At 44.5% G+C, this 288,358-nt stretch overlaps 7 protein-coding genes across 11 annotated transcripts; 4 read left to right on the top strand and 3 right to left on the bottom strand.

The window, feature by feature from the left end:
* Positions 1-13,472: 13,472 nt before the first annotated feature.
* Positions 13,473-105,032, bottom strand: PRKAR1B (protein kinase cAMP-dependent type I regulatory subunit beta). Its single transcript, XM_082292540.1, has 11 exons — positions 104,892-105,032; positions 103,870-104,074; positions 94,148-94,318; positions 90,241-90,332; positions 53,881-53,942; positions 53,090-53,136; positions 45,298-45,456; positions 36,466-36,526; positions 32,903-33,024; positions 16,329-16,410; positions 13,473-15,911 (listed from the first exon to the last, which is right to left on the bottom strand). The coding sequence occupies exons 2-11, from the start codon at positions 104,044-104,046 to the stop codon at positions 15,739-15,741; spliced, it is 1,146 nt and encodes a 381-aa protein (XP_082148666.1). The 5' UTR covers positions 104,047-104,074; positions 104,892-105,032; the 3' UTR covers positions 13,473-15,738.
* Positions 105,033-107,423: 2,391 nt separating this feature from the next.
* Positions 107,424-135,128, top strand: DNAAF5 (dynein axonemal assembly factor 5). The gene is made up of 13 exons (XM_082291867.1): positions 107,424-108,100; positions 108,687-108,871; positions 109,917-110,041; positions 110,475-110,590; positions 114,616-114,848; positions 117,250-117,462; positions 119,578-119,721; positions 123,602-123,770; positions 126,483-126,630; positions 130,719-130,869; positions 132,182-132,338; positions 133,519-133,710; positions 134,215-135,128. Exons 1-13 carry the CDS (start codon positions 107,569-107,571, stop codon positions 134,352-134,354), a joined length of 2,505 nt encoding a protein of 834 aa, XP_082147993.1. The 5' UTR covers positions 107,424-107,568; the 3' UTR covers positions 134,355-135,128.
* Positions 135,129-137,340: 2,212 nt separating this feature from the next.
* Positions 137,341-170,727, top strand: SUN1 (Sad1 and UNC84 domain containing 1). Of its 5 annotated transcripts, none has more exons than XM_082292201.1 (23): positions 137,341-137,361; positions 147,812-147,908; positions 153,531-153,722; positions 154,062-154,252; positions 155,352-155,378; positions 155,474-155,665; positions 157,346-157,468; positions 158,498-158,581; positions 158,897-159,007; positions 160,429-160,527; positions 161,176-161,269; positions 161,383-161,441; positions 162,619-162,764; positions 162,920-163,144; positions 163,608-163,694; positions 164,056-164,099; positions 165,019-165,154; positions 165,645-165,899; positions 166,403-166,487; positions 166,866-166,981; positions 167,479-167,646; positions 168,468-168,560; positions 168,992-170,727. In XM_082292201.1, exons 2-23 carry the CDS (start codon positions 147,832-147,834, stop codon positions 169,103-169,105), a joined length of 2,718 nt encoding a protein of 905 aa, XP_082148327.1. In that variant the 5' UTR covers positions 137,341-137,361; positions 147,812-147,831; the 3' UTR covers positions 169,106-170,727. The 5 variants fall into 5 exon arrangements, 4 of the variants coding, with proteins under 4 accessions (XP_082148327.1, XP_082148325.1, XP_082148328.1 ...); XM_082292199.1 differs by lacking the exon at positions 137,341-137,361 and adding an exon at positions 141,043-141,173; XM_082292200.1 differs by lacking the exon at positions 137,341-137,361 and adding an exon at positions 142,935-143,178.
* Positions 170,728-171,345: 618 nt separating this feature from the next.
* GET4 (guided entry of tail-anchored proteins factor 4) lies at positions 171,346-183,328 on the top strand. Its single transcript, XM_082291934.1, has 9 exons — positions 171,346-171,526; positions 175,788-175,866; positions 176,281-176,362; positions 176,671-176,820; positions 178,446-178,584; positions 180,384-180,524; positions 180,609-180,684; positions 180,864-180,936; positions 182,000-183,328. Exons 1-9 carry the CDS (start codon positions 171,369-171,371, stop codon positions 182,086-182,088), a joined length of 987 nt encoding a protein of 328 aa, XP_082148060.1. The 5' UTR covers positions 171,346-171,368; the 3' UTR covers positions 182,089-183,328.
* Positions 183,329-186,049: 2,721 nt separating this feature from the next.
* Positions 186,050-235,234, bottom strand: ADAP1 (ArfGAP with dual PH domains 1; the record flags this gene model as incomplete). Its single annotated transcript, XM_082291911.1, has 11 exons — positions 186,050-186,078; positions 186,462-186,690; positions 187,124-187,195; positions 187,555-187,617; positions 188,533-188,616; positions 191,558-191,704; positions 193,510-193,622; positions 215,020-215,102; positions 223,402-223,493; positions 224,986-225,116; positions 235,150-235,234. The coding sequence occupies 11 exons, from the start codon at positions 235,232-235,234 to the stop codon at positions 186,050-186,052; spliced, it is 1,128 nt and encodes a 375-aa protein (XP_082148037.1).
* An 11,688-nt stretch (positions 235,235-246,922) lies between these two features.
* On the bottom strand, positions 246,923-249,299 carry COX19 (cytochrome c oxidase assembly factor COX19). Its single transcript, XM_082292281.1, has 3 exons — positions 249,127-249,299; positions 248,905-249,016; positions 246,923-247,783 (listed from the first exon to the last, which is right to left on the bottom strand). The coding sequence occupies exons 1-3, from the start codon at positions 249,206-249,208 to the stop codon at positions 247,696-247,698; spliced, it is 282 nt and encodes a 93-aa protein (XP_082148407.1). The 5' UTR covers positions 249,209-249,299; the 3' UTR covers positions 246,923-247,695.
* A 7,817-nt stretch (positions 249,300-257,116) lies between these two features.
* CYP2W1 (cytochrome P450 family 2 subfamily W member 1) lies at positions 257,117-275,615 on the top strand (the record flags this gene model as incomplete). The annotated part of the gene is made up of 19 exons (XM_082292092.1): positions 257,117-257,314; positions 259,484-259,646; positions 259,822-259,971; positions 260,255-260,415; positions 260,888-261,061; positions 261,596-261,737; positions 262,288-262,475; positions 262,964-263,105; positions 263,497-263,676; positions 265,688-265,829; positions 267,672-267,870; positions 269,469-269,646; positions 271,505-271,654; positions 271,746-271,903; positions 272,307-272,480; positions 273,471-273,612; positions 274,001-274,185; positions 274,675-274,816; positions 275,425-275,615. The coding sequence occupies 19 exons, from the start codon at positions 257,117-257,119 to the stop codon at positions 275,613-275,615; spliced, it is 3,159 nt and encodes a 1,052-aa protein (XP_082148218.1).
* Positions 275,616-288,358: the final 12,743 nt, after the last annotated feature.

Consider the following 288,358-nt stretch of genomic DNA (forward strand, 5'->3'; position numbering starts at 1 on the left):
GGCTAAGTCTCATGAAAACTGTAGTTCTGCAGTCCCAGAGGTCTGACTGATCCCATGTGTACCTGGTGAGGGACTCCTCAGAGGTGAGAGAACTTTGTCAAAATGTCAATAAAAGAATAAGAAGCAAGTAAGAATTTGTGTCTGGAGCATCCCTAAGATCAAAACAGTGTGAGACCAAAATCTGGCCATGCACACAGGAGCCAAAAGCCTTACTAAACTAAGCTACAATTTCTTGCAGCACAGCCTTCCTTCCTGCTGATGGTTATTTTCTAACCTCGCTGTGCAGGAATTGGAAAGAAGCAGGTGCCAGAGAAGAGGTGACTCTGAAATGGCACTAAGGTCATTGCAGAGCAGGACTAGAGCAATCCAGCCTCCCAGGTTTCATTTACTAAAGCCATAATAGACTGGTAGGGCATCAGACCCCTTAGCGGTAGTCTTCAACTGTATGTGAAGGCAACAGAGCAAACAACTGTTTTTCCTTGCAAGGCTTCGTGGTGTGGATGTTGTCTGTCCTCAGCCCATGTTCACTCAGCTGCTCTCTCACAGATTCCCCTTGCCCCTGCTGGAAAGCTGCCCAGGAACTCCGTCCATAGCTTAAGGGCCAAGACCAAATCAGCTCAGTCAGGCTTGTTAGAATCATAGAGTCATTTCGGTTGGAAAATACCTCTAAGATCATCAAGTCTAACTATTAAATCAGCACTGCCGAGGTCACAGCTGGATGGTGTCCCCAGGGGCCACACCTACATGTCTTTTAAATCCCTCCAGGGACAGTGACTCCACCACTGCCCTGGGCAGTCTGTTCTAATGCTTAACAACCCTTTTGGTGAAGAAATGTATCCTAATATCCAATCTAAACCTCCCCTGGCAGAGCTTGAGGCCATTTCCTCTTGTGCTATGGCTTGCTGGAGAAAAGATTGACCCTCTCTTGGCTATAACCTCCTTTCAAGTAGTTGTATAGAGCGAAAAGGTCCTTTTCTCCAGGCTGAACCCTCCAGCTGCCTCAGAAGCTCCTCCTCAGGCTTGTGCTCCAAAGGCACTCCTTGTTGCATGGGTTCCTGTCCTGCCTTGCCACCCTGTGCAGCTCGTTCTCATCCTGTGGTCCTTGTTTTGCCTACCCAGGTATCCCCCAGTGCTCCTGGCTGTGGGATGCCCACAGCCAGCCAGTGCTGCTCTCTGCACCCCTGAGAGCTGGTCCCATCCCATGTGTCCACAGCCCCGTGTCGGCCCTGGGGAGCTGCTTCGTACTATCCACAACTGTTTGGTTTATATTTGCGTATCGGGCCATGACCCTGAACTGGCTTCTCCCTTTAAATTCCTTCCACATGGCTCTGCCCACACTGTCCACAAAGCCTCTCAAAGAAATGCAACTTGGAAAAAAAAAAAATCTGAGAAGAAGAAAAACCCCTTCACAACAAAATGTCCTTCTCTCTCCGGCAGTTCTGCTTGGGTGCGGTTTTCCCAACACTCCCCCGCAACCAAGGCGCAGAGTCTGTTCAGCTCTGTTCCTGCCAGCGCTGCAGGGACAGGGACACCCCAGGCTGGGCACAGAGCAGCAGCACTGCAGGGACAGGGACACCCCTCATCTGGGCACAGAGCAGCAGCACTGCAGGGACAGGGACACCCCAGGCTGGGCACAGAGCACCAGCACTGCAGGGACAGGGACACCCCAGGCTGGGCACGGAGCAACAGCGCTGCAGGGACAGGGACACCACTCAACCAGGCACAGAGCAGCAGCACTACAGGGACAGGGACACCCCAGGCTGGGCACAGAGTGCCCACACACAGTCCCTGTCCACAGGGGCTGGGCACCTTGCTGGAGTCACTGCACTGCTGTAAAACAGGGCCTTTACCCAGTTTTCATCCCAAGAGCCTTGGTGCCCTTTAGCCTCTGCCATTGCACAGCACTGGGATTGTGCAGCGGGGCCAGGAGCCTTCTCCCCTGGGGTGAGGAGCCCATGACAGCCCCTCTCCATTCTCTCCCTTGCATATAAGCATATATATAGGACTGTCCCCATATAGTGGCAGCTTCACACATGTGCTGGTGGGCGGGTAGCTCTGCATTTGCCCTCATGATTTCATGCCAGAAACATTTGCAAGTTCAGCTTGCTGCTCGGTTTCCCCTCTCTCTCTCCTCCCTTTCAGGGTTACTCCCTGAGTCTACGAAGGCGTCCCACATTCCCCCCACAAGGCCATGGGCTCCAGCCTGCCTGCATCCCTCTAGCTTCATCATTCCTTCATCCTGCCCTCTTAAAGATTTTCTTAAAGACTTTCAGTAAGATCAAAATAAATTTTGCCATATGCATTGCTGTTATCGAGCCTTCCCTTTTTCTTTTCTCAGCAGCTATTTTGGGGTGATTAATAATTCACAGTGAGGCTTGGCACTGCAATGGTTAAAGGGATGAAGCTGAGCTGACGCAGGAGCCTTCTGGACAGAAGCAGTTTTTAAAAGTCTTATAAGTGCTATTTTTTTCTTTAGGAAAGGAGTGGATTTTTTTTTAAGTGTTGTGAGAACAGGAATGTTTCTCTTTTAGCCAATTCCACATACTTTTTGTTATAGGAGAAGATGTGGTCTGAGGGTTTTAGCAGAGGCTAAAACAGGGGAGAACTGGATCTATTTTGGTGGTGTATCAAGTGGATAGAAAATAATCAAAAATGCTGTGTTAAAAAATTAGTTTAGCAGCAGCTCCAGGCGAACCCTGTTCTGCAGTGAGCCCTCCCTCCCCTCACCTGCCCAGCACCCAGCAGACCTGGCAAATGCACAGATTTGATCCATTCCCACCCTTTGGCCAAAAGACATTCCTTTAATCATGCACTCCTGGGAACTGAGGTTGTGAGTGTTTTTCTGTTGGTAAAATGAAGCATGTTGGCTGCCAGAGGCTGTTGCAAGGCTGTGTTCAGGGGGTGTGTTGCATGGTGCACGGACAGGTCTCTCCTGGGGCTTCCCTGGGATGCTCCCACACATCCTGGGTGATGGGCAGCCTGTGGCTTTGCTCAGGCTGCAGCACATCCCTTGCTGGGCACGGTGGTGCAGCAGCCTCCTGCCTTGTATCAACTGTCTTTCCTTCCCCACCTGCTGCCTGGGCTGAAATCAGCTCAGATCCATCCTCTCTCATGCCAGCACTCTGTCTCCATCACACCCTGCTCGGTGGAAAGGTGAGGAGTTTTTCCAGGATCCCACATGACACACATCCTCTTCTGAGGACATTGACTGGTCCCATTGCTTCAGACACACCTCCAGGTCTACCAGCAGCCTCGCCTGTAATGATGGGTGGGATGTAAAATGGATTAAAAAGCAGAGGCCAGAACTTTTTTAGGTTAATCTCTTAATGCAAAAGGATCATATTTGGCAGCAACATAAGGCAAGCTCTCATCAGTTTATAGTTCTGCTTTTCTTCCCTTTAACAATCTAATTTTGTACATCACTGTGTGGAATCCAGATACAGATAATCCTCCCCCAGTTAACACCACTCTGGTTGTGCCCTGTGGAAATCTGTGTGCTGCCTGCAGGAGCTGGAGACATGAGGGTGCTTCGCTGGTCTAGAGACTGTCTGGAGGGGTTTCAGCAGATAATAGATAGCTCAGGGTCAAAAGAAGAGCTCTGGAGACACTTTTCATGAGCACTTCTGGAGAAAGTGGTCTTTTGTGTTTGCATGCCAGCTTACACTTTGGTGCAGGGGACAGTTGGTAGCTATTGAAAACTGAAATATTCTGATTGTCGCAGAGGAGAAACTCACAATTTTCCCTGAAAAACTTTCACACCAAATGGAAATTTTCTGACAAACCATTCAGCCAGAATGACCTTTTGCGCTGCAGAACAAACTGTGATGAACATTTTTTCTACCAGGTTTTTCTCCTGACATTATGAATCCTGATGGGGGATTAACTAACAGGGCTCGTTATCAGCACATGCAGCATCAGAGAGGAGGACTTGGAGCTATGTGAGATCTCAAAAACAATCATCTGATGCCAACATGCAATTTGAGATGCTGCCTGACCCAAAAAGGAGGATTCATGGGCTAAAGTTGGTGCTAATGTTAATCCCAGCTATGGGTGAAGTTGCCCCAAGGCTGAATTTGCCTCAAGAGAGTCAAGCCTGGGAGTGGATTAACTTCTAAGAAACTCAGAGTGAATGAATTAGGGGAATTACTCGGTAGGGTCAGCAATGAAATCATGAGTCCACTGCAGAGGAAACAGGATGCATTTCTAAAGGGCTAAGAATGGCCCCTTTGCTAGATTTATGGGGCCGAGGTGATGAGCGTGGGGTCAGATAATAACCTTTCAAACCACCAAGGCAGACCAAATATGCTTTACCATGGGCCGCTTGCTTTTCAATGCATGTGTGTCATGTTTGGAAAACAAGGCCCCATCTGTCCGGGCTGAAACAGCAGCAACAAAATAACGCTGCTTGTTAGGGAAATGCCACCGCAGAAAAAGATAATTGAAACATTCAGGCTGGCAATACATGGGGATAAAGGCAATAAATGCTGAAAGCACACTGCCTTATCTCGGGCAGGAGCTGCCGGCGCTACTCCTTGGCCTGCGTTCCGCCGGGCCGGGGAGGCCTCGGCCGTGCCCGGTTATCCCGAGGGCCGGCCTTCAGCCAAGGCCACCGACAGAACAGGGCTGCTGGATCGGGACTGATGCCTGTCCCTCCTCCTGCTGCAGCTGTTCTCCCTCCCAGGCAGAGCGGGAAGCATCTGCAGTGCATTGGGGTGTGTGAACCAACCCCAAAGGCACACGGCCAGCAAAATGCTGCAGAGCGGCACAAAGCTGCGTCGGAGAGGTTTAGGGTGGGTGTGAGGAAAAGGTTCTTCTTCACACAGAGGGTGGCTGGACACTGGGACAGGCCCCCCAAGGGAGTGGTCACAGCACCAAGCCTGACGCAGTTCAAGTGTTTGGAGAACGCTCCCAGGCACAGGGTGGAATTTTTGGGTTGTTTTGTGTGGGGTTAGAAGCTGGACTCGGTGATCCTTGTGTGCCCATGAGTCTATGAAAACAGGAGGCAGAGGTGGGGCTGGGAGGGGCACACAGCCCCTTATGGAGCCACTGCAGGCTGCCCAGCACAGCCCTGGTGAGTGTCCAGCATGAGCCAAAGGGCTCAGTGGGCTGGAGCTGCTACTCCAGTGCTCACAGCTTCCTACCCCTTGCTGGGGCTTTCATGATGGCTCCACAAGCCACTGCTCCAGGGAATCGGAATTTATTGTAACATTACAGAAAGTGGCCAAGGAACCCCCATAATTCACCTAAAATCTGATATAAAAATGATGCAAACGTTTCTTGTGGATTTAGGTACAGCTGAAATATGAGCAATAGAGGGGGAAAACCTGCAAACAAAACTAGTATCCTCAAGTCTTCTGCTTATTACATGGCAACAAAGGTATGTGATGCTGCAAAGCTCTTGGCTTGTGGCCTCGCCCTGCTCTCACACAAGTCCTGGAGAAGTTACGCAAGTGCAATGGGAATCCATGAATTTTGATGAGGAGTATCCCTGCTTCCCACCATTCATGCCTTTGTGACAGGAGGCAGCACAGAGATGTGCTGCAAAGCAGCTGGATGGCAGTGACCACTGCACTGAACCCCCTGGCTTTGTCCACCCAATTTCCATGCTCAGTGCCCGCTCTCCTGTTGTGGCACTGAGATTCTTCTGGGAGTGGTTTTTCAGCTGGCAGCTTGGGCAGCATCAAGGCCAAGCCCCAGCCAGGCAAAAAGGATCTGTGATGGGAGATGGGCTGCAGGGAGCACATTTGGGCTGCGGGGCAGCTCCCCTTTGAGGTTTTGGAGAGCCCACCCTCTGCCACTTTAGTTACTTTGATGTTCTTCAGATGGAGACAAGATTTACAAATGCTTGACTGTAGAACAAAAATCGTAGAGGAGAATGCTATTTCTCCCCCTGCTTCTTTCCCCCATCTGCTCAAGGGCTGGATCCTGCAAGTACTGCTGAGACAAACCCACAGCCACGGGGGAAATGATGTTTTCCAAGACCACTCCAAGGTGGGCAGTAGCACAGAGCAATCAGCTCCAGTCTGTGTTGTTTTGTGCTTGACAAGCAGCAGCCAGAGACTCTCCAGGGAGACCTGCTTTTCCTAAGGTGCCAGTACAACTCCTTACACGGAGCACAGCAGTTTGAGGTCCTGAGGCATCGCTGTCAGACCCCAGCTCGCTATGGAAATGTTGCTCTGGGAAGGATTACTTCTCTCTGCAAAACACAAACCTTTCTTCTTCTCTGCTGCAGTAATTTTTCTGCAATTATAACTTACACTGAACAGCTCAAACTGCAGGCATTAACACAGCACAGGCTGCAGCCTCCCTTTACCTTCGGGTGGACAGCGTGGATCAGACGGCACCCGGATGGTTTCAGCATGAATCACTCACTGCCTCTGTAACCAACATTCCCATAACCTAAATCTATCAAAAAGAACATAAACCACATCAGAAGCCAGTTCTCAGATAGTCATTTGCTAAAACTTTGGAAATCTCTTATATTAAACAGATACCTCTTTACAGGAGTATGAAGCTTCCCTAATTATACACAGGGTGGAAAGGGACAATCTTCCATCTGGGAAGGCTGTTTAACTTCTTCTGGCTTCCTAAAAAGCTATTGTCTTGTAAACTGAGCATTCCTTCACTGGCCTGGTAGACACAACATTCCCCATGTCCCAACCAAGTGCTGTGCAAGGAGCAGCAGTACCCGAGCCAGCCAGCCTGAACAGCCCTGGGCACAGCCCCACAGGGGCTGGTGCTGGCTGCCCCTGCAACACCCCATTCAGAGCACGGTGTGCTGCCAGACACGGTTCTGCCTTGGCTTTTGCCTGTGGTTCTTCAGCAGTGGCCTCTGGCCTGGGATTTTTTTGGAAGGAAAAGGCGCTCTATGCAGCCCTCTCCTTCACACCAGGAATCACTGTGGTTGTAGGGACCTCACTGGGTGAGCAGCAGCCTCTGCAGCATTGATCTGGTGGCTCTGAGGTTTCTCCACATGGCTGGAGGTACAGTGAAGGAGATATGATGAGAACCCCAGGTTTTCAGGAAGAGGAACAGCTTCATCACAAAGGCTGCCTTGTTTCTCGTGAGCCACCGGGGCAGGTCCACCCCCACTGACCACCTGAGGAGCGTGATGTCTCAGGATGCTAAACAGCATCCCTCAAACCCCCTTTGCTTGCAACCTTGCACAGCTCTTTTCTGCAGCTGGAAAACCAACATGAGTAGCAGTGAGGTGTCAGCTACTAACACCAAGTCACATCTTCTAGGGAAGACCTTCCTTCCATGTTATGAAAATCCCAGACATTTTTATTTGGCACCAGTAGCTTTTATTATCCCCTTCCTTCTTCTGTTATCAATACTGTGTTCAGTTTCTGCTTGTGTACATGCTCTGGTAGATGCTATTGTACAGCTGACGGGCCTTAAATTCACACTTTGTGGGAGGCATATTTCTTTCCAAAGGTTTTACATTACTCAAGGTAGCAAGTCACAAAATAAAACCTTTGTTGCAAATATCATTTGAAGTTAATCTTCATATAATCCACAGTAAATATTTATGTGCAGTGCAATAGTGGCTGGATTTGTTTACAGTTTGAAATTGTTAGAGAGGATTCCATATAGATTAGTCAGCTAATCTGCTGTAATCTACTTAAAAAGTAACTGAAATGGGTTTTCTTTCACCGAATCATGTTAGCCCTGTGTATGCAGTGACTTCAGATAGGGAAAGGATTCAGGCACAAAAGGGCATTTACCTTGTGGGTGCTCACAGCATTGCTTGCATTGCAGGAGAGCCATAAATTTCCTCTTCTGCCTTAGAGAACAGGACAGCTGCAGTGACTGAATTTAAACTGAGATGAGTGTCAGGCTCTTCTATCCCATTTCCTTGCTGCAGCTTTTGAACTGTATTGCCTGGGGATAAACTGATCTTTGATGAGGCACCTGCACGGTGTCTGCACAGAAGTCATCCTTTCTGAATTTATTCTGTTTTATTTCACTCCCTCCTAAGGAGCTCTACAGGAGGTGCCTCTACCTAGCATGCTCCTGAGTTAATAAGGAAAGCGTCCCATATCCTTTCCTCACAACTCACCTTTGTTCACAGAAGAGTTGCAGCTCAAGATGCAAAAAGATTTTAGATACTCACCGTACTACACAGAAGGTCTCTGGGTGATGTGGGCATCCATGGGACAGATGTGTCTCCTCTGGGCCGTAAGGTCCAGGCTTGGACCTCTAATAGCCCAAGGACTGAAGGGCAAAGCCTGGGCAGAAAACTTTGAGATCTTCCTCCAACCAACCGAGCAACAAGCTTGTCTGGGAGGCTCAGCTAACACATGCCAGAGATGGTGTGAATGGTGATAAAATCCCATTCTGTGGCTTTCACCAATATTCAAAGGTTGGTGAGGGATCCCTCCAAGCCCTTGCTCCTGGTGTGGGGATGCTCACACAGAGGTGGCCTCACTAATGCAAAGTGCGGCTGCAGCATGGGTGAGTCCTGAGCCCTCTGTCCCCTGTCTCTCTGGGACATAGGCAGGAACCAGGTGGGTAACTGCTGGGAGAAAAGGGGGCTGAAACAAGCCATCCTGTGGCCACTTTATTTCCCATTTACCTACCACACCTGGGACCAGCCAGGTGGCAGATGGGGCTGCCTGCGGCTCCCTGCTCATCACTTGTTTTAAATCCCATCTCCTGCCCCCTTGCACTGGGAAGGCTGGGTACCCCCTGCCTGCAACCTGCTCCTCCATCCAGGTCAGACCAGTGGCTGCAGCCCAGCTCTGCTTCTGGAGGTCAGGACCCGGAACCTCCCCAGAGAAACCTGGGGAAGGCAGAACACACCTTGTGTCCTTCCATAAACAGCAACACTGGCAGGACCGTGGCTCCCAGTCTGGGAGGGGACCTGGCCCATCACCTCTGCTACCCTCTGGCAAACACATCAGCCTCTGGTGTCGGGGCAGTCAATTTTCTCCCCGTTCACACATCCCCAGTGCCGGTAGATCATTGCAGTGTGGGTCCCTCTGAATAATACATTCATCCACAGTCCTTCCCCCACCCTGTCCTCAGCAAGGCCTTCACGAGTTGAATACAGTGGCTCAGCTCCAGCACACACAGCTGCCGTCACTGCTGCAATTCTTTTGCCTTGAGAAAAAGCATATACAATTTAATATGCTCCTGGCACAACAGCTTTTCTGTAGTGGAGGAGGCGGGTTTGTTTATGGCTATTTTGATAGGGCAGCTTTCATCCGGACACAGGTTCTGCTGCATCTCCCCGCCTGCACAAGGACGCCTTTGTTGGGCTGGTTCTTGTGTTCCTCTGCCCATTTTGGTACTTTCTCCTGCTCCCTGCAAACCCAAGGTTTAAAAAGCCCTCCTTGCTAATCATGTTATTCTTTAAATGCTAGATCCTGGGCTAAGAGCCAGACATGCAAGGCAATGGGAGAGGGTGTGATGCTTTACTGGATATGTGTCAAGGATATGAACCATCCTGCCATCTCATGGGAATTTGTCTCATGGAGCAGAGCTCGTGGTGCTTGTGGTGCTTGTGGTGGCCATTAGCAGTGACTTACAGGCTTTCCAGGCTGGGGAGCAGCTCTGTTGCTTTCTCAGACACTTTCAGTCTCGCCAAGAGCTGTAGGAACCATGCACAGGGGCACAACTCCTTCCTCCAGGCACAGCCAAGACAGGGCTTTTCCATCCCCGCAGGAGCTGGTGCTGAGAGATGCAGATTCCCTTCCGGCAGCAATTTCCAGAGTCGCCTTTATGCAAGTTAAACTGTGAACAGTGACACATCTCCCTGCTCCGCACTCCCACAGCACCTCAGCTCCCCAGGCAGGGTGGGGTGAGGAGGAGATGCACCTCCAGGCTGGGAAGTCTCAATCAAACAACCCAGAGTCTGCAAGCGCAGCCAACTCCTATCTGGCAAGCGGCTTGAGCTGCCCCTGGTTGATGAGGAGAAACAATCTCTTGTGTTTTTCAGCTGCTGAGTCTGTTCCCTCTCACTGCTGCAGTGGAAATAAATGGTGGGAGGGTTTAGCCAGCACTAATTCATTGCCACGTTCAATCTGAAGTTGCTGTGACTTTGTGCTTGGCCCACAAACACACAGAGAAAATGAAACCGGATAGAAAATACAACGGATCATCCGATCATTGTAAGCACATGGGAACAAAACAGAGTCACTCTGTAGTGCACATGAATTCCACACATGTGGAGGAATGCAAAGCAGCTATTGTACCCCCACTTTGCAGATCCATTTCAATGTTTTCCCAGTTTATCTGGAAAATACATACTGCATGGTACTGTACGTCGTATTTCACTGCTATGCACCATGATGTCTTCTAATGGAACAATCGCCATGCTTGTAGTCTAAGGGCAATACAAAAGTGCTTTCAAATAATAACAATACATTTTCTGTATAAAGAGGATAGGGAGTAGCCACTTCCCAGAAAGGCTTGATTTCCCTGGAGCCAGCAGTATGAACATCCAGAGCGCCAGTAACAGCAGGCAGTGGTGAGAAATTCCCTACCTCATCATCAGTCTATACATCCTGTTTCCAACTGGCAGCTCTGGGAAGAGCGGAGGCTGTCAGCACCCACCAAGGGTAAGGTGAATGCACCCAGTGAGTCTTGGCAGCACGAGGCTCCATTTATCCCGTCGGGGCTTGGGTGGGGGGCACTTCTTTGGCAAAACAACTCTTTCGGCTTTGAACTGAGGCTGTGAGTAGAGGAGCAGCATTCTCACAGCCCAGCTCCCAGAGATCACACAGCAGCACAGCATCTGCCAATTCATTCAGCACTGCTGGCCTGTGCAGCAACATGGCACGCCACTGTTCCACGTTTGGAGGCAGTTTATACTGGAATAGGAGCAGTCTTCTTGGGTAAAATGATTATTTTTTTCCTCCATGAGATCTCACAACTTTTTAAAGAGAACTCTGCACACTTCAAATTGCTGAAGCACAAGAGCATGGGACATGTGCTGCAGCTGGTCTGGGCTGTGGAGGCTCTCTGTGGTACTTGTGCAGAGAATGACTTGAAAACAAGGATTAAAGCGCAGCTGGGGAGGGGCTGACACACACAGAAGGGAAAAGTTACCCTTGCACATCTGAGATAGGAGTCAGAGCAGCCCAAGGAGACGCTCATGCTTTGCTTTCCTTGCCCAAAGTGCAGCCTCTTTCCTAAAAACTCAATCCAGATTTTTAGACATCAGAAGAATCACTCTGGTATTGGAGCCCGATCAAGCACAAAAAACATCCTCAGCCTTCAGAAAAATACCAGATGGATGCAGATGCCAACTCCTTCGGCCAGGCAGTGTTTTGAGAGAAAAGGCCAGCTTGTTGTGAGAGTGCTGCATCCCAGATACAACTCTGCAGAGCAGCAAAGAGCCACAGAGAAATCCCTGGAGGAGGAGGAGCATCCAAGCCAACATATTCCCGTAACATCAGATTTTCAAGGCTACACATATGCTCATATCCAAATATGCTCTCCTTCTCCAGAGGGAAGAGGGACCTACAGAAGTGACTCTGGCTGGAAATGCTCTTACGAGTTTCTGAGCAGTCATGTGCACTCGAAGCTCCAGTCAGAGCTGCCAAATCATTGGAAACAAGTGAAAAAAACATGCCTGGCAATGTAAGAGGGGATAATTTGGTCTCTACATAGTGAACTGGTGTTTGGAATATCAGCTGTGAGACTTTAAGCTGGTTGGAGCTCAGTTGCCTACTCTTCAAGGAGGTCATCATGGTATTGCCGATGCACAAGATAATATTCTCTCTGCTCTACAGAAATGGGCACAAAGAACAAACACTTCTTCCATAAACAGGTCAGTGAAAGGATTTATGCACCATTTAAGACTTAAAACTGAATGGGATGCACACACCTTGTGCAACTTTCACAACAGGAGAAATGTTACCCTTTGTGTGGTGGCTCTACTTCTGAAGACCACTGACCACAAGACAAAAAACCCAGCAGCCAATAAGCTGGGGTTACTTGGTTCTCCAACAGTTCTTGTTTCCCACCAACACCTGAACAGGTAACATGGTGTTAGACTGTGCTTGCTTGATGATCAAGGAAGGATTTACAGCATTCATGTGGCTCATTGACTTTAGCACCACTCTAGTGCCACGAAGCAGTGGGAATGCCTGAGCGAGCCGAAGTAATGTGATACACACACCAAAGCCTGGTCAGCCACATGGCCTTGTAAAAACCTGAGGTGCAATTAGTTTCTATTAAAACAAAAAAAAAGTCTTTTCTTTTGTCTCAGGAGTCCGGAAATGGCTGTGACACAATTAAAACCAACCCAAAAAAAGAATGACAATGAGGAGTGGTGAGATGTCCTTTTCTGGAGAGTGTGGGCTGGTAATGTCCTTCTGGAAGGACCTCAGAGAGAGTGGTCACTTTTGATTACTACATAATGTGAGTAATTCTCTGGAAAGACCAGTCCTTCCCTCCTGAATCATAGCAAAGGGGGGAAAAATAACACACTGCAAAAAGGGAAAGCTGGACAGCCCTTGGATGTCGGGAGCCGCCCAAGGTTTCTGTGCAGGGGCTACCACAGAGAAGCAGCAAGGAGTGAGCCACTGGCCCTGCCCTTTGCTCTGGGGCAACAGCTCCAGCTCTGGAGCCAAGCTTGGACCATAACACACCTACTGTTGTGGCCACCCAGAGCTCTGGTAGATAGGATGGCACTAACAGCACACTGAACACCTCCTCGCCCAGAAGCCACGCTCTCCAGTTCTTCAACCCATGCCTGCACCCTGATGCATGAGGTACAGGTGGTTCCTTTGGAGGCTCTGCCTTCTCTGAAGTTTGTCCTCTGTGTAGTTCCTGGCCAGCCCACGGCACGAACACAAGCCATGGAAGCAGCACAGTACATCCCTGGTGCCAAAAATGGGGCTGTGCTTCAGTCCCAGGGCAGCCACGCTTCTAAAAATCCATGTGTGGCCAAAAGTTGAGAAGAATGACTGGGACAGATCCCCTGGTGTGGTTGGGACCAGGGGCGTTGCCTGTGATGCTGGGGGAAAAGGAGCAGCACTGGTATTTGAGAAGGAAAGAGCCTGCTTTTCCCCAGGTGTACCCCCTGGATGTATGAGAGGCTCAGCATCAGTCCTGAGGGTGTCACAGCTGGCACCTGGACAGCAACAGGAAGGTCCCAGAGACACCTTGGGCCTCTATTTCTTTATATAGACATATATGGTTACATTTAAACAGATAAATTTTTTTCCTTCATGCTAATCCTCCACAAAACCAGTTTGGTTTCCATTACTATATATAGCACTGGGAATCTTGGTCTATTTTTTGTCCCTTTGCATCTGATTATTTTCAGTAGTGCTCAAAGTCTTGATGATATGCAGATTTCAACTGGAACATGACATCTACTCACACAGACTTCCATTAGCAATAAACCCACAATGGCCACTTATAACGTAGAAGAATTTTATTCATACCATAATCCTGTCCCATCATCCACTGCAAATATTACAATTATCTTCAAAATGTCACTGAATATCATTTTGTTCCACTTAAAGCACAGGAATCCTGGTGTTAGACAGTTACATTTCTCTTGAGACTGCTTATAACAGAACCATAATTCAAACGTATTTTCCATGAGCTGTAAAGGTTTAAAGCAAAGAATCTGCAGTGTGTCTGTGTGCTCGAGTAACTTCTAAACAGTGAGGCTAATACTTGGTGTTTGACAAGAGATGTGTCCTGCATCATATGCGAAACACTCACAATTTTTTTACCAACACAACAGAAATGCAACAGCTAAAAGAACATACTTGAGTGACTGGTAACCTTTAAAAAATATTTCTTTTAAAAATTGCACAAGAGAATACAAAAACAGTGCAGCAAATAACCAAGTGCATATACATTGACCTATCTATATAGAATGGGGGTCTGCCTATATAAATGTACGTGATAAAAATTGCAAGGTTGGAAACTGTGAATGGTCATATTTAATAACACATGCAAGAAGCATAACATAATCATCATAAATAGCAGCAACGAATATACACTAACGGGACCACTGAAATTATGTTGAAATAAATTAAGCACCTTTAAGTGATGAGAAGAGCATGAAGCTGAGAAGCTTTTTAGCTCTGTGAGAACCACTGCGGGCAGCTACTGGAATATTGGGCCCTTGGTGGGAGTCAACAGGAAAGTGTCCAATTAGTATCTGTTAATTCCAAAGAAGAAAGCATATTGTGTGTCAGTAGGACTCATTTTAGCCATTTAGCCAAGTTCACCTACACCTCTAGTTTCAAAAAGGAGATTGCTGCCATATTTCACTGCATAACCTTTGGCATGTAAAAGGTACAGAAAGTTTGTATTTACTCAGAAGAATGTCACTGTAAAGAAGAAATGGAGTTTTGGCCCAACTGAAGAGCAGGCAGTGCTGTTGAAGGTGGCTGAGATGCAGAGCTTTGCTGGTGCTGGCTAACCTATGACACAAGTTTACCTGCAAAGGTAAAGCTTTGTAAAGCATAATCCAAATGATCCCATCCTTGAGGACTGTGAAGATCCTCAGCCTTGAGGGATCTGCAAAAAGCTCCATTCAGGAGGAGCCCCATGTATAGGCAGGGCAGCAACGACTGCCAGCAAGGCTGTGAAGCTCCTGGAGGGACCTGGGCTTCAGGATCCTGGTGCTCTGTTGCACAATACCTGTCTTTTGGAGGAGAAGCAGCATTTTGAAGCACTTATTTGGCTTTCAGAAAATTTTTAAAAATTCTAAAATTTAGTCATATAGTAGAAGAAAGACATTTGAATTTAATTAAGTGGACCTTATTAAAAACAAGCTGCTGTATTTGTCCCTGAAGTGCACCTGGCACCATCTCTTCAGCATTTCATATAATGTTCAGAGAAGTGGCTGAGGACACTCTGCTGAGTTTTGAAGCCAACTTAATTCAGCAGAGAAGCTCCCACTGGACTTCTAAGGACTCTAATGTAAACCCTCATTTGAAAAAAGCTGAGGACAAATAACTTAGGTCCTTAAAGGCTCCATTTGAATTCTTACAAAACACTGTCCCTTGACCTCTTCACCCAGAAGACTGGAGCAGGCTGTTTGCCTGAGCATATCCTACAAAGCAGACTGAAAAGGGTGATACGGAAGAATATGGCCCCTATATCTAAGCCACAAACAAAATCACTCAAAAGCTTTGCTTTTCCCTGGCTTGCTGGAATGATCAAAACCTTCCTCTAACCTTCCCTCTTAAACTGCATCTCATGAATGAGACTGCCACTCATCCCATGGGATTTCAGAACCCTCTCCAGTCTATAACCAGTGAAAAGTCTTTCAGAAGTGACAGGCAGAGAGAGATCACAGAATCACAGACTGGTTTGGGTTGGGAGGGACCTGAAAGGACATTGAGTCCCAACCCCCTGCCATGGGCAGGGACACCTTTCACATCACTTGATCAAAGAACAAAAGGTGAATAAGACCAGCTTTAAAGATAATAAAGGAAACAGAAATTCATATGCATTTTAAATAGTTGAACCCACAGTTTTAAGCAATATCAACCAACAATAGGTAAAAACTTTGTCTGCAAGCCAAGAGCCCAAAAGAGCCCCAATCTGCCCCAAAGCTAGTCTTATCCAAACAGTTATCCTTCCACTTCCATCATACATGAGATTTGTGCTGACGTCCACTACGAGACATAAACAGAAAAAAATACACATAAAATGCACACTTCTTATTTTTTTTTCTTCATAAAGCTATGGAGCTGCACAGAGCAAATTTTAAGTGCACAAGGTCACACAAAGGCAGCTTTCCAGAGGAATCATTTAGACAGTGAGCGAAATGAAGCTGTTGTATCTCTGAATGTTTCTCTTGAGGATTTCGGAGCAGGGCCCGAGCACTCGTTCGAAGCGGGGCCGGTCCAGCTTCACACACTTGAGGGGTCCACGTGCCACCACCGTGGCCGCCCGGGGCCGGTTGAGCAGCAAGGCTATCTCACCTGGAAACAGGGACAACACGCTGTCACACGCCCTGCTCTCTTTCAGAGGGTGCATATTCCACCATCCAGTCGCTCTGCTTGTAGAACATCTCCCTTTATATATCTCTTGATAGACACTTTACATAATTCTGTTGACAGTACAAATGCATTGCACATGCATAATGCATGCGTGTAAAATGCCTGTGAAAACAAATGCTTTCAGACTGTTTTGCTGATTCTGGATCTGTCTCCCATCAGCTACACGGGTGCAAACCAAGGAATGGATTCAGCTTCCCTGAAATCTGTGAGCATCGCTGAGAGCAGCGGCTGACCTACACATAACCCCTTGCATGTAAGAGTGGAACACTAATTAAGACAATAAGTACTTGACCCAGACGTGCCTGTCTTTCTGAACCACGCTTAGCTGAATTTTCTTACCAAAATAATCTGATGGACCAAGTCTTCCAACTTCAACGTACTCCTCGTTGTCGGACCTGCGCTGCAGGACGGAGGCTGTGCCCTGGGAAGAGAAGGGCAGGCAGTCAGCTGGCTTTGCTCAAACCTGTTCTGATTTAAAAGGTACCCAGTCCTCAGTATTTCCTTTTGCACATCACACTCCTTTCTGGTATATGAATGAAAGGAATTAAAGAATTAAAAAAAAAAGTCCATCAAAAATTTTCTCTGTTATGAATTGCAGACATATTCAGCTCATAAAGAGGAGAGGAACAGGACAGAACGCAGGAACTCCTCTTTAACTAATGCACATCATGCTTTAATGTAAATGTATGCTTTAATATAATTTTAAAATATGTTCTGGGTGGATGCAGAACCTTACAAGATACACAGAAAAGATATACATTAAAAGGAATTAAAAGGCAATTTTCCCAGTCACAATACTAGAACGTGATTTTTTAAGCTGTAACTAGAGCTTATTCCTTGGTAAAAGGAGTTTTTAGTGCTTGTTGTAACAAAGGGTGATTTTTTTTTTTAGTGGCTTTGCCCGCTCGTGGCCTGTAGTGATCTGGACACCTGCGAGTCAGTCTCTGGAGAGATGGAATGTGCCTTGCCTCCACTACCCTTAATAACTGCTGTACCTGACACGTGCTAATACATGTCAAAACTCAGTTACAATCTATTTAAACCTTCAAAGAGGTTTTACATGCAGAAATATTCTGACCTGGAGGAAATTTTAAATTATTGTGGCATAAAGCTTCTGCAGAGGAACAGAGTAGATATCTGCTTTTCTGGAAAAAAATTACAGTAACATATGAGAATATCTTCTGAGTCTAAACCAAAAGCATAGGGAAAGGCCAAATGTTAACCTATTTTGATTTTAACTGAAAAAATAAACCTCCCTCCAGTGCAGAGTATTCAGTGAACATTCACTGGCTGCAAATATCCTGCAGCCTCCTTCCACCAAAACAAACTTGTTCACCTCCAGGAGGTAAATCTTATTTCTTCTGTCAAGTTGCCAAAAAAAAAATCCTTATCCTTGATATAACTAAATTGTTCCACCAAAGCTGTGGTTTTCCAAGATCTTCAGTAAATCTGCAAGGGCATGAAAGTGCAGAGATAGTGTGATGAGCGTTGTTATTCACACTTGCTGCAGCTTTCAGAACAGACCCACATTCACAAGCAGCATTCTCAGAAATACCCCACACAGGGAATAATGCCTGCATTGAGCTCTCTCTTGCCAAACTTTGGATCAGGTGCAGCTCACTAAATTGGTGCTGTACTCATTACCTGTGCAGTGTAGATGGATTTAGCTTCAGAGTCACTTCCAGCCCCTGTCCTCCTCTCTATCTCCATCTGGAGCCTGGCAAAAACCTCACCCCTTGACCCAAATAGCTGTCTGCAATCCATGTCTCTCCAGTTCCTTTCCTAAAGCCAATTTTTTAAAAAAATCTTTTATTACAGATGTTTTATTACATAAAACAAAAAAAAGTCCCTGAAGTAATCATAGTGACCACCCAGGTCAAATGAAGAAAGGACTCAATTCCCCACTGCTCACCTTCAGCACGTTGCTATAAAGGTAATCACAATGTCAAGCAATATTGCTTTCATCTCCCCAAGTGTCAGCTTTTATTGTGGTTAATATTTTTCTGACAGGGTCCATGTGATATAGGACTCCAATAAGTCAGCCTTCTGAAGCAATTTCTTCCACTACAGTCAGCCTTTTTAATCCAAGAAACACCATATCTGCTGGAGAAGGACAGATGTGTCTGGCCTCCACAATAAACACTTGGCTTGGCAGGATAAAGCAATGCATATTCCAGATCCATATTTTTTCCACTCTTGTTTTAACAGTCACATAGGCTTTTCCCGTTGCCCAGTGAGAGCAGGTCTATCACAGAGCAAAACAAGTTTCCTGAAGCCCTGACAGCGAGCACCCAGATGTCAGCTCTGATTACAGTGCTTGGCCCCTCGTTGCACCAGCCACCAGCTCCACAATACATCCTGGAACATTGTCAGAGTGACCTTCACGGGAAGGCTGTCCACCCCGTGAAACAAAGATGTTTTTATAATTGCCTGTCTGTATCACCTTCACTTTGTGTGTCTTATCTCTGGAATCAGCACTATTCTGACTGTGGTAGAGAAGGAGTCCAACTGTAAGCAAACAGTGTAAATGGGGCAAAAAAAATAGAGAAATAAAATAATAAAGAATAAAATAAAATATTACAGAACAAAATAATACAGTATAAAATACTACAGAAGCAGGCCTTCATTAGCCATATATCTGATAAAGTTGTCATGAATTCAATTTTGACCTCTACCCTTGCCCTCATCCCAAGTTTTGTGGCTGCTTTAAATTTTATTTTACTTGTCACATCCTTCTGATAGAGTTTTTGAGCTTTCTGTCCTTCTTGTGCTTTAGGAAACCCCACCTCCCACAAATGATAGGACTGAATAAATCCTCTGGGCCCTGTCCCAGGAGGTAAGGGCATTATCTAGCAAGGATTCAGGGACACATCACTCTCACTCCCAAATGCATTTTGTCTCTGTGGGAAAGACTTCTCCTTAAATGACACACAAAACTTGGCAAGATGAATCTCTGAAACAAGCTGCATGATCCTAGATTTGCAGGATCAGGCTGCTTAGTGCTGCTCAACTTAAAATACTGCCGTGTACACTGATACCCATTTCAGCCTCCTACACCACCAAGCAAACCCTACAGAGCACGAGCTCGAAGACTGTTGAGAAGGTTGACACCATTTAATAAATCAGCCCTTTGTGATGATATTAAACTGAAGGCAGACAGGCATGTCTTTCTGCTAGCAGACACTTGGGAGTGAAATTATGGTCTTTGGGGGATCCAGGAATATTCTCTTTCAGTCACTGGGGAGTGCCTGTATTCCCAGAAACTGATAGCATTAACCTTCTCTGCTTTCCTCCAAGTAAATACGAGCATCCTATTGCAAAAACAACAAGAGTAGGAGTTCTCAAAGCACTGTGCCATCAGCACCTCTCTGCCATCCTCACCCCACGCACCTGCCTGCTCCCTTTGGCACTGCTCTGGAGCAGTGCTGGGAGTGTTTATTCAACTCCTTCAAAATGCTTCAGCAGTTTGTTTTGCAAAAATTTATGCCTTAGATATGGCATGATGATTTAAGATATAAAAAATAAATTAGGGTTTATAATCCATGAGCTCCCATCCTCTCCAAAGTAATGAGATTTTGATAGATGTTTCACTTGTAAACTCTCAGACCCTACAGAAAGATGAGGGAGACATTCTACAGTGTGAAGACAATGGCCCATCTGGATCAACACTGGGATTCCCAGGCCTTATCCCACAGAGTCTTAAGGGCACTCATTGCTTCAGGAGCCCTGTTTTTATATTTAGGTATGAATCCTATAGCCAGCAGTTGGCCTAAGGAGCCTGGCTACAAAAGGCAAGTATGATTCATGGTGCTAAAAACTGGAATCCTGTATTTTTTTCCTCTATTCCAGCTCAGTGGATCAGATGGGATCATCCCAGGCAGCACAAGGCAAAATGTGGTAGCCTCTGTTACCCCTTGATGGGACAGGCAGTGCAGGGTGGGCTTCACCAGGGGCAGGGGGTGCGATGGGAAACCCTACACTGTTTTAGAAACTTTTTGGTTTAAAAGTCAGTCGTGCTGATTGTTTGGTCTTGCTGGTCTAACCACTCATTTTAAAGATATAGCCATCAATAAAACATATAGTGAGGCTCCATTTGGGGTATAGGATAATTATTAAAAAGGAGAAGTTATTAAAATTATAAGAAAATAATTCCAGTTTTCATAATCAGGAAGTTGCTACTTTATATTTCCAGTTTAATTTCATACTTTTTTTACTTACTGCTTTTTCTAAAAAAGCACAGGTGACTTTTTTTCCCCATGGCCTTGAAATGTGACATTTTTATCCTAGTTTTGAGCTTAGAAAGTTTTTGTAGCCTATTTTATTTTCCTCTTCACCACCCAGCACAAAGGGCAGTGCAGTGTATGGAATGAGAGATGGAAAGGTCAGGCTGATCCATCTGCAGTTGCCATTAACTCCATCAATGGCAGCTCTGAACATACCTTTGCTCTTTCTCACTTTGTTAATCCGCACACTCCATAATTCACACGTTCAAAAGATAAGTTTCCCCTCACTCCACAGCCACACAAACGCTCATTAATGTGTTGCTATTAAATCTTTGCACAGTTACTACAAAAGGCGAAGGAAGAGGCTGTGCAGTGGCACAAAACGCTGCTGCTCCCACGGCGAAGCAGAGGGACTGGATGGAGCTGCAGCAGATCTGAAATGAATTCAAAGATCTGTCACACAGTGTGATTCTGGGAGGATTTCATTTAATTGCAGGCAAGACGAGGTTTGTGGAAGTAATATATTTTATTAGATCAACAAGCAGAGCTAGAAAAAGAGAGGAGAGCTCTTGGGCACATGTCTGTCTTCCAGGTATATCTAATAAAATCCACCATTCACCTATCTACAAACACTATCTGGGCCATGTTCTTACACTGTAACAGCTACAACCATATTAAGTTGCACCTTATTTAATCATATCTGCTTCCTAGAGCACCTCCAAATCATTAACTTAATTTAAAGAGAGCCAAAAGCTCAAAATGCTACAAAATTCCTGGAAATTCCTGGGAGCTGGAATTAGCTGATATTTAAGGTCCCTTCCAAGCCATACCATTCTGTGATTCTATGAAATACTGATTTCCTCGTGAATCTGGGAGATCTTTCAGCCAATGCTTCACCCTCCACTTTAAAAAAGGGTCATACAAATCAGCTCAGTTGTCTGATGTGAAACCTCAAACAACTTTGGTCCCGTTTGGAAAACTCTCCTCTCACGGCTATCCCTCTTGATGTGCCAGTTGTGATGGTGGGACCTGGCTGCCAGAGCAGCTCCAGGTTTGCACTGCCTGGAAGAGTGGTGGCTGTTTGCTTTGCTTATCTCCAGCAAGTCAGTTCTTTTCTGCATCCATTAGGATCCACTACAAATATAGCACAAGGCAGTGCCCAAAGTAATGAGCTGCTGAGAGCTTTTGAGAACAAATATGCAACATTTTACACATCCAGCTTTTTTAATTTGGCTGTGACTCAGTACATTTGGAGTTGCACTGATTTCAGGGGACCTTCAGGAAGCCAGCACCTTGGGAATGGGGTTAGGATTAATAATGCAAGGTCAGAGAAGCTCTAAAGGCAATGGTAGAGTAACGAGCTGTGCACCCTGATACCCATCCAGCCTCCTTAAGAGAGCTGTGCTGCCAAAAGCACCTTTACACTGGCAGTGATCATCACTACGTTGTCAATATAACATTAATCTTATTGGCCATCATTCTCAACAGCACATCACATTTTAGCAAAGATGGAAAGCACCTGTCACTGCCCAGCTGGCAGAGGTCCTGGACATCGTCTCTACAGCCGTGACTGATATCAAACAACCTGCAGTTTGCTGTGTGTTTTATATCACACCTGCATCACACTGCCCTACATATGCCTGAACTCCCAGCTCTTTGCTATTCAGACATGTTTATATTAGTTTAGGACTACTGGTTTAGGAATAACACCCAGACCTGGGAGAGAGGAACAAAGCTGTCTAGAGCAGTCACCAAAATAGCCACAAACATTAGGGTACTTTTAAAAATGACAATCAATCATAAGCCAAGTGTAGCTTAAAACAGCAGAAAGAACTAAGCCACAGGGCATTTCCTAGGGATATACAGGAGGCCAGGGTTAAGGCCCAGACATGACTACACCCAGCCCATCATTAATCACCAGGAAATGCCTTTGTCTTGATCGTTCAGTATTTAAAATCATAGATGTCTGACATGGGAAGACCTTTTCAGTCATTTTGTTCATCCTCCTATTACAGTACCTTGGACAATCTTTCCATTCAATGTTTCTTTGATACAGCCTGCATTAAACCTGTGCTGTACCTATGTATTCTTCTTGAAGTGAAATAAATGTTGTTATTAAGTGGAAGAAGTCAAGATTCAGACAGACAGAGACCAGTAAATACAGTGAAAAGCCAAAAGAAATTGCACCAAGTGCAATTTGCTTTGTGCATGGAGACCCCTGCAATACTCAGGTGAAATAAAGCGGGTTTTGCACAAAGAAGAAAAAATTGGGTTTTTTTTTTTGTTGTTGTTGTTAAGCCTTTCCTGTTGAAAGACTTTACAGGAGCAAAACTTTAAGTTTTATAATATATTGACTTCAACTTGTTGCCCTTGAGCCACAGCAGCAGAGCTAACATCTGGCTAGACCACGCAGGTGTCCAGTAGGGGCATATCCACACGTTGGGGGACTCACAACTTCATCACCACCATCATCATCCCCCATCATCAGACAGAGGGACACCACAGCCCCAGCGCCATGGTAGTCCCACACTTCTTCAAACCACCAGTTGCCAACTGGGAGTGGGAATCCTGGGAGCAAGGGGATGGTGACAGAGGAATAAGGATGCCAGCTCTGAGCCATGGGAGGAACCCCTTGCTTAGGGTGTGATCCTCCTTGGCTGGTTGTCCTGGCTCCATGCCCAGAAAGCTGGGAAGCAGTTGCACCACAGCCTTTGGGGTTCCTCTGCATTTTTATCTTTACCCCATTCTGGGATTTTGGTTGCCCCTTCCATTACACATTCAGTCACCTGTTGCAGGGGTGACAAGAAGCAGAGCTACTCAGTAAAGGTGGGCTCAGATGTTGGTTTTAATGAATCATCTCAGGGATACTTGGCCTTGACTAATCAGTAGCTTCTGTGGGAAAACAACTGAATTAATATTCATCCTGGTGCCAGATTTTAAAGACCGTCTGTGCCAAGCGCTGTGGATTATTGGCAACAAGGCCCTGTTTTTCTCCCTCAGACATGTCAGTGTACAAAGCAATAAAAGTCACAAAGGAAAAAAAATGTTGCATTTTAGAGATTCTTTCTTTCTACAAAGCTAGCCATTATCTTGACTCTCTCTGAAGCCAGGAAACGTCCACTGAGTCAACATAAAAGTGACTTTATAATGGGTTATTCATCAACTGTTCATATTTGTGTCTGACCTGACAGGGCTCATCTCCTGGAAGCAGAGAGCTACCACCTACAGCCAGGGCAGGGGTGAATGTATGGCAGAGAAAACACGAAAACAGTGCTGAACCTCCCTCACCCTGCCCGCAAAATCCTTTCTGGTGAAAATCGTTTTTAGCTGTTAATGCTGTTTTATGGCCCAATTACTCCTACCACCATCTGCTTCTTTGTGAAAACATTCTGTAGATGCTGAAGTAACCAGACCAAGCAAAAGGCTGAGACAGACATTGTCATTAAAGTCTCATAACTAATGCTGTGACCAGGGCTGGGAGAGCAGCTGTGGCCAGCAAGGGCAGCAGCTTCTGAGCAAGAAATAAAACTTGGGAGTAAACTGGAGGAAGGAGAGCAGAGAGTTTATCACAGAGATCAGGAAAATCCCCCATGGAAAGCTCTCTTTGAGTCCTTTCAGTTGGTGGATCTTATGTGCTCAAAGGACCAAATTCTGAAATTCAGAAGGGAAAAACCTCACAAACTCAAAGTTGCCTCAGTCTGGAGCACACTGAGAAGGGTCTTGCATGCTCCAGAAAATTCACACTGCACAGCTAATGAAGGAGCCCTAAGGGCAGCAAATCTGCAGTCAACTCAATGATATCTTTGCAGAGGAGGGACAAAAGCTATTCCACTAAGGGACAGCTTTAACATGATCCAGAGAAAGGGATGAACTCCAGCAGGGATTGGGAAATTCTCAATTTCCCTTCTTCTAGGTTGAGCACCACCACATTTCAGGTCTTGTTTACACTGCAGTGTTTTTGCTTGAAGACAGAGAAGCTCTCCTCAAGACAGAGCTCCCAGCTCCTGACAGAGCAGATGCCTTTAATTTCAGTTCAGATTTAATGTGCCTGGGGCCATAAAGCTCTTGTTCACATTGACTCAGTGCTTTGAATAAGGGCTTGTGAGCTCAGGCTCCAGTGCCAGAGGAGCTTATGGAGATCCTGAAAACCTTGAGGGGTAAACAGCCTGTGCTGCTCTCCTTACTCCCATGGAGAGGCTTTTCACTACCTGTGAACCTCCAATGCTTTTGCAGACTGCCCTGGTAGGAAGACACTACTGGGCAGGACTAAAGAGCACCAACCATACCCTAAAGCTGGTATTAGCTCAGGAAAAAGCCACAGGATGCTTTCAACATGGAGAAAATCTTGCACACTGATTTTTATGCAAATTCAAATGGGGCATGCATATATTAAGAAGGAAACTGCCAGTTACTAACTTTGGGGTTTACTTCTCCACACACCAAATGAGTTCCCTGATTTCCACATATCCCATAGCGGTACAGGGCCAGGGTGTGTCTGTCATTCCAGCACAAACTCAAATTTTATGGGTTTACAAATCAGATGTTTTAATTTACAGCTGAATGAGACTGGAGACTCCTACACAAGTTGTCATGTCAAAAGTGAACCGGGGAAACATTCATACATTGCTTTTATGCTGGGTATAGCATGTGTGAAAGAGGCTGGGAAATACTACTTCCAAGCCTTTGGGAGCAGTGTGGCTACACTGCATCCTCCTGGGAGCTGTGCTTCAAGACCTAAGTTTATCAATATCCCAAAGACACAGAGTATCCCAGGAGGTCCTGTGTGTACCTCATGGTGCTGACATAAGCAATGTCCTCATTCCCAGTGTCCTGGAAGACCACCAGCACATCACTCCTCAGCTGCCATTTCAGCCCTCAGGGACTGCTGATAGCATCATTCCTGGGACAGCTTTCATGTTAGAGCTAAGGATCAGCAGTTCTAGGGCTGCTTTCCAAAAGAAGACAAACCCTTTGAACTATGTAGCCAAAGACACTGCAAATATTCCTTTCACCAGTAAATAATCTTGGATTTTTATTATTTGCCAACCTGTGATTTATGAAAGAGACCTTTCTACAAAAACAAGGGAAAAAATCAACAAATTTCTGCCAGCAATACAAAGTGCAAGTGACTTCCATGTAACCTGCAGTAGAAAATAATACCCATCATTTCTGGGTGGTGACATTTAACCTAAAGGAATAAAGGTGGTCCATTAATGGTGGGATGCTGGCCATAGGCTCCCACTGTTTCTCTGCCTTAGACCTTCCATAAGCAAAATCACCAAGGTTCAGACCTTCAAAGTGTCTAATTCCCATTGACTGTTTTCAGCAGGAATGAAGAACTATCCCAATTCTTGTGCCCTGTGCTTCAAATCACACCATGCAACACGGAGGTTGCTTCCCACACCTCATCACAAGGTGTGGTGAGGATAAAAATCCTGTGACCTTCATGAGATGTTCATGGTATGAAGGAATGAGCTGGTTAAAAGGTTACAAGTACTATAGACCACAATAATTACAACTCTTAAAATTATTTATTTCTAAAGTTACTTATCTCAAACTATTTGGAGAGCCAATCCAGGTGAAAACTCTTTTCCATCACAAACGATTGGCTGTGTACATTGCTTTTACGCTATTTTCCTTTCCATCAGACCTCTTTTTCAAAAAGATTCATTTTCCTAATATAAAAGCTATCTGACATTAATGGTTTTGCAGAAGGATGAAGCAAGAGGACTTAATTCTGGTTGTGGACTCAAGACTGAGTCATGACTGGGTTTGACAGTATTTTATTAACTGTACATTTTCAAACGATTATATCTTATTCTCCACTCTCTGGGTTCATAGCAACTCACGGAATTTACATACAGTTGTCCTGGTTTCTGCCACAAATGAGGAACAAAATCTGCAAAGCTCTAAAATAGACTAGAAATAGTGGCTAATCTAAAGTTTCACAAAACTGGTAGGAAAATGCTCCATCGTACATCATTTCTGAGGTTTCGGGTTTTTCAGAATTCACCAGAGGTGACTGCACTGCAGTGGTTGTTAGTGGGGCTGGAGACAGAGCTGGAAGGAAAGGCCAAAAGCTGCAGTCCCTGACAGGTCCTCCATGGCTGGTGGGAAGAGGAAAGGGAGCAGCCATTTGCTTCCTATGAAACATTATCCCATGGATATGCAGCCTGACCCACTGCCCATGGAAGTCTAAGTTAAACTGAGTTTAACAAGAGCTGGACTTAGCTGACATTTTAGCCCCTTTGACTCAGCAAAATGCTTCACCTCCATCCCCAGTCATGATGGGACCCAATCACACACCCAACTTTCCATCTTTGACGTCAGCTGGCCATTAAAAATGGATCCTGAACGCAGAGGAACTCTGTGGCAGGGCCAGTGGAAATGCTGCTGCTCCAGCACAACTGGGTGATATCAAGAAAATCGAATGTCCCCTTCCTGTAAGAGCTCTGTGGGAAACAATGTCTGTGCAGTTAAAAATAAGCAGAGTACAGAGCCCTGGTGCCTGCTGGCTCTGTTTATTCAGGATATTTTGTTTATTGGGTACATTAGGAGTCGCTGCAGACTGCCTTTGACAAACATTTTCAGTATCAACAAAATCCTGGTAACACTAAGCAGTTCAGATTTGTAGCCTTTGAAACTCCTTTTCTAGACAACATTCATCTTCCTAATTAATAATTAATCGCACAGTGTTTTAAAGAGATTATCAGGTGTGATAGCAGAGTGTGCCTAAGGCAGTGACTTCATTATCCCTACGGAAGGAGTTTACTTTGTAGTTCTCCTGCCTGTCGCAGGGGTAGGTGCCAAAGGGGTCTCTCTTAGGTTAGAATGTCAAAGAGCAACGATTTAGGGCAGGAAACAATTGGGCTATTATTTTTCTTCTTTTTTTTCTTTTCCTTCTTAAGGAGCTTTTAAATCATAAATCTTCAGATGCTTGTTGTGTAATTTAAGACTCAAGTCGAGTTTTCCTACAGAAAGGCCCAATTCTGTGCAGGGCTGGGTGCCCTTCTGAGGCAGGGGCAGGTTACCATGGCAGGAAGAGTTTACAAACACTGTTCCACCTACAGGCTTTGAACTGCATCTGTGCAGAGACGCTCCAGAGCGTGCCAAGAGTGTCAGCGGGGCTGGAAACACTGATTTCACCTACAGGACACTATCTCAAGTACACTCTCGTCAAGAACTCACAGCGGATCCTGCCCAGACCAGAGCCAGTCTGTGGCCCTGACTTGAAATGTCAACAGCAGCATGGAAGGAACAGCCCCCCCCAAGGATTAATGGGCTGTTTCCAACATGATCAGCCAAGGATAGTGCTGGAAAATTAATCATTACCAATTAATTTCACTCATTTCTGTCAATGAGGCAGCTCTATGCATTAATTCTGAAAGGCCTTCTGCACTATCAATGGGGTTTTTTTCTCTTGTCAGTTTTGCTATTCCTGTTGCCTGGTTTCAGTAGCGACAGATATTCCTGCCTTTTCCCATTAAGCTTTTGTTCACCTTTAAGAAGTGTTGTTAGGATTGCTCCCACTGATGGGGAAATGGGGAGGGCAATGCTCTGCCCACAGACCAAACAGGTGAGACTGAAAATCAGATGCCCTGACCATGCCTCCTCTCTGAACAGCAGGATAATAAGGAAGAAAACAAATCCCCAGATATTCTGAAGTGCTTTTCACAAAGGAGTTGCAGAGGAGGGTGCAACAACCCCCTGTAACTTACCACTAATCTGCAATTAAATATGCTGGGTTTTAAAACTAAAACCAAAAATCTAATGCCAAACTCCTTGACACCATGGGTCCATTTCTCCTTGAATTGTCTCCTGTGAATTATCTTCTATTTTTAGGTCTTTTATTTTTAGGCTGCTGCATGCGATTGCTGGGCAGCTCGACCAGCTATTAATTGGAAATGTTTTACTTCTCATGCAGATTTATTTCTATGCATTCTGCACCACTTCAACCAACCTGTCCTGGGAGCAGATGACAGGCTGCACATTTAAAGGGCAGCTACAAGCTGTGCTCTTCGGGCCCTGTTAGAAACCTTTTGCTGTTCTCTCCTCCTCCACCTGCGCACGTTTGTGTCTGTGCACACATTTTTCTTAAACCATGTCAAACTTTATGACTATTAGGGCCATATGGCAGCAGCTCAGCAAGCTCTGAGTGTGCAGCTGAGATTCAAAGAGTCCCTGAGCACAGTGGGTGAGTCCCGTGACAGGGTCGGTGCGCCGGACACGGCGCTCGCTCGTGACAAAGTGATGCCAACGATCTGACAGGGGAGGGGGGGCAGCTGGAAATCCCAGCAGGCTGCAGCTCCCTGCATTCTTGGCAGCTGCCTTGCAGACTTCGAGGTACTGTGCCACCCAGCCAAGCTGGGAGCTGAACTTAAGAGAGTGGTACATGATCATAACCGCTATTTTTAATACTATTGTCGCTACCTTTCTCAGTAACCTAGACAACAGCAAAAACCTCTTTTCTTTCCAGTTTCAGAGCACTACTACACTGGTTTTGAACTACTGTTTGAGCTGGAGTCAGTGGGAAAGCACGAGTTGGGAATAAAACCAGCCCCTGTTCAACTGGCATTTCATTTAAAGGGACTTTTAACTCCACAAAGCTCACATGCCTTTGCATCCACCACTTTAAAATGCTGGCTAAAAATATTTGCGTTATCTGAAGTCAGATGAATAAATCCTCCCCACTGCTGGGTACACAGTGTGGCAGTGCACAACACAACTGCAAATTTATTTGTTAGAAACCGTACATCTGTTATGATTTACGCTTGCCAAAATATAATTCTTTATGGCAACAATTGTTTCATGGTGCTTAAAGTTTTTCACCTCTGTGCCAGGAATCTCATATGGGATAATTCCATGACCTTGGAATCCAGCAGATACATTCCACATCTGTCTGGTCTGGGAAAGCCCGAGTTTGTTGTGTGAAAACTGTAGTGGGAAAGTAAGACCTGGAAATATCTGAAAATACAGAAACTGCAGGGCTGCTTCTTTTTTTTTAATTTTTTTTTTTTAATTACTAGTTTCAAATGCAGTAAATCAATCTCACAGGAGTCGTTACTTTGCTTTTGTAAGCAGACATTCACTTCTGACCCTATCTTCACATTAAGGAATATGGTATAAACATTACAATAATTCTATCTCTGGGGAAAAAATGCACAGCCTTTAAATATTAAAACTAAATCTTGTTGAAGACTGCTTGATATTTAAACAGAAAAGAACCCAAACTACTGCAAGTAAACATCTTACTGGTGCCTGTGAAGATTTAGAATGGCAGAAGAACTGTAGCTGTCCTGGAATCTCAGGGTAGACACTTTTCTCATTAGACTTTTTAGCAAAAAATGAACTGCAAACAGCTTTGTGAGCAGTGAACTTAAAAAGCTCTGGTTTCCTGTGGTTCTTCCCTCTGCAAATTTTCTGTTATTCTAATAATTTGGCTGAGCTCCTGCTGCAGCCTCACTCTCCAAGAGGCACTGTAGCATTTCCATGCACACAGCCTGCACCTCAAATAACCTGCACCCCAAATAAACTGTGCAACACTGGAGATGGAAGGTGGACAGAAGGCCATGAGAAAAATGTTCTAGTAAGAAATACAGGGAAAAGGTGAATGTGCTTTCTTGATAGAAGGGGGAGACTAAATAGTCTTGTCCATACTAACTAGGGTGATATCCCAGGTTTTGGGAAGCAGGAATTGCTGTTCTGATCATCACTGGGGTTATCTGTCTCCCTTCCAAAGGTTTCAGTGGTTTCTCTTTAGTCTGCAAATCCTGAAGGTGCCAATTCACTCCCAGGCTGTCTTTGGGCAGAACCAATGTCCTTACACTGTTCCAAAGGGATGACACAGAGCAAGGCAGCAGGGCAGGCTAACCAGAAATGAATGACTAATTCATGAAGTTCAACAGTTTTAAATCCACATGTGAGTCCTGGGTGTCTTAGAGAAGTTTTTATGCTCAGAGCCACAAGATTCCACTTGGAACCAATATCTGGGATGCACCAAAGCTTTATAAAGTGACAACTGATTTGTCCAAGGCATGATATGAATGATTGTGGTTTATGATAAATCATAGAATGGTTTGGATTGGAAGTGACCTTAAGGATCATCTCGTTCCACCCTCTGCCATGGGCAGGGGCCCCTTCCAGTAGTTCAGGTTGTTCCAAGCCCTGTCCAACCTGGCCTTGAACACTTCCCAGGGTGGGGCAGCCACAGCTTCCCTGGGCAACCTGTGCCAGGGCCTCACCATCTTCACAGGGGAGAATTTCTTCCCGATATCTAATCTAAGCCTAATCTCTTTCATTTTGAAGCCAATCCCCCTTGCCCTGTTACTCCAGGCTCTCCATCTTTCTTGCAGGCTCCCTTCAGGTATTGAAAGGCCACAGTTAGGTTACCCTGAAGCCTTCTCTTGTGCAGGCTGAGCAATCCCAGTTCTCTCAGACTTTCCTCCCAGGAGAGCTGCTCCATCCCTCTGATCATCTCAGTGGCCTCCCCTGGGGAGGGGACCCCAGAGCTGGACACAGAGAGCAGAGCAGAGGAGCAGCATCCCCTCCCTTGACTGCTGCCACGCTGCTTTTGACACAGCCCAGGACACAACTGGGGCTTTCTGGGCTGTATCGAAATGTAAAATGAGTAAAAAAAAAGGTAAATGAGTACCTTGTGCAAAAATCATGTGGCCAAGTTAGCTTTGTAGTACTGGACACGCTGTGCTGCAAAGGAGGCTGCATTTTAGTGATATATGAAATGGTTTGCTGCATATACAGCAGCCAAACAACTTGGCTGCATTTCTAGTGGTTTGGATTAGAAGACCACAAAGATCAAAAAGCATATGAAAGAAGCTAATGGCTTTTCAACATATTGTGACAACAAACCAGCCAAAACTACTTTTAACCGGGTTGTAGAATAATGTGTTCCTGGTGACTTGCAGCAATTTTCCTACAGAAAAGTTTAACATCAAAGATGTAAACTCCTGTAAAAATCAGGTTTAAAATATGAAGCTTAAACTGTGTGGGAGCAGGCAGAAATACTACTGCAGCACAAGAAATAGTTGATATTGGATGTTCATTCTCTAAAATAAAAAAATATAGGCAACTTCCAAAGTGAGAAACTATGTCAGATTTGCAGTGGAAGGGTGAGGTGAGCAGATACTTTCTACAGAATGCAGTGTTAATGCTTTTCTACCCACTCAAGTCTTAACAGCTGTTTCAGCAAGAGGGGGAAAATAAAGGCCCTTGGTAACTTAAGCAAGGTGCCAATTTTCCGCATGGGATTCAATGGCTAAGAAAATTAGATTTCCCTAGTCTCCTGCTGGTGTAAGGAATAACAGCACACTCAGTAACACTAGGAGAAATAAAAATTCCGTATTTCTGAAAAAACTTCTACTTCCTAATTTTTCCTTATATACTAAATATCTTCTTAATTAAAAAGATTCCCTATCTAATATCTAGCCTTTTTTATTCTGACACTATTGTTTTGAAGGGACACTGCTTGTCACATATTTAAAGTTCTGAATTGTTTCCCTGTATGATAGACAGGTGCAGTTACTTGCACTGACAATTTTGTGAGCATTGAAGAGAAGCTATGTTCATAAATAAAATACATATTTCCAACACTCAAGAGGAAAGAAGGATGGAATTTTAAGTGTCAGATTTTGATTACGAAATAAATTCTGGCTGCTTTGCATAGAGGCACCTGTCCAAATATCCACAGACAAGGAGCAAGCACAGCAAAGCCTGGGATACATTCTGTGTACATACAACTGAATCCCAAGGCCACACAGATCAGCTTCTTACACCCCTCTGACCCACCTTCTCCCACAGTGAGGGGCTCCAATTCCCTCCCAGTTCACCACTGGAACTCATTGCTGGCCATGTACCACCTGGCCTGGCAGTGCACTGGAACTGCCACCACAGCCATATGTTGGCTATTTCTGGTCTCTGTATTTGTACAGGAGCACCCACAATCCATAGACAATCACATCCTAATGCTCTCTTGTTATTCAGTCCGAGTCTCTCCAATACCTCTGTATAACTTGTATATCACAGTGCCTTGGTACTTGTGTGAGATACCAAGGATCCAAATATTTATGTCGGGGGTGGGGGAGAAGCCCTGTCAGCATCTGCTTGCAGAAGTGAGGTGGTGGAACTGAAGTGTCAGATAATCTCCCAAAAAGATGTCAGCATTTTCAGCTGCCTGACAGACCTGTCTGCCTGTGTCAGCATAAACAAGAAGATGGCTCAACCATTTGGACTGAGTTTAAGGCAAAACAAAGAACAAATTATCCGTTTTCTGATCAGGTCTCCTGCTCCAGTTTACAGATGTCCATTTGTGATATCCCCTGTAAGTCCCTTTGGGAACAACAATCAATGCACTCTGTGGCTGACCAGCCCTGCTGAAGTATTGGAAATTTGGAACTAGAAAAATCTCCTGTAGAAAACAAACCTGCAAACAGTAAAGACACCAGACACACCTCAAAATTCGTTAGCATTTTCAATTTACTGGAAAGAAGATTGTCCGGCTTAAGACAATTCCATGGAACTGGTCTCTGAATTCATTTGAATTTTGAGTAGGTCTTCTGGTTTAAGTGGAGTTAGATTTATGCTGAAGTAAGAGATTGAACTGAACCCAAATGTCTTTAATACACAGCCTTGATCTTTACCAGGAAATGACAGAGCTTATCAGGGTGCCAATCTTACCTCTGTAATAATGAAGAAGTCATCACCGGGCTCTCCCTGCACAACAATTTTTTCTCCATCTTCAAACTGGACAGGTTCCAGTGCATCAGCCACTGTCAGCCGCTCCCATTTGTCCAGGGACTCTAAAATATTGAAGATCATAAAGCTATATTATAAAAACACTCCAACTTTGGCTGAAGATTCTTATCTAAACTGACAGCTCTGCCATGCCTGGTTCTGTTATAAAAGAAACATTTCTTTCATCCAGGCACTTTGCACGAACCTCCAGTTGGGAAACATGAATGTATTTATTCATTGTGTCTTAGCCTTCAGTAATCACCCAGATAGCAATCTTAAAAGTTGGACAGGAAAGGTTGGCTCCGGTTCCCTGCGCCTGCGATCTCATCTGCACTGCCCTGGCCTGCCACGGCCTGGAGCAGCTGAGGAGCTGCCTGGAGATATGGGAACACTGAGATTCCCTTTCCACATCCCACACCAGGTGTCAGGACAAGCCCTACAGTCTTTTCATCAGAGCTGCTCCCAGCTCCTGGTGGGCTGCGGGGTGGGTGATGCAGAGAGTCCATCTCAAGGATGGGTGAGACCACCAGAGGCAATGGCCAGACCCTGGTGGCACGAGCAGCAGGAGACCAGAGGTATCCAGGTTTATGGATGTTTGAAATGGCACCTCTGCTTCGTTTGCCAGCAGGATGGCTTGCAAAGTGTTTTTCTTCATGACCCCACTTAAGGGAGAAAAGTCATAAAACTTCCAAAAAATGTCTGTAATTAAAAATGGCCGGTCTGTTTTAGGATTATTGGAGTGAATGCAGCCTGTGATAGGGGGTCCTCACCACCCACCTGCACCTACCCCAAACCCCCTGGAGCACAGACATGCCCTGCACAGGGCACATCCAGAGCTGCTCAGTGCCCCACTGCCCTCCCCTGCCTTTGCTGAGGGACGGATTCCACCTGTCCTGCCCTCGGAGAGGAGGGTGCCACCTGTGTCTCTCTCCAACACCCATTTGAATGAGAATTCAAGACAGTGAATTGTACTTGAACTTTTGTACTTTGATCAGATTTGACTGAAAAATTACAGGTTTAAAAGTTATTAAAAGCAACAGATAATACTCTTCACTGCCTCAAACAGCTGGGCTGAAATTCATGTCCCAGAGCTCTGCTGATTCTTACGTACTATGAATTATTGAACTAATGTAAGTCAAGATACAGCTTCTGACACCAGGATTAGATCTGTGCCATTCCATCAGTCTCTGGTTTCCCCATTTTGTCAAAAATATTGCTTAGAAGTATTGTGTGAGGGTGAAAGAGCTGGTTTTTAGAAGCTAAAATGCCTTTTGGCTGAGCTCAGAAGGGCACACTGAGTCTGGTGACAAAACCTGACTGACGGGCTCGAAGCACCAAAGGTAAGGTCTGAGTTGACTGACACATCTGCATGTTTTTATGCCACTTTCTGTTGCTGTTTGGGAAATGAATTGTTTGTAACATTTTCCCCACCTAAAGCACTTCCCTGGTGTGTTTGTGACCTTTGCTGCAGAAGAACTAATGTCAAAGACCAAGCCCATATTGTCAATGCAACATTCAAAAACTGCTCTGTTTGACTAAAAATAAGCATAAAACTCTTTCATACAGACTAGAGAAGACTTTTTTTTTTTTTTTTAAGAACTCAGTAATTAACAATGAAAAGAAAGAGTCTCTTGAAACTTCTTCAGTTGGCTTTATGAAAAATTCAAAGCTAATTCTAGCTCTAGTCACGAAGTGTCTCTCTTTTGTATAAGGGAACTGTACCACTACAAATACATTGGTTTATAATCCTTGCAAACAGATCATTACATAGAATATTCTACAAGTTTTAGTTGCAGAGTTGAAGTACCAGATAGATTAGACCACATGCAATTTTTTTTGCAATGTCTACATTGTACATATCATGTCACAGCTTTATATTTAATTAAACCCAAGAAGAAAAACTTAAAACAATCACTTCTTTCATATCTTGTTTGAGACACTTTAAACAACTACTGATAATCTAAAAGAATCCTTGCATTAAAAACCAAAACGTGACTCTTGCAATTATATGGCTCATTACAGCCACTAGACAGGCCTTGCAAAAAAGAAATATAAGGAGCAGGTAGAGATTTTTCCACCAGGAAATCACTGAGTTCTGACCACATTAAGGGGTGAAGAGAAGTTGACTTTTTAGTGCCATGTTGAGATTTCTAAAATATCTTTCTGCTTCGCAGGTGTCATCTACTTTTTAGACATGTCAAAGAGATCCTTGCACATCTCACCTAAATTTCCATGTTCCTGCAATGACGTGTTATTTTGTTCACTGCTTTTCTGTACTTAAAAAAGGTCCAAATCCTTAAGTCCTTCCTCTTTTTTTTACTGAGATTCAAAAGCCACACTACAAATTAGGCTCTAATTACATGGCAAACCGCATGTTTAAGGAAGCACATCTCTGAATAACCTTTCTACTCTGAAATTGTTTTGAGATGTCTCATTGTTGTAATTGCTCCTCATTAGTGCAGGTGCACAGATCCTTTTTTTCTTTAAATACTCATTGTAATTTGGTATAATTTGTGCTCTTAATTTAGGAAGATTTAAATTAAGCATAAAAGAAGGTTTTTAAAAGATGAAAACTTCATTAATGAAGTGAACAACATGCTTAGCCTTACTTTAAGCACACAAATATAATTGAAAATCTCATGGATTGGACCTGTCAGAAGTTCAAGTATACTCTCACTGAGACACTCTCATATTTCAGGTACCTCAGCTTGAATGGTAGGTGAATATCTTATACAAAAAAACCCAGAAAAATTTTAAGTAGTAATATAAATACTCTAATTACATAGCAAATAAATCCTGAACTGTTTTCTTCCAAACAGCCCCAGCAGAAACATGATGTTTCTCCTACAGGATCAAGAACTCATTGTACTGTCTAACACTGTCCTCCTTATTAGAGGCTTTTGTTCTCCTAATGGTGATTGATTGGTCAGGCATTATGGGTTTGTTGTTTTTCCTACTGAAGGCCATCAAGAACATGTCCAAATTTCGTGGCTATCACATTAATCAAAGGGAAACAAAATCCAAGGACAAGAAGCTAAACAGATGTTTTAAGAATGTGAGACAGGGGCTGTAAAATGCACAGAAGAAAAAAGATCAGTCTGGTTTGGTTTGTAAGGTTGGTTTGTTTAGTGCACACAAACGCTGTATTCTTGCAGGAAAAAGCTTCTCACCTGTTCCCTGGGAGGATGTAACTGGACTTTATGACAAATTCGTATCTCTGCACTGCTTTCTGCTCTATCCACATGATCTTTACTCAGTGGCAGCTACTGAAAGTACCAGTGCATGCCTGCTCCACCTTTAATGTGTGCTCCAAACACATGGGCAGTGCACAGGAAAGAATGGGAAAAACAAGAAGGGCCCTTTACACTTCCATTCCTTCAGAAACAACACAAGTGAGACCTTCTGTGTGAGCACCACTGCTTTCACCGTGCCATCAAAGATCAAAATTCATCCTGCAAGCACAAATAACAGAGGAACCAACAGCCAAGTTCCAAAGGGCAACTGACCCAAAATGGAGACCTTGCTCAGGAATTCTTCGTACATCTTCCGCTTCCTCAGAGTGCTGCCCTGTTATTACAGGAGAGAGAAAAAGGAGGCACAACATTACACAAAGTATTTTTGTGATTTCTTCCTACAGCTGCTCTTTTTTTTTTCCCCCTCTCCTTCCAAATCTTAGGCACAGCCAGTGTAAACAGCCTCAGGCAAACGTTTCCCCATAAAATGTCTGGGCAAGTTGTATTGCTGATAAGCAAAGACAGAAGGACTCAAATTCAATCCTGCTGTAATTTCACTGACTTCACTGGTGTTACTGGACACTGCAGATGAATTGTATCCATTTACAGGCATTCATTTTAAAGCCTGAACTTCATCAATTAACTGTTTAGCTAATTCAATATATATCTCGTTGCCAATGAGGCTCTTTGCAATTACAAAGTAGGATAAAATTTAAAATGTCCCCCTCATGAGTCCCATCCTTGTAGGTTAAAAACTCTTCAATGCCAAATGTGTTTATCTGTAGACCTGGCTGATATTCTGTACAGTGTTGTACCTATTGTTATGCTGAGCAATCCATTCATATCATTATTTTAACAAGATTTAAGCATTTGGGGGCAGACAATCCATCAATGTATGTGCAGCCACCGGCACAGTCATTCCCACTCTACTAAGATTTTGTTGTGTGATAAATTTCCAAGACACCTTCTCCTTACACAGCGTTTGATCAGCAAGACAGAAACCACAAGCTGCTGTTGCAGCACGCGTTTTTGAAGGTGATTCATGTAGGAATAATTATGTTGAAGTTTTCCCAGCACAAAAATAATGAATGCATCCTTAATTCCTTCTGCAGTGGCACAAAAGACTCATAAGGAAGTTATTCCCAGGTACCAAAGAGGAACTCCAGGGCCTGCCTTGGTTCCATGCAGTTTGTTCCACACTGGTGACACCCCAAATCCCTGCTGCCTGGGCAGGTTTCCTGGGGATGTCAAAGGCTGCCTGGTGCCTCCTACTCAGATCTACAAGGCACAACACAAGGATGATACACTGATCTTCTCAAGAAAAGGAAAACAAAGATGCCATTTATTCATAGACTGGGCAGAGAGGATGGAAGCAAATGTCAGTGTCTGCCATAGAAAAAGCCACTTCTCTATTCCTCCTCCTCCAAGTGGCCACCTGTAAGTGCTGGAAAAATGGGGATAGAGAAGGGAAAAGGAGAAGAAACACTTTGCCCTCCAGTGTGAAAGCATTCAGAAGTGTTTTGGGTATGAAAATGGGAATGGCTGGTGTATTCAAGGGCAGTGGTATAACTAAGAATTAAATACCATCCCTCTTCCCACACGTGCTGCGCAGGTGGAGCTGCAACAACCCCCAAAGCACCACGAATCCTTCCAGCAGCATCAACAGGCTTGACTCCAGCTGGGGACCACAGCACCAGCTGGAGCTGCCAGGCGCTGTCCTGGGGTCACCCCTGCTCCCAAACAGCCACAGCCCCAGCAGGAGCTGCCACTCTTCCCAGGTAGCTGTGGGTCAGCAGCAGCAGCTCCCGAGGTCTCTCCCTGTGCACCCCGGCCATAACTCCGAGCTGGTGATGACAGTTCTCCTCAGCGATAGCATCGCTAACCCTTGTCTGACCTCTGTGTCTGACAAACTTGGTTCTCAACCTCGGGGGGCCCCAGCAGCATTTGAAGTGCCAGAAAGAAAAAAAGTAAAGAACTTCAAACGCAGGAGGCTCTGCAAGCCACGCCAGCTTCTGACAGCTCGCTGGGAGACAGAGAATGGAAAACTGGACACTGCACAGTTGTTGCTTTCCTCCCTGCAATCGAGTGGAAACAAGAGCAGCAAAATTGACAGCTGTGGAAAAGGAGATTGGTGGTTTAGTTTGATGGGCTGGGACACCCAGGGACAGATGTGGAAAATGCTTTTTTAAATGACTTGCGGACACAGATGAATTTTAAGAAGCAGTAATCAGTAGCCATAAGAGATGCCTGACCACAGCTTTGAGTATTTAGAGATGCAGACAAGGCCCAGGAAGGTGGGAATTGCAGCCATCCCACCTGGCCCAGAGAGAAGGAGCCCACCACTTCCTACAGGAACACAGGTGTGTTATGCTTTGGCCAAATGGAATCCATGGTGAAGCCAAGTGCAAAAGCAACGCTGAAGTGGAAATAATTAATTAAATGTGCTGTTACAATTTTTTGTATTGTCATAGTATCTAGAGCTCCTCTTAATGCATAGCTACACTGACTTAAACATCCCCTGTCTCAGGATGATTCCGCAGAGGTAAGGGAGAACGTGGGCCCAGGGAAGAACTAGTGACTGGGGCTTGGGGCTGCTGTTCCCCAGCACATGCACTGAAGCCCAAGGTGACCCAGCTGATGGCTCCTGACTCATCCTGCAGGATGGCTCCATCCATCCCTCCCTCTCTCTCTCCTGGAGGAGACAAACAGCAGCCTCTGGGGTGGCAGGAGCCATCTGACAGCAGAGCTTCACCTCAGGGTGCCACAGGCAGGCACAGGAGCTTCCTCTGCTCTTTCAGAGCATCCGAGGCTGGATCCTGGTTGGCACAACCAGATCCCAATTGCAGTTCCAGGTAGGAGAAGCCTGGCTCACCCTTATGCACATTATTTTTACTTGAGTGCATTTTCCTGCTCAAGCTTTCACGAGCAGAGTGAGGGGAAGGATTTTGAGAGAACAGTACTGTAGTGCAAGCTAAAGACAACCCAGCAGTGGAATTACAACCAACCATGTGCTTATTTCCATTGGTATTAACCATCTTTTCTCCCATGAAACAAAGAGGGAACATAGAATCATAGAATCACAGAGTGGCTTGGGTTGGAAGAGACCTTAAAGATCACTTAGTTCCCTCCCTCCTTCTATGACCAGCCTGATATTCCTCACTCATCCCCTTCCCCAGGTGTAATGCCACCTCTGACTTCTGATGTCCTGTTTTATATTTGTTTTATTTAGTTGCTTTTCCCAAATTGCTGAGGTCAGGAGTATGTACACCATCCCAATCTCTTCTTCTACCCTTCAGTACCTTCTGCAGAAGTGCCAACCTGTACATTCCCTGGCACAGGAGTCAACTCTGTCCTCATGCAGTATTTTGGATCTTCTAGAAGCAGCAGCAAATAAGACAGTACCAACATTTACACTCTATGAGATGCTGTGAAAGCTCACCAGAGCAGAAAAATAACAAGAAAGGATCTGGAGATGTTAGAAATGGGACTAGAAAAATAATAGAATGAGCATCCATTTGGAAAATACAACTAATAAAAAAAATCCAAAGCAGAGATGTTTGACAAACAGAAGACCTGCAAGTTGTAAAGGTGCAAGAGATTCACAGACAGGAGGTGAGACCTGCATCAGACTGCAACAAGAACGCAGCCAAGGCTATTTTGGTCTGCACAGGCAAAGATATCATCCAGGAATGAAGTTTAGAGGCTCCATCTCCGTGGCTCAGATGTGACGGCGCCTGGTGTGCTACATTCTGTCTCGGTACCTCTTCTCCAGAAATGTGCTCCCAAATCCAACAGAGCTTGAAGAAATGCTAAAACACTCAGGAGAGCTGATAAGGAAGGAGCGAAACAAATCCAGCCTGTATTTGTTGGCTCAGCACTGGGATCACAGGTATGTCACCCTCAAGGCTAGCAGCACTGTAGCAGGGGTTTTAAGTAGGCAGTGATAATTATCTACAGATATATGACAGAAAGAGAGGGCAATTCAGTACAGCATAACTTGACATAACTGAAAGTAACGGGAGAAAATTAAGAAAATCTAATTTAAGATCAATATCAAAAAAGTTTTCCAATGAAGGAATTATTCTCCTGCAGAAAAGTTTCCCAGGGGAAGCAGTAGAAATCTTACAGCTTAAGCCAGATAAAAACAATAGTAAATGTACATGAATAATTCGGTACTGGCAGGGTTCTTGATGGCATGTTTTAAACAGTCTTTATTAATTCTGCTTTTTTCTAACCTATTAATATCTTATTTCAATAGTCACTGCTTCTCCCTCTCCCCCCTCTCCTTTGTTCACTTTCTCCCTGGTTCTGAGCTGTCAGGCACAAGCTCATCTCCTTAAAGGCAGTGGCTCCCATTAACTACAAAGCCTCGTTAATATTCTAAGCTGCAGTGCTCCTCCCTGAGACAGTCCCAAGGAGAAACAAGATCACTCTCGTTCATCAAATCCTCACAGAGAAGGCCTCAAAGCCATTTTTGGACCACTTAATGTAGCAAGTCCTAGGCTTAGCTTAAGCAATACACAGGCTAGGGAAAACAAATGCCCCGGAGACTGGAACAGGTCCTGCTGAGTTCCTACTCAGTATCTCTTTCATCTCATTTCCAACTGCCTTTTCCCTGTTTTCATCCATTTTTTTCTTCTCACTCCTCCCATCCAATCTTTCCTTGTCTCTCCAGAACTCTGTGTCTTGCTTCTGATTCATTTTTTCAGGTGGAGTTGATTGAGTCTTTCCTAGGAATCCCCATCTTCAGTAAGGAGTCAAACAAATGAATACTGAGAGGCAAAGCATGACTCAAGTTTCAAAGAAAGAGTTATCCTGGCAGGAGGTGCCGGAATGGACTTCAGGACTGCACAGCCCCATTTAATCCCTGATTTAGCTGATCCTGAGTGATGCTTTGGGTGTTCATTCCTGCTGGAGCATGAAAGAACGAGCCCCTGTGCATTCTGGCCATGAACACCAAGCAGCCCACATGGTCCTGGTGCTCTGTTCCACAGATGTCAGGTGGATTGCAGCCTTTGGAGTTGCTTTATGCTGTGGGCACTAGACAACCTCCAATTTATGGCAACCCAAAATCCTTCTGACTCTATTTTATCCGAGCAGAAATAAAAGCACTCATTAAAGAATTTGTTCTCAGGTTCAAAGCTGTGAAAAGATGGTAGAAGAAACCCAAAATAGCATAAATAAAATGAAGTACAGCATTAGGAACTGGCTAACCTTGATTTGTCACAAGTTACAAACCAATGCTATAACTCACTTTCAGTGAGCAGTTTGCCAAATAGGCCAAATGTATTGAATCCCACACAACTCCACTCCCAGAGCCAGGTATCTTGGACCATGGAAATTAGAGGGTAGTTGAATTATCCTAGATCAAGTCTTCCTAAAGAAGAAATTGCAAGAAATTAATACTTCAAATTTTCTCAGTCTGGGAACTGAATTGTCTAGGGGATCAATCTGATGTTGGGATACAGACATTTGCTTCTCTGGTATTTGTGGCATTTGCTATATTTAGAATGCAAATATTGTACTACCCTGGGATGTTCCCCATTCCGTGATGCTCTCGAATCCAAATTGCAAAGAAGAGAGCAGCAACTGCATTCCATGAGAAGCCTATGGCAAAAAAAAAATCCTTTGCTCTCTCCCAGAAGAATATAAGTAAATAAATGTTGAATATATGCACGAGTGTGTGTGTCTGTGCCCGTGTGCACACACACAGAGAACATACACATAAAAGAATTTGCAACAGAGTGAAAAGTATGTAACTTAGAGAGATGATTCTATGAAATAAATGGAACACACAGATGGAAAGATAATTTGTGAGTGTACCACAGAGGGAACACATTGAAGCGGTTTTTTGTACCCCACCTAGCACAATGAATTTCATGGCGTTATACTTTGTCAAGGACTGCAGTGAAAGCCAAGCAATTTCAGTGCACATAATGAAAAAAAAGACTTATCCCAACATTTACAATCATCACAGCTGCTAAAACAAACTTGAATGTAACCTTCAAGCCATCAGGGTACCTAAGCTGAGACTATGAAATATAAAGAAATAGATCTGTTTCAACAAACTTCCTTTGGGACAGGCTAAATAATAAATGGATGACAACTGTAACTAAAAGCCAGCAGGAACTCTCTGCATCGGGCTTTGTCCATCCATAGAAAGGAAACCCCAAACTCCAAACCTCCTGAGATACATTTTATTCATGCCATAAACCAGTCAGGATCAATGAGACACATCAGTGGGGGAAATGGCACTAAACAGAAATAAAACATGAAATTATTAAATGCAAAGCAAAGGACCAAAATAGCACCTGCAAGGAGAAATGAGCTGGAGAGTCAAGTGTCTCATGACAGGATAAAATCTTCTTGGCAAGTGTGGATCTGAAGGCATGATTTGCAAATAAATATTTACAACTTAAATAAAATTTCAACACTTGACTGAGAAAACATGAGGCTGGGCATGGGAGGGAAGGAATGCAGACGAGAAAAAACTATCTGGGGTTATGGAGGGGCTTTATCTGACTACAGCAAAAATCTTTGGGAGATAAAGGTCATTTATTCCTTGGACAAAAGGATTTGCAAGCAGAAAATAAGAAAGGGAAACCTGCTTGCTCCCAGGTTTTAAAACCATCTTAAATTATACATTTCAAAAGGTACCCTAAGAATTACCACTCCTTATTTAAAAGCAGGAGCATTTCTACTTTCAAAATACCCACTTAGAGGCCAAATGGCAGGACACCATGTTTCTGGGAGTTGAAAGGCAGCTACTACTGCACTTAAAGTGAGCACAGCAAAAGCAGCCCCATAATGGTGGAGTCAGCTTCAAGTATGAAATGCAGCCACTGAAACATGATGTAATTAATTCTTAGGCTTGAGGAAATGTGCAGAGAGCCACTGTAACCTGCCCTCACATGACTGCACAAAGACAGGTGTTTTATTTCACCTACAGCAATGAAATTATCCACCCTGCACCTACAAATAAATGGAAAGATGACAGGATTCACTTAGTGAGGATGGGTAAATTGCATTCACCATGGGCTGCATTTAAAATTGGACATTTTCTATACCTGCAGCAATTAATTCACCATGAAATATTTCCTATCTGAATACTGGGAATACTACAATAATGCAGTCTGGGTATCTAACACAATGCAACAAAACACCAATTTTTAGTGGCCCCATCTGCGAAAAAAAACCACAAGAAGCGAGAGAGGGAGAGAAAATATATCCATGCTAATCAAAAGGTCTCATTGATTGCAGAAACTGAGCTTGCTAGGTAAGGTAGAGCAGTCACTGGTCCAGAGAACATGTAAATTAATTTGAAAAGCACTTAGCACTACACTAGAATCAAACAGAAGTACAACCATAATATTCAGCTTGTATGTATGACCAAAGCTAGCAATAAAAACACAGTCTTTTCCACTTGGGCCTTCAAATCCTTTTAGCAAAGTCCTGTCTCTGCATCAAATATTCATCTTCTGAAATGTGCTATCAGATGATAATGGACACATGGCCAACCCTGACAGCTCACAGGGCTGGCTGATTTTAGGTACCTCTAGTTCCACCAGCACCAACACTAAAATCACCTCAAGGCTGCAAAGCCTGTGACCCTGTCCCTTCAGTTCCTCACCACAAGGTTACAGGCAGCTGCAGAAAGCTCTGCCTAAAGAGCCAAGGAATATGTGCCTTGTCCTGATATTTATTTCCCTCCTACATTCCTTCTCTTTTGTATTTTGGATTCTTCCTTGTAGCTTGCAGGTTCATCACACCAGTTACCCCAGACACCCCTCCACTGCATCCTTGTAGGGAATGGGATGAATAAGTTGGATGTGCCTCTTACATCTCTTTAGAAATTCTCCTGCTCTGTGTTTTAGAAATAGCTCTGCCTGCTCGCCTGCACTGGGAACCTTTCAAAACTCTTCATCCTGCTTCCCCACAACAGAGAAGACAAAGCACTTCTCATAATTATTCCTCTATTTTGTCTTGGAGCAATCAGGCTGAATATTTTGGGGTAGAGTAAATTTCCATCAGCTGTACTCTCCTAAATGTCAGTGTGATGTTTGTTTATGGGACACTGAACTCAGCCCATGAAATAGGGAGTGAACACCAGCAGTGCTCATACAGACACCCAACAGCCATCACACAGGGTAAACAAAGATTACTTTTATACTCTGCTGCTTAAGAATTAATCATTTAAGGGTAAAATCTACTCAGTTGCTTTGCTAGTTTTTCTGCTTTCTATGACACCCACTGGAAATACAGATGATCTCAAAATTGTTAGTCTGAGAGCACAGTGTCATTTCCTTCAGATCAGGATGGAACAGTGCTGCAGCTTTTAGAGACAAGCCCTATTGAGAAACAAGCTTTACATAGAGTAATGCCTGTTAATTATCAAAAAGAAAGGAATATTTTATGGAGAAGGAAGATATGCACATGGACATTGGAAACAAACTCATAAAAATGTTATGTCTTTGCTGAAGTTAATTATCTGTCAAAGTTTCCATTATAAACTCACCACTGAAGAACCAACAGCAAATCCATAAGCTAGCACACGCCCCAGGTGCCACAAAAGCCTGCAGAGCTTTGCTGCAGGGACGAGGGAGTTTGAAAGGAGCAGAATGAATGAATCATTAGCAGCTACCACCCCATGATATGTGTGGCAGGGCGCTGGCTAACAAAGGTGGAAGGCACAGTCCAAGCAAGACTTTTTATTATTTTACTGGAGCTGGATTTACTTTCTATCACCTGCCTCGAGGAATGTAATACAAGATCAGACAAAGCCTTCACAGGCAAGGGGTGCTGCTGAGAGTATTTCCAGGCTCACGACAAGGAGAGGATTTGCATAGCTTTGGTGGGTAACGGAGGCCTCCCGAGGTTTTCATTCACAGAACACTTATGCATAATGTTTCTCAATTGCATTTCTGACTCAGCGCCTTTCTGCTCAATCCTGTCCCCTTTTCTCTCAGCTCGCTTCATTCAGTCACTCAGTGATTTTGTCATGTCCGCTCTCTTTCATGTGGAAGCACCAGAGTACTCTGAACACAGAGCTGCAAAAGAAAGTAGAAAATACCAGCTCCACAGAGAAGCCCTTGCCCATAAACTCACCATTAAGATGCGCCTGTAGCTGTCTCTGTCGATGCCCCAGAGCTTCAGGTCTGTCTTGGCCTTGACGGTGGCAGCCCGGGGGGTTCCATAGATCAGCGCCAGCTCCCCGAAGCTGCCTCCTTCTCCAATGCTGGTCACCCACTCTCCGTTGACATAAACCTACCACGGCACAAGATAAAAGAAGCAAAAGCAGTTTGGGGACTTAGCTGGAGCTCTCCTCCTGCTGCCAGTTACCCAAAAGGCTGTTAGCAAGTTCCTTTCTAATTGTCAGTGTTGGGGACACAGAAGGAAAACACGAGTGTGACACTTCCGACAGTTGGTCCCCAAAGAGGGGAACAACCTGCTCTGTGGACAGAATTTCAAGTTGTCTTGCTTCAGTACAATGACTTTATTTATTCTCCAGGTTTTCAGCTCCCATGGTTAGCTGGCATCATGTTTTCCCCCTTGTGTTCAAGGCTCAGGCAGTCAACAAGCAGAACTGTCACAACTTTGGCTTTTTATTAACACTGTCAGACTGGAAAGGAAGGAGGTTTGTTGATATGTGTAATGAGCACTGCTGAAATGTGCCATGGCCATGAAATGAAAAACAGCCAAAACAAGGAAATCTCTTTTGAAAAGGAACTTTTTTTTTTCTTTCCCTAAGCCTAGTGCCTCCAAAACCCATTTAAATTTTACACATTGTCTCCCTCAGTGAAGATGACTAAGGGCTTTTGACTTGAGAAGCTCTGTGCAGAATTACCCTTTGCTTCTAACACCAGCTCTAGAGAACTCAGGAGGCAGTGTTTGACCCACAACCTATTAAGGAACTATATTTTCTTGGAATATGGTATGGACTGATACCACTATTGCCATATTTTTCCTGGACGATTTTTAATTTGAGAAGAACTCCTACACTTGATGCTATGTGAACCCTTCCCTGGAGGAAGGGGACTCGAGCAGGTGTTTTCTTCTGGGCAGCATTTTCCTCACTATTTATTCATGGACAGTGCAGCTCATGAGCCATAACAGTGCATGCAAAGGCTGCTGTGGACTGGGCATTCTGCAGCTTGCTGTAAACTACACAATAAACCCTTTTAATTCTGTTACTGTGCCTGTGAGTTTGGAGGGCAGGAAAGGCTGGGTGCATTTACCCAGGGCAGAATATATCCCAACCTGTTACAGACCAGTAACAGCAGAAATCAATCAGTGTTAATTTCATTTGCTTGGAAGTTCTGTGAAGAAAAATAATATGAAAAAAAGGGCAGGTATTCTCATCTTAATCAGAAAAGTATTGCAAAGGCAAAGACCATAACCTGACACCAATTACTGAGAAATAAACTAGCAGTTTTTTAAAAAATGCTTGAATTAGAGCTGTGCTCAAGCTGTGCATGAGAGAAGATGGTGACCAAAATAAATGAACTGGGGTCAAAACTCAACAACCTGTCAGTATTGATTTTAATTCTATCTTCGTTTTATGGTGAAAAGGCTTATTACAAAATACAGCTGGAATCAATCCCAATTTGTCTTCACAATATTCAATTAAGATTTTCTCCAGCTCCTACTGAGGTCAGTGAAATGCTGGTTCAGTAGGAGATGGATGAGGCCACGGAGCAGTTCAGCTGATCAAGAGACCTCTTGGGTATCAGCTGAAAAGGAGCAGCTGAACTCCAGGCGATGTGGAGGCTCCTGGTGCTCCTGGAACATCTGAGGATCAAGGGGCTTAAAAATAAAGGGTAAAAATAACCCCAAACAGGCAGGTGGTTGCAGACTGCCAAGAAAAAGCTCGAGCCACAAAAGCTATAGCTTCATTTCATCACCATGACAGAATGAATATCACCCAGGAGAATATCACACAAGAGAACAGCAACAGCCTTCCCTTTCAAACTTTCACACTCACCACAGAAAGAAAATCTCATAGAACATTAAATCTACTTCTGATTCTCCTCATGGTGAAAAAAATGAAAGCAAAAAAAGAAGTTTAAAAAAGCCAGACAAACCCAAGCAGTTTCCTGGTGAAACAAGTGGGCAGTTCCATGGCTTCTTTTTTTTTTTTTTTTTTTTTTGTGAGACAAGCAGGAAAAATGGATGAATAAAATGAGGATTCTGAAAGGCTTGTAACATAGTGAGGATGCATGAACATTTCTAAACTCTATTAGCTCATTGCAAAATTGTCCAGATGCATATTTGACCATAGGGCTACCATCCTTCTGTGGGAATTTCACTGCATGGACTCACAGGGTTTGCTACACTACAGTAATTCGTGTGTCCTCAGTAAAAAGTCTCAAGGACGGTGGGGAAAATCTAATAATTCCAATGAGTTTGGGGTCACACCCTGAATGTCAATTGACATGGTATCCTTGACTCTTTTTCAGCACCCCAAAAATGCATGTGTATGTGTAGAGTACATGCTCTTCTTTTGAACAGCACAGATTTTGTTACTGCAGAAGGGTCTGCATTATAAGCAGGAAATAAACTTATTCCAACACACATTTTTCAAGCAACATGGTGACATTTCTTGTTAAAGCAGTGTGCAGAGGGGAAGCAGCCCAGAGAGGGGAATTATGCTGGTAAAACTCAAGACTGAGCAAGTGAAGGATGGACATTTAATGCTGCAGTTGTTATTTAGAGAGGCTGCTACTGAACTGCTCTAAGACTCCTTTAATTTTGCTGTCTTGCTTGACAAGACTGTACAGAACATGTTTGACACCTCCCCTTAAACAGTTTATGCAAATGGTCATTCCTCCACCCCAAGGGTGTCAGGTTTAAAGTGCTCTGAGGTGAAACCAAATCACTGATCTGACAGTCTTTGGGTCCAGCATTCACTCCTCCAATAAAAATGTCATTTCAAATATCAGTCTCTGAAAGAGAAAATAGTTTGAGAATAAGTTTTTTCTAGAAGCAAAACCATTGGACTTCATTCTCTGCAAAGGCCTAAGTCAACACTCAACTTGTGGGTTCGTGATGAAGTTAAAGTGCACTGATGGTACACTACAAAGCCATCCTGCCCTTTAACAGAGTTCAGCTCCACTAAATCCCTTTAAAATAGATTTTTTAAAAAGAAGTGGAAAGGAAAGAAGTTCTGTTTGTAAGGTGTGGGAAGCAAAGCTATTTTAGGCTCAGAACAGCTTATGAAAGTCAATTTTATATGGCAGCAGCTCAGATGATCTCCCTATTTATCCTAAAAAATGCTGGGCTGAGGTTTTGGCTCAGCCAGTTTTAGGCATTTGTGAACTCTCACCAAAGTGGTGAGTACATGAATGAATTATTCCTAACTGTCACTTGACCTGCCAGTCACAGATGCATAACAGCTGGAATGTTCTTTCATGCAGCTGAAGAGGAGAAGCAGAAGTGCTGATGCCCAAATATGACCAACACATCAGGACCATCTACTTTCCACAGAGCAAAAGTACTTTCAATTTCTATAGTTTTCCATCATCTAATATGAGCACTGCAATTTCTGGGGGCTTGAGAATCACACAGTTTGGTTCATTTCATTATCTTTTTAGGAGGCAAACGGGCTGTGATATCCATGGGCACTAGCTGTGGGGGAAGATGCAGAGTCACACAACGTTCAGTGCCACAGGAATGAATCTGGGCCTCCCTCATCTCCAGGTTCTTTCTCTGGAGATGCAGAAAGGAACCTTGCCATGAGCATTTCACCTTGAAGGCAGGATATGAACATCTATCTCTGAGCTTCATTGGAGTGAATTTATCTTTCCTTTAATTTTGTATTACTGATTTCAAGTTAACTTCTCGTTTGGTTGGGGGTTTTTTGCTGCCACTTTGTGATCTCTGTGGACAATCTAATTTGTTCCAGGCATGACAATTCTTATGTCTTGAATCCCCTCCCTTGGGTCTGTTTGTAATAATTTGTGCTTCGTTCTTGTCAAGGCTTTGTTATCCAAAAATGAAGATGAGTTTTATTTATTCTTGGAAAAACAAAGAAGCCTTAGACATGGAGGGTATTTATATGTGGGTAGTTTCCTCGAATGAAGACAGTGTTTTAAAACCAGTTTGAATTTGAACATATGAGCTTGGAGACTGACTTAAGAATCCTTAAAAGTTCAAGCTGAAAAACTCCAAACTTTAAAATGTTCTGCTTCAAATTTCAAAAGGCAACCTTCCAAATTTAGAAAAATCATTGAAGATGGAAGAATTCAAACCAGAAGCAATCTATGGAATCTAACCATGAAATATAACTAGTTTTAAAATCCAACAGTATTCTCACATAAAACGCTGTGTCATTTTCATCTTTGTATACACAAATTAGACAGTTTGTGTATACACATGAGGGCTTCAGGAAGATTTGACCTACAATCAATAGATAATTTTATTCATTGTCCACAATATTCACGTATATCTTCACCTAGAGATTTATACAGTAAATACAGAAATTTAAGAAAAAAACACTGAAAAGCTTTTATTCTGATTTCCACCGTAGTACAGCTTGGCTGCTGTTGTCTTACAAGAAGAAAACCTGAGAATGCCTGTAGAGAAAGTTGCTGTGACATTAAATAGAATAGGAAGTTTCTGGGTCTAAAAAAAAAATACATCTGTTAGAAAAGGGCAGTGGATGGTGCTTTTTAAAGTAAAAAATGTGAGGCTATGAGATTAAAATAACAAACAGGAAGTCACTTTATACTTAGAAATATGGATTAGAGATTTTTGCAAGTCACATTTTAGCAGGTACTTTCAACATCTTTACTGGAAACTATAATTTAAGCTCTGCCAGCTGCTTTTTGGCACACACTCCCATTTGTCTGAGCAGGAAAGCTTCCAGTAGACAATTGACCTCTAAGATTTCAAAGTTTGTGCCATCATCTACCTCGTGCACACTGCACCCATCTGCAGGGATGGGCCATGAGGAAACAATTCTCCTCAACCCCGATGTGCTAAGGAGGAAGACTGTGACTGATAATACAATAATGCCAGCTTTGGCCAAAGTGTACCTGGTGTGTAGGATACAGTACAAGAGAGGGAAACCCCAGGTTTTCAAAGGCCTACCTCTTCCTCATTCTAAAATCCTTCTTTTACATATGAAAGTTGTGCCCTTCCCTTGTGCCACAGAAGGAAAATGTACAGATAACTTTATTCTGTGGTAACGGGGCTGGTTCATTCCCCAGGAAAATGTAAGAGTTGAGAATGAAGTGTTATTATATTAAAAAAATGTTTTATGGCGCTTCTAATTTGACTCAGATTATTTTGTAAGGGAAAATATTAGAAAGTTCTTACTTAGTCTTTGGGGTGCCTGTGCCAAAACTCCTTTTAAATGCTGCAGTTTTTTAAATTCAAAACACCACACACTGATTTTGTTATTCTCACTTTGTTGGTGGTTTCTGTTTGGTTTTGGTTGCTTGGTTGATAGATCTTATTGGGGTTTTTTTTCAGTTTTGTCATGACTTTCTTCCATGGGTAGGGATTTTATGATGACCCTTGCGACCTCCTTTACGCCTGTCTTTGCCTGTGTATGGAAATTCTGGGTGCTTATCAGAGTAAACTGCTCCTTGAATCCACCATTCCTGGTATTCCTGACACTTCCAAGCAGATCAGAGAATGGCAGCAGAGACCCTGGCCAGGGGTTAAAGCCTCCATGCACCAGCTGAACCAGGCAGAAAATGGCTCGAGGCTCTAAGTCTCGGGGTCAATTGTCTCCACTCCAAGTCGCTTTTTTTCTTGGAGAAGCATGGAAGCATGCCAAAAAAGTATCTGGCAAGGCTTAAATGAAAGCAGCTCGCTTACTAGTGGCCTGGAGTCTCCTCAGACAACAAGGATTTTAGCAGCTCTGCCCAGAAAGTGGCAGAACTCCTCCGGGGAGCACCACGTACGGGGTGATGGTGCATGCCCAGGAGCTCTGGGAGCTGCTGCCTTACACAGGAGCAGCTCACTCTGCCCTGGTGCCCTGGTACAGACTTTCCTCTGAGAGGAAAACTGGGATCACCTCCCTGCAGCTTCCCAGCAGGGCAGTTAATGCGGGGAAGTTCCAGGGTGTAGCTCCTGCATGAGCAAACGCCTTCCACGGCACCTTGCACTGGAATTCAGGGGGTGTTTTGGCTGAAGTTTTAGGAAAAGCTTAGGAAGGAGAAAGAACCAAGCTGAGCAGATGGAGAGAGCAGTGGAAAGGTGCCTCAGGAGGCACCTTAGGGGGTGCTGAAGTGGGGCAGCATGAGAGCTGGTCACAGAAGAGTTTGGCCGGGCACAGATGGTCAGAAGCTGCACTGGTCTCTGGACAGGCACAGTCCAGATTACATTTTCAAGTCTTGTTAGGAAGTATTTGTCCCACAGGTGATGTCTGTACGTGTCTCTAGGAAGTGTCAGGGTGACACTGTGGTGGATCTGTCCATTTTGATCTGTCCTAGCAGCTATAGGCTGATTTTAGGAGACTAGAGAGTGATAATGCTCATGAAATCAAAGTTGCAATCTACTCTATTTTGTCACTGTTTTTTAAGATGTGCATATAGAATATTAACTCGTGCAATTAACTGCAAGGGTTTTGCAGACTGCTTTCTGGTGTCATTCACTCCCTCACTATCCCTGAGCCAAACACTGCAGAAAGCTTTCTTAAAGGTGTTGAGAGAGGACACATTAAAGAGGATTAATCTATAACTTCAACATGTGCATTTGCATGTTTGTGGGTCTGATTCAAAGCCAGTGAACTCATTTAGCTCCCTATCGGTCCCAAGTCAATTATTTTAAAACTAAATTTTAACACTGTTCTATAAATATTACCCTTTTATTTTCTGGCCCCGTGGATGTGGCAGTGTTTGCTATTGAGAGGGTTGTCTGATAGGAACAGTGAGTCAGACGGATTTCCTGAGGAGCAACTTCCAGAGGCAGAGGCAGCATGTGAGGTTTCTCAATTCCCAACAATACCAATTAGATGGTCTCCTGACATAAACAGACCGCTAAAAAAAAAATAACTTTCACTAAAATAACTCTGTGCCTCCTGCCTGGATTTAAAATAAATCACCTTCTTCTTTAAATATGCCAAACCGAATTCATGTGGGCATCTGAAGAGCAAAGCTGCTAATGAGCAAGTCTGTCCTACCCAACAACTGTGGGTACATAAGATGTGTGTAGGAACTTGCAGCAAAACTGCAAAAGGGTGAGTTTCATAGAGGAGAGAAATGATAAGAGGTGAACAGTTTATGATTTGGAAGGCAGGTTCAGAAAGAAGCTTCTTTTCAAAGACTTGCTGATTAAACCACTGCATGCTCCTGTAAACATTTTGTGGTCTAACAGATCACTTTACTCTTATAATAACCCCTGCTTTTTTAATATGCTGCATTGTTCTTATATTTGGACCTAATTTTAAAAGCAAATTAAGGTTCCTAAGATGAAACTCACCGCCTGAGGCTGTATCTCAATTTGTGAAAAAAAACCAAAACAAAACAAAAAACCAAAAACAAACAAAACAAAACCAAACAACACATGAGCTAAGCTAACTGATTAAAGAAAATATTTTCTTTATGGTTGATCTGAACCCTCGGGTGCATTCCAGCATGGTGGCCTGCTCTGCCAAAGACTGCACACCTCCAGGCATGGTTAGGGCTCTGAAGATAATGTCATTTGCTTGGTTTTGATACCATTTTCCTGCTTGGAATGGACAAATAAGCTAGGATGTAACACATGCCAAATTTAAAATTAAGGACAAATAACACAACAAAAGCAAAGTAATGAAACCAATCCTGTGAAATCTAGTTCAAGAAGAAAGGAGACAGACCCACAGCACATGGCTGGCTCAAGCTCTCTGCCAAAGCACACAATTTTATTCTGTAGCTTCAAAATAAATATTACACTGCAAGAGCATACTTACATCCACCTCGCCTTGGTCAATCACATAGAAGTTGTCTCCCTCATCACCTGGACACAAAACACAAAAGGTGATTGTTTCCTGAAGGTCTGCCAAGCTATTCCATAACTTCCTGTCCCTGTATTCAATCCTGTACATATTTGCACAGGTTTGTACACCAGATTACTTACAGAGAGATTAATTTTTTGAAACATCCTTGCCTATTTGCCTTCACGAATCAGTGTCACTATGGCTTCTTGCTATTAATACCTTTCAATTGCATTAATTTATCTCTTTTGATTGATTCAATACTTCATTCAGGGTAAACACTCAAGAGGTTTTAATATAGCCTGTGGGTAATGAAGTCCTCCACATTGTGCTGCAGGCATGCAGGTAAATTGCCAAGTGTGATAACTCTGATACAGCACAATGAGGTGTTGAATATTCCCAACAACCATAAAAAATATTTTCCATCTCTAGTTACTCTCAGCTCGCCTGTGCCACCCTTATGCATCCTGAGCTGGGGTTTACTGCCTGGCTATCTTCAGTTAGGGAATGAACATTTTAATTTGAAGTGCTGTTTATCTACATTTAACTGCAGCACTTTGAAACCCTGGAGGTCCACCAGAGTGGGGTCCTCTGCACATGTATCAAGGGACCTGCATTGATGAATTTATCATATAGCTGCACACTCAGAGGCCTTTGGAATATGGTTATTCTTCCCATTAAGCAAAGAGGGTGAAATCTCAGAGGGAGAGATGCAAATTATAAGACCTTAGCAAACATACAGGAGAAAAAATGGCAGGAAGAATTACCCTGTTGTATGACTGTTTCTCCTGCGATGTGCGTGACGGGGAACATGGCATCGAATATGTCACTGGATAAAAAAAAGAAACATTTATTAATAAATCAGACCTATTTCTTATCTAGCCAGTAGACCTACCTTCATTGTTTATTTAGCCTTTGTTAACAGATTTTGCAGAAAAAGGAAAGGAAAACATTAGCTGTAACTGGAAAGTGAACCCCTGCTCGGCAAGAAATCAAAATAACTTGTTAGGCACAAGCTGTGGTTTAAAACTAAGTGAGACCATGACTTGGTGTGTGCTATTTTGAAAGAACTCCTGAATTATATGGAGAAAGACACCTCTTACAGCAGTGCACAAACTGGCCAGCCTGATACTGTGTTGTCTAAGCAGAGAGATTTCAGATTTTCAGCTGTGACGGGTTTGTGGCCCAGCAGTGACTGCCAGATGCCCAAACGGGAGCTCTCCTCTTCTGAACATCTGGCCTTGCATTTACAAGCAAAACCTGTTCCACAGTACAGAGCACATTTGGAAAGGTAGTTGGCTCTAAATTAATGTAGCATAAGAGCTGGCAGGAGATTGCATTCACAGTGCAGAAGAGGCCAAAGTCTGAAAATCTCAGCGAGTTACTCGTGAGAAGGGAATCTGAGCGATGCTACAGAAGGAGGGAAGCTGCAGAGGAGCCTTGTGCTCATTAATCACAGCTGAATTACACACCTTTCCACGTCTCCAGCTCACTGTCACATCGCCTTAAAAGGCCAGGCAGAGCAGTAGGGATGGGAACACACCCTGCACCAACACTTCGGGCAACGTGCCCAAACCCAGTCCTTTGTTTATTGAGGGAGACAGCAGGCTCCGTGGAGCCAGGGCTTCCTTTCCCCACATCAGATTTTGGGGAACTTATTTTCAGAAGCATGAACCACATCAAGACGGGCGCTCCCCACCTCTCTTCCCCTTCCTATGCATCAGTCTCAAGGGCTAAAGGAAATAGCTCCCCAACAAAAACAAAAGGCAGCAAGAGGGGATTGTTAACGGCTCTCTTCGCTGGTCTGGCCTAGGAATGGTCCATCCAGGGACCACTGACGACAGTGGTGAGATGAAACACTTCAGTCTGGAGTGGAGAAAGGACCTCACACACACAACAACACAAACAGGGAAGAAACCAAAAATTTTCATCAAAATAGGCAGAAGATCAGCCACCAAACCCATGAAACCTATGCTACATTTCAATGCCTTATATGGGAAATGCATATTGTAAAATCCCATTATTAGCTTATTTCCTGTTCAACTGTTCCAGACTTTATTCAGGCTCAGTTCTAGGAAATGTTTCACTCCTAAGTTCAAATTGCTCATGTCTTTCCTCTTCATCAGTCTGAATGTTTTTGCTCAGGATCACAGCTCTGCGTCAGCACCACTGGTAGGAGAACTCGGAGATTTCAAACCAGGCACCTCCCGCAGCACTTGCAAGGGATGCTCAGCCCATGGCCTATATATAACAAAATGATATATTTTACTCCTGTTGTTTCATCAGGTCCACTCCATGCTATTCCTACTCACACTCAGGAAACACCTCCACCATGGATACAAAGCCTGCTCCAAGGCATCCAGGAGAAGCTTCTTCCTCACCTCATTTTGAGCACCAATGCAAAGATCTACAATAAATTCTTTTGAAAAGCCTATGGACCTTATTCTTAAATCCCCTAAGCTCGTTTTTGTGATCTTACATAGCTTCAGCATTTCTCCAGTTCAAGGGACTTCTCTGCTGGCAGAAACCATCTGCCTGGTACAGACAAATCTCTGGAGCTGGTCCCTGTGCCAATGCTCCAGCTGGAACTGGGAGCTGAGGTTCCAGTGGGATGGGGAAACTGCCACACTGGTGGGTGTTGAACTGGAACAGCCACCGAGGGACTCTGTGTCCATGAGGGAAGTGCAGTTGTCCTTCAGCAGCTCTGGGACTGGGAATTCAGTGTGACAGGGGCTCATTTGCCTCCCTCTGGTTTCCCCTTGGCTGTGCTGGGGCACCTCACTGAGCTCTGAGAACAGCTCTGCAGCCTGCAGAACATTTACTGAGGAAAAGGCACCCTGTGAGGCAGCCTTCAATGTGATACATCCAAAAATAGGTACAACACAGTGCATATCAATAACCAAACCAAAATGTGCTGTTTGAGCAAACTGGGAAACTTTTCCCTTTTTTAAATAGAAATACAGAGGACATAACTACCCGCAGATTCACCCTTTCATCCTTGTTTTAATCCTCTATTTTATTTATAACTTAACAATTGACTGTACAAACAGTGCCCAATAAATTATGTATAGCACTGCACCCTTCTCCAAAATGTTCCTCATTTTATTTCTACATCACCTTTTAGTTTTATCAAAAAAAAAAAAAAAAAAAAAAAAAACCTCTTTAAAACTCACAGACTAAAACTTTCAGCTGACAGTGTAATAAACCCAAAGTCTATCAGCAGCAACAGCAGATTTACCCTGATACTCTGCTCTGCAGGGAAATATCAGTGTAAATATTCTAGCACCCCATATATGATGGGGTGAAGTCTTAATCTTATTTCAGTGAAGTCTTAATCTTATTAGACCAAGACTTGGGTTTTAAAGGAGACCTTTGAAGGACATGTCATCAAAAATTATTCTGAAGTACCTAAGAACACAGAGACATGCAAGGCACCCAAAGTTACAGTGATGTTGATTTAACAACTCCAAGGTGAAACCAGGGCATGTCTCTGATATAAATGTAAGCAACCAGTAATATCACAGCTGTCACTGAAAACACATCACCATGTTCCTTTTCTACTGGAGAATTACTGCTCTTAATTGATAGGCCAAGATGTCTCAAAGTGATTGAGTTGAAGTGTTTCTGCTTTTGGATGCTCAATTTGAGATTCATTAATCAGCAGACCTCCAATGATATGGATCAACAAGAAGCCTCAAAGTTTCTCAGCCCACAGGCTTGGCAGCCAAGAACTGGGCCTTTCAGAATGGCACCAAAGAAAACCACCCTTCTGGAAATTATCACCTCCTAAAGCACCAAATGCTTAAGGTCCATGCAGGAAATCTGCCTTTTGACTCAGTTCAGACTAAGTGCAGAATGGGTTTGGAAATTTTTCTTATTGCCTTTACCTTCAGTGTCTGAAATAAACACAAAAATGTCACAAGGATCAATATACCAAAATACTTCCGAAAGTTGAAGTATTTGTCCCTGAATCAAGCCAAAATCTGAAACTGAAAAAAAACCCAGACCTATTTTCCATCTCCCCAGCAAAGATCTGATGCTGCATATTCAGTTCAAGCCATGTGTCCTGGGCCTGCACTGTGCAGAGAAAACAAAAGCTTTAAATACTGAATAAGTAAGTGGTGCTTGCTAAAGGCATAAACAATACAGCCAAGGCCAAAAATATGGTCTGCTGTTTCTTCCTGTACCACACACTTGTTTGTAAGGCATCCAAAATCATTGTCTGGCCACTACAGCAAAAAACAGCCCTTACAAATACAGTGCTGCAACCATCCCACCACCAAGCAGAGACCGTAACTACAGCTCTGCAAAAGTAGGTGTATTTCTAGGGTTTGAAGGTTTTATTTAATAATTAGGGCCAAACACATGCAAACGCGTTCCAAACAACCAAATTTTTTTTTTCAAGCACATGCAGGTTTTATTTCAGCACAAACAGAAAGCCAGAAAATCAGTAGTTAAGTCTTCAAATGTTGAACTCCCATGATTTCATCTTCTGTCTGAGCTGCAGCACCAAGAACACAGCGGCCTCTGTCTCCTGCCCCTGCACTGTTGACACCGACCGTGCTCGCAATGCTGTGTGCTCAACTGATATGGAAATGGTTTGATTTTTAGCCAGGATTTTTATGATTGTGCTGTAAATGAGAACTGCTCAGAGGCATTTCTTTATTTTGTTGACAATGTATCGTTTGCCCTCTTTCCAGATGACTTATTCAGGTGACGGATGATGAAAATAGGGCACCGGTTCTGGTATTTAAGCTGTTGTTTCACGAGACTGCAACCAAGAGAGCTGCACTGCACCCAGCGTGTCCCAGGCTCAGCATCAGCACTTGGAGGGCTCTTTCTCATCTTCTCCAAAGCCAAAGACTTTGACAGGCTTTGCAATTTTTTTAAACCTTCCCTACCTCCTCCCAGAGGATCTATATCTCCTGTTCTATCTATTGCTCGTGGCACTTGGGAGTCAAGCATTTGTTCCAGTCAGAAGGTATCGGGGCAATATTTTGGCTTGGAAGTGTAGCTGCAGGTGGGACTGTATGTACCTGAATATCCATGTTTAGATCCAAAGGGGGACACTAGCAGGACATCACTAATGTTTTCCAGGGGTATTTCTGCACCTTTAATTCTTTTCAACTTTTCGATAGTATCATTCAAAAATCACAAGAAAAGATTGTGAGCAGCAGAGAACATACAGGGAGCAGTGAGCTAATGCAGCAAAGTGAAACCAAGAAATGTGTTTAGACATGAAATCTCTATCTATTCAATCAAAAAATACCAGCTGTCTGCTTAGGGAATATCAAAATTTAGAAGACTTTTTTTTAAAAGGTCAAAGATATCAAAGGCTTGCAGCAAGTTTTAACACATGAAGTGTCTTCCATGAGTGTACATGGAATCGCAAACAACTGCAATCAGACCTGGAACTACAGGGGCTGGTCCTCTGCTGTCTGGCATCTATGATGACTCCTGGCCACCTGGCCAGGTTGAGCCAATTCCCTTCTCATGCAAAGAAGGCAAACTGCACTCAAATCAATGAGACTGCAGCTATTTAGACCAGAAAAGGATCTATCACAGTGATTGCAGAATAAATATAATGAAACACTTTGCTGATTTAATTCCAGTAGCATTTTATGGACCCCATTTGCCAAGAAGAAAATGCCTGTGCTAAGAGGGAGCCAGTGGAGAAGGCAGGGCCAAGGGGTTCTCTTTCTCACGAGAAAAAGTGAGTGATAAAAATAAATCATCTCATCTGCTTTTACACCAAGGCCTCTTGGAGTCGACGTAGAATAGGAGATAGAAAAAAAAAATGATGTGCACTGTGGGTAATATAGCACTGGCAATAGGCAACTGAGAAGAAGCTTGTTAAAACAAAACGAGAGAAAGAGAATTCCAAGCACTTTCAGAACCAGACCATGGCAATGGCCAAAATAGGGAAACTATGTAAGACAATTTATCAGTTTCACAATCAGATTTCTTTCCAGCCCTTGCTGTGCTGAATGCATTGCAGGGAAGGAAAAATGGAAGAGACAAAATGTATATGTGTTAGGTAAAAATGGAAAATCCTCACTGTACCTGCAGGTTATAATTTGTCAAGAGTTCAATCAGAACAATTTCATTGTGCAGGCAGCCTCAGAAAGCCTTCAATGTTTGCACTATGCAGTTTTTCCTTCTTTTGCTATCTCTCCAGCAAAACAAAGCCAGCCCTGTGTTGTTGAGGACAGCTTTAAAAGATATGGAGCTGTTCTGGCATAATTCAACAAAAGACACGCAACATTTTCTTGGAATGAGGCTGCCCTAGCAGCAGGATTCAAGTATTCTAAACCTTTCCTACTTACATACCTTTAAAGTTTAGTAAACAGGGCTGGTAGTAACCCCACCTTCCTTTAGCTGTAGCTTTGGGTGCTGTCTGGGTACTATTTTCAGATTTCTAAAGTGGGGGGGGTGGGAGGTGGGGGTGTACGGGGTCTTCTTATGTACTTCTGAGATTTTCTTATGATTCATTTCCTGAAAAGACAACATCTTTCTAGCAATTGTTCTAACAACAGCTCCTCCTGCTCTGTAAGGATGAAGAGCACAAAATTTAAACCAGACTGGCTTCAATAAACATCTGTGTAGTGAGGGAATAAACACAGTACTTTACCACTGAATAAATCGCAAGGGTCTCTGCTATGTGTAAGTACAAGGCTCCAACCCATACTGCTTGTTCCTAGGAATGCTGCAAGTCCTTGCTAATGTACAATACTGGAACCACCAGGAGCCACTACCATGATTTACTGACTACTGAGAATAAAAGAGTTGCAACCAGGTAAAAAGAAAAGATTCCTTTTTAGAGGTATTTAGCATTAACAGCCCTGAGTTTACAATTGCTATAATCAAATATGTGGTGTGGCAGGCATGTACCTAAGAAAGAGTCAGTACTGAAGCCTTTACAAAAACATTACCCATCTGCTTTTATTAATTTCTCTTCCTGTTAGGACAGCAACAAATTAATTATAGCAGCATCCAAAGCTATTAACAATAGCTTTGTTAATAGAGTATTTAATTACTTCATTGTAATGGCTGATGATTAGTTATTATTACAATTAAGACATGCATTGATTTTACTATAATGATGATATAAATTGGACACGAGAGGACATTGTGAATGGCAGGTTAACACTAAAGCCCATGTCTGATTCCATAACATGTATTAAGTCACAGCTCCACATAACTAACAGACACACGAAACATGAAAGAAAGAAATAAAAATTTATCAACTTCTATTTCTCTGAAGTATTTCCATTTCTACTGTTTTATGAAGTCCCTTTATAGGTTCATTAATTGTTACACCCAATGAACAGAACACAGCTTTATGGGCAGAGCATCAGTCCATTTTACAGGCTCTGTACGTGCCAATGGGTCACATCATCTTCCACGTGTTAACAGCAGCTTCCAGAGAGGGTTTCTGCAGGGATCTTCATCTGGAAAGCTGTCTGCCATGGACTACTGCACTAAGAGGTAAAAAAGGGGCCAAACAATGTGGCTCAAGAAGGACAGGGCCCAATCCCACACCTCGCTTTGGCCTCTTTTCCTCTCACCACCCCTCAGAAACATCACTTCATTGACATCATGCTGCCAAGCCTTGCTTGTACCACACGTGTCCAAAGAGGCAGGACTTGGTGGAAATATAACTCAGGTCCACTTCTTACTGTCAACTCCATCTAACCTTTCCCAAAGCTGAGGGAAGACCCACAGTTCCCTCAGCCAGCCCCAGCTGCAGAGCCATCACCACTCGCACAAGAAGCCCTGTGGCAGAGCAGGCACAGAGGAGGAACCTTGCACAATGTGGATGTTCAGCCCCATCCCACCTGGTGCCCAAAGCCAGGCTCAGGCACAGGACACCCCATCGAGCAGCCCCAGCTCCCCAGAGTCTTCCACAGCAGACCAGTTCCATAGGTTTCAACAATCTGCAGTTCAAGAACAACTGCAGGCTGGGCTGTATCACCAGGAGTGTAGCCAGCAGGCTGAAGGAGTTGATTATTTCCCTCTGTTCAGCCCCTCTTGGACAGCCTGGAGTACCAGGGCTAGTTTTGGGCTCCCTAAAACAATGAAGACACTGAAAAACTGGATCAAGTCCACAGTGGCCATCAAAATGGTCCAGGGCCTGGAGCACAGAGCAGATGAAGAGAAGGGGGAGAACTCTGTTTGGTCTCTTCTGAAAATAGGATCAGGGAGATCTCCTTGCTTTTAAGACAACAGACACAAATGGGAACAGAGGAAATTACCACCTGATCAAGAAGGGAAAAAAAAATCCCAATGAGGGTGGTCAGACCCTGAAGAGGGGCCCAGGGAAGGGGATTGTTTCCAAACTGGGCAAGGCTCTTGGTGAGAGCAGCCAGCTCTGCGCAGCCTGGCTTTGAGCAGGAGCTGGGAGCAGGGATGTCTGGAAGCCCCGTCCACCTGCCGGGAGCCCAGGGCTTGGCACAGAGCGGCTCCCAGTGGGAGTGATGAGGTGGTCCCAGGCCCGGCCGCAGACACGGGGGAGGCAGGGGAGCGTGAGTCAGAGGCCAGCTGGAGCAAATCCCACGCATAATGCACGGAAAATATGCTCTCTGTGTGCTGGTGGAGGAATATCTGCCCCTCTGCGTGAATAATTGCAAAGAGGCTGGGTCCCAACTTCCCATCACTAATACCACTGCTCACCAGCAAAGTCTGTGCATACCAGGAGGCCTGGAGTAGAAATTGGGCAACATGACTTTTCTCGGGAAAAATACATTCTGCTGAAACTGAGTATGTCTGTGAAAAATAGCTGATGTCATTTCCCATTTAAAATGTTTTAAAAGTTTTGAAACTAATTGTCCTACTGTGATAACTTCAGAGGATCTACTTTTGACAACGAAATTACTTCAAAATAACACTTCTTAGTGAAAAGCTAAAATCAAAAGAAGGCATTGTTGAAAGTGCTATTTCAGTTGAACATAATCATGTTTGTTCTCTTGTTTACTGTGTGTGAGCATTCTCAAGATTTTCATCCTGGAACTAAGATTCAAGATGGGGGATGAATTTAAATGCAAAAAGAAAAACAAACAAGCAAAAACAAAAACCCAGAGGAGCTTGGATCAATAAAATACACTTTCTACTAGCTTAAAATGTACAGATATATATACACAGATCTAGAGAAGCACACATACTAAACAGCACTAAACTGCTTCTTCCTGGCTTAACAGTGCTTAGGAACTCTTTCCTTAGCCTGCAGGTACTGGATCTAATGCAAACACAGACATTTATGGAGATTATACACTGTAAAAACACAGCATTGCTGCAAGCACACTCTGCTGAGGCTTTTACCTCAGGGAAACCCCAAATGCATCATTGTTTGAAGCAGAAAAGGGCACTGTAACAAAGTCAAAGGTGTTATTTGTATGCATTGGCATCACAGAGGTGACCCAGGGGAAGGCTCAGCACAACAACAAACCATGAACTGCAGTGTGGGCCAAATTCCTGCCTGCTCTCACTGAAATGAGATTGGTGTATTTGAGCTGACTAAAGGCCCTTTAAGTCCCACACGAGTTTATGATTTTTCGTTTTCCCCACAATTAATTACTTCCTCAGAATTCTGGAAAAGCAATGGAGGATACCGTGCTGAAAAAAATAAGTATTTTAACTTAATACTTGAACAAATAAGTGTTTTAACTTAGTAACTGAAAGAAAATTGCTTGTGGCTGGACTGGAACACACTACCACAAGAATAACCATCTCCCCTAAAACAAGGCTCTGTTGTTACTAACATGAAGCAAATTCCACCGCTGATAAAGGGTGACCACAACAAAGTTGCCCCATATTTGAGCAATTTCTTCCTTCTGGTACTTCTAAATCCCTTCACTCTTTAATTTCAAGCTCCCTCTTCTGGACTATCCCAATGAAGCTGGAGAGTCGCTGTGCACTCCTCATCCTTACTTCAGGAACCAGGTAACACAGCTGAAGAAGCCCTTGGCAAGTGGCCCTGATAGAGGTGACCACTGTGCCCCAATCTCGTGGTTACTACAGCTGAAGTGCTCTATAACAGATTTAAAGAGCTGCCAGAGGACTGCAATTGGAAATGCACTATTATGTGACCTCTTGGAGTAGATGATGGTGGAGATGTCCCTCAACATGAATGAAATTACATAGATTTATGTTTTCTTGCACTCCTATGATTAAAAATTTTTTACTACAGAAAGTTTTATTCTAATAACTGACCCAATTTTTCTATTCAGAGCATGTCTACACAAAACCTGTTGCGATTGTGGAACTTGGACATGAACATGATAATAATCTGTTTACTTTTCCCCCCCACTCTGTGAAGGAATCACTTTTAATGATTTTCTATATACATATGTAGGAAAATTAAATTGTATTTGATAATTACAATTGTTTCTTCAAATCATGTACCTACTGCTCCTACACACTATTTTTATGACTATCCTTGAGTACCTTGAGTGCCACAAGACAGCGCCTCTGCCTGGCAACTGTATCAGCACAAAAACAGATAAGAACTATTAGGTGTTAGGCTAAAATCTTCACCCTTCCATGCCTGGTGGTCCTTGCTATTAACATAACAATCAGAATACTTCAAGGATGCTGAAGATGCTAAAGAATAGCACAATGTTAAAGAAGGACAAGATGCTCAATATAAGTGCAGTGGGGGGTTGTTCATGTAAAACAATTTAGCAATCAGGAAATTCCTTGGGTAATTCTGATAGTACCAATATATGGGGCCACTGGAAAAGCTCGGGAGCAGTGAGAGAGCAAAGCCAAGGCTCTGCAGAGTTGTACCTCCGAGTCCCTGAGCAGTGCCTGCTGCGAGTCAGAAACGTGTGCTGCAACTAATCACAGAGTGTTTGACACGCGTCTCCCCTGGCTGACAAGCTCAGAGCCAACGGCTGCAGCCATCTCCCACATCTTGCTTAATTAATTCCCATCCCTGTTGTGTGCTCCCACACCTGCAGATATCAAACAGCTGCCTGTAACAAAAACACTCTAACCTGTGTTAGCTGACGGGATTCAATTTAGTTTATAATTGGATGGGTAAATGAAATCATTATAAAAGAGCTGATAAAGGTTCTCCAGAATGAGTCAGAATGGTTTTTTAAAAGTGTGTAAATCTAGTGTTAAAGAGCTGATGAATAAAACTCACATCTAACGCAAAACCACATGTCCACAAGCACTTGCTTTTCTATTTGCATATCTATTATAGCTTACAGACATGTGCAAACTCATACACCCACACATTTTCCTTATGTTTTCCTTAAGTTCATCATTACTCCCCTTCATCTCTGATTCACAGCACTTCCCAGATAGAATCTTCTACAATAAAATGAACTAGAGATAAAATTTCCCCAGACAATAAATACTTCTTTTGTAGGAGTTCTTAGTGAACTATCACAATTAAGCAGTTTCATTTTTTACAGCTCCACTATAATTCAAAGAAGGAGAAAATAGAGATTGATTAGATCAGGCAAAACATGCATGTTTTCTTAAGTGGTCTGCGTTTGCAGGGCTCTGAAGGAAAAGGAGCTTTTTAAGCATGAAAAGCTTAAATCTGTAGATGCACAATCACAGACCTAAGGGCACGCTTTCTTCATACCCATGGAAATAAATTCAGACACCACTACACTGCCTCATTCCATCTTTCTTATTAATTCTCTTCCCAAGCCATCACTAACCACTGCAATGTACATCAAAGACATCTTGAAGAGACCCAGCAATATCCCTGGCAGCAGCACCTGCTCCTTCCAACCTGCCAGCACCCAGCAGTTCAGTGTGATTTTCAAACCAGCCCAGCAGACTCTGCACTCACCTTTTTCTTCCGCATTCTGCTGCAAACATTACAAAAATCACGAGTGCCCAGCGTTCAATTCTGCAATGTAACGAGCACGGGCCTACTTTTATCTCTTCACAGTGATAGCAGATCTGGAAATCTCAGCTATGCTGGGCTTTCATTAGCATAGCTGGGATGGGAGAGGGGGGAAACAGTGTTGTATATGCCTTCCTGCATATCTGCAGTACATTTTTTAAATGCCTGGTTGAAAGGGGACATGAAGAATTCACTGGGCAGGCTGGTGGGTCAGTATTAACCCAGACCTGTGTGCTTAGTCTTAGTCCAAACCTTCAAACATCTTTGCTTGGCTCTGCTAACTCTGTGTTTGCTTTCATGCTGGTATAATTTTGAAGCAATTTCTCAGCAGAAAGAATTCTATTTTATGGCATTAAATTAACCAGGACAAACGGAGCCCCAAAACAAATTGCAAAAGAAAACCTGCAGGAGTACATTATCACACAACTCATGTTGCTTCCTCCCAACTAAATAACCCTCCCAGTTTATAGATTTCAGTTTAATTTGGCCTCTGGCATGACAGAAAGGAATTTTTTGCCCATTTACACAACTCTATGAATCAAAGGTTGACAACAGTAAGCTGCTCCTCAGCCTGACTTGGAGGCATGCACCGAAAAGCAGCCAAGTGCCGTACTTGCTCTATCAGGTCTCACACACAAACCAGCTACGCTGTGGCCTGTAGCACACACATCCCTCTGGAAAAAAAATGCTTCACGGCTCCTTCCCTCAAAGACCTGATGTATCAGCAGCTATAATTGCTCTGAATCTTGAATCCTGCCTGTGTTTGCTGCTGTGAACTGCTCCAACACCAGCAGCTTAAAATACTCTGTCTGTAAGCTGAGAACTGATTTAGGTTAGGTTTAAAAAATAGTTGAAAAAAAATAGAGTTTGCTCTTTAAGGAACATACCTCCACTGGCTTAAATATATTTTTTAATGTAGGGCAAGCAGGCTTTATCTGTGTTGATATGAAATTCCAAAATACAATAAAGAAATGTAGCAGAAATTTCTATACTAAAGCCCACTTAAAAATAAATCCAATTAAAGGGAATAAATAGGACAAGAGAACAACTAATTCCTTGTCTTTGCTTCTCTTCAAGGAATATTCATATAAATCCCTGGTCTGACATTTATGCTGTTTCATGTGACAGGGATCAGAATTCTCCATAGCACGATGTTGTTAAACCATTTACTGCAGCAGCACCTTTAAAACGAAAAATAGAAACCTCTCCACATGCACAGAACATTTTCTGTAGGCTCACAAAGGGTTTAACCCTGCAAGCTTTTATCCATGTGAACAGTCAGCACTCTAAGTTGGAATAAAAGGAGTAATTTAATGAAAATAGGGTGGTAGAATCAGGGATTTGGAGTGAGAATGTTCTGGGATGAAGAACATCTCTCTTATCTGTGCTGGTGAAGTGGTTTGTAATCATGAGTATTATATGTGTGCTTTGTGGTGCAGTAATAATAATAATAACAAGGAAAATTTTGAGCTTGGTGCCTGAATTAAGTAACTGCCCTGGAGCCTGCAGGCTGCTTTATGTTAAAGAGAGGGTTTCACAACTCATGGACCAAATCAGAGCCTTCTTTACCTGTTCCTGTGCCCAGTGGAGGTGGGAAAAGGTCATGAGCATTTAGACTCCAGATCTCACTTTTACGGGGAGGACATCAGGAGGGACCCCAGCCATGCCTGAATGGCTCGAGGTGACGTGTAGATGCAATGTTCCTGCCTAAATATCCAGGCAGGAAAGGGCAATGCCCGCACGTGTTGAGGGGCAACAGCCCAGAGAGGTCCACAGAGCAACACTCCTTTGGGACACCTCAGTGTGAAGCTAGACTGGGATGTTATCACACCAAATCAAATGCAATTAAAAAGGAAAACTTTAATAAGGACACTGCAGAGAAATTTCACTCAGTGAGGGTCAAAAGAGAGGGGAGGTGGAAGGCGGCGAAAAGTGCTTCTTAAATGGAGGAGATAAAGATGGCAGGAGATAAAAAGTCAGTCTAGGTGGTCTAAAGGTCCCTGTTAACCCTAAACTCAGTGACAGATACAGAAAAGCAAACACCTGATCTCAGAAAGATTTGCTCTTACAAAGAACGTCTTGAAAAACGGCCAGAAAAGAGGCAGCAATCAAAGCAATGCTTGGACCCTGGTAGTGGGTAAATACGTGATGAACCACACAGATACACACGGGTGCTAAGGGCCACCTCCCTTCCCACTGGAAACAGAGACTTGCACTCACATTCCTGAGATTCTCCTCAAAAAACACTCTCTGCAACACCTCCACAGGAATATCAGAGGTTATTTTAAAAATCTTGGAGGAATAAACAACTGAAAAATAAACTACTGATGTGCTATAGGATTGGTAACACTAAGTTGACTTTAAAAAATAGACTAATACATGCAAAGGTCACTAAAATATTTATATTAATGATGGAGCTGAACACTAAGCAGATATTGACTTCTGTTAAGGTGAACCTCAAGATTTATTGGCCTAAGAGGTAAACATTGACTGAGATAAATCCAAGGTCAATATTTACTACAAAGGACAATAAATCCTTGTGGCCCATGAAACATGAAAAAAATAAATATATATGTATATAAACATTCATAGACACCAGCATATTTACAGATATTTACACAAATGATCATCAGCTTCATCTTTTACAGTTTGTTCTCTAAACCATGCCAGAAAGAACCCATGAACAATTATGAAACAGTGCTAAGAGGCATCTATTTGTGTATGCTGGCACTGATGATATCTCTGGGTGACATTTCTGCTTCTCCAAGGGACCCCTTTGCCCACTGAGCCAGGTGAAATCTTTCTCAGACACAAAGGGAACTCAAACTAGCTGCCCTATTTCCATCCTAGCTTGAGAACCCTTGCTTGTAACTCAAGATGCAGTAAAGCAGACTGAATAATTATCAACCTCTGGACTTGTCAGCCAGAAGGATTTCTGATGGAGCACCTCTGAAATCAATGTTCCTCCATCTCGGGTCAAGTTTCTTCCCACGCGGGACAAGCACAGGAGGGGAACACGTGGATATTCTGGAAGTGTTTTAACAAGAGGCACTTTTACTGGAGTTGTGGTCAATTTTGTGTAAGCTCAGAACAAAGATGTATCAATCAAACTGAGCAAAATAAATAAATAAGAGCATTGGATGACTTTCAGAGTTACAGGATTTTTTCCTTGAACTAGAAAAGCAAATAAATTTAACAGGGGTGCTGACAAAAGTAGACCTTCTTCCTCCAAACATTATACAAGATCTAAGTCAAAAGGAAACAGATGACTTTGTGTGTTTGTAGGAAGTGATTAGAGAAGATAGAACTTAATTTATTAAGATGGGAGATGGTGATTCTTTTGTTGACTTTTCAGGTCAAGTGTTAAAACCTCCTGCAAATAAGGCAGTAGACACACTACAACTGAGCCTTAGCGGGTCAGGGGATCGGGCTTTCTGATACTCGAGGTTTTTCTTGTTCTTGAACAATTGTTTTGGAAAGTTGAGTGAGAGAAATTTGCAGACCTTGCCTAGGCTTCCTGGTGGCCTCTTCTCTGCCCACTGCACCAGTTTGGGCAGCTGGAGGCTGGTTTGGACCAACCTACACTTAAAGTCCCTATGCTGGACACTGCCTAAAGCCAACAGCAACAGCTTCCTCATGACTTCTGAATTTTTTCTGATGTACACAAGGGATGAGAGAGCAGGCTAAAAAGAATAAAGAAAAAAGGAAATAGAGGGGGAAAGAACAAAATTTTTTTAAAAAGGAAGAAAAGACAGAAGAAAGTATTTGAAAAAAAAGCATTTCATTTATCTACCAGCCTGACAAGTCTCAGGGAGGAATGTGGTGCTGTGCAGGCAGTGCTGGCCACTGGATTTGCAGGAAGGAAGAGCAATTAGAAGCTCTGGGCAGGAAAAGGCCTGTTAGCACTCTTACCTTTAACTTAATCTTTAATCTCCTCCTATGCCTCCAACTTGTCACCACAGGCATTAATCACCTTGCAGGTCTTATAGCCAGCTCAGGCTCATTTATATTATTTGTTTTAATGGCTTCTCTCATGCCATCAGTGTTCAGCAGTGAGTGGATAGCTCTGCCCTTATTTCCTGCTGGCTGCTTTGGTCCATCAAAGCCATGTGGTTTATTTTCACACAGGTTTCCTAAGGCTGCAGCACAGCCACAGGTTTCAGTGATCCTATCACAGTTGACCTCTGCAGAGAGTACTCCAGCATAATCCATGAAATATTATTGCTCCAAATATTTTAGAAGCCTCTAAACTCTCGTTAATATAAACACTTTGTATTTCACTGAATTCTATTAATTCTTAGTAATCCAAGGAATGGCAGAACGGCTGCACTCTTAAGAAGGATTTATTTCTTAGCTTGCAAAGAAAGGAAAAGCCATTTTCAACTCTAGCAAAATTGGAACATGAAAAACAATAAACTGACAAGCAAAAGACAAAATGTCTTTGTACTCTGTCTGCTAAATGAGATCTCAGGCTAAGTGTTCTCTCGACAGACAGAACCACTATATAAAACTTATAGCCAAGATTTTCAAAATTAGAAGCCAAAAATCCACATTTATGGGTTTTCAGGAGAACTGATAATTTCAGAACAGTCCTGTTCAGAAAAATACGATGCCAAAATAGACTCAATTAGTAAGCACAACCTTGAAATGTTCAGCAAAAGGACTGCTGTCTCCTTTGAGCCAAATCTGTGTCCAGAACAGGCAGGTTTTGCTTCTTGCAAATTATTTACCCCTGTGAGGATGCTCTAAAAGGGATTTTCAGTGAATGGTGATAACAATTGCAATACTAAGAATATTTACATTTAATGTCACTTTGAAGTGGTGCAAAAAAAATTCCCTTAAAAATTGAGTTCTTTTAGCTACTGTGAAGATCCAGCTAAGAATTCTCAATGTAATGCCATATATATTTTATATGGTGAACTCATTTATATGCCAAAACATTTTATATGGCAATTATTTCACAGCATGCAAGATTATGAGGAAATAACGAGGAAACTTTTGGAAGAGTTTTTAAGAGAAGTAGTGACTCAGTGACCTGCTGGGGGAAAAAATGGAAGAGCATAAACCCCTTTCAGTTTCATTTGTTGTAATTAGAAATAGAGATTTCTAAAAAATACTGCCTGTTCCACTAGGATTTTGAGGGGGAGACTGCCTAGCTGTTAATTTTCATGCAGCTGAAAACTAAATTTGTCAGACATCCCACAATCTGAAATTCTCATCGTGAAAGGCCCAGGAAGGCATCTTTTTCCTGATGTGAAATCAGGGCTGCAGCATGAATGTCTGACCTTTTATTAATCAACTCAGAAAAGACTGCATTAAAAGGCACTTTGCTCATCATCTTTGATGTCTGCACATTGATGTCATCTCAAGGTAACCTGGGCAGTTGTAGATTCACCATTAGTCCAACCTCGGCCATGCAAGGCTTGAAAACAAATTTTTAAGTCAGGAATAATGAAAGTCAGAGAGGTAATTGGAAAATGAGGCACACTGCAATATCTGCTTTCTCCCTTTATTTGATCACTGATACTCTACACAAAATAAACCAATCAATTCCTTAAGCAAGCAGGTTCAGTGCTAAGAGGCAAACTGCTGGTTAAAACAGGAAAGTTGATTAGGAAGAAGAACCATAATGTGTTCAAGGCAATAATTTAAGGTAGATTAACAACAGTTGATATTGGAAGTGAAAGAACAAACCCAGAGGTCATTTTATCAAGAATATTTCAAGGCCCACTCCTGAGAGGTGGAGATGCTGAATTTGGATGAATTGCACAGAGGATGCTTTTGATGACTGAAGTAATAAAGTTGGAATGAAATTCAGTAATCTAACATGAAAGGCCATGCATGTTGAAGTTACAGCAGCAATTTCTACTTTAACCTGAATTCATTAAACCACTGGGTAACTGCAAGGCACCCTTTTTACCCTTGGGAAGAAGGCAAACTCACCCTACATCAGCATAAGCTGGGACACTTTCAAGTGAGCAAGGAAGTGTTAATGCCATTGTAAAAAGCACTTCTGTAAACGATCTCACTTCAATACTGGGCACAATTCTCATCAACCACGTTCAAAAGAAACAGAGAAACAAGATGCATTTGATTCAAAAAAGATGCAGAAGAAGGTATTCTGGGGTGATAAGGGTAATGGAGAGTCTATCTTTCATAAAAGAAGAGAATGAATCACTTACAGCAGTAAAGCAAAGAATAGGTATCATTTTAATTTATAAATGCATAGGGATGAGAGGCAAGAGTTAGGCTGAACAAGAGAGTTGAAAAGGAGTTCCTTTAACTAATGGGCAATGAGGGTATGAAAAATCAACACATATAAACATTTAGTCTGGAAGTGAGATGCCCTCTTGCCATGGAAACAGAAGTGTTGTGCAGCAGCTTTCCAACAACTGTAGCCCAATAAATAGGAGAAAACAAAAACATCTTCATTTAGGTTATATGAGGGATCATATGGCTTGGTTTTTCTACAGTTATCAGATGGCTGAACTCAGTGATTCAAGAGAACCCTTTCAGACTGTATTTCCAAGGACAAGCAAGAAGATGTTTCCTAGCAGGGCAACGAAGAGTGAAACAAGTGCAGGATCACTGTTGGGAAGACACACTGATTCCTGACAGCCTCTTCTTGTAACCGAGACAAAATAGCTGGAAACCTCATCAGAGTTGTTCCTCTCGACTTTTTAAAAGATGAGAGGCAGCGCCAAATGCTCAAAACAATAACGTCTTGCCTTTATAAACAACCTTTAGTATCACTGGATATAAACCAGAGCCTTGGACATCTGCTGAGCATGCCTATTGGATTGGCACCAGTGCTCTCCCCCTGGCTCGCACGGAAGGTGACGGGGTCAGGAATGAGACATCTCGTTCTCCAAAAACAATCTCCCAATTCTGCCACTGGTGGCTTTCAGAATCCACCTCCTCTATAGCCTGTCTAAATTTGCCTGCTTTGGGAGTTTTTCAGGCATCCTCTAGGTTCCAGTTAGAGCTGGAACTCAGAATTAGGGACTCTCAGGAGCTCTGTGGAGTCCAGGCTCTTGGCACAGCCATGGGCAATGCTCTGTGTCCTGGTACATACTGGGAACAGATTGTCTGAGTCTACTGCAAGAATTTCATTGTTAAAGATGTAGCTTGGGACTGCCTTTCTCGCTGTTCCCCCAAACATCCTTCTTCAGCCTTTAATCTCTCTGCTAATAAATGTTATTTTTACACTGCTCTAGCCCTCTCCACATTTTTCACGTTCTCACCAGAGATACAGACAGCCTTTATCCAGACAAACTTGCTGGATAGACAGGGGATGATTGGAGAAGGTCAGTACCAAGAAAAGAACGTGTCATCCCCAAGTAAAGCTATCATTCCCAGAGCTTCTGAATTTCCCCCCTCTCTTCCACCCTCGCCAGGAGACAACCCAACATGTCACAGCCCAGCATCACGTGGATGAAATGCAGAACAAACTGGTGCCACTTGCCACAAAGTGTTTCTTCAGCTCCAACTAATGGGATGATTAAACCAAAACAGTTGCAGACGGACACAGCAACTGGTAAAGGCACTGGGTGATTCAGCCGAGCCCAGAGGGAAGGCAGATGTTTGGGTACTGGAATAAGCAGTGTGAGATCATTAACACCCAGCTGATGGATCACAAGAAAGGCAAAGGAAATCTCTGAGGTCTCCTGTTTCTTCCTTTCACCGGCCTGAAGGCCGGACAGAAATACGGGCATGTGTAAGTGAGTGCGAGCTATTTTAACAAAAACATTTCATCCATCCCTAAATATGGTCACAAGATTTTAGATACTTGGCTTACTCTTAAACAGTAAGATTCTGAATTATCTCCAACTGTGTAGGCTGTAAAAGAAAATGCATAAACCAGCAATCCTGCAAACTCCCTAGAAACGTATTCCCTGCCAGCTTTTTCTCTGTAGCTGTTATATTAATCAGTGTCTTAAGGAATTAGAATGCCCTGTGATTATATCTCTTTCAAACCTAATAAGCAGTGCTTTGCAATTAACTTCAACTCACTCTCCTTAATGTCATTATCTATCATCTAGAGCTTTGAAACACAGCAGAGAAAAATGCCAGAATTATGGCTCCATGTATATGGGCTGTACTTTCCTTCCAGTGAGCAGCAAACATCAGTACTTCAGTGGCATCTTGGTTACTCTCTTAAGATTTCTAACCCAAATGGAAAAAATGTGAAAAGATCAGCTGTTCTCAAAAATATTGCCAGAAAAACATATTCAGGGGATTTTGCCTGAATCGGAACTCAAATCATTTTCCAGAATCTGGCCCTGAACCAAGACTCAAGAGATCAGCCCAGATTTCAGGCTTCAGTTTTACATCTTATCAGATAAGCACATACAAGTTCATCTTTGAAAGCAACTTAGATGCACAAGTGTGTGAGTGTGAAGGTACACACAGCAAGTGTGACACTGGGGGGTAGTCCATGGATTTTATTTCTGTACTTGCAAATTTATATAGTCTCACAGAAACACCTCTCCTCATCTGCCATATGAAAGTGTTATATATATGGCATGAATGGTGCAAGGTATTATCAACATAAATTTGGAACAGTCAAGTTATTTATAAACAGGCTTTGCAGCATCGGATTTTAATTGACGAACGTTGATAAAAATGGAATTTATATTTCCTTGCAAGACTCATGGGATAGAATTATTTTTTCTTCTGAAATTGAACAGATGCCAGAAATAAATCAGAAATTGCAAAGTGGAAGAGAGCTGTGAGGCAGGGCGCCGAGGGCCAGGAGGAGAAGAAAAGTGGAAAATTACCAGAATGTAAACCCAATGGATTTAAGAGAAAAAGGCAAAGTGGCAGATAGGAAGAGAATCCAAGTTGACCAGAAATTATAATCAGTACTGCAACTCAGGAGCTAAGAGCGTTGTCTGAGTTAAACCCTGAGTTTTCAATAAAAATAACTACCAATAAATATCCTACCAGCACCACATCTCCAAGTGCAGTAAATGGATTTTTTTCAAGCAACACACAGAGCAAACATGGGTGAGTCTTCTCTTATCTCTCATTTGCATTTCAGAAAAGAAAATTGTTATAAAGTTGCTTTAATATATGGGTTTTAATTATGCTGATTTTTCATGCCTATGTAACTGGAAAGCTGGGTCACTACCAAGAGGCTGAATCTGGGAGCAATGAACTAAAAAACACCAAGAAAAGTAAAAGGAAAGATAGAAATTTTCAAAAATAACAGTAAGGAAAATCTACTGAGTTTAAAGTCATACAATTGCAATCTATGCAATGTTGTATTGAAGCAATATTATACTCCTGCATTTTAAATCAACAAAAATAAGGAAAGCAAAAAGCAGACTCCAGTAACGAGAAATCAGTAATTCAAGCACATTAGAAATCTACTTGCCTTTATGTGAAACTTCTAGTAACTATGAAAGGCAGCCAAGTTTAAACAACTCCCAGAATTTGTAAAAACTAATTAGCGATTTTCTGATTTAGTTTCACAAAAGAGCTACCTAACAGCACAATTTACTTCTCTCCTACCAATATTTTCTGTTGCTTTGCTCCCCGTCGACAGCTCCTTTACTTTGGCCACCAATTTAATATTGATTAATCCTCCTTCCTGTAGCAGTTCCCACTGATGTCCAAGGAGCTCCTCCAGTGTATAAAAGCTTGTTTGCAGAGATCAACTTTCGGGATCAGATACTCACTTTGTAATTTTATTCATCAGCCACAATAGCAAAGCATATTCAAAAAGTGTTCAACACAGATAATGGTTGCTTATCCTTCTTAATAAAAAGCTCAGAGCACAACAGGCAAAGAGCACCTTTTAACAGCCAACTAACATTAAAATAAATACACTTCACAAAGCTTTCCATCGTTTGCTTTTTTGCTGCCATTCATCCTTTCTACTGCTCTGGTGCATAGAGTTTCTATCAAGCTGCAGATCGCATCCTACAGCTGGATTCTCCTCTGCCCTGAGAGCTGACACAGTTAGATGTCATTGATAAGTATTGATTTACATCTGCAAGGATCTTCTACTGCCTAAATCTTCTATCTGACCCATTAGCAGCATTAACTGTGGAATAACCATGTGCATCTGAGGGACTGCTCGAGTTCTACAGTGCTTAAAACTGCTTGGGCCTTAGAAAAGGAAGAAGTGCAGTGGCATCTCCACGGGGAATCAATTTATCTGGAACCCAGCGAGCCAGGGACAGAGCCCACCCTGCTGGGAGCCCCATGGGGATGCTGTGTCAGGAGGAGCAGCCCGTCCATCCCTGCAGCCACAGTGGTACCCCCAAGCCCTCCTTTTGCCCTGCTCCCTGATGAGGCACAGGCTGGTGCCTCAGCACTGAACCTCATGTTTTCTCACCCAAAGGGCTGCAATTCTCTCCCTTACTTCACATTCCACACATTTTCACATGTGTAAAGGGAAAGCAGCTGTGCCGTATTTTTAGCTTAACTAGTTGAAAGGAAAAGCAAAGGAAGCTAAAATCAGAAGTATTATTTTGCACTATTGAGCATATTAATGACGCCTTTCCAACCTCATCAACATTCCCATCGAAACGAACATGTTAATTTATATTCTTCATATAGTACTAATTACGTGTACAGCAGCATGGTAGCCTGTACGAGGAGCTATCTCACTACAAGAGAGGAAAACATAATGTTCTGATTCTGACCTCGTGATGGGATACATAATTAATTACTCCAAAGAACACTGATTATAATAGGAGTAAAATGTGTTTCTGAGAGATGCTTTGAATATCATGTAACTACAAAAGATGCAAAAAATAGTTTTATTTAGAGGTGGTGCCAGTGACGCAAAGTTCATTTGAAAAGGCACAGGAGTAAGGCAGCTCTGACTGTACAGCCCTCCAGCACTGCAAAGAATGGATGTTCTCCACTTGCAAAGAGCTATGAAGGAACACTACTATGAACACTACCACTGTTTTTTCCACCCTGTTCTCCTTCAACTATACCTGTAACTGAAGCACTTCTTATCTAATCAAATGCACAGATATGTCAACAAAAGCATTAAGAAAATTACACACATTACAAGGAAATTATACAGGAATACAGGAATTGGAGCCTTCAGCTCCAATGGTGGCCACCCACTGCAGGTACAGCAGTAGAAGTCTGTTCTCTGGGTGCCTACAGGCCTTTAGAAAAGGATTTGTGAACAGAAGACAGTGTAAAAAGGGTTTCCAGGTCTTACTGCTTTAGCTTAGACTTTCAGAGCACGAGGCAGCAATTTTGCAGCTGTGCTAGAGGCAGCTCAGAGAGCACCAGGGATGTCCAGCTCTGAGCAGCTCACACCCTGCAGTTTCTCTGACAAGAAATGGGCTTGGAAATTGCATTTGCATCATCTGGATTTTCCTCTTTTGCCAGTGCACAAACAGCCCTTCCTTCCTCTCTCACAAGGCAGTACCTCCACAGAAAGATTTACATCCACACAGCATTTGGGGGAGTTTTAACATAAATACATATTTTGACAACTTTAAGCCCAGCCAGCTTGAAAATTCGGCTAAAGTGCTTTTAAGAAGTACTGCTGGTACATAATATATCATGTGGGGTTAGCTGAGACAAAGGTTTCATTAATAGCACACTTAAGAAATTCTGTAAGATGGGTGCAGATTCAAAACATCTATTAGATTCCCCTATAATCTCACATGGGTAAATACAGGAACAGCCACCGAGATTTTGAAGCAATTCCAGTTTCAAACAAGATAAGCACCAAGACCACAGAAGATTTCTCAGCCACAAAGCTACACCTGCTACAAGGACCTTCAAAGTCAGGTGTAACACACTGTAGGAGCCAACAGGTAGAGGAGCTGAGGCAAAATGCAGTTAGAAAAGTGTAAAAGAGGCAACACTTTTCTTGTGATAGTCCATGTCTTGCTTTATACACATCCCTGACCCGCTAACGTGGACTTGTTTACACACTGAAGTATAGGGCTTCGTTTTTTCACACACAATAAAAATTTCGACTAATTTGTATACTTGTGGTGATCTCCATTTTAGCCTCCAGGGGCTAGGGCTGGGAAGAACGCTTTTTACCGCTTCTATTTTCTTTGTTACTTCGTACCTCTCCTTTTTAATAACCTTGATCACAGTGACCCCAGGTGGCAGAGACAACCACGGCTGCTCTCAGAAGCTGAGCCAGGCCTTCATCGTGATGCTGAAAAGTCCCCGTGTCCCAACCCAGAGTCCCCAGAATGAGTCCAGGACAGCTCAGATGCTGCCATGGCACTGGAGAGGGCTCAGTCAATAAAAGCCGCTATGGGACAGAGCAATCAAAGGTTTTAATCTCAGAACCTTCACTCCTCATTGACCCATGGAGGTCTCCCTAACAAGTCTTCAACTTTGCTTGAGCCCAGCAGCACAAAGATCTGTGTCTGGGCTAATTGAGGCTGCTGAGAGGCCCGGTGAAGGATCTGGCACAGCCAGGCAGCTGCTTTGCCCCAACTCATAGTTCTGTATTACCAGCTTGCTCTGCAGACATGCACAAGGTTGATTATCAAAATGAGACACAGACCTAGATGTGACAAAAACCCTTAAGTATTTTCCAACACCTTGATTTTAATAGAACTTAGGCACCTTAATACCTTTCTCCAAACCTCATCTGCCCCACTTTGCTGCTCCAGCTGCCTCAACAGCTCACTGATTTTTCTTTATACTGCCCAGAAAAATGTCAGCTGTGAGAAGTTTGCATTTTGTGACCCATGAGGTAGGACAGCACAAATAAAAGCATCAGCAATGCAATATACAAAATTAACAGTGGGCAGACAACTCCCAGTAGCTTTTCCATCTTTAAGAACCTGTGTTATGTCACAGTAGAAGGGATCAGTGAGGCATCTCTGTTCTGGTGAGAGCCACACCACAGCCAGGGCATGGGTAAGGCTTTGCTCAGAGCCTGCACTCCAGAAGAGAAGAGTGTGCTTTAGAGTTGATGTAAACAAATTAATTTAAGTACAAAGGGAAACTTTTCAAGCTGCTCACCAGAAGAAAAGTCGAACTCAGCAGAACAAAATCTCCAACAATAATTATTACATAGTTCTTAAATTTGTATCAATTAGCCATCACGTACAACACTAACTTTAACTTTACATGTGTGAATTTTAATCTTGAGCCAAACCAGCTCTGAGGGAAGGAAGGACAGGGCAATGTCCGTCCCGTGAGGTTGCTCACCGATTGCTGCTGAAGAGCTCCCTAGTGGCAATGAAACTATCCTGCCACTGCCAGAGGGTGTCACTACGGCACTGGGACAAAGCAACAAAACAAACAAAACAGATAAACAAGAAATGTGGAGAAATCTATCAGAAACAAGCTCTATGTAACCTTCACATGAATTGTTCATCATCTCACCCCTGGGCTTTCAGAACGTGCTTCTGGAGTCAGGGTACAACATCACACTTTTTTTTCCCCCTGTATCTCTGGTGCTCTGATCTGATTTCTAACACTAAGTCTTCAAAGGAAGAAAGGAACTACCTATTAGAGTTGTTTGCAGAATGTCTGTTGTTCCCACACAAATTCATCTTGTTTTCCATTAAAGCATCCTTTGAAAATGAAACTATTCTAAAAGCACATCGTTCGTATTCACAATAAACATATTTGTAAGGCAACTCTTTTCACAGAAAATTGCTGCAAAAGGAATCTAAATTTTCACATATTGACATAGAGCTCAGGTAATTAAAAAGAGCCGACACTGAGCATGTTAAAGTGATCTTGAGTGCTGAATTTGGTAAAAATCCTAAACCAGAAGAGGAAGTCAAAAAGCCAAAGAGCACAGTAAATGAAAGCACTCGGAAGCCTGTGATAAAGATACCCCTGCAGTATAAGGAAGATGCCAAGGAGCACCAAATCAGTAAGGTTTATTGTCTTTGTAGTCTAAATGCAATTGACTTACTACCAGCAAATGGCAGGAGACAGATGACCATGAGCCTATATTAATATTATAGATGATGGCCAAGAAACATGATAGATGTTGGAATGTATGAAGAGCTCAATCAGGACATGCATGTAAGGGATCAGGCATTGCAGAGTGTTGGTAGCTGCTGCTCTGAATGTGACTGGTGCCAGAGGGTGGGGTGACTGTGAAAAAAGAGAGCATCAAGTCCCAGATTCCACAACACGCTGCTGGAGCAACTGAGCAGCTTCATTTCAACTGGTATTTTGGTACCAGGGTAAACTGACTGATGCTGCTGAGGACAGTTTTGATTAGGAAGGGCTGCTCCTGCAAAGTGTTCCAGAGCTCTTGTCAACCTGTCAAGGAATCAAACCTTGTGCTCTAATAATAGAACAATAATTTAATATTCTTGGAAATAAGTTCTAGTCAAAGCACAGGATTTAATAAATAAGAGAAGAAATGTGACACATTTCATACCATTAAAGAACAGTAGGTAAACTTGGACGAAACACAACTTTTCACTGTTTTAAACCAGGTTTCTAAAAGCAAAGGAAAATCTGCATGGATGTTGTAACCTCATTGCAGAAAGCAGCTGTATGAGGAACATGGGTCAGCTGCAGTGATTAAACTGTCAGGACTTGAAATTAGGGCACTGCTACAATATTTTAATATAGCAAATCCAGTCTATCATGGTGAAGGTTCAGTTGGCTGTTCTGGGAATTATTAGGATGTCAAAAGGCCAAAGTCTATTTCTGGATACTGAAAAGTAATTCCCATTCACCTCATACGATAATGATGTGCCTCTGCTAGGGGAAAGAAGAGCAAGCAATTCAAAGGTAGCAGCAAAATCTCCTTTAAAGTCTTTTCAACAAAGAGTAATATAAGAAGAAATTAAATACAGAATATATGAAAGTCTGTTGGTTTGTATCTCTTGTTTCTACCTGACTTTCACGACAAATAGATCTCTCGGACTATCAGACAGACAAAAAATACAAAGATGTGGAAAACAGAGCTGGAATTTGGCTTAATGACAGCAGACTTGGTCTTTCATTACAAATGCAGAGAGGGATATCAGGAGCTCTAGCCTTTATATGTACCTCGTAGTAACTGTAAATATATAACAGACTACCAGGACAGAAAAGTGTTTTCCTATTAATGAGAATTAAAGCTCTAGACTGAGCAGTTTATTCTGCTTACCTCAATTATCACATCTGGAAAATTATTTAATTCATGTCTCAGCCTTTACTTTAGGACATTCACTCACATGAGCAAAGAACTTTCAAACCCTCTGGGGTCATGGTACAAATCTATTTTTTTCACATGGTCATATCCACAAACAGAAGAATCAACTAAACTTGATCCTGCAAACAGTGATGATGATTGCCAATGTTTTCATTACTCAGATGGCACAGGATCAGGACCTAGGAGTGCACGGCACAAGAACACAGGTTAGATGTGGTCAGGAAAAGAGTTTTTGTAAGAAACCATCACCGTGCACTGCTGGGAAATACTGAAGAAAATGGCTTCAGAACAAGCTTGGCTGTTTGGGCAAGAAAAGAGTGCTCAGTGCTGAGACACTTGTGTTCAGTGTTGAACACTGGGCTCCTGGTCTGGGCAGCAGAGCTCCTCACTCAGTGGAGCTCTGGGTACCACTCACTGGGTGCTTCACCCTCTCCATCGGCAGCAAGACGAGCCGTGCTGTGCACAGCTTTCCTGACACCATCTAACACTGGCTACAAAATCTCAGAGGCTCCTAAATAAACCCCCAACTTTTGCAACTGAACTAAAACAATAGCCTAACAAGAGCCCCAGTATGTGCCTGTTTCAGACATCCAAAAATCAGTCGGGCTCCAAGCTGTAAGAGCTTGGCTTTCAGGAGGACCGATGTCATACAAGTGTTTTGTTCACAAGAGATGGCTGCTGACTCTTCATGAAGTGGAATAAATTTTCATGTCATCACATTTTGCCATCTTTGAAAAAAGTCCCTCACAATATTCTGGAGCACTTGAGAAAGTACTGCGAGAACCAGCAAGAGCAGAGAGCCAAGTTTGATCTGAAGGTTTCAAGCAATGGAAAAATCTGCCACATCCCAAGCTAATTTAAATTATGGATCAGTTCCCTGATTACTCTAAAATGAAAAACTAAACTTTTCCAGTCTGAATGTGCCCAACTTCAGCCACCAGCTTTTGGATCTCGCATGGATCTAACATGCGTCTGTTAAAGAGACCATTGCTAGCACTTACCTTGCCCTCACAGATATGAAAAATTCACCTTCATTCTGCTTCATTAAACTAAACAAAGTCTCCATGCACAAAACTGGGAAGATGTTGAGTGCCTTAAAATAGCATCTGATGTTGTTTTTTGGATATGCACTATTATATTTTCATTTTAATGCACCACACAGAGAAGCACATTGTACTTTTCTAATGCAAATTTCAGCTGTCAACAAGCACGTCTTTGGATGATGATTTCTAAATCAGAACTTGAATAAATACAAAAAACCCCAAATCCCTACAAAGTCGGGGGGGGGGGGGGAGGGAGGGGAGGGGTGTTGTTTGGTCTTTTTAATTTCTGAAAGCAAAAAGCAAGCTGAAAACCCAATTCCTTTTTCTGTCTTCTTTAAAAGAGAAAAACAGAGAGAAAAGGAATCTGGTGGTGCCAAAGGGTTAAAGTATCTCATTTCGGGCAGTCTGAATATCTGAATTTAGCAGCTGACAGTGCATGGTGTGTCAGTCTCTTACAGCTGTTCCAATTGATTCAAAGACCATCTTTGTTTCTCGAAATCTTAGCAACTGTTACTTTTTTCCAAAGACAATGATAGACCAGTTGTTACCTCACAAGATGCGATGTACTTCAGGTCAAAGTCTTTAGTAAGGAACTTGTAAAACAAGAACTAAGTCATTGTTTGGGTTTGTCAGGGTTTTTTTTCATTAAAAGAGAGTTAGCAGCCTAACAGTCAAATAACTTACACTTGGTATTCCCATTAAGTGCACCGGAATGACAGAGAAATTTCATCTGGTTATTGAGCTGAATTCTCTCTTTCTATATAGTAAAAAAATCCCCCCACTGAATCCTGCAGTATTATAGGATATATTTTCGTTTGAAGGTCAGTTGCTGCCTCTCCAAACACGGTGTTACCAAGCAGATGTCACCTCATCATGGAAACGCACAGGTCGAACCGTTCAGAATGCAAGGTGGGGATTTTCAAGAGAACCTTGTAGGAGTTAAACATTCACTTCCCACTATATATCAATCAGTGGGAATATCCAGTTCCTTTAAGCTCTTTGAACACCCTCGTCTAAATGCATAACGAAGCAACTTAATCACAGAGTTGATCCTCCAGTGCCGGTACCGGTCATACCCCACTTGAAGACACCAGGCTTTCAAAGCCGTGCAAGGCTGCAGAATCAGTCACCTAATGAAGACTCATGAGAGCAAGAGTAACTGTTGACAGGTTATCTGCAACCCTTCTGGGGGGGGTGGGAGAAAGGAAGCAGCATTTTAGAGAGCTTTAGTTGAAATAAACCTTGTTCGTCCCTGCGCAAAGACAAATTATTGCTTCCAGCTGCTCTGATGCAGAAGACAAAGACTTGCTGAGAAGAGTGGACGTTCTTTTTTTCAACCTTTATGTTTAATTCTGGAAAGCCTTAGCATTGAGTAACGTATTTGCAGAGCCACTGCCAGCTAATTGTTGTGTAAAGAAGCACACAAAGGCACGGTCATATATACTGCAGCAGTAGAAAAATTTTACAAGGCCTGTTAAATTCAGCAGTAGTCATAATTTTTCTGTTTTATATAGAGAGAGGTAAGTTTAGACTCAAGATTGTTTCACGAGTGTGCATGAATACTATTTGCCTTGGGCTATTTTTTCTAGATCTAAAAAGGATTTATGTAAATAACTTCTCTGCTTTAACTCTGTTTTTCAGAATGGGTGACATACTGCCCATATGTAAACCAGTGCTTTATGCAGAATTAAAAATAACCACCATTAGGCATGGAGCCACCAGTATTTGTGATGAAGAATATAAACTGTCTAACAAAACATTGAGGGTGAATCACAGCCCCTAAAAAGCTACGATCTGACAGTATTTGTTTCTCGAGATAAAAATATCCATAAATACCAAATGTGTGTGCTCTTAGTTTTGTTTAAGAGAGTAACCTACCTACCAAGCCAAATACTGACATCACAAAAAGTACAGTCTGCTGGTGCTGTCAGGCTGTTGTAAGGGGATTGATACCAAAGCAGATATAATCTCCTTATGACTGCTGAGAGCACAACTTTGCATAACTAATTTAAAGACTGCTGCCTGCAGGCACCACAATGGTAATTAAAGACAATAATTCTTGGACAAATGAGACGGATGTACTGGAAAATAAAGTCAGTGCTAAATTCACAGCTAACCCTTCAACGGAGAATTGGATCATTTATTTTCCAAACAGCTGGGCAACTCTACCTGGTTTCATTTCCATCTCTGCTGCCAGATGATTCTTGTCTCCAAAATCCCTAATTTTTTCTAGTTTAAGTAGTATTCCTCATTGGCAAGCTCCAATTCAGCAAGACTGAATGTGCTTCCACTTAAATACATGAATAGCTCCTTTGACATCCACAGCAACTCAATGGAACCACTCATAGTTAAACAACACACTTTTAAACACCATGAGGAATGAAGGCCATAAACAAGGCACAAAAGGCACAAAGAAAAGCTGGACTATCAGGCAGTTTACCTGGAAAACACCTTGGTGTTTCCCAAAGAGGAAAAGCTTTGTTTAGCGTGCCTTGGTAAATTTGAGTTTCCACTTTTTAGTTGTTTACAAGTAGAATTCACAGGACAGGCCAATCATCCAACACCACTGACAATCAGAAAAAAGCCCCACACAGTGTGGTTTTGACCAGCCTCTTGGTACCAAACCTGCTACATGTGCATAATATAACTTGTACATTCACACCTCCTCTGCCCCCAAGCTGCCACTGTCTGCTGACAATCTCTTAAATTCCAGCACAGGTGGGACATTCACGCCTTTACAAACCTTCAAGGGGTGCCTCTGCACAACACTGGGATCATGCTGCATCTCCTCTCTCTTTTGCTATTCCCAAAAAGCAAGGTGAAGAATCCTGTCCAACTCTGGTCACAAAATCCTAATGTAACTCAAGGAAGCCACGTTATGGATCAACAAAGCCCTCAGCTCCCACTCTGCTGTGCATCGCTGTGCAATTTCTCTCTCATCTCTTATTCTGTCTTTTCATCTCTCATCTTCCAAATGGTTTAGCTCAACATCTCAGGCATTCTTGGCAAGGCTCATTAAAGAGGTATCCACACATCTATTTCCATCCTCTGGCCTTGTCCAGTGACTAGTAAAGGAAATTAAGGTGCAGTTTTGCCATCATTTATTTTGATTTGGGCCCCTGCTGTTGCCCAAAGAGGAGGTCCTGCCCAGCCCACTCCTTCCTTCCCCTTGCCAAAGCATTCTGGCAGCCAGGCACAGGGCAGGAGGAAGGACCTGCTCTGACTGGAAATAACCCTGCAGGGGAGGATCACCTTTCAGAGAGCTGCTCTGGCTCACCTGGCCATGAGAGCAACAGGAACATGCAGCCAAGGTTTGGCACTCACTGTCACTTCATCCTTTGGCTCCAGCTCAGACTTCAGCTTAAATCACTGGTGAAACCATACCTTGAGTTTTCTAAGGTGTTTTGAGCACCAAACTTAGACACCTACGGCAGTCAGAGTAAATACCCCACCTTAACATCCACGTGTGTTCAGCACAACATGTAGAGGTACAGAAATACTAATGCAGTATCATGGGAAGGGAACTTTTCTTGCACTGTTCTGCACGCTGTACAAAGCACAGGCAGAAGTTAATCTGTGTTTGTTTCTTAACAAAAGAGTTAAGTTACAAATGCAAGGAAAACACAGGATGTGTAATGAATATGTCATAGCTGTGGCATCCTGTTTCTAAAATATCTTGCTCCCAAGTGGTGCCATCTTAAGTTTCTTCCACATATATGAGACTTTCCAGCTGGCCTGCAGCCAGAGCTTTAATAAAACATGGTATTATGCAGAAGTGAATAAAGCTTATAGCAATAATAATGTCCTTGAAATTCGCTAATCACCAGAAGTTTCAAGAAGATTTCAGTATGAGATAACAGGACAACCACCAAAATTCACATGCTAGCTATGGAAAGCAACTTTTCTCGTGATAAATTATGCCTGTACTGAAAGAAACCCCAAGTCACTACTGACCCAGATGAAAAATGTGTTTTCTGAATTTGAAGACAATACCTTGCTGCAATGGAGCTGCAAGCACTTCAAAAAACTTTAGGATGTAAAATGATTACAAATTGAAGAGATGGTCTAAGAAAATAAATATACTTACAGTAAAGACACAACTGCTAAGAATATTAGGGTAGGGGTGACCAACTGCATAAATACATGGTGAGGATTCATGGCCAAAGTAGCACTTTTGCAGCAAAGGATCCACTGATTCCAGTGGTCACATTCTAAGTAGGACTCAAAAATATCCCATTGCTGTGAAAAATGTAAAGAAACAAGCAAGACATGGAGCAACTGGGGAGAGCTGAGGACAACAAAAATGGTAAGTAGGCTGAGGAACTTGGTCTGCAAAGTGCCAATGCTCATCTTTACATCTTGGTCCCAACAAGCACAAATATTAAAAAATGCGCTTTTTCCTCCCACCTTTGCCATGCAGGAAACACGCAAGAGTAAATGCAGCACTGTGTACTGCTGAAATAAATACTGGAGTTTTGTCTTCAAGTTCATTTGCTGGTGCTTTTTTTGTTCCTTTAGAAGAGCTCAACATTTTAGTAAAAGAATTAGATACCATTTTGCGCCTCTTGCTTTCAAAGCCGTTTCACACCATTATACTGTTCAAAGAAACCAATTTATTAATAATGCAAGTAATAAAATACACAAAAGTATTCTGAAAGCTGTTGCAAGCCTTACAGCTGCCTGTACATTAGTAATAAGTGCTTCCAAAAATTACATTAGCTAAACATTTATCTACTCTCTTTATGCCTTGATGAACAAGTTTGACACAGCATTTACGCACGGATATGGAGAACATTTAACCTTTCCACTTCTTTATGTGGTCAGGGGGCCACTGAGCTTCTTACAGGGACTGACAGATGGGGCTCATGACTCAGCAGAGCAGACTGGCACTGGTGACATCCTGGAAGCAGTCATCCTGGATGCTGCTGTCAGCCCTGCTCTCTCTCCTACTGGTTATTTCAGTTATATTTCCTTCTCCTCCTTGGCAATCATCAGCCTTGGGTCCAGCCTCCATTCCCACAGCAGCTCACCTCTGAACTTCCTCACTGCCCCCCTCTCAGTGGCTGGCCCTGTCCAGTAGAGACACAACATCCTGTCAATGAAATGATGAAAAGTTACTTTTTATTTTTATCCACAGAAGAAAAATGAATAATTTTTTCCTCTTGATTCCCCTTTACTATTCAACATCACAGCAGAGCCAAGTGGGTGTACTTGTATCCCAGCATTACATGATGAACAACAAAAAATCTTCATAGCTACACTGTGGGGTTAGAAGAGATTCATCAGAAGAGGTTAGAAAAAGGTCACTCAGACCGGCCCCTTGTCCCCAGTTTTGACTTTATACACCATTTCACAACTAGGAGGCCTTAGAGGACGTTAATCTGCTGGATATCCAAGAGTGGGAGAGGAAATAGAAGGCTGCCAAGTTATGGGTGTAATTCTATCTGTGCATAGACAGAAATCCTTCAGTGGCTGCAGAGGCAGAGCAGCAGCAGGGAGGCGGCGGCACCGCACCGGCCTCGCCAGCCTCACCCACGTGCACAACTCCCCAGCAGCACTGACCAAAAGAAGGGGGGAAGCTGATGCAAGCTCTAAATCATCTTCAGAATGGGCCTGAATCATGAGATCTCATTAGAACCAGGAGAGATAAGATCAGCAAGGAAATTCCCCTCATCCAGCCATCAGGATCTACAGCACAGGCCCCTGAAGACAAACCGTGCGTTCCTGGTTATTCAGATGAGAACAGCAGCTCCTTACAGCTAAAACCACATTCCCACTTCAGGTAATGGGCCACTGGCTTGGAGAGAACCAGGACCTTACTCCAGAGTTTAAGCAAGTCCCATGAGAAAACACTGGACTGCCACGTCACTTTGCAGAGCTGCACTGTTCTTTGCACTATTAGCAACTCTTGAACATTTTGGCAAAAGTTGCTGATAATTAGCTCTGCTGCTTTTGGTACTGTTGCAGTTGCGTTTCCCTTTTATTGCATTTTTCCTTATAATTTTACACCAGAGACTCTGTGTGTGTGTGTAGGACATAGACGGCAGCTCCATTTAAAGTATGGCACAGGAAAAGATGTGATCTAAAATAGGACTTCAAGAAAAGTATTTCCAACAGCAGTGCAAAAAGATACCTGTTTACCTTAACTTCAGCATGGCTTCTCATGCAATCAACCCTTCATGTGGAATATCTGGCACAGAGATAATATGCTACACTCTGCCTTTATAAATAAGGGTTTAAGTTTCAGAGGTGCCAAGCAGCAAGTGCAACACAGGTCAGAGCAGGCTAACATAAACAGCTTTTTGAAGAAAGAGAAAATGTAGGAGTCATCCATGGTAAAGGAGAAATTGCTAGTCCATCCTTCCCCCACCTGAACACCTCCTACATTTTGGTCAAACATGAAATTAGATGCAACAATGACAATATCTTCAGTGTAGAAAGCACTGAGGAAAACAAACACAAACCAATAAACACCACCACTGCAGCACAGAAAATAAAATAACCTTACCTATCTTTCCACCATTCCAAGAGCCCAAATGAAGTAATTTACCACTTACTTTACTGAACTACAGATGTACATTAAGAAGATGCAGACTGGAACTGATGGCAATGGTATGCTCTGACTTGTTGACTTCTCCACACTTGACAAATGCAACCAGACAAGGGTAAGAGCATGATTTCAATTCATTCCTTCATTGCAATCTTGTCTTCAGAGCAGAATATGCATCCTTCTGGTGAGCTCCTTTTCTTTTTCCCCATGTCAGCAATAGCCTGCTGTGCACATCATGAGGCTCAAGTGAGGCCCCTGGCCACATCCCTGAGCAGGGAAATGGTCTATACCTGAACATGATCCAGTGCATAACCCAGGAATTCCTAAATCTTTTGACAGCAGAGGCAGAATACACCTGGTCAAGCCATAGTTTGCAAAAGCAAAGAGTCTACAACACACCTGCAGCACACACCTGGGAGCCTGCACATGTGTCTTCACTCCTAACACATATCCATGACAGGACAGAGGAAAATGGGACACAGGGAATGGATAGGAGAGACCATGATCATGATGTACAATCAGCACAGTGCAAGAAAAAGCACTTGCCCTTCAGTGTTTGTCTCTCACCCTACTTTGATAACATATTACAGAAATGTCCTTTTTCCAGCCCTAAAACCTCTCCTTTCAGTGCCTGTCACATCAGCATGCTGACAGTATAATCAGGATTTACAGCAGTTCTGTACAAGAATTCTCCTCTGAAAAAGCTGGAAGAAATGTGCAAAGTTCATCCTCTTCTAATTACTCCAGAAGTCTGCATGTTACCATATCATTAAGATTGCAAAGTAATTAAACTGTGTAAACATCTGCAAGGGGGAGCAAAATCTGCACACTTGGAATGTGCTTTGGCTGCAAGTGTTTGAGTAGGACTGAAGGACTGTGCTGCTCATGTTCTGCCAGGACTAAAACCATCAGTGTAGAGAAAGTTTTTGTCCTTTCTAACCATGGAAGCACAGAAAAGTGGGGTTGGTGATGAGTTCCTGAGCCTTATCTGCTGCAAGGCAGGACTGATGCTTGTCATTCCTGGCAGACCACAGTCTAATCTGTCCTTAATGGCCTCAAGTGGTGGAGACTCCACAACCTACCCAAGCAGTCAGAGACCTCTTCTTGGATCTGACTTGACTCTCTCCTGCTGCACTTTAAATTTGTTGTTCTTTACCCTCTGGCCCACTGAGCAGTTTAACCCTCATACAGCATTATTCACATGCAATTATAAGCTATTATTGCATCCCTCTGCCCCAGCTTTCACTCTGCAGGCCAAGCAACCCCATTCTTTCTTCAGAAGTGATGTTGTCTAGGTCTGTGATCATTCCCACTGCTCTTCCATGAACTTCCTCCATCTGTTTATCCTTGAAGTGCAGTGCCCAAACTGGACACTGTGTTCCAGCTGAAATCTTTCCAACACTGGGACATCTTGCATGTTCTGTTCAGTTACCCCAGTAAAACATTAGTATTTTCAAAAAAAGCTTGACATTAGTTACTGTTATTCAGACCATGAGTCACAATAAGCTCCACGTAGTTTTTCAAGGAACTACCAAAACTGCAAAACTGTCTTATAGTTACAAAGGTGTTCTTCCTGCCTAAGGAATACTTCTCTGCGCTCGGTTCAGTGTCAATCCATCCTGCTTTTCCTAGAACATTCCTTCAACCTGTCAGCATAATTCCGAATTCTGCCCTTGTCTCCCAGTGTTTTAGCAGCCCTTCCCACCTTCATGTCAGCTAAAAATTCAATACTCATAGTCTGTTCCACCAAGGCTACAAATGACAATAATGAGGAAAGCAGAACAACCCCTTCAAGTTACCTTTCCATTGGAATGATGGACCACTGATAACTGCTGTTTGGTACAATTCTGTTTTGCACGGGCTCTACACTGGTTTCACCGAAGATACACTTCCCTGGATTTTTTTATTAAACCATCATAAACATTAATGTCAAAAACATTACTGGAAGTTGAGCTGTCTGGCCTTCTTTGTGCCTCCCCCATCTGTACAACTTGCTATCAGTTCTGGAAAGACACTTTCAAGGCTTTAAAAGTCACCTAGGCTGTTACTGAACTCCTTGGTCTCCTTCGGGTGCTTATACATAATTTGTTTGTTCCAGCTTTTCCAAGAACAAAATAATTTACCTGTCATTCTCTTTCACCTCTTTACAGACATTATGCTTTTTCTTTCCCACTTATTCAGCACTTGGCCTGTCTTCCCTGAGTTTCAGAAGTAATGACAAAAGCTTCTGAGATTGCTTTAGCTAATTCCTTAATGACAAATGCTTCTGAGATTGCTTTAGCTAATTAAAGAATAGAATAAATTTTATCAGGCCCAACTGTTCTGCAAATATTAAATATGTCTGAATACATTCTAACCTGCTCTTGCCCTTTTTTACCTTGTGGTTTTACCCTCTGTCATAATACCATGAGCACGTTGGAGGGTGCATCTAGTGTGACTCAAATGCATTGGTGAGAGCAGTTCTGAACCCTGAGTTGAAATGGAATCTTATTTTTGTCCTCACACCAAGCTGTGGATTCCCTTAAATCATAAAGCACCTCATACCTTCGTTCATTGTCATCAAGATGAGCAAAGAGCACGTTCTTGGAGATGGCCTTTGCCAGAGCAGTCATAGTTTTATAGTCCTTTGGAATAACCTGTAGAGAAAAGAATGAAGGCTAATTACATGCCTGGTTGTATTTCTCCACAAATCGTGACATCTACAGAAAACTCCACTAATCTAGAAAATGGATGCAATTTGATTTCAGGCACTGAGACAGGATTAGGCTATAATATAAAGCCACTAAGAAAGTAATAAATTACAGGTTTGATAATGTGAGGATAAGAATTTTTGTTTTCAAAATGACACTCAGAAAGGAAATATAAGATCAGGGATGACTGGGGAGAAGGATATCCATCAAATACTATAATTAGCAGGTACTGGCAACTGTGTAGCCTCCTTTCACATCTCTTGGACTGAGGAAAATGTATTTTGTATTACTCTTCCCTCCAAACAACATCAAAAGCAACCTACTTTTAAAACTGTGGAAATAGCAACATTTCTTTAGGAAAAAGGTAAAAATGTGTTGATTACACCATATTTTTCAGTACTGGCTGTGGTATAAGGAACCAAGCTCCTGATAAGCCCACTTGAGTCAAAATCCTGTGCCTTGGTTTCATGGCAAACAAGAAGAATTTGCATTTGAGAATGAAGAGGTCTTTAATTGTTAACTGGAGAGATGTCAAAAGTCCTGTTGTGCAAGAATTTGCTCAAAATAAAAGTTGAGATTCAGGAGTATTTCCACTTTGGAAAGTTAGGCTTTCCATTTTGGTAAGCATTTAGGTAAGATATCAATAGATAATGTATCTCTGTATTTGCCAAGTATCTTCTTCTATCAGAGACTCCAAGATTAGGAGAGACACAAGAAATTTGTAACAAAATTATGACCTGTCAAAGATATTCATTGTCTTTAGTAATGTGATTTTCCTTAATAGTTTCATTGTAACAGGACAGAATCAAGCACAGCAGTTTTAAGGGTTAAATAATCCTTACTCAATCTGAAAATCAACATCTGTTTGTCTTTCAATTACTCCACAACAAAGGTCTGGTAAGGGGCGTTTATCTTTCACATTTTCTTATGATTGAAATAGTGTATCTGTCTGTCTAAAGTTACTACGTATGTTGATGTGTAGGTGCTTTCCTTCCCTCATCCTGGAAAGGCAAGGTACTACCCATCCAACCAAAAGAAGGATGTCTCAAAGGGGAAAGCTGATGTAGAGCCAGTTCTCACAAAAAATTATCAACATTTATGTCACAGGGAAAACACTGCACTGTGAAGATCTAAAGTTAAACTCTGGCCTCAGACCTCACTTGTACTGACTGCTGCAGTCATTAGATTACTCAAATTGAGTCTAGAGAAGTACACATGTACAAACTGCATGTTTGTATCAGAGTGAAACCTAACCAAATTTATCTAAAAGTTTAAATTTCTCAGTATTAAATTCAGCCAGTATCTTAGTCTTGGTTTTTACCCTATCAGAGGAACATGGGATTGAACTGCAGGCCTGAACCCATGCTCTATTAAGAATACCCCAGCTGCTCATCTTACTGCAGATGAGCCAAAAGGGTAAATAATCAGATCACCAAGATATTCAACTCCAGCCTTCCTGTCTGATTATGAAATAGCACAGACTAGCCTTTCTCAGTGTAAATTTGCAGCAGAGAAAGCCACAAGGCTTTGTGGGTTTGTTGGGGCAGGGACACAGAAAACACAGGAGAGATTCTTTAGGTGTAACCAGGCATCTGACCAAAATCAAATGCTGGGAAGAATCACTTGACAATTTCTTACATCACTCTTCCAAATAATCACTGAGTGTTCTCTTCAAGCTGATAACTCTCTTTAGAGCAAGATTCCTGTTCTGTTAGTTGTTAACTGTCTTATGTCAGATGTGTTGACAAATACTGCTTTCTCTCGATCAAGGATGAACTAACCCTCCACAGAGATCTTCCCCAGAATGGAGCTGTGCCATGTGCTTGCTCAAATCACAAAGCTAAATCTCTTTTGATTTTCTCTCCAAGGACATAACTCATTTCACTGCCTCCAGCACTACTCATGCTATAGCTCACCCCTTCAAGGGGTCCTTCAAACTGGCTTATGACCCAGATGTGTTTCTATCCAACACCTGAATTCAAGCCAGAGGTTCTGACTACCATCTAAAATTCCATCTGTTTGCAATAGTCTAACAAAACCTTTGCCTTGTTTTTTGCCCTTTTAAATCTGTTCCATAATTTGTCCTTTCAGTGTCTCCTTTTATTTCTGTATTCTAGAAATCTGTCACAAACACACATCCATGGGATTCACCATGGGATTCATTTGCTTATGGCAGAAAACAAAGCACTGACACAAATCCTCCCAGTGCTAGTTCTGTATTCCTTCCAGCATCTGTAGCTTTACAAGAAACTATCCCCTAAATTATTATTATTTAAGTTCAGTCAGTTCCTAGGAAATTAAAATCGTAACAGGGCTAGTCACAGAACACACAGAGCATGATCTGTATTGCTGCTTCTGGTTCTTGCCTACTCATGCTACTGTCAGGACTCACTGACATCACTGCTGAGAAATGAAAAAAACAAAGTTTACTTCAGGTTCCATTATAAACATTAAAGAATTACTCCGAGGGTGGGAAGGGATGTTTCCTTTGATTTTCAGAAGAGTCAGATGGAACCCATAATAAGCAGAAACAAAAGTGATCTCTTCATGGAAGTTTTTTAGGGGGATATTGCAAAATGCACAGAAAGAAAAGGGTTTTAAAGTAGCTTTTGAAGTTTCACACAAGTTTTTAACAGTGCAGGGCATTCATTAACAGCTTGACCATAGTGCTGTTAAAATTTACCACACACTTGCAAACATTATCTAACTGGCACAAGAATACTCTTACACACTTGTTCTTAGGATGAATGGCTCTCCTAACTCTTTTTTTCTTGGGACAGAAATCCCCAGAGCAGCCAGTGAACTTGTATCATAAGCAGATGACAAAAGCACATCTGACTGCAAAGGCAAGAAGCATTCTGCCAAAAAGCAGTGACTGACAAAATGCATTGCCATAAAGAAAAAGCTCTTTGAGTTAAAGCTACTCCAGGCGTGCACAAAAGCACATTAGTAGCATCTGTCAACCTTATGAAATATATTTTGAGCCTGGCTCCCTAAACAAACATGACATATGCTATTGTAATGTCTCTCTTTTAATAATCTTTGAAAGCTTTAGCCAGTTTCAAAAAAAATTGCAGAGTTATTAAGAGATATCAAAGATATAACATAGCTAGATATTTTTGTGAAAAAGGCAGTTAAAAAGAGAGAAGCCCAAATTAGAGCTCCTAGTGAAGAAATTACCTAACTTGGGATAGTATTTCTTCAAAGACAATGGTCACACAAAATCACCCAAGTATGGTCAACAGACTTCCAAAATTCAGTGGGTTAAGTGGTACCCAATCAACAAGGGAAACATGTGCCTGAGTGGTCTACGAAACCTAAATGACTTAGATTAAAGAAAACTTGAGGCAGAACTGACTTTCGGAAACAAGAAAAACAAAAACAAAAAAACCCCCAAACAAACAGGAAATGGAGCAATAGAAAAGCTGTCTTCCAATAATGTGAGGTTCTGGCCCAACTCAGAAGATGCGGAAGTCAGTGGCTATCAAGAAAATGAGAATTACTGACTCTGTTAGACAGGGAAAGAGATGAGCAGCACATCTCAAAAAGGAAGGAACAGCGACTGCTGAAATCCCATAGATGGGGAAAGCCCTCAGTCAAGGAGACTGAAAGAACTTGAGTGTGAAGATGCTCAGGCCCTGCTCATGCCAGCATGAAGACACCATCCTCCAGGCTGGCCCAGGAGTCCAAATTAGGGACAAAATCTGAGTCACTGGATCATATTGTACATCTCAGAAGCAGAGAGATCGGTCCCACGTTACCTTCCTGACGTAGGAAACAGCATCTTCCTCAGTGTACACCTCAGCACTGACCCCCCCTCTCCTGCGCCGCGCCTTCACCACCGGGTTGGGAGGCGGAGGGGAGATCTCGTCGTCGTGAGAATCCGACTGGGAGCTGGATTTCTGCCGAGCCAGTATTTGCTTGCATTCTTCCTGCAAGGCAAAAAGAGACAGTAAAGCATCTCTTACCCACGGATACAGTCAATTTGCCCTTCTTTTATGACTATCGGCAACCCCTTCACTTCTACCTTTGGGTGACTGTCAATTTGCACTGCTGAAAGCAAATTACAAATTTAATGAGAGTAGCATCAACCACAATGTGTGTACAGGCACCATCACTCCAGGGCTCGGCCTGTTCAACTCTTTCTTACACATCATGGCAACCACTGTATACAAAGTGCAGGCCTATCTTTGCAGCTACTCCTGGCTGATATAGAAGAACAAACATCTTTTGCTTACTCTCCAACATCACAGCTGTTATTTTCTCAGTTGGCTTGTACATGTCGTTGTCTCCTGTACAGACAACTTGACAGAAGTCACACGCTGATGTATTAGATAAGTTTCTTCATCTTGCTCTGCTTTGCACACTTACTATCACCACAAACAACAAAGATGCTCCCTACTCCAGAATTTCTGCCATACAACTGATTTATAATCAATGGGACTCCTTCCAAGCAAGTAAGATCCAAGGTAGGATCCAGAGGACTATGAAAGATGATTGCTGGCACAGCACCAGCTGGCCAATACGGAGGTTATTCTCCAAATTTCATGCTTGTGGAACAGAGAAGAAATTAGGAAGGGGAATCCCTGAAGAGAGAGTAGCAAGAGTAGGAAACAGTACAGAAAACCTTCAAGAAAGGAGGTCAGAGTTGCAAAACTGTCAATTCATACACTGATTTTGACTTCCAAAGGATAGAGACAAACCAGATTACCCATAATTATAGTATATTCCCAGAGCCCCACGTTCTATCCCTCAGCTTCCTGGGATGTGAGGGAAAGCACAAAGGAGCAAAATTTCCTTTGCATCATCCATGTCTGTCAGCCAGAGGAACGGGGGCGGGTCTGCTCAGAGCCAGACCTCCTTCTCACCCCCTGGCACCCCTCAGCCACACCACAACACACTGCCTCTGCTGCTTCACCAGAGCCTTCTGGGCTGGCTCACTCCAATCTTCACTCACTCAGGGGAGAGCCAGAGATGGGGTGGGCCATATGTTCTGTTCCCTGGCACAGGAAACCAGAGGGCACGAGCAGGAGGACACAGGCACTGCAAGAAGGCAAGCTGGCTGGTGCAGCAGCAGCCCGGTGTTTCACCTGCTGTCATCTCCTCTGTGTAGGCAAACCCCACAGCCTGGTAACCCCAGTGTTGTGTTGAGGGATGTACACATGGCCATCACCCCACGACTCCCTGAACAACCCCAGTATTTTTCAGACAACTCAGCTCAGCAGCACTGCAGGCTACCCAAAAGAAAACACAGCAATGCTGAGATCCTTGCAAACCCCATAACCCAACGTTCCTTTGACAGGGATGCCAGAACCTGGCCTCTGTCCTACAGGAAATTTCCAGTGAGACTTTCCATTTAGAGCTAGGACAGGAGTCAGTGGAGGAGGGAGCATCTGGGAGCACCAGCACGAGTGGCAGATCACCAACATCACCAGCTGGTCTCACTGACAGAGGAAGTGAGTTATCCACAGCTCATGAGGTATGGCACCAGAAAAGGGCACTACAGAAAACTGGCACAAGCTCACAACTTCTAAGCTTACAAGAAAAATGAATGATTAATATATGTTTTGTCATTGATGTTTACAGCAAATCTAGTCATACCACTTGCCTTTTCTGGTCTTATTCCAGTTTCTTCCTGCACCATCACTGACACTGCCCTTCTCGTTAACCTCTGACACAAGTCTTCGGTGCACTATTGCTACTTGAAATAAATAACTGAACAGTATTTCCTGTGCTGCATGACTCAAAGTAACAAGTCACACATTCTTGTTTTGAAGAAGGCACCACTGAAATATTTAGGAGACAAGCTCAGAGATAAAATGCAGAGGGCTGGCTAAAGATCTGACTTCTCAAGATCCTGACCTGCCTCAAAAAGTGCCAAGTTCTTTCTGAGATCAGTTGGGTTTTAAAATTGGTTTACAGCTCCAAAATTCCCAGGCCACAATACAGCTGAGCTCGGTGCTGTAACCAAAAAACAGAATTTCAGATGTATTGAATCCTTACTGAAACTTTTTCATTTCCCATTCAAATTTCAAATAGCAGCACTAGATATGTAAAAAATTACTCAGCTAGATTTTCCTATTGTGTAAGAACTGCAAATCAGCATTCTCATCAACTTCTTCCCTACTTCTCTCTGTCTCAAGATTCCTTAATTACAATCAAGCAAAATATTTCAAATAAAAACATGTGCTATATATTACCATTATATTTAATATCTAGTGTTTAAAAATGAAAGCTATGACTGAAGAATTTCAAATAACATTACTGACTATTGCAGTTTATGCATCTCTGACAGTGTTCATGGTCTCTGATTATATTAAATGAACACAACCAAATGCACCTTCTTCATGGGCTTAACTGAAAGGTAGTGAAGACCTTTCTGAAGAATGACAGCTGAAATTTAACTAAAAGGCAAGTGCAACAAGAGGGCAGTCCGGTAACTAATGGTGTGCAGCATTTACACAGGTCTTTTTATACACAGCATATTTACTCAGAGAGAAGAGTAGTAGTTTGCCCATTTGAATATAAAACACACTCTTCTTTTTCAGTACACATTGCATAAAAGCCACTTCCAAGGAATTAATAAATAATATCTCCCCTGCCCCAGCACAGATTTATATACAAAAGAAAGCTCAGTGAGATAAAATTAATACTACAAAGCATGCTCTTAAATACTTTTAGAAGCCAAAAAGATATTAAAGGATTATAAAAGTGAGTTACGGTGTGATTCATTTTAAAAGGAAGTCTCTTCACTACAAACTCCTTTTATATAAACAGCAGGCAGTTGACTGGCTGGCTTTTCCACACGCCGCTATTTGTAGTCTGGGAAGGATCCCCATTCCTGAGCTAGAGCATGCCTTTTGGAAATAAAAGCATTTGCTCTGTCCTGGGCTGAGCTTTCAGAGAGACGTCTTCCACATATCCTGGGGTAAAACTGCACAAACACAGCAAATGTTTGAAAGGAGGAATGAACTGTCTCAAGAAGAGTTCTTCAAACACTGATCTTCAGACGCGGCTTGATGTGAATCCCTGTGCAGAATTCAGATTCAAGTAAACACCTCATCATCTTTTGTTGTCATGACAACAAGTGATATCTCTTTCTCTCTCTCTTTGGATGGCACTGATAAACCATAATCATATTGCCCAATTATGTCCACCTTCAAATGAGAAAACACATGGAAGACACAACTGCAAGACAGTGTAACTGCCTTTGATGATTGCCTCAAACTGAAAGGAAGAAGAACCAATAAATACAATTGCAGTGACCAATTTATCTTTCGAATGTCTGCTTTCAGCTACAAGAGGCTGAGGTATAAACCACAGGAATTTAGCATACTGTCTTCAGCATCTCTCTCAGACAATGTTTCCATGAGTTCTTTATGAGTTTAAGCACTGCAAGTGAGGCAGCCACAATGCTGAGACAGTTTTTAGGTTTACCCTTCCTTTCAGACCACTGCTGAAGAGCGCACACACTTCCTGAGCCAGAAGCTTTTTTCCCTATCAGCTGGAGCATTTCTAAACAGAAGTTCCCTTCCTCTCTCAGTCTCTCCTTTCAGGCTTTGTCACTACCTGAAAACTCAGATGAGCTGAAGGAAGGAAAGCACCTAAGGAGGCTCCAAATCACTGTGCAGCCTTACAACAACATCCCAAGAAGACCTTTAAAAGCAAGTCAGACATTTGATATCAAAGCTCAGTATCTCTGCTCTGCCTTCTACAATGTATTCATTGAATTCAAAAACAACACCACCAACTACACTCTAAATGACTTTTTTTCCCCTCAGGCACATTCATAAACTTTTCTGACTGACAGACCTGGATTATTCACAGAAAATGTGCAGGAAAGTTCATGCACAGGTAACTAATCTCCCTTTGCACTGGAATTGACCCAGAGGAGATGCTCTCAATCCAGCAGAGTTTCTAACACCCCTCACTGCTCCTGGAGGCTGATGATTTACAGCAACCAATAAAGGCCAAAGGCAAAGTACTTTGCTTTGCTGGAAGCACAGGAGTGACTGATGCCATCACTAAAAGCAGGGAAAATCTGGGAGATGTTAATGTTCTTTCCAGTCTTATCTTTGCCACAACTGACAATCTTTATGATCATTCAGCCTTGTTATTCACACAATCCCAACTCTTGTTCCACTGCCTTCCCCCCGGTACATGCTACCATGCACCATGAACAATGCTTTCTTCCACAGCACTTCTAAGAAATATCTCTTAACATCCACTCCCTACAATCCTGCCAAGGTATTTACCCACTCCATAGTTATCCTCCACTTTGATTACTATTTCTGCATCCTCCCAGATCCACCCATCTCAGTTCATTCCCAATTTCCAACCTAGGCAAAATTGGCCTGCCAAAGCTCTGCCTACTCTGATGACACTCAGCTGCATCGCTGACCTTCCTCATACCCTTTACTGCCATTGTTTTACCTCCTGCAATTTGTTCACACTTCCTGTCTTCCCCATCACCAGCATCTTCAGCATCTCAACCCATCACCACCTCTTCCCTACATACGCCTCACAGCAGTGAGAGGTTATGTTACAAAACACAGACCCTATTTTAGATACTTAAAAGCTTATATAATCCAAGAGAATCATAGCCAACACTTCTGATTAAAATCCAGCCAAGTAACAATGTATGCACACATAGCTTGTGTAAGAGACAAGCCCACAGAAGAGTGGATTAAGTAACCTGATGATTGTAAGACAGGGGAGCTTGAGATGTGAAACAAAGACAGCTTCCAAGCAGAATTCCCTCTGTGTTCCATCATTGCACTCTGTTTTTGTTAGGTTTTGACTTTGGGACTGGGAAAGCTACTCACACTTGTGGACAAAAAGTAAGCAGGGATCTCAGCTCTAACATGCTCCACACAGACTCATAAGAGCATGGGCTTGCTTATAACTAATTTTATTTCTTAGGAAAAAGCTTTTTCTCTTTCTGCTCTTATTCCCTTCATCCTCAACCCTTCCCTCAGCCTCCTGCATGTAGGAAAGTTTGCCTGAGGGGGCTTTAAAAATTCACCTCGTTTTCCTTTGCCTCTTCCAAGAAAACTGTCACCTCTCACAACACTGCCTGGGGCTGACTCTGGCAATCACAGAGGTCCCACCTGAGCTGATTTTCATCCAGCTCTTCCCAGTACTGCTATCACAGGAGAGGCAGGAGCAGAGGCTGGACAAGCCTGCTCAGAAGTGCAGTCACACAGCAAGGGCACCTGGTGCTCCCACTGCTGTTTCCATCAGCATCTCAGGTATGTTCCTGCATGCTTCACCAACAATTCTGACCACCAAGGAGATACCACCCACCTGCTCTGCAAGCTTGAAACAATACAGAAATATTTGTCTTTTTAGGCTCTATAAAACTGCTTAGTTAATGCATTTTTTCTGTAGTTGTTTCTCCATGTGATTTTGCTTCTAATCCCTAGCCTCTCCCCAGCTTATCTGAAAGGAACGAGCTATACTTTGCATAATAATAACCCATACTTTTAAGAATAAATTTCATTGGTTTAGACAGGTTCTGGTGGAAATTACTGATTGAAGAGCTCCGTTCTGTGATAAATTACAAACACTAGGAGAGAATACTGTTGCAGAAGAAAAGCCTGGTGCTCCGATTTTGATGCTCGAACACCTTTAGTTCTGAAACTCCCTATGGAAAGGAAATAAAGTGTATTTTACTAACCGAGGACGCATTTGTGGTTTATTACACACTTTCTCTTCAAGGCCAGCTCCCGGCAGAGCTGTCACGCCTTGCGCTGTCCTGCCCGGGGCCGCCAGGGGCAGCGCCTTCTGCGTTAATTCATTGCGGATTCTTGAGTTCACGTTTCCCCAAAATTCTCCTTCCCATGGTACCGTAAGACAATGCGGCGTCAGCCCGGATCCATAAGAACACTGCCGATCTACAGACTGTAATTTTTTTAGAGCAAGGCAGTGTTTCCTGGACGTGCTGAGGGCAGCAGAAGGGGCCGGGAGGGAGCTCAGGTCGAGAAGGTACCAGCAAAGCCCAGCTCAGCCAGCACAGCCCTGCTCTGAAATACCTCACATGCAAATGGCTTCAGCAAAGCCCTCGGCAATGCCTAAACACATCCTGCAGGTTCCTGCTGCTTCCTCTTCTTTTGTGCCATTTTCTTCATTAGTTCTGCTCTTTGTCCTAATTCTCTGCTGTGGAACAGTTGAGCTTAGCCTGGCAAGACAACTCCACCTTTGATCATATAATCATGGTTCTAAACAGCCTGACACTATGAAATTTTTGCAGTCTCGGTATGGCTGAAAACACAAAAGCATTGCCAGTAATCTCTCAGTAATTAACTTTTTCGCATAAAACAACAACCAGAGATAAAATATGGGTTCCGTGTTTTTTCTGCTATGCCTTCTTTAGTCCTCAAGTAAACAGGACTTAATTACAGCTGTTAAAATAATGCCACAGTCTCTTAGCCAACATCTATTCCCTCACTCCCAAAAAACCCAGTTACAATCCCTAAGGGAAAGGTTTTCCTCACTCCATCCACCAAAGGTCTACACAGTCACAGGGAAGCGTAAAACAGATCGTTCAAAGGAAACATCACAGGTTTTAAAATCTAAAGTATCTAAACTGTTTTCAACTATTTTCTGTGCTCAAGGGCATGTTACAGATTTTCACAAAGTAACTGTTAATGTGATCAGAGTAGATGTCATCTTGAAGTCCATCGGTCACAACATATAAAAGTGACTTGCAAACTTCAGAATATAGAAACATAGGCTGCTTCCCAGCAATTACTGGCAACTTAAGCAGGTCCTGCCAGTATTAAGTGAACAGAAAATGTGTATTAAAGTTCTCCCACAATTATTTTCAGAGTTACGATTTTTTATATTGTACTTGATACAAATAAGCTGCAAAGTTAGAAAGGCATTGGGGGGTGTCTAACATTGGCACTCCTTCAGAATCAAACATTAAGCATCAAACCTCAGTATCCAGCACTTTATTCACGAGTATTTATTCATGTTCTCCCTTTACAGCCCCCTCAGGCCATGTCCACGCTGTGAATCAAGAGTGGCCCAGCCATGGAGCTGAACATTAGCCCAAGACAGTCCCCATCCCTCAAGCATTACCTCATTCCCTGGCTCTGCTCTCAGCTGCTCGTACCAATTCCTGCCAAAACAAACCTGCTCCCAGACGTGTTAGACCTAAGAATGATACCTGGGGCCAGTTACTGTGTGGGGGTCAGGGGTTAGTCCCCAGCCCATTTTCATTTAGCAGCAGGCTGAAGGGGGCAGTGGACCCAACCCTGATGTCATCAGAAGGTGAAAAGCATTTATGATCTGCTCTGATCTTGCATATCATAATAAATCTTGCTTTTATGAGTTGATTTTATGAGATGAAGTTAAGAATTAGCAAAATTAAACACACTTTTTATTAACCTCTGAGGTAGCTCCAGTACACTGATGTGGATCAAGCTCGACTTGTTTTCTACAAGCCCATTTTTTAACCACTTGAAAAATATCCTACACTTCATCTCTAAACTTCCCACATGATTTTTTGACAGATAAACTGCTCTTCTACTGCTCTCTTCAGTGGAACGTGTTGTTTAGCTTAATGAGTTTGGAAAATAATCCCAAAATATGACACTTAGGTGGAAAAATGCATGACTTTGTTTAGAAAATCATGCTTAAACCCAAAGATTTTCACTCCTCTGCCTACAAAGGACCAAAATTCAAGGAGCTAATAGCAAATGTGATGTGTCAGTATTGCACATTTACAAAAATCTAATGAACAATTGCTAAATTCACAATTCCATTAGGATTCCGCAAACTACCTGTATATGACAAGTGCATAAAAACAGGATAAAACTTATTGAAAGAATTCTCTATCTTTAGAAGTCTTCCTTCAACTGTTCTCGTGCAACCAACTAAGTCAAAATATTATCCTACAGCAGAAAATCCTTCACTGTGCAATTCATCCCAAGGAAGTCCTCGGAGATGGTTGGGCAGCAAGAGAGTCAGACTTCAGTAGGAGCAAGAATTACAGTGCTGGAAACCTCCAGAAGCAGCCTAAAGCCTCCAGGCTCAGCAGGCTTGGCCCCCAGGCTGCTCTAGAGAGGCAGTGCCAAGATTGTGTCCTCCCACAGCAAGCACAATATTCCCTGCAGCTGATGCCTTGATGCTTCTAAATCATCTTCCATTTTGAGACAAGTGATATCCATCAGCTCCCGTGCTGGCATCCTGATTGATGTCCTACAGCATTCTGGTATCTGCTGTTCTTTGGGAAATAATAGGAGATCACATGAAAGAAGGTGTAATTTCTCAAGGGTAGGAATTGCCCCCCTGTCTCAGGTCTGTGTACTGTGTTAACATCAACAAAGCCAAACTCTCCCAGTACAACTCCTGAAGAAATCCCTCTAGGAATGGAGCACATTCCGTAATACCACAGCATATTTTAACTTTTTTTTTTTTTTTTCAAGAATGGTGTTTATCCTTCTTTTCAAGAAGTCCAAAATTCCAGGTTATGATGGATAATAATTCACAACTCAGTAATAGAAATTCAACAATTTCAGCTCTCTGGAAATGGGTCTTAGCTGTCAGAAGTTTAGAATATAGAGAATTAAGAGACTGTTTCTTTTCCATAATAAGCATTACAATTAAAAACCATCTTGTACTTTGTGCCCCTCTCCGATATCCCAGGCTGCCACCAAAATGCAATGTTTGCATTTTTTTAAAACTACCTGAATTTGGCATATACTTACCTATAGAAAAATGCATCTGAAAAGCAGAGTGGGATGTATTAAATGTTTTACATCACTGGTAATATACCAGCCTTACGTATTATTCACTCCTGAAGGAAGAAACTACTAAACCTGATCTCTAAGTCTTACAACAACACTTGCTCACACAACGTGCTCTTCCTGCAAAGACACCTGCAGGCTTTAGAAAGAATTTGTCTGGGAACGTTCTAAAATGTTTCCCTCTCTCTACACTGCTTTTGAAAACAGTCACAGTAAGTGAGGTCTCTCTTAATGCATCCCTCTTCAGAGAATCACAGGATAGGCACTGCAGACAGGAAGAGCAGTGAAATTAAATAGATTTTGACAACTTGCTGGTTCCCTGATTTTGTTCAGTTTTAGGGGAAGGGAAAACCCCACCACCTGACACCGGAATAGACAGGGAACAGCATCTTTTGCACGCACAGGCAGCTTCTTCCAAGAGATGAAAGTTCAGGATACCATGTCTCACAACACAAAGTATGCTCACAGTTTGGGTCATTTTTAACAAGTGCAGTTTGATGAGATATTATAATCTTGGTGTTATGCACAAAAATTTCTAAACAATAGCCAATGTTATGTTAGACATCCACAAATGAAGGGTTGGGGGTTTTTCTTTTAACACTTTGCATTTTCACAGTTGCGCGATCATTTAAATTTTGAAAGAAAGAAATGTACCAAAACATTTGAAATCTTTACACAATCTTTTTCATTTTATAAATGAAACGTAAAGTCACCTGAAAACCACTGACCTTTTCTAATTTTTCAAAGTGTTCTCTGAGGAACTTCATGGGTCGGTCTGGCTTTGCTATACAGAGGTTTACAATGCATTCTTTTAAAATCTGCTGGATGTTGTGTTTCTGAACATAGAGTTCACATCCCTTCAGGCTCTCATCTTCTTCCACATTGCAGGAAGCAGCAGCAGCCATCTTCAGGCTTGTAAACAGAAAACACGACCTAGGTAAGAAAATGGTGCAAGAAAGAGATAAGAGACAGTTCCCAAATCCTTTGTCAGAGAGAGCTGAAGGAGGAAAAACATTTTAATATTGCCTGTTGCCTATTGCAGGACCTATTGAATTTGAATGTTTTAATGTTCTGGGGCTGTACGTGGAAATGCTGAACTGTGTCATCTTTGTATGATCAACATCCCACTAAGTACAAAAAGAGGATTTTAACTCCTAGACAGTGATCAATCTTTAGAAAAAAACAACAAACCGGTGAAATTAACCATACGAGGTAAGGAGTTCCAAAGACACTATTAAATGACGGCGAAAGCCTTGCTTTTCTCTCCCCGTGAGGACCCCCTCCTGTCACCAGAAACCCAGCTTTCTGCTACAGAGATTTTTGGACAATTTTAGCATCTCTCCCTTTCCCAGCCAGCGACCCTTCGCGGCCCCGGGGAAACTGGGGAGGAGCGGGCAGAGCCCCCCGAAGGGAAGTGAGCCCTCCAAAGGGAAGTTCGGTGACACGGGGAGAGAACAGCCCCAAACCCTCCTTCTTTCCCCCAGCGAGGTTGTGACCGCTCCGTTACGAGCCCAGAACGCCAGGGCAGCTTTACCCCGGTCCCGGCCGCTCTGCCGGGCTCTGTGCATGCCGGGGGGCGGCCGGGGCTGTGCAGGGCTGTGCGGGGCAGGCCCCGGGCGGTTCCGAGCTCCGGGGAAGCGCTCCGAGCCCGGCCGGGCCATTCTGCCGCCCCTGTCCCTGTCCCTGCCTCGGTCCCGCCGCACCGCTCCGCGCCCGGCCGGGCCCGGGGAACGGAGGGGCCGGTAAATACCTGGTGACCGAAGCCGGCTGAGCGGCGGCGCCTCCTCTGTCCTTGCCGGCGCTGGAGGCGGGGGAAGCCGCTCCCCCGCCGGTATCCGCACTGCAGCCGCCGCCGCCTCCGCTCCTGCCCGCCCGCCCGGGGCCGCGGGGCGCCGCGGGGACCCTCCTCCCGCTCCTGCACAAAGGCTCCGGCTCCGCCGCCGCTCGCCCGCAGGAAGTGCCGCCACCGTCACTCACCGGCGGGCGCGGCCTCCACCGCCGCCTCCGCCGAGAGGCGGCACGGACCCCTCCGCCCCGAACCGGACCGACCCCTCCGCTCCGAACCGCACCGCACGGACCCGCTCCGAACCGCACGCACCCACAGGGGATGGAAGGACCTGGCCTGGCTGCTCCGCACCGCCAGGCTGGCCGGGGAAGACGGGCCTGGCCACAATGGACAGTGGCCTGGCCATTAAGTACAAGCCTGGCCACGAAGGACAGGCTGGATATGTAAAGTGGCCAGACCATGAAGGATGGGCATGGCCATGAAGGATGGGCATGGTCATGAAGGACAATAGCCTGGCTATGACATATGGCCTGGCCAGGAAGGATGGCTTGGGCACAGAGGACAACCTGGCCATGAAACATGTCCTGACCATCATGGATGATGAGCTGGCCGCCAGGGACAGGCTGCTGAGCCAAGGCAGGCGCACCGCAGCGCTGTCTGTGGCACGGGAGCCGCCAGCCCTGCTGTGCACCCACAGCTCGGGAAGGGCTGGGAAGGGCAGCGCACCAGCTCTGTCCGTGGGTATTTAGAGCAAAGCCATCACACCCAGAAGCACCTCTATGCAAGGCCATGAGGAGTGTGGTCACAGCTGGGACTCAGCCATAGACCAGCACGTGCTGTCAAGAATACTCCGATGCACGCTTGTATTCCTTCTGTTCCCAGGAAATTCACATCCGTGGTTCCCATAGAATAAAGGGTGAAACGGGACTCCGAAAGATCACAGTCAAGCTAGGAGAAGCATAAGAAGAGAATAAACTCTGCTGGTAAACACAAGGCTATTTTAAAAGAATAATTTGAATTAGTTCTGTAGTTTATTGCACTTCAGATTCGGTGTGATCACTCAAGAAAAGGACCCTGAGAATCCTTTTGGTTTGATGTGTGTTCCTTGCAGTCACCAGAATAGAGAACAAAAACATGAGGTTGTGTAAAGTACATGTAAGCACAATATGAACACAATGTACATACACATTAGCTAACATAAATAAACTCTAAAAAGTATATAACGCTGTTACAGAAACTGGCGACTTCCTGCCCGTGCTGTTTGATCCCTCCAGAGAAAAAGCAGCAGGGGAAGTGATACATGTGAAAGTGGCCGTGCACGGAGCCTCCGGCGCTGCTGCCTTCCCGTTCCCCTCAGCCCTCCCACCACCCGCGGGCTTTTCCCAGCTTTGCACCGCTCGTTCCCCGTGATACAACAGCGGGTCCCCGCTGCCGGTACCGGCTCAGCCCTCTGAGCCCTCCGCCCGCCTCCCCGCGCTCGGCCGAGGGGCCCGGGGCGCGGCGGAGGCGGCTGTCACCCCGCTCCGCCCTTGTCCCCTGTCCTAGCCCTGTCCCCTCACTCCGGTTCGCTCCCCCCGTTCTATCTCTGTCCTTGTCCCCTCTGTGTCCCTGTCCCCCGCTCTATCCCTGTCGCCCTCTCTGTCTCTGTCCCCGTCTCTTTCCCACGCTCTGTCCATGTCCCTCCGCTCTATCCCATTCCTCGGCTCTGTCCCTCGGCTCTGTCCCTGTCCCGCTGTCTGTCCCTGTCCCGCTGTCTGTCCCTGTCCCCCTCCCTTTCTCTCTCTCTGTCCCTGTCCCTGTCTCTTAACCACGTTCTGTCCATGTCCCTCGGCTCTGTCCCTGTCCCGGTGTCTGTCCGTGTCCCGGTGTCTGTCCCCGTCCCGGTCTCCGTCCCTCGGCTCTGTTCCTGTCCCGATGTCTGTCCCTGTCCCGGTCTCTCTCCGTGTCCCGGTGTCTGTCCGTGTCCCTGTCCCCCTCTCTGTCCCTGTCCCGGTGTCTGTCCGTGTCCCAGTGTCTGTCCGTGTCCCGGTGTCTGTCCCTGTTCCCCTCTCTGTCCCTGTCCCGGTGTCTGTCCGTGTCCCGGTGTCTGTGCCTGTTCCCCTCTCTGTCCCTGTCCCGGTGTCTGTCCGTGTCCCTGTCCCGGTGTCTGTCCCGGTGTCTGTCCGTGTCCCGGTGTCTGTCCGTATCCCGGTGTCTGTCCCGGTGTCTGTCCCGGTGTCTGTCCCTGTCCCGGTGTCTGTCCCGGTGTCTGTCCGTGTCCCGGTGTCTGTCCGTATCCCGGTGTCTGTCCCAGTGTCTGTCCGTGTCCCAGTGTCTGTCCGTATCCCGGTGTCTGTCCCGGTGTCTGTCCCGGTGTCTGTCCCTGTCCCGGTGTCTGTCCCGGTGTCTGTCCGTGTCCCGGTGTCTGTCCCAGTGTCTGTCCGTGTCCCGGTGTCTGTCCCTGTTCCCTTCTCTGTCCCTGTCCCGGTGTCTGTCCGTGTCCCAGTGTCTGTCCGTGTCCCGGTGTCTGTCCGTGTCCCGGTGTCTGTCCCCGTTCCCCTCTCTGTCCCCGTCCCCGGTATGGCCGTAAAGCGCGCGCTCTCCGTCGCAAACGCCCCGCGCGTCCCTGGCGACGCAGCCGCGGCCGCGCGGTGCCGGGAACATGGCGGGGGCCGAAGCGGCCGCGGTGTCGCAGGCGCTGGCGCGGCCCCTGAGCCTCCTCCAGCAGCCCGACTGCGGCCGGGCGGCGCGGCTGCGGGCGCTGGAGGACATCCGCGCCGAGCTGCAGGGCCGGCCGCTGCCGGGCGCGGTGCTGCAGGAGGTGTTCGCGGCGCGGCTGCTGCGGCCGCTGTCGCGCTGCCTGGCGGGGGACGCGGCGGAGCGGTGCCGGGAGCTCGCCCTGGAGCTGCTCCGCCACGGGCTCAGCCACGGCGAGCGGCCCTGCGAGGCGCTGCCCGTGCTGCTGCCGGCCCTGACCCAGCGGCTCTGCCCGCCGCAGGGCGCGGAGCCCAGCGAGGAGCTGCGGCTCGGCCTCGTGCAGCTGCTGAGCCTCCTGCTGCAGCGCTGCGGCGCCTCCGTGGCCCCCTACCTCGGCGACATCGCCCGCATCCTCCAGGCCACCCTCCTCGACCACTATGCCGAGGTCCGGCGGGAAAGTTGCGGGTGTGCCGTGGCCTGCGCCCGGGCCGTGCCAGGTGGGGCTGAGGGTTGGGCAGCGGGAGGATGATGTGATGGGGACTGAGGAGCGGACGCAAGGAGGGAACAGGGATGCAGGCAGGAGAGAGATGAGAGGTCGCGCACACCGTCACAGGTGTGCTTTACAGGGTTTGGAGGATCTCTTGGAGAGGATCCATGCCGGGAGTGTAGGCTGAGCTCTTACGTGTGGGTTAGTAGCAGGAGGAGGGGCTAGGGGAGGGTATGTGGGCCGTGTTCAGCTCTGATACTGGATAAAGTTAAAGCTGCCTGCTACATAAACACAGCAACATTAGTCAGGCTGCTGTTCATAGTGTTACAGAAATCATGTTGCTCCAGATCTGTCACTCACATAGAGAAGGAAATAGAATTACAGAACAGCGTTAACCTCCCACCCAAATGCATTAGTCCACCCAAAATCATCTTGTAGTGCCGGCCCCAGCAACTGTTGGGTGTCATGGATCAGAGAGTGGTTTGGGTTTGAAGGGACCTTAAAGATCATCTAGTTCCAACCCTTTACCATGGACAGGGATGCTGCCCACTATGGGAACTCACATGGTTGATGTTTCTGCCTTTCTGCCCTAACAGAGCACTTCCATATGCAGTCAGAGTCTCTGATAAAACCCTTAATGCAGACAATTTCCCACCAACACTACAGAGTTCGTGTTGATGTGATTCAGGCCACTGGAGCAGTGATACAGTTTGGGAATGGAAAGTCTGTGGATGATGTCCTGTCTCATCTGGCCCAGAGATTATTTGATGAGATTCCCAAGGTGTGCTTTTCTTCCTTCTTTCCTCAGTATTTATTTTAAATCTGTTTAAAACCCATCCCATGGGTGGCTTTCTTGGTGCTTCTCTCCCTGCTTCCCTAATTTTCAGCTGTCATGCATTCAGCTGAGGTCTGTATATATGTTTGTCATGGTTTAATCCCAGACAGAAATTAAGGACCACACAGCCCCTTGCTCACTCCCAGCTCATGTCACCTGTCCTGGCATTGCTCCCTCAGCTGTTTGTGCAGCTCCTCACTAGCAGAGCTTGAGACACCCAAAAGTCCTTGAGTTAGGGTAAATTCTACTTAGCAACAGGTAAACATCAGTGTGTTACCAGTATTGTTCTCATACTAAATCCAAAAAGTAGCACCATACCAGCTGCTAACATGAGCTCTGTCCCAGCTGAAACCAGGACAATGTCCCACCCAGCCTTTATCAGTTGTAAGCTATCCCAAACCAAGGCTGGTGGCTGCTGTCTACTTCAGCAGGGTGTTGATTGTAGGTACCTTTTTGTTCTATGGGTGCCTTCAATTCTGTCTTAAATTCTCTGTCACATCTCTCTGGGCCTTAATTCTATGGCCTTTTCAGATCCTTAACAAACATGGTATGGGTCCCTTTATAAGATGCAACTGAAGCAGTAATTTTAAAAGTAAGCATTCCTTTGTAGTAAACAGAGAAAATTTCCTTCCAAAGATGTGCTTGGCTAGATGCAAATTCCAGGGAAATGTACATTTCTTACATTCTCAGGAAGGAATTAAGCACGAGATTTTAGTTTTCTGAGTTAGGTTTGTATCTTGTCTTCCTCTCAGAGCTGTGCTTTTGTGCAGCAGTCTAAGACTGACTAAGCCAGAGTGAAAAATGAGAATGTGGTTCCTTGTGTGTTCCTTAAGATGCTTCCTGCAAGTGAGGAAATGCTGAGTTCTTGTAATTTATTCTGAGACTATTGATGTGCTTCTTGTGGTCTTATATACAGAGAGCAAATATTATTTTTAGTATTCTTCTGTTATTTTCCTGACACATTTAAAATGGGTTTTTTGTGTCCCTGTAGGTACGGCATGCTGTAACAACTGTCATTGGAGAATGGTTGTTGCACCTACGAGACAGATACTCGTATTTTCACAAGTTGATCCCTCTGTTACTTGGCAGCTTTAGTGATGAAATTCCTGAAAATATGTAAGTAGAACTTTTTTTTTTTTTTTTTTCCCCCTTAAGTAGATGTCAAAGAAGTGTTCCTAAGTTCATAGATGTCTTGCTTGGAGGACAAAACTCCCACTTTTGTTTGTTTCTTTGCTTTTTCTTAGGCTGAAAATGTTAGCGTTATCTTCAGTAACTTTTGTTATACTGTCCTTTTATGCTACATTCAATTAAGTGTGAGAGAAAAAAAGACAGCGGTGGACAGAGGCAGAATTATGCCTTGGAAGAAGAGGCCTCTGTCCACTGAGTACAAAAGAAGCATAAACTCTCAACTTAATGTGCCTAGGCTAAAGGGCAGGAATGCTTCCCATCCTTCCAGCTGAATTTAAGTAGGCAACTTTTCCAGAAGTCTCATTTTAAACTGCTTTTCTTTTGGGGGCTTGGTGGTATAAAACTCTTATTTTGTATCTAGGAAACTGGCTTGGACCTATTGGGAAAAGATAGGCTTGCAGTGGGAGAAAGAGAATGAAGAAGATTTGAAGGATAAGATGGATTTTAGTGTTTCACCATCTCATTATCCCAAAGGAGGTGAGTGTTGTGCTGAAAGTGGTTTTTGCTTGCTGAATAATCTCTAAGAGCTGCAGTGCAGTACTGACAGCAGAGCAGGATGTGTAATATTCATTACAACATGTAATATTAATGTAGAGAGGTACCACATATAAAAAATATAATAGATATAATTTATTTATATAAGATTATTTAAATTATTCCTGTTAAGTTTTAAAAACTGATTGTTCAATAACCTCATTAATTTTATTTTTTCATTAACGCAAAAATTCATTTTGGAGAATGTAAATGAGGCTGCCTATGCTGGAAAAAAGGTAAAGCAGTGGTGCAGAAACAGCAGTAAGTTCTACATCAACCAGCAGCCAGGTGCACAGTGGGCACAGAAATGACTGGAAAGGAAGGCAGGAGGAAAGAACCCATGAGCTGAGTCCTTGAATAATGAGTGCTGGTCACAGTGTTAATGATCCACATAATTGCTGTGGAAGAAAAATTTGCAATGAAATTATTTCAGACTTCTCTGTGAGACACTGGGATGCTACCTAAAATCTGCCAGTGTACATGAAGAATGTGGGAACAGAGTAATTTCCTTTATTATACACAAAAGCCCCAAGATATGCAGAATGGATAGTTTACTTTTTAGTAGCATATGATTTATAGGTGGCTTTCAAACGTTGTGTTTGCAGTAGCTTGAAGCTTGTTTCCTGTCTTGGGTTCACAAAGTTAATGTTTAAAAATATGCATATGGAAGCTGGGGGGAGAGAGAGTTTAACTGGCTCATTTATTGATTTCTATGCTCGTATTTAACTGAACAAAAACTCTTTTGGTGTGAAAGAACAGGTTCATGCTTGACTTGTGCCTACATGACAATCACATCACAGAATACCCAGCAGCAAAATCCTTTCCATGACAGTGGGTTCCGGAGTTCTTTCTTCTTTGAAATTACACTTCTTTTTTTTCTTTAAAGTTGTTTTACTCAGTGATGGTTGAATGAAAGGGGAAGTGCTTCATAATGGTGACTGGTTTGACAGAACTGTTTAGCTTTGAAGGCAGGCAAGTTGATCTGTCATCCTTCCCAATCTTTTTTCTTTCCTCCTTATTTTATACATAAGTTTACCTCGGGGGTTTGGAAATGCTGAAGAACACTTTTACTTCCACTAGTCATGGCAGAAACATATTTCTTCTCTGGCAGTCAGGGAATCTTTTAGCAGACATAAACTGATGAAGTTGAGTGTCTAAGCTCCAGTCACTTATTTTGCAATGGCCATGATATAGTGAAGGCCATAAAAGGTTTGATATCACTGTCCTTGGAACAGTGATTACCATTTGTACAGCTGATGGGGTTACCTTGGTCAGTTTTCTCTTGGTGTGTGTTGCGGTTTGTGTGTGTAAGCTTTTTTGGTGGGGCTTTTTAGAAAGTGACATCTACCAATTACTTCATAATAAATGATATGTGATCTCCCAGATAATCTTCTTAGCACAATAAATATGCTTCATGAATTTGGGCAGCACTCCAGCCCTACATTAAACTGAATTTTCATGCATTTTTCTTGGTAGAATGATGCAGTTAAGGCTTGAATGTGACGTGTGTGTGTGTATTTATATATATGTGCACATGTAACTAAAGAATATTTTAAAGAAATGACCTGATAATTTTGGACTTGACTCCCAATTTAATGGTGACTTTTAGATATCATTTCTTGCTACTTGTCTTTACTTCAAAATTGTAAGTCTTATTAATAGTCAGGCTTGATGTGACAAATAGAAGAAAAATCAGGGGAAAGGATGATTGGCTGCTTAATCCTACAGGTACAAAACTTTATCAGAGACACTAATACACCTTAGTTCTGAGTTCTAATTTGTGGTGTCCTACCACAGACTGTGTATGGTTGTTACTGTATGTGTCCTTTCTGTTTGCTCTCCACGAACATTTGGTTGGTTTGGTTTTTTTGGGAGGGAGGTTTGTGTTGGTTTGGTTTTTTTTTTTTTTTTAATATGATAATGATGTATTTTAGCAATTTTTTTATTTTTAGCCATTTCTTCTGACTTAGGTGTACTGGAATATTTTTTTCCAACTATGAGTCTGTAGTAGATTTTACTTAAGTGGTTTTGTCTAGCTGTCAGACTAATGGAGCTGCTGTAGGAGCCCCCGCTTTGATCTCCCAGTGACAGATCCTGCAGGTCAGGGGGGACCAGAGGGAGATTCATACCTGGTGTCATCCAGCCAACTGCACAGCTTGCACTGAGCCCCAGCACTCATTGCCTCAGGATACAGGTGCAGACAGTTTATAGCAGGGAAGTCTTTGACAGGAGTAGCTACAGGGATAAATGCCTGCATTTGAACATCTGAAATGAAGGAATTGCTGATAAAGAATGGTCCAAATTCTTCAAACAAAATTCTGCCTCGGGTCAAATAGGATGCCAGTCTGTATTTGCTGTCTCAAGTTGATTTTTTATTTGACCTTTTGCTACTCATTGTCAGTTTTCATAATCCAAAATGTTTCCTCCATTGAGAAAAGAAGCAGCAATTCATGTCCTGATGCTTATTTTTTCCCCTAGTTAGGTATTTCGTAGGTATTTCTAAGCCTTTGGTATCCTCAGACCATTTACTTTAGTCAGTTTTCCTGTTAGCATTTGTAGTTACACAGGCCAGTGCAGGAAAATATCCTGAGACAGCTCAGTCATTTTCTTCCTGAGCCTTTACAGGAGAACTCTGTATCAGAAATAAAAAATGTACTCACACATTCAGTGTATTTTGACACTTCATAATGAATGATGTCTCCTTCTTAAAACAGCATGTGAACATTGTGAGTGGCAATTATGAAATCGTGGTTCTCAAAGAACAGCTTCTCAGACTTTGTTTGTATAAGCATATACAGTGTTAAGCAAAGAAAATAGACTGTAGGGAAAAAACAATCATGAGAAAAGTTTATTGCTGTTGTTTGGAAAGGACTGTCACAGCTTTATCTGTAAAGTACAGAGGAGGATGTTTGTTAGATGCTTGTGATATTGGTCAAGTTGCTTTTCTTAATCTCAGTGATTTATAAATTAACTAACATGTAAATTTGATGATTACCAAGACAGTACAGTGGGCATTTGTTGGGAAAGGTAAGTTGATTAGTTCTCCAGAAGTCTGCATCCTTTGTTGAGGCAGGGAATATGTATTTGTAACACTTCAGGGTTCTGTTTAAAATCAAAAGATAACCACAAAAACTCACTTTCCACAAAGTCGTTACAAATTAAATTCAGTCTTAAGAAAAAAACCCATATCCCTCCCAACTCCTGTATCATCTTCCATACCATTTTAAATGTACTAGTGAATTTTGAATTGAGTCATTGAAGAGGCACTTCAGTGAGCTGCTTTTCCTGGAAAAGCCTTAGAAAGGAGATTATATAATAGCTGTGATTTTTAAAACACTATCAGTTTGTTGGCCTGATCTATTGCACAGCATCTGTACAAGCCATAGTTCTGTGCCCTTTCTGCCTTCAATTTGCCAGATACACTTTTAACCTTTTCCTTTAGAGGGCACAATTGACATTGTCTGTTTTACTGCTGCTCATGTCCTCTGGACTATTTGTGACTTCTACCTTTCTTTCCTCCTCCAAATTATATTTAACTCAGCATTTGCATGCAAAAGTCTTTCTTCTGTTTATCTCTGTGTGTTTCAGTTTATTTTTCATGGGATTTGTGTTGCTATCAAAATTAAAAGGAAATTATTGAGCTGTGTTTTCCACAGTGGGTAAACACACATTCAGTTTCAATTCTCTTTCTCTTCTCCTTCTGTAAACATTTTAAAACATGATATCTAAATCACCATCCAGTAGTAAATACATAAATATTCAAAGAGCTGTGTGGAGTTTTAATTCTGCAATATATATTAAAGTAATGCAACATGCACCAGTAAATTCCTCAGCAGCATTTGGAATATTTTTTTCTATGCTGAAGCAGACACCCAGAGCTCTTACCTTGCAGCTTTTAAACTTTTATGAGGATTATTAAAAGGCTTTTCCTTTGATATTTCTTTTTGGGTTGTTTTTGTTTCTTCTAGAGACTCGACCAGGACTGGGTTGTCGGGAACTTGTGTCGAGAAACCTCTCCAAAATTCTCCCAGGTCTCTGTCATGATATAACAGACTGGGTTGAAAGCACAAGAATCAAAGCATCCCAGCTCCTGTACACATTACTGCTGCATGCAGAGGATCACATCACCCAGCACATGGAGCTACTGCTTAGAACTCTGTACCAAGCGTGCTTGGATGAAGAAAGTGAAGTGGTTAAAAATGTAAGTTTGAGCTGTTAAAGTCGCTGTTGTACACAGAATAAAGACTTTATAGATTTCAGTCTGTCTTCTGAAGGTTGACTTTTCCTTAGGTCACTGGTAATTGTCCATGACTGAAGGAGGCTCAGGTTTTTTATGGATGTTAAAAACATGTGAACAGTATACTTTGCTATTGTGTTAAAATAAACGTATGCTTCTATTATTGGTATGGAGGCCAATAGTAAAGTTATTTAAATACTGTTCAGTTTGTATGCCAGCCCCATGAAGCATCGATAATAATCTCTCTGAAAATTATATGCAGTGGATTAGAGTGTAAAAGCCTTGGGGCAACAAATTCAAGGTAAAAAAATGTGCAGGTCATGCCCTTTCAAGTTAATTTCACTTATCTCCCCGTGCTCCATAATCCAACCATATATTGAGGTATGTTTATTCCATGTGATACCCATATTCAGTGTTTGAATCCTTGACTTAATGCTTGGAAAATGCAGAGAGGTTTTGTAAGGAATAGTTAGTTTCATCTTTTGTAACAGTTGAGTCTTTCAACACTTTGATCAACAACGCAGTAAAACAGATGCAGCTGAAGACATGAGATACATTTAGCAAAAGAAAGACAGGTGGTACAAATGCTTTTACAATTTTAAGATAAAATTTTCTGTTCCTATTTCTACACAAGGAGGAGGACATATGTATAACAAAAATATATCCATGTAACTTACTTCAAAGTTACAAATTTTATTGCTTTGGGAAATTGGAAGAATGTGTTCTGCTTACTGGATGCAGACAGTCCATCCAAATGGGGAACCCTAAATTAGGTTTTTCTTTAGGTTCCTGCTCTCAGTTGGGCTATAAGAAAACATAAAAAATTGGGACAGTAAGACCATGTAGCCCTGCTGTCCGTGTCAAATTTCCTATCAAGTGCTTATTGCTATAAATGTAAATTCAGAAGTCTGTGTTCAAGCAATACATAGCTGTCCCTGCCTTTTTGTCTCTTCTTGGGATTCCACCACGAATTTTCTCACAGGTGCTTGCTTCTAAGAGATTTATTCCCTGTTAGGTGATGATTTCAGTATTTAATTTTACTTTTCCTTGTGCCAAACATAAGATTCAGCAACTTTGGTTTTGAATGCCTTTTATCTCTTAAGTGATGCTGCTTCCCAGGGTACTGTGATAACCTCCTCTACAGTTTGTCCCTGTAGAAACCCATTTCAGAGCAGCCACCAACCTGGAAAATGTTCATATCTTTCTCCAGCCTAGTAATACCAAATGATATCCTTTCAATTTTTTACCCTGTTAAAATGAGTAAATGGATCCATACAAATGTATCAAATCATATTTTTGAACTCTGTAATTGTATTGTCCAGTTTTCAGAGCACTAAGAGTCTTTTTCTTTCTCTGTGGCAAATACGGAGGAGGATGGTGCTCACATCTACACAGAGTATGTTACAACTCCTTTGAGTCTTATCTTTGTGGAAAAAAACAGCTCCATACAGTGCAGATTTAAACTATAGAACTCATGACTATGTGCTTCCATTGAGACTAAAAAAACTAGCATGATTCAAGTGTTAATTAGGTACAAAAAAAAGTCATAGCTAAATCACTAGACTAAAAATGATAGAGAAAGGGAGATAAGCTTTCATGTTTGGGGAAATGAGCCAACCATTAAATCCATGGGATAGGAAGAAGTGTTCCTGTTGCAGCAGTAGTTGATTGTTTTTTTATTCATGCACATGATTGTAAGCATTGGGCATCAGTCAGGCAGTAAGCACTGGTGTGGTGGTTTTTTATGTGGAATACAACATCCTGATCCATCTGCAAGGCAGGGATCAATGGGTGTCACTGTCATGGGGAACACACAGTAATTTAAGCCTTTTCAGTTAAAGAAGTAAGATGGAAAGCAGTGGGCAGTTCCCCCATGGCATTGCTTCCACACTTAACTGGATCTGTAATGTCAGCTTCAAGGTATAGTACAATAACAAAAGATTCCTCCCTCAGGTTTTTATAGTTACAGCTTTTAATAAACGGGGGGTGGTGCATTAAGGGCAAGCCTCAGAACAGCATTTGAGGGACAAAATGCTAAGCCACTAAATGTGCAACATCTGGTTGTTCTAAATTGGAAACTTTATTACAGTGAAGTTGTACACTTTGTTTCTGTGCACTGCTTTCTCATGGAAGTTTGTCTGATGTGGGGAAGGCTGCTTGCATGCCTTATTATGTGCTTACTGAGCACGTCAAGAAAATTTCTTCATGCATATAATCATTACTGAGTGAGTGGAAAAGGCCTACAAGGCAACTGCTGAAGCATTTAAAATAACAGCTGGAATCATAAAAAGAAAAAGGCTATGATATGTTGAATGGTCTTTGTGTTTTCAGGAAAATCCTCAAATTATTCCTGTTCTTTTTTCAGAGTGTGAAAGCAGCAGAATTGATTGGAACGTTTGTCAGCCCTAAGGTGTCTTTGAAATTAATCACCTCAGCCTTTGGGCAGACACCCAAAGCATCCTGTGTAATGGTTCTGGCTGCAGTGATTCGAGGTAGCCCAAAAGAAATCTTACAGCCTCATGTGGCCCAGCTTGGCAACACACTGTCACAGGCTGGAGTCTGTCAGCGCTCTGAAGAGGTAAGGAAAGCTGGAAAACACGCAGCAGGATACAGGCTTTGACCAAACTATTTTTTCGCTTATTCTCCCTAAATGCTCCCATTCCTATCCCTCCCTTGCACACCTATCTCAGGATGTAGTTGTGGTTGTGTGTCTGAGACAAAACAGGAGCTTCCCCATTCTTCCTGGCCCATGTTGTGGTATCCTGGGCAAATCTGGTGCTTCCAAAAACTTACCGACAGTCCATCCTCTCAGCAGATGTGGGTTCAGGTTTGAGAACTGCTGGAAAAGACTTCACATAGTGGTGAGACAATGAAGAGGCAAGGCAGGGAGAGAAGCAGATGTACTGTACTAGCAAAGGACTACCTTAGCTGGTCCTGAGGCAGAGTTTAACTCATGTTTTGAAATTCCTTGTGTTCACAATCCAAACAAGATCATGCATTTCAGTGCTCATCAATAAAAATGACTGAAAATTTTTTATAGTCTATTGTAATCAGCATGTCAGGTTTCCTAAGATTCCCTGTTAATGTTACCTGATTTTTGTTTTCTATTCTTATTTTCCATTTTAAAAGGAAGGAACCTGTACTTTATGTGTACATTTAGGAGCATGTTTTGTAAACTTTTGACCTTGGTTGCTGCTCTTGAGTGAAAGACTAGAAGGAAGACCTTTATCAATTAGAAATTCACTTCCAAGTCTATTCCTAGTTAATAGCTGAGCCCGAAGACCATTTTTATTTTACCATTTGAAGAATATTCATCAATTGCTATATAAGGAGATGAGAGATTCTCTTAAACACAGAATGGATATTTTTTAACCTGCAGGATTTTTTTTCCCTTCCTGTGTTCAAATGTAGAAATAGATCTGTTAGATGTGCACAAGAGGAATCCCTGTAATATTCCCCACAAATGAAATCCTGGCTTTCATTCCACCAGAAGTTTGTTAAACCTCTGCTGTTAAGATGACCAAAAAAGGGCCAGTGCTGTGCCTTGAGGAACTCTGACTTCATGTCAGATGTAGGCTTCCCTTAAAACAGTTACTCATGTGTGCAGACTGAATCTGGCCTAATTGTCTTTTTGAGCCAATGTAAGATATACATATCAAGTTCTTCCCTCATTAGGTTTCTTCCCTAATGGAATATGTACCAGTGATGCAGGAATTATCTTAATCTCCATGAAGCCCGTGATGATTAGGAGCTCATATAAGTGGAAGCACTAAAACCTGATTGTTCAAATAACAGTTCCCTGAGGTATATCTGCGAAATTGCTGTGAGGTTTAAGCTTACCACTTCCATTGGCATTAGCTCCAGGAGTCAGATCCATCTGCAGCTGAAGGTTTGGCAGAATTGTTCCAGCCTTTAGTCCTGGAAAACAATCTCTCTCTATTTTAGCCAGCAAATGCTGCAGAGACACTGTTTAGCTAAGGATTGACCATGTCTGTGAGATTAATAACACTTATGGCTAACCTATTCCTAGACTTGATTTATTTCTTGGGAGTAAATTTGTAACAATGGCTCCTTCTGTTCCCTGACAGTTTCATGAATATCTGATGCACTTTATCATAGAAGTCATGGCAAGCTAACTGACAACACTATTGACTTCAACTGGTATCAGCTGGATCAAGATAACATGAATTATATGGTATCAAATGAGATAAATTGGCTGAGATAAAAGCAAACGCTCAGGTTTCCTTGGTTTATGTATTTAGCTGTCATTGTTCATCCAAAACAGCCAAACATGGAATAATATTTCAAAGAGTTGTAACAAATATGTTATTAATTAACAAATTGCACTTTCAGAAAGGGAAAGTACTATCAGCAAACACTCCAAATTGCTTTGATGTTTTTATTCACCATTCCTCACTGGAACCATTGTGTCATTAAGAGCAGGATCATTCATTTTGTTAACAGGACAAGGTAAATACAAACAAACAGTGTGGGAGGAAGATTATATTGTATTCTATAAAAAGTAGAATATAGGTAATTAGAAGAACTAACATGAAATTACCAATATGTTACCAATGTAAGGGATTATGCAGTACTCAGATTTTATTACTGTCATTTCCCATATCTCTCCTTTAAAGAGAATGTTACATTTGCTAAGAAAACATAGTAAATATGTGCTTTTATTAATAAATAGGTCTTTTATATGGAGCAGCTGCTTTATTGTGTGCAAGCACTAATTGAGGTGTGCCAGGAAGACTGCAAAGAAATTAGCTTGCAGCTAATGAAAGTTTTGGTGAGCATCATGGCAATACCATCTTCTCAGGACCTTAAAGAAAAGGTAAACCAATTGCAGGCTTAATATTTTGTTGTGGTTTTGTCTTTTCCTGTTGATAAGACGCTTTATGTAAACAGAGCCATAATTATTTGTGGGGAATATCTGTGGCTAGTCTGAGGTTTTGCATCTCTCGCTGTACAGATTGCACATGATTAATACCAGAATTAAGTCTGGAGTTGGGTTTGCAATTTGGGACAGCAGCACCTGGAGAATTATTTTTCTTCATAACTTTGATTAAAAGCTTATCAAGTTAAAATACATTCTGGTTCCAAGGAAGGCCCTGGAATTCAGTTCTGTTTCGTGGTGAAAAGCATCTAGTATGGGTCTGTAGCTACAGTTACAACTAGAATTTTATTTTTCCGTAAGTGTGTTTAGGTTAGTTTTCAGAATAGATGGCTTGAGGTGCATTACTGGAGCATGGGAATCTTGGAGCTAGATGGGGGCAGCCATGGGGCTGGAAGAGCACTTCATTTGGGTGGGTATTAATCACCTGTCCACAGTTTAGGTAAAGTTTTGGAACAAGAAGTGTCCCAGATTTTGTGTTTGTCACTGGATTCTTCAAAGCCTTTGGCATGCTGGTGGTGCTGGTTGAACTGTTGATAAATACTCTTTAGTGGATATAAGTCACTGTGAATGTTTGGTTATATGCAGGAAAAAAGTGAAATTTATTTTCTGACTATTAAAGAACCATTCACTTAGAGGTCAAGAGTACTAATAGCCTTAAAAGTGTGATGATTTCATGGTGATTTTTTAATCTTTAGCCAAAGATCAGACTGATTTTACAGTAGTTGACCTTTTTACCTCCCCACAAGAAACAAAATTTAAAAGTCACAGGAATGCTTTAAAATCGAGGACAGCTGTACATGCCCTGATAATAGATGAGCTTTTTTGGCTCAGCATTATCTCACCCCCTTATTACCCCCTTATTTTTCTCTTCCTCTTTCTTCCCCGAGCTAAATATCATATAAATCAGCGAGCCATCCTCATGCAGTACAATTATGACCTATCCCAGTTGTCTTTTTTCAAGCACACACCTAAAGTGCAGTGGCTATTCTGCTTCCTTTCCTCTTGCTCCCAGGCATGGTATTCCCGTGTAGGATCAGTATTTATGGTCCCAGAGCTGACAGGCTGCCTCCGAGGAGGCGTTCGCTCAGAAAGCTCTGCGGAAAGAAATAAAGTGGAACAAAGCTTGAAACAAGTATTGAAAAGACTTTGCAGGTCAAAGAGGGGTGGGATGATGATCTGTCTTATGGAGAGTGGGATTTGGGGGGTGTTTGGAGTTTTTTTTTGTTTGCTTGGAGGGGTTTTTTAGACAAAAATTCGGTCCGGGTAAGCCTTGGATAGATGGATCTGGAATGTTTTGTGGTATCTTGCCTGTTTATCCCTGCAGTGGTCTATCAAGTCAGCAATGTTCATTTAAAACCTTACAACTTCATACTCCTATGAAGAAAGCAGTTTCATGGAGATAAATCCTGATTTTCATAAACAGAAAACTTAATCTCCTGAGATTATTAAAGGTTTAAGATGTTCCTGCCGTTCCAGATGATTTTTTAAGTTGACAGTACTTTGGATGAGAATCCTTTTTCTCATTAGCCTTTCTTTCAGCTAGACACATACAAAATCTAGCAGTGAGATTACATAATTGCAATATTTCAAAATTGTCACAAAGACAAATATGGCTTGAATTTTATTTTTTTTCCAGTTATTGATTATTCTGAGACTTCAAAGTGAGCTGTACAGCTTGGAGAAGGCAAGAAGTCCCTGTTAAAATAGCTTAAGAACATGTAGAACAAAAGTATCACAGCTGCTGCACAAGTATGAATGTTTTGTTCAGAAAAGAAATCTGTATTCAGACTCAAAAGATTTGGAGTATAAACACAAATTATTCAAAATTTTGCATTATAGAACTTCAGGCTTTATTGTAAGGACACAGAAGACCACTGAGATAGTGGAGGCTGTGACCTGATGGTGAACACTCAGGCCTGGCCTGATTTTTGGCGTTGTGTCCATCGTGTTTGTGGTTGCCTGGGGCTGAGGAATGGCCCAAGACCACCAGCTGAGCACAAGGAGGAGGGGGGCTCACAGCCCCAAAGAGACAGAAGCTGTATCAGTTGTTGGAGTCTGTTAGGCATGAGTCGAGCTTGTCAGGGATTTAACTGGTGACCTAAGGATAAGGTTTTATTTCATTACCACTGCCCTGTGCTATCTTGGCTCTTCTTTCAGCACACTGATTATTAGCAGGAAAATATTGTGTCGTTAAAGTTGTTAGCTTTCAAACAGAGGAAAGAAAATCACCTTTGCTGTTTATTTGTATTGAACTGTGAGACGCTGCTTAATGAGAAAATATGCATCAGTCTGCAGGCATGTTTAATTTATTCTCTATTTTTTTTGTTTTTAATTGCACTCTTGAAACCATGGAATTTACTTTAAATCATATGTGATCAATGTATTATTTTGTATCTCTTGTTCAATGGGAAAAAAATCTTGTGTGTTATGGTGGGATTATTAATGAGGAACAGTTTCTGTCCTGACACATTCTGTAAAATGCTCCAATTAATTTACAAGTAACTTATATATAAGATATTTATTTATCTGAGTTGTTTTGGCTGTCTGGCAGAATGCTTCCAGAAAGGAGAAACGTATTGTGCTTGAGGCAGGCAAACCTGCTTTAAGAGTAACCTTTGTCCTTAGCAAATCCTGATTTATTTTTTTTTCTTAGAATTCTCATTTATTTTCTCCACATCTGGTACTTTCATAAAAACATCTTTGTCTGGCAAGTGATTAGTCTGGAAGATTCTAAAGGTCCTAGACATGTTTGAGCTAACTTGTGTGGTTGAGTTCAGCTTAAAAATATTAAAAATATGAGTACAATTTGTAGTTCTACTGAAGCACTTGGAATCAAATGATGTCACTCCCAGCACTGCTCTCCCTCTTTCCCTGCTGGAACTGGCCCTGCTGGCAGCCCATGTTATTCCTTAGTGAGGTTCCTAACGGTGCCTTGCTCCCCATTCTTGATTCACAGTCTACTGAAATCACCAAGACTGCAGATCCTGCTTCCAGCATGCTTTTAATCTCTTCCTTGGAGAAGTTTTTTACTTCTGGTAGGAGCCTTCAGGAATTGTAAAAGCAAATTTCCTTTTGCTTTGAAATACATCTGCTGCAAATGATTAGGAAAATCTATAGGCATCCTTGCCAAGCATGCTCATGTCTGGAATTCATTTAGTAGTTCCTTTTACATGTTTTATTTGTACATGTTTTATTTGCATATCTGATGGAGTAGTCTTAACTCTAAATATGAAGAAGATATTTCTGATGTAACAGTGAATTTTGGTACTTCAAAGCAACAGAAGTTGAGAGTTTCGAAATGAACTTGCCCAGCCACTGTAAAGAGAGAGCATCCCTCATAATTAAAACTGGGGAGAGAAAGGGGAGAGGAGAAATGCCATGTGTTCTCTTACCTGCAAAAGCAATAGTTTTTGGAAGCTGCCATAGCCTGGGATTGTGAGAAATTCCCCCTATGTTAATGTTTTAAAGCGTTCTTAAATTAAGGAGAAAAATCACTACATCTTTAAAACCACTAAGAACCTTTATTGTGATGTGGTCAGTTTTTGGATAGGTCTGCACATGAATTAGAGACTCTCTCATTTTGCTGTTAGGTTGCTGTGTTCCTCATGATTTCATTTTGAAATCAGGACAAATGTTTCACTTCAAATAAAACTTAATGAATGTAGTATAGACAGACATTAAGTATCAGTCTTGATTGTTTAATAGAAACTGAAAATCTTCCCATGTCCCTTCTGTTCTTACAGAATGAGTTTTAAAGGTTTTGGTTTGGTTTTTTTTTTAATCGTTTCAGTTAAGTATCCTGTCTCCGTTTTAACAGGTGGAGAAAACAATGTCTTCATTAGCTGAAGTGCAGCAATTAGAAACTTTTCATTGTCTCTACAAGCAGCACATAATTCAGCTGATGGAGTGGGTTTCAGTGTCATGTGAAGGGTGGACCTGCTATTCCCCAGAAGTGTTGCAGTTCGAGGTCATCACAACCCATTCAGGTACGACTTATTTAGTTCCAGAAAATATCCAGTCAGAATCTCCACAGCCTGCAGCCAGCTTGTGTTTAGTAATGAACAATGTAATATTCAGAACCTTCACAAGAACACGATGGAAAGCAAAAGAAATCTTGAAGCAGCTCATATTCCCGAAGATTCCATGGCTGCAGGGAGAATTCTAAAAGCACTTAAGGAAAAGTGCACTTTCAGGTGAATGATATAGGTGAGGATTAAGAGGAGACAAACTGTTGTACCTTGTGTCCAAAAATCCATCTCTTTTTTTTCCATCTATTCACTAGTCTTTCAAAGGACACCACCTGTCTCTAACAAACACTTCCTCACTGTTGCTCTCCGGCGCGTGGCTGTGCAGAGGTTAGGGACACACTCTGGTGTACATCTCACGTAGCTTCAGTGCTGCACACTGAGCACTCCTCTGCCACAGCTCCCCACGTGGCATCTCCAGCAAGGGACATGGTGACAGGCAGTGCTTCTCACCTACACACCCATTTTAAGGTTATTAAAATGGCAAGTCCTGTTTATTTGTTTTTTCTTTTCTGTTGGTTGAAAGGGGGATGGAGACAGCCACTTCAGTGAAGTATCACTGTGGCTACTGCACGTAGATGTGGACAGGTATGTTTTAAAGGAATGTATCTTCTATGTTTAACCCTTGAATCTCAAAAAACCTCACATCAAACCTATGTGAAGCACCCACTTGCTGGTTTGTGCAGCAACCAGCTTAAGTACTTCTTTGGTTTTCAGCTGTGGAAAGAACAAAAAGTTACTTCAGCACAAGATTTGAGAGGCCAACTTTTCTGTATATTTGTGCTCCCATGTCCATGACTGAGGGACTGCTAGACAGTTGTCTCTGTTTTCCTTAATGCTAAATAAATCATCAAATGTCTGGGCAAACATTTTGGCTTGCACCCAACACTGGTAATATGCTATTGTCTGTGTTTTCTGTCTGACACAGCAGCTCCTGGAGCTATTATTTTTTTCTTTCTTTTCATTCCCACACATAATGTTGTTTTTAATCAATTTAATCAGCTTTACTCAATTCATATTTCTCAGTTTTTGCTGTTTTCCAGGAGCGTATGCTTAAGTTGAAATTAGCAATGTCATTTATTTTGTTTATTTTCCATCTGTTGAATTTGCTGTTATCAGTTTGATGTAGTAGTTGTATCTTGTGAATGTCTCAGAACTCACATGAAGCAATGTATCTTGAGTAAATGCTGTGAAAATAAAGACCTATTTGTTGGCAGAGACATTTAGCAAACTGCAGTTCAACACCCTGTATTGCTTCAGTCTAGACAGTGAAGATTTGGGGTTTTTTCATTATTATTTTAAACACTAAATTTTCAGATATTATTAAATGCTATTGAACTTGTTTTGGAATCTTGAATACTTCAATCTGTCCATCCCACGTGTGAGGAATATTCTTGTCATCATAAATACCAGTGTTGTGTCTCCTCTGAAAGGATTTTCTGATTTTTTCTCCTCTGGAAGGATTTTTCTGGAGTTGAATGGAATGTGCATCTTAAGGATGCAACGCTGAAGAAGTTCCTGAAGGAAAGTAGTTTATTGCAAAAATAGAGCAGAAAGAGCATTCTACAGCAAGAAGCTTGCAGCATAAAGCATGTGTACAGTCTTTATGTACTCTTCCTCTTTAGATGCAGGCAGATGTTAGTCATTATCAAGGAGAAAGGCACAAATTTCCTTCAGTTGCAGGAAAATAACTTCTTAAAGTGTAGGGATAACAGCTTAGTTTTGTTTGACTGTTTATTGTTTAAATTTATCATAGGATGTGAAAATATTAACAAACTAATTAATTAATTTAGAAGATCTTTTTATTTCAAATAGCTTCTAAAATTCATCATATTTTAGATGGTCTTATAGGATGAAAATAAGCATTATTGAAACATGGAGAAGGAATGCTGCTGCAGTAATTGTATTATCCAAGTTTTGAAGCTGATCCTTTCAAACAGGCCCTTTCCTGTGCCTCTGGGAGTCATGAACATCTCAAATGCTGCATGTGGAAAAACTTGAAAGAAGAAAAAAGAGTAGTTAATGCTGCTGTGTGGAGAGGTGTCAGGGTCATGCCAGATTCAGTGTATTTTTTCATTAAGTTGAATAAAACCAAAGCTTTGTGCACAGCCTCAGACTTTCAGAGTTACATGGGAACAGCATTAATCCTGCAGCCAAGATGCCCTCTTGTACTGATGGTCCCAGCAACTTGGGGTGTCATGGAGAGATCCATTCCAGAGTCATGAAATGATAGAGTGGTTTGGGTTGGAAGGAACCTTAAAGCTCATCCACTTCCAGCCCCCTGTTGTGGGCAGGGACACCTTCCACTATCCCAGGTTGTTCCAAGTCCCGTCCAACCTGGCCTTGGACACTTCCAGGGATGGGGCAGCCACAGCTGCTCTGGGCCAGTGTGGTACAGCAATACCAGACTGACTAAATGAGATGTGGGGAACTGATCTTCAGGCTGCCCTGGCCTAAACTGGGGGTACCTGAGCCCGTGGGGAGTCAGCCTGGGAATTTGTGCTCCACCTAATACGGTGTCATGTGGATATTTCAACAGCTGCTGTGCAAAAGTGGGAAGATAAGAACCAATTTAACACCACTTCTGTTACAAATTTTAATGCACCTACATATGAAACATCTAAATAGAGCTTACTAGTATTCTGAAATAAGCCTTATGTGTTTGTTTTCTAGGTCCTGTCATAGGGGAAGCTCTGGATGACTTTATTCTCGTTCTGAAGACGTGTCTTCAGCCAAGCAAAGATCCCCAGATGAGGTTAAAACTTTTTACTGTTTTATCCCAGTTGTTGCAGAAAGCAAGTGAAACCATCAATTCTCAAGGGTAAGTGGAGGTCTGATTTCACACAGCTATTTGAAAACTATGGTGGCATTAAGAACTAATGACCATGGGAGTTATTTAACCCCTGTAACGGTGTCCATGTGAGTGTGGCCAGAAGAAGAAAGATTTTCCAACCATCTTCTACGCCTATTTCTCTTGCTGTAATTTTTACCAATGATTAGAAGGGTGGAGTGCAACAATTTTAAAAAGATGTATATAAATAGATGGAAGTCTGGACTTCCTCCACTGTAGTCTTCCTACCTGTGCTATTATAGGAATTAAAATTAATGTCGTGCAGATCTGGATAGTTTTCAAAACAAAAATAAAGAGCTCTGGTTGAAAAGAGTACTTCTTTGAAAGCTAAAATGGAGTTTCTTAGGAAAATAATTGGGAGGGCGGAGTTGTTTGGGGTTTTTTTCATTTTCTCCCAGCCAGCTCCTAAATTCTTAAACTTTGCCTGTAGTCATTGTAAGGAAATAGTTAAACACCCCAGAAAATGAGCATTTAAAAATGCCCAAGATATTTCATGATGTTTGAAAAGCATTAAACTAAATGTTTGATAAGGCATTATTATTACTCTCAGGGACTGAAGATGAAAGTCTCCTGTTGCTTGGCAATATTTATGCATTGCAAGTACAATCTAAGTATAACTGAGGTGCTTATAAAACTCCTCATCTATAAAAATGCCAAAGTGGGCCTCTTTTACCATTATCAATTTAGCCTGGCTAATAGTGCAAACACTTGTGCAAAGTTGTCCTGAATACATAAACCACACCTGCTCTGCTTTTTACCTGCTGCATTTAGGATGTAAATATATTCTGATGCTTTTCTTTTTCATTTTTAACTCTTAAAAAACCCCAAACCAACCAACCAACCAACCAACCAACCAACCAAAGAAAAAAAAATCACAGGAAACATTCTTCCTAAAAGTACTTAGATAGCAATGGTCATTTATTTATAGGTGAAAGTGTTTTCACAATTCCAATGGGCAAATTGGCAATTGCTGGGCATTTGATATGTTGAACATTTATTGTGGCTCCATGAGGCCAGGTTAGTATGAATGTAGATGTATTTTTACCATTTTTAGATATATTTTATAAATTTATGGCCTACATCCTATAATGAGGGGAGGAGGAGAAACTCTGGTGTTCCCAGTCAGTGGGGGATTCCAGGTAAGCTGAAGAACCTCTGCTTGTGCTACCCCTAATAGATTTTGAGCTAATGTGCTTAAGACTGAATATAATGAAACTCTTCTTTTCCAACTGAAGCTTTGGTGCTGCAGGGTGTGCTGTTACCTCTTTCCATATTTTCAGGATCCAGTGTTAAATTCCTGATGCATGTAAGAAATGTCATTGTAGTCAGTGCATTACTTGTTTAAATAATCATGTAACTGAGTGATAGTTACAAGATTAATCTAGATAGTCAACAATCTAGAAAAAAAGAAAAGCACCTTGAAAACTGTTTTAAGTGTTCCAGGATCTGACTATTTGTTTTAAACTAATTTGTCTCATCTGACTGGGGATGCAAAGCCCTTGGAGCCAAGAAACCCAACCCAGTGAGCTGCCAGCTTCATTAATATTCTCAGGAAAGGGAAATTATCAGTGTGGAAAAAACAGAAGAATGTTTTGAAGTAATTCTCTCAGTGAGTATGGCCACACACCACCCCAGCTCTGCACACAGCAGTGATGGAAGTTGTTTTGCTCAGGGCAGTGGGAGTGAATGGCCTTTGTCAGGATGAGATACATCCAGGGAGGGTCACAGACCTGTTTGTGTGAAGGAAGGTTCAGCCCAGCTCATAATGAGGCTCTGTCCTCTGACAACAAAAGCAAAGCCATGAATTTTACCAGTAGGTTTATCTTCAAGACCTAAAAGTAGTGGAAGCAGCTAAATGCCTCTTTGAAGTCTTGATCCTGCTTACCATGGACACAGCAAATGTTTTCATGTAGGAGGTAACGTGTAGAGTTTTTGTGTTTGAAGCATTGCTCGCAAAACATTTTTTGAGGAGTTGCTCTGTAAAAGCCAATCCAATTTCGGTTAAAATTACCTGGGTTTGGGATGTTAAATTTAAAAAAAAAGAAACAACACAAACATACTCATAAAACACCAGAACACAGCAGTCCATGAACATCAAAAGCAAAGTGCAGCTGTGTCAGAAAAGCAGAAAAGGAACCAATGCAGAACAAAAATGTATAAAAAATAATTAACATGGAATGAAAGTTTAAGTATACAAGTTCATAAACCAATTTGAATGCAAACCCAAGCTCTGCTTTGTACATCTGCAGAAGAGCAGGGTATTAATGTCTCTGCAGATCACATTGTAGTTCTCTCATATCCAGTTGAGAATAAAGTATCAACTCTGTAAATACAAACAGCAGAGACAGAGTATGTTCTTTCATGGAGATGATTCGCTTTTAGAATTAAGTTACACAGATTTACAACAATAAATTCTGAAAATGGGAAGAGGGAGAATTTAATTGCATCAGCAACAGCAAAAATAAAATCTTAATGATAATGAGAGATAGTGTTGGGAAGTAGTAGTAAGTTCAGTTGCACTCTCACATGCACTGCTGGCAGTAATTTGTTTAGCTCCTTAAAATGGTTCTCAGAGTTTAGATAGGAAGGTTCTTGGTTATTATGCTAAACACAGTTGTGTGGTCACCTAATTGTGTTTGAGTCTGACATGACTGAGTCAGATAATTGCCAGATATTGCTTTACTGATTCTGTTTCAAGGCACTAGAACAAACATTCTCACAAATAGCACAGCACCATGGTTAACATAATGCTGATGGAATTTACCTTTGTGTTTTGACAGATCATTTTCTCACTGCAGTTTAACAGAGGGTTTTATTAAAAACAGAAGCAGCTACTGATCAGATAGCACAGACAGCACAAAGCTGCTTTTAGCTTTGGATCTGAAAGGAAATTTGGAATGCTGGTGATCATTAGTTATATTTTTTTTCCAACCACTTTTTTAATAGAAAATTATTAATGCTCAAAAATATGTTTAAAATACCACATCTAAAGGATTTTACAGATTTAGACACATCTAATGGGACGTCAGATTTCTTGTTATTACTTAAGTGCCATCTGCTGACAAGAAGCAGCAGTGGAGGGATCTCTGACTTCTTCAGAGTGCAAGGGCTCCCTTGCCAAGGGGAAGCAGCAGCCAGGTTTATCTATTTCCATCATGTTGCAGGTGTGTGTCAGCACATAACTGAGGCCTGGCAGTGCAGGTGGTTGTGCTTTAGTCAGGTAATACCTGGATAACAGGAACACCTGCAGTGTGCATTCTTTTTTAAGTACTCACTGGTAACTGGCAGTTGTTAACATAGACCTGTTATGTTCCTCCTGTGCCTTGGCACATCACTAAAGGGGCCACTCATTCACCCTGGCAACGTAGGGCTCTTACAAAAGTCACAGCAACTTTTAACATTATAACAACCCATTCAATGAAGGAGGAGGAAAAAGCATCAGCAAAAACATCACAGATTTATGTGTTTGTAGTAAAAAACCCTAGTATTGGGACTGGCACCATCAGGAAATCCTACAGACCTCTCATCTTTGGGGGAGACAAGTTCCTGAGCCAAGAGGGAGCTGAAATATTCTGTGCAGGCTCCCTGCAGTGTCAGGGGTTCAGGTGTCATCAGCAGCATTCAGATATTTCACATTATAAATACTTTTCACTGGATGGTCTCAAAGGGTCTCACAGATATGAATTAATCCTCTCAGCATTGCACGGGGTGTTATCTCCACTGCACAGACAGAGAGGGTGAGACACAGAGAAGGTAAGTAATTTACCAAGGTAGGACTGAGTCATGGTCATTGTCTGAAGTGGGACAAAGTCCAGCCTCTCCTTTCCATGAATGTTAGGTATTTGTTTAAATATTATCTAGAAAAATTAAGTTGTGAAAAGCTTATCATATACATTAAAATCACACTGGCTTGTAAGATGTTATTTATTTTTCTACGGAGTCTTTTTTTTTCCCCTTTTCTGCCTGTTTCTATGATAGAAAATTCTCTTTTACATCCTGTCAGTCTCTTTATCACTTTCTCATGAACCTTTATTTTGCTTTCTTATTTTTGGCTTCAGGCTGTTCCCTAGCTACCTTGAGACTGTGATAAAAGACATCCTGGCTCCTAATCTGCAGTGGCATGCTGGAAGAACAGCAGCTGCCATCCGTGCTACAGCTGTATTGTGCCTTTGGGCTCTCATCCACTGTGAAATGCTTTCACCAAAAGAGGTAAATTCTCTCTTTCTCATCCTTTGAAATCTTAGGCAGGAAAACAAAATAAATGCAAGGGGGGGGAAAAAAAAGAATAAATCATTAGGGTAAGTAATATTTTCAGAAGGCCATCCAGTTTTCATAATAAAATTCATTAATTGTAATTGAATGTTAACAGCTGAAGCAATCAGTAGTGGAGGGATGGTGACGTCCTGATAAGAGACCTGAGGCCAGCAAAATGCTGAGCTGTAAAACTGACGAGCATCAAATTTTGTGGGTTTTTTTTTCTAACAGAACATCAGTTCTGTAGCACAAGATTCTGACCCCTATGAACACAACAATTTGGGTACTTGACATGATTGGACCTGCAGGCAGAGCCTGTGCAGCAGCACTGGAGCCAGCCAGGACGTGCTGTGGTGTCACGTGGCAAAGACAAGTTGTCTGGTTGCCTTGGAGCCCACAGGTCCATTTAGGGAAAAAAAATAACATCTAAAGATTCCAAGAAACGGCAGGAGGACTGGAGAGGGAACATGAAGAATACCTGTAGAAACTGGAGAGCTAACAAGGAGTACACTTAGGGAAGTCACTCTCTCACCAGTGATTAAGGATTAATTGAGTCTGAGGGGGGGTTTGAAGCTTCTTTGCTAAAAAAAGTAAATTATTCACTGGAAATGTGTTAATATAAGGGCATTTTTTAAAAATAAATTTAATTAAAATGTTATTAAATGTTCACAATGTTGTCTTATGACAGACCTTAATTGAACAAAGTGCTTAAACACACAAAACTGGTTGAGTTCACACATACAAAAGCGTTGATATCAGAGACTATTGTTCTAGCTGAACTTTTTTTTCTGAATCGGTGCCTTAGTGCCCGTTTCGCATTAATGGACGATGTGAAATGCACGGGATTAAGGCAAATTCCGAACCTCCCACCGCATCCCAGCCCGGCGCTTCCTGTTGGAGTCAGAGCGCCATCTGCTGCTGCCTGTGCGGGGCCCTGGGCTCTGCCTTGCTTCGAGGTTGGACAGTTTTGGGGGTTTTTTTAAAGGCGAGTAAGTTTTAAAGCTTTTACAAGCTTGAACATACATATGAGTTACATCAAACTCATCTGCTTGTATACTGAGTGTTCCTGAGCTGGGTGATCGACTGGTGGATTTTCATTTTTCCAAGCTAACGTAGAGGCAAAATTAGAGCTCCGGAACTTCTGAGATTTTCAGGGTAACATTTATAGTTAATTTTTTTAACTAAGCAAACCACTATCTGGCAAAGCTCATGGTAAGTTCTGTAAGACTAAGCATATCTTTTTCTATTCTTTTCCTATTAACTATAGATCTTAAAAGTAAAAGATGAGCTGATGCCCCAAATTATTGCTTCCATGGACGAAGACTCTAAAATTACTCGACTGATGGCTTGTCGTATTGTTGATGTTTTTCTAAAAGTCTGTGGGAGGCAGTTTGATGCAGATGAATTTAAGAACACTTACACAGGTATGTGCAAAGGTTTAGTAGACTTGGGGTGAGGGCATTGTTGGGTTTGTTTATTTGTTTGTTGTAATAAAGATCTCAGTGTTGAAGAATTACATTTTGCTTTTTTTACCTGAAGTACCACGGTTTGCTCAACTTTTGAGGGTTTGGCAGAACCGAGCAGTATTCCCAACGTCATTATCCCTCGGACCACTAGGTGGAACTTCACTCAATACTTTGGTTTGTGCAGAGCTTGCCAGTAGCTCATCTGCATTGGCTTCGGAGTTTGGACTATGTGAAATAATGTGCTAAGTATAGTGAGAGCAGAACAGTACTGCAGTGTATAAATGGAAGTCACATTGTTCTCCGTGCTGTGTTTGAGAGCCAAGAGCAAACCATTTCAGTGTACCATAAATAGACCTGAATAGGTAGTGGGTTGGGGTTTTATCTAAAAAAAAGGCCAAAGAAGAAAACCATAATCTAGAGTGCTGTATTGTCAATTAGAGCTAGAAGCTGTAATGCTTCCTAGGATGAAGTTTAAGTACTAAACCATGAATCAGGAGAAGTACAGACTATTCTTTGTGCCAGGATTTTTGTTCTTACATATACAAATAAATTGGGCTTTTCCTAACTCAGCATCTTAACAAGTGATGCTTTTTCTTATATGGCGCACTGGAAATCTAACAACAAACGTTTTTATTTTGGAGAAATACATGATCAGATAATTGTCAAAGTATATATATCTTTGCATCTTGCATATTCAGGTAGTCTGCAATGCAGTCATTCCCTGAAACAGTAATATTTAATTAATTTAATCATTTAAATCGTTCAAATTATTTAATATTTTAAGTAATATCTAATTAATAGAAATGCTGTGCTTTGTAAAGCATAGAAATACTTAAACTCTGTAGTTCTGTAAAGCATGAATAGACATCCAAATAGACTTTGTTAGAAGGAGTGCTAGATAATGTTCAATTAATCTAAATACTTCTGTATATGTCTTTTATTAAAAACGTAATCCAGTAATAATAAATGAGGAGCTTTTAGGAACAGTGCTACATGTATTTGTTACGTTCAAAAGACAGAAATACATCATAAATGCAACAATAATTTGAATGTTGACAGCATACATTTGTTTTTCCAAATGCAAAAGCCAGCTCCTCTGTTCACAGGGCTTTTTGGTTATTTATATGCTCCTTTTCAGAGGTTCTGAAGCGTCTGGATGATGCCTCGTGTGATGTCCGACTGGCAGCTGCTCACACCTTGGCTAATTGGTTTAAGTGCTTCAAGGACAGTGATGTGAAATCCTCAATGGAAGGTCATGTTGAGTTTCTGTACCAAGAACTCTTGATACATCTTGATGACCCAGATGAAAATCTCCAAAAAGCAGTCCTAGGTAAGAATTTCAGTCATGTGTATTTTTAACAATGTTCTTTAAATCATCATTTTGAGTGTTCATGAAGCAGCACATACAGGGAGAGGATAATCCTGCCAGGCTGGAGGTTTCCTTTGGGTTTCAGTGGACATGAGCTCTTTTACCTGTGTGCAGAATGGAATGCTTTGCCCAGTGTTCCCCAGGGGAAGTAGCAGGGCAGCTGAACTACCAGAGACTTTACAGATGGTAAAGAGGATATGGAGCACAGAGCCCAACCACTGCAGGGTGTGACCATATCCCAGCCTGCTGGAGGGGCTCTCTAGAATTTATTAGTGTATCAGCCTGTGTTCAAGAACATAAATGTCAAAATACAGACCTCAGCAAATGAGGGAGGGAGGAATTGTGTTGTCATCACTGCATCACTTGTAGAACAATTTCCAGGTTTGCTTTCAGCTACTTTGTGGGAACTTGGGTAGAAAAACACAGAGCAGCTACTGATTTATAAAACATATTTTTGTCTTGCAGAAGTTTTAAAGGAAGGAAGCGTTTTATATCCAGATCTGCTGGTGAGAGAAATTGAAGGGGTTGTACATAAGCATCAAACACCGATCTATTGCAATCAGCTGCTACATCACATTCAGTCAGCCAAGGAGTCAGCTTTATGAATCACTGCTGAGACTTTGTTTAGGAAACTGATGTGAAATCTGTATGACCTGGATTGTTTTTGTATTTTCATTTGCTTAAGAAAGGCTGAGCTGAAAATAGATTCTTTTTTCTTTGTTTCTTTCACCGTTGGCTCATTTAAAAGTGAAATTGGCTCAATCTTGTGTTCTTTGCAGTTTGAACAGTCCTTTGTATTTCCTAGCAATAAAACAATGTTTTAATTCACTTTGCATTGGTTTGTCAGATACAAGGTTTAAAGGAGGAATGCTTTTTCAGGAATTTAATTTTTAGATTATTGAACAATGTAATAATTTAATGTCAGAGTTACTAGTGTAATACAGCAAGGATCCAGTCTTTCAAAAAGCACTTCAAACTGGATAAAAGCAGACTTCACAGAGTCAAGTCTGTGATGATCAGTTTATTAGGAGGGAAAAAAAGCAGCCAAACTTCTCTTGCATAATGCAGCTAAGTGTATAATGTTCTGAATATTCATATTTATGCTGGTATAATAGGGACATAGTAGGTGGCACTAAAAGAATAGTTTTTACTGTTATTGTATTACATTTCGTGACTGAGAGTAAAGCTGAATGTTTTTAATTAAGGTTTATACATGGGAAGAAATGTGCTGTTTTGTCATTTAGATTAACAGTATTTATATTTTTGTACTAAATTATCACATTTGCAGTTTTTATGTTTATACCGTTGTGCCTTGGAAAGCAAGCAATGTTTGCATATTACTCTGAAATTAAATTCTGTGACTTTAGGTTACAGCCTGATTTGTTTGGGGTTTTCTTCAATAGCTTTGTAGTATATAAGTTTTGGTGTCAACTTCTATTCTCAGCTGTGTAATGAAATAAGGGAGCTCCTGGATGCTTGTCTTGCCATTGTGGGGTAGCGTGCTGTTTATTTTTTGCACACACAAATCATGGAAAATCAGGATTCCGATGTGGGTTTTTTGAACTATCTGCATTACAGACAGAAAGACTCTTTGGCTTCTAATTCCCAAGTGCCTTGGCTCTGTATCAAGTCTAAAAACAGACTCCGTGGGGGTTGTTCATACTCCTTATGCTGTAGGAAGTGCTCATGTTTGTTTGTCCATCTGACCTCACTTTACCTTTTCAGGCCTGTGACATAATTGTTAACCAACCCATGATCCATGTACAGCAATGTCTACTTCCTTCCCAAAGGAACATTTGAGACAGGTCACACACACAAGACAAGTTTTATTCCTAGCTTAAAGGCAAAGTCAAACTTCTGGCCACTTCACAAAATACTGGGTTGCTTTGAAAATTCTCCAAAAAGGGACAATAACACTAATGATACAGAATAGTTGATGAGTTTCTTACAGATCCAAAAGCTATTGTGCGTTCCTGTAGAATAGGATACTCATTTTAGATCCTTTGTACTGTCTTTGAAGTTGAGTTTTCTTCTCATGAAAAGCCGAAGTACAGCTGTTCCTGTGCTGAGCAGCATTTTAATTCACTAAAAACTATTAACTATTTAACTCACTGTATGTGGAGAGGCAGCTAAAATTCTTATAAGGCACAACGTGAGTGAAGTAAAAATCCCTAGAAAACATTAAATAGAGTGAAGAGGTTGTGGAGTCTCCAGCCTTGGAGATACTCAAAATCTGACTTAATGCAGCCCTGGGAAACCTGTTCTGCCTGAGCCTGTTGGGCAGGAGTGGGACTACATACAGCATCTCCAGGGGCCTCTTCCAGCCTAAACTATTCTGTGGTTCCATGAAATTGTTTCCTTAGTCTAATCAATTATTAAAAAGCCAATTAAATTGGACTGGAAATAGACTCTGTAACTATCCTAGCAGAGACCTTGTTCTCAAAATAGTCTCTCAAAGCACTGCAGAGCAGCAGGTTCCTCCAATACAACCTGAAGTTTCACTTCAGCAGCAAGAACACAGTTCTTATGGTAAAGTTCCCTTGAAAGTCCCCCAAATAAATCCTACTTAATGACAGTACTACAGGCATGATATTTTTAGCTTCTTATGTTGACAAAATTTAGATTCTTTACCACTGACTAGCAGCCTCATGATAGTTGCAGTACAAATGTTGGTCAAGTGCTTTTAATTACTCTTGTGATCTAAAGAAGAGATGTTTGCAAACCCAACTTCAAATGTGGGATGAGAGAAGAGAACATTCTTGGTTGACATGGAATCTAGTCAAAGTTTTTCAAGATGTTCTAAAGCTGGCACACAAATAGTAAGAGCTGAAGTATTCATCAAGCTTGATATCTTCAGCAGGCTGGGAACTTTTTTTCTCCATATGTTGAGCATTTTGTTATCTTTCAGAGCAGTCTGTTGTGGGATGCCTCACAAAGAAAAATCTCCACATCATCCAACAAACCATCTTTTCTCCAGAGCCAGGAGAGCTTGTTGAAATGAATATTCTAATAGTCCTACTGGAGACATGCTAAACACCAGCTTGATCTTATTTGCGTGACGAACTGGGGATCTGCCACTATGTCCTTTTATTAGAAGGTCTTCTGGATGCAGAACTTGACAATGTGCTAACCTTGCTTGTAGTTTACCATACTTCAACTTATATAACCCAAATTTCTTAAATCCCTTTACAAAAATGTACTGTTATTGAGTCTCCTGTGGATGGTGTATGAGTCTGGATTTTAAAGTAATTTTCTTTGAGACTCAACTTTCCAGCTTCAAACTTTTACTGGATCAGTATGAACGCAATTAAAATGTTTTGGGTTTTTTTTCCTGTTTGGCCAGATCAGCTCTTATGTTTTCTAGATTTAGTTAGTGCTCATTACGGGATGTCACTGGCACCATATGTATTACGTAACGTTTAAGCAAGGACAATTTTGGGGGGCAGAGCTGTTATCTCGGACTTTCAGGCTTTCAGGCACTTTAGATAAGCAGCCTTTAGCCCTGCCCTTCCTGTGACAAGCAGTTGTGCCTCTGTCTTCGTCCTTGTAAGCCGGAAGACCTGTTGTGGAAGATCCTGGGACTCGGATTCTCAGCAGAACAAATGTTTTTAGGTAAGTACATGTGTTTGTCTAACTGAATATCAACTCTTTTACATATTTGTTAACTACCTTAAAGAGATTCAATTAATTAGACATTGACAGGGCACTGACAAATGAGATACCTAAACTCTGAGATGAGGTCTACATCAGAGAGCATTTTTAGGAGAGGCTGGTGGTTAAGTATGTTCCAGATCCATCCACTTCTCATCCGTGTGGGTCCATACAGGCAATGTGCAGATTTCCACAGGAATGCTCTGGCAGATTGCAGACACTCTGCAGGTGTCTGGCCCTGCAGGGTCATGTGAGCCCACGGGGAAGGTGCACTAATGCACCTCTCTGCTTGTGTCAGCAGCCTGTGCTCAGGGACTGACCTCCAGCTATAACTGCAAAGTTATTATAGGCTCTAATAACATATCACAGCTCTGCTCTAATCTAATCTAATCTCTACATAGAGAAATTTAGCTATTTAAGGTATAATAAATTAAAACCAGGAGTCACCAGAAAGAACAAGTATAGTCCATAGTACAGTTTTACTACATAGTACTATGATAAAATTATGCAGTTATTGTACAGTAAAACCATGATAGGTATTTATGTCATTATGGTAGAAGTTATTTATTTATTATAAATAAATTATACTGTAATAGTTCTATATGTAGAGGTTGGAGTTCTGATGGGCTGTTGCACAGGCTTTATCTTGCTTGGGAGAAGCCCCTTGTCTGCACCACACAAACACACCAGAGCACTGCCCCAAATATAAAGTAACACCTCAGCTTGGGAAAGCCAACTGCTGGCTTGAGAGCAGCCAAGTTTCTGTTTCATTTGCAGAATCTGTGTTAGGATGCCTGCATGGGAAAGTGAGCAGGAAGGTGTTGGCAGGAAGAGTGGATCAGAGCTGATCCTGCTGGATACATCATGGACTGCTCTGTGTCTCAGCCCTTCATGTGGAGCTCTAACCTTATGTTTTAAAAAGAGAGAAAGAAAAATAAAAGACAAAATCTTCATTATTAGGCAGCTGAAGGATCAACAAAAAATGCACTTAACAAGCTTGTGTCCATTTACCAGGATCAATCCCCCAGAGAAGCAGGAGCTGAGCTGAAGCAGCAGATGAGAGCTGTGAGGAGAACGGCTGCTCTGCCGGCCTGCCTTGGCTGTAATCAGCTTTTCTTGTTAATGTCTGAAATCCCCTGTAAGTCAGGACCACAGAGATCTAGTGGCAAAACTGATCTGAAGTGCTCTGCATCCCCCTTTACCTGATAACCCAGTTGCTCTGGATGGAGCACCCACTGCCTTTGGCTGACAGGTGTAGGAAAAGGGCCCAGGTGAGCTTAATCACAAAGGATTGCAGATGGCGAGAAACCTTTTCTTTAATGAGCAAGAAATCAGATTTCCAGATATTTTAGGTGATTTTGATATTACTACATATATATGAGGATCTCCCCAGCCATGGACACAAAAGGTCACCACTCCCACCCTGTGCAGCAGCATGCCATGCCCAGTAGTGCCAGTCAGAAACACCTCGCTGCACTGGTTTCTGCCACACTGAGTCTGTACCTTCAATCACTGTGGGGATTTGCCCCTTTTGATAGCAAGGACCAGAATGTGGAGCAGAACAGGTTTGCTAGGTGTGACTGCTGGAGTGCACTGGGAATGGGAATCACAGAGGAAAGGGAGCAATAATGTGGGAATCACAGAGGGAAGGGAAGGGGAAGGGGAAAGGGAAGGGGAAGGGAGAATTAGGGAAATGTGGTCCTTGGATTGGTTTGACCTTGTATTGCAGTTTCCCATACCTGGTGTCAGTACAGAAAGCTTGTTTCCTTTAAATTCTTAACTGCCCTTCACAATGTTAAAACTGGAACATTTTTAATATAATCAATTTTTATTCTTACTGACCCTTTTTCTATACACTTCAGCTTAGCCAATAAAATTGTCAGCCCACTTTACATTCAGAACTTGTTAGATGCTGAGAAATCTTGAAAGAATTTTTGTTTGCCTCAGAGCAGTTTCTTCTGAAATGTGAAAAAATTAACTCTCTGTATGTACCAGCTTCTTTTAACAAAACCGGGACATCTGACCAAGTTTCCCTTAAACCCTGGAAACTTACAAAAAGCTCTATTGCTTCTCATAGCTGAGGAGTGGAGGGAAAACTGAGCTTTAGCCATCATCCTCCATCCAGCCTCTTGGCCTGGTTGTGATGGAAAAACAACTGCCTAGGACAAGTCAAAGCAGCGCAGGAAGCTGGAGCAGCACCCTAGGAGAATGGAACAACACACCTTGTCCTGCCAGAGCTGAGTGCTGCCTGCCCTGGGCTCCAGGGGAATAGGGTGGGAAACATCTCTGAGAGGGCCTGGCCTCACACCACCAAGGAATTTCGAATTTCAGGGGGATTTAAACTAAGAGGTGATTTTGCCCTGAGTATCTTAAGCCTTTAAATATTATCTATTCTTAAGACAGGAAAACAGGTGTGGAGTAAGTACAGAAAGAGGAAGAGTGGCCAGAAAACTGATTCTGCAAAATAGCCATATGCAGGGAGGAGGCGACTGGTGTGGGGCTGCACATCTGACCAAACCAGGCACTGGCTTCCAAGTGTCACTGGGGTCAGCTCAACTTTGGCTGCAGCATCTTAAAACTGTCGCACAGATGGAGCAAAGCACTTCTAAAGAAACAGTAACTACCCAAAATCAGTGCTACATCAATATCAGCTAATACCTTAAGTGAATGTGTTTATCTTTCATTTTCTGTTTCCTAAGGATTAGCTGCCTTCTCTCATTTTGTATCCAAACATTTGGATTATTTGATAATCACACATTTATTAGCAAGCTGAGTCATTTCTCTTGCACACACAAGTAAATAACAATTTATGCCCCGGTTAGCCTTTCCCAAGTGACACATTCCCTATTCTATTCTGACATTGCACAGTCCCTGCCTACAGCTGGGCCCGCAAGAGAACTGTGGACTCGGGGAGACTGAGGGTTTAACCAAACGTCACTCGGGCACAGGCTTCACACTGAATGTATTTGCATACGTTTCCCAAATGTTTGAACAATGGGGCTTGTTTCCTCTCTGCCAAGAGCCAGTCCCATTCCTGGAAGTGTTCAAGGCCAGGCTGGACAGGGCTTGGAGGAACCTGGTGTAGCGGGAAGCGTCCTGCTCATTGCAGGGGAGTTGGAACTAGATAGGCTTAAAGGTCAGCTCCAACCCAAGCCATTCTTTGATTTCTTTTCCGTGTGGCTGTCCGGAGGTTTCTGTAGCCCGATGTTGGCATTGGCGAGACTCGGCTGGGCACCGCACGGAGCCGAAGCGCTTCAGCCCCACCGAGGGGCCGGGTGCGCTGTGCCAGAGCCAAAGTCTTAGCGGAGGACGGCGAATCAAAGGGAAAGAAAATCCCCAAAAGGCCGGGTAGGAAGGAAACAGAGGAAACACTGGGAGGGAAAGTCAGTGAGTCAAGCAATAGAGGCCGGAGTGAAAATCTGAGTTAAGTCTCCTCGCCTCTCTCCTGATCGTTCCAGAGGCTCCCCCCACAGCTCCATTTTGCGGAGCGGGAAGGCGAGGCAGGAGGCGGCCGGGCTGCTGCCGCTGGCGGGGGCAAACCCCGAGCGGGGCCCGAGGAGGAGGAGGCGGAGGAGGCGGAGCAGGAGCCCCGTGCCCGTGTGTGAGGGGCCGCGCGGGGCGGGCGCTGAGGGGGCGCTGCCGGCACGCGCCGCGCGGGCGGGGCGGGGGCTCCCGGCGGCCTCGGCAAAGCGGGCGGGGCCCGGACAATCTCAGCCGCCGCCGCCGCCGCCGCTGCTGCTGGCTCTGCCTTTCTCTCGCTGCACCGGCACCAGGTAACCCCAGCCACGGCTCTCCCCGTCGCGCAGGGCCAGGCCGCGCTCCCCCGCCCGCCCCCGGAGCGCGGGGCTCAGCCCGCCCCGGCCGTTGCCAACCGCCCCCGGCCCGCGCTCCCCCGTCCCCGGCCCGCCCGCCCGCCGCCGCTTCCCGCCGGGCCGGGGCCGCGTGTGGCGGCCGCCCGCCCGCGTGGGAGCCCCCGGGACGCGGTGTCTCGGGTCTGCGGCCTCCCCCGAGCTGGGGATCGGCGTTCCCGGCTCGGGCAGCGGCGCCGGGGAGGCAGCGGAGCGTGAGGCGCTGCGGGCTGGAGTCGAGGGGCAGGCGCTGACCCCTGGTTAGCCCGGAGTTCTGTAGGTCGGCGCTGTTTGCTGGGAGGAGAGAGAAACCTCAGCTGCCCGGGTCCCTCTGGGCCTGGCACCTGGAGGGTTTCCTTGTCAGAAGAAATTATAACCTGCAGCTTTCCACCCTGATTGTGAAAGAGCTGATAAGTGCGCGGGGGTGCCGGCGCTCGCCGCAGCTGCCGTGCCTTGGTGCAAAGGTAACGTGCTGTGATGGGGGTTGTGCTCTGATCTGGGTAGCACAGGTGGACAAACCTGCCCTCGCTGTCCCCCGGCTGTCACCTCAGGGCAGCTGCTTCTGTGGGGAAAGTGGTGTTCAACAGACGGGTTTACTGTAGCAGAGTTTGGCATCGCTCGCCGACTGAGTGACTGCTCGTGTTTCTACAGCAAAATGTGGTTTTTTCGTGCTGTGCTCGTTTTGAGGTGCTAGTGCTGAGTTCCTCATGCCGTGTTCACGTTTGGTTTCCCTTCAGTGACCACAGGGGTAGAAGTGTCAGAAACACTGGAGACAGCACCTGTTTTCTGACAGTTCCAGTAAGTTTTTTATCTGCTGGGAAGAAAAAGTATTTGATTTGCCTTATTTTATATTCCTTATTTTACGTTGCCTTATTTAGTGTCATATTAAGTTAAAATACATTTTAAAAATATAGTGTTTATAGTATGTTATGGGGAAGGAAAATATTAGCCAGCAAATTCTGGGTTTCTGCAGCGTTTGCAGGCCCCCCATCCCACCACCTGGTTTTCAGTTTAACATTACGGAAAAAGGAAGTTAAATATTTGCTAATTTTTTTTTTATGTTTCTGTTTCAGTTCTTTGCAACTGACTGTTCCAGGCTAATGCTTCTGTTGTATTTCCCAGTGAATTTTAATGTCTAATTCTTGCTTTTACATATGGGTTTGAATTACTGCTTGCTGATTTTCATACCAGTGTTGTGGAAGTGAGTTGCAGGGTGTTGTTGTCGTGAGTGAGCTGGACGGAGGGTTTTATTGACAAGGTTAGCAGGCTTTTTACATTGATCTATTAGTAAGCGTGGTGGTGTATAGATATCCTTACATCTGCGGTGCTTGACTGCCTTGTGATTTGGTGATGATAAGTTGTGGGCGTTTAGGCATTCAGGTGTTGGTTGTAAACAGTAAGATGTCGGGGTTTAATTTGATAGCCAACACTGGGAGTGCTTTATCGGGCAGGTGAGGCGTTTCAGGAGCGTGACGGGCGAGGTGAAACACGCCTTCTGTTGTGTGCCGGCGGGCTGGGGAGCGGAGGGACGCGGAGCCGCAGGGGTTAAGGCGGTGGGATCGGCCGGGCCTCCGCCTCCAGTGAATTCAAACTCGGCGAGTGACGGGGAGCGCGGGGGCCGGGCCGGCTGCCGCGGGCTTTGTTGGGGCCGGGAGCCATTTTGGGCTGGATGGCACGGCCCGTGCCGCCCGCCGGGGAGCGCGCCCTGAGCCCGGGCCGCGGCGGATGGCGGAGAACCGGAGCGCGGCGCTCGGGCTGCGGGCCCGGCCAGGCCCCGGCGCGGCGTGTGCGAGAGGGCCCGAGCGGCCCGGGCTCTGAAATGGTGTGCTGGCCCCGTGTGTAAACAGTGAACAGGCACGCCGATTGTTTCACCGCGGCTGAATGTGTGGCTGGTTTTTGTCAGCCTCCCCGTTAAAAAGCGTTTCGAGAGGTACAGAATGTGAATGTGGCAGTGTTGCTGCTTTGTGAGGAAGCTGGGTTTTGTTGTTAGTGTTGTAGTTTGACACCTGTGTTCGGGGATCTGTGCCATGATGTTCGATAGTAATATCTAGTGTAAAATATCCGGTTTATTACTTGGGGGGTTTTTTGTTTGTTTGCTTTTGAGTTGCTCTTTTAAAGGAATGGTAACGTTTTATGAATGTGTGTTTTAATAAAATGTTGATTTAGCTTGGAGCTCTTTGCTCTTCAGCCTGTTTAAACTAGTACTTAACTTGCTATGGTGAAACATCCTTTGTGGAGCATATTTACTTAGGAATTTGCCTTCTTTAACCAAAAATGGTGACTTTATTGGTTTTTCTGAATAATAGAAGAAAATAAAAATTGAAATTACAAGTAAAAAATGGCTTGCTCTCAGAAACTGATGGAGTTGCATGCTCCAGTTTCATTGTTATTGATAGTTTGCCTAAATCTGTTTAGCATTTGTGGCATTAAATATGTTAAGTCATAGTGACTTAAACTTACTTGGCTTTAAAATGTGAGGATAGTAGGGGTTCTATTTGGAGTAGTACTTCCAATATCTAAGATGTTAATTGTATCATTTTTTGTCCCTTGTAACATATAAAAAATAAGACATGCTGTCTTGGGAATTTTCTCATTCTCTAACAGACTTTGGTGAATATTTCTACTCTGCCAGGGTCCCTTTTGTGAAGTGGCAATTTACCACTTCCTTTGTTGCAAAGGGTTTTCATGAGGAACTGCCTGGACAGTAAGTTTGTAAAAGTCTGCATACCCCAAAAGCCATAAGTGAGGGTTTGTGTCTGTCCCTAAGGTAGTTGTAGTGTACGGTCAGTGTTTGGTGCTGCTCCCCCAGCCTTATGATGCTTCTGTGTGTAAAGACCACTCGTGGAGCATCTCATCACTTTCCCTGGAAGCCAGGAAGTTTGCTGCCATAGTACTAGGATTTTGTTGAGACTGACTGGTTGTGAAAGTGACTGTCAGACAGGCTTTTGAGGTAGTGGTGCAGCCTCATATCACTCAGACGCTTCGGAGTCCTTTGGAGACAGCCAGGGGCCTTGCGTGAAGGTAAATTCTGCTGCACTGATTACAGGAGTCCCTGAGCTTCCTTGTGTTCTGACAGAGTCACAATCTGTCTTCTCCTGCCCTTCTGGTGTGCTGATTTATTGTAACACAGATTCCATTGAATTGCAAGGGAGAGATAATACTTGGGATGACTGTTGTGTCTGTTTCCCAAAAAAAGGCAAATAATCCAGCTGTCTCCTCTGCAGGAACATGGAAGTTGGCTTGTAAGCTGAGGCACACCTAGTGTCCGCTTGCACTCCAGCGGAACTGTGTGCTTCCCTTTAATTGACAGTGAGCTGTCTTATAAAGGTATTCTTATTACTTGGGGGTTTTACATAAATACATGCTTGGTTCTTGCATTGTGCATCCCTTGGTATTAGAAATAGATGTTTATTGGCTTCTAGAAAAGGGTAAAAGGCTGTTTTGGAGTTTGAGCCTGGTAATCCTTGCAACAAAGCTGATACTAAAAGTCTACATGAAACTGAGTCCAGACAGATCTATGGTACATAAAGCAGAAAGGCGTCAGGCATGCAGAAGTGTTCAAACTGGGACTAAGTACTGTGTCTACCTCTCAGATTGTCTGCCGAGTTTTGTGACTTAAAATTTTCAAAATACAGTATTAGCATGGCTCTTTCTGTCCCAGTTGTGTATGAAAGCTTCATAAGTAAGAACAATGATAATACATGAAGGGTGGAGTGCTGTTAAACATGAAGGGAACAAATTAGAGTGAGTCACCCTGTGTCTGTTTTGTAATAAGGATCTAGAATATTTCTAAATAAATTGGGTTGATAATTTGTTTTGAAGAGGTGGATAACTAAAATTAAGCTCTTGAACTAAAAGCCAGGCTTAAAAAACAAATCCAGTTTCATAGTAAGTTCTAGACACCCGTCTTTGCAAACTGTGGTGGTCATCTCTGAAGATGAATTTTAAATTCCATTTAAGTCAGTTAAGCCAGTTTTGTTGCTTTGAAAAATTGAGTAGAGGTTTCTCCCCTTGAGTCAGAATTCATTTTAGAGTATCAAACAAGCAGTGAATCAAACCAAGCTCCTAAATCTTCTAAGAGTGATTTCTAAGTGTGGTGTTTAGATGGCAAACCTGATATCTTCACTGGAGAGCTCGGTGCTATGAAACCCAGCTATTAATAGATCTACACATAAGTACCTTCGAGGCTTTGCAGTTAGCACTGCCTTTGTCAAGCACATATTTTATCTGTAATAACTTAATGATACTATTAAAACCTTATCAAATAAGAAATATTATTTACATTCTAGCATTTCATTTATTCCGAAATCAAGTAAAGAGAGTACTGGTGGTGAAGGGGGGGAAAAAAGAACAGGGAAGAAATGGAGCCAATATGTTGTTTTTCAAACTCAGCCGTTGCCCTGCCCATATGGGCAGTGGAGACAGGGAGGAGCTGGGGAACTACTCAAAGCTCACTGGCATAGCTGAACCTTCCATGTGGGAAAATGCTGCTGGGTGTCAGAAGGATTAGCTACTGAGTTGCCAGTTAAAAAACAGGTTTTATGATGAAACTATACGTGCTAAGCACGCACATCAACTCCAGCAGAAACTAAACAAGGTTTTTATATCTTAGGGGCTAAAAATCTTTATTGGGATGAACCAATTCAAAAAGATCAACTTTAATCATAGTTTTCAATTTCAGTAGGCATATGTCTGAGAAACATGTTTTGCTGTTCTTTAAAACAAGTGCTCTCTGGTGTTACCAGCATCCCTCATCTTGAAATTCCCTGTATTTCCACCTTTGTTCTTGGGGAGCCGTTGCTCTCTGGTCCCCATTTCCTATGTGCTGAATTGAGCTCCTGTTTGTTGATAAAGTAAGGCAGCAGTTGTTACATATTCCAACAGAACTTGCTGCTCATTCTAGCAAAAGAATGAGACTGCTTTGCCAATACTTCTGCACTACTGATTTAAGCTTCCTGTAAACAAACAACAAATTTATATACAAGTTAGTGAAAGCATTATGCCTCTGGGACAAATGAAGTGAGTGTAGAGAAGGATCACCTAATGGAAATGTGTTCTCTATAATAAAAAAATAGTAAATAGCAGGAGACCTTATTTTTCATTAACCCTACTTTGCATGGGAGGTGCTTGCATTCAGGAAGCTATGATGCTTAGGCCTGGAAGTTTTAATTTTTTTAAGTCTTCAGTAGTAATGGAAATATCCTCTTGCCTTACTAACCTCAGGATTTGTAGGCTACAGGTGGACTGATTAAGAGCATTTTAATGTTACATGTACAGATTTCTTTTGAGTTGCTTTTGCCTGTACCTGCATTTTGGCCCTATTTCTTAAGCATATGTAGCTATACAAACGAAAACTCTTATTTCAGCATAGGAAAGTGCATCTCCAAAATGAGATACCTGTTGATGTTTTGACTACCAAAATTGGCTGGGGATATTTTTACCCTGGTTTAGGTACATCATCACAGTTGTGTGGAATATCTTTTACTGCTGTTGAAACAGGAGCCATAGATAATCTGAAAGCAGGATTCTGCTTTGCTAACTGTGCAAATCCAGGGTAGCCAAATCCCTATTTGTTAACCACAAATAAGCTATAATCAAAGAATCTTTTATGAAATTAAAAAATTTTCTTTGGCTAATAAAACTGAGAAAAGCTGAAGGTTTTTTGCAAATACTTTGAAATTGAAAGTCAAATTGTTCATAGTTCCACCCATGTAGTCACCTGTGCAGCTCTGCAAGTTTGTTGATATGACAACATCAGTTTTTATTTTCTTCCAAAGGCTATAATACCTTTCAAAGACCCCATGGAAAGTTTTACAAATGTTGCTTGGGTGGTTTTGATTTGGTAGTTTTGGTTTTGTTGTTTTTTGGAGTGTTTTTTTTTTGGAAGTAGATGGCACTCTGGAAAATGTGCCTAATTCTACCCTATGAGTCACTTTGCAGTTGGCTCTTTTGCCAGGGTGTGTATTCAGTGGTTTTAATGACAGGAATAAGTTCTGTGAAATGAAGGATACTCCCTCACTGCTTAGTGGATGGTATTCAAAAGTGCTAGAGTTAAATGATTTGACTATATGTAAAAACTTTCTCAAGTTTCATCTGCATTATCCTTTCCTGGTGCACAGAGCCACCTGTGCTGTGCTCAGTGGGCACTCAAAGCAAAACTCATTGTGAAGAGACCTCTGAAACATGGCTGCATAGTTCTTTAGATTTTTATGCTTAGCCTCTTCTGGGGATACCAGCATAATTTAGTTCCTGTGGAAGTGGTGTAATCTGGTTGTGATAAGAGTTTGGCTCATATTACTGTCATGTTCTAGAGAACCTGGAAATAGCTGAAAATAAAGTATCATAAAGAAAGTCACAGTCAGAAATACCCTGAGCTTCCTGTAGTAATGATAAGGGATATCTGGCAGTAGCAGCAATACTACTCCACTGCTGAGAGCTCCACGTTTCTGGTAACAGCTCTTTTATTTCAATACTTAATAACACAGGCTGAACAGTGCAAGGGCTCCTAGACTGACTTTATGTAATTTTAAGTCATTGCATTACTTTATTTTCACCTTTTACAGTATGATTTGAAACAGTCAACATGGACTTTTCACGTCTACACACGTACACTCCTCCCCAATGTCTGCCAGAGAACACTGGCTATACATATGCACTCAGGTGAGAACCCTTTTCTTCTTGTAGAGAAACTGTCTGTTCTCTGAATGTTGCTAATCCTGGAGAGTTGAGCTTTCATGGTAAGTAGCTGACTTCTTTGAAGAAGGGCTTTTTCTAGTCTGGTTTGAAAACAACTGCTGTGTCCTACTGGAGGAAAGAAAGCATTGAACTAACAGGACAATGACTAAGATAATGACTCAGTGTTTATTAGTTGCTATGAGTAACTTGTGTCCGCCTAGTTACAACTGCTGTTGGATTTCTATAAATATGTCCTCAAAATTCTTCGATGTTTTGTCTTATAACTTCGGTGTGTGCTTTCTTTTGTGACTTGGGACCGCTTTCACTTTAAAGCGCTGATTGCTGCGCACTCATTGCCGCTAGTGCGGGACTTGGCTGGAAGTTACATATTGATTGCTTCTTTTAGCAGAGCTGTTTGTTGGGTGAATGTAAAATCTGTGTTCTAATGAACTTGCTTTTTCTTGTATCCTTTTCTTGTATCTTCTAAAGATCATGGTTTTTTCTTATATCTTTGTATCTGATTGTTTTTCTTAAATCACTTCAGTTTTCTAAAAACTAACTCCATAGTGTTTGGTAGTTTTTGTATTATGTATTCAGAGCAAGTGTTGTGATGCCTATTTTGAGTTTTTTAGTATTAATATAGCAGATTGTTGCTGTTTTAATCTATTGAGCTTTTCCTGGTATTGAGTTATGAGATATATATTTGCTTCAAAATGCATCAGTGAGCCTGAGTTACTGGTTTAGCTAATTTTAAATTTAAAAAAATTATTGTTCATTAGGATGCAGTATGAGATTTGCCTTTCTATTCTCTCTGTATGGCGTTATTATGTATTGTGTATTAAAATACAGTATAGCATTTGGACAATACTTGGCTACTTGCCAATAAAACAGAAGTTGCCAAAACTGTAACATTAAGAGATTACTGACTTAATACTCTTCCTTTTGTGTGCTCTAAAACTGTATGTTTCCATTTTCTGTTTGGGATCATGGCTTTTTTTTTTTTAAGCTGTAGCCTAATGTCAGTAGTGTTGCAAAATGTGACATGTTATATGTTGTTGAATTGCAATTTTTCCTGAATTTTATGAAAAACCATTGATAAAGTGTTGGTTAAATACAAGTGGGTTTTCTCTTTTCAAGAAAAGCATGCTGGACAATGAAAGGTGATTTGTGTGCTTTGTATCCAGCAGCAGTTTCACCTCTATGTTACTGAGTGGGTTTAGTTACCTCTGTGTTGCAAATGTACCTTAGAGGTTGGCTGACATATTGTAACTCCTGTGTTATTCTTGTCCAAGATTCTTACCCAGTGAAAAAACAGTGGACAAGTAGAAAGAAGATGTAGAATGATAAATCCTGTTGGACATCTGGAGGATAGTTCATGATGACTTTGGTGGGGTTTATTTAGGGGACAGCTGAGTGTTTGTCTTGCTACATAAATTAAGACTGTTTTGAAAAACTGAGAAGTCGCGAAGGGGTTACATGTCCTGAAACTTTCCAGCTTGCCATTTTGCTGTGTTAGACTATTAGGCATAGGTATTTATAAATGGATAGAGCTGGGTATGATGAAGTTTAGTAACTCAGTTAATGAAGGCAAGTATGGTTAAACTAGGTTGAAATAAATTCATTATAATTCTTCCTTATGTAGAAAAGGATTGGCACGCTCTTTCTTTAAAATTGTCTGAGGCCCCAAATGTTAAAATAATGGGGAAAAACTACTTGTTACACTGACGTGACACTGCTTTCAGGATGTCAAGAGAGTAAACTACTGTCTTCTGTGCAGACTCTTGCTGTGCCTCTGCTTGCTGTATATGTGCAGAATGACATCTGTTATTATAGCTCTTCCTACCCTGGGTCAAACAATATTTGAAGACTCTGAGGAAAGGGAGAATTGCTAATCAGAAATATTTCCATGTTGAAATTTGTTCCTTCTTACCCTCACCTGTGTTTGTTTTGCTTATATTCTAATCTGGTTTATTCTGCCTGTGACAATTCAATCTTTACAGAATCTTTTCTTTAAAGAAAGTGGCTTGGGATGTAGCCCTGCAGAAAGCAGTGCAGTGAAGCTTGATACCACAAAGCTATTAATAGAGTTGGCTATAAGTTATTAATAGAACTTACATTAATACTTACTGGGATCACTGTGTGTTCATAGCTGTAGTGCTTCTACTTTGTGCTTCTACTCCTCCAGCCCAAATCAGAAAAACATTTAACTGATATACCTAAATAATCTTTATCCTCCTCCAAATGCAAGTCAAACTTGTGAATCTCACCTACTTGTCAACATATAATTTACACCCCACTCTTACAACTGATCTTTCCTTTTAGTCACCATCATCTTTTGAGTTGTGTTGTCAGTTTGGATGCCTTTAACACTTTTTCAAAAATATGGGTTAAATCAATAAGAATTTGGTTTGATTTTCTTTTTCTGTGTCAGAGCCTTCAATTTGGATATAATTTTCTGCACAGTAATTGAATAAAATCTTTTGAGGTTTTTAAGTATGTTCTGGGACTGACTGAAGAAATAACTAAATAATTCAAGGTAGTGTCCTTGGTCACTTAATGTAAATAATGCCCCCTGGTTAGAAAGGCTGTGAATATTTTTGTATTGACTATATGTCTGTGTCCATGTTAGATGTCTGTTCAGCTGTAGTTCTTTAGGTGTATTGCATGTGTCTGTTATCCTGAATAGTCAAGAACATCACTGCCCGTTTCATTCCAAGGAGTATTTATAAAAAAATGACACTTAAGGTCCTTCAGAGGAGCTATAGGAATGCTAAAATTGGCAGACCTCATTCTCATTCCACTTATAAATATATAACTTGAAAAATAGCCCACTGAAGTCTAGGACATTTTTATTCTGTAGAAGCTCATGTGAAGGAGGTATCAAGAAGCTGGAAGTGTAAGACTAGATTCAGTCTCCAGCTCTGCCAGCAGCCATGGGAGCTGTTTGCTGGGGAAGGAACCAGAGTCTGCACTGTTTGCAGATGTTATCCAGGAGTGTAGGCTAATTGCATCCCACCTTTAGGTGTTTCTTGGTTAGCTGTACATATTGCATAGGTTACATCAATGTACAGGTTCATTTCTGATCCTTGAAAGCAAAGGCAATGGTTTTTTTATTTACTGTAGTCTTTTCTGTAGAAGAAAAAAGGCCGCGTTCCAGAGCGTGGAAAGTGAGATGGCAAGTTAGGAGACTTCTAGGTACTGTCCTGCTGACAGAGGACACATAATGTGAAGAGAATTATTATCCTGCATAAGTGAGAGATAAGCCCCTTTTTGTTAAAGAGGAAAAGATTCCGTGATGATTTGTTGGTTTTTTGGTTTTTTTTCTTTTTTTTTTTGGTAGTGGAGCCCAACTTCAAGCTATTTATTCAACCCACATTAATATAAATGCTCATTGAGATACTTGGTAACAACAAGTGTTTTATGAACAGAAACAAATTGAGGCTGGTCACAGCTGTCAGCTTGTTCTGTGTACTTTGTGTTCTTGTGAATTGAGTATCTGTAAGAAACGTGGGGTGAAGATGAGGAAAAGCAAATGCATAGTGGCAAGTGTAAATAGCAAAACTGAGTTCTGAAACAACTGTTTAGGGAGGGACTCAGTAGAAAACTTGTGGCTCTGACCCTTTATATAACAGTAGAATAACAGCAGGAGGAGCCACATTTAACCCATATTCTCACTTTTACATCTGTCAGAGTATGAATCATCTGTACTTAGCATTTTTGAAAACTGTAAAAGTTAAATTCTTTAGTCTACAATTGGTTAGGTACCTGAGAAAACATGTTATTTCTTCTCCCTCTTCCAGCCAAATGAAAGCAAGGATTAATAAGACTAATGCATTTAGTAATGTATGCTGAGTTTAAGTTGTGCTGGGGCTTCTGCCTTGCACAGGGTTGCACTGCACGTGCCATCATTATCGGGGCAGACCAGTAAAATCCAGCACACAGAACCAGGGCCCTGCCATCAAATCTGTGCTCCTCTGGGCAATAGAAGCAGCTACTTCGGACAGACTCTGCCCTGGTCTTACGGGCTGAATGCCCAGCTGGTGCTGCAGCCATGAGATGTTTTCCTGCAGTGTGTTAACAGTCTGGGTTATTTTTTAAGCCAAAAGAAATGCAGTTGACATGCTCTGACAGCCCCATCTTACATGTTTTATGTTGCATTGTGGTGCAATGAAGAAACTCACTTCAGAAGCACCACCTTGTCAGAATTACGTCATTACTGTAAGTGTAGCTTCAAGGCCTTCTGATGTTAATTGTATGCCAAAATAATACAATACTTAGCATATTATTACTTTGTGATGTTCTGAGATCTTTAATGATTGTGTAAGACAGCTATTTCCATTAAATTGTTTTTACACAAATACATTTTTATAGTAGCTGTTGATACGTATTTTTTGAAAGGGAAAGCTTCTATTTCAAATACAGGCTGCACAGTAGAATCTACTCATTCAGATCTAATTTACTTGTGTGTTTGTGTTTGGGGAGAAGGAGCTGCTGTCACAAACAATTCTTTGCTTATCTCTTCTTTTAAAAAAAACAAATGAAACCCCCAGGAGTACTGAAGTGCTGTTACATCTCTGTATATCCCTGTGGCCCAAGAAGGGACAGAGTCCTTATGAAAGCTGGCCTAGAGCACTTAGCATTTGGATGCTGTGGGTCACAGGGCTGAGCAGTTCCAGAACCTGACGTGCTGTGCAATGCCTGGTGCCAGCAGCCTCTGCTCACTTACATAACTGAATGTTTCCTTTGGTTGTGTATGAGTATTCTGCTTTAGGCTAAACTTCTGCTTTGGTAAATGTATTTCTTACAGACTCCTCAGTTTTTAATCTGTTTGTTTGCCTTGTGTTGCTGCTTGTCTTCACTGTAAATTTTCATGGAGGCTCTGAGAGAATCACGCGTTGAAATGTGGAGTACCTGGGTAATGATGTGAAGGTTATCTACGTGTAAACTTGCCTCTGTGGAGAAAAACAGATTGAAGTCTCTAAATATTTTTTGTTAGCTTGGAGTTAAATGTTTCTAATGGTCTGCATTAAATTAAGAAATATTTTTAAACCACTTTAAAAAAAGTAGTGGTAGTTAAACTGAAGTAGGGAAGTCTTTATCTTAAGCAGAGGAAGTTCCTACTTGTTGAGATGGAAATTCAGAGTAATGTGGCGTATGGATCTTTGGTTCTCAAAACAAGGACTTGGCAAACAGAAAATAGACAAAAATAGACTGAAAATTAATCTTTGCCTTGCAGCTTGGGAGTGTGCCATTTTTAATTTGCTGCTGGGCATGGTGGAGAAACTGTGTCATGAATGGCTTCCTCTCTCAAATTGGTCCCAAAAGCATGAGTGCTTACTGTGGCTAAACTTCAGATGTTGTTTCCATGGTGGTTGTTTCTTTCTTTGATTTGCTTTCAGTTGTAGAACTCATAATATGAATTGCTTAGGAGAACCTTGAATATCTACATATATCTAAATTATTGGGGTTATTTGGTATATCTCGTGAGCATTGTGTCATAACCCTGAATAAACTGCATTTAATGGAAACTTGAGCTAGCTTGAAGAGCATATTTGTTACCAGGTTGAAAATTCCCCTGGTAATTTTGCCGTTCTTATTTTACTGCAGTTCAAGTTATTCTTCATCTGCTTTGGATTTTGAGACTGAAAACAAAATAGATCCAGTGTTTGATTCACCCAGAATGTCACGGCGTAGTTTACGGTTGGCTGCTGGAGGATACACTAAATCAGATGATGGACAGAGTGATTCCCTTCATGACAGCTCTTATGCTGGAAACATGTCCTTCAGGGATCAATCTAAGTAAGCATTTTTAAGTCTTCTCAAGTAAATCCTGAGTCTTACTGTTAGAAAAAAAGAATGCAAAAAAAGTTACTTAAAAGTCTTATTTTTTGTTCTCCATGTTTACTGCCATACTTTGAAATTTGTGTTCAGTATGTGGTTTGCAATGACAATTTTTTTGTAAAATCTTTGTAAAATTCTAGGTGCTTAAAGGCGAGGACTTCCTTTTAAACCTTGTTTGCTCTGTTTAATCACATCAGTGTTGAAATGACTGTTAATTCATTCATTAATAAAGTGAGAAGTTAACAGAAATGTGTGTCTTTAGTGCTCTGTCTTACTTGCCTTTGCTTTGTTTCCTAGGGTGGTAAAGCAACGCAGAAGTATGAACAAACAGTCTGGCAGTGGAAGACATGTGCCAAGGAAAAATCTGTCCAGCTCATCTATTTTTAGCCAGAGCAGTTTCAATAGCCATGCCAGTGATACATCAATGATATCCACTATATTGGATGAGTCTCTGATTCGAGAACAGACAGAAGTTGATCATTTCTGGGGTAGGCAATGATTGCTACTGCTTGTATCAAACTGTGCAAACTGGTTGGTTTGGTGCGTATAAATTTATGATCGTTGTCCCACCTGCTGTCCATCCTGTCCCCAAACCTGTGTGCGCTTGCACTTCTGCTGTAGGGGCGTTCTTGCTAAGATGCCCACTGGAAATTCATGGTCCAGTGTGTAAACTTGATTTACTGGCATATCAAGATGTTGCAAAGTCAAGTTAATAGGCAGCAAATATAAACAGTTTTGTGATGCAACACCATAATTATCTCCTATCATTGTTCTCTTCAAAATGTACATTGAGTACAAAATGTACATTATATTTAAAGAATGGTAAACGTGTAACTTGTCTGTGAAAAGCCAAAGGAAAAGCATTCTTCTTTGTTTATAAGCAGAAGTTTGTTTCTTCTTAACATACCTTAATGTGAAAGTTTCAAATTAGTGGCATTTCAGGATTTCCCAAAAGGGTTTTTGTGTGTGGCTAGCTGGTTTGGCTTTGCAAGTACATAAAAGTATATTTTCCTGGAATCTGCTTTCTTCAATGAAGAGAAAATAGGAGAGTTGTCTACATAAAGTATTGTCATGTGAAGTATTGTGTAGAACCAGATCAACAATTTGTTATATCTCCCAATTCAGACTCTTTGTTTCTAGTCAGAATACTTGGACCTTCCCAGAGTCCTAATGGGAAGAATTGTTTCAATCTTGGTAGAACCAGTTCTAAATATTAGATAACCTGGCTCTTAAAACAGAATTTTAAATACAGTAGTATCAAAGTAGTCACCAAGCAGCAGAAGCATTGTAAGCTTGTAATTAGCTGCTTTAAGGTCTCATGGGAGCTAAGTCAAGATGCAGTTGGTATTCATGTTACTTTGTCTGCCCCTTCTGTGATGGGACGCTTTTCACAACTATTCCTTCTATAATAAGGTCTGGATACATGTTTCTCTGATGGGCTGAAAAATATGTTAAATGCTAACCATAACGAGACTTTTTTTGAAGTCTTAGAATTAGTGGGACTTCTAACTTGAGTTTGTCAGATATTGTAATTCAGTTCAGGTTGTCTTATATTTGGGACCAATTTCTGCTTTTTTTCGTTTGCAGGCCTCGATGAAGAAGGTGACCCCAAAGGTAACTTACACTTTGCTTTTCCTTCCACATCCCATGTAACAGGCACAGTGCTGGCAGTACTGACATGGGTGTGTTGGTGGTTGTGCTGTTTCCAGGCAGTGACACCATGCTGCTGCAGGGGAACGGGGGCATAGCAGCAGCAGAGCTGCAGCCCACGCTGAACGGCTACACGTGCAGTGACTGCAGCATGCTGTCAGAGAGGAAGGAGGTCCTCACTGCCTACTCAGCTTCCCACGTGCCATCCTCCAGGATCTACACTAGGGACAGGAGCCAGAAACATGCATCTAGTAAGTTACTTTCTCTTGTGTTTTCTCTGCAATACAGTTCAGTTGGTTCATTTCAATGTAGTGTTTTTTTAAGCTTGTCCTACCCTGATAAACTTGCTAATAACTGAGTTCTAGAGATCAGCTTATATGAAATACCTTTTTCTGTCTAAGTTGAAATTTTGTGTACTTGTTGGTTTCTTGTGTATAGTTATCTACTGATTTTCAGTGCTGCTGTAGGAATTAAACAATTACAAAATGAAAGTGCTCTGGTATCTTAAGTTATAAAATTATTTGGCCAGCCAGCACTGATTGTAAGTCTCCTAATCTGGCATCGATCTATGTGGCTCTGTCGATGAAGTTTTTGGTCATGTCTTTCAGAGAGAAACTTCTTCTGTGCATTTGCTTTTATAATTTTTTATCCCTTACATGATTTGAACTTTCAAGATTGACCAGAATTGTTGTTTTGCAGTGCTTCTGCTATCTAGGGAATCTCTGAGAGGGCTTTCTACTTCCCGTTTAATTTTTTTCTCCTCTTTTAACCTTGCAGCTTTTTGTAGTGTTTCTAAAAGCTAAATCTCAGCTACATGAAAAATTGAAGTCCAAAGGGAAAAACTGATTCCAAATAGTCATTCTAGTGACCACATTCCAAAAGCTTGAAAAGTTTCTGCCTTTCCAAGGCAATCTCCATTCAGTGGATTGTTTTCCTCTTTCTCTTGCCTGTGTCTGCCTGCCTCTTGCACAGCATCTGGAGTTCCTTGATTACTGGTAGTCCTCAGTTACCACAAAGGATTTGTCTCTTTAATGACCTTGAGCTAGAAAAGAACCAATTTTGGAATTCTGTAGATTTGTTAGTCTTGAATGGAGTTTGTTTTCAGTACAAGAAATCAGTTTGTTTGAGCTATATGATATGACTTCAGATACGTGAGTTAAGTATTTGTTTTTAGTTAGTGTCTAGCACAGAGTGGAATTCTTTTGACTTGTACAGTCAACTACTTAAAGTGGCACTGCATGAAAACTCTTTCTGTGCTTCTGAGTTTGTATTCACATGAGAGAATTTTACTCATCTTTGTACATTCCTTTGTACTTTAACTAGAGGATTGGGTCAGATTTCGGGGGTGTGTGGGTGGGGAAAGGCACACACAGTCATGGCAGGTTTTGGGCATGTGGCTGAGTCTAGGACAGCAACAGTGGTGGATTGTGGCTTTGTTCCTGTGGTTCTGGAGAAGGGTGTGTCTCTAGCACTTCAGGCAGACCACTGTAGATGCTTCCTCTGATGTAACAGCAGGGAAGGTGTTGAGCAGTCTTCACTTTCAAATCCAGAATAACACTGCTAGTGTCTCTTTGGAACTGGGACCCCAAAATCAGGATCAGCAGCTCACATCAGTGAGGAATCCCAAGTTCCATAAGCAAGGAATTCAGTGCTCTTTAGAGTTCTGCATTCTCACTAAGCAAAGCTATTCTTGCTGAAGTTACAGATTTTGCCTTGAAGTCATTATCCAGGGTGTGTAGTTCTTACAAAAGCTTTGATGTGAAATCTAATATACCCAGACTTTTCAAACCACACTTGCTCAAGTTTAATACTCTTGGCTAAAGGCTTTCCCTGCTTCGTCCTCACTCTTACACAAGCTAATGGTGACCAGAGAACAGAATTACATATTTCTATGGATGAATAATTTGTATTCACACTGTTTTTTTCAATAGGAGGAACATACTTCTACATGAGTAAGATTCTACGATTGGTCAAAAATACTGCAGCATCTTTTGCATCACTATTAGTGCAACTATTTCAAATGGTTTTGCTGAAGCTGGGTTATGAATATAAAGGTACTTTTTCAGTTGTTGTCCTTGGTCTCCAAACAAAGACAGCGTGTGTATTGGCTTTTCTTTCTTATGGACTTCATCTTTGGCACTATGGTGATCTTCTTCTATAGTCTTTTGGCTGTCTCCTCTCTCAGTTTTTATTATTACCTCACTTGTGCTACACTTTTCATACCTTTCCTCTGTTTTCTCAAGATTCCTTTATACAAGATCCACATGCTGATTTTTACTAGAAAGTGGTAGAGAGTAACTTTTTAATTGAGAAATTTGATTTTTAAAAACTATGGTGATAGTGTCAAATTCTAATTTTTCAATGTCTTTAGGTCTCTCTTATCACCCTTAAATCTGCTGTGCACTTAAAGCTTGTTTAGATCTGTCTTGCAAAACTCAAACTGCTCTCATCACTCTGCACTACTTTAGAGCACATCTTGTTTTCCCTGAAAACATTCATTTCTTCTTTGGTGCTTTCTTTTCTATTACACCTGCTCTACAAGTGAAGTTAAATTGCCATAGACAGAAGGTAACTGATTTTTGCATGTGAGTAGAACTTTGCTCTCTTTCTTCTCTCTGCTCAGAGCCTTATAATTGCTAATGCTTTCTTCTCCTTCATGTAACAAGTTTGTTAAAATCAGCACAAATATGTAATGAATGGTTGACCCATTTGGTGGAATGTTGGGAACAGGGTCTTACTGAATGAGGGTTGGTTGGGGTTTGAGGTTTTTTTGGGTTTGTTTTCTTTGTTTTGTTTTGGGGGTTTTTTGTTTGGTTGGGTTTTTTTGTTTTGTTTTTTTTTTTAACAAGCTTTGCTCTCTGTAAAGAAGCAGAAAGATTTCTTTGAACCAATAGGCCCCCTGATATTTAAAGACAAAAGAATAAGATTGCACAGAGTAGGCTTCTTCTTCAGTCATTTTTCAGGTTTTCTGTGAGTAACCTGACTTTAATAGTGAACCAAGCCAGTTTAGCTAAAATCTGTGTATATGAAAGGCTTTGAACTTGAGAATTAGATTCCATGTGTGCTTTTTGAATGTGTTGCAGCTCACTCAGACTACTGTGGGAGCATGAATGTAAAGGAGTTCTACAGAGAAGATCGTCATCTTGGTGTGAATGAGGAATCAATATGTAAGTACAGTGATTAATGTTGTCTCAGCCTTGGGCTCTACAGCAGGTTGTTGCTGTAATAGTGGTATCAGACAGCCCCTGGCACTATGGAAGCTACAAAGTAAATACTTGGTTTCGACTTAGGTGTAGGGGGGGATGGTGATCCCCTGGTGTACTGTAGTCTTTCCCCCAGGAAGTTTCCTTCCCCTGAAGTTTTCTTAGCAGTTTTTGGGTTGATAGCTGATGATGTGAGTTAGACTTGTTCCAGTTATCTTGTAACAATCTTGACTTGATCCTGGCTTTATCCCATTAATCAACTGTTACCACAACCAACAGGTGATGACTGTAAGGGGAAGAAACATCTTGAAATATACACCACAGACCACATGCAATCCTCATGGGCTAAAAGGGTAGCAAGGACCATTTGGCACACCTTTTCTTCTGCAGGTTGACTTGGACATTTTTGTTTGCTTTTATTTTGCATCGCAATCTCAAAATGTTAATCATACGTGCTTTGTGTTTGGGGGTTTTTTCCTTCCTTCATCTATCAAAGTAGGGTAAAAATGTGCCTAGTCAACTAACTTCCTTAACACCTCTTCTGTCTGACTTCTTGCTCTGATTGACTGCTCTTCTTTTGCACAAGCGTGGCAGGCTGCTTACCTATTAGTGAAAACAAGGTGTAGGGTAACGTGCACCTCATCTGTTAAAAGGAACGAGTCAGATTGTTAATTTATTGCACTTCAGGGAGATTTGTATGCATGATAGGTTGAAAAGCTGACTTTAAATGAAAGCAAGGTATGAGATACTCGTATGAAGGTTATTTGAATAAAGGGGTTTTAACATTTTATTTTTGTTCTAGTGATAGTCAATTTTTACAGGAATCTTATGTAGGGATAGAATCTACCCTGTGAGATGAGCGCTCCCTAGCTTGAATGACAGAGGCATCAAGAATCTGTTGAGTGTTCTTTATACAGCAAAGGAAAATGATTTGAGACACTTCAGTCACCTAAATGATTTGCAAAACATTGGGTTGGTATATCTATAATCCCTCAGATTAACCCAGACATATCTGCTAATCTAAAAATGTAGGATTAATTTCTAGACATATACTGTGTAGTTTGTTCTGTAGAAAGATTGGTCCTAGTCTTGGACATAGTAATTGTTGGCCTCAGCAGGCTTTAAGTTACAGCATTTTCTTACAGTGCATTTCTTACAGTGCATATTACAGGGTGGGGGTGTTCGGTGGTGGCAGTTTTGTTCTCTTCAAGAGATACAAAACTGTCGTACTGAACATCCTTGGGAACACACAGCCTAATGAAAATTGACTGCTTGTAACTTTCAGTAGGGAATATTTTCTATCAGTATTTCCTAGACGTCACTGGAATTTTAAATTTTCAATTGTTCTTGCTTCTCAACAGTAACCCAGATAATGAACTTGATACGTAATTTTGAACAAATAAGATGCTTTTAATGTTATGATGTTCTTAAAGCTTGCTTTTATGGTAGTACTCTTGCTATTCTCTGCTACACTTTGCATGGCATTGTTAGATAAACATGTTACAAAATGTAAACTTTGATTTTGGAAAAAATGATATTCTAATGGCACAGATGGTGTTCATTCTGTTTATCTCTGTCCCTGAGAATTCAGTTTCTAAACTGTCTTGGTTTTACTTTACTTCATATTTATTAGCGGCTTGCTTTGCTTTAAAGTAGTGGAGAACCAAGTTTGAGATTACTGAAAGGTATGGTTTAAAATTCTGCAGAACATGGGATGGGCAGGGGGCTGAGTGTGTTCACTGCATGTACTGAAGAGAACCTTCATCTCCTTTGTGTCTGTTACCACATGGAGTTAATTTGTTACAATCCAGGTTACTTTATGCTTCACGTGTTGCGATCAGTGGGAGCAACGGGATGGCTTGTGTCACAGAAGGTGTTGTCTCTACTTTGGCTGGCCCTTCTTTCTCCAGGTTACTATTCTAATCCGTGTGTGTGTGCATTGCCTGTTCCTTTTGGCAAACTAGGGGACTGCAGGGACTTACACTAATTCAGCCTGCTTGTGCTGTAGCTTTTGTATCTTGAAATGCATGTGCTACTTTATTGACCAAAATACGCTTAATGAGAGGGTGTGTTTCTGTTCACAGGCATAACAGGAGACTAACCAGACTGTTTCATGAGGGAATGAGTATGTGAATAGCACTGAATATGGGGTGTCAGGCATAATGGGGCGTGTTTGGTTTGGCAGTCACTTCCTATATTGGTATTCCTCTTGCAAGAACTGCTGCTGCTAACCTGTGCATTTCCTGGAGCATACTGAGGTCTCCAGTGTGTGATAACTTGTGTTCAGACATTAATACTGAATTTCCAGCGAGGTAGCATTGCCATAACAAATGAGCACTTCATTTCCTTGCATGGCTGTTGATCTTGTTGAGTAGTTGATGTTACAATGCTGTCATACTTGTGATATCTAGCTGTTAATAAGCTGCATGCATTGCCTTATCCATGCATTTCTTCACTCTGCAAAGCGTTGTTGGTCACAGCTGCGTGTCCCTCTGCTTGGTTTCTTTGAACATGTGCTGCAGTAATTACATTTCACACTCCCACCTTTTGTCTTCTAGGGAGGGCAGCTTCTGGCATGTTCAGGTTGCTTAGAACTGGGTGGTATCAACTTGTTACTCTGATGTCTTTGCTCAAGGTGTTTCTTGTAAGAAGGTGTGTATCATTTGAAATTATTGTTTTGTGAGCAAGTTATTTACCCAGTTATAATATAAAAATTAATTATGGTAAATGTATTCTTTCTTGTAAACTTCCCTCTCTTTCTCTAGATGCCTTCCGAAGAACTACAGGTGGTTACTGTTTCTTATCCCACTCCTGTTTCTACTAGGTATGTCAATTGTTCACTTATAATACAAATCAGAGTGTGTACTACAGCTGTTCCAAAATAACATTTTTAGTTGATTTATGAAGAAGATGCAGAAGTGGAAAAAAGCAAGTTTGTTTGTGAACAGGGCAGTAATTCAAGCCTACAGGGTAGTGACAAGTCAGTGAGCTTTCTCCTTGTCCTGAAAGTAATATCATTAATTTAATTGCATAGAGCTCTTTAGAAAGAGTGGTTGAGTAAGTAAATGCACTGAAGTCCTTTCTTCTTTTCCTCCCATCGTAGGAGTAGCAATGAAAGAGTAGGCTGTGTACTGATTGCTTTGTCAGTCTCCATAAAAGTGTGGTTAAGTTTTTACAAACTCATCCTGTCTTTCCTTTGCTCTAGACCATGTTTTAGTTGCTTAAGATACTGCTGACTTTAGACTGGTTAGTAGACAGTGTTCCAGGCCAGCTGTCAACTTTGAAATTAAGCAAATTAAGTTTGAAGTATTTACCAGAAGTGCTAAGCCATTTCTGAAAAGCAGTTTCATGTTTTTGTGAGACTTACAAATTTGCAGCTATTTTGTGGAGAAGATGAAGCTGCTTGGAAACCTACATTGGGGATTCAAAGTCCTCTGTACAAGGGTCAACAAGGAAAGAATTTACCCTGTGTAGAAAAAGTTGCTACTTCCCACTAAGATATTGCAAAAATAAGTGTAATCTTGTGAAATGCTGTTTTATTTCCATGGAAGCCTAAGTTTCCTCCAACTTTGATTAGCTATTGCGCAATGTCATCTGTAGTAAGTGTATAATGCAACGTATTTTCTGTGGAGATAAAAAGCAGCACTTGCATCTGCCTTCAGAAAATGTGGCCTGTCCTAATCAGCAAATGTGATCAAGGTGCCAGGGAAGCAGTAGAACCAAGTTTAAGCTTGTACCATGATTTATCTAAGTGCAAGTTCCCTGCCTCACAACTGTGTGAGTGGGACTGATGGATGTTCCCCAATATTTTTGAGTGTTTGATTTAAAAATGTTAAAGCTGACTCATGGTGATTTTTGTTTAGACTTGGAGTAGTGTCCGTTGTGTGGCACCTGCCTTGCAAACTGAAGGTAGCTGTGTCCTTAAAAAGACCATTTGTAGATGTAAGCAGTTGGAAGGGAGAATTCTTTTGAACACGTGTTGCTTTTTGTTTCTGTTCTAGGAATGTGGTTCTGGGGGCTTAATGGCTTCATTTCATTATTACCTCCATTGAACTGGACAAGAATTGACAGAATACAGAAAACAGATGATTCTGTTCATGTTCCTGAACCGCAACATGATTCTTTTCATTCTGTGCAACCTCCAAAGGTGAGGGAGAACAGTCTAAGGAAGAACTTGCATATATTTAAGACCTCTTAACTCCCATGTCTTCAATATTTTTCAATAACTACTTATTGAACAAGAGTAATGTAAATAAGTGTCTTGATTTTTTTATATATTAAAGCATTATCTTTATACTTCAGGATACCATAAATATCTTTGACTTTGGTCGCATAAGTGAGCTGGAAAAGCAAATGGCCTTCATGTCCGACAGATGCCATGACCATAACAAAGAATATAACAAAGTGATGAGCCTACTCCAGAATCTTCAAGATCAGGTTGCCACAATGAGTGACAGAAGTGAAACATTGAACTTAATAAAAAATGTCATGAGTCAGCATCTTGAAGATATGAAATTGGAGGAAAAGGTAAGACAGTCAGTTATTGATGTTTCCTGATACTGACTGAAGTTTTACTAATGCAATTTGACTGGAGGATTCTTTTTCTGCTCTAGAAATAACCAATAGGTAGTAAAGGCCAGGGAGTAGTTGAGGGCATTTGTTCCTCCTTTGTTACTGCTGACAAAGGATTGATTGCAGACAGGTGGCCTAAAGTACATTCCTACATTGCTGAAAAGCTGCTGGATTTATCCTGTTTCCATACAGATAAAGAATACTATAGGAAAGGCTAGTGACCTGTGTATGGCCCCTACTACAGCTGAATCAGACTTCTGGATTTATTACAGATTCTGTAATTTCTCACACTACCTTCAGGATAAATCACTTAAACATTCACAGAAAGGAATGAAAATTACACTTTGCAGAAGATATCAGTTATGGTATTTGTACTCCAAAAGAAAATACACCCCCTTTTTCTTCCCTCTTTTTTAAGACTGACTTCCTGGCTTTGCATAAAGAGCATGAGTTGCGCATCCAGACGCTGGAAGACCTTCTTAGAAAACTCTCTGCTGAATCCAAGGTATTGAAAGTGAGCTTTGATGACTTGTTCTAATTGTAACCTGTTGATAAAACAGAGTAAGTTTTTTTTATTTGCTGTCCCAAACAGCAGTCTGGCTGTTACAGTTCCCTAAGTCTCAAAACTTGTTTGTGTTTCTGCTCCCCCTTCTTGGAGAGGGTTTCATTCCAAGTTTAAAAATTATTCCCTTGACCAGTGAGGCAGGTTCTATTTGGAATGAAACATATTATACAGAGGCACAAACATTGTGAGCACAGTCCTGTACAGATGGTGCTAAAATTTATTTTCATATAACATTCTTTACCCTCTTTCTGTCACTTGAGTTTCTTTGTCTCTGATAAAACTTAACTTTTGTATTTTTTAGGACATCCAGAAGGAGCTTGACATAGCCAAATCAAAAACAGTGAGGTATAAGCACTTTTCAAATATATTTTGCTTTTTCACTCCTGATGCCAACTGACAGTGATTTGTGTGTTGTTCTTCCCAATATAACAATCCTTATCTTGTATCAGTTAACTGACCCTGAGAGTTTGTATTGTCAGCAAGAGCACTTCTGTCTTGTACTGCATTTCAGCTGTGATGCTGAACATCAGCACAGGGCCCCCCTCTGGTGTGGGGGGCAACCCTACAACAACACTTTCACATAGCGGAGGAGAATGAGGGACTTCTCATCCTGTTATAAATGCATTAGAATCTTCCTTCAGATCACTTAGTGAAATATACAGTAACTGCTTTTGATGGGCTTTATATTTAAATTCTTAAATTGGATCAATTCTAATGTTTGTCTCTGTTTTTTGGCTTATTTGCTGAATTGCCATTTAAATTAGAATGAAATGTAAAATGGCCTTAGAATGATGGAGGAGACCTTTTTTCCATAGCACTCACTGGAGACTGATCTGTATTGAGCATATATGAGCTGCTGTTTGTAACTCAGCACTGCCTCTGGAGTTACTCTGGTTTGGGTGAGGTAGCCTGAAACTTGCTCTAACCACTGGCAACATCACACAAATAAAGTTTGACTGGTTTGTCAGAAGCCCTTAAATTCCCCAAAGTCTGTATATGAGTTACCAGCTTGTCAGCCTGGTAATAATCTGAATTCATCACTGCTGGATTTTTCCGTAACTTCAGAATACTTTGCTTTGAATACATTAATTCTAAGGATGCCTTAAGTAACATCTTCAAAGAGCTGCAAGTTCTGTGTGTATTGTGGTGAACAGTTGAGGTAGGAAAGCACTTTCTATTAGACAAGTATATTCTCACACCTTTGGAATTTGATGGAATGATTCCAACTGCTCTTTCCTAATGATTGACTCCTTGTTTTTGTCAGAGATGATGATCAATATAGTCTACTTGTGTCCAAAATTAAAAAGCTAGAACTAGAGCTGTCTTATATGAAATCGGAGCTGTTATCTGGGCAAAGTGTGAAGACGAGTTGTGAGAAAATGGATGTCATTCATGAAAAAGTAAGTTCTGCAACTTCTCTAACTGTCCCAGTAAAATTTGGTATTACTTGGTTTTGTTCACTAACTTTCTTGAAATGCACTGCAGTCAGTAACATGGGGATAATATTAATCTTACAGAATGACAGTGTTCTGTGTAGGGTTACTGTGAATTTTTTTGTTAGTGCATAACACTTGAATACACAGGAGTTCATGGCTTGTTTTCTACAATGGCAGGGGTTTGCTTGTAAGTCATGATGTAGTAGCAGTTCTCTGTACAGTTCTTTGCTGTTGATGTATTTTGTTAACCCATGCAAATATGGAAAAGACACTTATGTAAAAGTGAGTTAGGTTTGTTATCTGAGAGTTGCTGTTAAAAGAATTTTAAGTTCCTTTGAAGCCTTTTAAAAGGTCTGACTGGAATGTAGCCAACAAAATAATACAGGATTATCAACTATGACTTAAATAATATTTGTAAAAACTAATAATTGTAATTGTTAATGGCTTCTACTAGGTAGATGCCCAGGTCAAAGAATCTGTCAAGCTAATGCTTTTTGGTGATCATCAAGAAGACTTTCCTGAATCACTTCTCCAGTGGCTTACCTCCAATTTTGTGAGCAAAAGTGATCTACAGACTTTGCTGCGGGATCTTGAGTTGCAGATCCTCAAGAATATTACTCTCCATATGTCTGTAACAAACCAAAAAGTAACATCTGAAGTAGTCACAAACGCTGTGACCAATGCAGGGATTTCTGGAATCACAGAAGCGGTGAGTGAGTTTTAAGGTCTCAAAAGTTCAACTGAAACTGGAAAGAGTTATTTCATGGGCATTTTGTGGAGCATAACTGTCAGCATAAATGTTAATGGTTTTAGGAGATGTCAGGAACATCAGCTGAAATGAGGAGGGCTGCAGAAAATGCTTTATTGAGTGTATTCTTACAGCATTGATTGTTGCCTGTTGTGAATATTTGCATTTTTTCAAAGTGTGTTATCTTGAAAATTGAAGAATTCCCAAGAGACAAGTATACCAAAGAAATGCAGCTCAGGGTCTTGGGAAGAATTTAAAGAAAGCAGCAGTCAAAATGCAGTATGAATTTGTATTCTAAGATAGACAACTGTGCGTTAAAAGTGGCCTCTGTCTTAAAAGAGGCTTTCAAAGACTTGTGATGAAGTGCAGCGTCTCAAAAATAGATATATAGATATAAATTATTTTATCACTTGATCTTACTAAAACATTTCTCCTTACATTGTCTTGCATGTGTACACCTATAGCAAGCACAGATTATTGTAAATAATGCACTGAAACTCTACTCTCAAGACAAGACTGGGATGGTGGATTTTGCCTTGGAATCTGGAGGTAAGTAGCGGAGGAAACACCATTTTTACTATTCGTGCTTTTAGTAGTATTTACTAGAAATCTTAAAATTAAAAGAGTGTTTTCATGTGTTGCCTGATCATCAGATGAGTGCAATCTGTGATGGTGTGTACAGGGCTGTGCATCAGCCTAGGTGTGCATGGACAGGGATAGAATAGTTCTCAACATGTCTACAACTGGATAAGAAAGAAATGAAAAACCTTTAACCTGTTCTTAAAATAACACTGTACGTGATAGAAGCACTGTACCCCAGAAAATTATTAGGTCTTAACAATATCTGCTTTATATAAATCTCTGCCTTAATTACTCACTCCTTCTTGAAGACTTTTATCTCTGCTAACCTGATCTATCTTTTTTGAGGTGGCAGCATACTGAGTACTCGCTGTTCTGAAACCTACGAGACCAAGACAGCGTTAATTAGCCTCTTTGGAATTCCTCTGTGGTACTTCTCTCAGTCTCCCAGAGTGGTGATTCAGGTAATTAAAGGCCAAGTAAACAAATGCAGCAATGTTATTTTGTGTTAGTGGTTTGGATGGCTCTTTGGGTGCTGGTTGTGTCTCTGTAATATACTGGGGGTAGAGGTACTCTGAACTATGTTCCCAAGAGTGGGATTCTTCTGGTAGTCCCTGGACACAGTCCTACTCTAGCAAAATTAAGACTCACAGGAAGCTTGGGTGGTGCACTGGACTTGTGCAAAGTGTGAGGGCTGGGAGGGTTCTTGTTGAGAAGTAATCTCTAAGGTAGGTCTTCAAAACACCACAGGTGGCTCAGGTGGATGTGGTGTCTTCCTGAAGAGTTCCACCAAGGAGATTATTCCTGTCCCTTACTGTCTAAGACTGTCCCTAAGAATTCAGGATTCATTACAACTCTTTATTACTCTTTATTTTTATTTTTTTAAAAAATTATGAAACACTTGTAGCATTGTTTTTGTTGTTGTGTCCCACCTTGTTCTCTTCACCTTCCTTCTGTACAGCCGGACATGTATCCAGGAAACTGCTGGGCTTTCAAAGGATCACAGGGCTATCTTGTGGTGAGACTTTCCATGAAGATCTATCCTACTGCCTTTACATTGGAACACATACCAAAAACTCTTTCACCAACAGGAAATATCACCAGTGCTCCTAGGAATTTTTCAGTATATGTAAGTCTGTCTCTGAATTTAAGTTGACGTTTGTACATAGAATATTTGTGTTACATACCTTGGAAAATAGTAACTTGAGGGACGATAGCTAAGAAGATGATAAACTGTTTCACTCATTGGTCTTAAAATGAGGTGGTCTTTAGGAGCTTTGAGAGTAGGAATAAGAAGTGTTGCAACTAATTTTGGGTGAGTTATTTCTTTACTCTTGCCTTAGAGAGTAGTAAACACTTTTGGAGGGAGATAATGTTTTTTTAGTTGGTCTAGTTCTTTTGTACACTTTGTTTCATTTTCCCTCCTGTTCTTTCTCTCTACACTCACTACCCCTCCCATTTTGTCTCTGCACCTTATCTGTTATGTGCCTTAACTAATTTTTTAAATTCGTTTTACCCAGCACCACAGTTGTGTAGGCAGGATTTGGAACAGAGGAGACCACAGGCTACATCAGAGTGTAGTTACAATGGCTGAGAACTTTTTGTCAGGCTTTTCTAAATGCTTAAACAGTCACCTGCAAACATCTCAATCTTGGCATGAACCTTGATGTTCTCTCATTGCTTGTCCTGAGCAGTATTGTATACTGCAGTAGGGGTTTAGCCATGGAAATTAAGAGGTTTGACTAAGAAAACACGGAAACAGCACAACTATTTACAGTGCAGGAAACTGGAGTACAAGCTGTGCTTGGACTTTAAATTACATGGGAAACATTCTGATCCTGGCTTTACAGACCTCCAAGTGCTGTCTCTTGATATCTGCTATGTAGACATGCTTCTAGGTTGGGTTTGATTGGAAATATGATGGAAGCAAAAATCTTTATCTTGTTACAGGGTCTGGATGATGAATATCAAGAAGAAGGCAAGCTTCTAGGAGAGTATGTCTATGATCAAGAAGGAGAACCGCTGCAGATGTTTCCAGTGATGGTAAGTCTGGATTGTAAAATTTAAAGTGTCAGAAGAAAATTACTTTTATTTTCTTTTTTGCTGCATGCAATGAGCAGCAAAGGGCAAAGGCCTTGTTCTCATCTGGGCGCTGTAGAACCTGGGGTAGAAGGTATCTACCTCTGCCTCAGCATCTACGGCCCAAATAGATGAGAGGGGAGGAAGGCTTGTTGCCCTCTGGCCACAAATGGTCAGAAGTTGCTAAACATGGGAAGAGTCTGTTCCATGCTGCTTCAGACTCACAAATAATTGTAAGGCAAGGAAGGTTCTGTTCAAAGGAACAGAAAAGTCCCAAGGCATAACTTAGTTATTAATGACTGTTGGTACTTGCAGGAACCTAAGAAAGCTTCAGTTGCAGCTGTTTATACCAGAACCCTGACACTGGTTTGTGTGTTTGCTTTTTCCTTTTCCAGGAGAAAAATGAAGACGCATTCCAAATAGTGGAGCTGAGGATTTTCTCTAACTGGGGCCATGCCGAGTACACCTGCCTTTATCGGTTCAGAGTGCACGGGAAACCTGCCGAGTAATCCACACTACAGCTGGGGGTGGCTGCTTTGTACATTTTGTTCCTAATCTGTATATACTGGGAAGCCTACAACACTGGACTCTGTAAAGGACGAGGATGCAAGATACACACTGCAGAACTGTTGATCCTCTGATAAAGGCAGAAGACTGTCAGCAGAAATGTATAAACCCTAATTTTTATTTGCTCTAAGGCTCAGCTTGTAATTGCCAGTTCGCTTCATATTTGTGTCCATGCTGAGAGAAATAATGCATGCAAACAGCTCTGGTTCATAAAGCCCAGTTGGCAAACAGGTAACACATATTTTATTACAAATGAATGTATAGGTTTTTTTTAAAGAATAAACCACACTTTCTGCAACTAGGAATCTGTTCTTTTTTAATCCAGGACTTGACTGCATACTTTTGCTAGCTTGGCACCATAAGCCAAAAACTGTGGTACATTTCGAACACCGACTGTGGCTAAAGGTGTCCTTCAGTTGACAGTTGGTTTTGACCTTTTTGGTGGATCCAAAAGGGCTTCTTTGCTACATGTTGAATATAATAACTACTACTGTCAGGGAAAGCTAACACAACCAAAACCAGTTTAAACACCAGCGACTGAGAATGCTTTACTGTAATTTGTGGCTGTGAATTGCTCTAAAAGTCAGGGATAACTTTAAGTAACTGAAGTTATTTTAAGGGTTTTTACCATGGCAACTCGGCCAGTTTGTTCTTTTTTTAGTGTCAATTCCAAATCGACCTTGATGTACTGACTGACTGGCTCAGAGCTGATTGCTCAGTAACCTGCTAAATTGCTCAGTAAACACTGCTATACAGCAGTTGAACTACCTTAGTTTGTCAAAAGTGATCTCTTTGGGACAAGATTTCCTTAGACTGGTTGATTGTTATACTCCATAAATGTTGTACAGTGAGAATTCAGTGTGTGGAAAACAAGCCTGAAGTAATTCTTGCTGCGTCACATTTACAAGAGGGATTTGAGCTCAGCGCTGCTGTGTGCAAACACGGGCATTCCTCATCCTCCCCACAAGCCTTAGTCGGGTACCAGATGAGTAGAGTTGCTCTTGGAAACAACATTTCCACGTAGAACAAGAAGAAACTGCTTATTGCTCCCTTTAGCCTTGCTGCTTTGAAGATCCTTTTTGGAAAAGATTCCTGAAATTTACTTGTATGCAGAATTTTTATCTTGCTGTTCTAGTGCATTTTGTAGTTCCACAGAACTGTTACCACATGGACCTGCTGACTGGTTTTCTGAATTGAGTTATGTATGTTGCACAACAGTCCTCGAATGTTCAAAATACAAAAGTCTCCATGTGAAGAACTGTTTTTCACTCGACCTGGAGACAGAACCTATGGCCTACGCAGAGGAGTAGATGACACATGTACAGGTGTTTTCATATTATAGGTTACCTATTTAAAATTAGAATTATCCTGTATAAATTGAAATTAGGTAGCTGGGGGGGAATATTTTGAATAACACTAACTTATTTTTTAAAAAGTAAGATAGGACTTTGTGCAATGTATTTTTGTAAATGCTTTTCAAAATGTCTGTTATTCTTTGCTGCCTCCAAACTGACAAGATGCTATTGAGATGTTTAAATAAAGAGTTTTAATTTTTGAAAGTGCATGTAATACTTGAAGCAAGAAATAAAGCCTCTTTTCTGTATTTTTTTTTTTTTATCAGTTGCTTAAATAAGTGAGGAAAGATTGTGATTTTAAAATTTCTCTGAGCTGGGGCAGGGCTGAGGAGATTTCACTCGGGCTTTTACAAGGGGCAGAGTTACAAAGCTTTAAGGGGTAGGTCCAGGAGCACCGTGTGGTTGGTAGGTAAACATCACAGATGGAGATTTGGAAGAAAGGCACACCTGGCTCGCTGCGGGCTGCCTTTCAGCTGCGTGCAGGCTGGGGCTTTGGTTTAATTCCTGTTCCTTAGCCTTGCCTTTATCCCTGAGCCAGAGCAGTCCTGAGTCAGTCTTATTGCCTGCGCTCCATTAACCATTCCTTGATATATATTTTATTATTATTATTCTGCAGTTTCCTGTGCTGTTGTGCGCTCCAGCTCCGGTCTTGTCCCGGCTCCGCTTCCCGGGGTTCCTCTCCCGCCGTTACCGCTCCGCCCGCCCGCGGGGCCGCTCGGGGCGCCGCGCGCAGCCGCGGGCTTTGAGCCTCGCGGGCCGCCGTCCGAACGGGCGGAAGCCGGGCAGCGGGGCGCCCGGGCTGGTGCGCATGCGCCGGCCCCCCCCGCCTCCCCTCCCGTCCTCCGCGCTGATGGCGGCGGCGATCATGGCGGCGGAGCAGGAAGCGGCGAAAGGCGGCGGCGGCAGGAACCGCGGCGGCGTGCAGCGCGTGGAGGGCAAGCTGCGCGCCAGCGTCGAGAAGGGCGACTACTACGAGGCGCACCAGATGTACCGGACGCTGTTCTTCAGGTAGGGCCGCGCCCGGGCCCGCCGCGCCGCCCCTCCCCCGCCCGGCCTTCCAGAGCCTTCCCACGCACTCTCCCCCGCTGCCGCCCGCCGCGCCCACGGCCGCTCCCCATTGGCCGCCCCCCCTGCCCATCTCCGCGCCCCGCTCTCTGATTGGCCCGCGAGGGGGCGGGGTGGGGCGGGTGCGCGGCGCCGGCCCAAGCGGGGCCCGGGCCGGGCCGGAGGAGCGGCGGCCCCAGGCTCGGTCCGGCCCGGCCGCGTCACCTCCTTCAGCTCCGCCGGCTCGGTCAGCGGCTCGGGGTGGCGCGGGGAGCCGCTGCTCGCCGGCCCTTGGAGGCCAACCCCGACCCTGGCCCGATCCTTGCCCCGCCGGCCCGGGCACCGTCCGGTGACGGGCGGGGGCTGTTGTGTCACACTGCCCAGAGGTCACGGGCAGAGCGCAATTTCGGCCCCCCGTTTCCCAGCGTCTCTCGGTGGCCCCACGTTCCGGGGAGGATGGGCTCGGGCTGTCCCCCCGGGTGTCCCCTGGCGCTCGGGTCGGGGCTCGCCCCGAGCCCCGGGGCCATCCTGGAGCTGAGCCCTGCGCAGCCGGTGCTCTGCCAGCTCAGTGTAAACGTCAGGTGGCTGCGTGGTGCCAGTCTCAGGGTTTGAAGGTTGATTGTTGCTGAGCCGGGACATGGGGCTACTTTGTTGCACGACATGGGCACCCTGGTGCCGCGCTCAGAAAGGGGCAGCTCTCAGATCGCCTGGAGCGGAGGAGCTTTTTGGAATAAATTCCACTTGGTGTAGTATTTGTGTACGTGACAGTGACTAAGTAGAGCAGGCCTGAGCATTTATTCAGAAATGTTGCTACTGCCTCTTTTGTTGTAAGAAAATAGTTTGTATTGCAAAGCATTTTTAGGCTTCATTTTTCGCATTTGCTGCGATTTGCAGGTGTCACCCTTTCTCTCATCAGCATTTAACATGTAGACTCTTGCTTGCAGGTGCACAGAATAAGGTGTTTATTCTGGGGGCTTCCTCTGTTGGTCTCAGCTTTGGTGACTTGTGGTTCTGCTGGGAGAGGACAGGATGGAAAATTGGCTTCACAGAATCAGTTAGGTTGGAAAAGACCTCTGAGGTCATCAGGGTCAATCTTTGGCTTATCACCTGTCAACTGGACAGTGGCACTAAATGCCACTCTGGTTGTTTCTTGAACCCTTCTAGGGAATGTGACTCCACCATCTGCCTGGGCAGCCAGGCCCAGTTCCAATGCCTGACCACCCCTTCTGTGAAGAAATTTCTCCTGAGCCTCCCCTTAAAGCCTTTTCCTCTCATCCTGTCACTGGCTGCCTGGGAGAAGAGCATCTGGCTCCAACCTCCTTTCAGATGTTGTAGAGAGAAGGTTCCCCCCTGAGCCTCCTTTTGTCCAAGCTGAGCCCTCCCAGCTCCCTCAGCTGCTCTTCATCAGACTCATGCTCTGGACCTTTCACCAGCTCCATTGCCTTTCTCTGGACATGTTCCAGCCTCTCAGTGTCTTTCCTAAAGTGAGAGATCCAAAACTGGACACCACCCTCCCTGCCCTGTGTCTTGCGTCTGCTGTCCTCAGACCTCATCTGTGTTAGGATGAGAACAGGCCTGTGAGTAAGCACAGAGAAACAGCAGTCATGGAAGAAGTGGGGAAGAAAGTCCTTGGTGCATAATCCTACTTGTGCTCCCAGTGCACGTCAGACAGCCTGCCCTGCCCTGCCCTGCCCTGTGTACCAGCATCATCACATTAAATCAGTTTGTTCTTCCATAACCCCTCTGATGGGATCAGCGAGGCACCATCCAGGCCTTAAGACTTAAATTGTATTTGAGAATAAGTCTAAATTTAAGACAAAGCCTGGCCTATTTTGTAGTAGGGATTATGTGATGTGGTGTCTGCAGTGGTGTGAGAAGTCTTGGCTCAGGAGGTCACTTCTCCTTCAGTCTTCTGGATGTATTAACTCACATACTCAAACCTCCCTGAATTAATTTGGAATCAAAGATCCTGCCTTTTCCATTTTAAATGCAAGTGAAAGGATGTGTTCAGTTAAATGAAATGGTGACATTTACATGGGTGGGTAGTGTTGTCAATCCTCTGTAAAATGTGATAAAAATCAGCATTTTTTCAGAGATGCATTAATGTGGATTGGGATGATGTGAGCTCTGGAATTGTGATTGGGATAGCAAGTGCTTACTCCTTTTAAACACACGGGCCTGTAAAACATTTGTCTTGTCTGTCAGAGGGTAAACTGGAAATCCTGACTCAGTTTCATGCGCTGAGATGTATTTTAGAATGGAGGAGGGGAAGAAGTGGAGGAGGAAAGATTACCATAAGCCTGCCTCCTGCAGATGTATTATCCCTTGGTGATCCACAGAGCAGGTGGAAAGCTGCTGTTCCTGCCTAACCCTGAGCTCCCCCGAACACACCTGAGCTGGTGATGTTTGTTACTCCACAGGCTGGCTGGGCTGAATCTTCTCTCTTCATCATTTGGTAACTGAGTCACTCTTCAAAGTGTAACATCCTTGTTACATCCATTTCTATTTTCCTAATACTTGTAGGTCATTCTTCTGCTATAAATATTGTGTTCCAGGATTTTTCTTGTTCTTAATGCCATTTAGAGCAATGTCATCAATTATTATTTTTACTAAACAACTTTTCTAATCAAAGTTCTTTGGAAAACCCCAGCTCTTTAAAATGTATTTTATATTGTAAAATTGTTTTGAGCATCTTTTAGTATCTTTGTAATTATTCCCAGATTAGGAGCTTCCATATAGCATTGTGAATCTACTGGTAGTAGAATTTGTGGAAGGGAATCCACGCTGAGTCCAACTCCTAGAAGCAAACCTGGATGGGAGCCCAACCATAAAACGTTGGAGCTGCGGATTCATTTGACTCACATTTACCATGGTGATTGCAAGTCCGAGTTGTTGAGGATTATTCCAAAACACCACTTCCATTATTTCCGTTCTGTTTTGGATAAAAGACCTTGGGGTTTCTCAGAGTTGATGAGCAGATGGGAGGAGTGTCTCCTCCCTTGTTTGCTGTCTGTGTGATGTTACCAGTAGGGCCTGTCCTGGAGCTGTCACATGTGACAGGAATCTGGGACACAGCACAAGAGGTTTGGGATGCACTGCTCCCTCTGGTTGTCCCTCTGGTTAGTGTGACCCCCATGGCCACGCTGTCCTGCTGTCCCACCACCCCCTGACTGCTCCACCCCCAAAACCACCGACCCCTCTGTTACCCCATGGGCACTCTTGGGCTTTGGAACAGCCTGGGCAGCCTTGGGGCTTCCGGAGCAGAGGGGCTGCCCTGGCCCCAGGAGCAGAAAGGGGTGACACGGGCACAGCCCAGCCAGGTGTGTCACAGAGGACAAACCAAACTCTGCAGGTGCTAAAGCAGCGGGGTAGGGCTGACACTTATCTCTGCTGATATGAGCAAATCAGCCACTGAGAACACAGACTTTTTGAGTAGCAGTTAAGAAAAATGGAATTTGGAAACTCTGCCACCCCTAAACTGCTTTTATGGGAAATGCTGTGTTTATAATTTAGAGCTGTGACTCTCCAAGAGCTGTAGTTACTGACAGAGATGATGTGCAGGAGGCTGCCATCACAGCTCTGTGCTAAGAGGTCCTGAGGTAACCACTGGCAGCAAATTCTTTCATGCCTTATTACTTCATTAACTCTTAAGTGAGGAAGGTGGAAGGTGTGTTTTAAAGCATTATATTTTGTTTTTTTTGAAGTGTTGCATGGTGAATCTTGCTGGCTGTACTTAATCTTACTCTTGAACCCATGAGAGACGAGCTCCTTTTGTTAGCAGAGGACTAGGACAGGCTGATGTCCCCTGGCAGAGTTGTAGTGGTCAGAGAGACTTAGACCAGTGGAAAGGTCAGTGAGCTCTCCAGGAGGTATTCCAAAAATTGTTTCACTGGGATGGCTTTGGTAGAGGCTCAGTGCATTGGCATCTTTTGCTCAGGTGAAGTCCTTGGTTCATTCCCTTTTCTTGTTCCAGCCCCAAACAGATTTGTAGCTCTCCATTTTCATTCCTATATTCTTCATTTTGTTCCATCAGGTCTGGAGCAGAAAACAAATTGCAACTTGCAATTCAAGCTACTTCATTATTAAAAGTAACCTGATTTAAAAATAAATCCCGTGTTATTATTTTAAATTTTAGCAATCTTTTAATCCTTTAAGTAAAAGTAACTTTAAGCATACACAACTGACTTAGAGGTAATTTTTATCACGGCTTTGGTATTTTTTTCAGGTATATGTCACAAGGAAAACATGCAGAAGCAAGAGAACTAATGTATTCAGGGGCTTTACTGTTCTTCAGTCACAACCAGGTAAGTCACTGGTTTTCTGTGTGTGATTTGGGGAGCAAGGGGTTGTTACTCCCAAGATCATGAGAGATGAATGATGAGTTCTCAGTGGTAAATGTTTGGGGTAATTGCTTTGTAATCTTTTGTTTTATCTCTTTGTTGAGCCTTTCTCCACAAAGAAGGATTATGCCAAGCTGGAGCATGCAGCAGGAGTGTTTGTGAGCATCCAGACAATGCCTGCGTTCTGCTTTCCTGGAGGCTTCTCTTTGATGCCATCAAATTACTATAATTTTTTTATCAGAAAGGCTGAGACTTGATACTGTGCCATAGCTGTAGATGTTGATAAAAGCATTAAACCTGCTGCTGCCAAAATTCTTGTTGATGTTTCTTTTTATGCCCTGATACATTCATCACTGCCCGTGTATGTCTGTTTTGTAGCAAAACAGTGCTGCTGATCTGTCCATGCTGGTTTTGGAGTCTTTGGAGAAGTCAGATGCAAAAGTAGCAGAAGACCTTTTAGGTGAGGTGACCTTTGCTCTTAGTTTAATGGCATTTAGTTGTGCTTTCCCTTCACAGTGACTTGTTAATAGTCTTGGAAGCTGCAATCCTTTTTTGGATGCATTCCCAACATGGCTAAGGGTTACCTTCCCCATAGGAATGGACTGGGGGAAACTTTATTAGAGAATAATGGGTTCCTGATGACTTTGTGGGCATGCTTGGAACTATCACAGCTGCCTGTCTTAAAGACAGACCTTAGATATGCATTAGAAGCAGCAGAGCATCTTATTTTTCTTAATGCTAAGTATTTTTGAATCTTATTGCTTCTAGAAAACTTGGCTAAATTGTTTAGTTTAATGGATCCAAATTCTCCCGAAAGAGTGGCTTTCGTATCCAGAGCACTAAAATGGTCCAGTGGGGGATCAGGAAAACTTGGACATCCAAAATTACACCAGTTACTAGCTATTACCCTGTGGAAAGGTAAGAAAAATCAACTGCATTTGTGTGTTTTCCTTTGAAAATGTTGAAAGCAAGATGTTATAAAAGATCTGCTCTGGGAATAATCTAAGGAAGCTGAGATGAAAATGATTGATTGAGTTCTGCTATTATCTGATTTTTGCATTAATGTCTTCTTAATGTTATTAACAGGGAAAGAAATGGGTCTGTAACTCTATATTAGTGCAAAATCCAAAACACAACTGCTGTAAGGCTCTCTAAAAGGCAGGTTGATCATTTAGACACTGAGGTAGTTCAGTTGTGTCATTAGAAGGAAAATTGCTGGGGAGCAAAGATGTTCTGTTGGCAAGTTTTTTTGTTTTTAAATCCTGGATAAACATGACAAAGATTGAAATACATCACCTGGCATCCAAAACAGTCTTTGGACTGTAATTAAGTACTTTTTGAGAAGTTGGCCAACAGGATTATTCCAAAATGAATGCTGTTGCCTTTGATTTATGAGCCATTTTATCACTTGGGATGGGATGTAAGAGAAACACAAAATGCTCCAAATAATTATTTTAATTGTGGATGGTAGCCAGTATTTACAGTCTTGTGTTCAAAACATAGCAAAGGTGATTGAGAACAGTTGAATACGTGCCATTTTTTCTGTGGTTTCTCCTGGATAACTGTGCAAGATGATTGTTTATTTTGCATTTTTCAGTAGCTGCCAAGTGATGACAGTGGTTTCATGTAACAACCCTGACCCAATAATGGTCAATGCTGCAGCCTCTCAGCGTGCCATAGGCAATTCCCCAGCTGCTCTCCTGGGATTTGTGTTAGCCTGATGGCTGCTGCCAGCCAGAAAGGGAGGATTTTTCTTACAGCATTCAGGTTAGAGGCTGCTACAATTAAGATAAGAAACAGTTGCATTCTGAAAGTAAAAGTCCCCATTTTGTAGCTGCCTGCTCACTGTTCTCTTGAAGAGCAAAATGCCTACATTTTCTTAGTCTGTAGCTTTTTGAGTTTCATCACAAAAGGCTCAGATTTTTAAAACAAATCTCTTAAAAAAAGCTTTCAAATTCAAAAGATTAGCAGCTATCCAGTTTTGTCTTTGCAGTGGTTTTGCACAATCCTTTGCTTCAGGTTCTGACAAATCACTGCCATTTCTTACACCATTTTTCCTGTATAACTGCTGTTCTGTTCAGCATATGGAAATGATTTTAATTTTGATAGCAAGAGTGGGCTAAGCTAAAAATAGGAAAGGAAAGAAGGACTCTGAAGGTGCTGTTTGACTTCTTGGTGCACATGGTCTAATATGGAATTTCTTTATTCCTGTCCTAAACACTGATGATAGCACATCAAGTGTCAGCATTCCCTTAGGTAAAATGATATGACCAAAGTTCAAGCCAGCAGTAGCTGTAGTTGAGTAAACTGTATTTAACAGTTGTTCAATAGCAGTTGTTCAAATGTATTTGGGATAAAATTTATTGTTATCTCCCTTTATAAATTGTCTGTAACTTACTTTTTACTAGCTGTCTTGTTGACATACAACACCTGTAACTCTTGTTCTTTTACCAGCTAATAAAGTACAAGCCTAATAAATTTCTTTTTCCATTCAGGTACAATGATCTGACTTCTTAAAAGCCTTTTCCTTTTTCTTTTTCTAGAGCAAAACTATAGTGAATCTCGGTATCACTTCTTGCACTCCACAGATGGTGAGGGCTGTGCAAATATGCTGGTGGAATACTCCTCGTCCCGCGGATACCGCAGTGAGGTGGACATGTTTGTAGCTCAGGCAGTACTACAGTAGGTGTTAAACTTCTCTTGAAGCATTTTGCTGAGATGACATTATGTGTGGGACCAATCTAATTTAACCACACAGCCTTTGCAAAAGAAACTGTGAAACTGGCCAGAACTACAACAGGAGAAAACCGTCTGAAAACCGATGTGTTAAATTCGTCAGACTGGGGAGAGAAAAAATAAAAATACTAAGGTCAAAACCTGAATTATGTTAATTGCCTGAAGAATGAATGTAATCTGTTTAACTCTGAAAGCACAATTCTTAGCTTTGTTAACACTGCTTTATGTCTAGTTAGGGCTTATCTATATGTTCTTACAGAGACTGGACTCAAGCAGGCCTTATGTTAACCTTTAGCTGAGAACTTGCTCTCCCTCAGGTCCTAAGAGACAACTTGTCATGGTCAGCCTGGATAAGGAGCAGCTTGATGGCTCTTGCCTTGACAGAGTTGCTGCTGGCTCTCATTTTTGGCATTTATTTTGTAGGAGGTGGGAATGCAAGCTATTATGTGCTTTTGCAGGGCTCATGTAGAATGAAGGTTGACAAAGCCAATTTTACTGTGTTTAATCAGCTGATGGCTTTCTTCAGGCAGGGAAAGCAGCTCATGGAGGAGTCTGAGGAGGAGGTGGAGACAGGACTGTGTGGCAGGGAGTCAGGGAGAGAGTAGGTGTTGGGGGAGAGGGAGGAGGTGAGAGCAAGTTTCTCTTTTGGCAGCAGTGAGCTGTCATGTCAGATTTGTCCTGCTTTATAGCTGGTTGCTATAGATTGCTGTGATTTTGAGAAATTAGCAAATCCTTTATGGAAATCCAGTGTATGCAGGACTCAAACCATTCTGTGGGGAGAAATTCTGTGGAGAAGTTAAGAGATTATTTTTTCAGTGTTTATACAGCACTTCTACAGCATCCTTTACTGGCCTGCATGTCAAATACTGTGTTAAATCCTCTTATATAGCAGTTTATTCTCTAATGAAATTAATTGCAGTTCCTTGCTAGCAGGGAGGCAAAACAGCCCCAAGCCCTTGCACATGTGAGGGTGCAGAATTAGGGGCCAGCCTGCCATCAAAAATGAGATGGCTTGTGGCAGCCTTCCTAGTGCTTGCTGACAGCATTTGTCCCAGATAAAGCCTGTTAGGCCAATGGGACTTGCAGAGATTGCCAGTTAAATTAACTGAACCTGAACAAGGATTTGATCTGTTTGGGGGATCAATCTGTTGGGGACAAATGGCTTGGGAGCTCGAAGTACAGCTTTATTATGAGACTTTTAGGCATGTGTGTTAAGCTGTTAGTGGTCCTGATGCCACATTATGTTGAGGTGGAATAGAATGACAGAGTCAACAAATACTGACAGATACATACTAAAGGGAGATGTGTTGGGGATGAATGGGTCTTTGATTCAGTTTTCACCTCAACATAGTAAACTCTGGACCAGTAGATGTAATATCACGTTAATGTGAATTACAGGGTAGCCAGTCTTTCCACATTTCGATTAAATTGGTGCTCTCTTTCAGTAACCATCCTGTACAATCTGCTTAGATCCTGGTTAAACTCATTCTATTAATATTTAATGTCTGTTTTCCCTCCCAACCTGCCTGTTCCACAGTGTGTTCTAGTAGTGATTTTCCCCTTCCTCAGCTGATGGCCAAACCATCCCCAAGATGTACATCTCTACCAGTTGTGTTTTGCCATCAGTTCAAGCCTGAAATGGCCTCTGTGCACAAGTGAAGTAGATTTTGGCTTCCCTTTTTCTGTGGTGAAAGCATTTCTCTGCCCTTTGTTTTTAACTTGCCCCGTTCTCTTTCCTTTTTCAGATTTCTCTGCTTAAAAAATAAGACCAGCGCATCAGTTGTTTTTACGACATACACACAGAAACATCCTTCAATAGAGAAGGGTCCACCCTTTGTGCAACCACTGCTAAACTTCATCTGGTTTCTGTTGTTGGCAGTTGATGGGTACAGTCTGATTTCTGTCGTGTTGTTCTTGGTTTCCTTTTCAGTTTTTAACTGAGATTACATTTTTGGTTGTTTCCTTTCTAGAGGAAAACTAACAGTATTTACAGTATTGTGTGAACAGTATCAACCTTCGCTGAAAAGAGACCCCATGTATAATGAGGTGAGTCACTCAGAAACAGGATTTAACTCTGTGAATTAGTGAAATCATGGCTGATTGTCTCCAGCTTTGTGACTTGTAGATAGGAGCTGGTGCTTTACCTTGTGTAGGTGGTTTCTGCCCATAGTATTTCCACCTGTAAATGAAGTAATTGACTTTTTTTTGGTCTTGTATCCCTACAGTACCTAGATAGAATAGGACAGCTTTTCTTCGGAGTTCCACCCAAGCAGACCTCGTCCTACGGGGGATTGCTAGGTAAGCTCTGCTTGTAGGTACCTCCAGACTTTGTTCAGTGACCTGGATAAAACATCTGTGTTGGAAACAGATAATTTATTCTAAGGAATTTATAATTCTTTTCATAGCCTGTAGGAACAGCCCCTGCTGTAGAATACAAGATTAATGGGTTGCATGTGGAATTAGTGTGGAATTAGTTTGGTGGAGCTTGTGGACTTTTCATCACTGAGAAGGGGAGAAGCACTAAAAAGACTCTTATGGTTAAGTTTTGACATTATGGTACAGCTTCCTAATGTAAAGAAGCATCTCACTGGTGTTAAAGCTTAATTTCCTCAGAGTTCAGTGTGATTTTTCTTAAATTAAGTATGGGGCTTTGGTAGGAATATAATCAGTGCTGATACAACATGAATGTGCCCAAAGAGAAAGTTCTGAAATTAATACTGCCCTTCTACAAGGACTGAAAGGGAATAGAGAAATTCAGCCCTCATTTCCTGGCTCTTGAGCAAAATGTGAATAAAATTGAATGTTTTCCCTGAGAACTAAGCTGCTTTGTTTGTAAACTGACTTGAAGCTTTACCTACAGTCAGTTCACTGATATCCAAAGTTTGATGAAAAACATGGACATCATGTTTTTACCATCTGTAATTTGCCTTTCAGCAATTCAGGCACCTTTAAATTGATGCCTGTGAGTGTCAGACAATTTTTTTTACAGCGTGGTGCAGACTGTGGCTGCTTTTTGAGAGTTTCACTGCTGGAGGTGTTTTTTTCCTCTTTTGGTTAGGGCTTTTTCCCTCTGAGGATGCAACTGTAGCACATAAATATGTGACTTTGGGTTTTTCCAGTGTATTCTTGGAGAAGGAACAGTATCAGTATTAGAGCTAAGAGTGTACAGCTTCCCAAACCAATATTCTTAATGGAAACCAGTGTGGGATTACTGATGTCTTGCTGAGACTCTTTTACTGCAAAACTCTTGGGGTTTTTTTGTTACAGATATCTGTATCATAGCAGGATGGAAGATCAGTTAAAAGGTCTTGAGATGAGAATGTAAAATTAATGATTTTGACTGTCCTGTATTTTATTGTAGGTAATCTTTTAAACAGTCTGATGGGAACTGGGGAAGATGATGACACAGAAGATGGTCAGGAAGACAGCAGTCCTATCGAGCTCGACTGAATGTTGTTGTCATTGGGTGCCGTGTAAATCTGATGGTTCGATGACTCCAAAGACACTTTTGGAATTTGAATCCTGCAGTTGTTTCTTGGCTCCTAAAAGGGCTCCTCTGGTCTTTTAGAAATGGTTGCTGAAATGTTTATACTGTCAGTCTATATTATTTATGTAAAAAAAAAAAAGAAAGAAACCAACAAAAAGTAGCCGAACGAACCAATGGGAGCGGTTGTTAGTGGGGTTCCGATCCAGCGGCTGGGGACTGGTTAAACATAGCCTGTGGTTTCTGATGCAGTATTCCCTTTTGCACAGTCATTCAATAAAGCATAACCATGGGGCTCGTCCTTCACGGCCTACCCAATACCGTCTCTGTTCTGAGAAAGCCTCCTTGCCCTCTGCCCTCTTCCAAGGAAGATCTCCAAAGGCAGGGGGAGCAATTGAATAATTGATTTGCGAGGCTGGTGCCAAAAGTACTGCGAGACGAGCCAAGCAGCATAATCTGAGATGCACATCCAAGAGACATTGATACAAGAACTTGCTTCCACTGCCACGTGTAACATGCACACCCTTCATACTGCCTGCCCCTCTCCCCAAGGCCAGGCTCTGGCTGAGCCCACACATGTGTTTAGCCGATACTTCCTGAAAAGCACAAGGTTGAATTGCTCTTGAGTAAAAGCCCATCAGTGGAACGCAGGTAATTGGCTTCCAGGTGGATCTCTCTTGCCTAGGTATAAAAATTTGGCATCTAAAATACCTCCTGTGGCTCGTGGCTGTACTCCTTTGGAAGAGATGTTGCCAGTGTAAGTTCCCAGCTGTACGTGCAGGCGGCGGCGTTGCCGTGGGCAGGGTACGTGTTTGAACTGGGCTGCATGGCAAGAAAAGGGATACTGCAGAGCTCCTGGTTCTTTATGATATATTTATTTTTCTTGGGTGATTGATTCATTTAACACTTTCTGTTAAGAAAAGAATAAATCAATAAATAATGGAGTAACTTCACCCCCAGCAGTAGGCATAGCCATTCTCCATCTCCTCTGTAATGCAGCACAGTCTGGTACAGGGAACAGCTGAAAGGGTGGGGAAACGCTTTATTTTTTCACGATGAAAATTAAAAGGCTTAGATTAATAAACAGCAATCATGCATGGGGGAGGGATTAATACAAATTTATTGACTGTATGGAAAAAAAAAAAGGCATTGACAGGAAGACTTTGTGTTAATTGTGAAGTCTCAAATAAACACTTTATACCAGGATGTGCGATACTGCTGCTTTCTAATTTCCCAAGCAGAGCTTTACTTTCCTTGCTATTTTTTTCACTCTGCATTTGACTGTGGGTCATTCAGCCCTCAGTGCTGCAGCTTCACCTCTGTGCACTAAAGGCAGAATTGTAGTGGAATATTGGAATGGCTGGAGCAGATGGGGATTGCTTTGCTGGGCAGCAAGTTAAGAGCTCCCTACCCAAGATGGTGCTGTAGACATTTAATAAATGATCTGGGACAGCAGCAGAGGTTTAGAACCACATCATTTCAGTGCCTTTGGCTGCCAGGAATGTGCCTCTCAGACAGTGTAAAGTGTCCACAGGTGTCCAGCACATCCCCTCTTGTGTCCAGTATGTATGACTCAGTGTGAGGTTGTTGGCTTCAGCTGTCTGCAGCCTCCAGCAGCCCCCAGAGTGAGCCCTGCATTTGCCCTGATCCCAAATCCCCAGCCCTGACAGGAGGGCAGTGCTCCAGTGCTGTGGACATACAAAATGTATATTCAAAATGTATATTCAATAATTACAGCAGTATATATGTGTGTGTGTGTATAAAATATTTACCCAGGAATTTAAAATACATGTATATGCACACACATATAAACAGCCTTTTGTATAGCTAATAATTATATAATTGTAGGGCATATAATTTCTAATATTCTTAAATTATTCTTAATTATACATGCACACAAAACAATTTTTACAGCTACCTATAAACACAAACAAGGAGCCCAGTCTGTCCTCTCCCTGCCGTGCCTGGGTTGGTAAGTAGGTGTGAGTGACAGTGTGTGTGTAACATACAAATATTTTTAACAGAAGTTAAATATATAATTATAGTTATGCTTCCACATGTGCATGCAGATATATGTATGTTTATATGCAATATATTCACCTTAAATTTATAAATATGCTTATAAATTATATGTCTATAAAGCATGCACATGTGTATATAATATATAATCACATATTTTATAAAACAAAGTATAGAAATGTCTCTATACATATACAAGAGTATGAAATACATTTAGCTCTTGTATTTGTAAATTGAGTCTGAGTGCTACATCTGTACGTGAACGTGTGCATATGAACAGCTCATACACACACATTTCATGTATTACACTCTATCCCCTGTGCAGTTTATAGCTGGCTGTGAACAGCCAGCAATCCCTTCCCAAAGCTGCTTTCTCTAAGAACCAGCTCTCCTTTGTGTATGTGTGTGCACACATAAAGTACTGGAGAGAAAATACACAGAACATGCACTGTATAAAACACACATATACACAAATAATATATAAAACAATACACACTGTGCCAGGGTGGGGCAGAGAGTTTTGTGGGTGTCCCACACCCCCAGGGCTCTGCCAGCACCTCCTTGTTGCCATTTGCTGCTTTTCAACCCCACCTCCCTCCCCTGCCCCAGCACCACACGGCCACGGCTCTGACATAATAATAATTTATTGGTTCGAATGACATTTAGTACCACAGTTGTCTTACCAGTGACAGAACGAATGCACACAGCCGATGAGATGCTCTCAGATACACAACCAACCTAAGAAACGCGTCGGACAGGTCCATGGCCGGGGCTGCGCCTGCAGGGCACGCCAGAATCTCATTTTTGGGTAAAAATCCAGCACCTGGTGTGCAGGTCCCAGCCCGCCCGCCCTGACTGCAGGAATTACAGTGCTCAACACCGCGCTGAGACATCACTTCAAGCAGCTTTTTTTTTTTTTTTTGCCTTTTTTTTTTTTGTCTTTTTTTTTTTTTTTTTTTTGGCAGGAAAAGAAAAATCAACCAAAAAAAATTGAATTATTGGGGGGAAAAGTGCAACCACCAAGTCTGGAGAAGGGATGTGCCTGCTGGGAGTGAGCTGGGACAGGCTTTGATGGTGCCTGTCAGGAAAACTGCAGATAAAGCTCAACCCCCAGCTCCATACGAGGCTCCCCAAATGGGGCAGAGCCCCCCAGACCATGGAACAGGGATGACCCAGGGAGCCGAACGCAGGCCTGGCCCCCAAAGCTCTGCTTCCCCAGCATCACCTCATGGGTTTGTGTCCCCCTTGCAGCCCCCTCCTCCCTGCCCTTCGTTAAGCAGTAACGAGGCTGATGATGCCCATTTCCTCTATTCCAAAATCCTATTTGACCCTATCCAGGTACAGCATCACCACCAGACCCCAGGGGGATAATTTACTTATCATTTACCCCGGTGCCATGGCAGGCTCAGCTGTTCTGCACAGCACCATTTCGTGTGTTTCCAGGCTGTTTCCCATCCCACAGGGATGTCAGCCCTTGGGGACTTGCAGCCCCTCTGAAAAAAGGGCTGGCAGCCATCTGAAGTGCAGGGATGCTCAGCTCCAGCACCCAGGGACCTGTGCATGGGGAAAAGTCCCATCTGCCCCAGGGATGTGCCACCAACAGTCTCTGCCATCCTGCTGAAGCCGGGTGGGATGCCCCTTCCAGTGGGTGCGGGGTGATGGGGTGGCAGGACCACCTGTCCCATCCCACAGAGCAGCCACAGAGCTGAATTTCAAGTTGGATCAGGATCTTCTCCGACGTTCCACTGCCGCCCTTCTGACATGATCAAGTGAATGATGAGGGGAAAGGGAAGTAGTATTATTGTTATTATTATTACTGTTATTATTAATTATTTTTAACATTTCAAATAAAACCACGTTGTGTTGTAAACAGAAGCTCACTCCTCAGGTCTGCCCAGCCAGTCCCAGCTAAGGTTTATGTTTGAAATGGGCTTCCACTGAAAGGAAAAAAACAGAGAAAATAAAGTTGAACAGGACAAGCACTGGCAGGTGGTGACAGCCTGGCACAAGCCCACCCTGAGAATGGTCCTTGCCGATGCTTCTTGGCTCCAATTACCCTTATAACCATATCACTGATCCTTACAGCAGCATGGACATCACACCAGAGGCAATGAAGAGGGAAGGATACCATCCTCCTCCTCCCAGGGCAAGCCCCTCTTTGGTTAAACAGCCCTTGCATCCCCTGGGCAGTGAAGGGCTGCCTCGCTCACACGGCGCAGGAGGGAGCGACATCCTGCATCCCCAATCCCCCTCCAGCCATCCCATCCTCCAGCCCACAGCAGGGCCAGGGCTGGCACCCAGCCCTCCCCAGGAAACGCACCTGCATATTCCTGAGGCAGCATGGGCCGGCTTATAACTTTCTGAAAGGTGGTGATCCACTCCAGCTGGTCGTCCTCCGTCTCGCAGGCAAAGAGGAATTTCCGGTCCGGGGTGACGATGGTTATCCCGTGCTGCCAGTGGTTCCCCTGCGTGGATGGCGGGAGCCCTTCCAGCACCTTGTAGCTGTTTTCCTTGCTCCCAATAAAAACCTCCCCTCTAGCAAAGGCATCCTAGGAGACAGCAGAGCAGTCAGGCAGGGGTGAGCGGGAAGGGAGCTCTGCATCCCCAGCAGCCAGGACAGCTCACCCGGCAGCAGCCACAAGCCCATCAGCCAAACCCAAACAGCACCAGCAACCCCCAAACCCCTGCTTCTCCCCCAGGGGCACCCACAATGCAGCACCAACACCAGGGAGCCAAAACCCAGACGCAGAATGTCCGGTGGACAGGGCTTCTAAAGAGTTTTTGGTATTTATGCACAGGGCTACTGCAGGCTGGACACCAGGCACAGCCACCAGGCAGCGACAGCATTGTGCCCTCTTGGCTCTCCCAGCAGGTTCTTACACTTCACTGCAGATTGGTACTACTATTATTACCACTCTGATTATTAATAGTAGTAGTATTGCAAATAATTCCTAACAGGCAGCCCAGGCACCCTCATCTTACCAGGGGATCTTTGAAATACATGAGCCGTCGGTCATCCATGGTGAACCATCGCTTCTTGAACCCCTCTGTTTGCTGAAGAGGCAAAAAATGCCAGATCACACACGGAAACAGCACAGCTTCTCTCTAACCAGGCATGACCCAGGAGTCTCAAAGCACTTGGAGAAGCCTGATGGGCTGGGGGAGCTGGGAACAGATGGCTTCTGGGCCATCATGAGCCACCACAGCCAGGGTCTGGGCCAGCTGTACCAGGAAGGGGCATTGAGTTTGTGATGTGATTTTGGATTTTTTTAACGTTTGCTCCCAGGTGAGGAAAGTGCATTAAACACATTCACAGAGTTACAACTTTGCGTCTCTGGCAAGGGTTGGTTTGACCCACCAGTAACCCCTTCTTGGGGCCATACAGAGCCCCTGAAAAATGCTTCATATCCTACCTTTGGCCCTGTTTTCTCCATGTATCCTTCCTTCAGGTAGTTTCTAGAAAGCTTTGGCACCAGCTGGAGCAACCAAAGAGGACAGAAAAGAGAACAGTGTCAGATGGGGGGGACTGGGGTGTGCTGGGCAGGGCTGGGGGGGTCCCTGGAAGGAAAACCCACACTGAGTGTGCCCCCAGCCCTGAGCCCACTCCATAGCCCTGCCTGGGAGCTCCAGTCCTCCTCCTCCACAGAGGTCAGAAGAGGAGGGTGCAGCCATGAAACACTGGAGCAGCTCCCCAGCACAGCCAGCAGCCTCCAGGAGAATCTGCCAAAGCCCTCAGGGTGCAGGGCAGCCAGGGACAGAGCCACCCTGCAGAACCACGACTGGACCCCTCCCAGATAATTGATAGAAGGCAGGAAATGCAATTAGATTTCAAAATCTACAGCCAAGGAGGTAGCAGGGAGTAATCAACAAGCACCTCCACAGTGACGTTACAGCCCAGCACACAGCCCTGGCTGACAGCACGTCAGAGCAGCCTCTGGAATTGCATTAGCCAGGGGTAACACAATTAGCAGCTCCAGCACACAGAAAACACAGGCATTTATAAGCCAGGCTGCGCTGACCAGCAGAGAAGAACTCGGGCACGGCACTGACATCTTTCTGCCCTCATCTTTCCTGCCTTCCAGCCTTTGTTTTGGCTTTTGTAATTACAGCAGCACCCTTTGAGACAGATGCTCAGGCGTGCCAGTGCTGGAGTTCCTCCCACAGCCCGTGTGTGTGTGAGTGTGTGCACGGGGCCCAAGGCTGGGTGCTGGGAGCAGGTGCTGCACGTGGGCTCAGCATCCCACCACAATCATCTCAGCCCGGTAATTGCAGAACGCTCCGAAGGATGGAGCACTCCCCAAGCCTTCCAGCTTGTTAACAGGATGCTAAAAATGAGCGAGAGGGGGAGAAAAAAAACCAAACCACCCAACCAATCCTGCAGGAACACTCACATCAGAGTCACTGGCTCCAGGGAATGCCACTTGTAAGTAATGGAAGCGTGCTGCCCGGATGGCGTTGAACCAATCCACTATTTCCTAATAACGAGGGAGAAGAGCAGAGTGAGGAATGCAGCCTGCACACAAAAGAACCTGAGCCCGCTGTGTTCTGTCTCTCCCATCACAGCAACAGAGCACAATGTAGCAGCGATCCTAAAAAGCACAGAATACAGCAAAAAGGTGAAGGATGGGGAACATTCAGCTGCTGTTCCGGGCTGCCAGACGTGTGCAGAGCTCTGCAGCTCCCAGTGAGCACAAAGGGGGATTTCTGCAGAGGGAAGGATTTAAACACATCTCTGAACTGGCAAAAGCAGCCCCAAATGAGCATTTGAGATATTGAGCTGACCCTATAAACAGCCTGCTGCAGCCTGCCCACCCAGCCCTGCCCCTTCAGCAGGACACCTGAGCAATGCCTGCATCCCACCCAAATTCCAGCAACATACTTCAATGTTTTGCTCAAAGAGTAGCTAAACATCTCTCTATCCCAGTCTATCAGCTGTGTCTGTGAGCCCTTCAGGGACACCCATAGTGATACTGAAGTCCAAGAAGCTCTGGCACTTCTCCCTTTCCTTGGCAAAAATCTCTCTCCATTTTTTTCCCCTCCTACAGAATAATTGTTTTATAATTTTTTTGTTTTTAAAGCCATGTGTTCACTTGTCCCTGTAAGACCCAAGAGCTTGTGCTGTATGCCTCTGAAGGTTTTGATGAGAAATGCCACGTTAATTTTAAGTGATCCACACAGGGAGCACTGAAACACTGCCTTGCGGTCTGAGACTGTGGGACAAGGAAAGGCATGTTGGAAGGGAGATTAAGAGCTGCCCTGCCTGGGATGCTGAGCACAGGGAGAGGGATGCTGAGCTGTCCTGCTGTTGTTAATGCATGTGAAGCTTCACACATCAGATCAGGGATGTGTTCAATGAGCCAGACTTAATCCTAAAATAAACACTGCCAACCCTTTCAGGTGAGGTCGCTGTAGTGTAGGGAAGACCATATCAAAGGAGAAGTTGGCCTTCTCTAACATTTAAACTTTTTTTATGCTCTAAAAATGGTCAGGGTAAGGAGGAAAGGCTCATGTGCAATTTTGAAATCTCAGTTTTAACGAGCTGAATTGGAGGTATCTCAAAAATGGTCTAATGTGGTAAACAGCCATCCTCAAAAATTTAGAACCTTTGCTTTGGTTTGTTAAGCTACTTCAGGTTGAAAGGAAAAAAATCCAAAACCTAATAGGACACAGACAATGTTTTGGAAAACCTGACCTACTTGTCTGAGGCTTTACTCACTTATCACTTGCTTTGCTACCCTAAGCAGCTGAGGAGACCCCAGACAGCATCACAAAGAGGATCAGAGAGAAGAATTCACTCCTGAAGTTAACGATGACCAAACCAGGCTGGAGCTAATGAACAATAAGCTGTAATATTAAAATGCTGACATCTCATACAGCCACCAACCAGGTGGTTATATACATATTTATTTATTTATTTACCTGTGGGTCCTCTCTGTCATCATGATGTGAGGTAGGGTTTTCCCCTGCAGAAAAGCAGAAGCTGAAACCCTCACTGACTTCTAGCAGTAAATTGCTTCCTGGAATATTGATAATCCATTGCCACAAATGGGGTTTGACCAAATTCTTCCCTGTGAGTGTGGTGAGGCCCTGGCTTCACAGGTTGCCCAGAGCAACTGTGGCTGCCTCATTCCTGGCAGTGTCCAAGGCCAGGTTGGACAGGGCTTGGAACACCCTGGGATAGTGGAAGGTGTCCCTGCCCATGGCTGGGGAGGAATGAGACCATCTTTAAGGTTCCTTCCAACCCAAACCATCCTGTGATTCTATGAAATGTGAGGAGCCTAAATCCACCACTTCAGATCAGGGAGAGGCAGCACCTCTGGGGTCCAGGAGGACACACTGGGGCCGCTGGGGGAGCAAGAGACCCCAGCAAGAAAAGAGGGAGCAAAGGGCAGCAAGAGACCACAGGCAAGTCCCAGGGCAGCCTCCAATCCCAAAGGGCAGGAGTTTACTCCAGGGGGGTCATCTTCCTGCAGCCCTCATGCAGCCAAGGAGACAGACCAAATTCAGGGAAGTTGAGAGAAATTCAGCGGGGTCACCGCCAGATTTCATCAGAGCACATCCTGCCCTGTGTGGGACCGGCGAGACCGCTCCCTCCACCAGCCCCCAGCAGAAACCTCAGCAGCTGAAACCCAAACCCCAAACCCAGGACAGCCCTGCCTGCATTCCTCACAGCTTGGCTGAGCAAACCACCAATGCCCAGCAAACCACAGACACTGACACGACAGTGGGATGCAGCTTTCCCACAAAAGGGCTGCTGCTCATTATTCTGGTTCCCATTGCAGCCAGGGAGGTACCTGAGAGTACAAGTGACACTGTGCTGGGCTAAAGAAGCACCTGCTGACAAGCACTTGGCGTGGAGGGGAGGTTTGGGAGCAGCCCTGCTGGAGCAGCTCCCTGGGACCCACAAACAAGCACCCCAGACCCACGGGCCCTCTCCTTCACACCTCCCTTCAGAGGCACCTGAGCAAGGGGATTTGTTTCAATACAAATATGAATATCTGCATTTTATGAAGCATGAGACAGGCACAACCACAACAGCTCCCCGCTTCTCCTACATTCCAGTTTGCTCCCCTTTTGCAAGTCTTTGGACTGAGTCCCCTCATCTTCCATTGCTCCATCCACCCTCTCTCCTTCTCTGGGCACCCAGGAGCCTGCCTTGAAAAATCCTCCACTCCAAGTTACAAGAAAAGAACACCAATTCCTTCCATTTGCATCCCTTTACTTAGAACAGTTTGACACCCTTTGTGCTTGGAAGAACACGACAAACACTCTCAAAGCTGGTTCTGCACCCTGTATCTCTTCCACCCCCCAAGCAATTCCAGCTGGGTTAGAGCCCGGTGTGCCACAGGCTGGCTCTGCGCAGCACCAGCCCCCAGGACCACAACCCAAACCTTCTGGTTACCTCCACAGCCTCACCTTGCCATCTTCATGATAGACAAAGATGTTCCTTGTGCTATTGTCCTTCAAGTAAGTGATCTGCAGTCCGTGTGGGTTCCCGATTTTTGCAGGCTGGAAGGTCGCGTTGAGGTGTTCGATCTTCATAATTGCTTTGGGTTCTTTTGCCTGGAAAGCACAGCTGAGTGAGCAAACACCTGAGAATCAGCTTTCAAACCAGAAAGCAGTTCACTTGGTCAGAAAAAAGGCCTGATTGAGGCCATCAACTAAAACCACCTGAATCTCAGCCCACAAAACTACCTGGTGATGAGACACCCAAGACTCTGCTTGGATGTCAATGAGTGCTTCCTGCCAGCCTGGAAAAATGCTCTGTTCTTCTGCAAAATTCAGAAATGATGCAAAAAAACCCCAGACTGCTAATAGGCCAGGATGCTTTTTGCATCTCCAGCACCACAGCCAGTTCATCCTTGTCCCAAAAAATGGAGGATTATCCCTCCTGCCATCATCAGACCTGGGTGCTCAGCTGGGGAGCATCATGGCCATGTCCCCATCTGTCCCTTCCTCTCATGTGAGCCGCTGGCTGCTGACTCCTCCCCTCGCCTTCTGAACCAGAACTTTCTTTTCAGAGGGACAAATATAATCCTGACAGCCCATCTCTAGGGTGGGTTAGCCCAATGGGGAGCCTGGGTCAGGCCCTACCCGGCACCAACCCCCCCTGCACCCTCAGTGGCAGCGCTGTGGTGCTGCTCATCTTCCCACAAAGTGTCTCTAGAAGTCGACCACCCCTCCAGGACTGCACTGAGAAGAGAACCAGCAACTGTGAATGAAACATCCCACCAAACACAGATCAGCCCCTTGGTAACACCAGCTCCAGAGCAGGGCCAGGGGCCAGCAGAAGGCTGTGGGGTGGTCCCAGCACCCTGCAGAAGTCCTGAGCTGGCAGAGATGTCAGTGCTGCTTTGGGAACTTGGGGACTTGCTGTGGACACAGGGCCCTGGTGGGTGACCATGGTGGGGAAATCCCAGCAGAGAGGACATCTAGACAGCACCATTCCCACCACAGCTGTGGTCAGCAGCAAAGCAAAGCAGCTTTAAACTCTCAGAGAGTCAAGAGTGGCTGAATGGAACTGCTGGGACTTTCACTTCTCCCTCGGCAAGGACTGGCTCTCTCCTCTCCATGAGCTGCAACTGCACCACAACAAACCAAGCTGAACAGGAAGACGGTGCTGTCAAAGCCATGGAGAAGTGAGGATGGATGTTCCCCTCCTCTGGCTCATCACAACACCCTGACTGCAGCAACTGCTTGGGAAAACTGGCTGGTGGCTCAGCCTGGGCTGCTCTCAGCTGTGGTGTTCAGGGGAAACTCAAAGGTCAGAGGAAACACCTTGGCTTCCTCCAGCACATGGTGCAGAACACTGGAGTGTCCATCCATTCATCACAAATGCAATTTTCATGGTAATAACTCCATTTCTCACAACAATGAAATGTGCTCTGGGGAAAAAGACAAATACTTCCACACTGCTTGACACCGGAACAGAAAACCAGGGAGCTTTCCCTCTGGATTGCATGCCATGCCATGCAAAGGAGGACTCAGACCCCAGTGACCACTGTGAAGTGGTGCCACCTTCATCACAAGGTAGCCATTTACATGAACCCCCTGTTAGCTGGATGATGCAGAGCCAGAGGTGAGAGAAAGTCCTTTGCTGGTGGTTTGAGAAAAGCCCTACAGACTTTAAAGGGCAACAGAGCAGGAATGGGTGAACTGGCCAGTGGGGCACCTCTCCATGGCTGTGGTGGTGGAGCAAGAGCAAACCCCACTAAAGGAAGGGTGAGCTGAGCCTGGTGCCCCTGGAGCAACTGGGGACCCAGTGCTTATGGAAACTGTATAAATAAACTGGCACACTGGGAATTACATGTTCCAGGATGCTCTCACAGCTGTGATCCCGCCTGCACGCAGCAACCCCAGGTACTCACATCATTTTTGTTGAAGTACTTCAGAGCACCTTCCCTCTCTGATAACACGAATTTTCGGCTTAAGAATTGCCCATTGTCACGTCCTCTCTTCCACAGAAATCCTTCTCGGTACCCTGCAGCAGAAAGGAATGACTGAGAACCAGGGACAAAGTGCTGTATTTAGAAAGAGAGTTAGGGTAAAGAAAAGAACTGAGACTTTGGAACCAAGCAGAACAAGTGTGTGGCTGTTTTGCTGAAGACATGAAAGAAACAGACCTTCTCCTTCAGATCTGCCCTTCTCACTCTGCTGTCGTTCTTATCCAACAGCTTGTGCTTCAGACATCTCCACTCTGACACCCAAGGAGTGACTGCCTGCAGAGGCCCCCTCGTGCATTATTGCAGCTCAGTCCTGGGGTGAGCCAGCACGGGCAGAGTGAGCACCTCCATCCCCGTGAGATCCAGCAGCCCCTGCTGCCTGCATTCCCACAATCCCACCCTGTCACTGCCCAGAGATGCAGATGTGTGGTCCAAACCCACAGCCAGCACTGGGGCATGACACAACACTGTCCACCTAATCCTTCCACCTCTGAGCCCTCTCCATCCCTCCAGTGCAGAAGAAGTGCTCGGTCCCATCAGAGCATCATTGCCCGTGTGCACCAGTCCAGCATCCCACTATCCCAACACTGCATACATCAGGGGAAAGACAAGGCTAAAATTCTTTCTCTGGTTCACCCATCCAACTTGAAAGAATCTTCCCCAAAGCCAGGAGCAGACCCAGCTCATTCAGTCCATCAATTCAACCCTATCCCACTCTGGGCTTGCTAGGACTTTCCTCACAAAAAGCCCCTCTGGAGGGCACTTGCAGTGTCAGAAAGAGACGAACCCGCAGGGAGCAGGATTACCCCAAGTCTGAGCAAGGGGAAGCAGCCAAGGAAGCCATCAAAGCCCAGCCAAGGGCAGCTGCATCCAACAGCAGTGCAGGAACAGCTGAGGCTGCTGTGCCTGTCACCCCAGCAGGGCAGAACTGCTGAGGAACCGCAGCTCTGCCTGACGCAGAATCAGGCGCTGCTCCCCGCCAGGCTCATCAGCAGCCCCCTCTGCACCCTGTGGCAGGCTGTACACGATGGAGCTGAACAGGAACAGCGTCTCTGTGGCAGGAGACAGACAGGCAGGAGGGGATGCCCAGCTGATCCATTTACCACAAGCAGATTTGCCTCACGTGGGGCAGAGATGCTGCCGGGGCTCTGACGGCTGGCGATGGCCGGCTGCTCCCCTGAAGGGCAACACGTGAAGCAGCTTTTCCTCAGAGTGTGCTGTTTGGAAACCAAGGAAAAGTGGCTTCTGTTCCCAAAAGGTGCTGGGTTTTAGTGCCAAGCCAGTTGGCGCAGCAGGAGAGTACTTTGAAAGCTATTGCTGTTCACTCCATCGAACAGCAGTGAGGGTTTCAGAGCCTCTCTGTGCCTGGCATTTGAGGAACACTGATGTCTCATAGGGGGCTGCAGAGAGCTGGCTTGGAGGAAAGGACATCAAACAATAGGACAGCGATATTTCCAAATACAAACATGGTGTGCTGCAGGAGGAAAGCCCATCCATTCCTTCAGGACAAGGCTGTGAGCCAGGGTCAAAGTCAGCCTGGAAACTCAGTTTCCCCTGCTCTCTTACACAGGACATTTCATCATTTTGATCTTCTCTTTCCAACTTGTGTCAAAACACAGGATCCAAATTCCACTCCAAGGAAGAATTACAAAAACCCAACACAACCAAGTGTTATCCCATTCTGTGGCTCACATGTTGGCTCTTCCCAGGCCAATCGCCTCAGCAAAGGAGCTCCTGGCTGCTCTGACAAAGCCAGCTGCTGGTTTCAGTGTACTTTGGTACAGATATTTGCTTGCTTCTTTTTTTCTTCCCTTCAGGGCTTCATCCTCAGGAGCTGCTCCTCTGCTCTGCCCAAATCTGCTGCCTGCACCCCTGTCAGCACCCATCAGTGCAAACCACCGTGAACAGGACTTGAACCCAACATGAACCCACACGGGTTCCCCAGGCAAACTGTGTCAGCAAGATGTGTCCTCAAAGTCCTGATCTAAAGGGTTGTGAAAACAGCCAGAGACAGTGCTGAGAAACAAAACTGCAGGAGGCTGAACAGGGAACAGCTCTCACACTGGAGGGCATTGGAGACAGAAAATAAACCCTCTCTTCCTTGTCCCATGTGCTGCACTACCTCGGCAGCAGCTTCGTATTTAGAGGTACCTGGTCACATTGGGATCTCCAGGGCTGGTGAGGCCCTGGTGAGGGTGCCCAGAGAAGCTGTGGCTGCCCCATCCCTGCAGGTGTCCAAGGCCAGGTTGGATGGAGCTTGGAGCAGCCTGGGACAGTGGAAGGTGTCCCTGCCCACGACACGGTGAAATGGGAAGATCTTTAAGGTCCCTTCCAACCCAAACCATTCTGTGAATCGGTGAGGGCTGTTCTGCTTATGTTGAAGCTGAACAACCACAAGCCCTACAACACCTGCTGACTGCTGCTGTTGGACCACGCAGCATCGTGTCAACAATGCTGCCTTCCTCTCCCAAGCACAGAATGAGGGATGCAACCACCTGCCACCATCCCAGTGATCACCAGCACCCAACCACGAGTGTAGGAAGCACTACCTGGGGAAGACCTGCTAAAGGAGCACCACTCTCACATCGCTAACACTGCTGCTGTCACACTGTCGTGTTTCCTGCATCACTTCTGCCACCTGCCAAGCAGCAAAATCAATCACTTGCTTCTGCAGGCTGCTCTGGCACAAACCTGTAACACCTGCAAAAGCCCCACCAAGCAGTTGTGTCAAAGTTAGCCAGCAAATGGCACACGACACAACCTGAAACCACCCAGCCCAAGCGGGTATTTCTGACCCATTACGTGGCTTCCAAGGTAAAACACGGAACTGTCACTTCTATACCCACTTCACCCCCACAGCTAAAACTCTGGGGGCAAGGAAAACAGGATCACCACCTTGGCTGACTGAAAAGAAGATAGTGCATGGCCTTGTGTCAGCTCAGGTGGGCTGGAGGCCATCCAAGCCAGGCACGTAAAACTGGCTGCACCCGCAGGGTGCTCTAGTGTAGCCCGGCCTTCCCTGGCCTGACAGGCTGCAGAGGAAGCAAGGGAGAGGATTTTATATCAAGACTGTCTCTTGTAGCCACCATCTTTCCATCTGACTTCTACCAGCATTTGGTTCAAGTTCCCCATTTTAAAGAAGAGGGATATTGCTACTTCCCCACCTCAGAAAGCTGTTACAGAGCTTAGTTAATGATGGGGGGTTTGGTCTCCGAGAATGTGGATTACAGGAAGCACCCAAAATTACCTGTTCAGTTTTAGCCTTTGTTCTCAGAGAAGAAAAATCCCTCCTGCAAGGAGGACAGTCAGACCCACTGGCTTGCAAAAACCAACATGCATGGACTTTCCTTCTGTCATCCTAAGTAAGGCATTATAAACTGGGAATTAAAACCATGTCTGATCTTCAGTTTCTTTGGCTCCTTATTTTGCAGTTTCACCTGGAAAGAGGCATCAGAACTGCTTGCTCCCATGACACTTCTACGGCTGTGGTAAAACCAGGTCTGGTCCCAGGCTTTTAGAAGAAACCTGAGTGTATCCAACACCAAAACTGTGTGGTTTATTGCCTTCTTGTCTCACTGCAAGACAAAGCATGATGGGTTGAATAGGAGAAAAAAATGTACTTGTGCGTGTAATCCAAGAGAATCTCATTTTCCTAGAGTTCAGGCAGGGCACCTCCTCCTACAGAAGCCAGTTTTCCTTCCTCTCAGCAGTTAAAGTGCATTGACCTCAATCCAGAGCTTTGGAGAAGATTCAGATACAACTCCCTCACTTTGCTGCTAAAATTGCAGATCGCTGCTCCTCTGCGTGTCAGAGCTGAGCAGCCGGCTCTATTAGCACTGTAAGATGTTAATTAAGGCAGAACAGCAGATAGGCGCTCAGTGGACAGGGTGTGCCCACCTCTCCTGAGAGGTTAAGGAACTGCATAATTATCTGGAGCAGTTGAGTGTGGATCCCTGACATCCCACGTCACCTCTGACCCCAGTTTTACAACCTCCTTTTTAAACAAAGAGTCTGAAGGACATTCCCTCTGAAATAAACCCCACTGTCCACAGCCAGAGGGTTGGGTGGAGAAGGTGGCATATTCTATATTTTCCCTACAGCCTGGACTTCGAATAGGGTTGCAAAAACAACAGTGCACTTCTTGTTTGGCCATGTCAGTGTAAATGGTTTGGTTTGACTGCTCTGAGTTGCAACATCTCTTCCTGTAGCATTCAGCCACCATCAAAGCAAGACATTTCAATGACTTCAATTTACATATTTTAAGAATTTGTATTCCAATAAAAGTCATAAACCAAGGAACACTAAGTTTTCTCATGGAGTGAAAACACAACTCTTTGTCCAGATCCTCCAGAAGCGAGCAGGGTCCGGGTTGGTCAAGTCTCTCAGAGCTTGCACCCTGCTCCCCTGCACAGCACCAGCAGATTGCTTTTTTTTGCCTGGCTTTTTTGCCTGTTTGCAGCTGTGCTGAGGAGCTCGTAACTTCCCTGCAATAATTCTGCAGCCATCTCTGGATAATATATCTCCTGCTGGTCCCACGTCGAGCAGTGCAGATACAGCCGTGCTGGAGATGCGTCAGCATCCCCACGGCAGGAGGGACCTGGGAGGTTTGATGATGAGATGGGAACCCTTCCCCCGGGAGTCCTCCTGCACTGACCAGGTGAGGAGCCACCAGGAGCTGCTGCTGCCCCTGCACAGTTCAGTTCTTCGGAAATTAAAGCCTCGGCAAGCAGCAAACAAGGATGTGCTCAGCGATCCTGCAGCCCAGTCTCTACCCCCAGGACACTTGGACGGTCTGTGCTTGGTGCCTCTAATGCAAGGTGGGTGCCTGGCATGTCTCAGCTCACACAGGCCGAGAAGGGAATGATTTCCCTTCACCTCCCTGAATACAACTCTTTCTCCCCGGTTAAGACACCACATCCTCTTCACATCTCACCCAGCCAGGCAAAAGAGCCCAGGAACGCCCAAGTGCAGCACCCTCACACCCACACCAACCATTTTCTCCTGCTTGTGTTTTAGAGGCACAAAATTTCCCAGCTCCTAATCAATCAGTCCTCTCTTAACGAGCACTTAGCATCCAAATTACCTTTCCTAAAGGCCATTCTGCAGAGAAGGGTTTCCTGTTGTCATCCAGTCTGCCTCTGCTGCCTTCCAGGAGCTCATAAAACAATTACTGCCCCACTGCATTGTCTCCTCAGCCTTGGATGCAAGCAGCTGATGAGATTGATTGCTTCCACAATACCCAATTAACCCACTCAGTCTGCAAACGATTGACTTAATCAAAGGCAATTAGCGCTTGAATGGCTACAGCAGACAGAAAGCCAGGATTTAGAGGATGATTCAGATAACGTTGTACAGACATCTCCTTGGCCTTCTAAAGGAACATGTCTTCACTAACGCTCAGCGCAGAGCTGGAAGTAGATGAAACCACAGGTCGGTGGTGTGAGGTGGCACAGAAAATACAAGGGAATAGGAACACACACTTCCCTTTACTGATAGAAGGGGAACTTGCAATGATTGATGTTCCCTTTCTCCTACTTTTTCTGCTCGTGCAGGGCCCGGAGCACCAAGCAGTTGACCAGACCTCAATGACCAACAGGGTCCTGAAATGTTAATTTGCCTCTGATAGTCACATCCAGTCCTCTGAGCAAAGTCAAAACTGTTTTACAAAACCACCTTCAATACTGAATTCTTCCACAGCACCTTTTTCCCACGATGTAAAAAAAAAAATACAACACCCCAAAAGACTCAGTTTGGAGGCAGGACCACATCTCTTTAGAAATACAGGTGTCAGCGTCCTCAGGGAATGTTTTCCTCTAGACAAATCACCCCAAACTGGCACAGCCGAGACAAGACAAAGCCTCACCACGGGAAGGTCAAGAAGAGCAACCCATGACACCTAAAGCAGAAGACAGAGACCATTTTAGACCATGTGAGGAACAACTTCAAGGCTGGAGCCAAGCATGGAAAAACAATTCTCCAGATCACTGCAAAAAGACATTGTCCTCTTGCTTCCATAATGGAAAAGGTGCTCCCCAGCTGCTCGGATCGGTGTGGAAAATGGAGCCAAGTGCACCATCTCTATGGAAAGAGCACGGGGCTGAGACACATCGAGATCCTGAGGCTGACAGCAAGAAGACGAGGTCTGTTCCCACACACAGGCATGTGGCATTTAAATGCCAGGTCCGTCCCTGGGTTTCCAGTCCCACTTAATCGTGAACACACTTGCATTGGTGGCTCACAGCTGAAAATCCAAATTGCTTCTAAGCAAAGCCCCAGTAATAAAGCTGAAATCCATTAAGCCTGTGATGTTTGCCACTATTTAAATCTGATTAAAATTGTACATGACACCACTAAGCTGAACAGTCAGAAAACACTCCTGTCAAGTCTGATGTTTCTCCATGTAATCCAGACCCCCCTTCTTTCACCGGGTTGTCAGCTAAAAGGAGCCATAATAAGAGATCATGTAGCTAATCCATCTTTCTAAGATGTTTTTAACTGGTTTCTTTAATCACATGTTATGATTCCCTACGGAGCAGCTCTCAGGTGACAAAGACATTAGCAGAGCCATTCATACTCCCGGGAGGTATCTCAGATGGGATCACCTTACCCCTTGTGCCGACCCAAGACACACAGGTGCCTCTGCAGAGCTTGGGAAGCCATCAGTGGGATAAAAACCAGAGGTGCAGGGGGTGACAGCCACTGGGCAAGCAACTGCAGGGTAAGATGCTGCAAAGGACACTTCATCAGAGAAAAAACTTCTTTTGGCAGAGTGATATCGATCTCCCAGTGAGCACTCACCTTGCCTGAAAACGCTGTGTGGGAACAAGTATCAGGGGAAAACACCAAATTATACAATTCCCAAGTCTTCACCTGACTGCTGCAGGCATATCAGGTTTGATAAAAGAAGACAGCCACATCCTGCCTTTTATCAGTTTACCTTATAATTGACCATCGATACAGTACAACTTCCGTGCCAACCTAATTACTGACCAAGTGTTTACATATTAAAGATAAGACCACAGCTGGCTGCTGCAGCATAATTAGATTGTATCTGCTGGGAGTTGTTACAACCCCTTGCTACAGAAAATGTCTTTACTGGAAGCCTTGCACTTACATTGCTGAGAATTGAATGTGGAAGCTAATTTTACTTGGAAATCAAATGCTTCCTCTTTGAGTGGCATCCCCGCAATACCCACCTGGGAGCTGCTGGCTGCTTGGAGAAAAAAACCCTGTTCCAGGTAAATAACCTTCAGGTTTTTATCTTTTGGAGGCAGTCTTTCATAATAAAAGGCAGATGAAAGCTGGGAGGTTCCCAGTGTGATGTTCATCCCATTTACCAGCACTGAGTGCACTCAAAGCCTGATTTAGCTGGAAAGATGGGCGAGAAAACGTTTAAGGGCAAGCACACGGTACTAACTCACAATAACATCCTGCAGCAGTTCACTTCAGGAGCTGAATTCTGACAGCCAAACCTCTCCCAAACCACAAGGCAAGGATCCTCCTTGGGCAAGACATAAACGCTCCAAAAAGTCCTGGCTGCAGCCACAGCAAGGCTGTGAGCTATGCACAGAAGCTGCACAGGAAGATATCCTGCAGCCTTCCCTCTCTGCACCTAGAGGAGCCACTGCCCCCATCCCACACCATCATCATCCCTGCCCAGGGATGCCCACACAGAGCTGGTCCTGCTTGGACCTCTGCAAGGCGAGGGAGAACCCACCTGCAGCCCCACCTGCAACTGCAATGGCTCGTGCAGGAAGCAAAGAAGAGAGACACTGGAACAGGACAAGGAACCTTGGCACCCTCCTCATGCACCACAGTGGGATTCACCAGCCTACAGCTGCTGAGGCTTCAGCTCAAAACACCTGCAAAGCACCAGGAACCACCTGAAGGTCTGGGTTTTACACAGGCATCCTCAAACCACACCTATGGGATCAGGCTAAAATAGTCTCCAAGCCTGAAGAGCTTTAGATGGATCTCTTCTCCACACCAATAAATAAAACCTCAGCCTAGGCAGCTGCTCACACAGATCACTCCAAGCAAGGGTGAGATGAATTTAAACCCCCAACAGAGCTGTAGAGAAGTCAGCAGAGTTCACCACAGACTTTAAAAGGGTTTAGGACTCTCTGTTCTGGGGCATCCTGGAATAAAGCATTCCGCCACGTAGGCAGCATTTCCATACAATCATAAATCATGGAAACCCATTCTCACACGCACGGAACATTCCTCTTTTTTTGCTTTGAAGAGAAATCCAAATGGCTTTGAGCAGATCTGCTGCAGTGCTGCTAACGGCTCCTGAACGTCTTTTATTGAGTGTTCAATACATTTACAGTGAAAACTTCACACAGGAAAGGAGAATTTTTTAATTTAGGACTTGTTCCTGCCCTGGCTGCTGGTGTTGCAGCTGTCCCAGAAATCAGCTGCTACACGATGCTCTGGCAGCTGTGCTGTCAAGGGAGGAGCATTTGGCAGCACATCCACAACCTCCAGGTTGCACAAGGACATTTGCACACCTTGGTTTTTCTAAAACTATCAGCTCCCATTCCCTGGAGCAGCATAACCCCACTTAATGAACTCCTGGAATTCTATAAATCAAGGCTAAATTCTGCCCTAACAAATCATTGACCAAAATTCCCACTGACTTGGCTAGGCTAAAACTTTTTCTTCCACCCTCTGCAATGCATGAGAGTTTGAAATTCACTCCCTGCTGAGCAGCCTCATTGTCCTTTAGGTGTTTTGGGGATGTGGTGTTTGTTAGTGCTGTGCCACATAACCACATCCCTCAGGGGCTGCCCTGGTTATGAAACTGGAGGTGGCTGCTGTGTCTACACCTCAACAGCAGCAGCATTTATAAAACCAGTCCCATTTACCCAGCTTGGGAAGCACCACCCTGTCCCATTTCAGTGTAAGCATCTGAAAAGCCAGGTGTGGACAACTCCCCTGCTGCAGACTTCCCTGCTGCACTGGAGATTGCAAGGTGAAAACTCGTGTGAGCTCACTACAGGGGGAAAATGCAGGTGGATGTGGGCTGGTGTTGGTAAGAAAGAAGCACCAGCAAATGCTCGTGCCTCTGAGTCGAGGGTGATCTAACTCAGCTACATGTCTGGCAAACTCCAGAAAAAGACATGACCTCACCCTGGAGAATGTTCTTTCTCTGGTGAGAGACAGAAACCGCCCGACCCTGCGCAGGTCTCCAAAGTAAAACGGATGTTTCTTTAGTAGAAATTTAATTAAGCTACCACAAGTTGCCATGAAAACAGTCTTTTCCATGTTCTTTGTTATTCCATTGCTTCCTAGACACTCCCTTCTCATTAGTGGAAGAAAGATGCCCCAGCCTTTTGGTGCTGTGTCATTACTCCGGAAATGTGAATGTGCACAATATAAAATCACCGAGAAACACCAGACCTGAGGCACCAAGGATTACCCCCATAAAGCATAGGAAATAAAAGGGATGGTTCTCCTATTCTTTCCTTAAATATTTATCATCCAAGACATGAAGAACAAAGCCTTATACTTGTCTTCAGCTCTCTCCAATTGATGTAAGTCCATTTATTGACTGCAAAAACTAAAGGTTACAGGAACAGGCAGCCTGAGCAATATCAAAATACACTATTTCAAGTTGATTGACCTCAAACAGGGAAAGCTCAAGGACAGGAGTGAGTCATGATAATTATAGTGGGGATGTTTCACACACTTATTGATCTTACAGTCTATCCCCAGAAGGTGGACTGGCTCTCCTGGGGACAACTCAGGGCATCCCCAGGGAGCATCCCAAGCACACCCCAAAACACAGGCAGCACATTCAGCTGCTGGGGGCAGGAGGGGCTCAGACCACCTCCCCCATGAGAAACTGCACTAGTTCAGCAAACTCAGCCAACCTCAAACTGACCACAAATTCAGTGCTTTTGGTTTGAGTTGATAAATATAAATATTTCTGTTAAGGATGACACAAAATGAAACAACATTTCTTAGGTGTGCTTTTTTGAAAGGGGGAAAAAACCCTAATGAAACATTTTGCACAAAATCCTTAGATGGAGAAAAAAAAGAAGCCCAACCTCCAACTACTTAAAATTTCATGGAGCAGCCCTTACCCCTTTCAGCAAGGCTCACTCCCACGCTGCTCTGCTTCCCCTGCATCGAGCATCGCTGCTGCCTTGCTTCTTGCACGAGAGCTGCTGCTCCTTGGCTAATTATAGAAGCTTGGATCAGAGCTGTGCTGAAGGCAGCTTGACAGAACCAGCTGTTAAAATTACAGCTGGATCCTAAACTAGCTGTGAGCATCCAGCTTTAGCTCGCAGTGGTGCTACCCCCTTCCCAGAGCTGGCTGCCAACGCTTTGCTTGGCCGGCTGCTCCTCCTCCTCTAAGTTCAGACCCACAGGTCCTCACCTGCAATTTTTGGCTGCCTAAATGCTTTTCTGCTTTAGGGGAGTTGAAGACATCAGAGTATTTCTCTTTGCTAGATGTTTTTCTTCCTATGGCAGCTATCTGTAAGATCCATCACCGCCCCATCACTTTGTCACTGCAGTGTTCATGGATTTCCTGGAAAGCATAACAGCAGTCGCTGGCCTCTTGCCATAGCTCAGAGAGATAGAAAAAATAAAAATGCACCGAATTTAACTCTAAAAGACAAGCTTTTGCATTTGGAACCCTGTCCTTTGCCTTCTGGTGGCGACTTTGTGCGGTGTCTCCTTAGCAAGGCTGGGGAGTGGTGCAGCATCTTCCTCTGATTCCCACGGAGCCCCAGGAGGCGGCAGTACTCCTTCGGGGGGGCTTGCACCAACCCTCAATCAGCACATCCAAACAGCTCCTGAAAGGCACTGAAAGGCTTCTCCAGCTCCTGGTCATACGATGCCAGTCCTGTGGGAATGTCAGCGCATCCTGGCATGGGAGCGATGCCACGCCTGGGTCCCTGTCACAGGCCTGCTCCCCTTGCACAAGAAAAAATAATAGTAAGACAAACTACGCTGTGATCTCCCCTTGCATCCTCCTCCTGAGTTTAGTTTGTTAAACAGCCCTTTGATGTGCCTTGTCTTTGCTGCAGCAAAGTCCTGTTTGATGTTTACACCATCTGTATCGTGAAGCTGCTGACGGTGGAGCGAGGCTGAGTGGGACCCACCACAGGCAGCTCTCCAGGAGAGCCCCGTCCTCCCCAGCCCTGCCTGGACCCACTGAGGATGCTGCAGTGGGTGCTGTCAGTCTGGCTGGGGATTGGATCTGCTGCTGGTTTCGTGAGTGGATTTTTTTAAATGGATTCATTTCCTTCCAAGGCAATTTGGCTCAATATTTGTTCACTCGCTGTGTGAGTTTTTGCTTTGCTCTGGGTGAGGCTGCAGAGAGCAGAAGTGACCTGCAAAGCATCAGCCCCCATCCACTTCCCATGGTAGCAGTGCCAGGGCACACCAAGGCAGAAGAAGAAGAAGCAGTCATTTGTTTTAAAGCAATGACTGCATTTCCCTCAAACCTCCAAGGAGAGGATGGGGAAAGGTTTCTTGGAGCAAGTCCTGACATGGAGTTGTGTAATGTTAAATGCATAAAGGATTATACTGGGAAGGCATGAAAAGGAGACTGAGCATCAGCAATGGGGTCCCATCTGCTTCAGCTGAACATACTTTTCTGTAGACTTTCCTCCTTCAACCATTTCAATGTTTCTCTAGAGCCTTTCATCTTAAACTCTTCCTCCCTATTAGACAAAAGGTTTTTTTGGGGGGAAAAAAACCCCAAAAAACCATAAAAAAACAACCCAGGCCTTAATCCCCTTTTCTGTACCCAAACTCCACAGCACAAGTGCCAGGGCATGGAAGCCACAGTTACCACACCCCCACTGGGGTCATGCCCTGCTCCTGGGGCTGCAAACATCACACCTGACACACGTGAGGAGCGAGCGTGGGGGCTCAGGCCCACGGAGAGGGGCTTCACCAGGGTGTGGGGAGGGGGAGCAGCTGCCCCCGAGCCTGGCTGCCAGCGTGACTCACGTCCCGGCCGTGGCTGATGTCAGTGCTGAGAACAGAAGCCTCTCTGTGGCTCGGCAGCATGAGAAGGAGGTTTCCGTGCCAGGCAAGGTTGCTCGCTGGAGGGATGCTCGTGCTTTAACCCACTCCTGACAGCAGCACATCAGCCTCCAGTGACCTTGGTGCTGGGCTGGGAGAACTGCAGGGTGTTTAATTGCCATTGGGCTCTCACACCCCCAGCCCTCTGATGGAAGCCTCTGGACAGGGGCTGCTTTTTTGGGGCATCTGTACAGCACCCAGAGCACCGGGTGCAACCTGCACATAACACTCTTGTGCATCCTTGAAATGCTAAAACACTCTTATGCTCCCTTGAAAAGCAAATAGTGGAGGCTGCATCCTTTCTGGAGAGGGCTAGGGCCCTGCTGCCACTTAGCCTGACATCCTGCATCCCTGCCTGCCACGGCCCCCACTGCTCCAACAACCACAAAGAGAAGCATCAGCAGAACTTGCACAGCACCAAGTTCATGGCAGGCTGCAAAATTCAGCCAAGAAGCCAAATTCCCTGATATAGTCCCTGCCTGGCTGTGATGCCAAATCACTTCATCCTCTGGGGCACTGAAACAGGGCAGAGGTCTGTGCCAAAGAGATGCAACATCCCTGTGCCCTGGCCCCTCATTCAGACACAAATCCAGCCTGTTCAGAGACCAGTCCCACCTTCAGTGCCCTGGGTACAGCCACCCACTGCCAGGGCGCAGCAGTGCCAAGCAGAGGAGCTGCTCCTGGTGTCAGCTGGGAAGAGTGAAAATGCAGCCAGCCTTTGGGACCCTGCACCAAAGCCCTTACTGACCAGGGCAGGACTGAGGGCAGAGATTTGTAACACACTTTTGCTGAAATCCAGTAAGAGCCAAACCTGGTGCTTTGGTTCAGCCAAATACCGGAATTGGCTGCTGGGAATTTACTGGAAAGGGTGATTTAGCAGAAGGCACCAGTGATGCAATCCTGTGTGCACACCAAGCACCAACATGCACTGCAGGGAACTGGTGTCATGACTTCCTACCACAAAACATCTCCCCCTCCATGCCCAAATCTCTGCTTCGCAAAAGCCAACACGAATTCTCGACAAAATACCAGGCTACCTTGTTTTTTGCTGCTTTTTAACCACGCTGCTATTATTTTTTTTATTTCCATCTCTAGGTCTATGAGGAATCTTCTTACAGGGATTGGAAAGAGGGGCTAAGACAGCCCAGAAAAGCATCCCACAGTGAGGGATGCTCCACAGATCCCATGACAGCTACATCTTCCCGACACACGCTGCTGCCCTGAATCACAAAAACAAGCGCTTCCCATCAGTGAGGGACAGAGCAGAAAATTAAGGAGCTTCTTTCAAAGCCCTGCTCTAATACTTGAGCCTTTCAAGCATCAGAAGAGAATTTAATCCATTTTACAACTAGCATCAGATAACAGTGACATTAAAAGCAGTCAGAGCCAAGCAGCAACTTCTTTTTGAGTCTATTAAGTAGAAATAAATTAACTTATTTCTGTATATTGAAAACTCCTCTCTATGGACAAAGATCAAGGCCTGCTAAAGCTTTTGACAGCTCTGTTTGTCCATCAGCCACATCTGCATTGGGGTTAAATAGAGATTTACACTCACAGAAAGTTCTGAAAAACTCAGAACTTTGGATCAAGATGCAGCCAGTATTTTCAGAAGTTCAACTCACAAAATGTTAGAAGAGCCAGTTATAATTAGGCTTTTTCTACATTTCTATATATGGTGTAAATCAGGAGGCAAGTCACTGGCATTACAGGAAACATGCCAGCAAAAAAAGCAGAATGAGGGGAAAATAAACTCTTTATTTGCATGATACAATTCACTTTACAGACACGTAACGCAGCCAGGGCTTTAAAGGCCATTTATAAATTTGCAGCATGTGGCACTAAAGCTTTTACTGTGGTATTCAGAGTCTAATGTGAGCTGGTGTTTATACAGTGACATTTCCAACCTCACTGCCCTCACCAGAAGCGCCTCCGTGGCCCCGGCTCGGGTTTGGGCGCATCAGTACAAACATCGCCGCTGCTCTGCAGAGGCTCCGCCAGCGCTCCCAGCACCGGGCAGGCAGCGGGGATCACGAACTGATTTTGTTTAACAGTGCTCACGGCCCAATTACAAACCACTCCGAGCTGCCATTGCAAAGGCAGTGACATGAACTGGCGGATCTGCTCCGGCCTCGGACACTCGGACACTCGGACACTCGGACACTCGTGGGGGCTGCCCCGGGCTGGTGCCGCAGCCCCTCGGACAAAGGGCGGGCGGAGCCACGGCGGCTTCGCTCCCACACCAAAGGCTATTTTTAGCACGAGGAGATGTTGTAAGCTCATAAGGGACTGCGGGAAGGGAGAAGAGGTTTAAGGAGGAAAAAAAAAAATCGATGCTGAAGTATTTCTGTACCTTGTCAGGTCAGAGAAGAGAGGCAGAGCCCTGCCCCGCACCCTGGCCAGGTACAGCCGCCCTTGCCAAGGCAGCAACGGCATGGAAATGATGGAGGATTATTTCACATGCATCAGCCCCAAACCAGGCAAGTGCCACCCATGCCCTGGAAGGCAGCGGGGTGCTGCTGCACACCCCAGTGCACCCCCTGCAAGCTGGGCAGGTGACCTTGCTCTGCACCACTGCGCTCCCCTGCAGCACACGGTGCCTGGACAAAGCCCAGCGAGATGCTGCTGATAATGCTGATAACCCCCGACATGGCTGCTTTTATCTCGTGGTTTCTCTTACTGCTCCTGTGAGCTCTGTTTCCTAAGGAACCAAGGCTTATGTGAGCATTGCTCATCCATCTCTCCCTCTGGCTTCTCAGCATCTTGGATCATTTCAGCCAGATGTGGCTCCTTGGAGCTGCTGAACACTCCAGTCTCTCTTGCTTACAAAGCAATGGGATAATTTACACACTTTAAAAAATCATCCTCATCCCTTCGTTTTGCAGAATCACTCTCGTGGTGGGGCACTGCCTCTCCTGTGAGGGGCTGGCATCTGCCTGCTCTCACCTCACACCCAACCATAGCCCCATCCTGCTCTGTGTTTGTACAGTGCTTAGCACAGCATCACCCTGACCACCCTCAGACCTTCACCGGGGAAAAGCCAGGAGAGCTGCCCTGCAGTTGGTGGAAATATAAAGAGGAACATCAGCCAAGGATGTGGGCTGCACTTGGGGAAAAAACAACAGTGAACTAAATCTTCCTGCTGGTCTGCATGAGAGAAGCTGAGAAGGCAGCTGGCTGCAATCCTGACCACACACATGAGCTGGCTCAAATCCTCCCCAGCGCTAAAAGCAGCTCTTGATTTAGCTGACAACACCTTAGCAAGAACAGAGTTTTGGTTCAACTCGTATTTGACATGCATGTCTGGTGTCTTGTCAGCAGTTAAAGGATGCTACAGGAAGCACCTATGGCATTTCTCCCCACTTGCAAGGAGCTGGTTTCACACAACAGCTGTGTCTCAACCGTATCAAGTCACTCCCACAGGGTTTCTCCCTACCCACGGGGGTGATGCTCTGACCATGGAGCAGGTCCAGTGGGAGGGGAGCAGTGTTCCACATCAAGACTTTCAGACAGCATAAACCAGCACAAGAAATAGGGAAAAAACGCCAACAACCCACTTTTGCCTCTCTTGCACCTCTTGGGAGCCCAAATCTGGGAACACTCTGCTGCCACAACCCTGATACCCTGATACTGCTACAGTGCCCTGAACTGGGACTTTGGTCTTTCTTTAAACCTTCTCATCAGCACCCTTTTCTCTTCTGGTTCAACTGTCCTTCCCTGCAGCACAGGAGCTGCAGGCAAGCCCGAGCAGGGCAGTGGCACAGGCAAGGCCTGTGTGTGTGACAGGACACTGGAGAAAACACCTCTCTGGAGCAGCCCACTTCCCACCACGACTCCATCCCCACCAGCCTGCAGCATTAAAATCCTGCAGGCTGCACAGAGGTGCCCTGCTCCCGAGCCTGCAGGCCCTCTCCACTCTCATCCTCTCTTCTTGCAAACACCCACGCATCAGGAGACCCTGCCTGTCCCCAGCCACTCATCCTCCCACCCACACAGTGTCACCACACCTCCTGTCCCCATGTCACCTCCACCCCTGGGCTCTACTGCACGTGCTTGCAAAGGGAGGGGATGGTTCTCGGGTGGCTTCGCACCCCTTTCTGCACAAGCATCTCCTTAAAAACCACGAGTGTTCAGGGCTTAGCAAAGGGCACCAGGAGCCCTCAAGCTGACCCTTTATTTCCTTGCTCAGTGCTTTGGGCTGTCTGATGTGCAGTAAACCCCGTGCCCTCTGAGGCTGCCATTAGCACTGGTTTGCTCTCTGGGTGCTGCTCAGCCCTGTAATTGGCTTCTGAGGTTGTGAAAAAACACACGGCAGAGCTGGTGTCGCTCTGACACCCACAGCTCCCCACTAGCTGGAGGAAATGGGGCAAGAGACAGCAGAGGATCAGGTCTGTCAGTTAAAATAATTGGATTTTAACTGCAACACTGCTCACTGTTTTGTCTGATGAGGCTCAAAATAAACTGCATTACATCACTGCAGGTCAGACTGAGCTAATAAGGGTCTCTTCCTCCCACCGAGAAAGGACGTTTTTGTGTTCCCTGTGTTTTCTCCAGTGCTTTGCAGTCAGAGCTCCCTCCAACTGTGTGAGTGCAGGGGAAAATTAATTCAGACTGCTGCCCAAATTATGCAAGAGCCTCATGGAATGGAAAGTGCATATTAACAGATTTTACTATTTTAGGGTGTTCTTTTATGTCTCATAATTTATTTTGCCATCATATTTGCAGACAAATAGGAAACAACACATAAGTCAAGGAACCCTTAGGGTGCTGGCAGAAGACAGTACAAGCAGATAGGGGCCTTCAGAGAAATGCTACCTGAATAAAGCACAGCTCACCTGAATAGTGACAATATGATCCAGTCCACAGCGCTATAAATACAGGAATACAATCCAACAGAGCCTAAAGCCCTGATCATCACTGACTTTGTGCCTGCATCTTCCAGCTTTCTCAGCAGTTCCAGTGGAAGCTTACAGGCCACCTCAGGTTGCAGTAACACCACATTATCTTACTCTGCAACCCAGCAGGTCATCCCACCCATCTATGGAACTACCAGTCAAAAAATCCCAGTCCTCCAAATTCCACCCTGAAGCATAGGGTTTAAACCTTCACCTGGTGCAAATCTGGACTCCTCCAACATTTTCATGGGACCTATGACAATTTTTATCAGCTGAGGAGTTCCAGCTTCCCGTGACCAATGAATGAAAGCAATGAAGTCAAAGTTCAAAGAGCAAACAATTCCCCTTTGCTCTCTGTTGGCCACGTTCCCATTCTCTTGTCTGTAGCCTGAGATGCATCAGAGCAGCTGCCCCTTGACCAGCTTACACCATCACAGTGCTCCAGCCCTGCAAACACCATTCCCTTTTGCTTCCTCCACGTCTCCCTCGGTTAAAACAAATCCCTTTGATTAAGAGAAATCAAGAGCACCCAACTGAACTAACTTCCAGCTTTCCTTTGGGAAGCATTGCCATAACTGCCGTCGATCAACAGCAGAGGAAAATGTCCAAGCTTTTTAAAACTGATCAAAATATTTTTGTAAGTTTATCAAACCTTGCAATCGCCTTGAGATACAGACCCAGACTGTGATGGCAATTACAAGCATCTCGTTTCTAGGAGAATTCAACACCCATGCCCCATTAAACTCTGTTAGAAGGGACAATTAGCTGTAGACTGACAGTAATTTTGCCAGTTCATTTACCAGAAGGGATAAAGCCAACCTGAAACACGTTGATGTGAGAGTCTCAAAACTGGTATCATTCTGTGCTGCTGTACTGCTAGAGAAAGGGATGTGGCCATGGTGTTAATTGGGATTGCTGGGGTGTAAATAATGTTTTGTTTCATAAAGTCTGGCTAGGACAAACAAATTATTTAGCTCATACTACAGCTGAATGAAGAGCTCGAATGTCTAAGAGGGTGTATCTGACAATCGATAGTGATCACCGAAACATTTAATCACTGTTTTCCTGATCTCGCTGCACTACCTGAACTCAAAGTGACTCCTCACCCTGAAATCAATGGTGCTGATACACTCATTAACAGCAGAACCAACACTAACTGGGGGCAGAGGAGCTGAAAGCTGGGAATAGCACGTGGGCTCGTGCTCCAAGGCTTCCTGGGGGAGCAAGGAACTCTAAAAACTCCCTCACAGGAATTTCCACTGCGATCTCCCACCGAGGGTAAGTGGCTGTGACTGCACGTGCAACAGCACATCCCCAGGAGGGGACATCCCATTTAGGGACTGAACCAAGACCCATGGATCCAAAGCCACGGCTCTTCCCAGGCTCAAGAGCCGGTTTCAATGCTCAGCACTGCCCACACCGGGGATTTCTGCACATGGGAAGTGTCTTTGTTTCCCAATTCTGATCCTGCTACCTGGCATCACTCTCTGTCTCATGAGGCAGATGTTTCCCAGCAGTTGGGGGGATATGCAAGACCCTTTGGGGCAGCTGTTGCCTTTGCATCCCACACTGCCTCTTATTTACAGCCCTCCCCAGCAGCTGAAGCTTGCTGCATCCTCCTGCCAGGCTTCCCTGCACGACTGGCTCAGCTCTGACCTGCACATCTGACACTCCTGTCCCCAGGCTCATTTCTCCTGAGTCTGGCAGTTCAGCTGTGATAGCTTCTGCTTGGCCTCTACAGGCTCCAGACAGTCTCTCCCCAAAGGATATTCTGAAAGACACTGAATTTCTGACCGGGGTTTCATCAGGCTGCTTGGAAAAGGATGTTGCTCAGAACTATTCTGATAGAGCATTTTCTTATTTTTTATGCAATTATTGAACAAATATCAGAATGCAAAATAGCCCCTGGGACTGGAAAATGGAATTAAATCTTCCAGCAAACATGAGAAAATGGATACTGACATTTCTATTAGCAAGGAAACGTTTCATGCTTAGGAACTGGTAACCTGACACTGCTCCAGGGAACTCAGGGGGGTGAGGAAAAATGGTCTGAGACAGCACTAGAAAGAAACAGAGATGTAGGTACACTCCAGTGAGACACAACTGGATGTGGGGTGGGCAGGAGGGCGCCCTGGTGTCGGTGCCACCTCGGTGTGTTCACAGACAGTTCAGGTCAACAGTGGAAAGCAGCAGCCCAGACCCTCTGTCTGTGCTGAGCCCGGCAGGGACAGGCACAGGAGGTCCAGCACCATGAACAGCACAGTGACAAAGCTCCCCCACTTCACTGGAATGATACAAGAACTGTCCCAACACACACAGGAACACTTCTGCTGGAGACATGGCCTAGCACAGCCTCGGCAGTGCTGGGTTACAGGCTGGGCTCAATGGCCTTGGGGGTCTTTTACAACCTAAATCATTGTGTGATGCTCAGTGTGCTGCTTTCCTACAGGACACAGGGTTTTCCCTGGGCTCCCTCCTTAGGACACAGCCCCAGGAAACAACCAACTCCCAGCCTGACATCCCAAGAGCTGAAAGCAGCATCATCAACTGATTTGCAGGACAGTCTGGAAGAAGGAGCACTTTGTGGCACAGGGTGAAGGACAGGAGGGGCAGCTGCAACTGGGGGCTGCAGCGATGCAGCACAAGGGAAAAGCTGGCACTGGGAGTTTGGTGTGTGCATCCCCAGCTTTGTTTAGTTGTAACATCAACCTGGTCCCCCTAAGGAGGAGTCACCTGGCCAAAGGTGTTCCCCTTGCATTTGCTGTCCAGAAGAACCAACAAATGACATCCCAGTTGCACAGGTCATTTGTGTGGCTCCTTCACTGGATTTTAGGGATAGTGCCATTCCCAAAGACACAACCTAAAATCACTCCTACACCACTTACACGATGCCCACCAGCCTGCTTCCCCTGCCCTCCTCCTCCCCAAAGCGCTGCTCACTGGAAATGGCTCATCCTCTTCTCTTCTGTTCTGTATTTAATGGCTTTTGAACTTCAAAGAGAGGTGAGAAAACCCTCTCACTTCAGCATGCAGTTAAATATTATGCAGCCACATTACTGAAGAACACCTACAAAATGCGCTGCTAAAATAAACTCCCCTTTGAATTCTTCTTATAATATCTTTCAGAGAGCTCAGAACATGCTGCCCTTCTTCCCACACAGCACTGAAGCACCTACTTCACTTTAACCAGGTACACACTCCTCTTGGAGTCGAAAGGACTCATCCTGTGCTTAAAATTATGCATTTTCCTCAAGTACTTGGTTGAATCCCAGCTTTTATATCCAGAAGTTGCACGGTAGAGATTGGAAACATTATTCTTGGGTGAGTATTATACACACATTGGCAGATACATTCCAAAATGTTCTAAGAAATAAAACTATTTATTGTTAATAGAACACATCCGTCTGACTCCAGCAGACAGCTTTTTTAAAAGCCTCAAATAATAATGTGCCTAATGTACTCTCTATGAATATGGATACTCCCCACACACTGTGTGCCTCATGGACACAATACAGCAGAGCTGAAATGCTCTAAACAAAAATTGAGAATACGTGAGATCAGAATTTAACTGTGGTTTTCAAAACAGCAAACTGCTGGAGCTACCTGCATATTATTAGTCTTGAAAAGCATCATGAAAATAGTATTTTAACCTTTAATCTGTAACATGGTCTTTGCTAATAAAATTATCCCAGAGTCATCCAAGCACATAGCTGGTGTCAACTACTTAATATGCAGAATAAATTAAATGCCACTTACATATAGCAAATAAATACCCAGCTAATTTCATGCACTTTCATGCTGGTGCAGCCACACAACAAACACAGTCGAGCTCTGTGTCTCCTCTTCAAACCCTGCCCTTCTGCAAGAAAAGCATCCAACCCACTGCTCTGCTATCCCAGCCCCTTGCAAGGCCACTGCCACCCTGCTGGCAGTGCTGAAATGAGCTCTGAAATGAGCTCTGTCACATCAGCTGCACGTGTGCTACTGTGAAACACTGACTGTGCCACAGGCAGACCTGGTCCTGCTGCTGACACCTGAAACGTGGAGAGAGAGTAACAGACCCCTGGGGAGAGTGGGGGACGTGGTGCACACACCCACCACCACCCAAACCAGGCTAACAGGGCTACGTCACCTCTCCAAAGCAAAAAGCCACCTGGATGACACAAACATCCTTTATCCCACTTCAATCCAGCTCCACATCTGCTCCCCAGACACGAACCCGCTGGTGCTTGGTCTGACTTGCTCCTGCTGAGCAGCCCGTGGAAGTCAACAGAAAGACTCTTGGTAACTGATTTGTTTCCATCAGGCATCAAAATTCCCAATATTCCAAATCAAATACAGGGAATGCTGGGAGGGATCTTTTGCAAAAGAGCAAACTTACTTTTCCTACTTAATGACATACGGGCAATAATCAACATAAAGAACATATAAACAGAAAGGAAGAAAATGGAAGGTGCTGGACATCAAAAAACTTATCTACCAAAGTGTCTCTCGCTACCTGCAGAATAAGGCTCCTGCTTCTCACTGTGGATGAACTCTTTTCGTTCGTATTTGGCTCTGATCCACTGTTCCCGCAGCAGCCTGGAAAAAAAAGATACAGAGAAAAGGAAACATGGTCCAAGATACATTAAGAAAGAAACCAGAACCATTAATTCTTCCATCAAAATACAAGTGTGATTTAGAAGTCTTCCAAAAATTGCATGGTACAGTCTGGAGTCAAGGGTTTGCTCTGGTTACTGTTTGACAACAATAAATCATTTCCTTGTACATCCAATTTTATTGGAAACTTATTTTTAAAAAATGCACAGATTTAGCAGAACAGCCTGTCCCCACCCACCCAATCAGCCTCTGTAAAAAACTCCCTCAGTATATGGACCATTTTAAACCTAATTTCCTCAGACCACATTCTTCAGTGAACGGGGTCAGTAAACGAAAAACCCCAGCTAACGACATACAAAAGAGAGATTATTGCCCTGAAGATATCAATACAGAAGCAGAAGGTGCTGAAAACCCATCTGGCCAAGCTCTTCCAAGCTCACAGCTCATACTGCCAAGTTTAAGAAAGCAATCTACGATGCATGGCAGAAAACCTGATTAAAAGTCCTTTACTTTTAATCCTGAAATGATACCAATGATTTATACACTGAGACCTCTATTTCCAAAATGGAAAAAAATACCCCAAAGATTATAAATACTTTTTTTTTTTTGGCTATTTTATTTTACTGTGAGAGCTTTAACCACTGAAGTAACTTTGATCTAGAATATGCTGGAAATCGCTTCAAACCATTTTTAACTGAACTTATTTCTTAATTGCCCTAGAACCCTAAATAGCCTAAGCAGGCAGATCACACACAGAAATAAAGGCATGTGTTATCCCAGCTTCACAGCAGACATTTTGGAGCAGCCTACACTGAAGACAGTAAAAGATCCCCCAGCACTGGGTGTGTTTTGTAAAACCATCACACTTCAACACATCAAATTCTCTGCCAATGAAAACTGTTCATATGCTTAATCACCTTTTCTTTTTTGCTGATTATGCAAACTAAACGGTGTCTTTTCAGCAGACACATCCCAGAAATACTCAAAGAATACAAACATCCCAACATGGCTTATGAAAATTCATCCTCAGGTACAGCAAGCACATTCAATAAATCTGCAAGACACTATCCAATGAAAACTGTGGCTGTGATAGGTTTCCTGGCAATGAAGAGGGAAATAATTACATAGATTTTGTCCCACTCATTGTGTCATCTCCTTGGCTGGGGCACCAGCCTTCTCCCCAAGGCTCAGGGAGCACCACTGCTTCCCTGTCCCCAAAACCCAGCGGTGAGCTTCTGCTGTAATAGGAGCAATGCTCCAAGTCTGCCTTTCCCCTTCTGCTCCTGTTTGCATGACTGATCTTCAGCTGTTACACACACATCTGCAAGTTTGACTGTGAACTCTGAAGACAAACACCCATCTCCCTTCTGCTGCCACCCTGTGCTACGCTCTGGTCAGGGTGCAACTCATCCTCAGGAGGTTCAGGTGCACTTTGCACAATCATAGAAAGGCTTGGAAGGGACCTTAAAGGTCATCTAATTCCAACTCCCCTGCTGTGGGGTTGCTCAAACCCCATCCAGCATCCAAGGGGGCTCTGCTGGGTCCAGCAGGATGCCTCTTCTGGACCTGATATCCACAAACATAGAAGCCTGATGACCCAAAAGGTGGCACCCAAATGCCTGTTCTATAACGCTGTCACTAACCAGCAGTGCTACCAAAATTTACTGATAAAATAAACAGAAATACTTGAATTTACTATCCTTCTTGCAATTTTTCCTGGCCAGCTGCTGCGGACAGCTTGTTATCCCTGAAGCCAAACTTGGACCTTTTCAACGAGATGATTACAGATCGAACTGGGAGGAGGAAAATTCACACCACCCTCAGCTCCAGCTGACGTCAGTGGATTCAGCAGGAGCTGCAGCTGCTCCGAGTCTCTGAGAGTCAGCCTTCCAGCACGGGGCTTTAAATACAGCATAAATTAAGATTCATGTGCAGCAGTGGGAAAACACTCCTGCTGTAGGATGCAGATCGTACACCAGACACATTGCAGGGCTCACTCCTGGGGGAACACTTCCCTGCAGGGACTGACTGCCCATGGCAGTGCTTCAGAGGGCACCCCCGGGGCAGCCAGCAGGCACCACGCCCAAAGGGGTGCCCTGAGAAGCTGCAAAATGCTCTCGGTGGCCTCTCTCAGCATCTGGCCCTGAGTACGAGTGGCTCCAGTGGCAACTCCCAGAGCACACGGGAATCCATCTGTGCCACCTTCCCTGAGGCTTCCTGACAGTTCACACATTCTTCCCCTTTCCTTATTGTCACAAAACCAAGCTCTTTCAGCAATAATTTCCCAAGACCCAGGGCTACACCAAGGGCAGCCAACAGTTCAGACAACTCAGCACAGGACCAGTAGCTGCAGCTTCTGCTCCAGTGGCTATTTATAGAAAGCAGAACAACTCCAGTAAAAGAAACCAAAACAAAAACCCAACTAGGGCAGTGAGGAGTTCACCATCTCCCTTCACTGCGACAGAGAAGCTGAGCAGGGATTTGACCACATTCACTCTCATGGACTGGATGCAATCCTGACATTAAAAGCTGCTGGTGCTAAACCCCAGTTTCACCAGCACAGCTTTGGTGAACTCATACAGGAGCAGGAATTTGTCCTGGGAGCTATAGGACCTGAGAGCAATTGGAGGGCAGGGACCATCCAGAAGACCCTCAAACCATGCAGGGATTGTATGAAAACAGCCACCATTTTCAGTGGACTGCTGACCTGATCTTAATTTAAGTCTTCAGGGGCTTTAGAAATATCTGTTGCTGTGTTTTAGTTGAAATGTACTTTTCCAGGTGTGAATGTGTGTGTACAGAACCCAGGGCAGACATCACACACCCAACACAGGACCCTCCATCCAAATCCACCTTTGACTCCAAAAGGAGTTCTGTGACCAGAAAGGACTGCAGGAACAGCCCCCTGGTATTTTACTGCTTTTCTGGTGATGGGATAATGTAGCGAATAAGCAAATATATAATTTGTGTTTGTTAGAAAAATGTAAGTGCATCATTCCTAAACTGCGGAGATGCACAGCTTTCAGGATCAACTCCAAAAGCTTTAACAGCCCACCTAAAGTCTGTCAGGCTGCTAGGTTACAGGGAACATGTCATTTTTTGGCAATTAGAACAGAAAAGTCCTTGCACTCATCAGAAACCTAGAGGCAAATCAAAAAACCCCACCAACAAAACAAAATGCTACGGAAATCCACATTGCCAACAGAATAAGGGAAAATTCATCCCCCAAATGGGAAAGGACTGGGCTTCACTGAGGAGGCAGCAGGTCCAGAGGCTGACAAAGCACTGCCAACACTATTGGAGGCACTTGTTTGCTTTCCTGACCACCCACATGGAAACAAGGGCTCTGCCCAAGGGCCAGCGAGGAAGGTTCCAGAAGAAGCCACTGGAGCAGTTTTATCTTGGTCCCACTTACTCAAAGCCTTTTGCTCACAGCAAAAAGCACCACAGGAAAAGCTGCTCAAGCAGTTTAATATCAAACTGTGGCTGCATGGCTTCAGTGTGCTGTGTGGAGGAGGTGCTGGCCAGCCAAATTCAGAGTCTCCAGTTTGTTTTTTCCCCAAACTCTCAGCTGGGCTGGCTGATGCACTCCAAAGCACACCCCACAGATGCCGCACAGCCACTGTGGCTTTTTTGGGGAGATGTGACAGACAAGAAACCCCAGCCAGAGGTGAATGTGGCCCAAAAAGTCATCAAACACCATACACCACCACTGCCTAATTGCATCCTTGTGAGGCACCATCAAGTCCAAGAAAGACAAAAGAAATGAATGTCATCCAGAACCACCATTTCCACAAGCCAAATTTGTAGCTTCTGGAATTTGTCAGAGGTTTTTCCAGCAAAAGCCAATCTGCTTTCCACTGGCAGCTTGGTGGATGAAGCTATGCCAGGTTTCTGTCAAACAACTGCCTTAATGAAATCTTAAGTCTGAGTCCAAATTCTTTGCTCAGACTGCAAGGAGAGCCACTCAGCGTAGACTAAAAGCCTGTCAAGCTTCACTCTCTTTTCCTATCTAGCAAGTTCTTGCTGTGAGTGCTTGCTTTTAAATAGCTTTTTGGAGGCCTGAGACAGCTGGGGGGCTTCTTGCAGGCTCTCTGTGCATCACCTCAGCTTGTAGTGCCCGAGGATTGATGTGCCATCACCCACCAAGACCAGCGCCCAACAGCAAACTGCCAGAGGAGAGCAAAAAGAGAGGGGGTTTGGCTTTCAAGGTATAAAACCTTGCATTATGGATTTGGAGAAGTTAAAACTGATTCTGGGTATGCAAAATCACAACATTCTCAATTAAAATGCTAACTGGTTCCTTTTTTGTTTGATTGTTTTATGTGCACAGTCCAGTTCACCCCAACGCTATTTTTCAGAATGGTTAAACACTGATTAAAAACGTAGCAAACAGCCTCTGTTGGTACTACCTTAACCTTGTAGCAATTTCCTTTGGAAATTAAGGGAATCAATATGAATTAACAGGTTTACAAGCTAACAGCAAAGAGAATATTAACAAGGAGAGAAAACCCCATGGCTGGTCAGGATTGAAGGACCGGGCAGATCTCAGCACTTGGGTGACTCTAAGAATTCCCGAGGCTGAGTGCCCAGTGTGAGCCACCACAGGAGGCTCCACCACTTGGGAATGAACTGATGAGCAGCCACTCCAAGTGGCCACAATGCAGCACCTCAAACTTCACACCCAAGACATCAGGCACTTCTGAAAGCTGTGAATGTAAAATGTGAAAACACTTATTAATAAGTAGAAGCCAGTTTTACCCCTCTGGACATTATGTAATAAAGTTTTTACATCTATAAAGTTTTTATTATCTATAAATTACTGGCCAAAAGAGGTGACAGAGGAAGAGGTGAGAAGTTTGCACCCCTGACTGCCACTGTGCCCCATGCATAGGAGAGGAGGGGGCCACGCTGACCTTCACACACCAGACAGAGGAGATGGGCTTGGTAGCTCCTCTACCAAATGTACCAAACCTCAAATTATCAAAAAAAAAAAAAAAAAAAAAAAAAATCCAGAGGATCTACCAGGCAATTTTCTCTCTGCACATCTTAATCAATACAAAAAGCCACTTCAGCTAATAACTGTTGTTCTTTAGATGAGAACATGGATGACTCTTCAAGATGTGAGCTTCTCTCTGACTGATGTCTCATCTCGTTCCAGATAAGACAACCACCCAGCACAACTCATGCCATCTCATTCTGCCCCATTTTTCTGTGCTGACAGTCAGTACACCGAAGTGTTCTCCACGAGGAGCAGATGTAGCTCCCACTTATCCGAGCACAGGGAGAGGAGCGGAGCAATGCACTGCAGCTCACAGGCAGTCCCGCTGGATGAGGCTCTGCATTCCCAAATCAAGCAACAGAAAACAATGGTAGGTACTGGGCAGGGACAGGGATGTACTTCCAGTTCTGCAAAAGCCCAGTAAGAGATTATCTCACTTTCTTCTATCAGTCTTCAGCCCAGTAAAAGACTGAATAAAGCCTTTTTCCTTTGCTTTTACTCGAGAGTGATGCTACCCCTGCTGCTCAGTGGTGACTCAAAACTCGGCCATGTGCTTACAATGTATCTGCCCCAGAAAAGGCGGGTTTGCAGCTCTCCAGCTGCTGCTGTGGTCTTCCAAGCTGGGCCATGACCACTGTGACCATCCAAAGAGAGGTTTTGTGGTTTAAATTCCTCGCCCAAAGCTCTTTGGGCCAACACTGCGGTGGTGTAGGAACATCCCAGAGTCTGGGACCATTTCACTGTTAGGGACTCCCCAGAGGTACAGGAGCTGGCTGCTCTGGTCACTGTCTCTGGGTCAAGGTGCTGGCAGACAGACAGAAAATGAGAGGAAAGGACAGAAGAGGATGTTTGGGGTTGTTTTTTTTTTTTTTTTGGTCGGGTAATTTATTTTGTCTATGAACAGCTAGTAAACTTTCCCTGGGCAATTCCAGAGCACCCCTCCAAATTCTCTAACCTTTTCCAAGTGTCACACAGAAGAAGAAATCCACAATGAGGTTTCTGAAGGATACAGAAGCCAAATGCACCAGGCAAACACCACGAATTTCCCAAGGAGCCAACCACAACATTGTAGGCAAGAAGAAAAAAGAACAAGCTGGCGCTGCAGCACTTCTTCTGTCTTGCCCTGAACTTCACAATTCTTCATGCAACCAAAGCAGAGGGATTCCAGAAGCAGCATTATAAAATTAAGAAGCTTCAAATGAACAAACAGCTTTGTTATGGCTTGTCAGCATCCTGCTGTGCCGAGGGCAGCTCCCACAGCCTGCCCAGGCACTGCAGCTGTCCAGCATGTGCTGCTGTTGGAATTAGAAGCACCAAAACCTCTTGATGCTGCAGAACGTGGCTGGAATCATTGCCAGTGCTGGATGGAGGTGTCATCCACGGCGATGCTTCCCAGGGCTGTGAGCTGGGAACGACTCATGCTGTTGCAGTGACTGGACTGCAGCGAGGCGGGGAAACAGCTAAATATATATTCCTGTAAAAAGCAGCACTCCCCTGCACTTGTTTAGCATGCGTCTGTTGAGAGGCACAGAGAGCCCTGAACTAGAGAAAGAAAAACACAACCTGGCACAGCATCCTTGAGACACTCCCAGGGTGTGATGTGCCCACAGCTGCTGATCCTGCAGCAGTGTCAGGAGATTGTCTGCTCCTGTGAGAGGTCACATCCGTCCCATCACGTCCTGCTGTTATGGAAGGGACCCAGCAGTGCTGGTCCAGAGAGCCCCTGCAAGAGCAGAGCTCCAGGCTGAGCACAGAAATCAGGCCATGCAGGCTGGTAATTGTCCCAGTGCAGAACAGGCACAAGCTGGGACCAGAAAAGGGTAGAAATTATTCTTCCAACTGCTCTCAGGAAGACTGGCCTTGCCTCATCCTCCCAATGAATCAATAAATAACCAAAAAGAAACAACAACAAAAAAATCCTTCCAATCTCCTGCTGCAGCTCCTCACAGGTTCCCAGCCCAGCACCGTGCCGCTCCAGCAGCCATGGGGACGGGCTGTGGATGGAGTGGCTGCCCCAGCAGGGTCCCTGTGAGCGCAGACAGCCCTGGCAGGGCTGTGGCTGGAGCCGAGCCACCGCCTGGCAGAGCTCCCCGGAGTGACACGGCTCTGCAGGATGGAGGGAGGGAACAGCACAGCACCAGAGCTGAGCCAAGGAGGCCAAACCACCGAGCACAGACACTCCTGCCAGCCCCACAGCAGCAGGAATGGAAATGCTCGTGGTCTCCAAGCTGCCTGAGAGCAGGAGCAGCTCCCGCTGTCCCTCAGGCAGACCCCTGCAAGGAGAGCTGGCTGTGATTAGCACCCAGATCTCAGCACATGCCAAGCTGGAGGGACCTGCCCTGCTCCCTGCCAGCACGAGCTCTGCACCCCTCAGGCAGGGATGGGGCACGGAAAAGAACCAGGACTCTGCTCCTGAGTATCAGACAGGCAGCATCTAACTGAACTTAACTGAGACTCAGGAGTAAGCAAAATCAAAATCCCCTAGAATTGTGTTTCTCCTACCAATCCTGCTTCTCCAACCCCAACATGACAAGCACATACCAGTCTCAAGATGGCACAGACAAACTGCTGGGATTCTGGAGCTCAGAACACTCCATAAATGGGTGCTTTCTTCTTGTCAGGCCAGGCAGCTCCACTCACACAAAGATACAAAACCACCCTGGTACACAGCAGGATTGAACCCTAAAAACCAAATTCAGTTCATCTCCTGGCACCCTGGATGGCACAGCACGTCCTGGCTGCTCAGCTTCTTGCTCTACAAAGTCCACCCCACCTTACTAGAGAGGTTTACTCTACACTGTATGGGAGATAACACCTTTTACCTGCCTTTGTGGAGGAGATTATTTGTCAATAGATTAAAAAAACCCTAACAACACAAACCCCCAGGATTTTTGCATTACAAGCAACCCAGCATCTCACACAGCAGATCAGCAAGTTCTGCTTTGATGCAGGAGGGGGATTTGAAAAGACAGAGGAAATCAATGGGTAGAAATTGGCATTCTTGTAGCTTTAGAAACTTGGAAGAGTCTGGGGAACAGACAAACTATTGACTCCTCTGCATCATCTCAACTGTACTTATTAAATAAGATCCCACGCGCAGCATAAACTCTACCACATGTGTGCAGAAGGAAAAGCATTTTCAGGGCCTTTTATAAATGAAACTTCCATTGTGGCTAAAAAAAGAAAAAAAGGAAAGTATTATGCTAAAACTAAAGTATTACAGAGGCTGCAGCTGCACAAACAAATAAATGCTGTTTACCAGCAGAGGTATTTACTTACTGGCAGTCAAGATATGTTGGTTTATAATAAAATGGTGGCATTTTAGATTCATATTTTGCTTTTGCTACATTGTTTCCATTCGAGGCCATAAACTGTAAAAAGAGAAAAAACAGAAAGAATTAAACAAATGTTAACAGTATTTTCCTTTAATTCTCTTTTGCTTCTACAGAGCAGTAAAATTATTGGGAGGGGGGGACCTGTTCTCTTACTGAGAGGTTTGCCCAGGACTGTGCACAGTAAGGTTGCTGTAAAAGCTGTGCCTGCAAACCAGGGCTCCCAAATCAATATTGATTATTATTGCAGGGATCCTACAGCTTAAAACGATGCTGAGGACATGTCCCAGTCCCACCTGCATGACCTCCACAGGAGCAGGGGGCAGCACACAGCGGCATTTCCACCTCACAGCCATGGAATCAGATGGGAATGAGGTAACCAGAGGGCAAACCCTCACACTGCTTTTAGTCTCCATGTGTTACAGCTCCAGCAAGGTGATAGCCTCTGACAACACATCCTGTGCTTTGGATCACATCACTCGTGCCAAAAGGATGATTTCGTTTTTGCAAAGTCATTCCAGCTACCTCAGGAAGGAGCTTGAAGTGATAGACAAATAAATAAATAAACAAACAAACAAGTAAAAGTTCTATCTACCTTGACAGCCCTCCTTTCCAATAAATAAATATATAATGTTTCTGTCTAGACTGACAGCCCTCCGTTTCTTCTGATCTTGTACACAAATGGCTAGTTGAGAACTCAGCAAAGAAAATTACTTATTTCCTTATTCATATATTTTATTTACTGAAATTCATTTTATAAGTGTAAAAACCCCATTCTTTTCCAGGCAGCCATGCTAAATACATTTTGTTTCATGTCAAATGCCAAGCATACAAACATAACAAGCAGCCAAGCTTTTTTTTATTATTGTCATGGTTTTGAATTTCTCACATTCACATATTCAATCTATTCCCCCCAAAAAATATCAGGGAAGGAAATACCCAAGCAACACTAATGCCTATTCTTCCCATAAAACACACAGCTCTATGATGTGCAGCCTTCAGAAAAACCTCAACTCTACACATAGAAGAAAGAAATCAATGACTGGTAGAGTCCTTCGTGCCTTTACAGACACCAGTAGTCAAAGCAGAAAGGTTCCCTGGGTGCCTTTAGCAGCACCACCCAAATCTAGGCAGGTGTGGGGCATAAATTGGGATAGTTTACATTGTGGTTCAGCTTTTCAAGATGTGAGTTTAAGAGGAACAAAGCCAGAAATAGCTGAGCTGGGCAGGGGTGGTAGACCAGAGGTCTAGTCTAGGCTAGAGATATCGTAAGAAACAAGAGAAGACAATTCATTAAAATCAGTAATTTCCACACACTATTTCACTGACTTTTTCATAGGGCTGGGGGAAACCCTCACAAATTCTTCCCAGAATGGGTGTTCTATTTCAACCAGCACCACAGACCTCACTCCCACAGTCAGGAATTATCTAGACACGCTTTCTGAAATCACATTTGTCGGGGCACCTCTAGAAAGGGTTCCAAAGGGAAGAGCCCAAACTCCCTGCTGCTCCCAGCCCCAGGTGCACGTACCTCCACTTGGGCATCATCCCAGTCATCCAAGCGCACCGACTTCACCTTGCTGACCTGGGGAATATTGCGGTGGATTCCTGAACAGTTCAAGCAGATGAAGATCCCGAGGCTGTGGGATGCCCAGTCCGGGTCTGGAAGCAAGAAGGAAAGAGGGAATTGCACTTGACTGATCTTTTGGATTCAGGGCAGGACAGGGCATGGCAGAGGAGTTCAGTCTGGTGTCCCTGATTCTAAAGGCATCAGATAAATATAGAAGGGAAATAGATGTTTATATTGAAAGGAATACAAATTAAACTAACAATTAACAGATCTGCAATCCCCAGTGCAGCTGTTATTCACAAAAATCCCAATATACAGACAACTGCATGTGCCCAAGTCCTCCATAACTCACTCCATGCTCACGTGAAGAGGAGAGGGGAATATCCATCTTTCATGAGGAAATTCCACCCAAACACTGCATGGAACAGAAATCACACCAGCTCAGGGAAACCGTTATGCTGCTCCCTTTTTATTTATTTATTACATGTGCTCCACACAGAGACTTTCCTCCCACAGCTGCAGCTCCCAGCAGCCCAGCCCTCCATGCCAGGAGGTTTCCAGCCCTCGCCTTAATGGAAAAATGCTGCCAGTGGCAGCTCTGTACTTTCTCTGAGCAAAACCACGCACTGTTTACAACCCCGGGCTGACATCTCACACAAAGCACTTTAAAGACGAGTCCCTTGCCTCCAAATTCCTTCTTGGGAGAGGCACTGCCCAAAGCAGGGAGACAGAGGGACATCCAGCAGTGTCCCTGGCACTGCCTCGCCAGTAGCCCAATACAGGGATCTTTGTTTGAACTCCGACTGGCAAATGTCAACGCCTGCAGATCCAGCTGCACCCTGGCAGAAAGAGCTTCACTGCAGGTCACCCGGTCAGACACTGATCCTCCATCCTCCCCAAACCCACAGGGCTGGGAGCCCCTCGGCCAACCCACGACATCAGGCTGTCGAGGGGTAAGGGCAGGTCTTCCCTTCTCACAGCCCCTTGTCATGCGTTTATTCCCCCGCAGTAATTACACCAAACCCTCGCTCCCCACAGCACAGCAATCATTTATAAAAGGCCAGGGAATGTGCTTTCTCCTCCTTATCCATATTTAATGCTCTGGCTGTGTCAGTGAAGGGAGCAGGCTGGCATGGGGCAGCTCAGCTCCTGAGGGGTAACCAGGGACAGCCACCAGCCTCCCCCAGCACACCCTGGGGAAGACCAATTCAGTTCTCCAGAGGTGGCTCTGCTCAGATGAAAGCCCCCAGCGCTAGATGAGGATTCTCATCAGACACAGCTGAGTGCCCACGTGGGAGAGAAGAGCAAATTCCCAAGCTGATACAAGTCCCATCAGCCACCAGCAGACACAAAGGTAGTTTTTTTCACATGGTCTCCTATCCTCATGTGAGACCCCAGTGACTACAACTCAAGCCTGGGAAATACAAAACCAGTCAGGTTGATCTAAGGGCCTGCTGCTGCCCACCCTGCTCCTTCCACAAGCACTGGGTGCCTCAGCTACACACCCCATCCCAGCTCACACACCCCACTTATTCCAACCTCAGAGATTGTGGCCAGTTATTGGGCTGCAGGCTGGCAGAAAGAATCAAGAGTTTTGGATGCTCAGGCACTTTCTGTGCTCTAATTCATCGTTTTGTCCTCTGCCATCTCCAAACACGTTTGTAATAAAAGTCTGGGACCCTCCAAACTTCCTGCCACAAGAACATCCCAAGGTTCAGCACTGCTGAAAGGTCCCAAAGGGTGCAAGTCAGGCAAGGTGAAAGCACCAGGGTCTCGTGTTCAAACACCCATCACTGACGTTCATGCAGAGGATCAGATACACGGAATGGTAAGGGGGTCCAGAGACAGAGCTGTGGCAGTGGGGAGGAAGCTGTGGCAGCAAAGTTTGGAGTTGGGTCCCTGTGCCCAGCACAGCTACTCCAGGTTAACTGAGCTTCAATCCTTCTCAGAGTCATGAGATCTGATCAAAGCACTGCCCAACCCAGGGAAATGGGTATCAAAGTATGCACTGGCCAATAAAACAGCTTTTATTGGGAGTCCCAATGCCTCTTTAATGTTACCAGATTTATCTTAGGCATGTGGGTGGATTTCTTCCTGTTGTTTACAACTTGGTGGACTCAGGCTTCCAAAATCCTCTCCAAGAGGTAAACCCTCCCCTGCCTGCACTGCTGTGTGTGACAGGACCAGGAGACAGCACACCTTCCTCCAGCCTGGATGAGGACACATTCTGCTGGAGGAACACCCTGCAAGAAGATCCTGGCAGAGACTGCAGCTCCAGTGGCCACCAGGTCAGCTCATACCCAAGTTGTCTCTTCTTGACACAGGCAAACAGCACCTCAAGCAACAGGTTTCAGTCTCACCTGGGCTTTAAGGCATTCTCACAACAACAACAAGATCTTCTTCAGACCAGACTCTTGAACACTTCCCCCCTGCTCCACATCACGTCAAGCCTTGTCTAACTAAGAAAACAAAAGCTGGATTATCTCACAGGGTACATACACACACCTGTATCACATCACATACACAGGGCCACCCGTGTGTGGCTGCCAGAAGGTGACAACACTCCTTCACAGGAGCAGACACAGCGGGGTCAGTGGTGACCCAGCCTTGGAAGGGATGTTCCCAGTTTGTTCAATAAACCACAGCCAGTAGCTATCTCCTCCTGGTCACCTTCCTTTCAGCATTTTCCCTCCAAATCCATGTCCATCCAACACCACCAACATCCCTCACGGCAAATTTCGAGGAGCACCATGACAGAGCTGCACATTTCACCTGCCCCACCAGACCCAACCCCAGCCACTCACATCTCTGCCAGGTATTAATAGCAACTTCCTCCTCACTGCTCTTCTGGTTTTAGAAATATGTCTCTCGTGTGGTGAGGGTGGGTGGGAGAGCTGTAGATGCTCGGCTGGTTGTGTGCTGCTCTCCTGTCACAGCCCAGAACTACCCACATTTGGCAACTGGGTTTAATGCCAAAGGGAACACCAGGCAGGAGGAGCGTTCAAAGGCTTCAGGCACTGACCTAGCACCATCCAAAAATCGCTGGGTAGTGAAAACCCCCAGAACCAACTGATTGACCAGGGCAAGTCCCTCTGAAATGTCACCGTAACCATAATTTGAGATTTCTCATGGCTCTTGCTCTCCCAGCTGAGGACATCTAACAGAAAGCAAGGCAGCCCAAACCTTTCCCAGGCTTTAGCTGAAAGCCAAAAGGAATTTCTAAGCATCATCTGAACAAACCAGAGGATTACAGAGCCACGTGAGCCCTCGGGCTCGTGCTTCCCTGTGACCTCCCTGTGTCACGGCTCTGTGGACAGGAAGCAGGGGGTGGAGGATTCCCCAACTCTGGCTTTTGGAGGGCTCTGCCAACACTGCTTCCCCTTCTCCCACACTCATGACACCATTTTTGAAGAAACCCAGCAAGGAGACTGCCACACCCACACGTCTTCTGCAGGGACTGGTGACAGACCCCAGGCAGGCGTTGCCAGCCAGGGCCAGCACCCACTGCTGCAGGAATGCTTCTGCAAAGCCTTTTAAAGGGTTTGGGGTTGTCAGTGGCTGCATTGCTTCCCAAACACATCACAGTCCTTCTCTCCTGCTCTCCAGCACAAATTCTCAGCTCAGGGACACAGTGGATAATGCCAGCGATCCCCAACCTCGGCTTAGCACAGACTCCAACCCTTCAAATGACTGCACCAGAGATAAGACAACATCTTATCAAACATGGAAAGAAATTTTCCTAAGTGTCTTCACACCGAACAGTGAATTTTGGGGCAGCATCATTAGATTAGTGAGCCAGTAACCCCAGGCTGCACAGCTGGCAAGCTGAGCTTCCCACAGACAAGTGAAGTCCACCTTGCTGCTGGACACTTCAACAGCTAGAACACGTTCTCCTATGCTGGACATTACTGAGAGTTCAGTAATTTTATTATTCTGTCTGGGCACGTTCCAAAAAGGTGCACTGAAATGGTAATATGTCATAATCTGGGCTTTCTGGGTGTTGCTCAAAAAAGATAATTTTTTTTCCTAAGCCTTCAGAATTTTGAGCAAACAGCAGTGAAGCCTAATGACAACTCCCCAGCATGCCTAAGTTCCACACAAATTACTTTATTCCATTATTTCAAGCCAAAAGGAATAAAAATGAACGAGGAACAACGGGAACATTAAACCAAACACACTGTTGTAAGTGCAGAAAGACTCATCCTGAACAACTGATTCCAGCTCTAAAAGGCTTTCACTGCCCAGTGTGGTAGAGATTCCTGTAACTTATAAACAGATTATAATGACTTTCAAAATAAAGATGTGAGTCAGCTTCATTTTAAAAATTAAACAAAACAAAGAAAGCTAAACTAAACTCAGGAGAAGGGCACTGGGCTGGTATTTTCCCATCTCACTCATCTGAAAGCAAAGGCATAGCCAGAGATTAGAGAAGCACCCAAAACAAAACTAAAACATTTTGGCAACACAGCTAAATTCAGAAACTTCATCCAGCCCTTTTTGTCACCACAATCCTCAGGAAAACCCAGCACAGTGAACCATGAACTGTGCAGCTTGAACCCAGCATTCCTGGACTTAGGAAAAAACGAAAAAAATGAAGACTAGACACAGAAAATATTATGGAAGAAAAACCAGCATAAGACACAGGACAACTTATAGAAACCAAAGAGATTGGAAGCTGGATCCTAATGGAATTTTTTTTAATAAAGAATCAGTATTTCCTGTATCCAGAAAAAAGCCATGGAGTTCCAGTTTGAAAATCCCTAGATGCCATCAATCCAAGTAAAATCCCATGAAGTAGAGCAGCAACAGGCTCAAAGTAGACAAGAGCAAAAACTCAAAAGTCCCAAAATTTGGATGTTCCTGCTCCCCCTTCTGCCTTAAACTACATTTATCACTACTTACAGCACAATATTGATGACCAAGGCAAACATCTGAGGCCAATGCACAGCAACACACCCTCAACACATCCCTCAGCACACGAATGATGGCCTGCCCCTTAACAAGCTGCCCTGCTGCATCCCTGCCACATCAGCTGGGCAGGAGCTGCTCTATGGCTGGGATGCAGATTCAGTGGATTTTCCTGAACCCTCTCCTGTTTGAGGTGATAAAGATACCTCTCCAGGCAGGCAAAACCCTTTTCACCCTGCACAAGAAGTGTAACTCATCGATACTGGGTAGAATCACAGGGATTTTAGTGCAATCCACACAAGCACAAAGCCTTTCTGCTTGCTGCTCGGCTGCTGCTGATTTCCTCCATGCCTTAGACAGAGAACCTCGTGTTCAGCACTGAAGTTCTGTAGCTATTTACTCTGGGGAAGGATTAGGAGGCTAATAAACAGACCCTGGTCATGCATGTTGAAAAGTAACAATAAAAGAGTTAACGCTGAAGTCAAACAGCCTCCCACCAACACTCCTCTCTAAGTAGGAAAATTTTTCAGTGAAGGCACTAAACTTGCCAAGGTCTTTTAATTCAGCTGGCAGGTCCCAGCAGCCCCCTCTCGCTGTCTGCAGCCCACGATTGTGCTGCAGCCCAGGCACCAGGATCGGACAAAAAAACACCATCACATTAAACCTCCTTTGTTTCAAAAAGCCCTTTTTCCTGCAGAAAGTGGCATTGAGCTAAACACAACTGCTGTGGGATTTTTTTTTTTTTTTTCCTTCTTACCCCTGTGCTTATGCCCAGGGAGAAGGGCTGGCAAATTCCCAGGGACACCAAAAAAAAAAAAAAAGGAAAAAATTCAGTATTTGAGAGGACAATGGAGGTGCGGGAACAAGTTTCCACTTCGAGCTGGAAGATGAAAAGCCCGTTTCACTCCATTAGAGCAGCAGAGCTCTGGAACAGCTTTCCAGTGGGAGGCAGTGGGGGCAAGAGAGGGAAGGAGCTGCGGGCAGAGCCCGTGGCTCCCCGAGGGGATGGACAGAGGCGCTGCAGATGGCAGCACTTGGCAGGACCCGAGGACTCAGTCCCCTTCCTGATCTGGGCTTTTAGGACCAGCGGTTGGATGGGGGAAGGAGAGGCTGAGATCAAACCGGTGCTCTCCTCAGTCCTGAGCAAACCAAGCCATCCCCAGTGCTCAGGCGTTTCCCTCTAATCACCACCCTCACTCGGTGACATCCAGGGAACGGAAAAACTTCACCTGCTGTAGAACTGAGAAGGGAAAGGTGTTTACAACCACCTCAGCCAGCACCAGCCACCCACGGGCTTTGAGATGCACTGTTAACACCAGAACACCCGATCTGCTCAGCTCCCCAGCACAAAGCTCCAATTCCAGACTCCCCTCCAGCGTGTGCCTTCTGCTCTTCCTCCATCCTTCATCCCCTCTGGGCCTGAGGCACCGAGGCCGATGTTACCCAGGATCCATGTCCCAATAATCCATCCCAAATGAGAAAGATAAAATGATAACAAGCCATGTAAACTGCTGCTGGAGGGTTTAAAGTGCGGGATTGCTTTGATGGGATTTCCATTTCTGTCTTCAGAGCCTCTCTGTCCTCCTACAATGTAAAATGATTCTCACTCCATGGAAACACGAGCCTAAGACATAGAAAAATAGAGTAAAGAGGAAAATACTCAAGGTCTTGTTATGCCCTGAGATAACCATCCGTCTCATGATGTGAGGAAAGATTGCCTGAGACAAAGAATCATTTAGGAAAAGAAAAGGCTGAACTGCCACATTAGTCTTGAAGAAAAAAAGATTATTCTAATGCACAGAGAGCCATTACACACCAGCAATTCAGTAACATTGCTCGGTTTTGCACTTAAGACTGCATTTACCATGCTGTCTTCACTGAGAAAGCACAGCTTTAAACCCACAAAAAACACAACACCCAGGACACAGAAGTGTGTAATTACAGAGGACCCAAAGCCCCATCTAATGACTTTATTAGTGGCTCCTACCCCAGAACTCAGTCCCAAAGATGTAACCAAGGCAGTCTCATTATGCATTACAGATCGATGACATTTTTGAAACTGAAAAATCTTTTCTTTGCAATTTCAGGTTTTATAAAAATGCAATTAATAAAAACCTAACTAGAAACTTAAAAAAAAAAATTACAAACACAAAAAGCCTGCAAGTGAGAAATGTAACCTCTCCGTTATTTTACACTCTGATTTTCGCTTTCTACTTTAGCATCCTTTCTGCATTCCCAGCTGCCATGGCCCCTGTAAGACTGTTCCCTCCACCTGAGACATCCCTCAAAATCTCTTTGGAAGCTCTGGTTTTGCAGAAGAGATTTTTTTTGCCAGACATATACACAGGTCCTAGGGAAGACCCAGCTCTGACCTTCCTGAGCACCACACTCAATAGCCCATTCCACCCAGCTGCAAGTTTCCTGTGCACAGACCAGGGAAACACATCTTGAACAGAGCAGCCCTACAGGGTTGGCCATTGCAATAATCCTCAGTCATGATTAAGTGGCAAATTCTGGCCCAGCCCCAGGCAAGCAGCAGGTTGTGCCCAGGTCTCCCCAAGGAGATGGGATGATCCTGCAGGGGATGAAGTTATTTACCCAGCCCAGGAGGAACAGCCTCCCCCGATGCCCCCTGTCCACCCCCAACTTTGATTTTTATATGGTCACAGCTTAGCCCAATGATGCCATGCTGAGAGCTCCTTTGCACCAGGAACCCAGGGATTTGTGATAGGACACAGAATACCTGGGACAAGCTGTGGCTTCAGGGCTCTGGCTGCTGAGCCTCTCCCATATGCCAAAACAGTAACAAAAGGAAATAACCCTTTTTAACAGCAGGGAACGAAAAAAAACCAAACTTTCACTGACTGGTTGATTTCTCAAATAAACATTTCCAAAAGAAAAAGAAAACCCAGCTGGCTTCCACATACACAAATTAAAGTGACTAACAGAGAATTTTCCCCTGTTACATTTCCAACCCATCCTATTCTTTGTTATGAGCTAAATGGCTACCTCCTATCATGGATCCTGTACTAACAGGGTATTTCAGGGAATGGCACTCACCCACCTGAGAAACAGCAATAACAAATCAGGCATCCTGCTCTTTGGCTTTCCCCCAGCTGTACCAGATCAGCCCTATGATGATACTCAGGTGTGGGAAAGCACAACTCTGCACTGCTTTCCTCATTCTTCTGTTCATTCCCCACCCTCTCTTCTTTCCTTCTCACTCCATTTTCTCTTTGACACTTTTCCAGTGTCAGCTGCCCACCTGGTTCCAGCTGCCACCTATCTTTCTGTGCACCCCCCTTCTCAGCAAAGAATATTCTTGCTCCCCTTTTCTGGAGGCTCTCTGGATACTTTTCCTGTCTCTCCTGCATTACCTCATCCCCAGAAAGACCTGGCCTGCCACACCTGCCCAGAATGAGTAACTGAATCCAGGCTGGGTATTTTCTATACTACCTACAGACACAAGTTAATATCTTATGTTAAGTAGCCCAGGGCATCTCAAGTTTATTGTCACTCCCAGGCACACGAGCACATTACAGCACCATGAATAGCTCTCGTTTGCCAAAGAAACTGAAACAAAGTAGGAACTAAAGAAATTGGGTTGATGAACAGGGAGCTGGTCCTACAGAAGTAATGCCATGAGAGTCCAGAAGAGGCTGAACGATATTAATATAGCACATCCTGACTTACAAAAGACACTGGCCCAAATTCTCCTCTCTGACTTTCAGATTCACTAAGACATCTCTGTATGCAAATGTCATCAAAACCAAAGTATGCTTTTGTTGTTTTACAGCCCTTTTATTCAAAAGGTGCCTTTAACAACAACCCTCCTTCTCTGATGTGAGCTATTTTATTGACCTACCGCTTCATCTCCACCCTGGTGATGCTGAGAAACTTCCCATTTTGCCTGGGGGCTTTACGTTCTATACCCGAAGGGTGAGGGAGAATCACCCCACTGATCTGAATGGCCCAGGTTTGTAAAGTTTTCTCCAGGAAAGAATAATTTAGGCAGACACCCACTCGGAGAGCCCAAGCTGTGCTCAGCAAGACACCTCCGAGGTGGGCTGCTACAGTCAGACAGCAACAGCCGGCAGCAGATGGGTGGGAGCAGGCAGAGCAGCGCGGCGCTGCAAAGCTGTTCACGCTGTGCCGAAAGTTCTTTGTCCTTTCCAGCTGGGTATCGGAGGACACAACGCATCCGAAAGTGAACTGCAGTGTCCTGGGATGCAGATTAGGGATACAAAACCACTGGTAATGGTACGAGCTGGATAGCGGTATCCAATAGATCTTGACATCCTAAACAAATCAATAGCTGGGAAAATATGGCTCAGCTGAAATGTTGGGTTTTTCTTTAACCTATAGAATGACAGAGGCTGAGAAGGACATCCTTTCTATACACCTCCTCAGAGCCATCCTGCTCAAGCTAATACAAATTTACGTTTTTCTATAGGGTGGGGGTTTTGTTTGTTTTTTTGGTTTGTTTTTTTTTAAAGGAAAGTTACTTGCTCTGCAATTTTTTTAAGGTTATTCTCAAAGACAGATCCCACCACCCCATGCAGACTCTGCTCAGCAAGAGCATCACGGCCCGACCCCAAAAATTCACCATCCAAAGGGCGAAGAAGACATTCCCAGCCCAGATTTTCTCCCCTCCGCACACGAAGACGTCTACAGACATTCCAGCCCCGCTCCCTGCGCAGCTCAGGCACCCATCGATGGCAGCTGGGCAAAGGTTGTTGGGCAGGATGTCCGCAGCGCTGCCTCCGGCTGTCCCCATGTGTTTGCTCGCTGACAGGGCAGGAGCAGCCGAGGGGACACGGAGGACACGCGGCCCCCGCAGCCCAGGGCACCCCGGCAGAGCCCCCACCGCCCGGTTACCGGCCCCGGCTGCGCTGCAGCCCGCGGGGACCCGCTGGGATGACATCAGCGCTCACGGCCGGGCGAGGAGCCGGGCTGGGGCGGGGGAAACAGGGGAAACCTCAGCCGGGGCTGGTCCGCGGGGACCGCGGCAGCGCAGCGCATCCCTCCACCAGCCCCGGAGCATCCCCGCTGCATCCCCCCGCGGCGGGGAGGGGGGTCGGGCACACCCTCGGAGGGGCGCAACCCCCGCCGCTCCCGGAGAGGGCAGAGCCCCGCGCCCCGGCGGTGCCGTGCGGTGCGGACAGGTGCAGGTGCAGCCGCCGCCCGCGCCCCCCGCCTCCCCTGCCCTGCCCTTACCCGGGGCGGCGCAGTCGGCGCACGCCGCGTTCCCCGGCCGCTGGAGCAGCTCCACCAGCGCCTTCCTGCTCCTCTCCTTCGCCATGGGGGCGGCGGGCGGCTCGGCGGGGCTGCGCTCGGTCCGCCGCGCTACGGCAGCCTCATGGCGCGGGCGGGGGGCGCTGGCGAGGCGGGCGGCGCCCGGGCGGCTCCATTCGGCCCCGCTCGCCCCGCGCACGCCGAACGCGCCTCCGGCCGCCGGGACGCGCCGCGCCGGGGCGGTGCTGCCCTGCCCTGCCCTGCCCTGCTCTGCCCTGCTCTGCCCTGCCTGCCCTGGGCGCTTCTCGCCCGCCGCTGCCGGAGCCGCCCGGTGCCGCCGGTTCCGCTTTCAGCGGGCACTGCCGGCTCCCCGCTCGCCCGCGACCTCCAGCGGCAGCGCGCCGCCCGGGCGGCCCCTACCCCCGAGGGGGGGTCCCCGACCTTCAGGGCATCCCATCCCGCCGGGTGTCCCCAGCACTCGGGGGTGCCTTCCCTGGTTTAACTCCTGCCCGCGGAGGGGATGCTGTCGCCGGTGGGAGCGGCGGGGCAGGGGCAGGTGGGAGCCGAGGGTCTTCACCAGTGGGAGGTGGCGGCTGGCAGCAACCCCAGCCATCACTGGCCGGGGCCTTGCCACTCAAGCACCTTGGCAGGTTCATGAGCAGCAGGTTTGGGGTGCCCCTCTTACACCAGCATCTTTTGGGGGCATTTGTGAAGGTTTCACTAGTAGCCCCACGCACTCCAAAACGCTCCTCCTTCACTGCTGTCCTTGCACATCACCACCACCTTCCATGTCTGTGTCTTGGCAGAACAATCCTCCAGGCATCTTCCCACGTTTTTCACACCCTCCGTGGTGTCAAGGGAGAATCGGGGGAGAAAACATCCCTGTGTCATCATGGCCGTGCATCTCATGCCATCTATGGGGAAGACTCCTTATTTTGCCAGCCAAAGACTACAGTGGCACTCGGGGGCAGGATGTGGGAAGCCTTTGGCTGAGGAAAGGTTCAGAGCTGTGTATCCTTAACCCCTGCTGAAACCTTCCCCTCAAGTATGGGTCACCTGTGATGCTGCTATGTCCTGTTTGTGGCTCACACATCTCTGCTTACAAAACCAATTTTGGTTTTGCAAAGCAAGCCCCCATTTAAATCATCCAACTCTGCTTCCTCCAACAAAGCAGAGCCCTCCTGCAAGCTCGGCTCATGCCATTCGTGCTGCCCATGAGATTCAGGATGTGCACGAGCATCTGCAGGAGGAGGCTGCCAGCAGCTCCTGGAAAACTTCCACAACCAAATCACCATCCTGATCCTGCAAACACAAGGGTGTGAGCAGGCTCCTGAGAACACTTTGTTGGAGAAAACAGCCTCTAAATACAGGCAGAATCATGGCCTGGTACATTTACAATGCTCCCTTTCCCTGGAATACATTTTCCTAAATGACCTCTGCATTTGTGCTGCCAGATAAGTGACTGTATCCAGGTTGGTTTCTGACTGTTTTAAACTGATGCTGGACTGCTCCTTGCTGACTCAACCCTGTGTCACACATGGTGCTGGGTTTGCTGGTTTTACACACATAGCTTGATAAGGTCTGGAAATTCACTCCCATCCTAACCAAAAGCATAATCCTCCACACAGACCTTTTGTGGGGAAACTGAGCTGCTGCATCCAGACCCTCACCTTCTTCAGCCTCTGAGTCACTAACCTGGAGCACTGACTTCTAACACACCCTGAGTGAAACCAGCTCAGCACAGTGTCTTAACCCTCCACACCTGTGCTGTGTTCAAGCTTGACAGCGTAAATGCTACAGGATCAGAGTTTTACCTAAGCCCAGGTTAGGCCAGGTTTTCATTTGCACTTTGGCTTTTCCAGAAGAGGCATTTGCTGAATGCTTCATGCAATAGCCAGGATGCTGCACATCATCATGAACTTACCACAGGCCGGGGCTGGGAGGAGGGAGGGGGTTTGGTTTGAAAGTCTCTGTTTAGCTTTCCATTAAGACTTATTGATTCTCTTAATTTTTTGTTCTCCTGGTTGCTAGGCAATTCCTCTCTCTCCTCCGCGTGCTGGAAGCCAGGGCTGCAGACAGAAATTTATATCTTGTAATAAAATCAAATAAAACAGAGCCTGTTGTCAATGATGAGAGGAGAGAGTTTCATAAAGGACAGGAGGAGCAGGAGAGCAGGACCAGCAAGGGTCGATCAGCAGCATCCTCAGCATTTAAGTCTCATCACAATTACTCCAGACTTCACATGGGGAAACAAACAGCCCATGTGGGTGGAGGGAATGTGGAGAGACAGGGAGAAAAGTTGGAACTAAATGAGCCAGAAATGAAGATAAACTTTTGTTCAGTGGATAATCAAAGGCTTGAGCCTACCTCACACGTACAAAGGCATCTCTGTAAATTTACTCCTGGTTTATCCAAGGGGAAGAGGTTGGGTATTGCCCCAGTGTTGGTTGGCACAATGTTGATCCAGGGCAGGCTCTGAGGTTCTCCTGATGGACATTGAATCCTGAGGACTGTGATTCCTGGCATAGAGCAGGGACTGCATCTGAGTTTATACCTCACACGAGGTAAAGAACAAAGGTTGCCCCTGCAGGGCTGGTGGAGGCTGATGGGCATCGCTGCTCAGCCCTGTCCATGTCAGACTGTTCCCTCCTCTGAGCTTTGCCCCACACTTTTCCTGTGGGTAGCACCTTTCAGGGAATGTCTGAAATGAATTTGCTCTTACTTCTTGTGAAGTCTCTGACCAAACTCTGGAGATGGGTTGTCGCTGTCAACACATCACCCTCATTCAGATGCTTCCTGTCTCTCCACTGCTAAGTGACTTGGAGGTCTGACATAAATTCATATCCATATGTATGTAAATACTTACATATTTATGTGTAAGATGTGTTTGTTTGTAAACACACACACTTTTAACTCAGTCTTTCCAAATCACAAGGTTGTTGCCTTAGAAACGGACGTTATTAATGTGATCTCCTGAGGTGCTAAGCACGGTGGCAGCAAGGGCAGCCTCTGGAAATGCCAGATACTGAGGTCAGGGCAAAGAACACTCAGAGATTCCTGGAAACCTTTCCATCATCTTGGTGGTGACGCCCTGAAAATGCACAGACATAACTATACCTTCTCCTTGCCCTTCCCTATCAGCTCCTTTCACCCCGAGACTGCCTTTTGTTAGGAAAGAGCTGTTTACACTGGGGTGTAGTTAATTTCACAGCCCTAGCCCTGCAATGGCTAAATCAATGCCACAACCATGCAAGTAAAGGGGTGTTAAACACAACCCTTGATGTGACCCGGGAGCGCATTCACAGCGTTAACGTGGGGAAGCATTACAAATTCCTGCGTGAACAGCAAACCTGAACAGAAATATCAATAATTCATGCCATGGCAACTGCATTCAAGCAAAACTCTGGAGCAGCAGATACATCAGGCAGGATTCCATAGGCTTCCTCAGCACCACAGCGGAGGCAGCTCTTGCAGCTGGAGGTTTGTGTGAACAAGCTACAGCACTGGCACCCGCACCTATGTTAAAGCAGCTCATTTCCGCTGCAGCATTAGTTTCCTGTTCAAAAGGGGAAAAAAAAGAAAAAGGAAGAAATAAATCCTAGAGGTTTTTCTTTAAAAAAAGAAAGGGTTTTCTGGGTTATCCAGTTAAATGAAGAGTGGCTGTAGCTGGGAGGGAGGAATGCCACAGAGCAGAGAGCTCAGACCAGGGCAGCTAAAAATTCTTGAACCAAAAATCCAACACTGATGCCAACTTTCTCTCATTTTGAGCAAATTGCTGTATGGAGCCTGTGGGATTGTTTTTGTGTGGAACAGGGAAAAGCACACTCACAGCATCTGTATGGATAGGATGTGTTGATCAAGTGGAAGAGGATGTGTAGGAGATAATGGTGTGAGGGTGGAAAAAGAACTGTTATGTCCTGTGTCTGCAGAGCTGCTCTGCACCTGCAGCAGCCCTCAAAGAAGACAAAGAGTTGTGCAGCTCTAAAAGTGTCTCACTGCGGAGTGATCTGCAGATCAGGGTGTATTTCCATTTGCATAGTGGTTAGTTCTGTTGCAGCCCAGTGTTACCAGTGTGAAAAAAGGGGAGTCCTTTACTGCCATGATTTAATACTCATGCAGTTACCACCATGCAAACCAGACCACAGAGATCCTCTGTAGGGAAGCACAACTGGGGAGAATGAGGACAAGGTGGGGTTTAGACCAAAATCTCTTTTTCTAGATTTCTGCAACACCCTAGAGCTGATCACTGCTCTCTCGCAGCCATGCTACCACAAAAAGGAAAATTCTCCAACCACCAGCCCATCATGTGCTCAGGACAGCCTTTCAGTTTCTTTTCTGCCTGCCTCTGGCCAGCAATGGGCTGGTTTGGGTGTCAGCACGTGGTTGCAGGGGCTGCTTACTTGCTCAGACAGCATGGCCGGGAGCCAAAATACATCTGAGAGAGAGAGTGAGGGGGTAATTGATGGTGTGAAGATGTTGGATATTTGTATGTCTGCTCCACAGCACCTGGGGAAATCTCAATGTAAGAAAAACACCTCTGCAACAGTCCTGTTGTTGCACCAAACCCATTTCCTGCGATGTAAAATATGACATGGAGAGGGCAGCTGAGGGAATTGGCTCCATGGCAGCTGCAGTGAACCAGCTGGAGCTATGCTGATTTCTACTGTCCAATGACAGGTTCTTTTCTGCTCACAGAGGAGATGAAATTAGACCAAGGAAGTCAATAGTTCACCTACATCCATGGTAGACCACTGCTTTTAGCATTATTCTTGATTTATCCTAATTAAGAGACTCAGGCCTGTGGAATCTCTGTATGGAGAAAGCCAACGTGTGTAAAGACAGTCGTACATCAGGGGATCAGCTCGTCCGAAAAAAGTCAAAGTGATTATTCAGAGTGGGACGTCATCAATTCAGTCTGAGTCTGAGACACAGCAGGACAGGTTCGGTGTGCAAACAGCAGGGCAGCACTTACCATGGAAATTGCTTTTGCTCAGTTCCAATAATTTAATCTCTTCCTGGCTCAAATGGCTCATCCTTCCAGGAACAGCTTGGAGACATTCAAGCAGGAGACTGAGCTGTGCAATGTCATGTTCTAGGGTGGGGACTCCAGCAGCCAACCCACCTGCTGCCAGCTCTGGGCTCTGGGAACCAGGGGCTGCTCCAACCAGGGACACAGAGCAAAGAGGATGATGGAGATGCTACAGGCAGGACCACGGGTCAGAGGGGCTGAAGCCCAGCACTTCATTTCTGGTCTGGAAGTCTCTTCAGCAGAGCCTGAGTCACTCAGAAGAAAAAAGAAAAACCATTTTAAAAGGGCACAGAAGAAGAGAGAAAACAGAGCAGTTATTGGCCCCAGCAGTCGGTCTCGTGTCAGACTGCTGCCTTCAGCTGCTGGTCCAGCTCAGGCAGCTGAGAGCACATCCCCTTCTCAGGGATTCAAATCACTGCTCAGCTGTGATTTGAATAAAGCAGTAGATGGAAACAAGACTGTGGTTTTTCCCTAGAAAGAGATTAAAAATGTTGGCCTGAAGTGAGCTGCCAAACAGCTGGAGATGGTAATTCAGCCTCCCCACAATTAATTTTGTCCACAGAAAGTTGAGGGCCACATCCTGCCCTTTCTCTGGCTGTTGATGAGATTGTTTGGATGTCACTGTATGCTTCCTAAAAGCTCCCACAACATCAAGATACAGAGCATGCTGCTCACTTATCTGTTTATTTCAGTATGCTTTGCCAAAGAAAAATCAGCAAAGAATTAATTAACAGCAATTATTTCTAGCAACAACAGAGCAGCCCTGCTCCAGAAGCCATGAAAACAACATCATGAGACCCCTGTGGCCAAAAATCCTTTCTAAACAGGTGCAAAAAGAAACAATTTTAGCAGGGTGTAAAAAGAGCCCAAGCCAGGTTGGGGAATGGCAGGAGAGCAGCCATTTCAATGGCTGAGTCGGAGCAATCACCCAGGTGACTTTTGTGAAAGAGCTTTAATAAACAAACCAGAGTGGAAGCACCAACCTGAGTGAAAGAACCAGCAGGACCAGGTTATTGCTGCCATAGAGGGTTTACTATGCCCGTCACCCTGTGTTATTAGTGCTGCTGAAGTGATTTACTGTCCCAGTCAGTCCAGCCGATTAGAGCTGTGATCTAAAGTACAGCCAGCTCCAGTTTCAGTGATAAACATCACCCCCCTGCCTATTACTTGCTAAAATAAGCTGAAATAAAGCCATCAATCCAGACATCTCTGTGCTCAAATTAGTCCTTCTAGCTGGCACCACCACACCTGCAAGTCTCCTGCCATGCCTGCTAAAAGGATGCACGTAGATGTTCCAGATGCATTCTCATTTTTCACCTGCCTGGTTCTTTTTCAGCACCCAGTGAACTCTGTCCCTTTGACCAGAACTTGCACCTCCTGTCAGCACAGCCCTGCAGTGACCTGGTTCCTGTAAATCTCTGTGCTGCCCATGCACTCCCTGAGCATCTCCCTTCACACGGAGGTCAGGATGCACCTCCTGCCAGAGATGTTCCCCTCCATGCTGCATCCTAGCTGTTGGCAGCAGACGGTCCCTCTTCTCCACCAGACTCTGCAGCACAGTTTGGGGATGGGGAAACTAAACTAAACCCCACCCACCTGTACCACTCACACTGATGTCCGTGCACACAGGCTGTTCAGAGCTGATCCATGGCACTGCCTCTGCTTTCCCATACAGATCCTGCCCTGGGACTGGGCTGCATGGACCCAGTACACCTATACCTCTGGATCAGACAGGAACTGGAAGGCATAGAGAAGGGGCACAGATTTGTGCTGCCTTAGCAACCACTGTGAGCATGCACATGGACACAGGAGATGTGCCAAACAACGGGCACACCCTGGAGCCCGTGCTCTGTACGGGCTGGGTGGTGAGGACAAGGCTAAAGGCAACCTGCTTAATCCAGGGGCTGAAGTCAGCACGGCTCAACTCCCACCTCCACACTAAAGAGCAAAAGCCAAGGAAGGCAACCTCAGCACCCAGCAAGGAGCCAGCCTCATTACACCCCTGGGAATTCCTACTTGGTGCTTGCTCATGGGGCCATGAAGGCTCATTTATCAGTGGGAGGTTCAGCGTCCCGAGTTACCAGCAATTTTCTCAGCACTGATCTGATCCGCAGCTTCTCTGCAATCCTGAGTGGCAGCAGGAATTTTTTTTCCCCCATCTGGGTCTGCCTGCCCAAAAACTGGCTTCCTGAGTGTGGTGAAATGCTTTTCCATCCACCCAGCCGTGCTACCTGGGGCTGTCAGTGCAACCCAGAAGGGAAGAGCCCTCGGTAGATTGGCAGCAGATGGCTGCAGCACACAGCATTACATCAAACCCTCAGGGCCGTCCTGGTGTCCCAGATTCAGTAGTGCTCTCATTCTCCTGCCCTGCCCACTAAGGAGAGATGCTTCCAAACCCTGCTGAAAACAAGAGCATGGTTTAATAACTGAGAAATGTAAATTGAGCAGACACAACAGGGCCTGAGTCCCTCGCAGAGCACCCCCTCCCATGCTGCTGCCTTCCCACGTGCTCCCCTTGTTCAGCAGCTCTGCAAGCAGGATCAGAACTGGGTGTGTGAGCAGGTTCTTGCTGAGTGGGGTTTGCTAGCAGCAAGAACACTGGGAATCCTCCAGAAATGAGAGCTGCCAACTTCTCAAAGGTTACTAAAATAGACAAAGGACTCAGTTACCCAAATGGGCTGCAGAAGCACCCCCACCACCTGCTTTTTAAACTCATCGAGGTGAAGTGAAAAGCCTGGGTCATCCTGTCTCCTTGCTTCCTTCACCCCCCTGCTCTTTCTTTGCCAAGCTACTTTCCACCACTGCTCCTATCTGAGTTTACCATAATTCATAAGGACCTGGACAGAAAAGCATCCACAATACAAGGTGGTTTATGGTGCTGCTCATTGCCAGGCAGCAGGACACGTGGCCAGATGGACCCCAACATCCCTCCCACTCTGTGTGGGAGCTGGGAAGGGCTGCCTGTACAGGCATCCCACTGGAGGTGGGGGAGTGTGGGACACCAAGGACTGGATTCAGCCCACCAGATTTGATGAACTGAACTGTTTTACCTCACAGAGAACTGTGGCCTTTGTTGGGCTATATGGTGAATGCCAGGCTTGTCATTCAGCCAAGCCCAGCAGGAATCACCAAGCGTAAGATTGATGCACCTGCTAATGCAAATCCCAAAATCTCCTGGATAATGAGAGAGCACAGGCATCGGAACCTCTAAGGAGAGCCATAAAAACCTGTCCCTGTATCATCATCAGTTCCAGGAAACGAAAAATCCATCAAGGTCTATCAAGTCCCCTGCACGCACTCATTGGGCTTCTAGGTGACTTTCTATGAAGCTCCTATTTTGAGCAGTGATCAATTATGCATTTCAAGCCATATGGCACCTTCATTCCAGAAGGAAGGCATTTTGTCTTGAAATCTGTAAGCTAGAAAATCTGCTGCATCCTGACAAAAATGCAATATTGCCAGTTACTCACAAAAGCAGAATCATTAAGAAAAAAAAAAAAAAAAAGCAGGGTTAGTTTAATCAGATGTCCAATATTCATTGAAATACCCTTGAAGAGGAAGTATACCCTTGTATGCGCACTTCCAGTCTTTTTTAAAATTAACCTGAGTCAGCGCTTTGATTTTTGTGGGAAACCTGATATAATATACAACATTCCCAATTTAGCAGAAGGATCTCCTCCAGCATGGATCTCCTCCAGGCACAAAATACTGAAGTCCTCTGGGGTCACTGGATAGATATGCTACCAGACATGACAGCACTCCTGCACACTAGCAGAAGTATCACTTCCATCCCAGGAATTATGGATGAGAAACATAGAAAAATACTGCTCTCCAGTGGAGCCAGGAACACCCAAGGCACTTCTCAGAGCAGCAACAAGTGATGCTCCAGACATTTTTTATATGGGAGCAGGCTGTTCCTTCTCTCATAGCCTCCTACAACACAGGTTTCATTCCAGAGGCTCAGTAAAAATGGTGCTGCCTCTCAGTTATCTGCTTGGAGTGAGACAACAACGAGGTAAAATTTAAGAGGTGCTTTAACTCATTGCCCCTCACCTGGTTCAGCCAAAACCAAAGGCAGCAATAAGTAAAAGCTGTTTGGATTGCTGCCCCAAAGGGCAAATAATCACCAGCGACAATGTGGTCTCCCAAGGAAACCAAGCTGGTGACTACTGACCATGAGTGTAATACCCAGCCCAAGGAATTCCTTGGACTTGAAGCCGGCAGGACAAAGCAGGGAGAACGCTCTGGGGAAGGACCAAGAGTGAAAGTCAGCAGCCACACCCACTGCCTGCTCTGACTGCTCACAACCCCAAACATTCACTCCACAGGTGCTGACAGATGCGACTCTCCTGCTATGCCAGGTATGCCCTTCCAGGTGGCAGATGCAGCAACAACCCCTCCTCAGCACTGAGGCACGGCCTCATTGTGCTCCAACAAAGGACTTTGGACCATGGCCTATTTCCAGAGCAAGCACAGGAGGCTGTCTTTGCGTAGGCTTTTCTGTGAAAGCACATGCAGAGCTCTGGAAATGTTTATTAAACCCTTTCTTCCTGGTTCTGCAGGTCACTGTAGTAGTTTGGAGAGATACACCTAGAGCTCAAGGTCTCCCAGGAAGATGTAACGATGGTTAAATTGCAGCAATGTTCTCTCTGTAAATAACTGCTGTGATCAAGGTTAAGCTTTTTGTGGTTGAGTGGATTTTAATCTGAGCAAAGAATGCATGGGCAAAGCTCTGCTGATCCAGAGCCCTCCGGGGACTCCCTGGGACGGATCCCAAGCAGCTGGGTGCCTCATTAGGGTGTGAATGAGGCTTTGCTGCAGAAAAGCTACAGAAAAGACAATTACAACTCCCTGGCTTATTGATTTCTATTGCTATGGTAACAGCTCACATAGATCTTCACTCCAACACAGTCACCACTTCCTCCTGCTTCGGGCTATCCCTTCCACACCTGTGCAATTACATCCAGGTTGGCAGGCTGTACATCAATCCCAGCTGAACCTCGATTCCCAATGGTTTGCCTTTCTCCAGGTCGCAGGATCTGTCAGCAGGTGGAGCTTCACGGCAGAGCTGGCACAGGCAGCAGCACCTGGCAGGCTCCTCACAGGAAGATTGATGCACTTGTGTGGGACCACTCCCACAGCACAGCAGCTCATCAACTCCAAACAGCTCCACCAAGAAATCAGTGCCCTGACAAACTGCCTCCCCTGCAGCACACACACCTCAGCTCAGCGTTTCCAGAATACAGATTTTTCCCAATTTGATGACAGGCTCCTGGAGAGGTTCCTCCTCAGCATGGGCACAGGAAAGCTGGCTATGAACCTACTGCTTTCATTTAGCTTAAAACTTGCTGTCAGTTTAAAGAAGCACAAACCTGGATACCACAAGCAAAGCTGCAATAAAGAGGTTTTAAATGGAAAGACTTTAATTAACAATCTGTATGTTGGCAGGAATTAATTGAAGAGCATTCTGGGAACTCTCCCTGATGACTCCAGTGTTGCAGGGACTTGTCCCATTGAGCAAGTTGGGAAAACTGTTTGACCCCAGGGCTGGCACTAATGGCTTTTTCCCCACCACTTCCCAGCTGCATTAGATCTCAATGTCTGATGTCCCTCAGCAGCTCTGAGCTCACCTTACAGCTCCACTGAACAGATTCCTTTCTGCAGCCAATGCTTCCAGCCAGGACAGATGTGCCTCTGCCCATTCCCTGAATTTTCAGCTACGCACTCACAGCTCTGGCACAAGGGGACAGCAGCTGACTCACTGTGCTGGGAAGCAGGATGGAACATGCCCATGGATCTGGACAGGATGAGGATGTGATCTTTAGGCTGGTGAAAGGTGCAAACCTCTCGCCCCCACACTCTCCGTTAGGCTGGCAATCACTCAGCACCTCAAAAACTTTGTAACAACCCAGAGGACAGAGCTGGCATCAATGTCTCAGGGAAACACGGATGGAATTCATGAAGGAAATGCTTGGCCAAACCAGAGTGCAGAGTAACATCCAAAAATGAAACCACCACTGGTAACAGCCCAGATTACTCCCCCACCACTGGTGGATTCTTTCAGACCTACCAGGAATTCCCTTTGCCTTATAATATTCAGGGAGCACAGAAGCATGAAATTTGATTTCTTTCTTCTGGAGATGCTGGAGATTATTTTAATTCTAACCTGGCATCACTGAAAGAAAGCCCTTATTCAGTGGTTTAATATAAAGTCTTTTAGTATCTGTTGCAATACAATTTCTGCTTTCTTTCCTATAAATGTACTAATCTCACCAAAGGATATAATTTGAACAGTAGAATGAAGTGGAATAAAAATATGCAGCAGCAGGCAAATTTCCTTTTCAAACAGGAACCTGCTCTGAGCAGTGTGCGCTCTGTTCCATCAGATTAGACAGAGCAACAATTTAAATCTCAGCCCCAATGATCAGTATGAAGAGCAGAAAATGTTCTTTCACCCTTTCCTGGAACTCAGTATGAGCAGATGCACAGTGGAGAGAAGCAGAAGCAAAAGCAGACAGCCAGGGAGGTGAGATATATCAAAGAGGGGACACCAGCTACAGAGGGAAGTGTGGGAGAACTGCCTTCAGGGCATGTCTGACTCTCTGCAGGCCCTGAACCCTAAAGCTTAACATGCCAGAGCCAGATACACAGAGAAATGATTCCCTGGGTTAAAAGAAAAACAAGAGAAGCAGCGATAACAGGGCAGAACATACAGCGGAAAACACATCCAGAAGATTTACAAATTTATTGCCTGCTTGAAACACATTTCTAGGGGGCTAACAGGCCAAATTATTTCTGCTTGAACTCAACGTTAATTAAGAAAGACTCTGATGCATTAGAACATGCAAGAGAAATACCACTATTCCCATTTAAAGTATGAAAAAATTAGGTGAACACTGCTGGCAGAATCACTCCCTGACTGGTGTGTGCTACTAGAAATACTCTCCCAACAATGATGGAAGATTAAATGATTGAAAAATCACCCCACCCCGAGTACCCCCACAGGACCCCAGTGTCTTCCATAGCAGGGTGAGATGGCCCCAGGGATGGGGACTAATGCCAGTATTTAACAAAAAGCAATTTTAAAGTACAACAGCTTTATTTCCACCTGGCAAGTAACTGCTGTGAGCATATCAGTACTGCCCACAGAGGAGTAATCAGTAGTTCAAGCCCTACACAATAAAGGATTGTTTGGTTTGGGTTTTTGTCCTCTTAAAATAAGACTTCACTGTTTTTACAAGGACATGGAGAACACTTTGGGTTGTAACTGTTTTGCCTCTAGAGAAATTAAAAGAAAGAAGTTAAGAAATACTTGAGCAAAGCAGACAAAGGCAGTACTTTTGCTCATTTAAAGAAAAATCTTATTTTAGGAAAGTTAAACTTTGGAAAAAAGGTTCTTTCAGGAAACACTTCCTATTGCAATATGAACAGAATGTACAATATGTACTACATTCAGAGTTATGCTTTCCCTTCATAAGGAGCAAAGTTATCTGTCTTCATCACGACTTTTCAGGTTTTTCTTCTGATTTCTCATTTATCAGGTCTTTAAATCCCAATTTTTCCAGTGGTTCATTAGCCATAAGTTGCCTAAGTAAAAAAAGAAGAAAACAACAAAAATATATTTTAGAGTACACAGCCTATAACCATGAGAACAGTAGCATTTTCTATTTCATTTACTATTATTTACCCTAAACAAATCCAAGACATCTATACAGAGTGCTGTTTGACAAGACCTCAGAAAATTCCATTTTAAGAAAGCAACATTCAGGGATTATTTATTTCCCCCTTAACAGTGGTTTTCCAATTAAATGTGTTGTTTCCTCATTTTAGGTACTAAGTTTCCTCAGAAACCAACCTGACTCCTGGTAATCTTTAATTAGCACATTGCATAAGAGCTTCCTAAAATTCTACCAATGCCATTTACATTTTCAAGTGAATATGGCTTAGAACAGCATTTGTGGTGCCACTAGACTTTGCTGTAGTGCTTTTCAAACTCGTTTTTGATTTGCAGCCTTCCTCACCATCAGCCCATGCAGTGTATTTTCCCTAAATACAGGGAAATTGGTGCATTTCCCGCAGTTCCCTGACTCGCCCCTGTGCTGGAAGCATTGCAAAGCAACGCACGAATGGAAACATCCCTGGAAAACCAATCACCAACACTTTCTTTGCTTGAACTGAGGAACAAGTTAGACTTTTAACTCTCCGGCTTGAAACATATTTCTAAAGGGCTAACAGGCAAAATTATTTCCACTTGAAGTCAGCACTAATGAAGTAGATGCAAGAAAAATATCACTGGCTCTGATAATTCATGGTCAAGTTACACACAGCACCTTCAGGGATCTTAAAAACATACTCAGTGCTTATTGAGAAGGCCACGCACAAGGTGAGACAAGTATGGGCTACAAGTTAAAAGTTTAACTTGCAACCGCAGTTGAAAACAAAAAAATAGCTTCACACTGCCCGTCGTGCAGGGTGGAAGCTGCCCAGGTCTCGCTGTTACCCCGCACTACGGGCTGGATAACATCGAAACCACACGCCAGGAAACCGGCTGGTGCCACACGGGGCACCTGTTTCCTTCCGGGACAAAAATTCCTGCGTGACTGCGGGCTCACTTCCCCTCCCGGTCCCGCAAGGGGATCCCCGCTCTGCTCGCCCCGGGGCCCAGCGGGCTGGCCCGCAGCCGGGCCGGCGTGGCGGGGGCCACTCGCCTGTCCATGCGACACTCCAGGTAGGCCATGGCGCTCTGCCGGCAGGCCGCGCTCTCGTAGCCGCTGCGGCGGAGACACTCCATGAAGCGCTCTTTGAAGGCGCTGCACTCCCCTGCAACACAGAGCGAGGGCCGCGCTACCGCCGCGCTCGGGGGCGGCTCGGGGGCGGCTCGGGGGCGGCGGGGCGCGGGGCAGGCCCGGCGCTAGGCCGCGCTACCGCACCGAAGTGATCCAGCGGGAACGCGCCCTTGTCCGGCGGCCGCGGCGTGAAGCTCTTGTTGCCGAAGTTCATGGCGGTGGACATGTCGCCGCCGGGGGCGGAGACACGGACGGCCCGGTGCCCGCGGTCACTCGCCGGTCCCTGCGGTCACTCGCCCACTCACTGCCGCCGCCGGGGGGAGCCGCGCGCCGAGCGCGTCGAGCGGGTCACGTGACCGCCGGCGCGCGGAGGGGGCGGGGCCGCGCCGCCGTGGAAACGGCGTGGGCGTTGTTATGGCAACCGGAGCGGCGGCGGGAGCGAGGCGCGCGTCGCCATGGAGACGCCGCCGCCCGCCATGTTGGGCCTGGCCCCGAGCGGGAGGCGCTCCCGTCCGTGCACCCAGGTGTTATAAACATATATTGTAATATTGGCTTCTCGCAACTATTAAGGTAGATATTATATAATGTTAGAAATGCTTTTTGCTGTGTGGATGTAGTTTTCTTTCTTTTTAGCAAGAATACTAGCAAGTGTGAGCAAGTAAGATAACCTCCAAGGGAGCAGAGGATGAGGCCCAAAGTGGCTAATCACCGCTCTGCCCAGGGGGCAAAGAGGCCAAAGCTGCAATCAGCCCTGACTGTCTGGGAAATTAAGAGGCCCACCCAACTATCAACTCACACCTGGTGAGCCCAAGGCCAAGAATCAAAAGAAATAAAACCGCAAGGCAGAAGAATATGCATGCTCTACAAAGGCGGGACCAAGGAGTGGCCACGCAGAACAGCTCCTGGAAAAGTTTGAATATGCATAGAGAACAGACAGTAAAAATGGTATAAAAAGGACTCACCTCGAGCATCAGGGATGCTCTTGGCAGAGCGCCAAGGCACCCGGCCATTACCTCTTTGCTTTATTTTATGTGTCTCTTACTGTCTTTATATTAAACCCTTTAAATTCTCACAGGAGAGTGGACCTCGTTTTTCACACAGGGCTGCGAAATAGACCGATTCCTCCTCACAAAACCTGTGTCATTGTCCTCATTCCCCTCTGAATGCTCCGAATGTCTTCTGGGTTGTCCTGTGCAGGACTTTGATGATCCTTGGGGGTCCCTTCCAGCTTAGGGTATTCTGTGATTCTGTGAGTCTGTGATTCCTTTCAGTGAGTGGGTGGCTGTGATGGTCATGGGCTGCCTGTCTGGGGAGGGGCCCAGGAAAACGGTCTGTGCTTGGCATTTGTGCATTGGGAAATGGAGGGGGAAAGAGCCAAACTTGGAGCCTGGCGTCAGCAAATCCCTTCATACAGGATCCAGCCTTGTCCAACCTTTCCCTTTTCTATCCAGGGCTGAGGCCGGGCTCCTCCTTCCCTTCTGCCCAAAGAATAAATCCCTCATGTGTCACTGCTGAGCTCTGGCTCTTGACTTAAAAGCCCATTTTCTGGACCTAGCTGCGGCTGGCGTGTGACCCCAGAGCCCGGGGAATGGCACCGGCAGGAAGGCAGCACCAACTTCCCTTAGAAAGAAACCCAGCAGGATTTCGGATGGGCCGTTCCCATTACGCTCAACCAGCAGCCACCCGTGGTGGCCACGATGAGATTCCTCATCCCACATGAATCCTCACGGCTGAAGTTGTGCACAAACCCGATGGACAGCGCTGAGTTGTTTTGTGCCTGCTGCAAGCAGCGGGAGGGCAGTGGGTTCCCATCATGTGGTGTAAACGCTGGTGAGACCAGTGACACCAAGGGGGTGTCAGCAGATGCTTGGGAAATGGTGAACTTCCAGATCCTCAAGATGTACAACGAAGAAAAACACCGTTTTTGCCTGCAGGTTTACGGCACAAACTCTGCAGATCTACAGTCTGCTTCTGAAAGGAGGATGAGAAATTGCTTTAATTTAACTCACCGGGTGTTAACCGTGAATTATGCTGGTATTTTTTCTTCTTTGCCCATAGCTGCAATTGGTTTAAGATAGTATTTTATCTGTTTTTAAGTTGATTTTCTTTTAATTAAAAGACTGAGCTAAGCAGAAAGAATTCAAGGCAGGGGAAAAAAAATGAAATAGCTTCAATTTTTAAGGACAGCCATTATGGAAATATTAACTGCAGTTCTGTTTAAAGTGTCTTTTGTTTATGCTTTGATTGCTTTCTTATTACAGTATTGAAATTGTAAATGGAAAATTACACCATGTTCTATTACATAAGCAACTGGTTCGCACAGCTTGAAATATAAGATTTGATTATTAGGTTTTCAGGGCTATGAACAATAGATGGGTTTTATTATACAGTAAATAGCACTTTTCCACTTGACTTCGTTATAACACTGAATGGTAAAAGGGAGATATTCCTCTTTCATAAATACATGCAGCAAACTGTCTCCCAGATTTCAGATGACCGAGCAGCAGGGAAGTAACTTTGCTTTATCTGGACAAGTTTAACTGAAGTGTCAAGGCACTTCACTTCAGCACACTGCCCGAATTACGTTCCTTACTTTCTGCCACAGTGGCCAACTTGCTGATTTTCCATGTGATGAAGGAAGAAGTCAAAGGAAAAACATGTGCAAAGATCCCCCAGTGGAATTATTCCCAGGCAGACAGCAACAACCCTTTCCAGTTCTGTTTAATATCTTTACCAATGATCTGGATGTTGGGATCGGGTGCACCCTCAGCAAGTTTGCAGACGACACCCAACTGGGCATGAGTGTGGATATTAGGAAAATTCACTTCCCCAGGCATTGCCACAGGCTGCCCAGGGCAGTGGAGGAGCCCCCATCCCTGGAGGTATTTAAAAGCCATGTAGATGTGGCACCTGGGGACATGATTTTAGTGGTGGCCTTGGCAGCGCTGGGGGAACAGTTGGACTCAATGATCTTAAATGTCTTTTCCAACCTAAATCATTCTATGATACCCTGCAAAGGCTACATCAGCTTGCTATATTTTATTATATCCTTTTTTTTTTTTACCTATTCATTAACTCAGGGTCTTTCTTTGGAGTCTTAAATGTTGTAGTTACTCAAATTCAGGTCAGGTATAGTAGCAGGTGTTTGGTTATGATTACTTAATGTTTTTATTGCAAAAGCCAGTTGTATCTTCTAGAATTTCCTTTCAAGGTACAGGTTGTCATACAATCTAATACATGTGCTTTAGCAATTTAGGATATATTTTTCCCAAGGAGATCGAATGAAACTCCCATTAGATAATCACTGTGAAGAAAAAAACCTCATTTGCGGATTAAACCAACCAGGTCCAAAAGAACTCAACAAAAGCAGGGCCACAAAAAGCAGTGCCACAAACAGAGAATTAAATGCTTTTCACATATTATCTTTCAAAGGACTGAGAGACTTTGACAGCATCAGGTAAATCTGAAATAGCTGCTTCAGCAAAAGGGTGCCAAGAGAGATCAGATAATTTGTAGTGTTTCACAGTATCTCTAGTATGGAGTCCTGAGCCCTTGCCAAAAATTAGAATGCCCAAATTAGAAGACTTCCCAAACTAGGGAAAATCTTGGATCTTCCCCTTTCAATTTACACAGCTTGATAGACTAAAAAAGAAATAAAAATCATTTGCTTGAATTGGAGCCTTTCATCATTAATTATGGACTGAAATAACATTTACAGCTGTTCTTTTCCAGTGTTGTCAGATAGTGCTGAAAACTTATTCCACTATTGGTGTTTATCCATCAGCTGGACAAATGTCTCCTCAGAAGGAGTTATTACACACTCACCTTTACTTTTTGGAAGCACCAAATTGAATAATACTTCAGAGAAGAACCTTTATTCTTTTTTGTGGGCAGGGTGACGTCCATGACTTCCATTATTTTCCCTCTCTCACCACGCTGCCTCTTTTAAGAGCCTGCAGACTCAAATTATCAGGTAGTTAATTGGAAAATAATTTATTGACGAGCCATGAAAGGCTTGGAATAAAGCACCAGGGGATTTTGTAGCTTGACTTGGGATAGCTGTAGGAAATTAATGAGCTGAACAAGACCAAGCACATTCAGATGCTGGAATTTGTGCCCTTGAGACTGCTGTTCCCAGCCCAGGCACAGAACACACCTCAGAGAAACATCCTTCCAGGATCACTCATTCCTGCACCTCACCTTCGTGCGGCGAGCATGCTGCCAGCTCTTACATAAGGCCTCTTGCTACATCACTGCCACAGGCTGTTGTAAACCATTTTTCTCCCTTTTAATTCAGATTACTAGACAAGCAAAAATGCAGAATATTGGCAGAATAGTCTGGGGAATGGGGATTTCTGTTGTGGATGATTAATGAAATATTATTGTTTTGCACTTACAGGGAAATTGTAGCTTCATGCCAATAAGGTCAGGGCCTTAATATGTTATGTGCTCTACAAAGATGTACAGAGTGATAGCTCATTTTCTGTTACCACTGAGCCAAAACCTCATCAGGTTAGAGAAGAACATTGTAGAAATAGCAATGCTGCACTGAGAGGCGAAACAAACCTTTATCTCAAATTGCTCACTGCAATTCTGGTACATCTAAATCCACATCTCCACCTGCATCAAGACAGGGGCCAAAAGTAAGATGCTGGAACCCTGCTTCTGTAGATACCAACTAATCACCCTTCATGATATGCCTCAAATTTCTCTTGGATTAATACAATTTCTGCAGCATTTTGTTGAGATAGACAGAAGCCAGAGACCCAGAACAAAAAATCCTTGGAGCTATGTCGAGGCATTTGATTTATCAGTTGTATTTTGAAAATCAGCTCTTCATAACCCAACCTACTCAATACTCCCTTCCCAGGTCAGGCTGCCTTGACTTGGTGTAAATGTAGATCTGGAAGATCATGGTTCTAGCTACAGTTACAAGGGATTTTACTGCAAATATTTTTGTAGATAAGCATATTTAAAAGTACATTACCAGCACCAAAGCCAAGGATGTCCCATGTACTTTCTCACTGAGTGAGACTCCTGAAGGAATGGCATCTATTCAGTACAAGAAGAAGGCTTTTAAAAGCAACAAAGTTCCCAAGAATGGTAAATACTCAACACAAGTGGGAAATATTCTCACCTTCATTGCAGGGACAATGCACTAATGTCATGCACAGATTTTTTTATTTTCTTCTCCCAGTGACCAGTCACATATAATCTTTCAGCTCAGAATATGGAAAAATAACCAACCATGAATCTCTTCCTAGAAAAAAAAAATATTGCAATGAAATAATGATTTTAAAAAATATTTTTCAGGAGTCTTTCTTCCCAAAGTAGATTTGCAACCCACACTGATTTGACAGATAAATGAAAAGAAGTTAAAGAGTTGTTTGTATAAAAATGAGCAAAGTGAACACTTGAGATACTGATCACTACCCTGTAGTGATCCTGTAGAAACAAAGATTTTCAGGGTGGGAAGAAGTGGGTGTAATCCAATAAAACAATGCAATAATGATGAAAAATTTTAAGAGGTCAGAGTCGGAAAGCTTTTGATTTCTTTTTGCACTGGCATTTGTCAAGGCAAGCAAAATCCATTAGCAAGGAGCAGCCTGAGTTTTAACACATCTGGGTCTTTAAAAATGTTAATGTTTAATAGGGTGTGCTCAGGCTTTATATATCCCTGATAACAATGCATGGGCTGATAGGCATCTCTGGAGGCTGTAAATCAGTGGCAGAGCCTTGCAAGGCACACAAGCAGTTGGTGTTCACTCTCATGGTTTATTATGTTATCAGCAGTCATTGACTGAATTATGGCCTTATAACAACTCTTTCCCTGCATTATCCTATGGTTACTGTAGCACTGCTAACCTGTGTCCCATTAGAAGGTGATGTGACCTTCTCCAGATGAGCACACAGGAGTTACTGTGCTGTTTAAGGTGCAGGCTCATTTTCTAGGAGGAACTGATGAGTCCCCTGAGCCGTGCCACAAAGTCTGCTTACCTGAAGATGGTTCTGCCTTGGGCTGGTAGAAAGACAAAGACATGAGTAGAGAGCAATGTTTTCTCCCCAGTCCTGTGTGGGATCCTCACCTGCAAGCCTGTAGCTGTAGGCTGAGTTCAGGATTGCATACTGGAAGCTGAAGGATGTGAGGAAGAAATGGAGGTGAGGAATCACACTGGCTGTCTTTTAAAACTGCAAAGACTCCCTCCCTCTGGAGGGAATTCTCCCTCTGGAGAGCTCATCCATCATTTCTCACAGCACACCAATCCAGCAGGCTGCAAGTCCATGGACTCAATACTTGAGAAAGGCTCTCACTCTCTATTGTTACCACAGAGTGAAGTCCTTGGGAAGGTGCTTTTGCTCACTGTGGCAGCAGCCAGCTCTACTCCAACAGAGTTTTATGTAAACAGAAACAACAAATTTCCTCCTTTGGTACCCAACTGGCCCCATGTAGGGCTTTTTCCTCCCTTTGCTGCATATTATGAAGTCTCAGGAGTCCCAGTAGTCACACCATTTGCTCAGAGAAGAATCTGGCAGAACAGGATATTCTTGGAAATGTCTGGGAGAGGAGGGTGCAGGCCAAGACCTCATAACTGTGCAGCAAAAGTTGAGATGGACGTGACCATCCATTGCCCTCCTTTCTTTGCCCACCCTGCCTGGTCCTCTTCTGCACAGGAAAGTTCCCCCTTGTGAAAAACTCCACTCCTGATAACAAGCCTTGGAGAGCAGGCAGACGTGCAGGCTCCTTTTTCTTGTCAATCTAGTTAGAGTTTATTGATTCCCCTTGCCTTTGGCTAATGTACTTTTATTATTATTAATAAATAATCATCATTTTTCCATCAGTGTAGCCTGCACCCCGGAGCCTTGGAGAATTCTAGCAAAAGAATTATTAAACTAAAGATTTCTAAAGGGTTGAACAGCAGCACGGCCCAGTAATCTGCCAGAATCTGCAACTGGGGAGCAAAATATCCCCACTGGGGAATATGGGATAGAGCATCAAATCAGCTCCTTCCCCCAGAGCCACCATCTCTAACAGTGGCTTCCTGTTCATGGTCACTTCTGCTTTGTTGTCACCCCCCAAGGATGCAGAGTGTGGGGGTGGCTCCTGGGGAGCTGTCACCCGGGCACGTGAGCTCTTGCAGGACCGTGCCCTGGCTTGGGACATGACTCAGTACCTGCAGGGCCAGGACTGCTGCCATGTGCTCCTCCTTGGCAGCAGCTGCCCAGGCAGCCTCCCTCCTCCATCCTCTGCCTGGCCAGCTGCAGATTCTGATCCTGGCTCCTCCCAAGTTACAAGGATTCAGGATCTCTTGCCCAATCTAGGCAGGATTGCCTGCAGGGGATGGTTTCTCCTAGAGGATTGCAGCTGTTCATGAACAGAGAGAGTCATCACCAAATGGTGATGAGCCAGACATGGCCATCCAGGCACACAGTTCTATGGGCAGTAAACTGCAAAATAGTGACTGAAGTGGTTTCAGGAGCATTTTGGGGTTGCTGGTAGAGGATTTTTGGGACAAAGACAATAACAGTGAAAACACTGCAATGAAAACACTGATTTGTTCAAAGAGGTGTCAGGAAAGCAAAGAGAATCAGAGCTGTCACCTGTAAATAGATGTGCTCCTGTCAGCAGTCCTGAATCCACCATTCCAGCTTCTCCATGGTCAGTCTTGTCCTCCCTGAGGGCTTCCTTGCCAGCTGCACCCTGGGCCCTGCATTATTGTGGGCTTTCCCTCCTGTGTCCTGCTTCTTCCATTGCACCACCAGTGGTCCAGCTGAGTCCTGTGACCTGGCACAGTGACAGCAGTCCAGCATGGGTCCTGTCCTTGAGTTCTGGCCCTGAAATCACACAGAGAACAACATGCTCATAACACAGATCTTCACTGGAAAACAAATACCTCATCCCAGTGTTACAGCTGAAATAAGAGCTCCAGATTATGATAATCCATGGTTCAGAATAAAAGAGAGTGTTTTACCTGGCAGGAAAATTGAGTACATCTGGTCTAAGTGGACGTAAACAAGTCTGCAGAGCCCTTTTCTCTGTGTAAAGGCACTTTCCCAGAAGGTGTGTTCAGGCAAGGACAGAATGGGGTCGTATAAAGGGACCCCAAGATGCTCATGCCCACACCTGGGTTTGGCCATGGCTGTGCAGAGTTTCCTGCAGTACGTGGACTCCAGCTCACTGCTCTGTTTGGCAGCAGGGCTGTTTGCTCTCCTTTACTTTCTCTCCAGCTCCAAGAAGTCAGTTTGCAATTTGCCCCCTGGGCCACGACCTCTTCCTCTGATCGGAAACCTGAACGTGGTGGACCTGAAAAAGCCGTTCCAGTCGCTGACAAAGGTAGGGGCTGAGCGAGCAGGCAGGGGGCAAATGTGCAATTCCTGAAGCGAGAAACGCAGCTGGGGAAATAGAGATGTGGTTGTGTTTGCTTTGTGTGGAGGGCAGCAAGGAGATGTTTGGCATACAGGTAGGCTGGCAGAACAACTTCACCTTCAGAGGTGCACATGCACATACTTGTATTTATATATAAATATAATACACTCCTTTCTTTATGCACACTCAAACATAGACCCCCCTCACACACACACACACCCCTTGCAATCCACTCCAAATCGTTGGTGTTTTGAGCCCTTCAGAGGCTGCAGGTTGGGCCAGGCTGCTGCCATCAAGAGATGTCTCATTGCCACCAGACCTCTAGGAAGAATGGGTGGATGGAAGGGATGAAGCAAGAACAGGCATCATCCCCACAGCAGAGAGAAAGGGGGTGTCCTATGCACACTTATTTCCAAAACTAATTATATCTCTGCAATGCAAAGCACAGCTGTGCCTCCCCAACCCTTCCCCTGCACACACTGCAGGGTTGTTAAGGACTTGATGCATGGATTTTATATGTCTAGCTAAACAAATTGCTTTTTCTTACACAGTTCCATGGATACTTATATTTCTAGAAGAGAAAAATAAAAAAAGACTTAAATATTAAAAAGCCAGGGGCAATGTTTGTTTCAGAAAGTGTCTGCTGTGTTCCCATAGGGACCTGGGGACAAGTCAGGGGGAATTCAGATTTTATCTGGTTTCTGTAGAGACAGTTGAGGTGCTGTGAGTGACCTGTCACATGCCCTGTGTCTGTGCTGCTTACTGGACACTATGATGGGGGAAAGCTGGTCCCCAGAGAACTCCTTCAGCCACTTGAAAATCTGCAGTGAGAGGGCAGTGCAGACACTGAAATCCTCCAGTTAGCTGTAGAAGAAAGGGCATCCTGCGTTGCCAAAGTACAGAATTCCTACAGCAGGCACACAGTGCTCATCTGCCTTGATTTATGGGGCAGAGGATTGTGTAGAGGTCAGTTCTGACGGGCTTCTGGTCCTGAGTTCCCATCTGATCCTGGGTATGTTTGAGGATGTCAGTATGAAACTATGAACTATTTTTGGCGGTGCTGAGGGATTTTATGATACAAATGTCATGTGATGGCACCAGACTGATTTCCTATAATCTACCAAGAAGCTTTATTTGGGCTTTCAGGCCTGCCACATTCAATACTTGTGCTGCTGAGCAAAACCAGAGTGGATGCCAAGAAGCACTAACGCAAGGAGATGGCCAAAGGAAGGCTCGGAGGCAGCTGTGATTCCCTGCCCCTGGCTCTGCCACACACCCTGTGAGCTGCCAGGGATGAAAGAACCAGCACTAATGTTATCTCCCAAGCCGTCAAACCACCGTTTGATGAAAACAAATTCAATTTGTCTGGTGTAATAACAGGAGCTGCTTCTAATCTGAAATTCAATTTGTGGAATGTATCTAATGCATAGAAAATGGTAACCCAGGCATAGCAGAAACAAGAAGACATTTGGAGCGGATGGCTTGCAGTGTGTTTGAACGAAGCCTAAAATACCGAGTGAATGATTAGCTTGTCAAAGCCACCTTTCTGGGTAACAGATGATTCATATTTAATTTGCTATAAAAGCCTAACGTTCCTGTGACATTATCTACCAGAATATGCTTCCTAGTTGGATTCAAGTTTCTGGTGGCCAGCAAATAATTTCGTGATGACTGCAACACTACCCACCTTGACATAATTAGAGACAAGTGCTGTCCTGAAAGAAAGAGTTATTGTCTGGCTTTGTTTTTGCAGTGTTTGTGGCTTCAGCAAAGGTGTGTGCACACCCGCTTGCCTCAGGTCACCAGCACTACAATAAACAGGCCTGCCTGCTACAGCATTCTCTAACCAGCCTCCCAACGTGGTATTGCTGGCCTGTTACTGCAGAACACCACAGGAATGCTGTGGCATTTTCCTGACTCCCCTGCTAGGAGCACTGATAGCAGACACCTTGTTGTGCAAACAGGGTGCAAGCAGAGATGCTGGCAATCGATAGCTGCTGCTCACTACTTGAATTACCTGCAGACATCAGGCAGGGCTGGGAGGCTCCTTTTGGACTAGAAACCACCTAGGGTGGCCAGTACTAGTGTTTGAGTCCAGATCTGGCTTTGAATGAACATATTTATTCACCTTGACAGCTCTCCAAGATATATGGCAACGTCTTCACTGTGCATTTTGGACCCAGGAGAGTTGTGGTACTGGCTGGATATGAAACCATCAAGGATGCCCTCTTAAATCATGCTGAAGAGTTTGGAGAGAGGGCAGAAATACCCATATTTAGGAAAATGACACAAGGAAATGGTAATTGACGTTTTGGTTGGATAAGTTTTGTCTCTGTTCATTATATTCTCACAGCAGAGAGCAATGTCCTCTTAGAGATCACTTTTTGTGATCTTAGGAGGTACCAGTGCGTAAGAAAGCCTTACAAACGTTTATGAACCCCAGGGGCCATAAGGATGTTACACTTTTATTTTAGGCATAGCATTCAGCCACGGAGAGCTGTGGAAAACTATGAGAAGGTTTACCTTGTCCACGCTGCGAGATTTTGGAATGGGAAAGAGAACCCTTGAGATCCGAATCCTGGAGGAAGTAAATGCCCTTATCAAATATTTTGAATCCTATCATGGTGAGTGTCAAATCTTTCAGCCAGAGACAGAGAACAGGTCTAGCAGAACAATAAAGATTAATGAAAGTTTAACTCTGAGCAAATGGTATCTCGTGGTTAAAGTTCAGCATGCACTGCAGTAGTTATTGAACCAAGGCCTTAAAACACTGAAACAGAGTTCCCTGCTATGCATTCTGGGTGGGGAATGAGTTTTCTTTGGGAGCTCAGGACTACATTTCCATAGGAAACCAGACTGAAAGGAACATAATCACATCATTATTTGTTTTCATTGCTTGAAATACAGGGAAACCATTTGATACGAAAATGATACTCAACAATGCTGTATCCAATGTCATCTGCTCTATATTGTTTGGAGAGAGGTTTGAATATGATGATCCAGTATTTCTAACTTTGCTGAAGCTGATAAATCAAAATACTAAGCTGTTGGGCTCCCCTATGGTGCTGGTAAGAGCCTAATTTTATGTTTTAGCTTTTAGGTTTTTGGGGGATATCCGGTTTCCTGGGTTCATTCTCCTGGCCTCCCACATCTTTCTTCTTGAGAACAAGAACATTATCAGCAAGTCATCCTGTACAGAACACATCTGTGGTTCTGTATCTGCAGTGCACAGATTCCCAGGCTCCTGCACTTAGTCTGTGAAGCTTATTAGTAAAAGGAAAAAAAAAACAACAAACCAAAGTCTTCAGAAATTAATAATTTTATCCTCTTTGAAGTGCAGAAGCACAATCCCAAACCTGCCTTCTTGTATTACAGAAAGAATACTATTTCTGCAGGAATCCAGAGCTCCTTGGACTGTAGAAGGGGGGCAATTACAGCCTGAAATGGCAGGGCATAGGACAAGGGACCAGAAGTGAGATTTGAGATACCAGTATGTGTTCAAAAATGCCAATTAACAGTAAGACCTCTCTTGCTCCACAGTTATATAATTTCTACCCATCCTTTGGATTTCTCTCTGGAGCTTCCAAGACAGTGCTACAAAATACCAGTGAATTGAACGCTTTTCTCCAGAAGCTCTTCCAGGAACACAAAGAGGAGCTGAATGAAAATGACCTAACAGGCTTTGTGGATGCCTTTCTGCTGAAGCAAAAACAGGTACTTTAAAGCTGAGTCTCAGTGTCTTTCTGTTCCCTTAGCTTTGGCTTATTCTTAGGACTGGCCATCTGTCAGGGACTGGGAGTGAGTGGAAACAGAACAACTGCAGCAAGCAGAATATATCAAAGCTCATACTCACAGGGAGCTGTGCTGTGTTCGCTCCATGGCCCCTCTGGAACTGCTGGTTAAAGGGATTTTGTTGTCGAGATGTCCCACGTGGGTGAAATAAGTTGCCACTCAGCACAGATGAGGAAGAGATCATCCCAAACCTTCCTGTGAGAATGGTACAGTGATAAACTGTGTTGCAGTAAATAAATTCCAATTTATTGGAATTATTTCTAATATCTGGGCCTGGGGATTGCACATATGCTTGGGACCAGACAAATTCCATACAGCATAGGCCCTAATGCTAAAAGACTAAATGTTTAGTTTTCCAGCACATATAAAGCCACAGAAAGCTAAAATGCAGATAAAAATGGTGGCAACACAGTCACATATGGGTGTCACTTGCTGTGTTACCCACATGTTTTGAAGGAGTCAAAGAAGCCCCACACTGCATTCAACAATGGAAACCTGATCTTTTCAACTCTGGACCTCTTTGCTGCTGGGACTGAGACCACATCCACAACTGTGCGCTGGGGGCTGCTTCTGATGATGAAATACCCAGAAATTCAGAGTAAGGAGGACAAGTCTCTTGTGCAATTTATTGCTGCATGCTTAAGGCTTTGGTTGCGGAAGGGAGTGGAACTCATTCAGTGTTGCCTAGAGTAATTATTCTGAGTGCTCTGGGAGATATAAAAACCATTGACTTTACAAAGGAATTTTATTCAGCTGGGTTGCAATAAACCAGCCCAGCCAAGTGGGAGAGGCTAAGGGGCAGCCTACAGGTACAGTAAAGCTCCCCCATCGTTATTCACCTGCAGGCTATGGGCTGACATCACTAAAGGTCTCCTCAGGAGCTGATTCTGATCTGGTTTCTGTTGAAGGTTATAGGGTAACAAAGGTGTGTAATGAGAGTCAGGCATGGGATGGATGGTACTGACTCTATTCAAGCTGCCTTAGCTCAACAACAAACCTGAAAGAACGACACTATGCCCTAACTTACCCAGTTCTGCCCTTCCCAGATATTTACAGTTTTCCCTTTTCTTCATCTCTGCCAAACTGGTAGCCATTCCAGTTGCAAGATGAGATTGTTATCAGCTTCTTAATCCTTTCCTCCCTCCAAGGAAAGATTCAGGAAGAAATGAACCATGTCATTGAACCGGGAGAGCTGCCTAAGTTGGAGGACCGGAAAAAAATGCCTTATACAGAAGCAGTAATACATGAAATACAGAGGTTTGCCAATATTGTCCCCATGGGTGTATCACGATCGACTCCCAGCGATGTGAATTTCCGAGGCTATGTGATTCCTAAGGTGAGCTCTGAGGCTGGCAGCTTATGCTGCACAGATTCCTCACAGCTTTCTTTAAAGCAGATGAAGAAACACATAAATAACTTAAAGACACGGTGATGCATGGTTTAATCTGTGCTGTGACCCTTTGTCTTGGATCCAGGATAATTATTATAAACTTACAATGGATTGTGGTCTGCTGCAGTTGATTGAATCACGATTAACCAGAGATTTAATTAAATCACACTGGTTTGAATCTTTTATGTCAGTTGTGGAACCTCTACCCCAGCACCTTTCTTGAAAGATCTGACTCTGTAAGAAAGGAATGTTTTGTGGTCCAAAAAAATAAAACAGCAGCTACTGAAAACAGACAGAGCCACAATGGGGCAGGGGAGCATTCCCCAGTTCTATTTGTCATGTCTTATTTGCCTCTTCACATTGGAAAAAAAAAAAAGTCTGGCTCAAGTAGGGGAGTGATCTCCTCTTCCATGAGTTTCTTTGATCTCTTTCAGGGTACTGAGATTATTCCACTGCTGACCTCTGCTCTGAATGATGAGTTACATTGGAAAACCCCAGATCAGTTCAACCCTTCACATTTCCTGGATGCCAGTGGGAACTTCATTAGGAGAGAAGCATTTATTCCATTCTCCATAGGTAAGAGGGGTGTGGGTGTACCATCTGGGACAAGGCTAATGGCAGTTCCCCCTGATTTCAGGAAAGTATGAAAGCCAGGGACACAGAACAGAGGGTAAGGGATTTCTGGTCATTTCTCCTGTCCACAATTGCTGTAGGTAACCACCTCTTCTTTGGGAGAGCTGGGAGACACTGAGTTACCCACAGTCACTGAACAATTTCATACACCTACAGGCTTCTGTGTAGTTTGAGACCAAGTCAGTAGTACCTCTAATATACAGAGGGAAGGAAGGGAAGATTTCCCATCTCAGCAGCCTGCTCTTCCAAACCGTACCTCCAGTTTAGAAGGTCTCAGACATCAACATTAACAGTTACAGTGCTGATCATTAACTTCTCCCCTGGTTGTTTTCAGGACGAAGGGCTTGCCTTGGTGAAGGACTGGCTAAAATGGAGCTGTTCCTCTTCTTTTCGGGCTTGCTCCGCAAATTTGTTTTCCAGCCCCCTCCAGGAGTGGATAAGTCAGACCTGGATCTCACTGCTGATGTTGGCTTTACCTTGACTCCCATGCCTCACCTGGTTTGTGCTGTGCCCTGTGAATGATCAAACAACATGGCATTAGAGTAGTGAGCACTTCAAGCTTGAAAGCAAATCTAGCTACAGTGGGGAGAAGCTGTCTGGCCCTGAGCTTTAGGGGAAGGAAGACACCAGGCACTGTTATTTTCTCTCATTCATGACATTCTCTCCAACAGCTCTTGCAATGTCTGTATCATGCAAACCCTTCCTGCTCTCAGAAACTGATTCATTCCCAGAACAGCACATCAGAGATCCTGTTTTCAGGACAGTTTGAAAGAGTGAAATGCCTTCAAACCTCCTCTACAGATGTAACCCATGAGAACTCTCCCCTGACAGCCCCTATGGGGAATTTCTCAGCCCAAAGTCCAAACCCTTGAGCAGAGTTGATTATCGATGGCCCAGCTGGAGACAAGAGACACTCAATGGATCTGGAAGTCTCCTCAGGATGGTTGTTCAGCTGAGCCTCAGACTGAGCTTCCATTGTGCGATACAACCTGCCTTATCTTTATTACAGAGTCCCAGACACAAGGGTGTAACATGGGCTGATGCCAAGACCCAGGCACGAGACAGTTATCAGAAAACATCTAAGTGGTTTGGGAAGTGGGTTCTTTCCAACTCACACCAGGCACTTTATGCTTAACAGCCTATTTATGATGGGGCCAGTTGAGCAGCTTTCTGCTTCTGCTGAGAGAGGCATTTCTACCACTCCCTCACCTCTCCTGGCTCATCCTGGCTCTGGCACTTGTCCAATCCTTTACTGGGCCATCTTAGATCCCTAAAGTGGCAGAAAATGAGAAGCCATGGCAAGGGAAGAGTTTCTGAGTCGGTGTGGCTGAAGCGATACAAGCCTGAGGCGGTGTGAGGGCAATGGAGCTGGGGCTGGGCAGCAGGACTGCCACGCTCCACCAGAGAGCTGGGAGAGCTCAGCCCCCTGCTGCACTTGCACCTCAGGAGCTGTACCTGCTCAGGAGGTCTTCTCTACCCTTCAGAGAAAGGATCCTTCAGGGGATGAATCAGCTGGCATAAGGTAATTTCTCACTCTCTGCATTGACTGCAGGGTGAACCATCATCCACAGGCTCCTAATTCCAAACTTCAGTCTCAATTAGCAGGTGTGTTGTGATGAATAGGGACAGTATTGTCCATTCGACTGAAAATGGGGCAGTTATGGTAAACCTACAACATAAAACTAAAGCTGCTGTCATCTAAAGCTGATCTGTGCTGCAAATGGAAGGAAAGAAAGGAGGAAGAATATAAAGGGATGACAAAGTAGGGCGGCCTCGGGCCTCACTAGCTTTAGTTCACGCAACTAAAGGTAGCACTGTAGTAGTTATACTCCACCTTGTACTTGTGCTGGTGTTGCACTTGGACAGGGGCTGTTCCACAGGCCCAGCTCAGGGAGTGCTCAGCAGGCTCTGCGACAAGGAAGCCGCTGCTGCTGCGCTTGCTTGCACTTGTTTTGCTGTTGCTCTATTTGCAGTCTAACTGCTGCAAGCCTGACCTTATTACCTACTTGATCATTAAATATTTTGTTCTGTTGCTCTATCTGGTGTGACAGTATGAAGTTGATTTTGGGTCAAACCGATAAAGCTGGGCTGCACCACCTTTAATACACCCGCACAAGAGAGGTGAGCACAGGGATCCCTGGGGCAGCCTGCAGCCAGGACATGTTCAGCAGCACAAAAAGTGAGCAATATACTCATAGCCACAGACATCTCAAAGGAAATGGCTGAATTTCTAAGTCCAGAAAATCACAACTGCTGTGTGAGGCAGGGTGTGGCTCTGCATGCCTCTCTGATGTGGCCCCTTACAGTGCTTCCTGCGTCTCTTGCCCATGCTCACAAGGAACCCATCACAGTAAAATCCAGCAGGAGTTATCCGAGGGTGCTGTCTGGGATGCACTGCTGGTCAAGAATGGGCCTGGCATTGAAGGGAAGGCACAGAGACTTGGGGGGGGATTTAAGTTATGGATGCAGGGCTGCTGTTTTACTGGCCCAGGCTGGCTGACTGGCAGTGATGTGGTTGCCTTTAGGTGGCCGATGCTCCCCGTCCTCACCAGCACCACCCAGGTCACAAGAGGTGGCTGAATGCCACATGGGCACGAGGGATGGAGGACAACCGGGCCACGAGCACCCTGAGGGGCCCGGCTGCCCCAGGAATGCACCCAGAGCAGTGTCAGTGCCTGGCAGGTGTTTTGTGCTCGGCTCTGTGTGCTCAGGCAGGGCAGCACGTAGCAGCGCAGCTCCGGAGCGAAACACGTACCAGACACATTAGTGAGACAGGAATTTCTTGTCATCGCAAGACTTTTACTTACCTTTGTCATTTTAATGCATTGCACTCAGAGCCTGGCTTGAAAAAAACCACAATACACTCCCCCTGGCTTTTCAGAGATAATTTAAGTCCCTTTCTGAAAGGCTTTTTTATGAGTTCAGAGGCTCCCAGGGCAAGGATGAAATACCAGGAGAGCAGCAGCAACACGTAACTTTTGCCCTGCAGGGTGCTGCTGGTCCAAGAAAACCCTGCAGGAACATTTTGCCCAGGCACAGGGCATGTGCCATTGCAAGTTCTTGTCGCAGTGCCCACATTCTGCATCCTGTGCCAGCCATGATCCTTCCTGCCTGTCTTTACAGCCCCTCTGCCTCTTAGCTCACTGGAGCAGGCAGGGCTGAGTCATCCTAAGCATGCTCTGGGAGAAACTGTTGCCTCCAGCCCATTTCTTGGAAACTAATAAAAATATAAATCCCAGAAATGTTGCGACACGCTGCTTCTGCTTCTGGGTGGCTTTTGTGCTGCAACATCTCCACACGACGCAGGCAGCTCCAGTGAGTGCCCAGCAGCTGTTTGCTCCAGGACCCTGCTGCCTATGCCCTGCTCTGGATCAGATTCACCTCCTTCCCTGCCTTCTTTGCATTTCCAAGGCTGAGAGCCCATATTTGCTGAATAATGGCCTTTATATGATCTAACCTTTGGACAAATGTACCTTTAGCCTTGCGCTTCCTCATCATGTAAGACAGCCCTTTCTTCCCTGAACAATCTTATTCCTTTGGCTGGTTATGCCCAACTTCCTCCTGAAAACCACTATTCAACCAGGTAGACCTCAATTATTTTCTACAAGATTTAAGCCTTTATGAGGGATGCAAGCTCCAGGTGTTTAGTATCTTTGACTTAAAATCATTGCATTCTCCTGTCTTGTTCCCTTCTGGAGCCTGCCAGGTCAGCTGGCTTCATTAACTTCATTAACTTCTTCCCTCTAAGAAGCTGCCCTTGCAAAATGACGAGTCCTCACAGAAGCTTCAAATCTAATTTTGTCTTTCCATTGCACTCATGAATCCACTCATGATCACTTGATCCAAGCTAATTTTCCATGGCTAGCTATTACATGCCTTCTACCTCAGACACAAAGTCTGAAATCACATCCCCCCCAGGCAGTTCAGAGCTGACTTTGTGAAGAAGTTTATGGGCTACAACCCCCCAGGGATAGTTGGGCTTTACCATTATTAACGACCTTTGATCTCCACTTGACATCAAGAAAGCGAAAGTCTCCTGTAACTATACTGATTTTTCTCTCTAGTAACACAGAGATCTCAAATCCTACCTAAACCTGAAGGTTCTGATAGGATTCCAAGAGCCTTTTTATTTCCCTGTGTCAGCAGAGTGTTTGGAGGGTCATAGTACCGCTAATGAAGGACCTTGAGGTCTCAGGGAGGAGGAGGTTACAGAGGAATGCCAAGCACCTTTTCCCATGTATATGTTCTTGCACACACATGCATGGGTTTGTAATTTGAAACTCTCTTTACTTCTGGACAGGCTTTGCAAACTGCTTAGACCACATTCTCTGAGGTGTTTAAAGAGGGTGGAGTATGCAGTATTTATTTAGGTACTCTACAAACCTTAATAAGAATTGAGTGCTTGTAGCAATTGCAGAGAGCAAACAGAAAGCCAGCTGGCAGAAACTGAACAGTGCCACTGCATTTTTATTGCTTCTAACCCCAAAAACCAGATTATTACTAAAAAAAAATGTCTTTTTTAATTTCATTTCTCTCTGATCCTGCATTAGTTTGTCTGCTGTGTGCAGCAGTATTATTAGCTGTAGTCTATTTTTCAACTGGCTATAAAAATTCAGCTTTTAAATTACCTCCTGGTCCAACTCCTCTTCCGATCATTGGTAACCTGCACTTGGTGGATCTTAGAAGGCAAGATAAATCACTAATGAAGGTAGGAAAAAAAAACCCTAACCCAGACCCTCATCGATTTTAAAGCTGCCTGGGATGTATCAGTGAGAACTTTCTGTCTTTTTAAATTCAAACTAAATTGTAAAGGTGTGAAAATAGCTTTATAATATCTTTCTGGGCTTCTTCTAGTCAATGTCTGTGTTGATGCAATGTAATTTAGGAGCAATCAACCATTAAAAAAAGACCTCTGGGTAATATGGGATTTCTTCATGTAATTGTGATGATGTACAGGAAGTCTATAATGCTTGTGGGATTTGAAATATTAATTTGACAGCTTGGACACCCAGAAATCTTTTAAAGCATTAGGATATAACTAACATGAATTAAATTGCTTCCCTCCTCTATGCCCCGGAGATCTGGCAAGAGGAATTCCACAATGCAGTGACCCCAAAACTGCCGCGGAGAGGGCCAAATCCAGATGCTCCGTTGCAAAATCCCTTTCTCTCTGGATGAATGGGATACGCATTAAAGTCTGGAAGGCAGTGCAAGAGAGAGATGGGAAGGCTGTGCTAAGGAACCAGAGGGAACAACCTGTGAGCTCTTCCCCTAACCTGTAATTAAGACAACTTACCCCACTCACGGTGGTAAACTGTCCTTGTGTGCAGGACGAGGCTGTTCCTGGGGCTGCCGGGCATTCCCGCCTGGCTTTGGAGATGACCCACACCGGGGTCACGGAGAGAGTGAGCAAACAGGCAGCGGGGGTCACAGCCGGCTGTCCACACGGCTCCTGTGACCCCAGCGCTCAGCAAACACGGGCTGTGCTGCGGGAGAACCGCTGGGGCTTTCTGCTGCCATGGGGTGAGGCTCCAGCACCTGGAGCTGTTACGGGCAGTGTCAGGGTTGGGGTCAGTTTACCCAGCAGGGCTGGGCAGACGCGGCTGCAGCCTCTGAACGGCGCTTTGGAATTACCTCCGCATGCTTCTGTCCCTTGCTAGGCTGTGTTTGGTGTTGCCTATGTTTGCCTTTGCTTTGGGATTACTCCAGAGGGGTTATCCCTCCATCTCACCCCACGCAGAGCAAAAAGCGGTGTTTGCACTAAGCAGCTGGCACCGGCTGGGGTTTGTTGGGTGGGTACTGCTGGGTGCCCCCTTTGTCCTGTGAAAGATGCACTGCTCCTCTGCTCTGGTAGCAGGATGCAGGAGTGCTTTAGGACATCAGGAGCATCAGACCAGAGCTTTCCTCTGTGACAGCATCATTGTTTGCACTGAACTGCCTTCTCTTCTTTGGTCTATCTCTGGTTTGCCAACTTTTGTTGCCATTTGAGGTCTAGTCTTTAACTCTGGGTGGGTTTTTTGGTTTCCAGTTATTTTCTCCTTAACAGCAAAAACAGATTAGTGATGCACTGATGGGGTGGGGGCTCTTTCATAGCAAGAAGCCTGAATTCCATACAGATGCCAGTGAGGCATCTGTACAAAATGTTTGACCATGATGAGCTCTGGCTCACAGGCGTCCTTCTGCAGGTAGTGGCTCTGCAGCCATTCCCAGCAGGATCTACAATGAAAAATGTCCTTTCAGAAAGCAAGAGCTGTTCCATGCAGGTTTCCTCCCTTCCTGACCATCACAGCTCACCTCTTTTTTCAGCTTGCAGAAAAATATGGCCCCATCTTCACCCTCCACTTTGGGTTCCAGAAAGTTGTGGTCCTGACCGGGTACGAAGTTGTGCGGGAGGCGCTTGTGAACTACACAGAGGAGTTTGTAGACAGACCATCCATCCCAATATTTGACCAAATTCAGAACAGAAACGGTACTAGAGCAATGAGTGGGGGTGGGTGGGAGGGACGACACTGCTGCTTAGTGCCCATGATGATGATGATGATGATGAAATACAGCCTAACTGTGCGTCCCCTGAGCCCAGCTTTTAAACATCCCCCTTGGGCCCTTCTGAAGCCAAGCCAACAGAAAATATTTGGCTTTCCTTGCACGCAATGACTCCTGGCTTTCCATCATTTTTGCTGACGCACTTGCAGCCCATCCATATCCTAAAAGTTGAAGGGTGGGAGGGGTGGGATTTTTAAAGGCACTGTGGTAATTGTGGGGTTAATCTCTGTGAGATGTTGGTGCAAGCGGCTCGCTGTCACCACCGTGTTTATGAACCCTCCACACGTTTCCAGGAGACTTTGGACTACCTGGCTTGGCTGTTCAGAGCTGTTGGGTTTTTGCCTTTCTCCCACTGCCTTTGTCATGTCAGTTCCCACTCCTTTGCCTCCCCACAAAGGTTCTTAGGTTGACCAGCCTGAAACAGGTTCAGGCAGAAGCAAGAGGCTGAGGCTGGAAATTTACCCCCACAAACAATCCCATAGTTTTGCCAAGGTAACTTTCCACCCCTGACTATTTCAGAGGACTTTTAGCTTTGTCCATCCTCTGCTTCATCTGAGGCTTTAGCTTTGAGAACCAAAAGGCAGCTGTATATGCTGGTCACAGGCTGAAGCTGGGATTGGAATTAGAAATTAAATTACCCAGCCATAATATCAATAGGTGAATCTATCGCTACACAAATAAAAGGAATCAGTGGGAAGAAAGGTATTTTTTTGAGCTAATTTACATGTAAAACATCCCTGTGGGAGACTATCAGTATTGCACCATAAGTCCTTTCACAGCTACCTTCTCAACCCGAGTCTGAGGCACCCAGAGGTGACCCAAAGATGGAAGTTCTCAAGGGCTGTTCAGCAACAATGGTCACAAATTTTCCCGTGAAACATTTTTTCTTCAGAAAAAGCCATTTTGTTGGCTGTGAAGATGGTCTCAGAAAAGGAATGATCCAGATGAAATTGCATAAATTAAAGAAAAATTAGAAATTGAAGTTTAGAAATTTGCTTCGACATTTTTAGAGCAAAAGGTTTTGCTATCCAAATTAAAACTACACTGCTTTAAACAGAAAAGCAGACATATTTAAAAGCCTCACAGCCACAATGAAGATGTGAAGTGCTGGTATACAGCTTTTCAACTGACCACAATTTGAGGTAGTTTTTGTATTATTGACTCAGTTTTTTCTTTACAGCACTCTGATGGGATGAAATAGCCATCCCTGCTTGGAGGTGCTAGAGATCATCGAGGCATGAGCTCAGAAACCTCCACAAAAATGTCAGTATTTTCGCCACTGCTAAAAATACAGCACTGCTGGGAATCTCAATAAAACCATTTAGGGTTGAGGAGACTGAATTATCCCATCCCACACAGACAAATTACCTTTATGACTGGAATAGGATGAAGGGAAAAGCTTCAGAGATACAAGGTGCTTGAGGCCCTAGACTTGCAATCAGTGGAGTCAAAAATGTCCTGTGATTGACTCAGACCAACACCTCCCCCAGCTCTACAGCCAAGCCATACTGATCTGAAAGCCACAGCTGCCCATCTGCCACTCAGGAGAGGGCTGGAGTAACTGGGCTGGGAGGGAGCTTGCTTTTCCCAAACTACAGGCTCAGTGAGATGGGGAGGGTGGAGCTGAGAGGATACAGGGACGAGACGCACAGAAAGGGGAGACCTTTAGCCCCTAAATCCATGGGAAAACAGGCAGCAGAAACACCTGTGGAGCTCCCTGCTCACCCAGTGCCCTGTGTGGTTTGGTGTGGGGGGCTCCTCCGTGCCTGAACCCAGCACATTTCTCACGGGCTCCCCAGGTCTGTTCTTCTCCATCGGGGAGCTGTGGAGGACAACGCGGAGGTTCACCGTGTCCAGCATGCGCAACCTCGGCATGGGGAAACAAATGATAGAAGGCAGAATCTTCGAGGAGCTCCACTTCCTCATCGAGATGATCAAATCCTTCAAAGGTGAGCTGGGGACAATCCTGGGGCTGTCCAGCCTCGTGTGTGTCACAGCTGCTCCATGGCTCACAGCTTTCCCATCCTGCTCCTGCTGCAGGGGAACCCTTCAGCCTGCCATCCTTCAACTGCGCTCCCATCAACGTCACCTTCATCATGCTCTTTGGGGACAGGTTTGACTACAAGGACCCAACGTTTCTCACTCTCTTAAGACTCATAGATGAAATTATGATTCTTCTCGGATCCCCATATTTAAACGTAAGTAGCCTGTCCCACAGATAAACAATTTTTTTACACTGGCATGTGAGCCACACCGACCATAGGATTGACATCAGCAGCTTTCAAATGTTCAGAACCAGCCACCACACCTAAAACGTGACAGTTCTCCGCATGCCACTTTGGTCACCAAAATCTCCCCTTGCCTACTTTCCTTTTGACCAACCTGCACATTTGTGTGGAGCTGAAATAAAAACTGAACTATGGCTATTTCAGCTTATGAAAATCTGCCCAGGAAGTCCCTGGGATGCTGAGATATTGCTACTAAAGACAAAACTCAACTGATATGTTGTGCCTTAGGAAAAAGCTGTTTCAGCATGTGCCAAGGTGATTCTATGTGATATTTCTGCAGGCCTAACGCTTCTCTTCTTTAATTTCTCATTAGTATTTCAATTTCTACCCGTTCCTTGGATTTCTTTTCAAAACCCACAAGATTATGCTCAAGAAAATCGAAGATGTGCGTGTCATTTTAAGGCAATACATGAAGGCGAGCAGGGAGGACATCAACGAGAACAGTGTGAGGAGCTACATCGATGCACTGATATTCAAGCAACAAGAGGTATTGGACTGCTTAGCTCTGTTGGCTGTTTGCAATGTTTCCTTTGGATTTTCTAGCTGAAACAGTTGCTGAGTCTTGATTCCAGTCATGTCATGTAAATCTTATGAAATCCATGCTGTTATTCCAGTGGTATTTAAATCAGATGCTAGCCTCTTACAATTGGTACATTTTTCTATCAAAATTAAGATACAAAAGCTACTCTCATCCACTCCTGAAATAGCAGCACTAATAATGTGAGATCACCTACTTGCTCCTAGTAGAAAATGCCTGAATTCGCATGAAAGCTGACTCTGCCTTTCTTTTTATGAAAACAAATCAATTAATCATTGATACTGTTGCTCCATCAAGATGAATGATCCCCTTAAAGTAAGTACTTGAATGACAAATCATCAGTACAAGCCCTAACCTTGCCCTGCATCTTACTTAGTAGAGGCCTGGCAGTTTCACACATCAGTTGATTTCATTCAACACAAAATATTTGGGCTCTGAGCTTTTTCTTCTTTCCAGCTGGATCCAGGCTGACCTTAGGCACTAAGTATTCTACTCAGCTGTGTGGAGGAGGAGTTAGCACAATTCTAAAGCCCAGGCAGAAATGGCCTGAAAGGTGATTTTGAGCATTGTGGGGGATTCAAACCTGGCCTTGGGCAGGAGTCCCTCAGAGGTAGGATTAGCTGAATCTACTCTGTACAGGGCAGAGACCAGGCACTTTCCAAACCTGTGAGGCTGAGTCTGTGAACAGCACCTGGCTCTGGGTTTCAGCCTTCTTCCAGGGGACATGGGTCTGGAACCAAAACTCCACTCCAGACCTCCCACCTGTGGTGCTCTGTCTCTGGGGGATGCTGTGCATTCAAGATCAGGTCTATTTTATCACCCAGGTCACAAACACAAGACCACAGCCAGCAGTGCTTTGGGTTATGCAGTGTTTCCTGAGCTTGCTGAATACTCAGACTGATGGGTTTATGACTCCTCTTACATCTCGTGTTTTTCAAGGAGAAGAACAAGAAAGACAGCCTTTTCCATGACGACAACTTAATGGCATCCATACTTGACCTGGTCATGGCCGGAACAGAGACCATTGCCACCACACTCCAGTGGTCCATCCTGCTCATGATGAAATACCCAGAGATTCAAAGTGAGCAGCTTTTATCTACTCCATCCATGGCAAGGCTGAAATGGGGAAGGGAGAGGCCTGGCCTCAGATCCACAGAAGCTCTTTTGACTTAAGAGCTGAATCCTGTCCCTTCACTGTGATGAATCCCTAATGTACCTAGGTGCTGATCAAAGTCACAATAAAGTAGCCCCTTTGACATGCTAGGAGAGAGGATGAGTGGAAATCCAGTACGATGCTGAGAAAACAACCCACCCACATGCCTGAATTAAACATATCCACACTGCTGCTTTAAGAATCCTCTCTCTCTTCAAACTCTTGGAAAAAAAATGGGGTTTTTTCCCCCAAACCAAATCCAAGGAGGGAGTTGGCTTCCTTGCTGGGACACATCCCTTTCATTTGTTCCTTCCAGAAAAGGTCCAGGAGGAGATTGGGAGAACAGTGAAAGCAGGGAGCTGGGCCACATACGAGGATAGGAAGAACATGCCCTACACCAACGCGGTGCTGCACGAGGTGCAGAGGTTCATCACCCTCCTGCCACACGTGCCCCGCTGCACTGCTGTGGACACCCACTTCAGGGGCTACTTCCTTCCCAAGGTAGGTGACTGCTCCCTCCCAGGAATCCACCACCCTCCCCAGCTTCGCCAGTGCCACTGGAGGATGGTTTCTTTAGAGGGAATTACTGGGCAGAGCCCAAAATCATGCCCAGAAGAGTTCCTGTACTGAGCTCGGAGTGTGCCACAGGACTCAGTCCAGTCCCTCTCATGCTCAGGACTTCCCCACTCCATGACAACCCTGGTTTACCTCCTTGCTGCCATCTGCACAGTGAAGTATCTGCCAGAGAACTTGCAGGATCTTGCCTTCCACTTGAGGTTTCCACAGCACCATGTGGGGTTTGGCTCCGATCCTTGGCAGTGGTGGGACAGTCTCATTGATGTCTCTCCACTGGCTGATGGGATAAAACCCTCATGGTCTCCACCTACCCCAGGTGGAGCAAATCTCCTGGGACACCAAAGTCTGTGTGAGAAAATGAACCAAAACAGAGCGCTTTGCTATCTTTTGTGCCTTCATGTACTTTTCTTCCAGGGTATAATTGTAATCCCATCACTTACCTCAGTGCTGCTGGATAAGACACAATGGGAGACACCACATCAGTTCAACCCCAACCACTTTCTTGATGCTGAAGGGAATTTTGTTAAGAAAGGAGCTTTCCTGCCCTTCTCCACAGGTAACTAAAAGGCTGCTCTGCACAGAGCTGGGGCTATGGCAGGGCCATTGCATTACAATACACACTAATGAGGTCTTCATGTCTAAATACTGCCCCTAACTCCGTCAATAAGCAACCAGAAAACAGAATGGAATCAATTATTCTGCATCTGGGCAAATGGCTGCTCTCAGAGCACAGCTCTCCCACTGCTAAATATAGCACAAAGAAGGGTGGTAAAGAAGAAACACACTCCTTTCTTAAAGTGGGATGTGAGGATAAATTCCACAGGAAAAGTGAGTTTCAAACCATTCCACTTTGGAAGGAGGTGGCATTCTTCTATCAGGCTGCTTTTCCAAAGAAAGGGTTAAAGATGCTGAGAGGGTTGGAAGAGCTAAGGAGAGGAGAGGGCACACCACAAATGTGTAATAACCCCGTAAGATGGCTGTGGCTGTGACAAAAGAGACCAGGCAGGAGCCTTTAGCAACACAGGCCCCTCTACTCCAAAATGCTTTAGTTCATTTCAAGGTTTCCCTCCTGCTCCCACTGCAGCATCTCGGACGCTAACGTGTGCATGGCAAACATTCCAGTTGGGTTTTCCATCAGGTAAAACACTCTGCTTTCACCTGCAGGGCGGCGGAACTGCATCGGAGAAAGCCTGGCCAAGATGGAGCTGTTTGTCTTCTTTGTAGGGTTGCTCCAAACATTCACTTTCCGACCCCAGCCGGGAGTTTCAGAGTCTGACTTGGACCTCACCGTCCCCCAAACGACTTTCACACTACGGCCTCAGCCTCAGGCCACCTGTGCTGTCCTGCGGGAATAACCACGGCCTCATCCAAGAGCTTTGGGGGTCCCAGACCCCCAACTTTGCTCCAACTCGCCATCCCCCCATCCTGCCTCACCACCACATGCCCTTCCCACTGTCTCCATCCACTCCCCCTCCACTGCTCCATGCCCCCCACAGGCTGCTCTGTGCTCCCGTGCTGTGGGGGAGATGCAAACACAAACCATGGTGCTGACAATCACACCCCACTTCTCAAGACAGACCGTGCATGGAGCTGATGAAGGGACCAAGCTGCTGGTCTGGTGGAGGGGATGCAGCCCATGAGCAGTAGGGGCAACACCCAGGCTCCCAAGGTTCACCACGTCACAGAAATCTGCCCAGAATCCTGAGGAAGAACAAACCACAGTTTGCTGGAAGCCACAGAAAGACACTGCTTGAGCCATCCATAGGTACCTCCTGAGCTTTCCCATATCTCACAGCAAAATCCTATCAGGATTTCACCTACCAGGCAGCCAAGTCAAACACCAAGAGTGAAAAAACAGATTGGCTCATGTGATTTGAGGACTAAGTTATTCCTGCCTTGGAACAGTGTCCTGGAAGATGCCCCAGGGTCTGCAAACCCTTTCAGATAAGCAAGTGCTGCTACCAAGCTCAACACTGCTCCACAGTCTGAATGAAACAGGAGCTACATTCCGAAGTTTGCAATTTAAATCATGAGGCCACGTGAGATTTGCACCAGCATCCAGTCATAAAAGGCTAATGACACAGAAAAATAAACTACACCCACTGCTAGTTTTACGCATCTCTGTCCTTCCTGACCTTGTTAATAGCAGCAAAGACTGTTCCCTCTCTTCAGCTATCCTGGTTAATGTTAAGAGCCCACATCAGCAGTCATTCCGGTGTCTGGGATGGTCTGGCCTTTGGAACCAGCCGTGCAATTCCCCTGCAAACGCCGTCTCATTTCACAGGGCTTGTTTTGCACACACACACATGCACAGAGAATTGGCATCGGGGATTAAACGAGACCTGGTTTGGGTTGGCTTCCTTTCCTCTGTAGCTCAGCCTGGCTGTTGTTTCTCTCTGTGACACTCACATTCCATTATATTCCACAACCTTACTCGAGCTGACACATGGCTCAGGCAGCTTCCCATCCATTTATCTGCCTGTGACTTCCCACTCCTCCACATGCATTTTCTTATGTGTTTTATCATACTCTTTGTTTCCCCTTCATGGGAAGCCAATAAAGTTTTGATCCCATGTCCTCATTACATTTCCTATGCCTGGCACCCAACTTTGCAGTACACAGAAATGCAAACACCATGAAAGGTTGGTCCTGAGCCCAGAGTGACAACAAATAGATGTATCCCATGGCTGAGAAGTTCTGCATATGCTCATCCTAGTGAACACCAGCTCAACAGCAGACCCTCCATAGCTGCAGGGTGGTTTCATCAGGGCAAATTGCTCAGCTATGGGCTGTGAGTCAGCCCTGGGGACAGCCTCAGTTCTTCACTTCTATGCCTCTTGCTTGCAGAGGCTGAACCAAAGGTTGCCACCACAGCCTCACTGATGCTGGTGCTGGCCCTCTGCTCAGTGCTTTGGATGGGAAGGCAAGGAGAGACAGGTAAAGCAACTGGGCAGCAAACTGCATATAAACCCTGTGAAGGAAGTTTTGGTCTTGCTGAAATAATAAAAAAAATACTTTTGCCTTTGGCTTCAGAAAGGCCAGGACTGTTCCTGTTTTAACCCCTCCGAAAATAGTGTGACCTCGAAAGACAGGTAAGGCAGCAATGTAGTGCTCTAGGGGACAACAGTGAGCTGGGCTCAACTCTGCAGGATTCACTGGTGGAACCTCAGACCTGCCCCTTGCCATGGGCTCTCAGGTCCTCAGCTTTCAAGTAGAGAGATGGATCCCTTCCTCCACAGCACAGCAGCCTTCAGAGCTGCAAACATCCGAGGAAAGCAGGTTCCTTTGATTCCTTTGAAAAATGCATCCTACTTGTGCCTGTGTCAGCAGATGGATAGAAGTGATCCCTCCCCAGCACACTGAATTACACAGCTGAATATATCTCCACGAAATAAAGTACCTCTCTCCCATTTATTTGCTCAGCCAAGCGATGGCAGAACATTGATTATGACTCAGCTATCTATTTATCTAGCAGAAAACATTGGCTCTCAGTGGTGGAAATACCATTTCCACATTCCTCAGTGGCTCTGAGGGTCTTCCCTGGAGCTGCAAAACATGTTTGTGCCTTGCAACTCTCAGCTGGATTGAAGGCAAACACCTTGGGGCAGGACAGGTGCCTGGATGTTTAGAGTCAGATCTGAACAACACCAACTCATGTTGTGGCACTGGCAGCTGTCCCACGGCCCAGCCAGCCACCCCCAGGGCTGTGTGGTGCTGGGACCAGGGGCTCCTGCCCTGAGAGGGGCAAGGACCAGGGACAAGGATTGCAGCGACTCCACCTGCAGCTCCTCTGCACTGGCCAGAGCAACGAGCATTGCACACAATCCAATTCCTACTTTATTTTTGCCACGAGATGGCACCACGATCCCTCCGAGTCCCAGCCGGCCCAGCCCTGTGGTCCTTGCTGGGCTAAAACACCCTGCCAGCACAAGTTTGGGCTGGGGAAGGAGTCAGAACTAAGCCTTTAGGGTTTACGCCCCCCCTTCAGTCCACCTGCATTCACCTGCTGCACGGCTGGGCGCAAAGACACTCATTTCCCAATAACCTGGAAGAATCAGGTGGTGTGCAGGTGCTGGCTGGGGTTAAATTCATCTGGCATCTCCCGTTTCCCCCGTTCTGTCTGGCAGCACAAGGGTGAGCAGAGGGATCCCTGCTGCTCCCCGCAGCACAGCCACGCTCGGCTGCAGCATGTGTGGATGTCGCAAGCTCCTGGCTTGCCCACTCAGCGTTCCTCCCTGGGGGCTGTGTCTGGCAGCCAACTTGTTCCTCTGAAGAACTAATTCCTGGGCTCACACATGCCAGTAAGACCCTTCATTAGTGAAGATAACCAGTTCACTGGAATTACTGACTAATATGTGATCTGGCCCTAACCCAGCAGGGAGGTGGAAACCCAGAGGCGCGATGGAGTGTTCAAAACCCACATGGATACAGCACTTGAGGACATGGCTTAGTGGGGAACATGGTGGTGGTGCTGGGGTTGATGGTTAGATTTGATTGTCTTAAAGGTCTTTTCCAACCAAACCAATTCTGTGATTAAGCCACAACAGTTGTTGGCTGTTCCCCAGTGACGAAGCAGAGGAAAGACGTGGGCCAGGCTCCCTTGCTACCCAGCTGCTCTCTGCTGGCCTCCAGCAAGGCAGAGACAATGTCCTGGTAGCTCAGGAGCAGCACTGCTCTGCAGGGCATGGACAGCAGGGAGTGAAGAGAACAAGGAACAGACTCCAGGTTATGAAGACTGAGCTATGGGAAAAGGGAAGTTGTGTGCCTAGCCCTGAAGTCACACTGGCATTGGACTGGACGTGTAGGAGATGAGGGATTAGGGAACTGGCTCTTCCCCCCAAAAGCCCTGTGCTTGAGGCTCACCCAGTCCTGGTGCTGTTATGCCCAGTGGGTCACTGGTGTGCTGCACCCCCTTCATCTGGAGAGCAGCAAGTGCCCTGGGGGTGAAGCAGCCTGTAAAGGGGTGTCAGCTGAGGTGCACCAGGGAATGTGTGGCAGGAGAGTGACAAATCTCCACACCTCACGGATCACTGCATTGGGAAATGACAGCTTTTCCCAGTCCTCAAAGGTAGGGAAGCAGCCAGGGCCAAGAACTCAGTCTGTGTTAACCTTTCCTGCAGAGCAAAGGAAGGGCACAGAGCTCCAGTGGTAAAACACCTGCAAATCCCAGCTCCTGCTGAATGCTGCTTGGAATACCCTGGGACAGGAGGTCTGCAGCCCCTGGGGCAGGTAGAGAACAACCTCTCAGGTGCTTTGATCTTGAGTGGCAGCATTCAGTGCTTGGATAGAGGTGGACAGCATCCAGATTTTGGATGCTCTGGCACACATGAGAGGCTATGAAGCTTTTCCAGGTGAGCATCACTTACAAAGTCACTGCAGAATACTTCAGCACACTGTGTAAGCAAAGCAAAGCCTTACTTTGATTCTTAGGGTCCTTCAGCAGCAGCAGAATGGCCCCATTGCAATGTTGAGGATGTTGTCTGAGTGCCAGCCATGAGCAGGGCGAGCGCAGGGGCATCATGATCTGCATAAAGAAAACATGTATTGCTCTTATTAGGGATATATGAAAGAAAAAACCTCTGTTGTTAGCATGAAGAGAGAACTAGGACAGGCAACCCCGGCTCCAGAGACATTAGGGTGGGGTGCAGGTGAGTAACACGTTGCATCATACTGACATTCCAGTGCAGAATTTCTTCAGTTTTCAGAAGAAATATTTGCACACTTGAGAAATATTTGCCCCCTCCCACCCCCCCCGAAATGATCCAATTGCACAAAGTCATCCATTTTCCAACATCACATGGCATTTGTCTGCTTTAGGCAGTGGTTGTATGACCAGCTCAGGACCTCCAGCCGCTGACTGTGGATCCTGGGAAGGCAGAAATTTGATGAGAGGTGCAGAACAATACCCTTGTAAGTTGAGGAGCTGGGGTTTATCTGTCTGTGTTTGTGTGCCAGGCCTTTCTAGGAGCCACAGGAGAGCCATGAAGGCCCAGGATACCACTGACACATCAGCCCCACTGTCCCTGCTTCCTGCTGCTGGTGGGAAACACTTTCCCCGTTCACACTGCCCGGCCCAAGAATGCGGATGCAGTTGGAGAAAAAGGGCAAACGCAGGCTGATCCAGACTCCCACACAACTGCTCCTGTTGTGAAATCCACCACGTGGGAGCTGGTGAGGGGGATGCACAAACGCCATAGGAATTCCTGCATCTCTGTAACTCTGCTGCCTCTTCCCATGCCTGGAGGGAGGGATGTGCCTGCCTGAAAGTGCTGCAGAAGTGACATTGCCTCTCTCTTGCTCTCTAGCAAGGAATGGACTGTAGGTGACAGCTGATTAAATTTTTCTTGCTTTTCCTTCAGTATGAAGTATTTGAAGTACTAAAATAGGAGGATGATTACCCAAAATTTAAATATTTCTGTATGAACAGTCACAGAGCGTGTTTGTTAGACAATAATCTCATCAGCATCTCTGAAGAAGGTACAGCAGGAATCATCATCTCGTTAAAATGCCTCTTGTTTGAATACCAAAGCATCAATGTAGCTCATCAGGTTGCACTCATTAATACTCCCTTTCCTTGCCTTGAGGCACTTCTTCAGGATTACACCCACCTCTTCTACCTTTTTCAGTATCATCTTGGGAGGTTTGAGGAGAATGGGTAGAAATTAAACAACTAAAAAGAAAACAGGAAAAAAATTAAAAAAAAAAAGATAAATTCATCCATTATCTTATAACACTCAAGTGTCTTAATGGAGACATCATTTATGTGAGGAACCACATGACATGGTTGGAGTCTCTTTTTTGCTAACTAAAAAATTTTAATGTCTAAGAGGGCCTCCTCTTAGTTAAAATTCTCTACAGAAATAAATGGGGCCTAGCAGACTTGTCTAGATAGAGCCTATAAACATGAATTTAAAAAAATACAATTAAGAGAAAGTGATACTAAACTCATGAAACAATGAAATTACATTTTTAAAGAGGTAATAAAGCAAAATGATAAAGCATTTTGCAAAGAAAACTCCAAATGTTTAGTAAGCCAAAACACTTCTGTTTTGACGGTGGATATTGATTTTATCTTTCGCATGAATTATAAATCAATTACACTCAGCATCGTTAAATTTCACAGCACAATAAGCAGCTGCATTTTATGTGCAGGGAAGTTACTTACACTATTTCTCAATGTTATAGATAAACTGGCTGCAGAATAAGATTCACAAATCTCTTGCTCTTGCTAACTGGCTAGAATTTCTGCTGGTTGCTGCAAAACCTGAACCTAGAAACCCCCAAATACACGTGCAATTGTCCCTAAGACAGGAGGTTACTTCAGGATGTTCACACGGCATCCAGCAGAAGATAACTGGAATGAGCCTGGCTAATTGTCTTTCTACATCCACAAATAAAGTCAGTTTTTCAGTAGTTTTATCACTGGTCTGTTTTTAAAGAAAGGAACTCTGGCTATGCCTTCCCTGAAGAGACCTGATATCCCTCCTCTCTTCCACCTTAGTTTGGACTGAAAATCCTGGGAAATAGAGAATGCTGGTGTTTTGTGGTTCATTCTGGGTACTGCTGCAAAAAATACTGACAAAAGCAAAGAAGAAAACAAAAGCCCCCACAAAATCCCAGGTATGCAGAGTCTTTCTGGGCAGGAGGCATTATTTTAGGCATTATTTTAGGCAGTTGTGTGCTGTTCACACCAAAGCTCTGGGTTTGGCTTGGTTATAGCTCTCTCTCTGCAGCCTGACACAGTAAGAAGCTCAATGCATGGGATTTGTCTCAGGCTGACTTGCTTTTCCTTAGAAAAATGACCCAGCTGTTTCAGAGAGCAAGGCTGGGAGCAGATGACACTGCTCCATCCCTGTTGTGAACAGGATAAGGGATTTCACTGAACAACTTGTGGTTTAGAGGATGAACTGTGCAGGGGGACAGGAGCAGAGGCAGGGAGGCAGCTCTGCTGACAGCTGGGGAACTCCCTCCTTTTGGCTGACCAGCAGCCAAAAAAAGTGCTCAGTCAAGAGGGCACGGAGGTGTTTGGGTACAGTGCAGAAACCTCTCTTCCCAGGAGGGTTCTCAGGGCTGAACACAGCCTGGATCTTCATCCAGTCACTGGGAAATAGCACAGGATACCCTTCCTCACTCTGGGCCTCCCTCTCAGCAACAAGATGAACCCCCCCCACACACACATGCTGTATGCATTATATACGTATTAGGTCATCAAATCTTTCTCATTCAGCCTTGGATTGTTCCCTTCGTTTTCCAGTGTCTAGTCTTGGGCAGTGTATTAGTTTTTAACATGCAATTCAGAAACATGTCAAAATTCTGTTTACAGAACTAATTGTTTGAGGTACAAACAGCCCGTGCTGCTGCACTCTTGCCAGTTCTTGCAGCCTTTATCATGAGTCATCGTGATCCATGCTCTGTCTGAACTCCCAGTAACTGCACAGGGGATTGCATAAGGACCTCAGCCTTTGCCTTGTCAAAAATAATTTCCTTCCCTCTGCACTGCAAAAAAACCCAGCCTTGAAATATGACCCAAGAGCCCCTAAAAAGCAAAAATACTGATAAGAGAAACAAGAAGACCCCCAGATGTATTTTTCTTAAGAAAACAATGTCCCCCAAGCCCTACAAGAGTTGCCCTGACAATAAGGACACAGCTCAAATCTCAGCTCAAGACTTACACAAACCCTTGCACTTGTAACAACACATCTGAGAAGCAGCACAGCCAGCACATCCTTATCTGCCCAACCTGCTGGCACCGTGTGACAGAATATGGCTACAGCTGCTCTGCCTGCCCTTGCTGCCAGCCAGCAGCACCTCTGGGAACCCCAGAGGGACAGTGAACACCGGGCTGTGCCTCTCTGCAACCGAGAGGAGAGAAAAAGCAGAGTGTGGAGGTCACCAGGGCGAGTGACAAGTCCTGCTGGGTGGGTGAAGAGTGGCCTTCGGGCAGCATCTGACAGTGGGACGACACAGCATTTTAGTGAAATTACCCTGATCTCACAATGGCCCTGCCAGTAGGAAAAGCGCACTTGACATCTGTTTTGTTTGAGTCCTTTCAAATCACAAGGGTGTTGTACTGCTCCATACCATGCTCTGAGATGGTATCAGCCTCGAGGATGCTTTGGGATTGTTCCAAAGGGCAGGAAGGGTCACACCTATGCTGGACACAGCACCCATTTAAACCTGCTCTCTCTCCCCATCTCAGGAGGGGCCTGGGCTGACTGGAAAGGACATGACCTCAGCTTGCACCAGTCCTCTGCACCACCCAGGAACACCCCAAAGCCACTTGTGTCACAAGCAACAGCATCTGTGGTGAGAGCAGGAGACTGGGAGTCTGGATATGCACATCCACATCCCTGCCTGGACAAGGACTTGCCTGTGTGGCTTTGAGGAGACAGGGCCGTGCCCCGGACGGCCCCGGGGCGTGTGTTGGGCTGGTGTGAATGAGCCCTTGTGCCTGGAGCCCCACTCCAGGGCTGGCTCAGCTCCTACCCTTCCCCACCAGCATTTCTGGGAGGTCCATGCAGAGAAGAGGTAAAGCAGGACATGCTGCAGGAATGGCATTGTCACAGAATGTAAGAATTACCAAAAGCAAGAGGCAAAGAGATGTCACTCTGACACTAAAAATGTGTTTGTGATTCCCAAAGAGAATGGAGAAGGAAGCAATCAGATCACCTCTGCCAGCCCTCAGCCTGCCCAGCAGGAGGACACGTTACTCATTACCTGCTGGGTGAAGCAAACGAAAGAGGCAAAGCTGGGCAAAGATAACAGGTTCTTAGATGGTCTACAAAAGCATTGTCACCTCAGAGGCATAGGTTAAAAATTAAAATGAAAATTAATGTTTATCTAGGAGTAAATGATCTCTCAAACAAAATCAAAACTTCCCCTGTCAGGGCAGGGTCATGTCACAAGTCACAAGGGACATCACAGAAAGGGAAGCCCAGAAGAAAAGACAGGGAGCTCTGGGACTGAACCACCCACAGGGTTGCAGCTGGGAAAGAAAGTTATTGCTTGGGTTGTGTAGAATTATTTGGAGGTTGAGCCCATCCAAATCACTCTTGGACAAAGAGGATCAGAGAGCAGAAACTGAGGTCTCCCTCCCTGCACCTGCCCTTGGAGCCAGCCAGGAGCAGGTGGGGTTGGGGGCATGGACAGAGCCCAAGACTGGCAGTTCTTCCCAAGGAAACCCGAAATCACGAGCAGGCAACGCCTCCCACCTGCACAGCCCCGTGCTCCTGCACTCCAAACTGGAGCCAAGAGGACAAGGCCAGGTCCCAGCCTGGGTTTGTCAGGTTGCATCCCAGAAGATGCCATTCCCTCTCTCTGCAAGGAGGCTTTCCCTCCCCACTGCTGCCTCCACACAGGCCTCACAGCAAGCCCAGGGGTGCTGGGGGCTGTGCCAGGGACACTGGTGGGATCCTGCTGGACACGGCAGCCGGGAAGCAGCCGCAGCCCCCCGGCGTGGGTGGCCTCGGCAGCACTCTCTGCTCACAGCCACAGCTCGCAGGTGGCCACAGGAAAAAACTGAGCCCTCCTTCATTTATTTTTCTTGCAAGCTGTGTTTTAGATGTTCCCCTGAAGGGCCCTTTGAGGCAGCACAAGCTGCCCCAGACCCTTCTCCTCAGCTAATTAACACGTGCCGACAGCCGCGACCGCTGGCGCAGCTGAGCCAGAACAGCCTTGAGCAAGCTCTGGCCCAAACCCACACCCCCAAACTTACCTTCAAACTCCTCTGAGCCTCCCACAGCCAAAATGCTGCTGACCCTGAACCCAGCAGGCTCCTTTAAGCCATTAATCCATGTGCAAGCTTTGCCTTCCAGGCTGGAGCTGCCTATTGTGAACTCGGGTCTCAGAACAGAGCTCAGGGGAACCAGCTCTTACTGGGTTTGAGAGGTTTTGGGTTTTCTGTTCAGAGCTGCAGGTCAGGCATTTGTCAGAGGAAGGTTAAAGGGATGGCAGCTCTGCTCCAGCAGCAGCACTTGAATGTGAAGAGCACTCCAGCTAAAGAGATGCCATTATCCCTGGTTTAGAGAAGAAAAATCCAGATGGAAAAGAAAAAAGATTGGTTCAAAGGCCACATAAGACAGTGACAGGAACATGATCAGAACCACAGTCTCCACTAACAGGTACACCAAAAGGGGCAACAGAGTAGACATGCCCCCAGCAGATAATAAATTACACAATCTATCACAATTTGGGTATTTTATCACCCATGAAGAACTTGAAATGTGACTTGCAGTTGCAAAATCCAGCCTGTGGTTCCATACCTGTGGTCTCAGCAGTGGCAATACTGAGAAACGAGCTCATCTCCATCTGAGAGCTGCTTTAAACAAACCCTGACTGCCCTGGAAGCATTTCAGGGATTTCCAAATTGTGGGGCTCAGAAATGCTAATGGATCACTGCACGGCATCACCAGCCAAAGGGGCACAGTGCTCCTTTGGAGGTTACAGATTAATATTTAAGCTAATCACTAATTTCAAGTTAAAATGTATCAGCATTATCTGCCTGGGTTAACAGCACGGAGAGGCATCAGCCTGCAGTGAGTGAATGAGGCATTTGCCCATTTCAAAGCAGGAGCACAGCACCAGGCAGCTGCATTCCCTCTTGAGTGATTCTTCAGGAACCAGACACAAAATCCTTAGAGGTTTGCTCCATAAACCATTAGCCAGTAAAAGTCTAATTAAGTTAGAGACATATGGCCTGAACCAGTAAAAAATTCAGCATCGGTGCACACTACAGTGTTATTAACCTCACAAAATGTGGATGTATTTCACAAGCTGCTGGGCTGAACATTGAAAACTGCATCACATTCAGTCTTCAGCAGTGAGACTTTGCTCTCCTAAGCCAGCAGAAATGGCAAAAGGCAACAGTTTTGCTAATGAAAACTGGTTTTTTTCTTGCTACGATATCAATGATGAACATGAAGATGATACAAAAGATCTTTTCTGAACAGGCTTTCCCAGACACTGAAATATTCAAGGTTAAGCCCACCGGTACAGGTGAGCTGAACTGTTACCCCAGGCCTGTGAACCTCAAGGAGACACTCCCACCTCCTCACCATGCCCCCACTCTCTGGGCAGATGAGCAACCACTTGGACCCACAACTCCTCAGATCCAGGCAGTTTCTAACTCCAGAGAGAGGGGATGTCCTCAGCTTGCCATCTTGATTTGTGTTTCATCTCATCTCACTTATTTTGGGCTTATGTCGAGTGGAAAGGGATTTAGAAGGAGCTGAACTCTGGGATGTGATGCCTTAGGGAAGATGCATCAACTTCAGCAAGGCCAACTCTCATCCCGTTGACTTCAGCTGAGTTTTCCCATAGTTTCTATTAAGCTTGCCATTACCAACAGCAGGAATTCGGGACAGGCTGCAGCGGCTCCAATAACATTCACTTTCCCTTTCAGGTGTCCCAGTGATGATGTGTCCACATTCCCTCTGGATTTACAGTTTCTCTGGACACAGCAGTGAGCCACACAGGGCTGTCCCTGGCTCCACAGGGATCTGAACTAGTGCAGCCACGTCTGAAATGCTGCTCACACAAAGACATGCACGTGAGGGAGATGGGCAGAATTTAGCCCTAATTTGCATGTTCAGTCCCTGTAATAAGCCCTGGGAAGTGTCTTTAAAAGGAGACTGCTTCCTAATTGCTTCTTAAAAAAGCCTTTAACGTGGACTCTTTGGCATGACTCAGGGGTGCATTTCTAAATCCAGTTTCTCCCATGAAGTTTACTCTGGCTGTTTGGTTGGGTTGCATCCATATGCTATTTTTATTTTTTTGATCATCAAGTCTGTTTACAGCATGGAGGAAGAATATGGGAACAGAAATAAAGCTGGGCCAAGCCCAAAGGAATGAGCCCAGCAATGGCACTGCCAGCATCTCTGGCTTGGAGAGCAGGACGCCCTGCAGCTGTGCCATTCCTCAGTGAGACACAATTCACTCTTCCCTTCTGGTTGTGCATTTCAAACCTCAGTTGTGCTTGATTTACCCATCATCTGCAGACTTAATAGCAAACAGTTAAAATGCCTGCATGTCCTTCTGCTGCCAGCTTTGGATCTGCGGTGCATTACAAGAGAGAATATTCTCTAGAATACACAGGCTGAGGGGACTGGCTGTCACAACACTATCACTTTTGGCTTCCTTAAATACAGTAATCAAAGTATTTTGAACAGTAGCCTACAGCTACTGAATACTTTCCTGTCTCAAAATAGACACGAGTCTCCTCCCACCTTCTGCCAGGAGCTCTTTGGTCACTCTGAGGTTTCAGTGGTCCAGTCCAGTTGCCTTTGCAGTATCCTGTGAGCACAGCCCAGCTGGTTCCTGGCTCTTTGATCCAAGTGCTACCAGGTTATTCTGTGAAACAGAGTCAAAAGGACACAAAACATTTGCAGGGAAGGTTTGAAAAAGGAAAGATTGTCTATGTTTGCATTTACATTTTTAATATAGTCGTGTTGTCTAGAGGCCAGATTTGGGGAATGGAAACCAGGAGCCTGGTTTCTATTTTCAGCACAGCCACTGATTGCTCCGTGTTCCTGGCAAATCTTTTAATCTCTTTTCCTCTGTTTTACCCATCTATAATAAAGGGATCATCAGACCTCCCCAGCTCTGCCTTGTGTGGCAGCATCTTCTGATGAAACACGGCAAGGACGAAGCATTAATAATCATTCCATACGTAAGAGCCAAGAGGTCACAGGTATTTAAGTACAGTTTAGCCATTCAGTGCCCCTTTATGCATGCAGCAAGCTTTGATGTTAATAGAAGTTATATATTAAAATGGAATGGAAAAGTAGGCCCTTCAGGGCACAAAAATAACCATATCCAGAGCACCATTAAATAAATACAATATAAAGATGAAAATCAGTTCAAATACTGAACAAATTGAAAGGCAAGGAGACATTTAAGAGGAAAAACAAAGTCATGCAGCCCTACTCCCAGCTGACCTCTAACTGCCCTCAGCACAAAATCAGGGACGAAAGGGAGTGTCAGGCACCAAGAGGAGACCCTACAAGTGGTCCCATAAGTGGTTCAGTGTTCCCAGTCCTCCATTTCTTTACCTCTCTGGCACCTTCCTGAGGAGGTATCAAGGAGGTGAGTAAAGGACTGA

This window comes from Coloeus monedula (assembly GCF_965178545.1).
Source record: "Coloeus monedula genome assembly, chromosome: 16".
In the NCBI taxonomy this organism is placed as follows: domain Eukaryota; kingdom Metazoa; phylum Chordata; class Aves; order Passeriformes; family Corvidae; genus Coloeus; species Coloeus monedula.

Bases quoted from the DNA above. Each gene is read 5' to 3' on its own strand.
- SUN1 (XM_082292201.1), top strand. From the start codon at position 147,832: ATGGACTTTTCACGTCTACACACGTACACTCCTCCCCAATGTCTGCCA. The intron at 155,666-157,345 runs GTAAGTTACTTT...TTTTTTCAATAG, and splicing joins GAGCCAGAAACATGCATCTA to GAGGAACATACTTCTACATG. The intron at 167,647-168,467 runs GTAAGTCTGTCT...ATCTTGTTACAG, and splicing joins CTAGGAATTTTTCAGTATAT to GGTCTGGATGATGAATATCA.
- GET4 (XM_082291934.1), top strand. From the start codon at position 171,369: ATGGCGGCGGCGATCATGGCGGCGGAGCAGGAAGCGGCGAAAGGCGGC. The intron at 171,527-175,787 runs GTAGGGCCGCGC...TATTTTTTTCAG, and splicing joins TACCGGACGCTGTTCTTCAG to GTATATGTCACAAGGAAAAC. The intron at 180,685-180,863 runs GTGAGTCACTCA...GTATCCCTACAG, and splicing joins GAGACCCCATGTATAATGAG to TACCTAGATAGAATAGGACA.
- PRKAR1B (XM_082292540.1), bottom strand. From the start codon at position 104,046: ATGGCTGCTGCTGCTTCCTGCAATGTGGAAGAAGATGAGAGCCTGAAG. The intron at 53,943-90,240 runs GTATGAGGTGCT...TTTTTTATCCAG, and splicing joins CTTGATGACAATGAACGAAG to TGACATATTCGATGCCATGT. The intron at 36,527-45,297 runs GTGAGTTTATGG...CTGTAATAACAG, and splicing joins GCTACAGGCGCATCTTAATG to GGCAGCACTCTGAGGAAGCG.
- DNAAF5 (XM_082291867.1), top strand. From the start codon at position 107,569: ATGGCGGGGGCCGAAGCGGCCGCGGTGTCGCAGGCGCTGGCGCGGCCC. The intron at 108,101-108,686 runs GTGGGGCTGAGG...CTGCCCTAACAG, and splicing joins CTGCGCCCGGGCCGTGCCAG to AGCACTTCCATATGCAGTCA. The intron at 114,849-117,249 runs GTAAGTTTGAGC...TTCTTTTTTCAG, and splicing joins AAAGTGAAGTGGTTAAAAAT to AGTGTGAAAGCAGCAGAATT.
- COX19 (XM_082292281.1), bottom strand. From the start codon at position 249,208: ATGTCCACCGCCATGAACTTCGGCAACAAGAGCTTCACGCCGCGGCCG. The intron at 249,017-249,126 runs GTGCGGTAGCGC...TCTGTGTTGCAG, and splicing joins GTTCCCGCTGGATCACTTCG to GGGAGTGCAGCGCCTTCAAA. The intron at 247,784-248,904 runs GCGAGTGGCCCC...TTTTTTACTTAG, and splicing joins CTGGAGTGTCGCATGGACAG to GCAACTTATGGCTAATGAAC.